The following is a 288,358-nucleotide window of genomic DNA, read 5'->3' on the forward strand; positions in this document are numbered from 1 at the left end:
GCCATAAGAATTTTCCTGTTGGCTGCTTTCCTTATTAAACTTCTTTGTATTTTAATTCTTTGCTTCCTATCCTTCCATCATTGCCTTTTTTCCTGTCCCATTCAACTAAGAATCAAGAACAATTTGATGGTAAGTAATCAATCAATCAATTCAACCATTTGGGTACATCTAGAAAAGATTATTTTAATATTACATACATTCATTTAGTACATTATTTCAACGTGTGTGTGTGTGTGTATACAGACAGAAACACAGAAAAGTGAGGGCATGAAAAAAGTAAAGGTGGCAGCTATTTCCATGCAATGGGACCCACCCTGTTTTAACATGTTGCCCATTAAATGCGGGGATTCAGTCTCATGATTATGCTATCACCTTGACTTTTTTGACCTCTCTCTGTGGATGCCTACAGAAAAGTATCCTTATATTCAAATCTGTTGGTATTACAAATGCTTGGAATGGTAGTTGTCAGGGTTGGTTGACCTTACACACTAGCAGAGCCAAAACTAATAAATGTTAAATAAGCCATGGCTTTGTGCAATGCCTGAATCCAGTCTAAGACTGTGAATAATATGCTCTTGAGTTATGTAGTACATGAAAATCCTGCTTCACTTGAAAGCTTACTGTAATATCCCACATTCCTAGGTCTGCCTTTGGGATATTAAAGGAGAAATGTCCAGAAATACTCTCTTTAACTCCCAGATCTTCAGAGGGCTGAATTCAGCATGTAGTTGATGTTTGTTTTCTAATAGCGTGACTGATTGTTGAATGAATCCCAGTTATCACAAGGGAACAAGTAGGCCATTGTGTCCTGACATGGTATTTGTTTGTTTGGACTAGGACTTCGTATCCGCTTCAGAAGTAGAGGTAGCAATTCACTAACTCCTGAATTCTGTTAATACCATGAGAGATCAGGAGAGTTAGATGAGCTCCAAAGAGCCTTCTGGGTTAGTTTTCCAGATTAGTGGACTGGGTATGATTTTTGCACAACAAACCAGCCCCCTTTCTCTTGATCTAGCGAAGTATATGTGCAAATAGGGGCAGTGAATAGTCCCAAGTATAGAAACAACCTTGTGCTCTCCAGTGTTCTGATCCATCTCTTTAGATTATATGGGTAGTCCTTGTTTAGTAACTGCAATTGGTTCTGGCAAAATGGTCACTAAGCGACATGGTCGCTAAGCAAACCACGTGACACAGAGAGAAAGAGAGAGAGAGAGAGAGAGATGCTGTGAAAATCACTGGTTGCTGCTGTCTCATTTAGATGCTTTTCTCTTGTGCAGTGATGCCAGCGTTACTGTCACTCTGGCATGCATTGTCGTCAGGCGCAGAAATTTGGGTGTAAGTACATGCATTGGTCAGAAAATGATTTTTTTTTACTACCATTTACTACTGTTTATTACCATCGCATTTGCAAATGGTTGATTAATGAGGCAGTTGCTAAATGAGGACTACCTGTAATGGCCAGCTGAGAAGCAAAAGTTATACTTGTGCCTAGCTGCTAAGAGCTTCTTTCTCCAGCAACCTGTGGCTGGCCAAAACTGCATTAAAAAATTCTTGGCAAGAAAACAGAGGAACCACATTTTAAATCTCATATGTACAGAAATTTTAGTTCTTTCATGCAGACGTGACTCAGCTTACTATGACCGATGTATATAGAATCATGGTCTACAGGCCTGTTCTCATTGTGAGTGGTCAGTTTTTACATAATTTTCCCTTCCCAAAAGTTAAACGGCAATAGTGCAAAGAACCCTGCAATGCCCCACCAATACAATCAGACTTTAGGCAGATAAAATAAGTGTCCTTGCCCTGGTTGCTTTTCTGTGATGGTGATTTCCTTCTTGAAGATTAGTTGAAAAGAAGCTCAAGCAATTTGAATTTGCTGATTTGAATTTAAAAGGAGAGAAACTATATATTTTAATCTGAATGTACTTTAGTAATTGGTCTATTTGAGCCTTGGAAATTATTTATGCCCTCGCCATCATCAGTGCCTATGGTAATTTAAATTTACAATAGAAAGAAAGCAAATAAAGAAGCTCACAGGTTTCTGACTATAGGGATAATTACATATTTTAAAATTACTGTACTAAGTTGGCCTTCATTTAAGGAGATTCCAGGGTGTTATGTAATAATAAAAATTATGATGCAATAAAGCAATGAAATCTGTATTGTGGCAATAAAGGGTATACCATGACAGCTGAAAAAGCAAAGAAAACATGGGAAAAATATGAGCAAGTACAGGTACACAGATATTGATTTTCCATAGTATGTAATAATGACTGCAGGAATAGATAAGGGCAACATGAGAATGCAGAATTATGTTATTGAAGGGAGTGAGAACCGTAAGGAGGGTTCAAAGCATAAAAGGCCACAAGGGAGAAAGGTTGCAATCAGAAACAAATTGACCAACAAAAATTGGACGCAAAAATGTGCATATTCTTGCAAGGCAGGAAGGCAAAAGGTGCCATAGGACGAGACTTTTCAAACGTTCAGCTGCGGATTGTGTTAGTTAAACAAACATACATCCTGGAACTCCAGATCAAGAAGTAAAACACTAATGATCGGAAATGGGCAAACTGAAAAGTAGACACTTTATTGTAAATACAAAATTAACATTTCCAATACAAAAAAAATAGACTTTGACTTTCACAATAAGGCATTTGAGAGGTTAATGTTTTAACCAAACCAATCAGAGTTCAACAGCTGGAACGCGATGGCTTTTCCTTAGATAAAAGGAACAATTTTTGGAACAATTTGGAACAATTAATGTTACTTGGAGGCAGAGATCACCTTCTATATTTAGCCTACTTCGATACTTGTCTCTTGTTGCTGCATATAAAAAGAAGGTTCTCTCACGAAGGTATGTTGTTGCAAAGCAGCAACACCAGCAACAGTGGAATTAGTTTTCCTTCTTCTGTGCCCTCTGCAATTGTACCAGTGTGTAGCCAATAATCTGTGTCTGGAAAAATGTTCACATTGTGTATGTATTTATTAAGCCTAATTAAAAAAAATAAAAGTAATGTACATATGTTGGGTATATATTTAGGAAGGGTACTGATGACATGGATTTTTTTCCATTGCAAATACCAGCTGAAGCCACTTAAGTACCCATCTTTCTCCTGCCTGCCTGCCTTTGCAAACATGATTCTCATGGATGTTTACTCCATAGAAAACCCTAATCCAAAGGGATTTGAGGCCCGTGTGCAGTGCAGCCAAAGAGTGCAATTTATTATTGTTGGTTGCACAGTCTGCCAGATGTTATGCTGGATTTGGAATTTTTATCCACCTATCGAGTCCTTCCCAAGGACCTGGGATAGGCAGATGTTGTTTGATGGTGTTAAAGGTATCATTGCAGGCTGTAAGCTGTTCCACGTAAAGCTGCCTTTTGCAATTGACTGATGGTGATTTTGCCAGTGCCGATGGTCTTCAAGTGGTGCTCCAGATGTTTTGGCATTGCACCCAAGGCACCTATAACACTATCTTTGCTTTCTTTTGCCATATTAATTCTTCCACAGGTGGACCTTATTCCTAAGTAAGATGCTTTCTTGATTATTAAGCAGCCCTCTTGGGGACCCGCAAGGACACAAATTCTGTTTGCAATGTGGTAAGTGAAGGAAGAGGGGGAGAGGGACTCACTACAATTGCTCCTGCAGAGTTAGAAATATTTGTCCGAGTTCAGGGGCAGGTAGAGAGTTGGGTTTTGTGTGTGCACATGGTGCAAGGGAAAGCCAACCAGTCACCTTCTTTATGGAGCGCTTGCAAACAATGGCCATGTACAGTCAGCGAGAGAGGAAGAGCAGAGTCAAGGCAGGAATGAACGGTTAAGTGTGTTCAGTTCATAGGCCCTCACAGAACCCATTCAAGTCCCTGTGGAACCTTCCAGTTCTGTATAACCCAGTTTACAGAGTCCTGCCATAGAATGCTCTATTATAGTCTCTGTGATTCACATATATGGGTTATACACCTGTACAGGTGCAGCTCTTGCTGCCACAATATTAACATATTGTTTTTCCTTGAGCTCTGATCATTCTTAAATATTCTTACCTCCTCTCAATGCTTGTCAAAAAATCGCCACATCCTCCCCACTGAAAGTCATCTGGACTTAAATTTTATGGCTCAGTTTAAAGGGCCATTTTGCAAGTAGTGTTATGGGAACAAAATTCTCTAACAGGCACCACAAACTTGTCCTGTTTGCCTTGAAGTTCATGCAAAATGCTTGTAAACAGTGCCAGGAATTTGCTTAATATGCTTATTGCAACCATTTATCTCATTTGTGAGTCATACTTTGGGAGCTAGATCTGAGGGTGGCAGATTTTGAAGCTATTGTAGCCTCTCATATTCCTCCAAAGCTTCCACATCTGAGGCATCTCATCTCTTGGAGAGAGAACCAGATGCTCCACTCCTGCCAAGAATCCTGGTCTACTACACTAATTTGGCATCAAGGAAATTGCCTTCCCACGTATTCTTACAGGTGTGGCACCACCATTCCACTCCTCTGGGCTCAGATATAAGACAGTTCTTTCCAGATGATTTTACATGATCTCAAAAGAGGTGTACACTTCATATTTTCCACCACCCATGTCCCGATATGGAGCTCACCTCTGAGCTTTCTCCATCTGCTTCACTGATTGTGTGAGAGTTAATACTCACAGCCAGTGTGACTCTTAAGATAAACAAAGGGCAGAGCACCTTGCTTGAAAGAGGAGGCCAAGAAATCAATCAGGTAGGGTAGGAATAAAACCTGAATGCATGAAAGTTGGATTACTGTTCCTATTTATTTATTTAGATTTGTATGCTGCAACACTGAAAGCTTTCCTCTTGGGTAAGGTGCTATGCTGAGGAGCCATTCACTTTCATCCAACATTATCAACTGGATATTCGTTGCAGAGGGAAGCAACTTTTGGAAGGGCATTGCTGTAAGCTCTAGAAGCACATCTCTGTACCAGTGCATAACCAATAGGTGTGCATTCACAGTTGAAGAACTGCAGTTCAAGGTAAGTAGCCAATTTGGACCCATTATAATAAAAACAAGGGCACTTTTCCAAAGGCTTTTTATGTTTACAACTGTTTTGTTATTATTTTGATCATTTATAATAAGCCATTTTAATGACTTATCCTACTTCTCAAACCCCCATGTGTTACATGTGCCATCTGTTCAAAACCACTGATACAGGAGGTGGGTTTTAATTTTAGAAACTTCCCCAATGCACCATCCACTTTCTTTCATTTTTCTAAAAAAGGATCATGTGGAAAATGGTAAAGGAAAGCATATTTCAAGAAAAGTTGCAGGCTCAGAACACTTCAGACAATTTCCTAAAAATAATTCTTCTTGCTCCTCTCAAGAAAAGCATTGAGGGGAGCAAGAATGTTGTTACAATGTAATGCAACTCCCTTGACTGGCAGCAGGATAAGGTATGAACTGTATCAAAGTGAATTAATTAAAAGGCTGATAGGTATTTGAAATTACGTTTTATAAAACATTTGTCTGTAGTCATCTATTTGCAGTCAGTGAGGCACTTAATTGGCATTACAATTTCAAAACAGTTTATTATTAGAAGTTGTTTTCTCTTGGGTAAAACAAGGTACTCAGTCTGTTGAAGTTTGGAATCTTGTCATTGTGCTAAATTCCATGTGAAGTCACTTACAACACTAACCTAATTCTGATTTCGGTGCCCTTTTATTCTTTTTCCATTTTTAATAGTTTATTTCAAATATAATTTGTATGAAATACTTTGGGGGTACCTTTCAGCATGAGAATATAAAAGCAAAGGAGGACCAAAAGTGAGCATCTTATATTTATTTATAAGCTAAGTAGATGCTACAATTGTGATGTCATACCTTGAGGTAGAGATAGTAATTTATTTATTTTAATTTATTGGCTGCCCATCTCCAATGGACTCTGGGCTGCACACAAAAGTAAAAGACATAAAAACAGCTAAAAATACTAAATCAGCAGACAGCCCAGACTAACATGCTCTAGTAACAAAATCCATAACTGATTGACTAACAAAGTTAAGTCTTTACATTAGATGATTTGGGGAAAAAATACAGGTAGTTCTTCAGTTACCACCAGGCATTCAGCAACCGTTCAAAGTTATGATAGTACTGAATGAGTGGTACTTACGACCGGTCCTTGAAGTTCTGGCCATTCCATCAACCCCGCAGTCACATGATCATGATTTGGGCACTTGGCAATCAGTTCGCACTTACGATGATTGCAGCATCCAGCAGTCACAAGATCACCATTTGTAACCTTTACTGTCAGCTTCCCACAAGCAGTCAATAGGGAAGCTGGCAGGGAAGGTTAAAAGTCACCCCTGCTGCTTTTTCACTCAAGGAGCCCCACTATGGAGTACGAGATTCCAGGGATTTTGTACTCCATAGCACCCCCCCACCCCTCACCCCCCCAATGACATTTCTGGGATTATTGCTGAGGTGAAATTATGCCGGCGAAGGCCTTGATACTTTTATTTATTTATTTATTTATTTATTTAATTTGTCCCCGCCCATCTCCCCACAATGGGGGACTCTGGGCGGCTTACAACACACTAAAAAACATAAATACCATTAAAAGTTATAAAACCAAACATTAGAAAAATAAACCACTAAAAAATCTAAGAGGCCACCCTCTTGTCAGATCTATGTCAGATCTTCACTCTGAATTCAGATTTTTTTTTATATAACTTTGTGAAGCATCCCTCTGAGTGGTTTGCATGATCCTATTAATGTCCACCATGATATATAACAATTCAGAGATCGCTGCACATTTCCAAGAATTGAATACTAAGATTAGTGGTGTGTAAGATTTTTCAAAACAGCTTCAAGTTCAAAACAATTATTTCATAATTAAAATGATTTTGAACATTTTGGAAATATTTTGAACTCAGAACAGGGTTTAATATAGAACTCAAAATGCTTCTTAAATTACTGTAATAGCCTCTTTTAAATTTGAAGTGTTATGCATACCTCTAAAGGTATGCTTATGAAATGGGAACTATCATCCTAGTTTAGCTATAGCAGTGTTTCTCAACCTTGGCAACTTTAAGATGCGTGGACTATAGCAGTGTTTCTCAACCTTGGCAACTTTAAGATGCATGGACTATAGCAGTGTTTCTCAACCTTGGCAACTTTAAGATGCGTGGACTATAGCAGTGTTTCTCAACCTTGGCAACTTTAAGATGTGTGGACTTCAACTCCCAGAATTCCCCAGCCAGCTGGCTGGGGAATTTTGGGAGTTGAAGTCCACGCATCTTAAAGTTGCCAAGGTTGAGAAACACTGAGCTATAGTGCACTACAGTATCCAATACACTTCTGACAATTAATCGGATTCAGCTGACTGAACCCATTTACTTTCATTCTTTTTAAAAGCTGAACTGACTCTAACCTATACAGTTTCAACCTGTTGTGCTCAAGCACCGCATCAGGTAATAGCCCAACAACCTGCATGCTACGGTTAACTTTTCATTCAAATTCTACTGAAGTAAATTATTAACAATTCATGGTAACATTTTCCTGGAACTATAAAGCAAATAGCACAAAAACAGTCCTTTGATGACAAACAAAACCAGGTAGAGTGGAAGGCAGTTTAATAGTACATTTTAAATACAAATTATATCGAAGTGCAAGAAAAGGGTTACAGCCTTGAAAATATATCAAAATTGTGGCTGTTTTGTAAGAACTGCAATAAACACTAATTTATTTCACAAATTATTCATGTATAACATATTAAATAGAAAATACCTACTAAATTTCACATAGAAAATATGACTACAGTTATAAAATACTGAAAATATTTAAGCACCAGAATATTAATATTTGACATAATTTTTATGGATACATCAGGAAAATATTCAATAAAGTGCAGTTACTTTCATTCCAACTTATGGTAATTATTTTCTAAAAATATTTTAAACATTTAAGACTAGAATAATTCTCTATTTTATAATTCAGGTATCTTGCTGAAGAACATTTAAGTTATAAATTTATTGAAAGCACAGATGTTTCAGATTTGAGATGCGAAACAAATGATTCAAACAGGTTTGGCTTCCTTATGGAAATAAAAGTAGTGTTTTTCTTTAATAGAGAAGATAACCTGAGTGAACCCCAGAAAATTGAGTAGCTTGTGATCAATTGCTAAAAAATGATAAACCAGTACAGAATAGCTCCAGGAACACAAAAGGTAACACTGGAAAGATCTTTCATTATTATATAAGTATCATTTTGTCTGGATTGAAATTGCCCTGCAAATTAATATGCATTTTTCGTTTATATTGATCAAAATTCTTAGTGAGTTTCAGTATTTCTCCTGTGTGTCTATGACTAGAAATAAGGTGAACTAGACTCAATGAAAGCAGGACAGTATTTTTTTAAACAGGGTCTTCCAAAATTTTCTTCTGTAACCAGCAGAACGAACACATCAGGATTATACCCTTAAAGTTGCACATCCAATGTAGTTAAGTGCACAAGCCTATTGAAATCATATAAGCTTCCATGAATGCATTAAAAGTGGCCTAATTAAATGGCAATTACTAATCCAGAAAGAAAACAAAAAAGGAATAAATAGTACTATCAAGATATACATTTGTGATAGGAGTTGCATTTTGTAACAAAAATGTGCTTTGCTGTGAGTGTTGGTTCCACTATTGTCTAATAACCTCCCTACATATGGAAATTTTTGGGTAATCTGAGTTTTTTAAAATAAAAAATAGGAATACACTGGGAATGTAAAAAAAATGTCTCTGTGCACAAATGAGAACTGCTTGGATATGATATGCTTTGGATTTATGTTTTACAATATTTTGCAGCGTGACAAAAACATTCAGAACTGATTTTAAGGCTTGCTTCGAAATATGTATCTATGTTTTGTCTCAGCTTGACAAGATCTAAAAAAAGATTCCATACTGATAGATATGGATAGCTGATAGATAATTATCAGCTTCTGTGAATTTTCATGAAATGGTAAGCCTAATTGAGTACAAGAAATATTTAAGAGATTTGTATACATCTTAGAGTAGAACTAAAATATTTAGAAATTACGGTTCTTTTCATGAATCTTCCTGTATACTTTTTATTCCAAACTGTAGGAATCATAATTTATGATATTCCACCAGTTATCCCCAAACTACACGAAAATGTATTCAGTATACTGCGTCAGGAAACTGACATCACAATGTGGTTTTAACTCTGTAGAGAGACTCTCACTAAAAAAGAGGGTACTGAGATCAAAGTACGGTATATAGCACCTTCTTGCATGAAACAAGCTACAAGAGTCTTATAAAAGCAAGCTTACTAATATCTTTGGAAATATGGGAGCCACTTGGTATAAAATAGTTGCAACGTTTCTGGAAGATATAAGTAAGAATCGGAAATGAGTTCTTCAGTTTTAGACTGTACATACATGGACCGTGGTCCATAGACATCTGGACCACGTATGTAAAGGAGAGTCCAGTCTGCTATTCCCCAGTTACATTTCAAAGGAAATGTTACATTTTATGCACTAAATTAAGCATTTTATCTTGTATAACTTCTGCATGACAGAAATAAAGAGAAACGATGTTGTTGCTCTGTAACAGCTACTATGGTGTCCAGTGGAAAGACTCTCATTAGCTCATTTTTCTTGAATTGCAATAAATTAACAAAGTCATATGTGCTGGTTAAAGGCATAGATCACATTGTTACTTTTTTATTTTTTAAGAAAACCTAAATAGATTTCACTTTTGGCAGTTAAGCAGGGCCATAGAATAATACTGGTTCTTTGCCTTTTTCTAGCACAACTGCATAGATGTGACATTATATTTGGCTTCTTAGATCATACAACATAAAGAAGCAAACAATAAGCGGCTAAGAGAAAGATTAGGAAAAGTGTAAGTTGTTGGAACCAGACACAACGGTCAAGCTGCTCTTGAAGTCTTTTATTAGCTTGTAATAGTTGCCTTAACTGGAAAACAAGAGGGGATAGAATTAGAAGATGTTGTCAACAAAGGGGTTTTTTTCCCACTTAATGTTGTCTGCAATTTACCAATATACTATATAGTTAGGATATAAATATTTGAAAACAATTGTAAATCTTATTAAAATCACTGAATTACATAAATAAACCAATTTATAAAAGAAACAAGAAAGAATAATTATTTTCAGTAACATGTATCAAAAGTAGCAGTTTAAGGAAAGCCATCATCTTACAATTTAATCCTTTGGGTATATGAAAACAAAAAACAATTTGGAAGTATAGATGCTGTATTGATTCTGATTTTGGACATCAGAATTATTTATTCTTCATTTAAAAAGAAAAACAAGCTTTGGAAACTCCATTATTCTACCCAAATCAAATCCAAACAGAAAATACCAGTTTTAAGGGTTGCTCATATAAAAATTGCTAAGACCAAAACTTTTTTCAAGTATGATTCTTCTAACTTTCTATTGCCTTATCTAGAAAGTGATGTTAAAGGATTTTGTTACTAAAATACGTGAAAGAAAGAAGCCTAGATCCTACAGGAAACTCTTGAACTTCACGATGACGAATATTGTATATGTGAATGAAGGGCATGTTTTGAACATTCAATCATCTTAGAATGAATCTGTTTTTTACTTTTGGAGGGGGGGAATCAATTTCAAGGTGATCAGGGGAGGCATTTTCTATGTTTTAATATAAATGCATGTTTAGTTTAAGAATGAAATTCTACAGAAATGTATCTAATTTAAATTCTGGAAATCAGTTAAGAACAGAAGCAAAGAATCTAGAAGTTGTATGTGTGTGTGTGTGTGTATATACCGTATTTTTCCGACAATAAGACACCCCCATGTACAAGACGACCCCCACTTTTCCAACCCAAAATTAAGAAATCAATATTTTAAAGATAGTGCAGAACACATTTTTATTTAGTAATTAGTTAACATTTACCTGATACACTTGGTGGGAGGAGGTCCAAACTGTCTCTCTGCAGCTCTATTTCCAGGCTCTTCTGCATAACTGATTACATTCAAGCACGAGTGAAACTGCTTGTCTCTGCAAACAGCCTTCCTCCAATTGGTTTGTTCAGCATCAGCTGACGTCAGTTACATCAGGCTCGTGATTGGAGGAAGTCTGTTTGGGAGACAAGCTATTTCACTCATGATTGGAGGCTAGCAATAGGAGGAAGCCTCTCTGCAGAAACAAAGTATGGGCAGTTTTGCAACCGGGCGATTCTCGGCTGACTTCCTTGAATAAGACGCCCTTCAATTTTTAGGATAAGGATTTTAGAAAAAAGTATCGTCTTATAGTTGGAAAAATATGGTAATATGTAGTATGGAAGGCAGCTGATTTTCCATTCTGTCTGCACTTTGGAAGCAACCTTTTAGAGACTGGTTTTTCAAGAATATAAGAGACTTTGGGGGGTGGGGTAGACTAAAAAATCCCAGTTTTTAATTTCCTTAGCTGTACTTAAGGAGTCGAATGGTAGCATAATAATTGAATGAAAAGCAATAATAATGTTCATTATGTTACCTGAAAGTGCAAATCTTCATTAGTTTTTGAAGGACTATTAAAGGCATTTTCATTTATAGTTAAAGAAGAAGGCTTGCTACTTTCTACAACATGGCATCTTAACCTGAAACAAATAGAAAGCAATTATTTTTAGTACAGCTCTGCAAATTATAGTTATATTCGTTTCTGGGTTTCCAATTTTTTATTTTTTTTATCATTATGATTTTCATATTTGATAATGTAATTCTTTTTCTGCTCACTCTTATACCCTGTGGCACTGAAATAAAAGTGAAGAACATCCAGAAAATCAGTGCATCAACAAAAGGACACTGAACTGGTACACTAAGCAGGTCATGGGAACGGGGCAAGGCTCTCTGCACAAGAAGGAAATATACCAGCTCTTTTTGCAGGTGAAACAGTACTGAACTGGATGAATGCAAAACACACACAAGCACACAGATGTGTGTGTGTGTGTGAGACAGAGAGAGAAAATGGGTAAGACAAACTGAAGAGATGAGAGCGATTAAGTTAATTTTACCTAGGCTTCTCTTTCTACAGTGTACACACGAAATGCAGTAAGAGAAAACAAGACACAAGGGAAACTGCAGAATGTTTATTGACAGGATATACATGGAAATACCTCCCTTCCCCAAAGCTCAGTGGAGCCAGGAAAAAGACAGCCTTTTTTCTTTATGAACTGTTTACATCTCTCAATCACAGTTTTGCTTTTTAACAATTTACACATGTTATGATTTTATATCAAGCTAGGTTTGCAGTATTTAGCCAACCTTGGCTGGTCTCAAAAGGTAAGTAGGGTCCAACCTGGTTAATACTTGGATAGGAAACCACCAGGAAATAAGTTAAGACTGAGAAGCCAGACAACATCCTGGAAGAAGGCATATAATGATGTTAAATTGAAAGTCAACATGAAATGTTTACCTATGTTCCATCACTTTGTTTCTGGGAATTTCCTTCCAAAATTGAGATAGTTCCTGTGCTCCTACTCCAGAGCACTGTTCCATTTCTGCTGCCATAATTAGAAAACGGTCTTGCAAAGAAGCTGCACAACCTATCCAACCAACAGACAGTTTAATAAAAATTATTGTACTTAATTTAGACATAATCAATAGTCCGTAGGGAGAAACGTTAAATTTTAATAGATGTATACATGATTAATTTACTACAACAAATGTAGCACAGCGAAATACTGAGCAAAAACATGCAACTTCCAAAATTCAGAAAACTCTTCAAGTAGAAGATGGGAAGAGAAAAATCTGGAGACTTTATGGACTCTAAACGTGATGATGTATTTAACCAGGTACAAAACTTCAGAAAGAACATAGTCTGATAGGATGATCTTAGAAGACTGATGGACAATAAGATGACTCACATGTTTTAAATTTTTAAGTTAATTGTCTGAAATACCAATGTTTTCAATGTAGAAATCTATTTAGAACAAACAGAGATGGGGTTAAAATGGATTTTTATTTTATTTATTTTGCCATTATAATATCCTAAATCATTTTAATCACCTGAGATAAATTTGTTTTATATTTTAAATTTATCAGTGAGAAAGGCATGTCAAATATCCTCTTCTAAAATCAAGTTGCTATAACGTTTTAAAAGTAAGCAGGGCACATTTACACACAGATATTTTATATTTTTGTATAGTATCTGGCACTGAAGAATATTTAAATATTAAACACCATCATCATAATTTGATTTGTTAAATTCTCTAGGGTTCAACAAATTTGTTTTTCTAAGCTTAAAAATGACTTTCAAATTTATATTGTTTTAAATAGCTCATAACTTGAAATCGCATGCATATTTATAGTTTATTTTCATGAAATCAAAAAACCTTGGATGTATTTTAAGAATGATATTAAATATCAATAAACTGCCCTTTTTTTTTTTTTTTTTAAGAAGGGAGTAATAGGTAACTGAAAAGACTGAGAATTTAGATTTTACCATTTTGTGGCTACTTTATTTCAAGAATATTAGAAGTAGGTTTGAGATTCTTTCTTCCCCCTTCCCAAACAAACATAATGTGGGGATAATTGAACTGATTTATTTTAATTAAGATACAAGTTAAAAAATGCTGTATAAAGTTTAAACCCGTGATCTGATTTGAACAGTACTTTCTTTCCAGAACTCTTCTGTATGTCAAGCTTCCTCAAGGCAGAGTATATTAGACAATGTACGCATTCTATGTGTAAATGGCAGTGCAGTTTGCTACTTACCCCCATGAAGAGACACAATGATGTCTATTGAAGTGCCAGGTTCACAACTGCTGTTACTTGGCTTTACTCTGTACTTGTCAGGAGCAGTCGTTCTCACCTATATGAAGTATAATCCCATTAAGAACAATCAGTTCTCCCATAAAACATTTTATATTTGACACCTATTTCCATTAAAAAAAGAAGCTGGGCAGTTCAGTTTTGATTTTTTCATGTCTTCATAAGGTATGAAGGCAAATATTTTAGAAAGGTTTTTAGAACATGCATTTTGTAATTTAGTACTCAGTTAATTTGAATGTAACCTCTTTAGCTCTGTAGTTTATAAGCTCCACCATAACAGTCTTAAGAATTACCAAACTCAGTGCAAGTAAATCAACTATCTCTTTCTATAGCACTCATTTGGATTTTCCTTGAAATATACCAGCATGGCAAAAAAGTAATGATAATTGCCCACTTCTGCCCAAAGGATTCTTCCAGCTAGGGAATGATTACTTAGCTACACAAATCTTTATTGGTGAATACAGCACCACCCATAGCCCTACAGAGAAAAATCAGATTTCTGAACCCCATTATTGAAAATACTTTTTAAAACCATACATGCAAATTTGGATGCTCCTCTCTTCAAAGCTCTGGGAGGAATGAGCATCCTCAGTGACATCATCAATCATGACTGATTGTGGCAGTGGGAAAATGGAAATCCGGGGGGAGGGTATTACTCACTTTTATTTTTTTATTAAACAAATTTATATGTCGCCCATCGGCCATCTAAATAAGTTCAACAAACACTGTATTATTTACCTTAAATGCCACTGTATTTTTAGTCACGTTTGTTAGAACTATCAAGCATTTCTTCTCTGCAGTTTCTTTGGACCCAAAATGCAATTCTTCTGCTGGACTATTGAAAAATATAACATTTTCTAGACTAAGTATTTGTAAAGGCTGCAGATTTCCACTATCTTCTTTAAAATAGTTAAGACACATTTATTTAAAACAATTATATGTGAGTTATCAGGCTCTAACACAATACTTCAGAAGCGTTACATTTTTAAAGAAGTATCTTAAAGGCTTCTAACAACACCTCAGATAACTTTTCACAATATATAATCCTAGATAAAATTCTCCTTTATGTTTTCTTGACTGAAAGATTAAAGCGGAAAAAGGTTCCATTTCACTGGGACAAATTAGAGGATGTGATCTTTACTTTTAAGCAGCAGAGATTTTGACTGAATTCTGTTCAAAAGGCGAGAGAATTTTTAGAAAAATTTAAAGAAGTGGAAGAGGTCCAGATGGAGGTTGCAGAAGAGATTATAAAAAAACCACAACAGTTGCAAAAGGTGCTACCGGTACTGACTTTTCTAAATTCTTGGCCTGATTATGGATTACAAATATCTAACGTGGACTATAAACGGAGCACGTACTCCTCAGAAGAGAAAAAAAATACTTAAAAAAAAATTAAACAAGACATAATTGGCTTACAAGAGATTCATATTAGGAAAAAGAATACAAAGTATTTGATTTATAAAAATTTGGGTGAAGAATTTATCTCAGCAGGACCCCCCCAAAAAAAGAAAGAAATGGAGTTGTTCTATATTATTCACTCCCAACTAAAACCAGAACTTGTATTGACTGACAAACACGGTAGATTTGTTGGGATGAAAGTTGACTTACACAGGGTTAAGACTATGGTACTAGGAACTGACCTTTTATAAACAATTTATGGAGAGATTAATAGGTTTTTCTTATGAAAATTGGTGTTTGATAAGGATTGGAATAGAGTGATCTCCCCACAACCGGAAAGAACATCAGAGAAAAATATTAAAATCACCCAAGGTAGATTACCAAAAGTTTTTTTTTTTTTTTTTTTAATTTGAAGGACAATTTAGGGTTAGTGGATGTATGCAGACAGAAAAACGGTAATTCTAGAGAGCACACCTATTTTTCAGAATGAGACAGATCCTTCTCAAGAATAGATAGAACCTGGCTACTAAGCTCTCTCCAGGAGAAATTTTAACAGAGACTTTTTCTGATCATAATCCTGTGAGTTTGGTTTATGAAAGGAAATCTAGTTCTTTTAGATGGATATTAAATGAAACGTTACAGAAAGAAGCAATAATGGTGAATTGTAAAAAGAAATTAACAATTTTTTGAAAATAATTTAAATAAAGGTTTAAGAATGGTTTGTGATGCAAGTAAAGCTTTTATTAGAGGTTATTTTATACAACATAATACTGAACTAAAAAGAAGAGGCAAGAGAAAGCACAGGCTATTTTGGGTGAGATAAGTATTTCTCACCAAATTAAACTTTTACAGCAACAGCTATTGATGTTAACAGTATGAGAAATGGAAATAAAAATGAATTATGTAAAGCAAAAAACTGAATTTGCAAATAAACCAGGAAAATGGCTAGTGTATAAATTAAGAAAACAAAAGGATATTGAAACTTCTGTATACTCTATTAATGGATAATGTGGCAATATAAAAAGTGTTTCATCAGTATTACTCTAATATGAATAAAGCACATTATATTCCTTTGGAGAAAACAGATGAATACTTGAAAAAACAAAATCTACCAGGGATTACATAGAAACAAAGTCAGATTATGATCCGACCTATAACAATAACAGAAATTTGTGATAAAAAAAAGATTAAACCAGGAAAAGTCTGTGGACCAGATGGATTATTGGACTATTATAAATGTTTTGAGGATGAACTTTTACAACCTCTTCAAAATATGATGAATTTTATTTTACAGGGAAGAAAGATGCCAGACTTGGAAAGAGTCTAATATAGCACTAATACCTAAAGAGGGACAAAATCTGACTTTAACAAGAAATTATAGATCAATATCATTACTGAATAAAGATTGTAAGTTGTCCACAACAATTTTAGCTGATAGATTGAAAACATTTTTGCATGATTTTTTAGGTTTTTATCTAAAAGACAGTTAAAAGACAATGTTAGAACTGTGCCGGATATTCTAGAATATTTGGAACAGCATAATAAAAATAAGCTGCACTTTTAGATGCAGAGAGCGCCCTTGACAATTTGAGTTGGATTTTTGGATGATATGAATTTTGGAGAGAATTTTATAAAATGGGTAAAGTCGATTTATACTTCACAGAAAGCACAAATTATTGTTAATGGATATCTAATAAAACCATGTGAGATACAAAAAGGAACAAGACAGGGCTGCCCACTGTCTTCTCTTGTGTTTATTTTGGTTCTTGAAATTTTGAATGAAGACACAAGACAGGATGAGAGGATTGTGGGAGTAAAAATTAAAAAAAAAAAGACTTATTCAACGTTCCCCAAATGGAAGAACAGATGGTGAAGATGATGGAACTGCCTGAGATGGCCAAATGGACAGCTTTGATCAGAGAAAAGACATTATCTAATGCTGACTGGAAACCCCTCACAGACCTTTTGTGTGAAACAGAAAAAAATGAAATTATGATATATGGTTTGGATGATTAGGAAAAAAAATAGATTATAGAAAAAGGTAAGTCATGCTGCAACCAGAGTAAAAGGTTAATTTACATCTATACTTATAACTGCTGTAAAGAAAATCAGAAGCTACTTCTTTATTTTTTCCCTGCACTTTGTCTTTTTCTTCTGTTCTTTCTTCTTTCTTTTCTTCATTCTAAATATTAGTTTCTGTTAGTTCTTATCTTTTTTAAAAATTTAATAAAATTATATATATAAAAGAAATTTTCCTTTATGTTCCAGAATATGAGACATTGTTAAAATAATGCAACATTTGAAAACATGCATTATTTGAAGAAATACAACAGAACTTCAGTGAAAGAAGGGTAAAGCAACCATATAATATTTTGGCAAGTAAAAAAAAAAAAAAATCTTGTCAAGGCTTTTTTCAGTCTTGTGTCCTGTCCTTCACAACAATATAGCCAGTTTCATTTTATATCTTGGTGTGCCACATTTGGAAAGGCTGATGAAATTATATAACCAGTCCACTAGCTTATTCAGAATAGCAGCAGCTCTGCAGAGTCTTTCCCTGTCCTATCAAATATTTTTAAAAATTAGGAAAGAATTTAAATTGAGGATGTACAGATGTAAATCTGCAATATTTGAGCTAGATGAAGTTGTTTTTCACACTATCCACCAGTCTACAGCAGAAACACTGGTAATTTGCATACTCAAGTTATTGGTCTTAAAAAATACCTTACATGTGACCAAAGAATTTGCAACATTAAGACTTATAATCTATCTACTTTAAATGTATCAGAAATGGCTTTCAAAACTTTTCTGTTTAGAAAATGAATTATTGTTCAATAAGTACAAACTCATACATTTAATACATACTGTTATTAGAATAAAGAATTCTTCACATTAACTTCTATAAAGGGTTACAAAAAGCCCATAGAAAGTGAGGCACAGTTACATTTTGTTTCAGTCTAAACTGGGAAAGGGAAGAGTGGTTTACAATCTAGCCTTCAGACGCTGTCCTGTCCAAAATATATTTATCAGTGCTGTTAAAATATGTAAAGGTCTACAACGTAAAGGTGATTATTACTGTCATTTACCTGATATGCAGTAAAGATCCTTTAAAAGTGGTAAGTGCTTTCTTGGCATTTTTTGCTTTAGAATCTAATTTATCACACTCTTCTGATTTTGGAGTTTGTTCTGCAAAATTCGCCTAATCAGACAAACAAAAATACCAACTATATATATTCAGGTGTTAATTATTTTCTACAACAGAACACAATGGTACAACTATGTTTCAGCTACTGAATTATACATCAAAAAATAAGAACACCAGATGTAAATAGGACCATATAACCCATAAATATAGATCTTGGACAGGGGATATCAAAGTATCTGTATCAAAGACATCAAAGATTAATGCTTGCTTCCCTACAGTCTAGCCCATGGGTCCTCAAACTTTTTAAACGGGGCCAGTTCACAGTCCCTCAGAATGTTGGGGGGCTGGACTATAGTTTGAGGAGAGGAGGAGAGCCGCCGGACCCAGCATATCTGTCATGTAGAATAGTCCGGCTCTGCGATCTCCCTCCTCATGCATCGCCTGCAGCTCCCAACACAGCCGCGACACTTCCGCTTCTGACAGACAGCAGCGGCGGCCAATCAGGCGGGGGGGCTGGATAAATGACCCTGGCGAGCCATATTTGGCCCGCGGGCCATACTTTGAGAACCCCTGGTCTAGTCTATCCCACTATGTACCAATATATTTTTCAAACGCTGCCATCAACATAATAATTATCTCTTTCACAATCGTGAAAAATGCTGGCTGTGGCTGGTATCTTAAATAATATATTACATATCCTAAACCTCCAAAACAAAGATGATTGATATTCTGATTAAAACTGGGGGTCCTTTGGAAGAATTGTACTATTAGCATTTATGAATAATTGCTACTCTTCACTTTCTTTTCAAAAAAAAGCTGATCATTTAGACTGCATCATAATGGTTTTATACAAATCTGACACAGCTACACATGTGATATCACAGTTTTGTTTACTGTACTTCAGAAAGAGTTTTATAAAGCTGGAAAAGATACAGAAAAGGCTCACCAAAATGATCAGAAGATTAGCATAATTTTATGTGGAAAGGATACAAAATGTATCCTATTTAATTTTAAAAAAGAAAACAGACAAAAGAAATTTTTAGTACATATATAAGAATCCAGAGTCATCCAACAGAACTGAATAAAGGGTAAAGACAAGAAAATGTTGTATAGGATTTGCTACCATAACTTTTGATGGTGGCTACAAATTTAGCTTTGAAAGGAGATAAGAAGATTGATGTAGGATAAAGCTATTGATACCTATTAGTGGTGAATGCCTATCTTATAACTCAAACTATTCTTCTGAAAATAAGACACTACGTAACAGCAGGAGATGTTATATACTTTTTATATCTTGTGCTCCAATACGTTTATACACGGCTACAGCTGGAAACAGGCTTTAGTCCAATATACCTCTTTTTTATATATCAGATAAACTGCTGCTCCATTGCTATGTATTTCCTTTATTTTAATGGGATACCTAGAACACTACAATACATTACTGGGCTCTCACAATCCTTGCTTTGAATTACTGGCAATGGCAGGTAAATTTTGATGCTGAGAAGATATAAGCAAAGAATGACCACAATTCTATACATCTTACATCTAGCCATTTCTACATTTAAATGAAACTAGTGGACATGAAAAACTTGAAATGTTGGCAGGTGCTAGAGTGGCAGAATGGCCTGTACATCTTCCATGGGCCTCTGAGAAGCTAGTTACAGATTTCATGCACTGCCGCAGTGTTTCCAAAATCAGTGTATTCTTTGCTTTCCAACATAATACTACATTTTATTAATGAACAGCAGATATGAATATATATGGAACAAAATTTAAAATATTGTACTAAAATAAATTGCCTACAGTGGTTAATTTACTTTGGCCCATGGACAAAAAAGCCAGAAAGCACTGGATCTGTGTCTATGGTCATAAATGAAACTCAGTCATGCTATAGTGTGATGGAATGTATTTGTAAACAGAGAACACAAAATATAAATGGATGGGTGGAAAGGCTGGTCTGCCAAACAGAAAAGAGAAGCAGCAGAATAGTTAATTCTCCATAGTAGCCCATGAGTAGCATGGTAAAAAATGAAGTGAATATAGATGAAATACAGTGGGTACAAATAGGTAGCAAAGATCTTCAGCATGTACTCTTGATGTGGGTAAGACTGTCAAGTCATTAGCATAAAGATGTAAACGTAAAAATGTGTGGCACATATCTATACCACTTTGGGTTCTAAATCTAGAAATTATATGTCACTTCTACAAAAGTGATTTAAATATGAATGCTTTGGAGGACAGGATTGCAGCTTAAGTTCCAGTCAGTATTGTAGGGATAAGGGGAGTTTTAGCTAAAACATCCTGATGACACTAGACTGCCTATCCCTAGGCTAAGGCTATAAATATGAATCTTGGAATAACTCCAGTATCAATACTTCTTTGTTCTAATCTACATTTTACTGTGGACATGCACTTTGAAATACAGGTAGTCCTTGAGTTACAACGGCAATTGGGACTGGAATTTTCATCGCTAACTGATGCAGTCAATAAAGCATGACCTCACGTGACCACATCACTTAGAAACAGCAATCCTGGCAGTCCTGGTTGCCCTTTTAATCCAAGGACCACATGGGTCATTAAGCGAGGACTTCATGTGACTTATTACAGGCAAAAGAATCAAGTTATGTATCAGACAGTGAAACAGAAGTGAAATTCCACATCTGAACAAGAATGTATTTCTCAGATAAAATTCTACACTAGTTAACTGTAATTAAAATTGGTTGCCAGCAATTTTACAGATATATGAATGTACTGTATCAGTTTTTAAAAACATGGACTCTAGATTCTGACAGCAAGACATGATGGTCTTTTTGGTCAATTACTTCTTAGGCACTTTTATTAAGTACTGCAAATTAAAGTAACATGTGGAAGATAGCCATGTAACAGCTGGGTGTCATTCTCTTATGCAGCTCAGTTGATGGATACCTTTTTTGAATTGAGTGCCTGTTCTTCAGTAGTATCTATATTGTCTTTGTTATTGGTGTCTACTTCTTTGCATTCAGCTTCATCTTCACTGGTAATGGGACCATTTTCACATAATGGAGTTTGGAAATCATCATCAACTAATGGAGGATAACTGTACTTGAAAGCATCCTATAACAAAAAGAAATAAATATATTATGTGTGGGTATGAAACAAAAGGCATGGAAATATCAGTTCTCTTAAATGTATAAAGAACTATAATTTTTGGCTTGAGAGTTGTATTGTAAATAGTGCAGCACAGAACGGCTAGATTTTGCACCAAGGATTACATATTGTAATATCTATTTCAGTTTATAAAACTATTTTTGAATTGAGGTTCTACTGTTACAATAATCAAATAATCCACACACACCCAAAAAACCTTTATAATTGGTTTAACAACTTGAGTTTAAAGGCATGTATGACTGTCATTTGTGTGTTTCATAATACCACAGAAATATTTTATAGTATATTAGAAATGGTACTTAGGTTCAAGTCCATGGTCAGCCATGGACGCTTACTGATGCCTTTTAGTCAGTTACTAGCAGCTCAACCTACTTCACAGGATATTATTTTGAGGAAAACAGGAGGCAACAGTACTATCAATGTTGCCTTAAACTGCTGAATAAAAGTGATATCAATGTAACAAATAAATAAATGTTAAATAAAATGATGGAACTAAAAATGTTTAATTGCAAAACAGGATTAGAAAACTAGGAGTAAGTTGGACACGCAACCATAATTCTGTACAATATTCTCATTGCTGAAGTGATAATCTATAATTCCAATTAAGTTTTTGGGGGGGGGTGCCTTCAAGGCATTATTGGCTCCTAATGGCTGCCCAGACAAGTCCCTTCAATTTTCTTGGCAACGTTTCTAGAAATAGTTTGCTACTGCATTCTTCCTAGGGCTGAGAAAGAGTGGACTGGCCCAAAGTCACCATGCATATATCATTATCAATTATACTGACATACTTACAGTTCCACCCATATAGGGTGGTAGGTATTCAGCACTTATATACTCCTGGATTTCATTCTTATTGGTCAACTTCAGCAAAGTGGCTGCTTCTGGACCCAGCCAATTTTTCACAATTTTAAAAGCAGCTGGATAAAAAGAGAGAAATAATGAAGATACCAAAAGCTTTTTCTAACCTATTCTTATTAACATGACACATAATGCAAATTCACTTGAGATTAGTGCCATTAGTTATAATGGGAATGATACAGAATAACCTAACAGAATCCCATGTTTGGGAAAAATGAATTATGATCAAAATGGACTGGAACATACAGTACTGTGTAAAAGTTTTAGGCAGGTGTGAAAAAATGCTGTAAAATAAGAATGCTTTCAAAAATATATATTGTAATTGTTTATGTTTATCAATTTACAAAATGCAAAGTGAGCAAACAGAAGAAAATGCCAAATCAAATCAATATTTGGTGTGACCACCCTTTGCCTTCAAAACAGCATCAATTCTTCTAGGTACACTTGCACACAGTTTTTGAAGGAACTCAGCAGCTAGGTTGTTCCAAGCATCTTGGAGAACCACAGATCTCCTGTGGATGTAGGCTGCCTGAAATCCTTCTGTCTCTTCATGTAATCCCAGACAGACCCTATGATGTTGAGATCAGGGCTCTGTGGGGGCCAAACTATCACTTCCAGGACTCCTTGTTCTTTACGCTGAAGATAGTTCTGAATGACATTGGCTGTATGTTTGGGGTCTTTGTCCTGCTGCAGAATAAATTTGGGACCAATCACACGCCTCCCCGATGGTATGGCATGATGGATATGTATCTGCATTGAGGATTTCTCAGCATTGAGGACACCATTGATCCTGACCAAATCTCCAACTCCATTTGCAGAAATGCAGCCCCAAACGTGCAAGGAAACTCCACCATGCTTCATTGTTGCCTGCAGACACTCATTATTGTACCGCTCTCCAGCCCTTCGGCGAATGAGCTGCCTCCTGCTACAGCCAAATATTTCAAATTTGGACTCATCAGTCCAGAGCACCTGCTGCCATTTTTCTGTACCCCAATTCCTAGGTTTTCGTGGATAGGTGAGTTGCTTAGCCTTGTTTCTACGTTGGAGGTATGGCTTTTTGGCCGCAGTTCTTCCATGAAGACCACTTCTGGCCAGACTTCTCCACACAGCAGATGGGTGTATCTGGGTTCCACTGGTTTCCGCCAGTTCTGTGCTGATGGCACTGCTGGACATCTTCCGATGTCGAAGGGAAGTAAGCATGATGTGTCCTTCATCTGCTTCATTAAGTTTCCTTGGCCAACCGCTGCGTCTACAGTCCTCAATGTTGCCTGTTTCTTTGTGCTTCTTCAAAAGAGCTTGAACAGCACATCTTGAAACTCCAGTCTGCTTTGAAATTTTTGCCTGGGAGAGATCTTGCTGATGCAGCCTAACTACCTTGTGTCTTGTTGCTGTGCTCAGTCTTGCCATGGTGTATGACCTGTGACATGAAACTGTCTTCCACAACCTCACCTTAGTAGCAGAGTTTGGCTGTTCCTCACCCAGTTTTAAGCTTCCTACACAGCTGGTTCTGTTTCAGTTAATGACTGTTTCAACCTACATATGAAATTGATGATCATTAGCACCTGCTTGGTATAATTGGTTAAACATACACCTGACTCTAATCCTACAAGATCCCTGACTTTGTGCAAGTATACAAAGTGTGCAAGTGTAAGAGTTGATGCTGGTTTGAAGCCAAAGGGTAGTCACACCAAATATTGATTTGATTTAGATTTTTCTTCTGTTCGCTCACTTTGCATTGTGTAAATTGATAAACATAAACAATTACAATATATATTTTTGAAAGCATTCTTACTTTACAGCATTTTTTCATACCTGCCTAAAACTTTTGCATAGTACTGTATGTAAATTAATTAAAAGAAATTATAGGTGACATTTGGTGGCTTAGATCAAATAACCATAGAAATCTGAAATATATTCATGCTTTCAATTCAACTTTTAATCATAAGAATATACCTACCACTAATGATATCAAAAATATTTGAATAAATATTAACTTTCACTACACCTTTTCAGATACTCTCTGAAGATAATTTAAAATTGTTACTCACCATTCATTACCCAAGGCAGTTCAAAAATAACAATTTTTGCTGCAAGAACAAAAGAGAGTTTGTTTCCATGAGCTTATTACAAAAAGAAGTGTGCTTTGTTAAGTTTTAACTGCTACCACATTTTTTTTTCAATTCTCTCTCTTCAGGATTATTATTTTAATAATTCCTAATTTCTAAAAAAAAAGAGTTTTTTTTAAAATATATTTTCTAGCACTATGGAGTGGTTATAAACAATGCCTTGGCTAAAATTAACTTTTGTCTTAGTGGGTCTGGCCCACTGGATCTTAGAGAACAACTTAAGTAAATCTGGTTAAAAAAAGTTACAGGTAGTTCTCGACTTATGACCACAATTGGGACCAAAACTTCTGTCGCTAAGTGATACGGTTGTCAAGTGAGTCACTTCCAATTTTACAACCTTTTTTGCTGCAGTCCTTAAGGAAACACCACGGTTGTTAAGTGAATCCAGCTTCCCCCATTGACTTTGCTTGTTGCCTCTCTATGTACCATATATCTCTCCTTGTGACTGAAAACTTGTCAGCTTCATTTGTTTCATTTTTATCTGTATCAAATTGCTGACCTTATGGCCTTAATAAAGATTTGATTTAATTTGAATGCCTTCGTACTTACTGAGGAAATTAGGATAATATACTTTGAAACAGCTAATGATATACCGGACAAAGTCGAAGTCCTAAAATAAAAGCAGATTATCAGTTGATAAAAAGTCAGCAGATATTTTGTTTAGCATCCTGAGTGCTGAGCTTCCCAAAAATCACCTTTAAAGGTACAGGGAGTTTTAGAAATGGGTTGGGGTTTCAAGTGTTTCCATGTATTTATCAGTAGTAGCAAAACTGTATTTACTTATTAGAAAAAAATATTTGAAAGTGAGCCTTTAGTAATCTTGTTAAATATATATACACTGAAGCAATCTATTCAAATTACCTAAAATGTTAACTGGGCATGCAGACTTAATAAAACCCTTTGAGAGACTGTATTGTTTGCAATGAGAACAAAAACTAATCCATGTGGAATCCTGCATACACTCTCATGAGCTCTTTGCTGACTTGTCACAAGAAAACACTTGACTGTCTCATCACAAGACTGATACAAATGCATTTTTTCCCCAACAGCTATACAATGCTGACTTGCTTATCAGATCTTAAATAGATTTCCATGGGACTTCACAAACCAGAAAACATGATTACATCATTTTCTCCTATTAAGTAAATAGAATACTTATGTTAGCTTTTATTAAATAGCTAACTTTATTTGTGTTTCAAGATCCAGTCAATCCAGAATACTTAAGATTTATGCCAAAGGGCAAATAGTTAATTTAAATTCAAGTACTCTACCAAGAGTATTATATAAGGCTGTTCCATCTAAATTCAATTTTCAAGTCACAACAATAATATGAAATAATTTAAAAAATGCTTACGATATTACTCAGTCCAGTATCAGCCATGTCGAACACCACTGTCAAAGGCTTTCCATTTTCTCTTTTTGCATAGCGCTCTAACCAAAAGGCTACTAGTTTCTTTTTTTCAAATTGTGTTTTAGAATCTTTTGTATGTAATTTCACTCTGAACCAAACTAATGGGGGGGAAAATATATATGCATGTGTCAAAAAGGTAAGAATAACTTTCAGGCTACTCCTAAATGAAGAAGCTATTTGTTTTCTAACATGTATGTTTTCTTTTTTTCATTATAGGTCTACATAACTTCTTTACTCTTTTAATATAAAGTCTTAGAAGATAAAACATTACAAATCAAAAACACTTTATACAGAAATTAGTTATATTAATTATATTTTTTCTTAATAGTGTGACATAAAAAGATATCAGTGTTTCTGAATTAAAAGCAGCAGTTCAAAGTGGATGACTTGACAAATATAATTTCCAAATGAAATAAAGGCAATTTCTAGCAAAGGCATGCCTATCTATCTATCTATCTATCTATCTATCTATCTATCTATCTATCTATCATCTAAAAATGGTATTTGATTATGTGCCAATACTTCAAAATATTTCTGTACAATGGTGCTGTGAACAACAGTATTTTATCACATAATGTATTATCACTTTCCAGGAGGTATTTTGGTTCCCATTTTAACCTAAGTGTAACAACTCCTGCACGTTTTAGATATTCATATTCCACAATGAAGGCTATTCATTGTAAATTAAAAACATGTGCCTAGCATCTTGGAATGTCTACAAAGTCTAAAATGCCTCAAATCAAGCACTTGGACCACTTTATAAAAGTCTATAGATTTCAGAGCCAACCATGCTGGACTCCACAAATTGTTCAGGAGCTGCAAATTAGGTGAGTTTGTTCCACAATGTCATTTACCCTTTTTTGTATTCCTTATATAAACCTACTGCAGTGACAAGATTGCCCTACTGCCTATTAAATTTAATGAGAGCAATTATTTATTCTCATTGAATTGGATTGCATCATTGAGGTCTGAAGTATGATGCAAAGTTCAGCAGGAAGACTGAAAACAATCAGAAATCTAATCAGAAGAACAGGAATCCTTGTATACAAACCTCAAAAAGCAACATTATACATGGAAAATCTAGAGACCTCTGGTTGTATGCAGTCCCTGAATCCACTTTTTTGTGATGGCAATAATCAGTGGCCATTTTCTATAATTTCTTGTAAGACACACAAAAAAACCCCTATTCTGTACACAATTTAGCCACTTAAATTGCAAATGAAACCACAGTACTCCCCCCCTCAAAAAAACCAAATAAAAATTAACCTAATCCATGATACAGCCCAATTCATTCTGAATTATCACTCAACTCATTACAGCCCTCAACTTTAAAAAAATTACTGATTTTGTTCATTCATCATGATCAGCCATGGTTTATTTCACTGTGGTTTACTGAATAAACCACAATTTGACTTATTTTAAGCCAAGACCAAAGAAATCATATTATGGCTTAGTGAGCCATTAAGTGCCCCTCCAGCAGCCAAAAGATTGTCCAGCCCTGAACTAGATACAATAGGAAGAAAACCATTAGCACTTTCAAATTTCAAATGAAATCTGATGTTATATTATAGTGAACATATCACCTCTAAATTAAATAGTAGTTAAAGCTCTATTTATAATTTATACCTGTTAAAATAAAAACAAGAAGCAATTGCTTTATGTTACTTGAGATATATAAAGATTTCATTATTTCTCTTAAATATAGGTGCCAGTTATTATAAGCAATTTTAAACATATCAGAACTATAGAAATTAATGGTATTTGTTAGACACCACCACCACAAATGCCACTGATTTCAATGACTTTATATCAATAATCAATCCCTGTATTACTTTAATATTTTCATTCTGAAAGTATGACTGCATTTACATTAATGAATAAGTAAATGAAATTGAGAATTTGACTTACATATTTTATAGCCCTCCTTATCATAACCATGTAGGTAAACAGCACCAACATCAAACATCGATTTTGGAAAAGAAGATTCAGTCAAATCTGAAGAAAACAGTCTTGTTTTATTATTATTATAATTATTTTTAGTATACCACATACTGTAACAGCATTCTAAAATATTAAATAAAAAGGGAGGATAAAAGTGTTACTTTTTTAATCCAGAGAAAAGTTATTGTTTCCAATCACTACATTTTAGACAAATGAGTAGTAGTTGCTTTATAAAAGGTAATGCCAACTTTAGACACAAATTTTAAAATCTAAAATGGAGTTCAAAATATTAGCATAAAGTTAACTATATAATTATTCTTATTCTCATGTAATAGCTGCAGAACCCTTGACAGTGAGGGAAAAAGGCAACAGCACTGCGAATCTGCAAGCACAGTTCATGGCTTGATTCTTGGACACTGCATGAAGAGATGAATGAAGTATCCATCCATCCATCCATCCATCCATCCATCCAATTGAGGACTGAAAACAAATCAACCAGAAATATTAAGAATCTTTGATCACAGAATTTTAGTTGATGCATTTAACTCCTTCATTTATGACACCAAAATGTCTATATTATTATATTCACAATAAGCACACTTATTATATAAACATAGTTATTATATAACTACAGGTAGTACTCAGGTTACAGCAACAATTGGACTGGAATTTTCATCGCTGTGATGTGGTTGTAAACCATGATGTGACATGACCACATCGCTTAGCGACAGCAATTCTGGCAGTCCCAGTTGCTGTTGTTAAATTAGGACCACACAGGTCATTCAGCAAGCTTCCTGCTAGCTTCCCCATTGACTTTACTTGTGGGAAACCTGCAGGGAACACTGGAAATTGGAATCATATGACCACCGGGACACTGCGACGATTGGAAGTATGAGGACGTGTAGTGAGTACCATTTGTTCAGTGCCATTGTAACTTTGAATGGTTGCTAAACAAATGGTTGTAACCTGAGGACTACCTGTATAAACATACAGTATACATATGTTTATACTCAGCCTCGATATTCTTAGTTTCATTTTTTTCAGTTTAGAATACAATTTCCTCTGGCAACAATTACTTTTAGCTGTTTCTTACTTTTTTTTTTAAATCAGATGCATATCACACAAATACAAATATATAACAAACCTTTTTTCAAACAGATAATAGATATCTTACCATGAACTGCGTACTCTTTTCTCCACTGAAAGCTTTCATCAATCATCTTCAATGTATCATCCACAATATCATCTCGCCATATTAAGAAATTATCAACCCAGGTATCATCTTGATGTAATCTTTCTATATCCCTGGAATCATATTTATCTTTTTTTGCTGATCAATATGAATAGAAATTATTATTAAATATATCTTGTCATAAAAACCATCATAAAGAACTATTTTTAGCAAACATTTGCTAAATATTTTAAAAGGAAGAATTTGAAAAAGTATCTGCAGCAAGTTATATTTATAAAATGATAAGACAAAATAGCTATACTTTCCCCTGACTTAAGGTTTTAATAAAAAAGAAAATTGCAAATGAATTCTAACCAATTTTCAAGTTCTTAAACATCTAAACCCTAAATGCCTTCACAGGAAATACTTTTTCAAAATCATATTTGAGCAAGAAGGAAATGAATAGCCTAGTCTTTCTGCTATTAGGAGAGCTATACAACTGAACTGGAAAGTATTATTTTTAATTAAGCATAGAACTTTCTAAGTTTGGTTATCCACATGATTCTCCATTTTCTTTATCAAAGAACTTCAATTCATCTTCTCTAAAACTTTGCAAGAACCTTTCTATTACTTAATAGAAACTGAATAAGCCTGATTTCACACGTTAGACTAGTATTGGTTCAGGGAGTTGTGAGAACCCGTATGCTGTGAAAACCTAGGCAAGAGGATTAATTCAATATGAAAAGGTTAAATTTACCATAGAATGGTGTGGTTTGAAACCACAACCAGTGTGCAATATATTTTTTAATTGTAATTGTATATACATGGGGAAAGTTGGTGGGACTTCTTTACTCCACATCTCTTATCTTTAGATTATCATAACAGAAGCAGTATCATAAGTATGAAAGCAAATGAAGCTGATTCAAGGAGCAGCAATGTATATAATGGGCAGATCATTGTAGTAAACATATTAAAATGGGAGTGTACTACGAGACAAGTGAAACCAAATGTTTACCACTTAAATAGTCTCCTTAACCATGAGGATTTTCAAATTTAAAACTTTAGACATTCACATAATTGTTTGGCCTTTAGTAGTCACAGAGTTCAAATATAAAGAAATCCAAGTACAAAGATTCAATCTTCTTTTAAGAGATGTATTTCTTGTTAGTAATCTTTTTTTTTTATCTTTGCTATTACAGAAACTTTGTAATGTTAAATGTACAGGATAAACTATAGTGTATGAACAGAATATTCATACTACCAACCTGATATATATTCTGTTTCAAAACGCTGTCTGATTTCACTTATTAATGGGCCTCTGTTACCCTGTTGAATGAGAAAGAACATGAAAAATCATTGGCATAAGATATTATTTTGAACATTTCTATTTTTAGGTTGAACACACTTCACATTTCTTCAGCCTACTTTGGTTTTCTACTAGAATTTCCAAGTTCCAGTAATAAGAGTTAGGTAAGCAGTGTTTCTAACACAGAGAGCTCAGGAACATGTTCTGTTATAACCATTCCATCCACAGGAAAGTTGATTGGTTATTCCAGGTTTCTTCATTTAATAGTCATTCTACTGTTGTTACTACTCAGGATCTACAAGTTCTAGAGGACAGGACTATTACAAATCATTCAGAGATCACTCATCCTTGCCCAACTCATTAAAAGAGTGGGTGCATCAAAAAGTATGATTATATGTATCATCAAGTATAATGGAAAATGTTTTCCTATAGCAAACCCTTAGGGACACAATCAATAATGAAAAAAAATAACTTTTCTTTCCACTTGTCCATGAAGGAATTTGCTAAGTATCAAAGATCAAAATGATAGCATGTGCTGAAAAATTACCATGTTGCTTTAATCAAATAGAAAGCAGTTGAAATGAATATATAAATCTTACATCATCACCTTCTAAATGAGCAGAGGCTGTTCACTGAGCTCTGAAAAGATCCTTTCCCAGCAATTAGGGCAGGTGACATAGAGGTAGTCTAGCTTGCAAAACTGGGTTCTGTAAGGTGAGGTCCGAATACAATCCTTCCATAAGTAAGTTTGAATCTCTGCTTAAAAGTCAGAGGTCTTTCTCCGGTTGACGTTCTCGGAAAGGAACACCTGGGGCCCACCATTCTTTACAAGACCGAGGTAACTTTTTAAGCACATCTGGGAAAGGAAGGGGGCACATTCTGCAGCAGTGTCCCAGGGTTAGACTAGTCAGCTGTCTCTACTTAAGGGCCTCTCTATAGATCAGTGGACAATTAGAATTATTGCCAACCAGTATGTCACAGGTTGTGGAAGGAAGAGCTGTTATCCAACACAGTCTGCGGAAAGATGGACTAAATTATCTTCTCTGGAGATCTGCCTTACTATACCGTCAAAAGAAGAGGATGCTCTCCCCTCACCCGAGACATCTGGCATGGGAACTTACTCCGCTATGTTTTAATTTAATTTTATGTATTTATATCCTGCCTTTCTGCTCCAGATCCTGCCCCCCAAAGGAGCTCATTGCCTCCCCCTCTCCTGGGGAGGGAAAAATACGGAGACTGTTCTCTCTCTCTCTCGTGGTCTGTTTTCCAGACTATCCACCCTCAAGGGCGCGCAGCTACTCACATCCGCCATGATCCTGCTCACACCAGACTAGAAGCCGCAGCAAGGCAAGCGAGAAAAGGGAAGAAACGCACCAATCGAAGGAAAAGGGCGCGTGACCAGACTGAAGTAAGAATTGACACCAGCCGGCGCCGGGCACCACCTTCGCCGAGAACCGCTACACAACAGGCGTTGTTGCCAACCAATCCCCGGCCTTCCTCTAAACAAAACAAAAAAAGCAGAGAAGAAGGTTCCCACCCTCTACTTCCGTGTCCTTTTAAAGAGCGCCCACCCCTTTCCTTGCGCAATTCCGCTGCCTGCTAATTGGCGGCGTTGGTGTCTCCTCAGGGAGTTGCGCCCCGCCCGGTGACGCTCTGCTCATTGCGAAACGCGACCCAGCCAGAATCAGGCGGCGTCAAACCGCCCCCATAATGCCTTTCGTGGCGGGCTCTTTGGAGCCAGGCAGAGCGGTGTTGGGCGCGGGAAGAGAAGGTTGGAGTGGCGCTGTTCTGTTTCTGTCTTATTTTTAGGCGTGCTTGCTACACTGCATATGAAAGGGGCGGTGGATGCCTTCTGGTGTAAAAGTAATTGCACGGTATGTTTTAATAAACATTTGTACTTCCTTGCCCTGCTCCATTCTGCGCGCCCGAACCTCCGACTGGGAAGATGGGATCCAGATCCTAAGCACAGGAAATGGAGTGGGGGGGGGTAGAACCATTTGTAGCCTGGGTTGTCAAGAGGATGATGCCCAAAGTAGCGCTCGCCAGCTTGTCATGGAATCGAGGATTTAGGTATCACAGTCTAGTATGAAATCTTAAAGCAGGCTCTCAGTCCACGAGGAAAAAGCAAGTTGAAGCACAGACTTAATTAAAATGGAGTCTGTGACTTAAGTCCACTGAGTCTTGATGCAAGTTTTTCTTTCTTTAGAGCTGAGAACTAAAAAAACAAACAACCCCCTCCCCCCCAGAAAATAGGGATTTTTCCTGGTCTCCAACTAATTTGATCTATAATCTCCTGAAGCTGGCAAATAAGCATATTATTATACTTCATATGGACAGTGTTACCTTATCTTAAACTCCAGTTGGCTTGGAAGAGTGTTACATTCTGTGGTGTGATGTTGTAAGGAGGAAGTTGTAGAGCAGGATGTCCCAACCTTGCCCACTTCCAGGTATGTGAACGTCAACTCCCAGAATTCTCATCAATGACCATGCTGACTCTGGAATTGTGGGAGTTAAAGTCCACACACCTGGACATTGCTATGATTGGGAAACAGTGCTCTAGAGATCAGTGATGCTAAGACTTTTCTTTTTGCTTAATTGCCCAGAAAATTGACTGTTAAAAAGCCATGAACTAGAACAGGTTAAACTCTTTAAATATTTGGGTGTTGTTTTTCAAGATTCTAGTGAGCTGAGTGTCCACTTGAATCATATTCTGCAAAATGTCCAGAAATTGGCTTTAATCACACAGTCCTTCCCTTCCTCCCCATGGCAATAAAATCATTTCATTTTGACACAGCTCCAGTATGATCCACAATTGGAGCCATTTAGCAGATTTGTACTATTGGAATATAAATTACTTGGAAATCATGACTAAATAGCATTGGGTATCTATCCATTGTGGTCCTCTCTTGGAATGCAAGTGTAACCAAAGTAGAGATGGCGTTATGGATAAGCATCTTTGCTTAATGATTAAAGTTTTTTTTTTTCCTCTAGGACTATCCCTGCAATTAACCCAATTAATTGGCAAGATAGAAAAATATCTCTTTGGCACAGCTGCACTATTACAATTGTTCAGCTTTATTAACAACGGCCTTTGAGCAGATTAAGCTTGCGTTTAAACAAGAGGTTATGAACATGGAAGATGTATTTTGCAGGAGTCAGTCTTAAATCAACTCAGAGGTATCAAAATATAGAAACTATAATATCAGCACTTTTAATGGGTTACAACTATTCTTGAAAAAAAATTCAAGAAAATTCCATATGCAATCTCACTGTGTCCATATGGTGAGGATATTATTGACTGAATAGCTTATTCTTTTATACTGTACCTTCTGTAACAATATTCATGCATGTTTTATAATTCCCTGTAAGTTAATTTTTTAGGTCACTCTAATTTTTCTTCATTTATTACTATTTAACCAGAATGATTTATTTCCTCAAATATGGTATTACAGAAGTTTGTTCTATTTCATGTTGAACTCAGGAAGAGTGGACTGCCCATCTTAGTCCTGTTGCTTATACTGTTTCATTATCTGTTTTACTGAGATTTCTGGGTTCACTATAATAAATATTTATTTAGACACTCTTCTCCATAATTATGGCATCCATTTTTATCCATAATGTGGACAGTTGTGTTATTATTTTATGGGAACAGAGATGGGATTCCATATATTTACAATATTTTGGAGTTCTTATAAATAACATTTGTTTATATTTATGTAAACTTCATTGTGTTCTGCCCTAGTTCAGCCAAAATTTTTCTGATTATCTTTGGAACTGTTTCTTATTTTAGAAGTCTGTTATAATAAATCCCACTGAAGTATAGCGGCAAAGGATTTTACTATGAAACATTTTGATGATTTTGTTTTGAAAAAGTATGCCTCTCTGGTTTTACTCTTTCTTACTCTAATGGAGGAGTTAAAAGTCCCTCATATCATGTTCTCTTTTGAACAACCATGTTAGGATTAGGCTGAAAGGTCTTTTTTTCTTCAGAATTTGTTATACTACATTTTTTAAATTATAAATTCATATTACTGTGTCAATTGCAGTATTAACAAAACTCTTGTAAACATTTTTCAGATTGAAAAAATACTCTTTGGATCAAATATTACAGAAGAATCCTTGTAGTGGAATTCAGGGAAACCCCAATCTTTATGCTATGGAATTTATTTAAGGAAAAAAATATGTCAGTGGATCACCGAGAAAAACTGTTGTCTTATAATGGGGAACTCCTTCTTTTCCAACTATCAAAAGGGAAGAACTCACAGAGTGATGATACCATAATTACTACATTGCATGTTAAAAGAATGTCATTTGACAATGGCACTAAATTGTTTAATGAGATGTCTACCGGATCATTTTGCATATATGGGGAAGGTATTGAAATTATTCACTGCAGTAATGCATCTGACTTCAGAACTGGAATTCTTCATCCTTGCATTCTCTTGAAAAAGAAGGAAAAGAAAAAAATTAAATATATGTTATTGTTGCTTCATACCTTTAGCAAATTTGAACTGGTGCTGCACTTTAAACTAGACTATGCAATCAAAGAACCTGTAAAATTATTGGCTGGTCCAACCATAATATGGTATAATGAAAGACACCTGTTACATATTTCTCCCCAAACTGGCACTGTTTTATGTGCCCCAATTCAGTTTTCTTCTGTCCAGTGGGCTGGTCAGGTTGAGGGTCAGGGTGCTGTTGTTTTGGGAACTAGAGCTACTTGTTTTCCAGAAGGAGGCAATAAGCAGAGTAATGCAACGTCAGACTTGACCATCTGGGGATGTGAGTGTTTTGCATATGGGGTAGACAAACAAAAAGTGCTACTGAATGCTAATTTTTTGCCTCACGCTTATGGCAGTGTAGTGCATTGTATGTATGTTTGCAAAGCTGAGGTAAGAAGAAGCAAGTTTAAGACGTCACTCATTGCAGTTACCTGCAAAGGCCAGTTGATTTTCTTTCAAGATGGTTGGCCTAAAGAAGTTCTGCAGCTTCCATACGAAAATCCTTTGTCAGTCCAAATAGCTGCAGTGGATGGAGATCGCCAGTTGGTGATTGTGCCATTTGCTTCCGGAGACGTATGTGCTATATGGAAACATAACTTACAGGTATTGAACTGATGTTCTAAAACAATTTTTATTAGAATTGTGGAGATTCTAGCTCATCAGTTTCATAATATGTTACATGTCGAGTTATTCCAGTCCAGAATTCATATTGTTCTTTTGTTTAACTGTCAAACATTCAATCAAACAAAAACTTCCCCTGCAGTTATGATACAGGACAGCCTTTGTTTACAGAGAAACTTAATGTCCATTATGAAATTCTGACACACAAAGGTTTTCTTGTTCCTTGTAGAAATAAAGCACAACTTCTAAAATGAGTGATATAATTTCACAATGGCCACAATGTAATTGATTCACTCCTTTTAATTTTATATCCACTGTGTGTCCTCCTTAAATCCGTACTCTTTATTCTATATCTATTCCGGCTAGAGATATTTTTTTATTGGCGATGTTCTCTGTACAAGCTCACAGATAAGAAATAATTTGTCTTAAAGCTGCAAACTGTCATTAAAATATATATACTGGGGTTAAGCCCAGGTTATTCCTGGTTTAAATGAAATTCTAAATGAATTTATAAAACAAGGTACTTTTATTTTGATTAGATTTGGAATGTAAACCATGGGAAGGATCATATTTTAAAAACAATTTTAAATTAAATACAATATTCACAGTCAGTGCATAGTGGATTGTAAAATGCTTGTGTTCAATCTTGGATTTATAGAACGTGTTCCTTGTAAAATGCCATTATAACAGCAATTTTCAGTAAAATTATTCTTGTGCAGAGTGATCTTGTAGTTGTTATAAGATGTATCTTAAGCTGCCTTTTCAGTAAGTACAACTAAATTTTAATAAATGCAAATAACATCACTGCAAAAATTGCACATATGCTCCCGTATACATTTTAATCATGTATTGTATGTATATAAATTATGAAAAAAAACAACATTACAATTCTAATTTATGTTCTAGGTAGCTTCTTGCTGGAAAAATGTGAAATCTGTTCTGGTAGATGATTTTGCTGGTATTGGAACTGAACAAATCTTAATTTTTCTAAAGAGTGACTCTATTTCAGAAACACTGAAGGCATTTCAAATAACAGATTTTGGAAAGATTAATTATGAGGTAAGGTGTGCTACAAATCATTGGGAAAGGTTTATTTTAAAAGGGAGTAGGCAGATTATTGCTTTAATATTTAATGCAATCCTTTGTTTATATTCCAGTACAGATTGTAGCATTCATTAAATACAGGGTTTCACTGAACATTTTGATTCAAATTACTGAATTTGGTCCAGTCATGTCAATATCTTACAAATCAAAACTTTGAACAACTTCATTAGTTAGAAAGCAGACAAAAATTTTCCTCTATAAGGCTTGACATGGTTTATTATTCCAGTACAACATTCCTCTAAGCTTTAGGGCTTACACATTTCCGTCTCCATCTCTAGTACAACTACAAGCAGTTCAGAGCTTCCATTTGTGTTTAATTTCAGGTTCTTGTATTACTTCAGTAATAATAAACCATGGTAATAAACTACAATGGGAGGAATCACGCATGTTAAGTCAAAACTAACAAAACACATCATGGCATGGTACAGTATATAAACATAGTCTGGGTTCAGTCTTAACTATTGCTTATTGAATAGCATAAGGTTAAGTCCGTAATTTATGCATGTGACTTATGGCTTATCTCACCTAGTTGTAAGGATTAACTATAGGGTTTGAAATGACATACTAAGCTGTGTTTTTTTCTAAAAGGTAGCACTGAATTTGTTTGATGCAGATATAGAGATGGAAACACATAAGCCCAAGACACGCTGTACTTATTTTTATATGATTTAGCATTCTGATCGGACTTGGCCACTGTGCACGTCTCATTTTCAAGCTTGTAAATTACTATACGGTCTTAGTGGTTAAATTGGCATCTTTAGAATATTTTTTAAAAAATTGTGGTCCCCCCATCTAATCTATGTTGTGTCAAAAATCAGACTCAAACTACATGCAGCATTTTTTTAAGAGGGAGTGTGTATATATGTTTGTGCGTGCGTGTATAAGCTACATCTGGTGTCGGCTTTTTTTTGTTGTTTTTTGTTTGTTTTTGGTCGTCTACTCTATAATATACAGGGATACACATAAAGAATTTTCTGTCAGTCAGTCAGTCTCCTCTTCTGTCTGACCAGGGGGGTACTCTTAGCTTCAGTTTCACTGTAGAAAGATCTTAAGCTTACGTTTGGATTCTTGTGATATTCTATGTTTCATAGAGTGTTTTATAAGCCTTTGATATTTAGTTTGGCACAGAATTAGTATGTGTATTGCTTCTTCTTAGAGTAACATAAACTATGAAAATGAATTGTCCTCTGCTGAAGAGGTACAAGAGAATCGCCTTCTTACTATCAAAGCACTTGAAGCCCGATTACAGGTTTGTGTCTAGCATCTTTCTCTTGGCAACCTACATTTTGTTTTATTTAATGAAACTTGCATTATTAAATGTTTCCAGTCCATTTACTTTGTAGATGTCATTACAGGCAGAACACATTAATGGCAACTATTCACGGTTATGACTAAAAATAAATTATTTCACTTGAGTTCAGAGATATAACATTTCTGGAAGTCTCGAAGCCAGATTTCTAAGCTAAGTAATTTTTAAACCATATGAGTAAAATACTTCATATTGGATCTTTAGCATTTTTTAGGAAGGAAACACTTGCTATAATGCTTACAACTGTATCATCACAAAGCCTCTGTTCACTTATATAGGCTGGTTTTGCATCTGTTCGAGCACTTCAACAACATTTACAACTCAAAGAAAGAGTTCTGATGGAAAGCTGTCATGCATTATTAGATCTTGTTCAAGATCGAAAACAAAGATTTCCCAGGGTCAAAAAGGTATTTCGCAGGAAAGTTAAAAGCGATGTGTGAATTTTTGTCCTATTACATTGGTACAGAATTTGCCATTTCTAATAACAGAAGCAAAAAATAATGGTCCAGTTTAACAAGTAATGTGATTAATTTTTAACAGAATGCAGGTCAAAAAATTTGTTACTATAGTGTTTGGAGACCAATGTTCTGCCTGCCAATAATACATATATTTTTAATATTAAGGATAATGATAACTTTTCAATAGTTTATATGGAATCATATCACCTGGACACTTGTACAGTGCAGTTTGCGCAATTTGAAACTGAGGGGCAAAAAATCATAATGAATATACATACTTGATGAGGATGATTTAAAATCTCATGTTTCTATTGTAAATGTGTAGCAGCATACAGTGGTAATTTTGTAATATATAGTTAACTCAATAGTTAAAATGCATGTTGATTTCCATTGTCTAATCTGTAGCAATAACAAATTCTCATTTTATAACAAGCTATTTGGCTTTATCTTTAAAAAATGTTTATCTTTCCATCTAAGGAAAATCTGGTTTCTCTTTGGGATGAAACAGAGGAAGCATTTCATAATGATACATCAGCTCCAACTGAAGATCAAGAACAAATCGTAAAAGAGGTTTGGTATCGTGTGGTGGATGACCAGTTAATAGTTGGAGTTCAAGTCATGGAAACATTTGACTTGTGAGTAGTTTAAATTCTGTGTAATCACATAGTACTGAGCATATGTCACCAGCAGCATTTATATGGTTAAAGCCTCAATTCCAAAATAAAAAAATATAGATATACAGAAATCTAAAAATGTGCCAAGACAAAATGTAACAAGATACATATCTTATGGTTTATTTGTTTACGTAGTATTTAATATAAAGTTGATACAAAGCAATCATGAATTATAAATACAAATACACAAGAGCATATTACACACTACAAATGCGGAATCTATACATACCTTTGTCTTCATCATGTTCTTGTGTTTTGAAGCAGGCAACTCAGTGATACCAGTTTATCTCTGATAATGGGCCAGAAGCGCCATTCACTTTCTCCAACAAAATGCCACTGCAAAGTAGTTACAGTGAAGAAAGTGATGCAGGCAGAGCCTTTGTCATATTGGCCCTTGGAACCATTGCCTAAAAGAATCAAGTTAGGTTGCCCTGATGAAGAAGACAAGTGCAATGGAGGAGATTCTCAGGTGAAGCGGAACAAGGCAAAAGCCTTTACTGCAGTTACCTGCTTGTCTCCTTTCTTGGCATGGCAGGAAATAACTTGTGTGGTGCTGCTTCATGCAAAGAAGAAGAAGAGTGGTGACAGTGAAAACTGGCAGAAAAGCAAAAGTTTGACTTTGCTATGTGGAGATATTTTACTAAGTCTGGTAGAGATTTCTACTGGAAAGCATTCAATAAATTTGAAAGAGTATAAATATCCAGGTAAATATATGTTGGCTATAAGAAATATCTTTGTATGTGCCTATTAAATCAAGAATGAAGCTTTGTATTTTTTCTTGTTTTTCAAAATAAGATTCCTTTTAGGGTTTTATGTATATAATATTGTCTGTATGTTATAGTCCTAATCATGAACTGAATGCCAAATATTCAGCATTTTGTTTCAAAACTATCTTTATTTTTTTTTAAAAAATCTTTAGAATAACACCTTGCTTAAATATAAATAAGACAACACCTACTTTTCTACCCATCACTGTATCATGTTTCAACCCTTCTTCCCTCCCCCATTACACAGTTCTTATAGGGCTTCTGGAAGAAAGTTTAGAGTTTGCTTGCCTATTGCAAGTTAACTTCATAATTCTGAAGCAACCCCCAGATGTTCTTTGTTGATTCTAAAAATGATATGGAAGATGCAAGCAAGCAATATTACAATATATATCTTATCACAAAGTATATTTCATTAGATTTAAATAATTTCTTCACTTCTGGCCCCACCATTTTAAACATCAAAAATAATATGGTTTCCTATACAAAAAATAGTGTAATGCAGGGGACTTGCTATTTTATTAGATACTTTCATTGTAGTGTATAAGGTTACCACATTACTATATATTGTTGTGTATTTTTGTACACCGCTTAAAGTTTGTCATGTTTGAAATGGTATATAAACTTAATAAATAAATACATTTTTAAAACAAAACTAAGTAGATATGGATTTTAAATATATTGCACTCCTTAACTTCTTTACTTTTTTTTCGATGTTGCAGGTTTTACACAAGACCTTTTTGCACTCTGTGCAATATCACACAAATCGTCTTTTCAAATAATCTCCCCTGACTGCACATTGCTTCCAGTAAACAAGTGGCTATTGGAACAAATGGAGTGTGCACCAATCAAGGAATATCCTGATTATATGATCTGCTGGAAATCTGGAAATCTGAATGGCACTCTTTTCAAGTGGAATCTAAAAACACCATTTGAAGGATTTTTAACAATATTCTGCAGGTAGTAGCCATTGAAAAGTTGAAAAAGACTTTGCTAGCTTCTTAGAGAGTATTACAACAGTACTGAGTTGTTTTGTAGAGGTAATAGTCATAATCGTTGCTGGCAGAGGACTCCTAAAAGACCATTTTTGATTAGTCCCCCTGGCATATGCTAGATAAGCAAGTGATTTGTTTGTTTCTTAAAGAAACTTAAATAGTCTACATAGGATGCCATAAAAAACCTAACTACGGACTTAATACAATATATGATAATGTTAAGAGGAACTTGAAAAAGGTACTTTAAGATTTTTTTTTCAGAATTGACATCAATATCAACCTTTAAAATGTTTATTATGCAATGTTTTGGAACAGCAGTATTCTCTTCATTGTCATTGTGCTGCTAAGAAACAGGTAAGAAGTAAATGTCAAGTAAATCTTACAAAAACGGAATGAAGAACAAGCAAAGGGAATCAGGAGAACGTGGTACATATTGCTGCCTCTGAATTGTGCATGTTTCTGATGTACAAATGTTAGAAGTCAGTATAACTGCTACTGAGGCCTTTTCAACATTGTTTTGATACTTGGCATTTATTCTTAAATAATATTTATTTTTCAGCTTAAGCAGAAATATGTTTCTTTGCCATGAAGAATTTTGTTTTCCATATAAACCTTTCCATTAGTTCATTGAATACGTAGTGACAACTGACTTGTTCATCTATTTCACAGACATCAACTTGCCTTGCTCCAGTGTCTTCATGCCTTCACTGGGTTGCTACCACCAACTTGCAAGATAAAATCACTGAAGTTAGGAAATAAGGATCTACTTGCTGAACAGCTTGGACTGACTTTAGTAAAAGAAACAGAATTTCTCCAACGTGTTTTCTCTTCTGCTCTAAGACAAACTGAAAATAACTTTTTTCTGAAAAATGAAGGAAATAAGGAAAACAGTAGTGTCTCTGCAGTGCAACACTTCAAAGAAGTGTTTATAAAGGAACAAGAACAAAGTATACTGAGTATGAACAGAACAGTGAGTGGTTCCTTATACAGAAAGCATATTTTGAATGTATTTGATTTGCAGATGAATTCTGATATAATGTCATGGCTCTGCTCTTCATTCTGATTTTATTTTGCAGTATTTATTAACTAAAAGTATAATACACTTATAGAACAATTAAATGTAGAATTAAATATATTATATTATAAGATAAAAAGCAAACCCGCTAATGCTTTAGTTTCTATTTTGCAAAATTTCCAATGGCTGTGGAGAAAGGACAGTTACTTGGCTAAGCAGACATACATTTATATATGTATATGTATATGTATGTATGTGTTTATATACACACACACATACATACACATTTCTCACAATTCTGTATTTATATATTGGTGCATTCTGGAACAGCATATAAGGAGTCTTTACAGGAGAGGAAGAGGATAGAGTGAAGTGCTTGACTTGATGCTGTTTGCAGATGTAGGATGGCGTAGTGGCACATCCTGACATTTGCTGTATTCAACATTGAGTTTTCTAAGATGCGTTACCCAGAGAAACTCCTGCGGGGGATAGTTGCATTAGAGTGAGTGATAGGCACCCTGTTGCAATGGAAGACTGAGAACAGCTATCACTTGTTCACTTAATTTTGTATAAACAAAATTTGTCACAGCAGGAATGATCCATGATTGCTTTAGACTCAGCATCCAGGATCATTTTTTTCCAGTTAATATTCAATATGGAGCTGTTATCTATGGAGTGCTGTGGGTGGCCACTGACAATTACATTCAAGATACTTTTAAATAACGTTGAACAAATCTGAGAACCTGCTGCAGGAGTAAACAAAATTATTTTCTTATTAGTGTGTTCTGTGTAAATGTATCTTTTGTATTCACTATAAATATAACATAAACAAGCATATTTTATTACCATGTTTTTTGTTTATTTTAAGATATTATGCTCAAAGTCAGTATACAATGTATATCTAGATTCACACATACTAGCAGCAATCAGTATTCACATCTGATCATAAGCTAGTTTATCTATAACTATAATGATCTTAAAAATCTTTGGCTGTCTACAATTCAGTCATAGAATATTATGTTGAAATTGGCATTGTGCTCTTTGTAATCCTGTGCACAGAGTAGTTAGACATATTATTCTGGCAATTGTATAGAATGTGATAATTTTCACTTTTTCTTGACCACTCTTAGGTTGCTGTGGGCAAAATGCTAGTCAGACCTTGGTTCAGATAATTACAAATTGTTAAAATACATTCAAAGCACATTGGGCAAAGCACTGCCAAACAAATAAAATGCAAATGGATGGTCTGTAGATTTAAACATATTTCTCAGACTCTTGAGAGTCTTTCCCAAAAGAATAAGTGGACTGAAACAAATGAGTGATTGCTGTGATGTGGGGAGATCACATTTTAAGAGTATCTAGCTGCTGGACTGGATCCAGAATGTCACTGGTAAAATTAACTGGCAATACTAACCTTCCCAAAGATTCCTATGGGATTCTTACTGTTTTTCCTGTCTTCTGCTGTTTCATGGCCAAAGAATATCTTTTTATCTCTATCAGTACTTGTGCAGAGGCCACTGATTTTAAATTATCCAATAAGTCAACTGATAAGTACATTTCAAATTCAGAAGATTGTTTCACATTTTCTGTGTTTTCAGACTACAAGCCTAATATCTTTTAGTATTTCTCCTAGGACAGCCCCACAAAACATTTTCACAATGTAACTAAAATAGCATCATATACAAACAAGAGAGAATAAGTATATTTCTTGGAACACTTAACCCTTTGCAGAAATTCTCCCTCAAAGTAAAAAAATCCTAAAAGTAGTTTATACCTAAAATAGTTCTGCATATTATCTGGCTGTGGACAAGATTTATTTTGCTTTTCATTAATCTATGAACTGAAATCCTCCCCTACCACATTAATCTGGACCAGCATCATCTTGTGGACTGCCAAGAACACTGAATGTATTTTTGTAAATTGGATTTTACATTTTTGTAAATTACTTTTGGTCCCTTAACAAGTGGGAGGCACGTATGCAAACTGTTGTAATTCCTACACCGTTCACCTGAGTTGGATGTACATACCCTCAAATTAAAGCTGACAGTCTGCAGTTAAAGCACATTGTGTTTGTTTCATTCCAAATCCATTGTGGTGGTGTATAGAGCCAAAGATGTTAGAATTGTGTCGATGTCCCAATATTTCTGGACCTGACTGTATGTTGAAATATAAGTAAGAAATTTCAAAGGGGTATACTTACTTTTTCACATTACTGTACCCCTATGCTACAGAATCAGGAGATTGTGGTATAAAAATCCTACCTACCTACCTACCTACCATATGCCAGAACAACAATGTACAGAATATAGAGGATTATCTTGACAGAGATAGGCGACATCTATTACAAAAACAACAAGGCAACTTGCAACTTTCTGTTACTATAGCCAATCTTAATGAGGGTAGTTTAGTCTTCTGGTAGAGTTGATTTCTAGGTCTGGTCTACACTGTGGACTGACAAGAGTGAGAGGAGGTAAAGCACAGTGAAATCTGACTGCGCTTTACCTCCTCCCACTCTTATACACCTGTGAATTAGGGAGGTGTCTGTCTGAGATGTTTTTACATACCTTTGCAGATTGGGGCTTAATATATGTTTTTCACCTTATTTGTTAATGGATATCACCTATCTCTGTCAAGGTTATCCTCTTTACTCTCTACAGACGGTACAGATTGTGGGTGCCTATCTCACAGATTGGGCGAGGTGCTCCTACAAGATAGAGGGTAGCAGCAGTAACTACCAAACACATCTACAAGGGCAGAATCAGGTGTGTAGTTCTGGGAGAACAGTTTTGAAATTTCCAGTCTCTCACTTTATGGGCTCAGCTGTGCCAGTGTAAAATTAATAAGCTGATATAATTCATACACATTTGCAATTTAGCAACATACTGTATATTATCAAGAAGAAAAGGAGAACATTATCCTCTGTGAAGCCAGGGTAGTGCTACATAACTCCTGTTCCTAGGAGGCTGGATATATGAACAGCAGCATATGGGACTTGGGCTAAACTTGTTCCTTTCTAGATTTTCTTTGTTTTAAAATCAGAACTTCATTCCTTTAAAGTGTCTTTTCATTAACCAAAGTGAAAGCATCAATTCTCCGGAGGCTGTTTTCTTTCAGCTTTAGCGCATGTGAAAATAAATCTGTTATGCCCTGGTTGGCATTGAGGGCTTATACAGTGTTCCTTTTCATTTACATAAGCTTCTGCTTCAATGTGATAGTTGAGTTTCCAGCTAGAAGTGATCTAAGTATAGCATGCCAATTAAGTAAAGTTCTACTTCACCAGTAAAAGTTTAATCACTGACTGATTGCAAATATGTTTGAGATGTATACTTGTCTTCAGTATATAAAACTAAGCTTTACTTTGAATCCTCCACAGAGTTTAGTCACCTTAGGTGGAAGTCTTCCAGTATCCATCCATCTTTTCATCCACACCTCTGAAAATAAAATCTACTGACTCATTCTTCTCCAGTGCACCTTCTACTCTGATGGTTCCATTTCATTCACCAGTTTGATAAATTAAATTTAGCCTAATGGGAAAAATAACAATTGTTTGAGCCAAATGGTGAGGCAGTTAGGCATATCTGGACTGTAAGACAACCACTAGATGGCAGCCAATAGCATTCTATACTTCTTTGCTGCTGTCCAGCGGAGATTGGCTTTGTACAGTCCCGTTATGGTCTAGTACAGTTGACAGCCAGAAACTGATTTTCCTCCTGTCCAAATCTCAGTTGCAAATATTGTGCTAATTGGACTAATTACATGAGAGAGGAAGCAGTTAGATTTAAGAGATACTGAAGCAGTATATATAATTATCTTTTGAATCTATAAACGTGGCTGGCAATGGTAGATCAGCTGGTTTATTAGGAAAAGCCATGATCATCTCATACAGTTCATAACTAGCATAGCCTTTAATCATGGTAGCCAATAATTAAGGAAGTTGAACACAGCTCGAGAATATCATGTTTGGGAAGAGTGATACAGAAGTTGGGGAAGAGGTTTGAGAATCTATCTTAGTTTCTTTTGTAATATTCTAAGGCCTAGTATGTTGGTTATTAGAGAATCTGAAGGTACATTCATGGAATCTGAGATCCATCCAAGATCAATGGAAACCCCTGCATCTCTGTCACAATTAAATCTGATTATACCTCTCTCTCTCGGTCTCCCCTCTTACCCCTATGGGTGGTATGTGTCTTCCTCAGTCTTGGGACCTCTACCAGAGGCCTGGGTTCTGTGCAGTATCTTAGCTGTTCCTAGCACTGCACTATTCTGGACAGAGAGCTCTGATGTTGTTCCTGGGCTCTGTTGGAGCCACTCTCCCAGCTTAGGAGTCACAGCCCTGAGTGCTCCTACCACCACTGGGACCACTTTGGCCTTTACTTTCCACATCCTCTTTAGTTCCTCCTTCAGGCCTTGGTGCTTCTCCAGCGTTTCATACTCCTTCTTCCTGATGTTGTGTCTATATATAAACTGGACTTAAAGTACTGAGATGATACAAAGAAAATTTCTGTCATTTTTTAAATTCTGATTACCCATTCCTTGATGGTATGTCAAGTGCTTAATAAATACACACAGTAAGTCCACACACAAAAAGGTGTGAACAATAGGTTTTTAATAGAACACTTTAACCAAGTCATACCCAGGGCAGTTTTCAGTTAATGCAAAATAATTTATTGTAGTGTTACCTCTTTTTATGATCATAGAAAAGCCACCATTGAAAGAAATAGAGGTCAGTTCTGAAACTATACTGATTTGACAAGGATAATTCTTTGGTTGTCTCACCAAGCTCAACATGGATTTTTTCTTTGGCTATATTTTGAATCAAAGTAATAACCCCATATACTCCACCCCAATGAGCCCAGTAGAGATGGTACTGTTTGAATTTTGGATGATTCAAAATGGCTGCTATCACTTGAAAAATAATTGGCAGACTCTCTGCAAAATCTCTTGCGTATATTTCCTGCTTTTTTAAAAAAAATATACGCCCTTTATACTTCTAATGTAAAGTTCATCCAGACTAGCTTGCTAGAAAAAAAATGAACCTGCCAATTGGACATAAGAAATCTAATCAACATTATTACAGGTAGTCCTCGCTTAACAACTGTTTGTTTAGCACCAGTTTGAAGTTACGATGGTACTAAAAAAAGTGACAACCAGTGCCTGAAGTTATGACTGTCGCAGTGCCCCCACAGTCACATGATCATGATCCAGGCACTTGGCAACCAGCTGGCACTTAGATAGTTGCAGCATCCCAGAGCCATATACAACCTTCCCAGCCAGCTTCCGGCAAGCAAAATCAACGGGGAACTGCATGATTCACTTAACGACTGCAGTGATTCACTTAACCACCACAAAAAAGGTCATAAAATTGGGTCCAGTCACATGATGATTCACTTAACAAACCCATTGCTTAGTGACCTAAATTCCGGTCCCAATTATGGTCATTAAGCGAGGACTACCTGTAGTTAGAAAAGGTGTGATTTACTGGACTCATCTTTCTAAATATTAGATCAGGTACAGACTTTTGGGAGCTGCATGGTAGATGGACAAGAGATATAAGTGGATGGGGACACCCAATTTTCCTCTTTTCAGTGCCCTACAGGATGAACAATTAGCCCTTACCAGTGATCTGAACTGATCTCTTGTAAATGGATGTTGGACATCTTAAGGCTGCAAATTGCTCATTGCTAGATTAGGTTATCTATTGGAACAAAATTGTTAAAATTAGTTTTAACATTTGGATTATTTTTCCTAGATTCCTGTTGTCCAGGGAAGACCTTATGTCGAGATGTATAGGTCTTTAGAGAATATTGTTACAGTGGTACCTCTAGTTACGAACTTAATCCGTTCCGTGACTCTGGTTGCAACTCGAGTTGGTCTCAAGTCGAGGCAAAGTTTCCCATAAGGTTCAATGTAAATACAGTTAATCCGTTCCGCCCTCCGAATTTGGTCGCACCACAAGGTAAATTTCCCCCATAAGGTTCAATGTAAATACGGTTAAACAGTTCTGAAATGTATGTATTTTATTTTTAAACCTCAAAAACCTTCCAAACGCCACAAAAACCTTCCAAATGCCACAAAACACACCGCAAGCCTCACCGAACATCTCCTTGCTACCGCGAGGAAGCCGTGACCGCGTGGCAGCAGGGAAAATGGCCGCGGATCCGGTTCGTAAGTAGAGGCAGAGTTCACAAGTAGAGGTAAATTTTTGGGGCCGGAGCTGGTCGTATCTTGAAAAATTCGTAAGGAGGGGCATTCATAACTAGAGGTACCACTGTATTTCAGAATATGGCATTGCAAACATGCATGATAAAGTAAAAAGTTAAAACAAAGCTCTTGGTGCAAAACAGGAAGTTGTCCTAAGGAAGCCACTTTTCTTCAAAGGAAAAAAAAAGGTTAACATAATTCCTACATACAAAAGTGTAACTAAATACTTAACACTTGATTCCCAATGTTTTTTCCTGAAACAAAGTTTCTTTGTGTCTATCTCTGCCTCAAAATGAACCTCATTTTCATAAACCGTTCAGCCGATGGCTATCCACTCAGTGCATAAAAAGGAAAAATAGATGAAGTTTAAAGGATTTATACCAGAATGAATAGTTTGTTGTCATAGAAATATTTTGACATTTATGGCTGACTGCCTAGTTGAATAGCTACATATATGCTTTCAGCAAAATTTTGAGTTGATACAGTTATCAACTCAATCTTGGTTGGGTAATTAAATCTGACCTTCTTGCTATTAAAACAAATACAGATTCTAGCAACTACTACTACTGTTACTATTACTAATAATAATAACTGGAAAATAGCAACAGAAAATGTTGTTCATTTTTATTCAAAGAAAAAAACATGAACATAATTTATGCAATTATAAAGTGAATATGCTTGATCACACTGTAGCTATGCCTTCTTAACTGCTACTATAATAAACAATACAGATTGATTGCTTTTCTGTGTTCGTGTGTTTTTTGTTTTTTGCAGCTAGCAGAGGAAAATTGGTAATTTTAGAAAGGCAGAGTCATCCAAGAAGTGGAAGTAGCTTTTTTCTATTACTACTATCATGGCTGTTTTTTTGGGTGGGAGGAAGGAAGGAAGGAAGGTTTTCCTATGCACCCAGAATGAAGAGAAATGGGAGAGAAGAGAAAGAGAGAGAAAAAATGTCTATTGTATCTATCACACTTCTGAACTTTTTGTTTTTTGTTTTTTCCTGGCCACTAAAGCTGTCTTGATTTTTTTTTTTTTTTGCCTTCATTTTATCCCTCCATTTTGTTCCAAGTGATCTGAAAAGCTTTTAAACTGAAGTATGAAACTTCAGGCCCAGATCTTATATTTATTGGTTTTGCATTTACAAGGCATCATAACTTCTCAAAGATCTAGTCACAGCCAACACATAGAAACCAAAATTCACACTGTTTCCAAAACAAAAGAGTCACCTTAGCTGTCATCAGTTTTATGGCTTTGAGGTTCCAGAGCAAAATGATGCAACTTTAATCAAAATGGGAAAATCTGAAATATTACCTTTCATAAATCAGAGGAGGAATGTATTTGTAAATTGTAAATATTAACATTTGTCTTAAGAGCCACTATTGATAGGAAAATCAAACACTATTAGGGATGTGCAAGGTGTCTTAGGTTTGTTTTAATGAAGCATTTCATCATGCCAAGATGATGCTAATTACCTTGTCTGAGTTTTGCATCAGCTCTTCACTTCTACCTAGCTTGCTGTGGCACCTGAAGAAAAAAACTGGGAAAAGTGAGGCTCTAGCTTTGCACCTTTACAAGGCAGAGGACTTTTCATAGCACAGATTTGAAGAAAAGCTTCCATTCCAGAAGGTGTCAATATTCTGCTGTAACATCATAGTTGTCTATACCTATTTCAGTCTAACTTACCCATTCTGAGTTATGAAGATCCAGTATTTCAGAAGTCACCTCTTATTGATGCTGTCTATGCAGAGTTTAAAAAATGCAGAGTAAAGCTTTGCATACTGCTTTGAAGCTGGATTATGGTGACATTCACTGGAGTATGTCCCAAAAGCATGGATATATACAAAACAGTAAATTTTTGAGCATTCACAGAATTAATCAGGTTATTTTGTAAGCACCAACATATTATCATTTAACTCTACCATACATTTCAGAGGTTCTTCATTGAAGTGTGTTAGTGGCTGTCTGACACAAATTAGTTGATGTTGTCTTCTACCTCCAAAAATAGTACTGAAAAAAGTAAAGTGTATTAATATTCAGAAGATATTTATTGTAACTATACATTACAAAAATGGGTGGAATGGATATACTGGTAGCTGGAAAATCTCTTTGTAGAATACCGTTCACATTTTCAAATTTTATGAAAATCAAAGGCCTTAAAATTAAAATAAATGAAAATTAACTTTTAACATATATATACTATAAAAAAATCCATTTCAGAATCTGTGTACCAGTGTACACAATATTCCTCCCTGTTATTGGACCTTCAGTAGGCAGGAATATGGAACAAAGCTGATGAATTCAGCAAGAAACCTGTGGATACCACCAGAGGTGAGTGAAATAAGCATTTCCTGCACTGCCAAAGTCTATTGCTAGGAGATGTGCCTATGTCTGCAGCCCTTGCAGGACCTCACTAAGTATCATGAGAGGACACTTGGAGCTCTTTCTCTGTTGCATGTAATGATGCTCACTTCAACCACTGGTTACTAACTGGATTGTATACAAAATATTTGTCCCTAAGGTCCTTCTAATTTGTATGTGGCTATTAATTAGTTGATATGATCTAAGGGAAAGGGAGGAACGGATAAAGAATGAAGAATCAGAAGTTCCTTTTTATCCTAGATCAAAGAATTTCAGTTGCATGCATGAAAAGGCAAATGATTGTTGACAAATGCAACTAATTCTTTTCTGGTTTGAGCACATTCCAGAGGTGCAATAAGCAAATAATCTCAACCGTTGTTAATGATATCATAGTACACTTATATATTGAAAGTGATTCACTCTTGGGAATTGTTGGATACTTTCCCTTCAAGAATATTTGGAAGTATTCCAAACAAAATTAACAAAATTTATAACACCATTAAAACTAGCAAACTTATTACAGGGTGGTTGTTCAGTGGATGAGTGATCTTCTATGCAAGTTTATTCCACCTTAGTAATGGAAACATAAACATTCCATGAAGAAAAGAAAATGTAATTACAATTGAATAAACATAAGGTTTGACTGGCTGCGAACTCAACAATTCTGGACGGTGTACACATTAAAAATACAACTCAATACAATAAGACAATAAACAAAACAATAAAAGATGGGTATAGCCTGGAAATCAATATAGCCCAATATATTAATGTCAATTCATTCAGGTGGACACATGCCCCACCTAACTCAGAACTAGGAAACAAGTGAGGTCTTCAAGGCTTTTTTGAAGGTTGGGAGAGTGGAGGCTGGTTGAACCATTTGGGGAGATACTGTTTTGCAGAGTAGTCACTGTGACGGATAAGATAAGCCACCTGAGTCCCTTCAGATGGCATTGCTTTAAAGATGGGAACTGGAGCACGCCACTCTGTCGAATGGGAGATAGGCAGTCCCTCAGATAGCCAGGTCACACCTAGCAGGTTAGGAAGGCTGGAAGGTGGGGTGTGGCTGATCAGCAATAAATTCAGCTCTTGACCTGAAGAAATATTCCCTGCCTGCAGATGGATTCACTCCTTAAGGAAATGAGAATGAGCTTAGCAATACTAACACTCTATAATTTCCTCAGCTGGGGACCACTAGCAGAACCAGATAAATAGTTACTATAAGCCTGCCATTTTACTCATTTGAGATAGTCAATTTTTAATAAGAGCTTTTGTGGATGGATTTGAATGATAACACTAGAGACTTAAAGACAGGAATGTTTTTCCCACGGATAATGGAACTCATGCATATGAATTGATTTCAAGGGCTTGCTTCTTCTTGCCAAACTTTTAATTTCATGCTCTGAAAGTAAGGAGGGAGGAAGGAAGAAGAGAGAGGCATAATTAGGGCATTTATCTTATAGCACTTAGTTTCTATTTTAGACACAATGCACACAACTTTCCTGGCATTGTCAATATGACTAGAGGGCAAGATGTTTGGAAAGGCTAATACAGTCGATTCAGAATCATTTGTATGCAGGTATCTTCTGAAAATAAGATAATAGTTTGCGGCATTATTTATTTATTTACTTGCTACATTTTATTTGACTGTATAAGGTAATGTTTTGTCCTACATCTTGACAACTTTGGAAAGGAGGTTGACTTGAAAGCAGTTGATTTACCCAAAGCTATTCTGTGGTTCTCACAGCTGAACTGGTATTTCTAAAGCTTGTGTTTCCCCCCCAGCATGTATCTCTTGCTTGTTGAAATAAAACTGATCCTCATCCAAAAATTGTTCACACTTGCAATGAAAACTGCAAAACCGTTAAAACTACAAACCACAAGGCAGTAAGACTTTTTTTAACAAAAGAAAAAAGGGGAAAAAAACCTTTTAATAAATGGGAAAGTGTTCATAAGTTAGCAGAAATCAAATAATGAAATTACTAATGTGCCTCTGTGAACTATTTTGAATATAGGTCTCCCATGTCTAAGCCAAATGTTTTAGCAGGTTCTTAAACAAGATGGTTGGTTAATTATAAGACCTGTCACAAACAACGTGTATTGTTCAACTGATTATTGTTCTAGCATATCCACTCCAAAGAGTTCAAAGATATTATTAAATCTAATGATATATAGGCAAAAGTTATCCAATTTAATTTGCTGGCAATTGTTCATTGATTCTGAAATTCAAATTCTAAGTTTTTCCAAATCCCTCTTAGCACCTGCTTATCTTCTTAACCAGTCTGAATTACAGATCATGTGAAATTAAGGGTTCCAACCAGGGATATCTACAGAGGAGGTTAAAAAAGGCCCATATTGTGGCCACAACCACATAATTGAAACCCCACCCTTTCTATGTGTGTGTGACATTGACTTTTTTGATCCCCTCCCTCCCCCAGCCATGCTTCTGGTTCCAGAGGCCAGCTCGTGTATCGACTGCATCCAAATGTATCCTTGGCAAAGCAAAATCTGATCTTCTCAGGGGCAAAAGCATCTGAAGTTGGAATGCCGGATAACTAAGCAACATTTCATAATAGAAGCTTCAGGTGAGGGAAAGATATCCAACCAACCTTATAATATAATTAGAGTATTGTGGCACCTTAAAGACAATTCATAATCACAAAAAAAAAAATTGTATATCACAGTCCATTTCATCAGACGTATGGAGTTCAGTCCTGGGAGAGGAGTATTATCTAGATTCACAGCTGTTGTAAGAAGGACAAAAGAGGGAAATGGTGAAAGAAGTGAGGGATAGAACCGATTTATTGTAAGTAGTGACCCAAACCCACAACAACAAAGAATCTTATGACATCTTAAAGGCTGCCAGATTTAAGGTCACGTAACCCCTTAAGAGTGATATATGTATCCCATTAGTCAGCAATACCCCATTATGCTCTATATAAACAATCTTTCTGCGAAAGAGCAGAGGTTTCATACTCCAGATCTTTAGAAGAGAAATGTCATTACTTTGGAACTATAGAGGCATTTGAATGGTTTTATCTGGGAGCCTTCCCTACAGATGACCTCCTAATTTGAAGAATATCAATGTTTGCCCAATAGCTGTGCATAGGAATAGCACACTGATAGCCAGAAATATAAAATATGGGAAGTACTTACAGAAGAAATCAGGAATCATTTTAGCAGAGAGCATGGTACCCCCTCTTCTGAGGGAGCACTAATATTGCGGTACTTAGACTAAATGGGATATATAAAAAATCTAGGGAAGAATTTGGATAAAAGGATGCAAGCAGTAAAAAATTCATTCTACCTAAGGTCACTTCCACACAATCACCAGCTTCACAAATTAAATCTTCTATAGTAATTTCGCTGCACTTTGTCCTCAGTACAGCTGGCTTGTATTCTTTTTAGCTGGGCAACAAGAGGCTAAACAAGGTGGAAATTCCCTCCAAGGGGAAACTGCTTGTCTTGCAGGTCCACAGGAAACATTGCAAGTCTGTCTTTGCAGCTCTTCCTCTGAAGGAGCCGAGCTGATAGTTAATTGGCTGGGCTTCCCCTGCCCCATTGCATTGTAAGGATCTCGGCATGGTCTGATCTGTGGAAAGGGACTAAGTCTGCCATTCTGTTCAGTAAAAAAGCATAAAATGAAATGGTTATGAATCCATTTTATTTCCAAAAATGAATTTTGAATTAACTAATGATTAAATTGTATAGGGTTCCATGCAGCATGTTTGGGACTGAACATGGAAAACAACATAAGCATGGCAATAAACTAGAGTAAAACCTGTCATAACCAAGGGATTGTCCTTGGTATATTTCCCAAGCAATTCCATTTGACATGCAGCTCAAGGCCGGCATGAAGCAGCTTGGTATCCATGTGGCACCAAAGTCTGAGTCATAAACATTGAATTAACATTTATGAGGATCCAGTGACCCATTACTGTAAAGGTTAGCGGCATTATTAGAAATGCCTTTGCAAGCTACACTCATTATGGACCCCGGAGGACTCTGGAACTGAGTTAGGATGATGTCGTGTAGAAGAGCTGTTTCCAGGGATAAAAGCCACATTCCGTGCTGTAGTTTTTGTAAGCAGAAATTAATTCCTCGCTTCTACTAATAAACAGATGACATGGGGGAAAGCACTTAAAGATCAAGGTGGGAGTCTTAAGAGAACAAAATGAACTATCCCCAGGAAAAGAGAAGCAATTACAGGTGTGCATAATCTCTGAGAAGCAGTTGCTGAATCAACTTTTTGGATCTGCTCTGATAAAAGGTGTGTAACTATATGGCTAGGCGATACTATGAAAATATCATTTCCTTGGTCTCATATACCGATCCAATATTGTGTTTACCAGGTCATTCCATGCTACCAGATCTGGAGTTTTCTTAATCTCTTTGCTGTCTGTTAGCAATCATCACAATTTTTATAGCACAGGACTGGTAGCCCTAATTAATCTGAAAGTGTTGAAAGTAGGGATCAGTATGGGTGAAGACGCATGAGATAGCAAGTTCTGAGACAGTTTGGCCCCAGAAGTAACAATATTTGTTTATGGACTCTGAAGTGAAGGAACTGGAATTGGATCCTTGTCTGGTTTAAGCAACAATGGGTAGAAAGAAAATCACAGTTTGGATTTGTCAGACTCTTACAGAGAGCTGGAAAAGGAGATCATTTCTAAAAGCCCCCCTCTGACCCAACCCCACCCCCATTATAGGCTGGCATCTGATCAGAATGAGATTTAGTTTAGATCTTCTTGTTTACACTCAGAACTTTCTAAGTTTATCCAGCAGGTGGGGGAGGAGGACAAGGGCGGGGAAGGAAATGATGAAATGAGCATTGGCCTGTGGCAATACAATCCCCACTCTTTTTGTACATGAATTATGATGTCATTCTCCCATCCATAAGGAGCAGAGCTCGCATTGTGTTATTATGATCCTTTTCTTGTCATTCTGATGAAACTGCCAGATCCTGCAGATATCGCTATTTCTGCACTAAGTTCAGACCAAAGTTTACACTATCCCAAAGACATTCCAAACACTGAGCAACATCTATAGCAACGCTACAACCTGATATTGAAAAACCGTAACCAAAGAATGTTATACAGTGAAAAGCTAGTTTCAGCTTTTTATAAAAAATGGCAGAGGTAGGGGAAGTGGTGTTAATGTTTAACTAAACATTCAGAAATCTAGGCCAAGAAAGAGTATGCAGCACTTTCAAAATCTAAATGAAATAAAATCAATATCAATATTTATGATAGCCACAATATTCTAATTAACTATGGCAGAGCAATGAGCAAGAGATTATATATCCCTTCCCCTGATGGGAAGCTTAACCAGTTGCTGTGAATGTACTGCATGCATTTTCCTCTATTATGTTTATCATTATAGGTCTGCTGGGCCCATGACTTTCTTATACATTTCCTTCCTTTACCCTTTAGCGTTATCTGCCTTCCCAGTCTTCTTTTTTCTGACATGACTGTTTCTTGGCAGAGCCAAGTGTAGCAGAAATAGTCTCCGTGATTCTCTTTAAATTCAAAAGGTTTATCCTTTTCTGAAATGTAGTCAGCAGTTGCTTTTTATTTCTGAACCTTATTATAGTATTCCCTGAGAATGCTGATACAGTCATGCTATTGCTGAAACTGAGATATGATGGACCTCAGATGGGACTGGGCCCTATCATTAAACAGAATGAAGAAGATGTTTCAGATAGGGGCCCAGATGGATGCTGAATGGAGGAGGGAGCCGAACCTCCACTTGCTGCCATCCAGACCTGCTGTATTTAGATAAGGCATGGAACTGTATCAAGTAGTTTGCTACCCTATATATACTGTTGTGACAGGATCGTCAGAGAGAACATTATATTGTGATTTGGTCAGGGTGCCTATTTCCACAGGTAATTCTGTAGCCACTTCTGAGAACCTCTTCAAGTGATGTGTTAGGTTAGCTGAAGGGGAACGTCAGTGATGCTTCCTCCGGGGAAGAAATACACACAGAGCAGTAGCTATAGATTTATTAAGAAACTCAGCCATTGTTTTCTACGTAGATATGAATGCCATACAATAGTTACAATAAATATTTATAAGCATCTCAGTTTTCAAAGCCGAAACTATTCTAGTTTTTAAAAACATTATTACTTAGATACATCCAATTAAAGAAAGTTTTAGGTGGATAGGTTTTAGTTTATGGATGGATGACTTAATCTATTAAATGTGAACAAATCTGGCTCACTCTGTTCTAGCATTAAGAAATTCTTGAAAATCTTCCTTTTTAAACAGACTTTTGGTGATGTTCATGCTATGCTGCGGTCAACATGTGAGTTAGTATTTGTAGTTGATTTTTAATTGTATTATATTAAACAATTAAGATATCTCTTTGGTAATGTATAGAAACACATAAAATAAATTAATAAATATTAGTAACTATTTAAAAGCAAAAGTATTAAAGCAAAATGATTTATGCAACAACCAGTGTAATTAATATATGAAATTAATTACCTCTTCTACAGAAATCAAAATGACATTACAGTCTATAGTGATAGCCTTGTCACAGTGTGACTGAGGGTTCTTTTATAGCTAAGTGTCTGTGTGTTTTGAAGGAGGACAGTTCCTTCACAGAGACAGAGATGGTGTTTCTTACATATGTAAACGAATATTGACATAGATATATTTACAGGAACTAGTGAAAAAACAACTATTTACAACAGAGTTTCCAAACTTTCAAGTTTCTAAGTTTCTGTACCTCTCTCCAAGAGGTATTTTGGAGTGTGCTTAAAGCTTTTTGTTGTGCTGTTTCGGACCTTCTGCCCAACTCTTCCTAGTCTGGAACATCTCCAAAGACTCCAAGTGCTGTCTGCAAGCATCTGTCTGCCTCCTTCTCCGTCTGCCTTTGATCTGGGGTGTAGCATGTCCCTTCTTCTGGGGTTTTCCTTGTCTTTGTCTCCCACCAAGGTCTTTACCCTCTTCTTCCTCTGGGCCAGGAACTGGCACCTGCACACCCCAACAGCCCAGCACACTCACAGCAATGACTCTGTCTCTCCAGCCACCAACTTCCCACACAGTGTCTCCAAAGGCAGTTTCTGCCTTGATGCCCCAAAGCTGCAGAAGGTTCAGAGAGCCTGTCTCTCTGTCTTTCTTCTCTCTCTCTCCTTTCATGCCTCAAACTGGCAGCAGGTCCCCCAGCAACTAATGAGGTGGGTTTCCCCCAACACCTGTATAGTAGATTTCGCCGATGAAAACAGTGCCTCCATCTGCCCCACAGCAGCCGGGGCAGCTCATCTGCCCCCTTAATCGCACAGCAGCACTGCAAGGCCACACCAGAGCTTGTCCTCCCCATTTCTCTCTCTCACTCTCTCCCCTTCTGCTGACCCATGCCAGCACAACAGCAGCCAGCCTGGCCACAAAGCCCGTGTGCCCCAAGCCTCAAGTTTGTATTTGTCTTCTGTGGTCAGTGCTACAGAAGAACTGACATTATTGTTGTCTTGGCAAGGACTGTGCATGCTAGTAACAGATTTGCTAACTCAGTAAGAAATTATATCCTTGGAGATTCCTCAAAGGTACCCTGAAAGAGAATACTAAATTTTGCAGCACAATAGTAACTTAATTATACAGGATCCACTTGAAGATATAATTTATTATCAATTGACTAATTAAATTCTTCCAAAAGAACTGTAAAAGAAATGAAACTGCTGTTTCATTTGTTGGGAGCTGTGCATAGATGATCGGAACATTATGCTTTTTATTTCTTTTCCATAATAAAACTTTATTGTTAATTTTTCCTATAAGGCAACATGCTTAAGTTACATTGTTTTCCATTCTATACACAGTAATTCAGCCCATGATGAATTTAAACAAATTCGAGAAAGGTTTTTTTCCCTTCTTGGGAACATCTATGCAGAAACAAATGCTTCTGTTTTGGATCTGGGATGGGTAGATAACTACCTTAAATTATGGATTTGAGATGTTTAATGTGAGACAATATACAAATATTTTAAATAAAACAAACAAATCTATGCATAACAAAAGTTTTTCATAAAAATTATTCTTGATAGGATGTTACCACAAGCAAATTCTTACCTGAAAATCTTGGCAGTCAGACAAAATGAATCCTGGCAAAATATATTATAAATATATACCCAATTTTTTAAAAAGATTTGAAATTGTAGTAGATTTCATTATTAAGTATGGAAGGTACTTCAGGAAGGTAGATGGCACAAAATATATTGGGATCTCTTGAGTTAATTGCATGAATGGTGGCACACTGTTTCTGCTAACCTGAACGAATCATTTGACAGAAATATCACATTATGTTCTACCAATGCAAATCCCATTAATTACAGTGTATGTTACACCTGCAAGAGATGACAACCTATGCTCATTATTAACGGAGGGAATTTGGTTCCATTGTTTACTTGCTCAACTGAAGAGGTTTATCTATATCACCTGAGAAACAGCCATTCAGTACTACTTACATAAAAGTAGATGATTAGAATAATAATGGGAGTAATAGCATGAGCTATTCTTATTTTTCTCCCATGAAAATAATACAGTATTCAGAGCAATTCTTTTTATGCTCTTAAAAGCATTGTTGTTTCATCCTCTGCAGTTCTAACTACACAGTGGTAGACTTCCCATTGCATCTTCCTAATGTCTGTTTTAGCATGTCTCAGAAGAAATTGTGTCCTAACATTTTTTTTATGTTGGTATTTGAAGTCCCCACTTCATACTCTTTGATCATAGATTAGACATTCTATTCTCTTTTTTCTTAAAGGACATGCTCATTTTCCCACTTGATCACATGCAAGGAAATACCATGGAAGATTTATTTAAAGTATTATTTAACAGTTTTTTACTGGAATGGTAGTTAAGAAGAGACTTCTATTCTAAAATGTTTCAATTCAGGGCAGAGAGATGATAGAAGATAGGTTTCACTGCTTTCACTCCCCTTTTATCTGGTGCTTCATTTGTAACTCTAAGTCAACTCTAACATTAGGTAAAGTGAGGCAGTTACCTCGGGCATCAGTTTCTGGGAAGCAGTAATGACGGTCTTCCAGTTGTTCTTCCTAAGCTCTCCAGCTTCTTCTGTCAGTTGGAGAGCTTAGGGTTAGAGCTGTATGTGCCAGGTGGCATATTCTGTGCTCCCTAAGGAGGTCTGTTGCATTCCGGTGCATTAGAAGGTATGGCTCCAGTAAGATTCAACCATCACTTGATTGACATGTGGAATGGGCAGAGCCACCATCTTGTCCTTTGCCTCGTCCAACAAAGCATTACAGGCTGGTGCAGTTGCAGCTTGCTGATATCTTGTTTCCTTTCCTTACATAGTTTTATTTTCTTTGTATTTCAAATACTAAAATGGAGTGATGGGGATGTGAGTAAAAGACAAACATTTTACTCTGTTCAAAGCCTATCTTGGAGTTGAGATCAGCAAAAAAGACTTGGCTCTGCCATCTGGCCTGGGGCGGGGAGGGAGGATGTCAGAAATGGGGTTGGCTAGCCCCTTAGCAGCCTGGTGTGACCTCTATTGGCCTCTTGGACCTTTTAATCTTTTTTCTATCTCTGTAAGTGTGGTTCTCTTTTTATAACTTTTAATTATGTATTTATGATTTTAATTTGATGTAAACCACCCAGAGTCCCCCATTGTGGGGAGATGGGCGGGGACAAGTCCACTAAACAAATAAATAAATAATTGATAGAAAAACTCAGATGCATCTCAAAGCTGTAATTGCGGCTTCATTACTTTTCTGATTTTTTTTTTTTTTTTGGTGCCTGCAAGTCAGAGTTGACTCCTGGTGACTGCCTGAACTAGCTTTCTTGGAAAGATTTCAGAAGTGGTTTGCCATTGCCTTCTTCCTAGGGCTGAGAGAGTACGACTGGTCCAAGGTCACCCAGCTGACTTTGTGCCTAAGGTGGGACTAGTATTCACAGTCTCCCAGTCTCTAGTCCAGTGCTTAACCACTACACCAAATTGGCTCATTTTCTGAAATTAGTTTTGAATGGATTTGTTCTATTTGAAAAACCTTTACCATAACACCATCTGTTTCTACAGATACAAGCAAGATTTTTTAGATCAGTCTTCCCCCATCTGGTGGTCTTTGGTTGGGCATTATTGGAGTGGTGATCCTGGCATACTTGGAAGGTGCCAGATTGGGAATGGTTGGATGACATTATCCCTGCCTGTATAGTAATAAAAAAAAATCCAACTTAGCTAAACTGAAGTTTTTCTAATCAGCCTTGTCAAAAATATTGTCAACATAAAGAAGCAAGGCTTCTAATGATCTCCTTGATAGCTGTGCCTGATGCATTATGGGAAATTTGTTGTGGGTGTAATATGCCTAAAGGCTTGCTTTCACAAAACTTGATTTGTATTCAAGATGAAGGGTTAGAAAAATCTAAGTGGAATAACATCAAACTGTGAAGTCTCGTAGCTCTGACTAATATTTCACATTTCCTTTGGAGTGGTGAAAAACATGCTATTGTCTTTTTTTAGAAAACACTATTCCTTTATTACTTTCTACACAATTTTATGCACATGAATGAAGTTTCATACAAAGAATCATGCATGAAATTCCCATTAATACATCCCTGTTGAGCTATGTTCCTTTTTGCATATCTGTTGAAAATACTGCAAATAAAAAACAAACTTCCATATCATTTAACAGCAAACAAAAACTACTTATATCAGAGATTTGTAATGATATAATTAAAGATTCTGTTCACACTAGGCTGACTGGTGCAGCCTACATTATTCCTTGCACGACAGCCCATAACAATTTTCAACAATCACTATCATCAGAGTAAATCAACCAAGGAAAACATCTGAATTACAGTCCTATTTAAGGTGGCCAGATTGGGGGAGCAGGGAGAGAGAAATCACTGAATTACTCCTGCACTGTTAACAGGAGTGCCCAAGTGGGAACGTCAGCAGGCATTACTTTCAGGCAGGATATGTATTTTTCTTTTTTCTTTTTTTTTAAATGTATAACTCAAGAGACAACACCTCAACATTCACAGCAGCTGCATTGTTATAGTTTTGTTTTTCTGATCAGTTAGTTAAGCATTTACTTCTGAAGTTATATCATTGAGAGAGATTGGCAGGTACAAACACTTCCACCGACCTGATGTCGTCCAGGTATGTTTTAACTGAAAATCCCAGAATTCCTAGCTGGAGGCCATGCTGGCTAAGGAATTCTAGGAGTTTCAATCCTAGCTTATCTATAGAGAAGAGTCTCTGATCATTATAGTATTTCACTGAGCACTGCTGCTTCCTGCAAGTGAATTCTGAAGTTGGCTGCATCACCTGTCTTTCTTTTGCTTCCATCAAGGCCTGTTCTTTCAAGAGAGTGTTTATGTACTTAGGTTTCTCAGAGGATATTTCTTCTTCCTTTTCTTCTGGGAATCCCTTTCCTGTTTTCAAGGGAAAGATTCCCAACTTCTGATTGCCCATTAATCCAGCTACTATACCTGGGCTGCAAAAATCCAGAGAGCAGCAAAGAAAGACTGAAAACTCTCAACATCCAGAGTTTTAGAGTTGAAATATGATACTCCTGCTATCACAAATGCATTTTGTTTTGCGATTCTTAGGGTGTGATAGCCCCAACAGGGTTCCCATGTTCCTCGTTGTAATTGTGGTGGCTTCTCAGGAGGACATGGTTCTTACTGTTGCTCAGCCAGTTAACAAGAGTGAGTCTGAACAGCAGAGTGTTCTGAGTATCCCCTCTGCTGATGCTGAGACCTTTGATGGGTGCTTAGTCCCGCCAGCCCCCAGTATTATCTCAACTAAATCCACTACACTCATGACTACCCAAATTTTTATTCCATACTGTGTTTTTGAAGGCACATTGCCAAAAAGTCAAAGAATCTTGATGCTAACATTTCACTTAAATAATTATTCGACTTGTTTATAAGCATTTATCAATGAATCATTAACCAGCAGAGTATTGAGAAGTAGGGTAATGAATGAACACATTTAATTTGAAATAAATATATTGTTATTTGGCTGGTAATAAATTTCATTTGTTGCAATCGATGGTAACAGCTTTAATAAAAGGTAGGGTCTGAACAAGACTGTTTGAATACAAAACAGTAAGAAAAGAATAAATACCCTTCCCCAGCTGTCCAAGAATTATTACTAATACTTCCCATATAAAAACTGAGTTTTAAGTACACATTTCAGGCAGTAAAGGCTTTTCAACAACTATAATCCCAGGTTTCTTTGGTACTGTTATACCAATTAATAAGCTATGCATTTTTTTTTTCAGTTTGTACTTTTCTATACGAAAAAGCCTTTTGTAAGACAGTGAGAAGTTTTCTTGTATTTGTACCTCTGATGGTTTGTACGTTGTATTACTATCTTGCAATGAGAAAAACAGCAATTTATGTATTACCTTGGTTTATATGTCACTCCATTCCAAAGATTCCAAGTGACTTATAAGGTATCAACACATGAAAGTTAAAATTTAAATACCAAAATCCATACTAACAAAATTACAGCTGACCTGAAGCATGATCATCTGGGGACTGCAGAGTAGGAAAGAATAATGAACAAAAATCAATTATACACTTAGCTTTATTGAAATTGAACAATTACCTTTTCTGTAATAAATTGTTTTTACAGCAATGTAAAATCTTAATGTTTGCTTTGTTTTAAATATTACAGGTTGTCTTTTTCTGGGTAAGCAAAAATACCTCCATTTTCTGTTTGCTCTTTTAAATTGATTTTTTTTTTTAAATATGTACTTTAAAACACATAGCAAGGATTTAGACCACATAGCGCTGGCACCAAAAGGTTAACAGGTTATGAAAATCACAGTACAGTTTAAAACTCTTTAGTAAGTTAATGATATTTAAAATGATAGCCACCTTTTTTTTTTTTTAGTAAAGATATAAATTCAAGGTCTGTAAACAATCATGTTTACCTACAGAGCTATCAACTTGCAACTACAAGGAGATCAGTATTAGAAATTCAATGCTAAACTGCGCTACTCTTGGACACAGGTTCTTAATCAACAGTGTGATGTATGAATTATGATAGGTAAAGTACAGTTCGGTACCTAATGCTGCATGTAGTTAATTAAAAAAAAACTAACTAACTAAATTGAAATGAGTGCACCATCCTAAAACAAGAAAATTATCCATAGTACAGGCCATTTCTACAGTTGCAAGCAGTGAAATTAATCACAGCCTGTACAAGTTGGACCTCAGTTCTAAAAAAAGCAAGAATATTAAAATGTACACCCATAAAGATATTAAAGTATAAAGCTCTTCTTCCCATGCCCTGTTGGTAGAAATAATTTACCATTGACAAAGGGACTTCTGGGCTAATAATTAACTAGAGACATTAATGGAATGTAGCTTAGTAGATATTTGTTTCCTAAAGGAAGGCAGTGTTACCTGAAAAAAAATTTGGTCCTCTTAAAACTCACTGCAGTGCAGCCATTACAGACCATCCCATGACATACGCTTTTAAGAATTCCTTAAATAGAGCTGAAAGACACTGACAACTTGGAACAAATGTGCCCTGCTTGGATGTGATCTTGGCAAGAGTACTGGAAGAACCACGTAGAGAGTACCTCCCCATTTTGCAATCTTATCAATGTATCTTGTTTTGTGCAATGGTTACTGTTCCCCCCTTACTTGTTTAGCATCACAAGACAACAAACCTTCAGTGCCAAGGACAGAAAAGACACTTCACTATTTACAAGGAAGTCACTTTGGCTAGAAATCCCAGCTCGCAAAGAATTATTTTTTGTGAATATCCTCATGACGTATAATTTTGTATGTGATCCAGTAAAATATGTTGAAGATGAGAAAGGCAAGTGGGAATGCAGCTCGGGATATTGTATCAATCCTTTTGGCACGGTCCACAAATTTCTTTTTGATGGAATCTGAATCTTTTGGCACGGGAGGTGGTGGAGGATTGGGGGGGGTGGCTTTAACGGTGGTCCCATCCTTGACCTGCAGGCAGTGCCCCATCCCATAGCCACCAAAGTTAAACCGGCTGTCACGAGCTGCATCTTCTTCCTGAAGAAGTAAGAAAACAAGAAGAGCAATAACGAAAGCAGTCAATCTGGCTAAATTCCATTTTATGTTTTTTGCTCCTAAGATGTTCTGCAGGGTTGAGAAGACTGGGTTTTAAGGTTGTGCCACAGCATGGCTTTATGAAATCCCATTGCTTTGATAAGACTAATCTATTTTTGATAAAGGAACAGACAGATGTCTTCAAACTATATTGGCTTCTTCCTGAGTGCCAGTGGAATAAGGAATGGTAGCCCAGACCCAATAGCCCTCCCTATATTTGTGCTGTAAATGTACAGGTATTTTTCATATATGTCTTGATTAATATAAAATGTAGCTAGAAACAGATCTTATGATAATGATGAACAAATTCCACATAAAGGTGCAAATCTGAGTGTAAAATAATTCTTTCTGGAACATTTTTTTCCTTCTCAAATGGTAACTGGTTTATATAAAAATTAAAGTACTATGGTAAATCTGGAATGTATAGAGTTCCCTTCTAAACCTTTAATTACAGTTTTCTAAGAATTTGATGAAGCAGTGTTCCCAAGTCACTTTCTTTTTAACATGCAGAAGGCAGGCAATTCCAGGTCAAAAGATTAATTAAAGAAATAAAGATTCTTAGGAGTCCATATTTTATGTTTTAAATTTATTTGCATGTTCTCAGGTATGATAATAGCTTATTACATGAATTACTCTTCTGACTTCTTTAGCTTTCCCAAGTACGATGAGCATCTGCTTTCCTTGGGGTAGACTGAAGTTCCTGATTAAATGAATTACTAATGGTGGTCTAGAAAAAAATAGATTATAAAAGCTAACATAACTTTCTATCACCTCCTTCCTCTGCATTAAAAAACTATTATGAGTTCTGAAAATTCTCTAGTGCATATTTTGTAGTTTAAACAAATGAGTATTATACCAGTAGAACAGTTTTACTTCTTCCTTTATCCACAGTAATTCTGGGCATTATACTTTGGTAGGGACTTTGGAAATATTCTGTTAAAGATACATACACCTGCTTATAAAACCTCCCTCTAGTGAAGAAATAAAGGAGAATTTTAATAGTTATTCTACCCATTAAGAAAAAGGAGGTAGTAAATTGACATAATTATAGTTTTGAATATATTACCTTACTACAGGCTATATTTTGAATGCTTCTGTGCATTAAAAAAATCAGGTTTTCATGCCCAACTGTTACCCTTATTGATGTGCAGACAATATGTTTTATATCTGGTACTAATAATATATATATATAATATATAGTAATATATATATATTACTATAATATATATATATATATAGTAATATATATATATTACTATAATATATATATATAGTAATATATATATTACTATAATATATATATAGTAATATATATTACTATAATATATATATAGCAATATATATATTACTATTATATATATATTATAGTAATATATATATATTACTATTTTATATATATATATAGTCTACAAACTTTCAGACTGATGTGTATAGTACAGGAGTGTGACAGGAATGGTCTATATTTCACATTTTCATTTTGAATGACAAGGAGCTACTGGAGGGAGACCAAAAAGTGCAGCAGGGAGCACTTTTAAACACTAGGACTTCGCTGTCTAGCTTTGGCTGAGCTCTACCGTTTTTCTTAAGAGGTATATGCCCCCCTTGGAGTAGAGGCTCCCCACCCTTGTTTTGGGGCACAGCAGAGGTCTTGTTACTAGTTTGCAAGTCACAGAAATGCAAGGTAGTTGTAACAGTGGAAAATAGGGGGTAAGAGCTCATTACAATCTGGGCACAAATTCCTGAAGTCTAGGATCGGTTCAGATACTGAGGCCATGGTAATTAGTGATTGCCAGTAGCAAGCCATTCTGAGCAAGCCATTCTACCTACCAGTTTCAGCAGTACATATTTTCCAATCATTTGAATATGAGCAGAATCTGCCTCTTACACAATGTGTCGTAGCAATTATTTTATGGATGCATCCATCCTTAATCCCGAATAATATCCCATTCCACGGGGGGGGGGGCACTCAATTCACAAACTATTTGGTATTGCCAGTTACTGTTGCAACTAACAATGTGCATCTTGATTTTTTCCTTCCCTTCCCAATGTATGGTATTATGTAATCCTATATGGACCTGCTGTGTAAATCATAATTATTTCCTCCATGTACCTCCTATTTTGAGGCATACAAAATATGATTTCATATCCTGGCATCTACAAGTCCTAATTGTCATCCATCACAATCAATTGTTCAGAATGGCTGAAATTGAAATCCACCTGTAAAACAGGTTTGGAAAGATTGCTTCAGTTATCAAGCTAATTCTTACAGACTGCACATCATTATTTCACTACAGTCCCCCCGGTACTGCAGTCCAAAATAAAATGACTTACTCTCAATATTGACTCAGTTTCAGAAAAAATGGTGACTTTGAACTGAGTGCATTCAAAGCACTCTATTTTATATTTCATTTCTTTACATTTGAACTGCTATGGAGAGCAAGCAACTTCAGCAAGTACAGGGCTTAATTGAATTTCAAGGACAAAAATACAAACATGATTTTTTTTGCCAAAGGACAAAGGAGGACATCTATTATGTTTCAATATATGTCAGCACAGAATAGGAAATGTGTTTTATCATATCAGTACTGAAGTAGGAGCACAATCCGCCATAAGGTTCTCAATATAAGGGACAGCTCACTGAAATGAATGAAACAGAAGCCACACTAAGTTCCTGTGTGGCTTCCATTCAATGAAATGGAGATGATTTCTGGGTGGATTGCAGAGAACCCCAAGGACTCCAAAGAATCATGGTATTAAAATAATATAATGTATTACTGTACTTATGTCTTAGAACAATATAATAAAACACATTCTTAAAAACTTGCTAAAAAAAAAAAAGAATTCATTTAGATCTGATATCTAAAGGCATTTTCACAGTAAGGACCTGGCTGATATATGGCATCTGTATAATGTGAAACAGAGTCAGGCAAATGTTGGGAGACTGAGGGCCACATTTCTATTCTTTTCCATCTCAGGAGCCTTCAGAGGGTGCATGAACATCACCAGTGACATTTTTGGCCAGGATTTTGTCACTCTGAGGGGGCATTTTTTTCCCATAGGAGCAAAATAATGATGTTGGCCGTGTGTGTGTGTGTGTGTTAAAGATCTACAAAATGAATGCCATCAAAAATTGTTGCCAAACTTCAGCTGTTTTGAGGTGTCACAGCCACGGGGCCAAAAGCTGCACGTCACCTTTCCTACTGGTTTTTTCAAAGTTTTACCACTGTTCAAAGAAAGAGCTTCCTCAGCTTCACAATGGTATTTTCCTTTAATACATACATTTCTATGTGCATTTCCCCACAATATATATGTATTTTTGTACTCATATTTTTAGTTACATTACAAATTTGAGAAAAATTCGGATGCCAGCACATAACTGTATTGCAGTTTACATGTTTCCTGTATTATAAATGTTTGAATTCACATTGGGTAATTGTACTGAAACATAGACTGATTGAATCTCTCCCCCGCTCTCCTTTTTTTTCTGCCTGGCTAAACTTGAAGCAGTATACCACTTGTAAGGAACACATGTTCAACAGATAAGCAACTTATCTCCCAATATGTGAGATTTTTTTTTAGTTACCATCATCTCTTGCAGAAAAGAGCTCATCAATAACATTGATTGCTGCTGCTGTAATCTTCCAATCACCTCATTAATTCAAATGGCCACTTGTGGGTCCCTCTGAAGGATAAGGTTGTGTGTGTGTATTCTTTCTATTGCTAAATTTATGTCCCTGTCAAATCCAGCATCCTGTTGCTTCAAATGAGCAAAATGGTATACTGAAATTGGCATTAAAAATTAACAGGCAGCAAGATTTTCATGCAAAACCTATCGTTTTAACTTAGTTTACTAGCTGCATCTTTCCTCCATAGTGCAAATCCTTTATTTTCACATGGGCCTTATGAATTTGGAAAGTGACTTTGTTCTTAGCTTCATCATCACCTATGAAAGAAGTATACATTTTCCATCGGTTTTCGGTGGAAGACTTTGAAACTGTTCCAAAAGTTATGAATTGAAAGCCTATGCCACGTTAGCCATGATGATATGGATAATTTAACACCAATGAAATTTAGATAGGCTTTGAACTGTACCAGCAAATTTCTTTTATGATTTTGATTATCTTCTTAACTGAAGATCTTCTAAATTCCTCTTAGCACCTACAGTAGATGTCCAACCTAGAGTGACTTATAATTGCGATGACATGTTTGCAAAGGAACTCCACTGCTATATGAAAGCCAAAAAGCTCCAGAAAGATAGGTCATGCAGAGAAAGTAGAACTATGGAGCAGATATAAATAAGAAGTTGTTACAGGGATACATCTATAATTTATGCTTGCAATATGGCTAATTGTTAATCAGAGACAACAGGTTTTGTTGTTTCTTTGTTCTCTGTTATGATGGCCACCTTTCCTCCTACCATCTGCAGACTATAGAAAATGCTGCTTGGAAGAGAGTGACAGAAAGGGGGGGGGGGAAGTGGGAGCATATCCAGTGTAACAATTGCTTTGTTTTCTGTGATACAGAAAAACAAGGATATGTAGCAAGAATGAGTTGATAGCAATGGCAGCTTCCTCCTTGCCAGGCTCACACAGTATAAGGCATGGGTTGGAAGGAGATTTCACTTCCAGTTACCTGTAGCAACCGTCAGAGATTATCATAATGGGGTGGCATCTGTATATATAGTGCTAATTAAGAGGTTATTGTTCAATTTAACCATATAAAACTTCACAATGCTTTTTGGCAACAAAATCTGGGAGGGAGAATCAGGACTTGGCCATGTGTTTTAAAACAATCTCATGACTATTTCACTTCATGCTGTACAAGGGACAAATCAACCTTAATGCCCCCATTCATTCCCCATTTTAATTTTATCTTTTTTAAAGATCAAGTGGCTGAAATTCCATACTGTTGTTTTATTAGCAATCTCCAGGAACCATTTCCATGTATATATTCTTTATTATCTTCTCAGTTAATTAAATTAGGTCATAGTAACAGACCACACAGAAAAAGCCACATTGGTTATATCATATGAAAAAGTGCACTGGAAGATAACATTTAATTCTGGAAGAGAACGTTTCACGTAGGGCAAGGCATCAAATGTAGACCCAATAATTGCAAACTTCCTTAAAGTAACTCAAGAAAATCTAACACAAAATACCATATGGGAAGGAAGAATAAAGTATGCCACTACTACAAAAGAGCAAAATAAAATATGTTTGTTTTAAGAGGCTATGGCAACAGCTGTAAGAAAAAAAAATGGAACTCAAGAAATAAATAAGAAAGGTAGGCAACACAAAGATGAATTGCATGCATTTAGTGACAATAAAATAAGAGCCTCTAGCAGGAGAGTAATTCATGGAGCCTATACATAAAATACCCACTGTTTTGTAACAGCTTATGCATTCTTTCTTCACAGTAAGTAATCTAGACAACATTTTCTGGGTCAAGAATAATGACTTACCTCAAACACATAAAAGTGTGGTGTTCTTATGCCTGCAGTTTAGAGAACTATACTATTGATTCTCATCACATCACTATAGTAGAGATGTAACATATAAATACAATATGTGTGTATGTGGGTGGGCATAAAAAGAGAGAAATAAGAGCTATTAGTTGCTTGATATCTAAAGGAAAAAAATCACTGTCTTTAAAGCACCATAATGAAAGTTGTATAGAAACTGAGATTGTTAAATAGTCTAAAACAAGGGTTGGCAATCTTTTTTACCCATAGGAACTATTGCATAATATTGTTTAAATAAGTAAATTGAATAGGTCTCATGGAAGGCCATCAGTATCACACAAAATCTCATGAGATCATCAAAAATATAAGATGTCAGTGATTTTTAAAATTATTTTGGATGGTTAAAGGTGCCAAAGGGATGGGAGGTGTCCAATAGGCATTTTGATACCCATAGTGCTGCAATCTGAAGACAAGACATAGATACCTCGTCAAATCCTTTCTTAGGGAAGGTGCTTGAGATAGCGATGGGTGTTCAGACTATGAAATTATTTAAGAAACTGATTATTTGGACCTATTCAAAGTTACTCTGCCTTGATCACATTGAAACTAACTATTCACTAACTATTGAAAGTTAGTCAACTTGGATCACTCTGATGGTTGCTTTTATTGGGAGAGATAAGACAGTGCAATTTTGTTGATCCTCTTTGATGTTTCAGTGGCCATGGAATCCCTTGAGAATAGCTCAATGGGCTTAGAATTTGATGTACTGTAGGTTCCTATACAATGGCATCCAAAAGATGGCATAGGGTGACTGTATCTTGGCTTCACAGAAATTAATTTAGATCCCACAAGGGTTTAATCCATCCAGAGTTGAAGCCATTGGGAGTGGCCATCAGGAGAACTGGAACGAAATGTAATCAATATGCTGAAGATATTCAACTCTAGATGATTCAACTTTTCTGTATTATCTAAAATGGGAAAGGTCTGAAAACCTTGTACTATTGTCTCAGTGCAGTAAGGTCCTGCATGAGAATCAATAATTGCTGTTGAATTCTAAAAATGAAAGTATTGGGGACAAACAGTTCTCTTTTCCAAAAACTGTGGAGATAGCCTTTATCTGATGGAATAGATGTGTAGCCCAAGTATAGGTTCAGGTTCAATATTAACAATGAAAGCTCAGGCAGTTTCCATGGCTACTTTTCTGAAGTCTGCTGGTTTATATCAGTGAAAGATCTGTTTGTCTAGTGAGACTAATTAGGTTGGAAGACAGCAACTTAACCAAGGCTCCCAAGATTGACAATACTTTAGTATTATGCAACCAGATGCTTTTTATATGTGTTTGATTACAGCCCAGATCAGTCCCAGTTGGCTGGACTCAGAATAAAATTATTCAGGTGTACTGAAGACTTCATATATGAGATCAGATAAAATGGCTTCTATTGAATTTCAACTGGCAGGCAAATTAGGACAGTGGCATTTTGTTTTCATTTTCCATCATTTGACCTGCAGTTGGCCTTGGAATGTGTCCACAATGAAATTATCTTATTCAATTCATCTTTGTTCCTTTGCTCTTGCCTTGCTTCACAATATGCCTTGCCATCTTGTGAAAAATCTTTCCCCTTTTCCCTCCCTTCCTCTCATTACCTTCCTTTTTGGGCATTACGTTTTACCTAGTAAAATTAATGATGTAGCTGTTTTAGACAGTCACCAAATAATTCATTAACCTTGATGTTGAGTCAATTTGCCTACATATAAACAACAGCAGTCTGGATCAACCTTGCCATATTGAAGAGACAGAGCAGCTGCTGGGTAATTGCACAACCAGTGTGAAAGCTGAATTATCTCACACATTTGTAAAAGCAGGACATAGCTAAAAGATGACATACCTAGCATACACTCAGCAGAGATAAACCTACTTCCAGTCTAGCACTGAAAAATAATAATACAGCCTGTTTCCTTCAAGCTGGGGTAAAAGTCCACTGTAACATTATTAACAGCCCTGCTTTTGAGGGAGATGTATAATAGCAATGATGAATATGCAATTATACAATCATACAATAATTGTAATTTTATTTTTGCTTGTGCATTAATGTGAATAAAACCAATGCAAACTATGTAAAGGAGCTGATCTCACAAACAAATTATTAAGGCAAAATTCCACTTGCCTGGAATTTCCACTAGACTAAGATATTTTCTGCCTCCAGCAGTGCAGGCAATAGTCATCTCCATCTGAGCCAAGACAAGGGGTATAGAACTCAGAAAGTAAGCTAAGTTGATATATGAGGCAGATAGTCCAACAAACACCATTTGCCATCTCTAGCGGTTAAAGCACAAACATAGTAAGTGAAGACCACTAGCAATATACAGTCTTCTCATCTTATCCAAAATCCTTTTATGACATCTGCTAGCTCTGTCTTTCCTTAATGGGAAGGCCAACCTTGCTCACGTGGGTTAAGAATAGTTACTCATGTCAGCATTCTGCCATGGATTCTCTGTTACAAGATAGCTACATAGGAGTATTCTTGGGAATACATATACAGTACTGTAATTGTTGTCATCTCCATCCATACCCACACAGTACAAGAATAGATAGTAGTGTACAATATGTTAATATGTTTACATATTTGTAATATGCTACAAAAATAGAGGATACAGTATGTTGTATCCAGTAATGATGCTGTATTCCAAAATTGAAGTACTCTCTCCAAGGTGGAGGGAGTACAATAGAAAGGGGGGCCATGAGGGCTGAAGAGAAGAAAGGAGAGATGGTTGTTAGTTTTTATTTTCTGTGAAAACAGCATCCTTCCCCTACCTTGCCTTTTTCACAAAGAGAATTTGAATTCCCAGAGGAGAGCCTCTCTTGATACACCCTTGCCTTTGTTGTTATAAACAAAAAGTGAGCAAAATCTTCACTTATTCATCACCGTTCGTCTGCAAATGTTCACATGACCATGCAACATTATAATTGTAAGAAGACAAAAGAACAAAGAAGATGAATCACAAGCCCTTGGGCCTTCAGTGTGTGGGCATACTTTTTCTTAAAAGTAAAAGAAAAAATATATATATCAAAGATCGCCAGTCAGCAACAAGGTCAGGTGCTTGAGTTCTTACTATCTCCAACTTGCTTCTTCTTCTTTCTTTCCCTTTGTTGTGTCCCTCTCCTTTGCATATTGCTTGACTTTAAAGTCACTCCTCCCCCAATGAATGGGGTAATTTAAAAGGGGAATAATTATTTAACACAGAATAACTACAAACAGCAGCTAAATTCTTCCCCTTTGTCAAGCATTATGAAAGATGAAACATCGTCCATCCAGAAGATTCTCAGGACACGTCTGGAAAAAATCTGTCCAAATTATATTTATAGAGAGGCAGAGAGAAAGGGTTCCCAATAAAACCCTGAATCCTTTTGCAATCATATGTCCTATGTTTAAGGAATGATAGTAAGATAATAGTAAGACCATATCTAATATATACAGTAGCTTTAAATATATAGAGAGATATCGATTTATGTTAATCAGCTCTTAGAAGAAAGATAAATCAGATATTACAAACCCATAACTTATTGTTGAAAATCATAGACTTGCTTCTGGATGTTCTTGTGTTGAAGATCTGTCCTCTGGGGATAATAAATATGTGGAAATGGGTAATGTCCAATATTTCTACTCCCTATATCTGTCAGGCATTCATTACTGAGTCTATTCACATATGGGTTTATATAAATTAGGTCTAGAACTTATACGCACATAATATTGTATTGTGCAAAATGAAGAATGGAGGCAAAGACCGTAAAGGCATCATCCTGCTCTCTTCTTCATGCACTTATTGTGCTTGGATTATATGCCATCTCCACAGTAAGTAGTTGTAGGGAAAGCCCAGTGAGGGAGGGGAAAAAGCCCCATTGCTGCCATAAAGGCCTTTCAGTATCAGAACTCTGTACAGTTTCAGAATGGGCTTTACTCTAGACCCTGTAAGTTGTATTTTTGAGCAAAAGCATTACTGAAACTCAGAACTGATGTAAATATGAGTGTCTGCCAGTGATGATACATGGATGATGATATCACCAGATGAATGCTGTGACTTACATACTTGCATTGGATGCTATGATACAAGTATATAATCATGGCATTTGTATGATAAGATTACCATGGCTTGCTAAAGGCATTGCTAAAGCAATATACTGTTCCTCCAGAGATAACTAAAAGTGTGGGCCTCTATCCTTTATACCCATACTGAAAACATCAGAGGTTTGTAGACAAATCCAACATTACATAGATCTGCACAATGATCTATTGCAGCCACCATTCTTATTTATCAATTTAAGCCTGCAATTTTAAAAAACCGCAGTAAAGCAATCAAATTTTATTTAAATGCATGTATTTAAGGTTGGAGAGCAACTTCAGGATCATTTTCACATACTCCACATTCCAAATTTCAGATGGTATTAGAAGAACAAGAAAACGACAAAAAATGAATGTGCAGAGAGAACTTGGTGCAAAATTTATTATGTTTGGCCTACCGACCCCTAGAATTCCTTGTTAATTGGAGAATGCTGGGTTAAGGAAGGAAATTAACTGTAAAAATAGGGGGGGGGAAAACCCTAACTGCCTACAAGATAACAATAGAAACAAATTAATAAAATGATCAAAAATAAAGACTTGGAAACTGAAAAAAGATAACTCTACCTGGTAAATGCTGTGTGTATTAAAGGATTATTAAATTAAAGGATATGTTTTTAAAACCTATTTCTATTGACCTTAAAAATAAATGTGTGATTTGTTTTCTGAGTCTTTATCAATTGCTCTTGTCCTATTTTCAAGGCACAAAACAACAACACACAACCACAAGCAAAAAAACCAAAAACTGGAGTATTTGCACTTGGCAGGTGGGCTATTTTCATTATTAGGAAAATAGCAAATTACAGTTGTGATGAATTCCCTGCTGCTTATAAGCAAATTGTACGTCAGATCCAATCGACTGAAGGACAACCCGTTTCCTATAAATAATCAATCAGGCACTAGTTCTAAGTTGTTGCTGTTGTCATTAAAGCAGTTGTCCCCTGCTGTGCAACAGTCTACTGTTAGGTGAGATGTACAAAATTGTGCAAAACAGATATGCAAGATGAAGCAGGAAATTGGCTGCAGCATTTTGGTTTTGGGATATTGAGGCAACCTACCACAGATTCCTGAAAAGTCTGCAAATTGCATTCCAAGTTCTGAAAATATTTTAGATCTAAAACAATCTTGATCAACAGGTACTTTCTTGTTCTAACTCAAGCTGAGCTTGGTAATGCAATTGCAAACCACCATGTTCCAAAAACCTTGTTCAAATTGCTTTTGAAAGATGTTGTTCAGGGAGATGTTACACTCAGTGCTTTATTACATTTGGCTGGAAGGTTGGTTTCCTATGATTGAATAATACCCTATTCAAAATATAATCAACTATTTCTTTAGATTTCTATCTCACCTGGCATAGCACTTCCTCCTCCAATTTCAGCCCCACATCAACCACCCTGTGAGGTGCTTTGGGCTGAGAGGTAATGACTGATTCAGACTCGCCCAATGAGGTTCCATTGCTGAGGCTGGAGCAGAATGTAGATTTTCCCAGAAAACGAATAGAAAACTAGATAACAAGGAGGAAGGTTTCCGGGCTTCCCCACTTTTTAAAGAAACTTCAGATCTGAAATGATTTTTAAACTTTCCATAGGTATGTTAATGTTGATTTTATTAATTATTGTTAAGTACTTTTAAACAATAATATTATTATCATCATGATCTTGTGTATGAGATACTTGTGTATATATATTTATGACAGTTGAAAAATTGAGGGTGTTGGGGAAAGACAGTGGTGGTTAGGATTCTGTGCCAGAATTTACCAAGCAAGCCATTATAATACAGGATTTATCAGGGTAGAATCTCTGAACGCCCTTCTGAAATGTGGTCTTCGGAGGACTGCTTTATAGAAGAGGATGGGCTCTGGAGGTTTGGCCATAAAGTTGGAACAAATGATGTTGCATCAGGAGAGTTCAACTCCCACCACTCTATCTTTTGTTTCTGCATTTGGGTAACTGAGAAAGATAACATCTCACATTACATTGCCTTGTAACATCTCTTCTTGCTGCTGTTGAAAAAAGCATTCAAATTTCTTAATTTTAAAAAAACCTCTTCAGCTTCAGATGACAATATTAAGTGCATCTGAATTTCCAGTCATGCTTTCCTAGCAATTAAAAACTAAATGCATAATATCTGTGCAACATAACCTATCAAGACAGTGCTAAGCCCCATGTGATATCATGATCTACTGTTGGACATGACATCCAGTTTCAGTGATTTCATTATTCACAAAGGAACAGGAAGAAATCCATCAGTCATATGTACATGAAATTATTGAGTACTAAAAAGCTTTTCAATTTGTATCTGCATAACTACTAAAGGAGCCTAAATTTACAGTTTTGTGAATATGCCGGTACACATCAGGCAGAAAACTATGAATTCAATCTATAGAAAGTGATTGTCAATGAATTGTGGAATATCTGTCTGCACAAATACTCTAAAAGCACATGTTGTTTAGAATAATGGAAATCATGTAATGCTAAAGCTGTGACTTCCAAATCCATCATAACATGTGAATCTCATCAGAATCTTCATAGGTTATGTTGCAAGATTATTAACTGTTTAATTTCCAGTTGTGCTTAATTGTGCTTACCTGCAAGAAAAAAAGGGTTTTGTTTCCAATAGAATATATACACATGGGGGAAAAAGAGAGAGAGATGTACAAATGGAGAAGCTGTGCTCTTTCCCTTAAACATTGAAAAGTTCCATGTAAATATCTTGTTTTTCTTCTTAGTGCTTGTTCTGCATAGTTGCCTGCTCTGCTTGATTTTGCTCGCTTAGTTCTTACACAAAGCTTATCAATGCCTTACACGTTTGTTTTTCAGCCAGCTTGTTGCAAAGCCTAATGCTGATTTGGGCTGAGAGGACATGAGGCTAAGGCTAAGGTCACCAAAGTGTCTTCCCTGCCAAAGGAAGGACTAGCGCCTGGGTCTTCTCCTCGTCCAACACTGTAACCATTACACCTGGGACTCTGAAAAGTTCCATGTGAATATATTCTACCAAATATAGTACTAAGTTAGTCAGAGTGCTTTAATTTGGAGGAACACTAGTCCTGCAGAGTGTCCTTAGGCTTGCGTTGGAGAGAAAAACAGGCAGCATATTTCTGGAGTATTCATACAGTATGCAGTGAAACTAATTTCTCTTTCTTCTGTTAAACAAACAACAAGTCAAAGAGAGGGGAAATCAGAACACCATTTAGATAAAGAGTTTTCTTTTACACAATTGAGTTTGCATTATGAGTGCTAAAAATAATTAAGCAAAAAGGACCTTGCCTCAAGTATCTCACTATTCATATGATATGGCATGTTATATACCAGTTTGTTTTTGTTTTTTTAATGCCTTCAAGTCAGTGTTGACTCCTGGCAACTGCCTGGACATATCCCTGCAGTTTTCTTGGCAAGATTTCAGAAGTGGTTTGCCATTGCCTCCATTCTAGGGCCTAGAGAGAGTGACTGGCCCAAGGCCACCCAGCTAGGTTCATGCCTAAGGCAGGACTAGAACTCATAGTCTCCTGGTTCCTAGCCTGATGCCTTAAGCACTGTACCAGACTGGCTCTCGTTATATACCCATACAAGTAACATTTTACCATTACCACAAAGTGTGTATGCAGAGATTCAAGAAGTATACAATATTTCTACTTGGGATAGAAGTAAACAATTTTTTTAAGACAAATCTGGGTTTAGAATCATAGACTGAAGGGTTGGGAAGAATCTTGGAGATCTCTTCCAGTCCCCTGTTCGGTGCAGGAATGCACTACTATCTTTCTTCCAACCACTATTTAAACACCTCCAGCCAAAGAGAGTCCACCGCCTCCCAGTGTAACCTCCTCCCCTGTTGAACAGCTCTTGATGTTAGAAAACCTTTCCTGATGTCCAGCCAAAATCTGCTTACTTGTTAATTTAAATTTATTGTCCTGTTTTCAGGAATTCATGAACAATTCTACCCCATTTTCTATATGACAGGCCTTCAAATACCTGAAGACAGCTCCACAGTCTTTTCCAAGCTGAACATTCCCAATACCTCCAACTATTCATTATAGGGGGTTTCCACCCTTCCAGAACTGGTCGCTTTCCACTGGATATGCTCCAATTTGTCAGTGTCCTTCCTATAGGTGCCCAGAACTGGATAGAATATTCTAGTTGCAGTCTGACCAGTGCAGAATAGGGAGAAGCAATAACTTTTTTGATCTTGCTACTGTGCTTCTTTTGATGCAGCCTATGACTGCAATTTTCTGCAGCTACATCACACTGCTGGCTCTTGTTCAGCTTGTGACCCACCAAAGGACCCATATCTTTTTCACCTGTACTGCTGTCCACTGCCCAGTATGGTCCTCCCTTCCAACTCATGGCTTTGATTGTTCCTTTCTAAATGTAGGACCCCTCATTTTTCTTTGTTGAGATTTATCTTGCTGGGCTTTGCCCAATATTCTTCTTTGTCAAGATCCTCCTGAGTCTTGATACTGTCTTGTAAGGTTTCTGCTATCTTCCTTATCTTTGTGTCCCCTGAAAACTTGATGATCACATTTTCTAACTCAAAAGCATTTATAAATATGTTGAACAGTTTAGGGAATGGGTATGCTTACAGATGAAATGCAAGAAAGGAGCGATCACTGGTTTTATGTTGTCTTCTTTCCAATTATATGAGTTGTCAATATGGCTAGTACTGTGCTAGAAGTTTATTTTGTATTTTTTTCCTACCATTCTCATTTAATTTGAAAAGTTATCATTTCCTAAGTTTCCTAAGAATTTTTTGCTTAGGAAAATGAAATCAAATGCAGAGATATTGCTAAGAGTACAAATAAAATGGATCTTGGATCACAAGCTGAATATGAATCATCAGCTAAACAGGCAAAGGTAACTTTAGGTGGCACCCATGTGCGTCCACAGGTGGGGTCAATAAAAGTCAAGATGGCAATCACAAGTGTGCGATCAAAGCCCACTTCTTTTGTAAATTATCATGTACACAAGCAAAGATGCGGAGCTTCAATCCAGAAGGCATGACCGCTATTTTGACTTTTTTACTCCTCCTCAGCATTGTACCCCTGAGCACCACACTTCAGCAACTGGTGTTGAAAAACTATTGTGAAAGATGGAAGAACTAGGAACTAAATCTAATGAGAAAGACTGGTTTGTTTTACTTTCAGAGCATGCAGCTCAGGGGAGTCATGATAGCACTTTCAAGTACATAAAAGAGATATCTCATAAAACAACACCAATCACTGTTCTGTATTACGCAGGGAGCAGGACATGGAATAATGTTAAATACAAGAAGTATCCAGATTCCAGTTGAATGTTAGGACAAACTTCCATGTGCTAAGAATAGCTCAGTAGTAGTAACTAAAATAAAACAAACCCCAAATCAGCATTGCTGTCTGCAATAGTCAAGTAACCGTAGGTAGGTAGGTAGGTAGGTAGATATACACATAAATACATATACATACATACACATACATACATACATGCACACATACACACACATGCATACTTTTTTGGAGAAGAGGAAGAACTTTGGAAAACAGAAAGATGGATTTGGCCCTGCATCACATATATGCTCTTGTTGCTCTGGGGCTGGGGAGTGAAGGGAGGAAAAGGAGAAAAGAGTCAATACTGTTCTAAGAACTCAGTGAACTGACTGAACATTGGCAAATTAACAATTTGTAAGTTCAAGCATGAAGCAGTAGCAGGAACAGCCCCTCAACAGTTTCCAACCAAAAGTTTGACCCAGCTTTGCTGCAGCAATACTCATAAATATGTGGAAAAGTCAGCATGGAAGATAAAAGATGCTTGTGCCTTATGATTGTGCATTAGAACACAATGGGCAATTGCTGGTCCAAAAATATTTCCTGAAGAGAAATATTCCATGCAGCAGGAGTGATACATGCCTGGATTTGTTGCCTGGCCACCTGAAAGCTGTGTTAACCTAATAGATAAGTTACCACAATGGTTTGTCATAGTTACTGACTGGTGTGATAACTACCCTGACACACAAGAAACTTGCTGAGACTTTATTTTTCTCTTGTTTTTAGATGTCATAGGCTCATTCTTTTCCATTGTTGTAATGGATGTATTCCCCTGATTTTCTATATTGCGCAGACCAATGATGTGCCCAGGAATATTCCATTTCTTTGGTTTGGTGTCCAGGACATGTAACGTTTTGTTTTATATTGGTCTACCAATAGATCAGCAAGTCACAAGTCATCTCTGTAACACAGAGAAGAATTGACATTTGACTTCTAGAATGCTGGCTCTTCATTCGTGTGGGTGTAGTCAGAACATGATTTTATAACAACAATGAATCCTTTCCCCTCTGCTGTTGTTGCTTTGATGCCACCAGTCTGGATTTTTGGGCAACACAAGTGCTAACGTCAGAATAAACATTGTCAGGTCTAATGTGAAAGGTTGGCTCTCAGTGTTGTGATGGTGCTGTGTCTTTTGGGAGATAAATGGCATCCTGCTTGACTTGCCACATGTGACAACAGCTTGTTAAATTATTCAGGGGAAACAATAAAAAGATGTTTGCATCGCACACTGTGTTTTATGTTTTGATCACAAGCCTGATGCTTTCCTCACAATACAAAATGTAAATAATTCTAAAGAATCCCTTTAAAATTACAAATTATAAGTTGTAATTAGTTGAGTACATATTATTAAGACTCCATTCTGATTTAAGCATCTCATTAAACTGAAATATAAATTCCATACATAGATAAACCCAAATTTTGGATGTGGTACCAAACCATGTGTTAGATTATAGTCTAAGATGCTTTCCTATCTCCACTGAGTAAACAAAAAGATACACATCTGAGATGAATGGATTGAATAAAAATAGGATCTTGACTTCCAGTCATCTTTGGATCCAGCTCTTTCTGGAGTAGCCAGCCAACCTGTGTGCTGCAGGTATGATGAATTTCAATTCTCAAATGCCTTAGCCATGCTGGCACGAAGCCATGGAAATCAATGTCCAATACAATTGGAGGGCATCACCCTGGAAAAAGCTGTTCCAGAACCATCAAGTCAGACTTTTTTCATTTTATCTAGCCTGCCGACATCTAACAAGACTGCCATAGCTCTCTGGGCTCCAAGGCAGAAGTTTTAAGATCACCTGCTATCTATCAACTGAAAAAACAACCCAAGCTGGAGCTGCTAGGAACGAATCCCAGCATCTTTTATGCACAAACTATGGGATTTGATACTGCATTTTGATCCATTTCAAAAGTTACCTTCCAATCCAAAATTCAGCAATGAAACCTTTTTTTTTTTCTTTACAGATTCCTTCTCCATAATTGGAAAATAAATAGTTTCAGTGTGAATGATGCTATTTAAAAGTGTGGGTGTTTTATCATATATCTGACACTAAATATACTAGATGTGTCAGCCACAGTGGAGGTTGTTCTATCCTATAAAGCTCTGAAAAAAATTCAGAAAGGAGCAAGCAAGTGGAAGTGCTCTAATAAAGAACATCCAGGATTCACAAAAGGAAAAGCTTCTTAGTATTCCACATCATCAGTTTATGACATTATCAGCCATAAGATGTAACAGTGGCTATGAGCACAGATAGCTTTAAAAGATGAGTAAGTCACAGAAGACAAAACATTAAAGGCTATTTGTCATTTCATGAAATCTTTATGTTTAGAGGGAGTGGCCTTTGAAAAACATTTGGCTAAGATACATATTGTCTTCAAGCTCTCCTGGAGAGATTCCTAAAAGTATTTGGTTAACTGTTAAGGAATGTGGGATTTTTATCTGACTCAGCAACTTCTTGGACCAAGATAGGTAACAGAAATCATAAAATTCTAGCAATTCAATCCACTTTCCTTACTTTCTGAAGACCAAACTACATTAAGTGACACTGAATATGAGAATTAAGATCATGTTGTCTGTGGAGTAAATATTTTCCAAGAAAATCATACCCTATTCCAACCACCCTCAGTAGGCAGTATATAAAACTGCCGATGATGATGATGATGATGATGATGATGATGATGATGATGATGATGATGATGATGAATAAATAATACCTTCCAGAGTTGGTATTAATACTGGAATGAAATTTCTCTGATGCAAATAAGTCATTCCCAAGGGCAATAGCAGCTGGAAGGGAGATTTTAATTGTGATCCCAGCATGGCAGTAATACCATGGTTTCTCTTGCACTGCTAAGTATGTTCATTGACATGTCTGCAATTATATTTAGTAAAGTTACACCTGAAAGCGAAGAAATGAAGGTAGTAGTTTTCTTGGGCTTACAACTACTTAAAATAGACAATATGATGGAGAATTAAAGAAGAGATTAATCCTAGGGAGCAAAGCAACTACAAGATCATCAAGGTAAGCATATTTTTATGCAATGAAGGTTAGAATACAATGGTATTCTGTGAAACAATGGTATTTTCAGTGATAATGTATAGCTCTGAAAGCTGAATATTGAGAGAGAGTGACAGAAAGAAGATAACCACCTAGAAATTACTAATTTGGAGGCAGTTAATACCATGGATGGCAAGAAAAATGATTCATTCAGCCTGTCAGTCAAAGACCAACTTCTGTTGAGGCGATGAATTCAAATATTTTGGACATGTGCTATGAGCAGATGATAGAGCAAAAACAAAAACACAAACTTGGCAAGTGGAAAAAAAAGAAAACAATGAAATCAAAGATACTATATGACAGGACTGTGACTGAAAGAGCTACAAGCTACTCCTAGAGATACACTGACATGGTGAGTGTCCATGTAGCCAGCAGGAATTGAGCCTGACTTGATGCCACCAAACTAAATATTGCACAATGTTCTCAATATCTGTGCATTGTAAAACTGAATTAAAATTTACTGAAGTCAATATCAGTCCAAACGGAATGAGACAGCATTGTTGCCATTGAATTGGAAACTTAGGAGAAATCCAGGACACAAGAAGAAATATGCACAAAGTTCATGAGGCTTAGAAGAGCATTTTGTCTAATCAAAGAACTGGAGTATAAATGATGCCATGAATACTGATGATTGCCAATTTATGACATTATGCACACATTAGCTTCTTCCTTTCTTGTCCATCTCTCAAATTACTCTGAAATTTGGACTGGTGTTCTGATTCATTGTCCCATATGTTGATGGTGCTTTTATCCTCAAGCCATTCACTCAATGGACTGATGTCCTCATTTCCAAAAGTCCCAGCCTATGCCTGTACTCAAATTTGTTGATCAGCAAGTAGCAAAAAAAATAAAATAAAAATGGAAATGATGCAATGATATATGGAACAAGGTAAAATAACAAACAAAAAAGAATGGCATTGTTAGTGAAGGACATCAGAATGAACCACAGGAAGCAATTCAGAGGGAAATCAGTTGGAACTAACTATGAAAAGTCAAATGAAATAATAAATGGATAGCTGAAATAGTACAGTTTATGATGGCATGGTAAATATCAAAGGAAAGTCAAGACAAAACCAACTCTGAATAAATAGATTATTGTTAGTAACCCTTCCATTCCTTTACATAAAGACACCTTAGCTGAAACAGTGTACACTGTGACCGATTCCATGGCAACTAAAGCAGAATCTAAGCCTTTTCATCATTATCAGAATAATGGTCAAAAGTATCAGGTGAGGACGAGTGCTGAAAAGCCATTTACATTAAATAGGAAACTAATATTCAAAGCTAGTTTGAAATTGTATAAATGTCATATGTTTGAACACAAAGACCATTCAGTCTAAATATTGACTGAATGTGGGCGTGCTTGTCCTCATTTGTATAATGCCAGATACAAAGACCATAGGCAGCAAATGAATTTGTTTTAAATTCTCAATTCCCTTCACTGAATATATGAACAATCATAATTATGCTGAAGATAGGATATGGTACCTTGTGTTGCCTCCTTTGCCTTCTTCGAAGCCTCAAAAATTCTTTGTGCTGCCTTGACACAAAATTCACTGCTGCATATTCAAGCAATGCAGCAAAGACAAAGAGAAGACATACAGCCATCCAGATGTCAATAGCTTTTACATAAGATACCTGCAAGACAAGGAAGCAGGAAATAAAATCATGGAATCTTGCACTGAGAAATGACAGTGTGCTTGGGAAGAAGGCTGAAAACATGTACAAAGATGTAGATTGTACACAGAATATTTGTTTTCAGTATCTACAAAGGCTCCACTGAATATTTTTCAATTTATTATTGCTTCTGAAAGCAGAGAATTTGGTGGAACTAATCAGATAAGTAGGAAGCATGCACATTTCAAACATCTACATTGTTTATTATGTTTTGCTATTCTTAGATGCTCATTTGTACCATTCCTTTGAGTATCAGTTTTAGGAATACAGAAAAAACTACTATATCAAGATTTTGATACTCCTATTGGAAATGCCAGGTATTGAGCCTGGGATCTTCAGCATGCTAATCATGTGCCTGACCATTGAGCTATGGGCCTTCTTCTTCACCCAAACCAGCTTGATTGGCCTGCATTCCAATAAAATATGATTGACTGTGGTGTCTCACTGGTCACCTTTACCGGTTTTCATTACATCATGTCTTCAAATGTAGCATGCAATCATCAGTAAGTCATAGCAGCTCCTAGGATGAAATGGAACTGAAGGCAAATGTACAGATACAGATAGTTATCTCAGGCTATGAAGGAAAAAATGTTGCTTTTTAATCTATTCAAGTGGTTTTATCAGCAAAACATCAAAGAGATAAAGAATGGTAGGAAGAAAAACAAACATCATAAAAGCAAAATTGGAAAAAAACCCAATTTAGGTGTATATATAAAATATATATTTATTAATTTAGTTTTGATGGACATTCAAATAGAAGTTTCTTCTGTTATGTTTTTATCAAAGAGATGATTACTTCCTTCCTTTAAATGAATAGAATATCATGGATGACACCTGGACTGGGCTGTGGCACTTTTAATGCAGCCGTAGTTGGCTTTCTTTGTGGCCCTAAAAATTGTCTGCAATAGCGTTATCGGTCTGGCTTATTGTTTTCCTTCTCCATCTCATATACTCGTCCACCATATTTGGAATACATCACCACCTGGAAGGCATTCCTGAGTCATCTTATCATTGAAAGTGAAGCCAGAAGGATCAATTTTTTAGACTGAGCAAAACCACTTCTCGTGCGAATAAAGAAGCCGAAGGCAAAAGCAGAAACAAATTCTGACTGGGCCTTTCTTCCTTTCAAAGGTCCAGTTGCTACGCTAGCTGGATAATTTTAACTCTTGTCCTGTTGCTCTGAAGAATGGTGAAACTCGAATATAGTAAGACAGCAGTTCTGTCTAGTAGCACTTTATTACTTGTACTGTGCAATTGGATATGCGGGCTTCACAGTTGGAATGGTTTGACAAGAAGCAAGTTTTACATATATTAAGATCTGTGACTTACAGAGTTGTAAGCACATATGCAAAGTGGCCATGCCCATCTTATCCATCTTACAATTTCTTCCATCTCCAGGGTAGGTGGAACATAAAATCAATGCACAACAAGCATGGATGTAAAATGCTTTAAGGATATCTATTCCAGAGAATCGCTTTCACACATTTGCATTTTTCTAAATAATCAACATTGTATACACATTCTTCCCAAAGCAGAGGGACATACAGATTTATGCAAAACAAAATTATGTAGTGTTATTTTCATTGCTATGTAATAAATAAAACATGATATCCAGGGTAAGAAATCCTGCATCCATAGCAACCATCAGCAAAACTCCCACTGGTGTCAACAAGATAAATATTGTATCTCTCAGATCTTGTGGAAGCAGTTATCATACTGACCTTTAGTTTCTCAGAAATCAAAGCTAGATCTCTTGACCAGTATTGTAGGTGGTTCACTGCTGTGCTCCACACCATTCTGCGGAGTACAGAAGTGTGACACTATTTATTTATGTTGCTATTGTATAAATAGCAGTTGTGTTACATGGAGAAGGAAGAGAGAAAGGGAAAATAGTAGGTGCAGGGAACACAATCCAGTTTTGGATGCTGGCAGGTGGTGATAAGGACCACAGAACATTTAACTCTGTTCGTTCTGGAGTTCTAAATAGAATCAGATCTCCGTCTGAAAAAAAATGGATTTTATATCCAAATAATTTGGAACAAATGGAGACTTCCATTCATCCTCTCCCAGGTTGTGCAATTGTTAATGTATATTTCCTAAGCACATTTTTTAAAAATTCAGATCACCCTGATTTTGTTGTTAATATATTGTATAAATTTGATGATAGGAAACTATACCATTTTAAAGGTTTCTGTATTAAATATGCCTATTAATATAAATCTATAATTGAAAGATCACTGTATTTTGTCCTGCTTCATACCGTTTTGATGTCGTTCAAAGTATTTCCTTTAGTAATATTTTACAGGGAGTACAATGCACACACATACACACACACACTCCTCCTTCCAACTTATGAATATCACAAATGTAGCTGCAGCTGATCATTTCACAGTTGAAGAAATATCCTTTTTCTTGCCAACTCTGGTTGTCTTAACATTTAATTCAGATTCTTGTATGGTTTCTTTATATTTTTATGAGCATACGATATTTACCATCATCTTTTAAGATCATAGACTGAAAAGACTGTCTCAGTGCCTCAACCATGTCTGTAGAGACGTATTTTGGTCGTCCCAAACATTTTTCAGAAGTCAACCTTTTTCATGTCTACTCATGGATTAGTACCTTGTCGTGGTAGTGGTGCATGAACATTCCAATTACACTATGAGCTGTCAGGACTGTAAACTCCCAGAAAGGTCACCCATAATGAGGAGGTCACGGAAGCAGGGTTAGACTAAATATGATCCACTGGAGAAAGTGGTCATCCACTCCAGTATTTTACTAAAAAAAGCAAATGGGCATTCACAACCAAGACAATGTTAACCTGATGGTGGAAGAGGAGCCATTCTTGGTCAAAGTGTATCCAGTGAGCTACTGGGGAAGAGCAAAGGAGAAGTGCAAATAACATTTTAGATTTTTAGATTTTTTTTGTATCCTGCCTTTATTGTTTTTATAAATAACTCAAGGTGGTGAACATACCTAATACTCCTTCCTCCTCCTATTTTCCCCACAACAACATTCTGATAATTCTTATTCTTATAATATATTTATATTTAAATGTATTTAATAAATATATATTTATATTAAAAATTCTTATGATATGGCTGGATTAAAGCCAAAATGCATCCAGTTGCTGATATGGTCAGAGACAAAGGAATGTTAGATGCTGCATAGATATGTATACTATTGATAAATGGAGTGTCAGAACCATAAGCCAAAAAAAGCTTAATGCTGTCAAAGTATAAATATCAACACTGAATGTCAACATTCTGGGAATCAGCAAACAGAAAGGAACTGAAATGGGTGATTTCAAACCAGAAGAACTTCTGGACTTCTATTGGGAAGAAGAAAGCCAGAAAACAAGTAGTCATCATTCTTAAGAAAACAGTGTAAAAATCAACTTTCAGGTACAACCGCCCAAAATGATAGAATATCTCAATATCTCATCCGACGCAAGCCAATCAATATTATAGTGTTTTATGCTCTAGAAACAGCTATAGAGAAAGCAGAACAGTTCAGTGGTAATTTGTAACAACTTGTCACAATACAAAAAAAAAAAAAGACATGTTAATTATGGGAGACTGGAATGCTAAAGACGGATGTAAAATAGCATCTAAGATAATGGAAAAATTGGTCTCTATGTACAAAATAACACATTTCTGCCAAGAAAAGTCAATGTTTATAGCACATGCTGTCTTCCAGCAAGAAACCTAGAAGATGACTCTATATGTGGACATCACTGTCATTGGCAATACCAAAATGAATTTGTCCATGCATTCATTGAGATAATGAGCTCCTGTTTTAGACTTGATCAGGGGCATAGCTAGGGTAGGATAGGCTCCCACGATGTGCATTAACTATTATGGTACCTCATCTTCTTTTATTTCATTCTGTTCTATCCTACATTTTTATACATTAAATATATCCGCATATAATTTACATGTTTTATATAGTTTGCTTTTATTTATTTTTAATTACTTCTCATCTACACGCCCTCCTTTCTCCTTCCTGTTCACTTTTATTTCCTGATGCTCCAAGTGCCTACCAGGAAAATTTCCTTTTGCCAAGATTTTCTGTTGAGGCTGAGTTGATAAGGACCCTTAGATGGGAAATGCTAACAACAACAGGACAAGCAAGAACTGCCTGAATTTTGGCAAAATAAAAGCAAAGAAATACTGAAAGATAAGCCCTAAATTATCAGAGAGTATCTCAAGCCCCAGTCAGCTGGCAACAGAGAACTTGCTATGCTTCATTAATAACAATGACAATTTAAAAATGTGTCAGTTGCCTGTTCCATAATCATGCCTTGCTCAACTGGGAGAGCGAGGAGTTGAAAATTTGGAAATTTGAAAATAAGCTCCAGCTGGAGACAGAGGACAAGCTTCATCTTGATCTGAGAGATGAAGCCAAATCCCAAACCTAGTTATGGACCTGATGGCCAAGAACTGCCTCCTGACTATGCTGTTTACGCTCAGCTGCTAATGGCTAATACTAAGTTTGATAACTTAACATCTCTAATGGAGCAATTATGTCTACAGTGATAGATAGTCCACTTGTCTGCTTCTAAGTAGGCCAGGTCAGGAAACAGATGCCACAAGAAGTACTAGAACTCTACTTTCTTGATATAGGCTATACATACCTAGGTTATATATAATAACAACATCTTGAAAGCTTGACAGTGTTTTTCCCTTCCCTCCCTTTTATACCAAAGAGAGTCAAGACAAGGCAATCATCAGTTTCTTTCCCATGATTTTTTATTTTCCCCAGATAAGCTCTTGCTTTATGAATGATCACTGCATATTTCTCCAAGGTCATCTTTGTGTTCCTCTATACCCCCTGACAATAAATCCATTAGTGTCAGCCATGGGATAACTCCACAAGCCCCAGTAGGAAGGCAGCATCATGTTAGTGAGCAGGTGTTATCACAGCCCTGTCAGACATAATATGCTTTTGTGGAACCAGAAACAGTGACAGGCACATACTCCAGCCATAGGGAGTGATGCAGCTACTTGAGAAGTACAACTCCAACTGTGGCAGAGGACACACTGGGAAGGCTATAATCTGCTCAGTCTCATAACTGTGGTGCTGCCGTGTCTTCCTTAGTGAATTCAGTGAATCCAGTGGCTACCCAGGCATGCTAAATTTACAAGGATAGTCCTTACCTTTCAATATACAATGTTCTCAAGAATGAGGAATTATTAGAGAAAATTTCATATTATACCTTTTGGTGTTTTTTTTCTACTGCAGGCTAGAAGGACAGAGTGGTGTGGAGGTTCTCAAGATAAAAGTACATTGCTTAGCAAGGTTACTAAGCAACTGTCAAGTTCCTATAGTGACCATTCTTACTGAAGGCCAAGCCTCTGCAGGCAAGGCTCTGCTGGTCATATTACTGTAGATCAGAAGTAATTTCTTCTGCTTCAGAAAAGACATCTTTAGTAAGACAGATGCAATTTAAAGACCCACTCATGGCAGCCCCTGATATGTTTAAATCACTTGTGGTTTTGCTTTTGTAAAGCTTCAAGATCTGCTGAGAATGCTACTTTGCCAGTTTCTAAAAAGAGAAGGTGGTACTTTGCCCACTTGAATGATGACCCCCAACTAACCAAACTCAAACATCCCACTGCAGGACAATTGACCAGACAGAAGCCAAAATGCTCTATCCATGTGCGATCACTCCAGATGGAGGCTGGATTGCTCCCCCCAATTTAATCACTCCACAACCTTTAGTGAATTCAAGGTGGCTTTCTGCTACTGATTTCTATCTACCAGAGAACAATTTCGTCTTCCCATCAACCCCTGATGGTTATCATTATTATGATTATTATAGCGAAACTCACCTACTGCACCACCATGCATACAATTGAGTGGTTTAATCCTGACCACACCTGAAACTGACACCCAGCTTCTCAAGGGTAGACCCCTACAGACTCAATTGCCTATTGATACATCCATTCTCCTACCAGTTTCAAACGACAGTTTTCATTCACCTACTGCCAATTCAGTCTCATGGGACTCTCTTCCACTCACAGAGGACCCATTTCTCTTACACTAAGTGCAAAGAATTCTGTGACACTTTTATCATGGAATAATTCTTTGTCACTCCTACAGTCTGGTGGGCTGGTCAGAGTAGATCACTGCAATGGCTTAGTATATATTGCTCATTCACTTTAAGAATCAAAGCTACCCATTAGACTCATTGAACCATTATGCCCTGGTTAAAACAATAACCCCCCAAACAAAAAGCCAACAGAGCTCACCTAACCTCCTGGCCCAAATGCGTGGGGGAACAGTCAGAGGTTCAGAGTCTTATGAAAGACTAACAGAGCTGGGACCATTCAGATCTCTGTGTATATTCACACCAAACCCAGAACAAATTGATTTGTTTATTCAGAAACACAGGCCAATGAATTATGGGCTGATCTAGAAGCTTATTTAAGCAACCTTTTGAAGCTTGCTCCCTGTGCTCATGTAAGTAATTGTGGGCAATTTCATTGCTAGAATTGGGACCAATGATAAACTCCGATACTCTTAATACCTATTAATCAGCACAGATTATGAAATACTTCCTTCTTCATTCTCAAGGAAATCCAAATATGATATTGCTTATGTGCCTGTGGCAGGGTGAAGTGCCTGGCTAGAGGAAAGTGATTGGGTCTGTGATAAGGTCATCAGTTGTTGATTTTTTTTTTTTTTAGGGTAAGCAGATGACTCAGAACAAGATCAAGAGCACATAGGCAGAAAAAAGGAAAATGCTAGAATGCACCAGTAAAGTGGCACGTATATGCCTTAGATAGAAAAACAGAAAGGGAAAGTGAGGGGTGTGTGTGTGTGTGTGTGTGTGTGTGGTATATTTCAGATGCTGCAGGACATGTTGCTGGAGAGGACATCACCTGGTTAACATGGAGCAAGGATGGAGGGCTGACCAGAGATTCTACCCCTGGGATGTGGAGGAAGACTGGGAAGAAAAGCCTGGAGCAGCTTGTAGAAAGACCAGGAGGACAGATTGCATTGTGTGTACTAACATATTAGACAGTGGAACTTTGTAGGTTAAAGGCTTTGTTTGGCAGCAAGACCGTCAGCAGAAAACTCAGAGACATTCCAGTATCAGTAATTGAGATAAGGAAGGGGAGAAAAGCCATAATAAATTACAAGTTGAAAGTGAAGGAAAGAGACATAAAAGGGAGGAAAATTACATAAGTTAAGACTTTATTTCTTCTATTTCTTATATCATTCTGTACATACACAGGAAAGCATACTGTTTTTGAAAATAACACTTTCATTCTATATATTAATAGATCATACTACTTTATTAGTATAATTATTGTCGTGTCCCTAACCTAGTTGTTCAACTCTTTCAATGGTGCACCCATTACTGCTGTAATTGAGCCCATCCACCCTGCTGCTGGTCCTCCTCTTCATCTCTTCCCTTCCACCCATCTCAGCATTATAAATTTCTCCAAAGAGCTATGACTCTCCAATAATCTATCCAAAGTAGGATAATTTGAGCCGGGTCACTGGTGCCTCAAGTAAGAACTCTGGGTTAATTTATTTGATGATCCATTTACTTGTTTTCTTGTTTACTCATGGTTTTCTCAGTTTTCTCCAATGCCAAAGTTCAAAGTGTCAATATTCTTTGTTTTTCAAAGTCCAGCATTTGCTTTTATAGTGTCTCACAGGGGAAATGATAGCATGATTCTGACCTTTGTCATCCCAGCATCTGATTCTCTTTGATGGCTACTCTGCCAAGTGTTAGTCTATGGCATATTTCTTGACTGTTGGTTCCTTTGCTGTTAATAGTTGATCCTAGAAGGCAGAAGCTTCCACCACTTCAATATCTTCACTGTCAATCTTAAGGCTGGTTGCTGGACCTGTTATCATTCATTTGGTCTTCTTTATATTTAATCTTAGTCCCATTTTTTTTCACTGTGCTCTTTGATTTTCATTATGGGAGCTTGTAGATCATTTGCATTTTATTTTGGGCTATCAGAGTAGCATCATCAGCACAGGTTATTATTGATCTTTCTTCCTCCAATTGTAATACTATGCTCATCTTCTTCCAGTCCAGCTTCCCTCAATATTTATTTGGCATATAGGTTGAATAAGTAAGGAGAGAGTATACAGCCTTGTCTCACTCCTTTGCCAACCTGGAGCCAGTCTGTTTTGTCATATTCTGTTCTGACTGCAGCTTCGTCACCTCTGCATAGATTTCAGATGAGAACGATGAGATGTTCTGGGATTCCCATTTTCCTAAGGACAATCACAGTTTTACATGACTGACACATTCAAAGGCCTTTCTATAATCAAAGAAGCACATACTGACTTCTTTTTGGTATTCTTTAGCTTTCAGAATTATTCAGCTTGCTTCGCTTTATACATCCTTTATAGATTTTAAAGCTGCTTTTGATTTAGTGTCCAAACCCAGTCTACAGCATCTACCCTAAAAGCTAGATGTAGCTTGCAAGGACCTATACTAATGAGATCCCTGTTAAGAGAGGAGTATATTAGGGCTGTATTTATTTATTTATTTAAATCAATTTATATTCTCACCTGTTGCTCTTCAATTAATGAGCTAGTAGCTGAGATGAATGACTTCTCCTATCAACCCCTGAAATTAGCAATTAAACTTATTCCAATACTTTTATATGCAGATGGTGCAGCGTTATTTTCCCAGACTTTAATTAGCCTAAGAAAGACACTGCAAGCACTGATGGATTACTGTGCTTCAGAAACCTTGGAAATCAGATACAATAAGACTAAAATGGTGGTCTTTGCCAAATGGCCCAAAATATATACTTGGATCCCACTGAGCTGGTTAAATTGTTCAAATACTTAGGCATAGTCTTTCATACTTAGTGCCAAAAGCTGAGAGATCTGCTGAAGCATTGCCATCTTTTTTCTCACTAAAGGGGCATCGCTTATCTCTGCTGCCCTCTGAGTGTATTTAGCCAAAGTTAGAGCACAATTGTTATTTGGTGCTCAGTTAGGCCCATGTAGTTCCTTTGCTCTCCTAGAAAGAGTCCAGATTAAATTTCTTAGGAACATATTATAAATTCCTTGTGTCTCAATTGCAGTAGTTTTCTGCAAGACCAATCTTAGTAAAATTGAGAACAACATCTGGCTACACACTTTCATGTACCGGGTAAATCCTGTAGCTTGGCTCTTCAGATTCGTATTGATAATTTTGTCTCGTCTTGGTCTAAAGCAATAGATTAAAAATGGAGCTTCTTGGATTCCCTTTAACTCAGCTGTGCACATGAGCATGCAATAGCAGCTTTGAGGCAACAAATTAAAGATATTGATATTCAGCTACACCTGGCATTTCTCCCAGTGATAAATTCCCAACAAATTCCTTCCCCCTTCTTAGGCTTGACAGATATTTAAGCCAAATTGCAATTTCTAAAAAAAGGAGGGCATTGTCCCTGGCACAATTTAAAGCCTTTCCTACAGCAATTTTAGAAGAGAGATACAAGGACATTCCATTATGATTAAGGTTTTACCCATGCTGTGGAGGAGCCACTGAAACTATAACCATATCTTCTTATATTGACTGTTATATACTGATACATGTTTGTGGTTGATGATCCCACATCTACATAAATTCCCCAGTTATTCCAACTGGTTTTATTTACCACTTTTACTTTCAGATAGTATTACTTATTCTGTAGGTAAATTTTGTTGTATTCTATTTAAAAGGGTAGGTAATTAATTGATATGTCTAGTTAATGTTATGAGTAATACCCCTGTATGTACATAATCTGTTCATATTACCAAGTTTTATTATGTTCTTGTTGTTGTTCAGTCGTTAAGTCATGTCCGACTCTTCGTGACCCCATGAACCATATTGCGCCAGGCCTTCCTGTCCTTCACTGCCTCCCTGAGTTTGCTCAGTTTCATGCTCATTGCTTCAGTGATGCTATCTAACCATCTCATCCTCTGCCGTCCTCTTCTTCTTTTGCCTTCAATCTTTCCCAGCATCAGGGTCTTTTCCAAAGATTCCTCTCTTCGCATTAGGTGACCAAAGTATCTGAGCTTGAGCTTCATTATCAATCCTTCCAATGAGCAATCAGGGTTGATTTCCTTTAAGATTGACTGGTTTGACCTCCTAGCAGTCCAGGGGACTTTTAAGAGTCTTCTCCAGCACCACAGTTCAAAGGCATCAATTCTTCGGCGCTCAGCCTTCTTTATGGTCCAACTCTCACAGCCATACATTACTACTGGAAAAACCATAGCTTTGACTATGTGGATTTTTGTCAGCAAGGTGACGTCTCTGCTTTTAATATGCTATCTAGGTTTGCCATAGCTTCCCTCCCAAGGAGCAAGCGTCTTTTAATTTCATGGCTGCAGTTTCCGTCTGTGGTGATCTTGGCGCCTAAATAAATGAAGTCTGTTACTGCTTCCATTTCTACCCCTTCTATTTGCCAGGAATTGATGGGTCCAGATGCCATGATCATAGTTTTTTTAATGTTGAGTTTCAAGCCAGCTTTCGCACTCTCCTCTTTCACCCTCATCAAGAGGCTCTTTAGTTCTTCTTCACTTTCTGCCATTAGGGTGGTATCGTCTGCATATCTGAGGTTATTGATGATTCTCCCTGTAATCTTAATTCCGGCTTGTGATTCTTCCAGCCTGGCATTTCTCATGATGTACTCTGCATATAGGTTAAATAAGCAGGTTGACAGTATACAGCCTTGTCATACTCCTTTCCCTATTTTGAACCAATCGGTTGTTCCGTGACCGGTTCTAACTGTTGCTTCTTGGCCCGCATACAAATTTCTCAGGAGACAGGTAAGATGGTCTGGTACCCCCATCTCTTTAAGAATTTGCCACAGTTTGTTGTGATCCACACAATCAAAGGTTTTTGCATAGTCAATGAAGCAGAGGTAGATGTTTTTCTGGAACTCTTGTGCTTTCTCCATGATCCAGCGAATGTTGGCAATTTGGTCTCTAGTTCCTCTGCCTCTTCAAAACCCAGCTTGTACATCCGGTAGTTCTCGGTTCACATACTGCTGAAGCCTAGCTTGTAGGATTTTGAGCATAACCTTGCTAGCATGTGAAATGAGTACAACTGTGCGATAGTTTGAGCATTCTTTGGCATTGCCCTTCTTTGGAATTGGAACGTAAACTGACCTTTTCCAATCCCGTGGCCACTGTTGCATTTTCCAAACTTGCTGGCATATTGAGTGCAGCACTTTAACAGCATCGTCTTTTAGTATTTTAAATAACTCAGCTGGAATTCTGTCATCTCCACTAGCTTTGTTGTTAGCAATGCTTCCTAAGGCCCACTTGACTTCACTCTCTAGGATGTCTGGCTCAAGGTCAGTGACCACACCAGCATGGACATCAGGGACATTAAGATCTTTCTTGTATAGTTCTTCTGTGTATTCTTGCCACCTCTTCTTAATCTCTTCTGCTTCTGTTAGGTCCCTGCCTTTTTTGTCCTTTATCATGCCCATCTTTGCACTAAATGTTCCTTTCATATCTCCAATTTTCTTGAAGAGATCTCTAGTCTTCCCCATTCTATTGTTTTCCTCGATTTCTTTGCATTGTTCATTTAAGAAGGCCTTCTTATCTCTCCTTGCTATTCTCTGGAAATCTGCATTCAATTGCTTATATCTTTCCCTTTCACCCTTGCTTTTCACATTCCTTCTTTCCACAGCTATTTGTAAAGCCTCATCTGACAGCCATTTTGCTTTCTTGCATTTGTTTTTCTTTGGGATGGTTTTAGTTGCTGCCTCCTGTACAATGTTACAGACCTCCTTCCATAGTTCTTCAGGCACTCTGTCTACCAAATCTAATCCTCTAAATCTATTCATCACCTTCACTGTGTACTCACAAGGAATATGATCTAAGTCATACCTGAGTGCTCTAGTGGTTTTCCCTACATTTTTCAATTTAAGCCTAAATTTTGCAGTAAGAAGCTCATGATCTGAGCCACAGTCAGCTCCTGGTCTTGTTTTTGCTGTCTGTATAGAACTTCTCCATCTTTTACTGCAAAGTATGTAATCAATCTGGTTTCGGTATTGACCATCTGGTGATGTCCATGTGTAGAGTCGTCTCTTGTGTTGTTGGAAAAGATTGTTTGCTATGACTAGCTTGTTCGCTTGACAGAACTCTATTAGCCTTTGCCCTGCTTCATTTTGTACTCCAAGGCCAAACTTGCCTGTTATTCCGATTACTCCTTGACTTCCTACTTTAGCATTCCAATCCCCTATGATGAAAAGGACATCTTTTTTTGGTGCTAGTTCTAAAAGGTGTTGTAGGTCTTCATAGAACTGGTCAACTTCAGCTTCTTCGGCATCAGTGGTTGGGGCATAGACTTGGATTACTGTGATGTTGAATGGTTTGCCTTGGATACGCACTGAGATCATTCTGTCGTTTTTGAGGTTGTACCCCATTACTGCCTTTCCCACTCTCTTATTGACTATGAGTGCAACTCCATTTCTTCTAAGGGTTTCTTGGCCACAGTAGTAGATATAATGGTCACCTGAATTAAATTCACCCATTCCCGTCCATTTCAATTCACTGATTCCCAAGATGTTGATGTTCAATCTTGTCATCTCATGTTTGACCACATCCAGCTTGCCTTGGTTCATAGATCTTACATTCCAGGTACCTATACAATATTGTTCTTTACAGCATCGGACCTTCTTTTCGCTTCCAGATACATCCACAGCTGAACGTCCTTTCGGCTTTGGCCCAGCCGCTTCACTCTTTCTGGAGCTACTTGGAATTGCCCTCCGCTCTTCCCTAGTAGCATATTGGACACCTTCCGACCTGAGGGGCTCATCTTCCGGCGTCATATCTTTTAGCCTTTTAACATTGTCTATGGGGTTTTCTTGGCAAGGATACTGGAGTGGGTTGCCATTTCCTTCTCCAGTGGACCACATCTTGTCAGAACTCTCTGTCATGACCTGTCCATCTTGGGTGGCCCTGCATGGTATAGCTCATGGCTTCACTGAGTTACGCAAGCCCCTTCGCCACGACAAGGCAGTGATCCATGAAGGGGTATTATTTATTATGTACTGATCACTGAATGCAGTAAAGATTCTACTCTATGCAATTAGACATAGGGCAATTAAAACCACATAAACAATCACTATCCTATATCTTGACCAGAGTTTTCCAGCTACATATGACCCCTCATCAGTTAGTGTCTTCAGTATAGAAACGATTTGTTCACACCTGGATATCTATATTTTATCAGAGACTGTTATGTCCAGAGTAATCAAGAACACATTTATTCTGAACTGGTTGTCTACAGATATTGGTCTTTGATCTTCAAAAGGTTATTATGGAAGATATTCACTATGGCATACAATGGTTTGAAATTCCTGTGATACAATCCAAGACTGAAGCATTGCCATAGCACTCTCACACACCATGTTGTACTGGCAGAAAAAGCCCTACAGCTTTGCTTAGATCTGTTTGTAGTGACTGCAAATGTTTTCAAATGCAGTTTGCAGATTCCAGAATGTTTGTGAGCAGCACAATTAAAAAGATACATTGGGACTTCTCCACTTTGAGGCTCCACCAGCCTCCATTATTTCATCCCTCTCTCCCAGAATTATCTGTTAGCACATTGTGGATATTTTAAAAATGGAAATGGATGTGCACCAGAGCCTCATAGCATGCTGACCATTTTGCTGCATATAATGCCTTCAACATAATTTTCTACTGAGTTCTCATACCAAAAAAGTGAATATGTTGGGTACTATGTGCAAAGTGCCCATAAAGACATTTTATAATGCCAAAGAAGTTTCTCACTTCTGGAACAGCTAACGTAGCATTATTCAAGACTAAATTGAGACTGTGGCCAGCCCAGTGGGCATATGTTGCTATTGATTGACATGCTACAATTCTAGCTTAGACACCAGTATACAACCTACTCATATATCATACACTCAATTCACTCAGCTCCATGATAGCCTTGGTCTTGCAATTTTGATGTATCCAGTCCATTACTTTCAGTGGTGCTTAAAATGCTATGCATCAAACCAGCCACTGATTGAGCTACTTCCAACAAGCTCAGAAAGGACTCTTGTATTTTTATGCTTAAGCATTCCTTCAAATTGCTATCAGTTGGCTGAACTGATCTTTCTTACAAATATATTCAGTTATACATATAATCATACAGAAAAATGGAATCCCTTTATATTTTTTATGACTCCATCTATGAAAAGAGTTAAGAAGAACGCGACTCTGTTCATTCTGCATGTCAGGGCTCAGGTATTTTATTTTCCATCATTCATGCTCAAGAGCTTGTCCAGCACAGGATCAAATTTCGAAGAAGGCTGAGATCAGAGAAATAATTTCCATAGAAGCAAAGGAATGTTGGAAGGAGTATTTAGAGATTTGTATTGGGATAATGGTGATGAGGTGAAGAATGTTTAAAGCAAAAAACAAAATACCCAAAACCAACCTTGATGAAAAGAAAGCCATAAATGCTGTGAGAATGTTGAAAAATGACAAGGGTGCAATGAATGGGCCAGGAACCCAGGATGGTCCATTTAAACAATAAAACCTTTTTTAAATCAGTGCTTAGAGGTTCACTAAAGGGAGCTTTATCTGTGGGAAAAACCTGACAGATCAAGGTGGCATAAGAACTGATATCCATAACATTCCTCAGCATTCTTTGCTGAGTGAAGCACACCTCTGTTTTGGCCACCAACACACTGAACTCAGCAGTTTTCTGTGACTCAGAAACTCTCTTTGATCTGCAGGAAAATCTTAAGAGGTCATACTCATCTTCTGTGAAAATTGTGCTTTGTGTTCCTGATTTCTATGTCTACTATCTTTTCTTCTTGGATCGTTGGCATTCTCGTTGTTACATCTTTTAAAGAATGAACTAATTTTAGGGAGTTCTACTGTTTCTCTTCTTGCAATTTTCTCAGCTTTTGCTTCTGTGTACCACCATGCAATTTTGGCTTCTTCTCACTCTGTTACTTGGAGTTTTAATTTTAACCATGATGTGTATGAACATGTATGAGAGAGAGAGAGAGAGAGAGAGAAAGAAGGAAAGAAAGAAAGAAAGAAAGAAAGAAAGAAAGAAAGAAAGAAAGAAAGAAAGAGAGAGAGAGAGAGAGAAAGAAAGAAAGAAAGAAAGAAAGAAAGAAAGAAAGAAAGAAAGAAAGAAAGAAAGAAAGAAAGAAAGAAAGAGGATCATCCCCAAAAGAAGATGCTTCCAACCCAAAGTTAGTCAGGCTTTGAACCTATCCCTATGAACTCAGATGGGTCTGCTGGTTCTGACTGCCCAACCAGCCTCTGTGCAGCAGCTTTTCATCCCAGTTACAGAATAGCTGAACCTGGATGTCAACTGAAACCATATCATTGGAAAAACTGAAAAGCAAGTCTAGGCTTTGTTTAATGTCTATTATATGGTCTCTTTAGTAGGTGTTGTAAAAGAGACTTGTGTGTCTCATCAGTAATTCTTCACCATAATTGTTAACTGTCCTCTCTATGCTGCATGCAGATTTATCCTAACCATATTGTATAGTTCAAGTCTCTAAAAGTCACTCATGCAATAATGCTGCATAATGTCCACATTTTGTGTAACACTCCTAGCTAAAGCAACAGGGAAAGCACACTTCTTTATATAGAAATAATAATTATGAGTGATCATTGTTGAAAACTCCTACCTACTATGAAAAAGTACATTTAAGCATAGTACATGTTCTCCTACAGCATTACATTTATTCAAGATATATTTTTCAGGAAATGCTCACCATTTTTGGAAACCACAATAATGCTTATATTTCCCTAATTAAGTCTTAATTTATGTTACTTTATATTGCAAAACAGCCCTTCCAGCATTTTAGTGGCTCCTTATCAATTGTATTTTAAGCCATGCAAATAATTAAAAGACTCTGTCAATGTTTTAGCACCAGAAGTTGAGGGACTTTTCCAGAATGAAATTTATATTCATCAAGAATTATATACAAGGAGGATGACAAAAATGTGTATTACTCTTCTTTTCAGCATAGTTTCATGTAGTAGAGTGTGGATGGGAAACAATGTCTCTGGATTGTTATATATAATGAGTCATTGCCCTATTTCTACTAGATCATTATGTTCCCGCTGATTGCTGTATTTATCACAAAAAATATTGGGCCAGGTGGATCTTAACCTGATCCACAAGTCACAACTTACATTTTAATGTACAAGTTCTATTTAGAATCACCAGTTATAATATTAATGTTAGGAAATCCTGTTTCTGTACATTTACATTAAAATAAGACCCCAGTACAGATTACAGTTAAAAAAAGAGAGAAATTATAGAAGATTCAAGTCAACTCAACTTTAGTGAATGTCACTCATCTATAGTTCAACAGTCTATATGCACATATGCACAAAAAATAGATCCATAGAACAATCTATATTTGTACATACATGCATATAGATTGTTGAAGTATACACTTAGATTGTTAGGTACACACAATGTTCTCACAGAACATACATACATACACATATTTGCATGTAATAGTGTTCACATGTTCATACAGAATTAATATTATACACACACACACACACACGTATATGCACACACAATCCAATAGTTGAGGGAATCTGTGTAATGTTGTCATTTGATCCGATAACCCAGATCTCTAATCCTCTCCAACCATCCCTTTCACAGGATGACCTTGGATTGATATCTGGGATAATGCCAGCTGTAGAATGTATATATTACACATATATGCATACACACATGCACCGTGATGGAATGGAATTATGAAGGCCAGGCTCAGGGAGATAAACATTTTCTTAGCTCGCCAGAAGAGCATGGGAAGAACAAGAGGATGAGACTGGCACCTCCCTGAGGAATTCACACTGTTGTGGCTGGAGGACTTTGGGAGCTGGGGTTTCAGTCTGGGAAGATTTTTGTCAGGCCTAGCCCAAGGAACTCTGAGAGACAATGCAAATTCAGCCCAACTATGTTTATTAGCTATAACCTCTAGCAAGAATCTTCCCAGACTGAAACCCCAGCTCCCAAAGTCCTCCAGCCACAACAGTGTGAATTCCTCAGGGAGGTGCCAGTCTCATCCTCTTGTTCCTCCCATGCTCTTCTGGCGAGCTAAGAAAATGCTTATCTCCCTGAGCCTGGCCTTCATAATTCCATTCCATCACATGCACACACACATGAACACACCTAATTATTGAATTAGAGAAATTATAATTAATATATATTCAAAGACATCTCCTTTCACCCAGCATTTCTTAAAGCGTGAGTCACAATTCCCAAGGCAATTGCAAGACAATGGGTGAAGGATCCCCAGAAATTGCCTTTCTCGTGTGTTTTTTCCGAGCAGGCTTACTGGTTGGATGCAAAAGTGTTTTGAATGTAAAGCAATGTACAATTCCAGAATCCTATGTGAAGTAAGAATGGTTTTTTAATTGAAATTTTAGTGTTTGTTTTTTAGTACACTGTGTTTTCCTTTCAAGTGAGGTACCCTTATGCCTGGAGGATGTGAGGTTTCTGGCAAAGGTCTGATTGTCCAACTTGGTACTCACTCTGCAGAAAGAACTATGACTCAGAGAAAGGGAAGAAGGGTATGAAGGAGCGATTGGAAGATGCGGGTGGAGGGATTTACAGGCACCAGGCAGACAAGTTGTGACATTATTTCAGTGCAGCTGTACTGGGAGAGAGAGAGCTTGAAAAGGTACTTCTAGCCTTTCAGTGTTTTGCAGGCTGCAGCATATTAAGAGGAAGTGATTTAAGGCAAGAAAGCGCCTTTTTTTCTCTCTCTTTTGACTTTGGGAAATGAGTTGTTGTCTTGAAAATGAAACTCAAATTTCAAGAATTGTAAAAAATTAAACAAGCACATCCTTCCCATTAAAAATTGATTTTAAAATTGGGAGGGGGGGAGGTATTTCCATTAGAACAATTGTATCTCATGAAGTTGAATCTATATTTGTTGTATTTGTTGTATAAATATTTTATCACTTTAGGTGGTCACAGTATCAGAAATTTGAAAATCCCTGCCTTAACCCAAGTCTTTTTAACCATTTGGTTGCAAAGTCAAAAAGCCATTCAATCCTCATTCTCTTAAAATGCCTTGTCCAATTTGATGCCTCCATTATGTTTAAGGTGATGGACTTGCTACCTCAAATATATAAGCTGTGTAAGAATAAAAAGTGTTTGAATGTTCAAGTGGAGTTTGTAAAAAAAAGACATTTCAAGCTTTAAAAAAAATATTTTTGAAGCTATTCAAAAATGGTCTTCAAAGTGTTAGACTAGTGAGTATTGAGTGCTGAATGATCTTGTTATAAGGTAAGGAAATTAATTTAATTTACAATGACTTATTGCTGTCCTTGCTCCTTCTACCTTTTGCTTAAGGATTCTTCAATCATATATGTATAGTCGGGGGGGGGGGGAAATCATGTGGCAAACAATTCACAATCTCGAAATATGGAAGGTCATTTTTCATGGTGCTTATCACAATAATCTTGCAAAAAGGATTGCTGAAGATCTATTTTAGGGACCAGTAAAATGGCAATAGTCAATAGAATGCTGTCTCCAACTTCCTATACAGGACAGTCTTTATCCTAATCTCTGCTGTGCTATTTCATAGTGACAAAACTATGTGTTTCTGTTTTAACTTTCTATATCTCTAGTCACAACTTTCTCTTTAGTATCTTCTTACTCTCTTTATGTACACAGAGTTTCCTTAAGGTAACTGCAGGATTTACTCTGTCTCAATTGATTTCATAATTCTATTCCAATGGGAATCAAGAGTTAGCAACCCTCTGTAATTTTGTTCAGTTCTATACATTCTTTTGATGAGATGTACATTTCCATCTGCTTCCCCACATGGCATAACTAATCTCATTTCAATATCATCATAAAAATCTATCTTGAGCTGGAGCAGAGTGAGCAAGTTATGGTCATTATGTTTGATTCAAAATATATCCCAATCTGATCATTGAAATCAAACAACAAAGAGCCTTCTTGCTCACTTCAGTAGAGGAAATCAAACATGCCTTATGGTTGTCATGGGATCCTTCTAGCCCTGATCACGGGTCGAATGAATGAATGAATGAATGAATGAATGAATGAATGCCCAATTTGGAAATAGGATAATTGAATGACCCAAATCAAAAAGATGAGAACCTATTCCAGAAGCTAAGCAGGGTCAAAGGATGCTAGGTTACAGTGAACATAATGCATGGATATGATGAGATACGTCTTTTGCTCACATGCCATCACTGACTCCGCTGTTGTTTTTAGTGGTGCCAGGTCATTTATGTATTGCTAATATGGAGAGATAGAAGAAATAAACCAATGTTCTTCCTTTCATAATTATGCCTTGGAGAAACTCATTAATGCAATCTATCTATCTGAAAAGAAAAGGAAGTCAAATGGTGCCTCCCCACCCTATTTTGTGGTCTAATCATGAGCAGCAAAAATATATATTTATGGCTCCAGTCATACATTTTCTAATTTTAAGCTCTTCTTACTTGGTTCAGTGAACTAGATCACTTTTAATGGTTCACTTAGCTGTGACTATGGGCAAAGCAACAGTGTGGAAAATATAATTTCTTAAGGTATTCCAATCACCTGCATAGTAACAGTAATTCTCAACTCCATCAGTTTTCTCAGTGGCAAATCTGTACAGATTATATGTCCATGCATGCATTCAGAAACATACACATATGAAAAGCTACTTTGTCTTAAACAAAATCTTTTTTTCCCAGAATATTCAAGCAAATGTTATTAAATCAAATAAGTCTTCCATTGGAAAGGTATAAGAGTAAGATGCATCAGTTCACATATATTTTTACTGTTGTAGGATTTCCTATCACCCCCACAAAAAATCTTATGAACTTTTCCATCTAGTGGGAAGCAAACTGAATTGTATTTCCTGTCCTCATTATCAGAATGGTTCCATTTCCCTATAAGAATGCCTCCAAAATGTAATCTTCCTGCAAATTTCTGTAGCTGATGAATGATATATGCAAGAAATACAGTTCTTCTAGCCATTGGATTAAAATGTCAAAATGAATTCTGTATGGCCTATAGACCTAGTTTTCCCATATATTTGTGACAATGAGAACAAATATAAAGAGTTTTGTGTTCCTTTGCAAATAATGAGCTTCTTGAACAGTTTCATTACTAGAAACAGTTATATGTGACCAGCCTTTCACCTCAGACTCAAATCTTCCTTCCTTCCTTCCTTCCTTCCTTCCTTCCTTCCTTCCTTCCTTCCTTCCTTCCTTCCTTCCTTCCATCCATTCATCATTGAGATGTCTATCCATAAACATTTCTAAGAAAGCATTACAAAGGATGGCTGGCATTATCATTCTTTACTCCTGCCTTTCAAAAGAATGAGGATTTAGCATTCATAGCTGTTTTAATTACAGGCAATATTTCTGAGTGTGCGGTTTTTTCTGCCTCCCACTTCACTTTAGAAGTGAAACTAAAACACATTAGTCATGTTGAAGGGTTATGATGTCTGGAATAATCGACATGCTGAAGTGCACCTACATTCAAATGGGATAAGTGACTCTGGATGGTAAACAAAATTTAAACCAAAACCACAACGTAAAACCCTAAAACATACAGTATGAATATATAATTCAACACCAGAATGGCAGCTGAAGGTAGAAATCGAGATAATATAATAAAATATTAACCCACCCAGGCCTCACTAACTTCATGTCCCCCCAGGCCTGAGCAAACAGCCAGGTTTTCAGTTTTTTCCAGAAGACCAAAAGGGTTGGAGCCAATCTGTTCTCAGGTGGTCAAGTATTCTAGAGGGCAGTCATATTCTCCATCTGCATGATACCTTTTTAGGTACCATCATCTCCCACGTAAGGTGTCTTTTCTCAAGGCTAAACAGCTCAGCAGTTCCCTTATTCTATCATTATAGGACTTAAATTTCCAATACTAGGCGGGTTTGTTTCTTTTCATTCTTGTCCATTTTTTTGTCACCCTTCCCATCTTCACTCTTCATTCTGTTTATCACTGTATGTTGTTTGTTTGTCTGTAATGTTTTCATTTGTAATCCCCCAGAGTTGATAGGAGTCAGGGACAGATAAATTTAATAAATAATAATCCTGATCATATTCATCACCTTTCTTTGTACCTCTTATTTGTCTGCAGTCCTTAAAATGTGGTGCCTAGGCCTGGACACAGTGTTCAGGATGGGGCCTGATGAATGAAAATAACCTTCGCTTCCCAAAATTTGGAAACTATAGTAGAGATTATTAACTGACTGATGGCTATGACATCTTCATTGTTTCTGCAGATTCCTGGTGGCTGTTTCTGTTTCTGGCCTCATAATGAAAAATCACAGAAAGTTCTGTCTTGTGCACAAGACAATTCAAGTACCAAGACAATTCAAAGAGCAATATTCCCCTTTTCTCTTAATGAAAATCCATCATGGAAAGCATATCAGTCTTTCTTCTTCATCTCATAATTTCTTGTACAACTGCTATTTATCTTTTTAGTCAGGGTTAGTAAATACAAATATATAAGGATTTGTTTTAAATCAGCTCTATGGAATTAGAATTGCTATTGGACTGAAACTTCCAAAGAGAGTACACACATGGTATTAATCAAGATGGATGTCACACCATTGCCCACCATCAAGAAAACTTGCTACTTATTCTGCACATATTAAGTCTTCTTTATCATTCAGGTATGAAAATGACCACCTCACATCTGCAGCTGCTTTATGAAACAACAGATAAACAAACAAACCAATGTGTGAAGGAATGGTTGGATGAAGGCCGTGCTCGAGGAGATAAGCATTCCCTTAGCCCTCAACGGGAGCATGGGAAGTTTAAGAAGATGAGACTGGCACCACCCTAAGGAATTCACAGTGTTGTGGTTTGCTGGCTTGGGAAGTTAGATTCAGTCTGGAGAGATTGATGTCAGGTTCAGCCCAAAGAACTCCCCGAGACAGCAAAGATACAGTTCTGTTGCATTTATTAGCTTCCACCTCAAGACAGAATCTCTCCAGACTGAACCTAAGTTCCCAAGCCAGCAAGCCACAACACCGTGAATTCCTTAGGGTGGTGCCAGTCTCATCTTCTTAAACTTCCCACGCTCCTGTTGGGGGCTAAGGGAATGCTTATCTCCCCGAGTGCGGCCTTCATCCAACCATTCCTTCACACAATGGAGAAAAATGATATGCTTTTCTAATATGGCATTTTCTTAACTTCCTGCACTGAGGCACTATATGAGATGGGGTTTACACATCAGAGTATGCTAATGTTTGTGCAATTATAATTTACTGAATATCCCACAATTGGCTATGTTCACACAATCATGTAAGCCCAAACAAACCATTCTGTGGGTTATAAACCCAGTCAAAGAGTTGCAACTAGACTAGATAAGATAATCCCTTTTCAGGCCCAATCTGTCAGAATATTTAACAATATAGTACCTAATAGTAGTAACAAATGAATCATATATCAGTATATTAATGCTGACCATTATATAATGCTATGGTATTGTGATAATATGCAGCTTTATGCCATACATTTGTGTTAATGGATACCTGTGAAATATTGAGAATGTGACCATTGACTCAAAGCAGACCAAAAAGGCAGAAAGGTTTGTTCAGAAAGATTATACTTTACAGATCATTGGTAAATGGTGACTTTAAAGAATACAAAAGATAAGGGAGATGCAGTTTGTGCAGCAAAAGATGGTTCCCAAAACAATAGATAATTTCAAATCTACTGGATGAAGTAATAAGCATTCTCATGGAGAAAAAAAATTCAGGAGCTGGGAGAAAAATGCTAGCTAAATGTCATTGGATACTGTACTTGTTGGAAAGCATAAACATTTATGGGAACTGTCATTCTTTGGCACCATCATTTACAGTCTGTTCAAGTATGGTGAGCAACTTGCCTCAGTTCTTCTGGAATTCAAGCCTAGCCCAGCCACTTTGAATAGGGTAGGTATGCATGGCTGTGTAAATGTCCGAATGAATGGAGATTTACTTCAGAAAATGAACAATTACAAGTTGTAAACCTGCATTTAGTTCTAGGCTTCTTAATCTCTGGATCAAAGAACAATAACCACCACTACCAAGTGGTACTGGAGGTACTTTCTGACCTTCAGTATAACAATTCTTGGGCTGAAAAACTGGATGGGGGAGAGGAGACGTTTTTATATTCTTGGATGGCCTGAAGAAATTCTGAAAAAGGTATGTCAGTGGCATTTGTGGAGGGAATGAAGTTAATAAAACATTTACTTTTTTCTTTTAAACTTTTATTCTTGTACTTGCTTTGCTTTTTGAAAGAGCTTTCATAATCAATTTATTAATGGGGCTATGGTTTTAAGATGGTCCTGAAAAAAGTTCAGAACATCTTCTGAAACCTGGTTAAGGCTTTGAATTGAAATGTACCCCAGATGTGGTCAGAAGCACCTTCCTATATTTCAGGTGAAGAAATGCAGGACTGTACTTAACATTTGGGAGAGATGAGGGGAGCAATGGGTTGGGGCAAATTGCACATATGAGTGGAGCCAGGCGTTCCCCAAAATTTTGTGAGAGTTTAGTTTCTATCTCTTTACAGTTTAGAAGTGTGTTAGCCAATGCTGTGGAATACAGTTCAACTGTCCTACATTATAGTTTTATGTGTTTCTCATCTCAAATTGCAAGATCTAGTACCATCCATTTTTGGCAATTGCACCACTGAAATTTGATAGATGGCCAGGTGGGGCTCAGAAAGACTAAAAAAAGGGGGGGGGGAGATCAGGGCTGCACGTGGTCCTGCAGGCAGATTGCCAATCCCTGTTGTATTTCTACCAGACAAGGGTTGCCTTCTGAGCATCTTCCAGGGAGCTACTGTTTTCCCTTCTTTGTCTAAATCCTTGGGATTCCAGTTTTATCCTTCCTTCTTCCCAACTGCTTCAAACTGTTCTCTTTTTCTGATGCACATTCAATAGAACTGTTCCTGAGCTGAACAGAATGCATTTCCACCACAGAGTCTTGGGGAATTTTGCATCCTTATTACTGGGGAGAATTTCTGTGATAAAAATGAATATCTTGCCTAGAATGAAGTTTTTGTTTCAGACAATGCCTGTTTTGACAACTGATGCACCATTTAAACAGTGGCAAACTTGTGATCCAGCACTACAATCAAGAAATCTGAAGCTCTACACCCCTCCATTAAAATGATTTTACTTTTCCTCTTACCCTGTAAATGCCGCAAACCTCCTTCTGGGCCTCACATTATATACTAGGTGAAAATACTGATATACGTTAAGAGGTCAGTCTGGATTGGAGCAGACTGCATGTGAATATGCTTTCCAGTCCATTCCACACTCAGCATATGATTATCTCATACTCATATTCTCATACTGACATGCTTTACCAGCTCTAATATGACAAAGAAGCAATGCAGGGATGTGAAAAATGGAAGATGTATATATCTAGAAAACATCAGCATTTGTTTTGAGAGCATCAGATTAACAGAGGCCTTTTTATTAGCAGCTGGGCCACTGACTCAGGCTTCACAGTAGCCTTCCTTTCCCTACCTAAGTAATTGCAGATATAAGATATTTCAGCAACCTTGGGAGGGACCTTTTGTTGGAAATGAGAATCCTCTGGAACATGTTAGAAGAAATTATGGACAGATATACTGAATTTGAAAAGCATGTGGAGGCATAACGTATTCAGCAAAAAGAGTGCAACAGTATTTCATGAAGAATTTATGAGATGATTTGAAAGAAACCAAACAACTTGTTCAACAATGTGGAACTGTTCTCCACTTGCATATAAAAACATTAGCATCCTGAGGAAGCAATCAAATTCAAACACGCACACGCATACACATTCTCTTATATTTCCTTGTAAATAATACAGGCATGTACTCTTATTTGCATTGATTGGCCAGGATATGAAAAGTTTCCTGCAGAGTCTTAAATGCTTCTAAGCAAATGGGGAAGCGCCACCGATTCCCATTTTTTTCTGGTATGACATCATATTCTAAGTAGTCCTTAATCTTCAGGAACGGTGGCGGCGCGTCCTACTTACTGAAGATTAGTTAGTACTTGAAGATGTTCTCTATTTAAAGGTTAATATAGTCCAAACTTATTTTTTAAAGACGAAGAACCATAAAAAGGAACAGCATCAATTTTGAAGTTGTTCTCCAACATGTACCACCTGGATGGCAGACCAGGCACACATTTTTACTTTGTCACCATCTTTCCTTTATAATAATATGCATTACATTTTCAGCATGGTACATAATAGTAGGAGATGTTGTCCAAAAGTACCCAGGCTATCCTTATATTTATTTAAATTAGCATATAATTTGAATATATGCGACATACTATATATTTAATACAAATGTACATCTACATTAGCATATGCATGTTTAGCCAAATCTTAGTAATCTTTATCCCCTCTTTTTGCACTGTGTACATGGTCCCATACTTCAGGATCAGGGTTTTGTGGAGAGCAAAGACCTGCAAAGGAAACAGAGAATGTGAAGAGCTCACATAAAGGTGACTGCTGAATTTAAAGTGCTGTGAAATTTCCCTGAACTTCCTTACTGAACAAAATCTTATTATATTCTATTTCTTTAAAAAGAACAACGTATACAGCAAACATATCAATTTTGTTACAATTTTCAGACCACAGTGACCTGTTCTTCATGGATGCAGTTGGGTCCAGTGTTCATTGATAGCCTCACAAAGCAATGTCATATTATTATAACTTATTTTTTGTTATGTTTTATATCTTTGTAATGTATTACTATCCTATGCATTATGCACGGATTTGAAAATTGAATCATATACTGTATGTACTTTAAAAAAAAGAAAATGAGGCATGGTAACAGCCATCCATTTTAAGGTCTATAGAGGACTAATGCATTTACAATGCTTTCTATTCATTTAAAATATCAATATTTGGATTTGTAAAAACGACAAGTTAACAACTGTTACTTCTCATTTCTGACACTTTCGTAAACCATTGAAGAGTTGTTGTGATTCTTAAATCACTTTGTCTGACATAAAGATTGCCAAAGATGTCACTTCACTTTATCCTCCTCCAAATGTCAGATTGCATTCTTGAGTAACACAAGATATAGATTGCTTGCTGACCTATATTCTACTGGCCAAAAAGCTGTCAGGATGTTCATGATCTACTGCTGCAGTAGTCTTTCCAGAGCCTAGAGCAGTGTTTCTCAAGCTTGGCAATTTTAAGATATGTGGACTTCAGCTCCCAGGATTCCCCAGCCACCCCTTTATCCCCTTTTTCTTACTCTGTGTACAGTTATTGTCTCAAGAATTTTTGCTGATTCAGGACTTGTTACTATTCTTATGATCACAGCCAATCCAGGGCCAGACCTGGAACACAATGGTATCATAACACGACTCAGCAAACAGGATCCAGCCATGTGTTGTCATCCTGTTAAGTATACGATGGGCAAAGAATAGTAAGTTCCTCAGTTTCTTGGCAAAGCTTCAACCAGCTGAGGAAACTTGCTGTTGCTAAGAAACCCAGCCAAAGCTCTCTTCCTATAACTGGGCAAATTCCATCTCTGTACTTGTGCATATTTTCACTTCCTTTTGAAGTAATTTCTTTTTAAAGTTAGCCTAGAAAATATAAGAGGCTATAGCACACTAGCTTCTTCTTCAATGCTGCTCCTGCTTTTTCCTCTAACAACTTCAGCATTCCCTTGAATGTATAACTAGAAAGCTTGACATATGCTAATATTGGGGCATTTATTTTTTTGAACTGAAGAATGGATATGTTTTTGAATATCCAGGGAATTCCCCCAAGGGTACCAAAAGCTTAGTCTTACTTTTAGTTGTTTACTATTTAGTAGCCATGAAATCATCCAAGTTCAGTATTTAGAGAACTAATGGTCCTGCCACAGCTAGGCAAAGATAATTATGGAAGATTTTTTTACATTTTTAGAATGTCAGTAGAATCTCATCTGTCATTGCTAATTAGAATTATAATGATGAAATACTTGTCTCACCAATGAATCCCTTTTTGCGCATAACCTACTGACCTTATTCTTTCCATGCAGGTTGACATTTATTCACCTATCATCTTGAATTTAGAGCCAACAAACTTCAGGCAAACAAACCCAGGGGAAGATTGTTAGATTAAAGGAAGAAAAAGTGAAAAGGGGAAAGTTCTGGATCATTAAGCTATAACTAGCTCATGGAAGCTGAGTTAGACAAGCTGGCTTCAGGTCTATTTGGTTTTCCTTATAAAAAGGAAATCCTCATACCATGGATAGATAAAGCAGTTATATTAATATATTAAATAGGCTAGAAGATTAAAAAGGTCTTTGCTTATTGCCAGGACAATAAATGATTTGCTTTTTTTTAATCATATAAAATGGGTCCACTTTTTGTTTTTTAATCATGACACTGGCTCTTCATTTATTTATTTATGTATTAGACCAATTTCTCTACCATCATATCCCAAACTATGAGTGGTTTACAGCAGCAACATTGGAATTAAATTGTCAATAAAATTAGTAGCCATTAGTCAGTGAAAATTATAGAGCTCATTAAAGCAGTCAAAAGCAAATATACTTGTGAACACAGTATGAGTGCTCCGAGGCTCAACCCAGGCAGCCCAATTCCCCTAATTCCCAAACACCCATCAGAACAAAATGCCTCTAGAAAGGTCAGCAGGGAATAGAGCAATCTGACCTTGGGAATAAGCTGATCCATAACAATGGGGTTGCACCAAAGGGGGACTACATCAGGGCTCTTGTCCCTTTAACCTAATATGGGGTAGGAATAGAAACAACCCCACCCTAGAAAAATGAACAGGATAAATAGATTCTGCTTATGGGAGATGGTCCTGCAGCTAACTGGGGCCCAAGCTATGTAACACTTTACAGATGAGCACCAATACATAGAAATCTATTGGCGATCAGTGCAGAGCTGACAAAATTGGTATTTATTCTGCTATTGTAGCGTTCACCCACCAACTGGCAGGCAACCGCATTCTGTACCACTTGTAGTTTCTGGGTACTTTTAAAAGGCAGCCCAAGGGCAGCAAGTTACAATATCTAACTTAAAAGTCATGGAAGCATGAGTTGCCATTATAAGGGCTTCCTGCTCCAAGATGGGCTGCAACTGAGTACCAACTGAAAGTGGGCAAATGCCCCGAGTTATGGCTTCCACCTGCTGATCAAGCAAGAGTTGTGAGTCTAGGAGGAGCTCCAATTTACAGACCTTCTCTTTCAGAGGGAGTGTGATCCCATCCAGAGCCAACGTAGGACCTAGAAACATACCAGGATGTTTACATACAAACAATAATTCTGTCTTGCTGGAGTTCAATTTCAGCCTGTTTTTCCCATCCAATCATGTCCTCTAGTAACTGAATTAGGTCCTCCACTGCATCTCTGGCTTAGCTTGGGGTGGTGATCTATAACTGAATACTATCAGCTTATTGATTACACCCCACCCCAAACTGATGGATGATCTCTTACAGCTGTATTATATAAATGTTAAATAACAAGGGAGAGAGATTTGTGCCCTATAGCACCACAAAGGACTGGCCAAGGGTTTAACTTCTCCTCCCTTAGAGCTACCAAGACTGTTAAAGGAAGGAATATAAGGTCAGTTTATTTGATAAAAGTTAAAACAAGATATGTTGTTACTTCTGGCTACCATTTATGGACTTTCTGCTGACACCAGGACTGAAAAGATTATCTTTTATGGATTTGTTTATAGATAAGAGATGGGATATGGGATGAAGAGATAAATGTTTGTAACTTTAGAGAGGGCGAAGAGTTACTAAATTTGTTTATATTTGGTGTGATGAAGGTTGGAAGTCACTTCTTGTTATATTTCTTTTTTCTTTATTTATTATATTCTTACTTTTCTCTTTTTTCTTTCTTTTCCTTGCACCTTTTTCTCCTTCTCTCTATTCTCTTTTCTTTAAGTTTAGTTTATATTAGATTTTACTATTATAATCAAAATTTCTAATAAAATTATAGAGAGGGAGAGGGAGAGAGGAGATGAACACTGTAGGAGAGGGTACGCCAATGCCTCCTTCAAGATCTCTGGTACCACACACTCTCCCAAAGAGGCATTATCTATGTCTTGGTCCAACCACACCCTTTCTTACCACCCTCCTGAAAGAGCCAAACAGGGCCTCAATTCAATCCACAGGTAGAAAAGCTCATACTGCAAAGTATCCTATTAATTTCCTCAGATTTCATAGATTGAAATTAGTCCCAAATTACCTTCTACAACATTTGTTTGGGTCCATGTGATGTTATTGGCTTCTGTGAGGGAGTGGATGTTTACTCTGACTTGAAGGAGACAGTGGTGTACTCCCTCCTCCAGAAGCTATCACTGGACCTAACAATTCTGGAAATTTTTGTTCAGTCTTTGTTGAGCTGGTGATTAGGCTGACATTTCAGAGAATCCGGGGGGAAACATATTATCTGGACCCATTTCAGCTGGGTTTCAGACTGCAGCATACTATGGAGACAACGCTGATCACTGATGATCTTTGGCAGAGCTGGGATGGGGGCTCTCCTTGATATTCAGTAGTAGTATCATCATCAGACCTTCTGGACAAACAGCAGGTGTATCTTACTTTCTCTGTGTTTGGTTCCTGCCAGTGTTGATGGCGGGGGCGGGGGAGGGGAGTGCAAACCTGTGGCCCCTCACTTTGGTGAAGTCATCCAATAGCCTGGGTCTGCTATCATTAGTATGTCGATGATACCCAATAATACTTCTTGACTCTGAGCTACCCAAATGATCTTGCCAATGTCTTGTCCCAATATCTGGAGGCTATGAGGGTCTGGATGGGGAGGAACAGATCCAGGCTCAATCTTGACAAGATTGAGTAGCTGTGGGTATTTGCCTCTGTCTCTGCCACAACTCTGAGAACTTTCCATCTTTAGTCTTGGGTTGGGTAGCAATTCTCCACTCAAGAATGGTGCACACTCTGTGGGTTCTCTTGAACCCACTGCTCCTGCTCAAAGAGCAGGTGGCAGCTATGGCCAAGAAGGTGTTTGCACAGATTCATCAGTCACTCATGCCTTGGTCACCTCACAAATGCAATGCATTCAACATGGGCCTGTCCTTGAAGCTGTAACTAACTGTTCCAGAAGTAGGTGTGGACAATGATGGGCTTGCATTGCTATGCCTAGGTAATACCAGCCCTCCACAAGCACTCCTCCACGTGTGCCAGTCAGCTTCTAGGTGAAATTCAAGGTGATGGTTACCACTTATAAAGCCTTTCAGGGCATTGGGCCCAGCGATTTGAGGGACCACCTACAGTACCTCCAATAGTTTCTGCCTGTGCTGTACAATCAGGCAGAGTGGGTACACTGCAGATCTTTTCTGTTAAACAAAGTTACCTAGGAAATGTGCCTACCCTATTGTGGTGCCTGCAGTCTGGAACAGCATTCCCCTCAGAGATTCATATGGCTCCTACCTTGATGATGCTCAAGAAGTCATTGAAAGCCTGGCTGTTGCCCCAGGCCTAAGGTTAAGATGGTGTAAAGTCCCGGGAGAATTCTATTGTTTAAGAATCTGGAGTACTATTGTTTTTACTATTCTACTGTTTACTGTTCATTGTTTTTAACATTGTAAACCACCCAGGGTCTTAGGGAATTGGGCAGCCTCTAAATTTTACTAATAAGCAAGCAAGCAAATAAATAAATTACAAGCTTACAAATGTATTAGATCACCAAATCCATGGGAAAATTGTTTGATATAAAAGTATGGGAAAAAATCACATGGATTAAGGCTAAGGTTGTATCATGGGAGACATGGTCTTAAACAATGGTTAGTGATGATTGAGGCACAGGGGGATTTCTAATGAGATTTTGTTGAATTTTCAAAGGTCATTCCTAGTTTTGTTCACCTCTTTTTAATGATTATTATGTTTACTGCTTTAGAACAATAATAGAGGTGAAAGTTGTAATCAGTGATTTGGCTGATTAATGAAATACAGGAGATGTGCCATTGTCTTGAACTACTTAACTAGAAAAGTGTTTCTTGAAGCTCAGCTTAATTACTCATGAGCAAATTAGCTGTAAAACATTTAATTCATTACATTTCTGTTTTTCCTTCAGCTGTTCATCTTCCTTTCAGCCCAAAAAGAGAGCTTTTATTCCTTTTCACAATCACTTCCATCCTTGTACTTCCCCCTCCCAAATCTTCCAAACATGAATGCTTTATTCTTCTTCAATGTTTCAATCATTCAGTACAATTCATTGTGATACTATTAAATGTAAATCTCAGTTGCAGCTGAGGAGGAGATAGCAAACAAAGATCCATCAACATTTGCTTCCTCCTTTCTATGAACATAGCTTTCATTCATCTTGATTATTATAAGACCTTTGTAACTTTAAGAATCCTGGATCCCTTTTTCATTTGGAACTTTCTCAAGAACATGTGGCAAATCATAAGATTTTAGTGGGGATAGATAATTCTATGTCCTCTTACCAATGAAGGAAAAGATCACAGCAACAAAACCTCTTTGGTTCTTTGGAGACCCAAGAATGATTAAGAATTGTGAATATCTACTTAGAAAAAGGTCTATTTGATTATGTGATTTAAGCATAAATCTATTCATGCATACCTGTGGCAAAGGAAAGAATATATTTTAAAGCATGCTTGATTGTTTAGGATGAAAGCTTGAAAGAATTGGTGAATTATATAAGGGTAATGAGAGCTTCTGAATTTGAATAATATGAAAATGGTTCTTGGGAAAAAATGGACATAGAATAAAAGAAAGAATGTGAAAGAAACTATAGTGAAAGGAGAGAAATAAAAGTCTGTATAAAATATTTTAGAAGATATATTAATCACCTAATGGGATTAATGGAAAGTGGACATAGCAAAAAAGGATGTGGAAAGTGCTTGAAAGAGACTAAAGAGAATTATGTTGCCAAATGTTGCAGAAGTATGGAATTACTATAATAAGAACTATGAAAAATGATGCTTGGTGGGATGGCAAGCCACTTCTGAAATTTTGCCAAGAAAACTGCTGGGACTTGTCCGGGCAGTTGCCAGGAGTCAACATTGACTTGAAGGTGTGCACGCACACACAGACACACACACACAAACCCCCATTTGCTTATGGAGTAGCTGTGAGATTTGTCTAAAGTGTATATGAAGACTGCATCTATGCCTAACAATTGGAAAAATGCCATTTTGTTACCTTATACAAAGAGAAATATAGCAGGATTGAATGCAAACTTCAGTGGAATTCATTTATTAAGTATGTTTTGGAAGTTATCTGGCAAAATTCTGATCAAAAGCATACAAGAGGTGATAATGAGCAATATTTGAGAAGTGCAGACCAAATTTTTGCTAGTCTGGAAGTCAGTGTGAAATGAATGAAGGTGAAAAAGGAAAGTTATTGCACAATTACTTTAAAATGTATATGAGAAAGTGAAAGTATATTTATTTTATTTTTATATAACAGTTGCACAAAAATAAAATAAATAGTGATACTTTCACTTTCTCATAACACTTTCACTTTCTCAAACTATCCCAGAATGATTACAAAAGAAAAAAAATAGGTAAACACAAATGAAAAATGAGCAATAAAACCATTTATCACACAAGAGAAAACACATGCTTAAAATATAATAATTAAACTATTATCATTCCTTGTGCTGGAGCAGTTATTAACTTGCAATTGCTAGGGTTAAAAGTATTACTTTTATTTAAGTAGAAAAAAAGTAAAGTACTGTACATAGAAGGAAAAAAAGCTATTCTGCTTTCCTTCTACTTTTGATAGAACAAAGCTCACCCTAATGTGGTATGTGGTTCATAAAATAAGCATCCAGAATCATATATGGAAGATCATTGCATTTGTTTTAAGCAAGGATACTGTTTAATCATTTTTAGAGCTAAAAGCGCTAACAAAATTAAAACTCGGTTTTGTGAGGTTTTCAGAACATTTTTTTAAATGAACAGTTAATGAGAAATGAAAATAGTTAATGAAAAATAGGTTTACTGCTATCATGATAACCTGGTTAGCTTTATAGTTAACCACACTTTTTGTGGCTACAGTAATTGTTTCAGTGTAAACAAGTAACCAGTACACTTGAACAATTTGTGTGCATTAAATGTACAGGGGAATTAGCTCTTATTGTGTGGTGAGACTGTTTTAAGCATTCACTTCCACTTAAAGCAAGTCTTATTAACCAGTAATTGTCTTATTTTTTGCATCACTATTTGATTAAAAGCTAAAGCTAGAGCTGCAAGCAAAGAGAAACAGTATGATGTGGGAGAAGACTGATGTGAATAGCCTAATTTTAGTTTGAATTTCCACTGAGCCATGAAACACAATAGGCTACCTTGGGCAAATTACTCTCCCTCTAACATCCCTGTCTTATCTAACATTCACTGTGTTAAATTGGGCTTACTCCAAGCTATTTGGGCATAGGATGGCAAGCGAAGGCAGCCTTAGGTTGTAATCCTGTCTGTGTAGACTTACTTCAAAGTTCTATTTCTGGATATACATCATATGTAAAAGTCCAATGTTAGCTCAACATTTCACAGATTATTGCTGGATAAAAACAAACAAAAAAGTATCTTGTTCCATGTGCTAAGCCCTTAAGACTGGAAAGAAATTTCAGCACAGGAGGTCAGTATATAAATATCAACACTTGTCAAAGTGGCCCAGCTGGAAAATTATAAAATGCAGAGAAAACTCTAGTAGAAACAATTAAAAGAATTTAAATGTATCTTTGTCACATTCAATCTATGACAGTTCTTGAAAAGCTAGACAGCACATGCTGTGTAAACAAAGTCTATAGTATATAGAAAATCCAGGGCTGAATTTAAATTTGGCCCAACTCCAGAAACAAAAAAAGTTGTGTGTCCATATTTCTGCAGAGATATATTTTATCAAAGAAATACAAATGCCATTGTTACATTCATTATTCCCCAAAATGTGGTTACTATTTTATAAAGAAGTTTAACAGCTCAATACTAGACTACAAGTTAACTCACAGGCATCTTTCCTTTAGAAAGTCTCACAGAAGCAAGCTATATTTGTCTGCCTAATACCATGGAGGCTCACTGCTAATCAGAGTAGAAAATTCTCAGCTACACAAACTAACAGTTCTACTTAGGGCAGATCTGTACTTCCTGGTTGCTCCAGTGCAAGCACAAGCCATCATCATTTCTGGAAATCAGGATTACATGATGTCTTCTACCCATCCTCACCTGCAGTGAATACAACCTCTGTTCATGTTTTCCCAAACTGTTTCAGAACTAGTAAATTCCACTCTCTGAGGGAATAAGGGATAGCAACCAGTTCATCTGCTGCCCTTCAATGGGGTTATAAGCATGTGCCACTGCTCCAGCTGGCTAATTCCTTGCAGCAGGAATGCTCCCTTCCCTTTTGTCCAGGGTTTCTCAACCTTGGCAACTTGAAGCTGGCTGGGGAATTCTGGGAGTTGAAGTCCACACGTCTTCAAGTTGCCAAGGTTGAGAAACATTGCTCTAGTCACCACCCCTCAAAGCCATTTTGCCCTGTTTGGAATGAACCTTCCTAGGCTTTAATACATCAAACCATCAAATTTCTAATTCATGCTAGTGGTTACACACCATCAAATTAATCCTTTGATCTTGGATATTACTTATGTATACTTTTTGGGAAAAAAATAATGCTGTTTACCAAGCGAAAGTATCAAAACACACACATATGCATGCCCAACAACTATCTTTAAAATATAACTCCTTTTTTTGTATTTTCACTAGAGGCAGAGAGGGAAACTGGCAGAAACCTCCACCGTTTCAACAGTCTACATTCCATGCTGCCATCTGGTCCATGCAAGACACAGCTGCCTTGGAAGTTGTCATAGTTTAGGGGAAGAAAAATAATGTTTTCAGAAAAGAAATTGTCCCTTGTTGTTTTTAACTCAGGACTTTTTGCTCTTGAGGCAAATATGATTCCTATTAAATTATTGGATGCTTAACCCTATAAATGGCATTAAGTTTCTTGACAGGACTATATAAGTAATAAAAGCCAGGAGCTATATTGATGCAAAAATAATTATGACCAGATTACCACATTGTTATAGCACTGGTGATGGATATTTTTGGAAGACATTGAGGGACTCCAGCAATCGAGTGGTCATCTTAACTGTGGTTTGGACAAAGCACCTGGCTATCATCACAACCAAAGTGGAGGAAGAGGTTGAAATCCGGAAAGGGATTCCTCAAGCCGGCTTCATTGCCAGCTGGTTTAAGCATGGGAAACAAAGAACTCAAGGCTGTCATGAGAAGTAGCCTTGAGAGACTAAACAAACGGCCTTATGGAAGATCTTGACAACTGAACAAAGGGCTTCTGCAGGGAAAATATGTGTGCAGAGGATGATTACTGAGCTACAGCTCCTTAGTCATTTGTAACATGTGTTGGTACTATGGTGGATATGAAGAGGATCCTCTGGCTAGGATTAGCTGAGCTCTACAGCCGCACAGAGGGGAGCAGCAAGCACAGAAGTTTTTGGCTGACCGTGGAATATCCAACACAGGCAAGAAAGAGAGAGGTGAAAAGAGTTAAGGAGACTCATCTGGAGCTAGAGGCAGGTGGAGACAGAAGATGGAGAAAGTAGTTGTATATCAAGGGAAGCAGTAAGGATGCATAGCTTGACAAGAAATAGTGGAAAGGGAAATCATCCAGAAGCATAAGAGTCCAGAAAAAGGAATTTGGATCAGGGCATAGAGGAAGACAAGAACTATTCATTTTCAGGAGTTACAAAGCTATGGAGCAATGAAAATCATGTAATCATTCCCCTAAATCTATGAAATCTCAGCTGCAGGGCTCTGGTGACAGAGGAATATTCATGTGAGCTATTTTAGTATCCTTTTGTGGTGGCCATTATAGCTACATCCATCCAGTCTTATGCAACAGAATGCAGACAGGTATTCTAATGAGTGCGAGCAGGCTGAAGAAGGATCAGTTTTCTTGCTGTTACACCAGCCTCCATTCCCCTAATATTTGCTGATTACACTTGAAAAGACACTCAGGATTGGATTTTAAAGGTCTTCTTTTTATCCTGTTGCTGAATGTAATAGATGCAAATCTCACTTATCTTACATAAATTCTCAGATTATTATTGTTGTTGTTGTTGGTTGCACAGTCAGCCAGTTATTTAGAGTGGATTTGGGATTTTTTTCCCACCTATTGAGTCCTTCCCAAGGACCTGGGATAGGCAGATGTTGTTGTTTGATGGTGTTAAAGGTATAATTGCTATACCTTTATTGTTATTATCATTATTGTTATTTTGAAAAGGAGCAAGGGCAACCTGTAACAAAGTCTCTATCTGTTCCTCTCCGACTTTCTTTCCCCTCCCCCATTCTATATGAGAAGAAACTAAGTGGGCAAAGTTTTTCCTTGATAGCATGTTTAAAGAGACAATTAGACTTCTTTACCTGTTTTTAAAGGTTCTGGCACGTAGCTCCCTGCAGCTCACTTTTCATCACCATCACTGTCATTAACAAACTAGTATTTATTCACTTGTAAAAGCAAAATCTCCCCCCCCCCCCCCCGTAAATGTCTCCATTGCTATGCTTTCCCATGACTGATTGCAACCAACAATATCACATTTACTTTAGGAGCTCAATGTAATGTGCACATTTGGATCCTGTTAGGAGAACCGAAACAGCACTGTGCTTTCTTGGCAATCCTGTAGAACTTGATGTGGTATAATACTGACAATTCTTGAGCCAGGGTTGGACAGATTGCGATTCAAATTCTCACTCACCCATGAAACAGCACTACTTTTGCTCACTGCTTTTTAAAAAGTTTCATTACCCTCCATTTTATCTGTTGCCATGCTGATGTTAGCCAACTGAAGTTCTACAGGAGAGAGGAAGGCATAAATTTTATAAGTTATTTAAACAATCAGGGATGACATGGAGTACATTTTGTCAGAGTGAAGGCCACAGTGGATAGGAGAGGGCACAATTTGGCTGGGGATACGGTTAATGTATCTTGTTTAACCCGCAGAGGAATTTGCTGATACGCTGCTGAAAGAGATGGGTAGAAATGTCTTTGCTTTTTATTTTAGAAGAAACCAGTCTGATTTGGCACTTTCTAATTCTCTGAATGCTGTGAGGTATTTCTCTAATGAAATAAATATAGTCAAATGTACACACCAAACATAAAATTGCATGTCAAAAATGTGTGTGAATTTTTCTGCTGATTTTTTAAGCTTGCAAACTGATGTGGAAATGTGAGCAAATGGGCTTTGTACAGAACAAATGCTTCCCTTTTAGAAAGGAAAACAGATGGGAATGTTTATCTGTGTTCCTTTTCTATAGAAAAATAAGGCAAGCAATTGGTGTCATCAAAACTGGGTTACTGATGCTGTGGTGTGTCATGGTGGGGAATGCTTGCATGCATGAAAGTCTCTAAAAGGCCATTCTAAAGGATGTCTTTCACTATTCTTCTGATGTGTTAGTGTTTTGCACTGGGACAAGGGAGAACAGCTTCTGTTTTCTGTAACTTATTGAAACTATTCAGGGCTCTTAGCGTCACACAGACTCAATGTCTCTTGAGAAAAGGAGCTAACAAAAGGTTGCTTGAAGCTCTTTCTTCTCCAGTCACATCTGGAAAGCCTGAGGACGGTCCAAGGTCTCAGGAAAGGAAATGTGTAAAATCAGAGATACTGTACATACACAGAGGGAATGTTGTATGTGTATCTTATGTACTGTGTTGAAGCCTTGTGTTATATATGTAATTTTATAGCTCCAAATTACTGTATAAATGTAGACAATGAGACTGTCTACAGATTTGCAGTCTGACAACTGCTGGTACTCAAGACCTCATACTGGAATTTTAAGCCTTCAATCATTTATTGCACTTTCTATTAAACATGCATTCAGATGTATTAGCCACCAATTGTAGCTTCAGGGATGGCACAGACCCCCACACAACCTAAGCCAACTCTTGTAGGGAAAACAGATTTTTATTACAAAATTAAATAAAAAACAAATGTTGTTTGTCATGTAAGCAGGTTTGTTAGGTCACATTTGTTCTAGAAACTTGCTCTTTTCTAGCTTAACTTATATATTTCTAATTCTCTATCCTATCCTCTACTTAGTTTTATTGCTATTCCACTTATTTCTTGATTTCTCATCTATTCTTATCTTTATGTCTTATAGTACACTGCTGTACACTGTTCTAATTCTATACCTTGTTCTTATTTCTACTTTTATTCTCTATCCTCCATTAACTATTTCTTTATTCCTCTACGGATATTACTGAATTTTATGCCTAGTGCCATACTCTCACTTTCCGCAGAGTTACTGTTGGTTCTCCATCTGGTCTCTCTTGTAAGTGCATGGCACTGGATGTCTCCTGTTGTTTCAGATCTAGACTCCTTCTCTCACTGGGGCCTAGCTGCTTACCAGCACTCCAAGGCCAACTGTTAGTGTTTCTGGGCCTTTGTAGCTGCTTCTTGGCTTCTCTCTTGAGGCCCTCCAGGGTGCTCTTTCCAGCTGTCTGGCAGCAGTTATAACTGCTGACTGGTTCTGGGAGGGAGAAGAAGGAAAACCTGCTTCCCTCTCTTCCAGCCCCTCCTTTCCCTACTTAAGCTGTCTGCAGCTTTTAGGGTTGCAGTTTGTACCTTACTTAATGCTGCATTGTGGTTCTCATCACATCCATTTATGTCTCTGCCCTCATCCTTTCTCATCTCTGGACTGTCACCCAAGTCATTTTCTATGCACACTTCCTGGTTCTGAGGGCCCATTCCTCTTCACATCTATTACTGTTGCCTCAAGGTAGCTGTTTTCATGAGCCTCTCTCCCATGCAAAAGTAGCCCATTATTGGTGTCTCTGGGTTTACCTGATCTTTGTCAGGTTGCCAGTGGTGCTGCTGGGCTGCTTCTGGTGGTGGAGACTTCTTTTCTGGATGCCACTGCTTCCTTTGGGTTTTCCTCTCCACCATGGAGCTCTTTTGGTGCCAGCTACCTATATCTATCTATCTATCTATCTATCTATCTATCTATCTATCTATCTATCTATCTATCTATCTATGTATCTGGAACATCCTGCCCCCAGGGGTGCAATTAGCCCCCACACTCCTGGCCTTCCGTAAGGTTTTGAAGACCTGGTTCTACCACCTGGCCTGGGGTGGAGTGATAATACCTCAAGCATGGGGATGGCTAGCCCCATAGAGGCCTCGGCCTTCAGCCTCAGGTTTTCATCCCCTTGGTCTCTCCTTCTTCTTTTTAGTTATGTTTTAATTTATGGTTTTATGTGTTTATATATTTTATGTTCTAATGTTTATTGTGAATCGCCCAGAGTTCCCCCATTGGGGGGAGATGGGTGGTTGAAAAATTTAAATAAATAAATAAATAAATAAATAAATAAATCTCTCTTACACACATACATGCTCCTCTCCACTGATACACAGTCCAGCAGCCAAAGCCTCAGTCCTAAACAATACCCTGAGGTAACTGGGCCCTTTTTGAAGAGACCAGCTTCTGTTCAGCTAGGATAAGGCTATTAACCAGGTCCAAACAGGAGAAAAGGCATAGGTTCTTTCATCAGCCTGTGTCCATCCTCTCACACCACCTTTAAATTATAGAGTTGGAAGGGCCATTAGCCTGTGAAATCCAACTCACTGCTTAGTCTAAGAATCTCAATGAAAGCAACCCTGACAGATGGCTATCCAGCCTTTGCTAGAAAACATGAAGTAAAAGATAGCTACCACCTCTCTGGAAATAGGTTCAATTATTGAACTGTCATTGCTGTTGCAAAGTTTGTTTTTTTATATATATATATATATATGTTTCTGTAACTAAGTCCATTATAAAAATCCTTGATTTGACAGACCTTGGTTCAAGGACTTTGAATATGTCAGAGCAAAAACTGACCATATGCTTCTGTAAATAAAATTTCATCTTCCATTTTACACATGCATAAAATGCTTAAAACATGCAAGTATAAAACCTCATTTTTATTTTATACATGTGCCTATAAAATGCGATTCAAATGTAACAGACTTCGTGCTTTAACTGACACCCCTCCTTGCCAACCCCAACTAGATTATGAAATCAAGTGTTCACTGTATTCTCTGTTCTGTATTGTGGAACTATGAAGAAAAGGACGTGATGCTTTTCTGTGTGATACTCCTTGAGGTATTTGAAGAGAGCAATCGTATCGCACCCCTCAGTCTTATCTCATGATAAAACATGACCATCTCTTTTAAATTCTTTTCATAGGATTTAGTTTCTGGTTCACAGGTCATTTTTGTTGCCTCTCTCTGAACTTCTTTCAGTTTCTCTAATCCTTTCTTATTGTTCTGTCCACAGCTAAGATCTGAGCAAAGCAGATTAAAGTGGAATCATTGCTTCTCTTGATTTAGAAATTATATTTCTGTTGAAGTATAATTGCATTTTATCTTTTTTCAGCCATATCACACTACTAATTTACATTTGCTTTGCAACCAAACAATTTTTTTAACAAGCACAACTATTAGAACAGATATCATCCATACTGTAACTGTGCATGTTACATTTCTGTTTCCTAACTGAAGAACATTTGTTTCTGTGAATATAATTACCTCATGTTCAGTCCATTTTTAAATTAGCCACATTGTTTTCTTTCTTTCTTGTAGGATATTAGTTCTGCCTCTCAATTTGTGTCATCTGCAAATTTGATGAACGTGCTCCATCTAAGTCATTAAAAACTATTGAACAGCCAGGGGTCAACACTGACTTGAAGGCACAAAAAAAAAAAAAAAAGGTCTAGGATTGAACCTTGTACCACCCCACTCAATCTGTACCTCCAGTTTGATGATGAACACTCTTTGACTATGATTTTTGAGCCAGCTATATATGCAGATAGCATGCTAATCAGAATGATACAGGATAGTTTATCAAATATTTTACTGCATTCAAGATATATTACAACTACCGTATTTTTCCGACAATAAGACGCCCCCATGTACAAGACGACCCCACTTTTCCAACCCAAAATTAAGAAATCAATATTTTAAAGATAGTGCAGAACACATTTTTATTTAGTAATTAGTTAACATTTACCTGATACACTCAGTGGGAGGAGGTCCAAACTGTCTCTCTGCGGCTCTATTTCCAGGCTCTTTTGCATAACTGATTACATTCAAGCACGAGTGAAACTGCCGAGAGCTTGTCTCTGCAAACAGCCTTCCTCCAATTGGTTTGTTCAGCATCAGCTGACGTCAGTTACATAAGGCTCATGATTGGAGGAAGTCTGTTTGGGAGACAAGCTATTTCACTCGTGACTGGAGGCTAGCAATAGGAGGAAGCCTCTCTGCAGAAACAAAGTTTGGCAGTTTTGCAACCGCGCAATTCTCGGCTGACTTCCTTGAATAAGACGCCCTTCAATTTTTAGGGTAAATCCTATAGGGTAAGAATTTTAGAAAAAAGTATTGTCTTATAGTCAGAAAAATACGGTATAACATTCTCTCAATCTAGGAAGGAAGTTACCTATTGACAAATTAAATGAGATTAGTTTGGCAAGATCTGTTCTTGACAAGATAATGCTATCTTCTGGTAATTATCATAATGTTTTCAAGATCAATCTCTTTATGATCTGTTCTAGAAACTTCCATGGAAGTGATGTCAGACTTACCAGTCTCTATTTCCCCTGATGATTTGCATGTCCTTTTTGAAAATACATTTACTATCCTGAAGTCATGACACTTTGCATTTCTTGAAGTCATAAATGCTCAGCCAGATCATTAGCTAGTCCCTTCATTAATTTAGGATTCATCTGGCCATGGAAATTTAAACTATTTTTATGGACAATTTTATATTTCCAACACTAAATAAAACAGAGTATTTGGGGCTTCCATAAACCTGCTGTGAGTCTGCTGATCTATATTTAGTTTCCTGGAAATATACCTCATTGGATCTTATTTCTGTATAAATATATATAGAATTGCTCTGTGAAGTACAGTTGTTTTAATTTTCAAAATACAAGCCTCTCTTGGAAAATTTTCCAGAACAACAGATTATAGCCTGAATCAGCTCACTGAATGTTTATTTGTCAAATGAAGTTAATGTCTACTTTTGTTTTATTTCAGTTTCTGAATTTTCTATCTTTTGATTATCAGCACTTAAAGCAAGTATAACACTGTTTTCCTATGCTCTTCTAAATTGTGAAGTAAGTTTCAGAAAACAAACAGCAATGCCTTAATTCGCAGTGATTTTTACTTTTAGAAATGGATGGGCAATTATAGTAGCCTGAAAAAAATAGAGGAAAAAATTAATCAATAACTTCTTATATATGACTGGAGAGCAGTGTAGAGTACAAGGTGCATTTCTTCAGAATTGGATTTTTCACTGCTTTGGTAACTCATATGAAGTGAGTAGAATTGCAACCCTTTACTCTTAATGGAGGTCCTTGTGCCTTTAACACAACGTACCTAAGTAAATGTTATACCAGCAGGGTTAGGGTTCATTTGATGCTAAAATGTCATCTTTATCCAACACATGCAGAGGTTATTTTGAATTCATATTTGGAAGGTTTGTATATTTGAAAAGACTATGCTTTCTTTTTTGTAGTGTATTGTTTTTAGTGTATGAAAAACAATACTAAAATAAGCTCAGGTGTACTCATTTTTCTTTAAGATGTGAATTTCTAAAGCATCCCATCCTCTCCCTTTCTATGAGTATATATGTAGCCAAGCATCATATGAGCAAGGATTGATACCAGTTGTTATGATCTATTTCTATACCATTTACTATAGTACCATCTATACTATTTCTGTTTTAAATCAATGTTAAAGAGGTATTAAAATGTTTTAAAAATAGTATAAAAATAAAAACCAAATTATGCATGTTTGGGTTTTTTTAAAAAATTCAAAATCCTTATTAGGCCCACTGTGCACGCTTTTGAAATTACCAAATCTCTCAGTCAGCCAAGATATTGCAAACAAGAGGGGATGCAGAGAGAAAGACTGACTTAGTGATAAAGTCACAAATTTGTATGGTCTGAGTTTCAAAGTACAATATAAGGGACGACAGCAGAACTTCCCAATAATGGTGCGATGATGGTTGCACCCTTTGGGGGTGATAGTAATGAACGAAGAAACATGTCTGCACATGTGTTTATTTTGTATAACAAAATCCATGTGAAACTTTGTCATAAAAGTATAAGAGTTAACCTAAGCAATAGCAACTTAGAAGGAAAAATGAAAAGTTAAAGGTTGAGAAATAAAATAATGTTGACCTGTTTTATAACACTGAAACAATTTTTCTTCATCTTTGGGAATGGTGTTCTACAACCTATGCAGAATCTTCTGCTTGCTACCCATTTTGGGAGATCAAAATCATATCATGCTTAACCATTTAAGCTGCTCTTATCCTGTGCTTATGATGGATTAACTCTAAAGTGGCTTAAGAAAATCCTGCCCAGACTCAGCCGCTGTGGCCACAGCTAGCAAGGCATTTAGTCTGGGCTGCAGGCTACTATATCTTCCCACTGGATAATTTCCCTGCTGCCATATCCCTATCCCCACCTCCCACCTTTCTGTTTTAGGAAAACAATTGCCAATCATTTTTCTTCCTGTAGGTGGGTCTTATCTACTTTCGTCTCTCTCTCTTTCTCTTTCTCACAATCTCTCTCTCTCTCTCTCCTTCTCTCTGTGTCTCTGTATGTATACATACATACGCAGCACAAGGTTAAATTGAGTTTATATATTCAAAGTTAAAGCATCAAAGCATCTACATGCAGGCATAACAACTTGTTTTAAATATTTTTTCTTATTGACCTACCTTCTAGGACTATTTTTACTAAGCATGTTGTAACAGCACAGTGGTTATAATACTGCCATATAAATAGAAGGTTGTTGATTTGAAACCCAACATAGATATGCATGTTCCTTTACTTGCTATACCTCTTCCTGGAATTTTTTTTAAATAAGTCCAGCAGTGCCTCATTTCATCATTTTTTCCCAGTCATTTAATAAGCACCACTGGGCTTATTAAAAAGAAAAGGTTTAGGAAAAAATTGCTAGCTCAGGGAAAGAAAAATTGCATTAAAAAAAAGTTTCAAGCCATCAACCTTCAATTTACAAGGAAATGTTATAAACCAGGGGTCAGCAAACTATAAGCCATGGGCCAAACCCAGTCGACTGCCTGTTCTTGTACAGCCCACAAGCTAAAAATGGTTTTTACATTTTTAAATGGTTGAAAAAAACAAAAGAAAAATAATATTTCATGACATGCATAAATTATATGAAATTCAAATGTCAATGTCCATAAATAAAGTTTCACAGCCACACTCATTTTTCATGTATTATCTATGACTGCTTTCATACTACAACAGCAGAGTTGAGAAGCTGTGACAGAGGCTGCATGTGGCACTTTCATTGCTTCGAACTGCTACTCAACACACAAGTTGCAGTGACACAGTTATAACTCAACAACATTTTGAGTGCATGAGGATGGCCATACTGCGACTTTTTTCTTTTCTTTTCTTTTCTTTTCTTTTCTTTTCTTTTCTTTTCTTTTCTTTTCTTTTCTTTTATTACCAGTGCTTATCCATCATGTCAAAATAAGAAAAAAGAGAAAAGTGGACTTTGAACATCTTCCTTTTAAGGCACAGTGGAGGGTGGATTATTTTATTATTGAATGAGATGGCAAAGCATTGTGATTATTATGCAACAACACTATAGAATACAATATACATCAACATTACCAGACTGAGCACTCATCACAATATTCCCAATTCAGAGGAAAGCAATGGTCAGGAAAATAAAAAAAATTAAAATGGAATATTTCATTGCAGCCAAATTCTTCACAAAATTAAAAATGAGGCTGCAACAAAAGTAAGACTCTGAGTGCTTCATGTGTTAGCCAAGCAAGGAAAGCTCTTTACTGATGGCAAGTTAATTAAATTGTGTTTGTTTATAGCAGCTGAAGAAATGTGTCCAGAGAAAATAAACTTGTTTAAGACTATTAGCCTTTTGGTGAAAACAGCTGGTTGAAGAGTTGAGGACATTGTGAGCAGCATCACAATGTAAGTGAGTTTGAGTGGTTTTCCATGGCTCTTGGTGAGTCAACAGATGTTACCGATATTGCTCAGTTCTGTTTATTTGAGGATCAATGCTGAGTTTGAAGTGACTGAAAAATTAGCCTCTATGAGTAGTTTGTATGGAACAACTACTGGCAAGAATATTTTCAAAGAAGTTGAGGAAACGCTAATTTGGTACCAGCTGAAGTGGAACCTGCTAAGATATGTTACAACTGATAGTAAATATATGCATGGAGCAATAAAAGGTTTGGTTGGACAAATTTACAGAGCTTGTGAAAATATAAGGTGTTTAAAGCCAATGTCATTCATTGTATTATACATCAGCGCACACTCTGCAGAAAATATTTGAATCTATCATATGTTATTGAACCTGTAGCGTCAACAGTCAAAAGTGAACTTCATTCGCTTTCATGGACAACCATTGTCAGTTCTATGAATTTTGTCAGAAATAGAAACTGAATATCCTGACTTGCATTATCACACAGTAGTTTGATGGCTTAGCAGAAGTAAAGTTTTGTTGTGACTTTTTGAGCTCAGGGTCGAGTCTGACATTTTTCTGAATGAGAAGAACCACCCTTAACCATTATTACTGAATGCTGAATGGCTTTGGACATTAACTTTTGCTGCAGACATGATAATGTTTCTTAACTTAAGTCTTCAACTTAAAATTACAAGGCAAAACAGTGCTTACAGTATATGCAAAACTTATACTTAGGTAAAGTCATTTCAACAACAACTAACATTTTTGAATCACAAATAATGTTAAGTAAGCTGCTTTATACACTTCTTGTGCTGTCAAAAATTAAAACAAGAAACAAGATCTCCATTCGCACACAAATTTGCAGCAGAAATATTTTCCAGGCTCAAACCACAATTCCAGCAGCGTTTTTCAGATCTTGATGCCAGTGCAAAAGAAATTTCCATATTTCAAAATCCATTTAACTGTGCAATTAAGGAGCTTCTATCTAACCTTCAACTGGAAGTGATTAATCTGCAATGTAATGACATGCTAAAAGGCAAATATCAAGAGAAAAAACTAATAGAATTCTATAAATGCTGTCCAAGTGATGCATATGCTCAATTAAAATCATAAGCTTATGGATTGATATCAGTATTTGACAGTACCTATCTGTCTGAAAAGACATTTGTAAAGATGAAATATATGAAATCTCATTACAGATCAGCATTAATAGATGAGAGTTGCAATCGATTTTGATGAAGGGAACACTAACTTTCAACTCCAGTTAAGCAAAATGTTATCTACCAAACAAGAATTCCATCTTTCTCATTAGCAGATCTGTATTACAAAAAATGTATGTATCATCATCATCATCATCTGAATTTTATTAATTAAAAAAATAGTTGAAATTTGTTTTCTCTCTTGTTTTACATAATATCCTCAATTTTACCCCTTGGCCCACCTAAAATGTTTACTATCTGGCCCTTTACAGAAAAAAAATTGTTGACCCCTGTTATAAACTATATGACAATATTGTAGCACTCCTGGTGAAGGTAGCTGTAGAATACATTAGAGATTCAGCTGAGAGGGAATTCCTGCCTCTGTGAAGTAGCCAGTGCTGGAGTGGGCTTGTAGTGAAGCAAATGGACAAGAGTTGTTGAGCGACGTGCAGTAAGGGGGAAAAGAGTACTTCAAAACAGCAGCAGAAAAAGATGTATGGATATTGTATTTGCAGTAGGAGGGGAGTGAGTACAGAGCAACGTTATCCATTCCTGTCTTCCAGAAATGGTTGCTGGCCTGTTTTGGTAACTGGGCACCCAGAAATATAGCTAAATTCTCAGCCTCATAGCACACACAAGCCCTACCAATAAAAGAGCTGAGCTTTAAAAACTATCAACAAAATGGAGGAGGGGACGAAAACATTTTTTCCCTAAAAAAATTCTCCCTGTACAAATCTGTAAAACCCTTTCTCATTAAAACATTTCAAACATTTCTTTGACAGAATATATGCAATGCTAAATATTGAATCTATTTAGCCAGCAAGATCATTCATTGATTTTTATTATTATAATTTAACACTTGCTACATTTCCTTCTGTTATTCATCTATCTGGTCTCCCTCCCTTCTTGGACAGAGAAGCTGTCAATATTCTGGTTTTGCTGATACTTAAAATTAAAATTCAACTTCCATTATGCTTTATTTTACCAAAAAACTACTGTGCAAGTGTTGAATAATATGCTGGGAAAGCTTCATTTAGCTTGAATGTTGCAGATCAGTTTATTGTTATAAGTACAGGAGTAATACCATTAAATAAATGCACACACAAATACACACAAAACAGCATCTTTAAACTCAAATTACTTAAGGCATGTTTTAGTCTTGTGAACATCCAGTTAAACATTCCACTGGCAGCAAGGTAGCATAGATATATTCAAGCAAAACAGGTGAGTTTTTAATGAATCCTTCCTATAATGTTAACTTTGTCAGTAAAAAGCAGTGGTTCTCAACCTCAGCAACTTTAAGATGTATGGACTTCAACTCCCAGAATTCCCCAGCCAGAAAGCAAAAAAAAAGCAGGGATCAGTTTAAAAAGAAAATGAAAATTTTTAGGGGGAAATGTAAATATATCTCACATCTAATTACTGATGTGCTTTAAAGATGTAATGTCACTTTGTTATTTTATAAACTGTATTATGATCAATTGATTTGCTTATGAAAGAATGCTTGGTGCATAAAACTGAAAAGCAAATTCCAACAATAATTAAGTAGTTACTGACTGAATTTGTTTTAAAATGTTTTAATTTTTTGTTACAAATCAAAAAATAATCTGCTGAGATGCTAGAAATATAGCATCTCTTCATTTTATCTGTTTTAGAAAAGCAACACAGAAAGCAGAACAACAGCAATAGCAATAGCTATATACTCTTGATTTATTCTCTGTGCATCAAACAATGCAAAGGATATACTAAATTTCCAGGGGGGAAAGGCAGGGTGGGAAGACTGGGACCCAGAATCCGTATTTTATCTAATTTTTTTCACATTTTCTGAAATATTCACATTATTCAACATTTCTGAAAGTTCAAAAAGAATTTTGCTTGTATTTATTTCTCTACCCTTTTATAGGTAATTTATTTACCAATCTGAAATATTTTGAAACATTGGCCAATTTATTTTACATCTTAATATGTGTATGTATTATTTAAAATGAAAAAAATTCAAGTATTTCATTTTTTTTTTTTTGTATTTTTTCAATGTGTCAGAAAAAATGTTTTAGGGGAAAAACAGTTTTTCCTGGTTCCTTGCCAGGCCTGAACACCTATAGCTGTGAATGATAGTTTATTGTGTGTGTGTGTGTGTGTGTGTGTGTTTGCGTGTGTGTGTGTATGTATGTATGTATATGTGTGTGTGTATGTGTGTGTGTGTATATGTGTATATATATATATTTATATATATATACATTTTTATTCATAATATATATATTATATATATATATTTCAAGCTGCGTTTCCAATCTCTTCCTATATAGAGTAACTGTCCAAACCCAAAAGCTCCTCCTAGTTCTGTAAGAATCTTTGTCAGGAAAAAAATGATGCAAAGCATTTTTATTCTGTCAGATGATAAGAGCAAGATGTAAGTAATAAGATGTCTGGTCTGAGAGCTGTCGGGAGAAGAACATGGTTTTAAAAACTTTATTGGAATCAACAGTTGCCATTAGCCTTGTCATTCTGTAATTAAGAGGCCAGGACATGTGAAGTAAGGCAGACTATTCATTCATGTCTTCTATGAGTTTGACCGCATGAACCTGCAGCATAGTTCATTGCAAGCTCAACATTGTCTTCCATGCCTTTAATTCAGATGATACTCAGAGCAATTTTTGTAAACTGTGAACAGCTTTTACAAAAGCCTCATTAATGTATGGACACTGTGAAGCTAATCAACTCATAAAGCCATTCACATTTGGGAAATTTTACATTAACTAGTTTGCTCTATAGCAGAGATTATGTGGAAAGCCTTTTCCTACAGAGAATAATGGTAGTTTAGCCAAGACTATAAAACAACTTTCTTTGCTCTACTTATCCTGGGGAAATCTGAATATCTTACTTCCAAACTTATGGCACCTATCTCATGATAAATAGCCAGCATGAATAACATATTAGTCTCTCTCTCTCTCTCTTTTTCTTTTGAAAGAAAGAAAAGGAAAACAAGTAGCAGATAGAGATTGGAAGCAGGTGTTCTGGACCAATCTTTCAGCCAACTTTGATAAGGAAAAAGATATATTTCCTTTTTTATAAATGCACTATCTTTCAAAATATACAAAGTGCAGTTGCCTAAACCATACTTCAGTTATAGCAAGAAAGCTACTTACTTGGAAATTAAAGAGATAGAATAATGTATCGGTGGTGATAGGGAGCGAGAGGTCCCATCCTCGGCCCCTCCTTTGTGGGGTGCCTCAGGGTTCGGTTCTCTCTCCGCTCCTTTTCAACATCTATATGAAGCTGCTGGGTGAGATCATCCGTCATCATGGGATGAGGTATCATCAGTATGCTGATAATACTCAACTATACATCTCCATCCCTGGTGAGGTAAATGATGCTGTTTCTGCCCTCTCGCGGTGCCTGGAGGCTGTGAGGGTCTGGATGGGGAACAACGGGCTCCAGCTGAACCCTGGCAAGACGGAGTGGCTGTGGGTTAATGGCTCTTCTGTATCTGGGACGTTGTCATCGTTGGTTCTGGATGGGGTAGCACTGCCCCAGACAGACCCAGTGCATAACCTGGGGGTCCTCCTGGACTCACGACTCCTGCTCAAAGAGCAGGTGGCAGCCGTGGCCAGGAGAGCTTTTGCACAGCTTCGGGTTGTGCACCAGTTATGTCCTTTCCTGGATCGGGATGCCTTGCGAACGGTCACTCATGCCCTCGTTATCTCCCAGATAGACTACTGCAACGCGCTCTACATGGGGCTACCCTTGAAGAATATCTGGAAGCTGCAGCTGGTCCAGAATGCGGCCACGTGGGCGATTTTTGGGGCCTGAAGAAGGACCCATATAACACCTCTGCTTCGTGAGCTGCATTGGGTACCAGTTTGCTTCCGGGTCCAATTCACGGTGTTGGTTATCACCTTTAAAGCCCTACATGGCATGGGGCCAGGCTACCTGAAGGACCGCCTCGCCCCCACGATCTCTACCCATCCCACCCGATCTCACAGAGAGGGAATGCTTTGGATCCCTGCAGTAAAAGAACTCTGATTAGCGGGGTCCAGAAGGTGGGCCTTCTCTGCTGTGGCCCCCGCCCTTTGGAACATCTTGCCCCCAGAGGTGAGACAGACCCCCTCACTCCAGGCCTTTTGGAGGGACTTAAAGACATGGCTCTGCCATCTGGCCTGGGGCAGGGAGGGAAGAAATCAGAATTGGGGTTGGCTGGCCCCTTAGTGGTATGCTGTGGCCCCAGCGGCCTCTTGGATTTCTTAGCTTTTTTGTTTTTTAATGTTTGGTTTTATAACTTTTAACTGTATTCATGTTTTTTAGTATGTTGTAAGCCGCCCAGAGTCCCCCATTGTGGGGAGATGGGCGGGGACAAACTAAAATAATAATAATAATAATAATAATAATAATTAATAATAATAATAATAATATGTGTATTATAAATAATATGTATAGAATAATACCACTGGAAAGGGCTGTTCAGGCCAACTCCCTACTCCAACCAAGAATCCAGATTAAAGCATATTCTTTAATAGCATCATATTTTGGTTTGCAAAAATTACTTATTTATTTATTTATTTATTTATTTATTTATTTATTTAGGCTTATATGTCATCCCCATCCAGCAGGAAGATGTGTAGGCTATAACACTAACATAAGAAATAGAGTGATTGTGTCTCTATTCTTCCCATTCTTCTTCTTGAGAAGCAAGGATAGAGGTATCAGCTATGCGAGTAGCAGTCTGTGTAAAACAGGTTTATCCTGGCATGGATTACAGGTCAAGATGGCAAACTGGCCCCTTTTATAACCTGATAAGAATTCTGTAATATTTTATAAACTCATGTTTTGTTGTATCATACTATTCAAAATGTATCTGGAATGTGGCAATGATGACCTTGAAATCTCAAATAAAAATAGATTTTCAAACACATTTTTTTTAAAGGAACAACTTTACTGTGTGCAGAAAACACTCAATATGATAGCTACTAGTTTATTTGCAACATACTAATTCTGAGCAAGACACCAAAAAGATTTTAAAAGCTATGTGTAGTACAGTATGTTCACATTTCATTTGACTGCAAATATAATTAAGTAATTCTGTTTGTTGATATGTGCAGAATACAGTCTCAAGTTATCAGCAACACTATCTGATTTTGAAATGCTGCTGCAAAATGAAATATTTTAAGCCTGGATTCCATTTTCTTCTTCAAAGCCCTTGATACAAAATAGCTTGGATAACAATGGCCCGGAAAAAAAATTTTTTTTCCAGAACTAACAAATATGTAATAATTTTTGCTTTGTCCTTTGGAAGAAAAGATATAGAATATTATTCTGTTTGAGTGGCTGTTCCTTAAAGAGAAGAACAATATCAGTATGACTATACATGCCTAATTGATCAAAATGTTACAAATGTAGAAAAGGTAGTAATAACAAAAGATGACATAGTGACTAGGAAAAAAAAGTTTAAAAGCTTTTTTAGAAGACACATATGCAGACCAGACTGAAAAATCCATGATATTTATACAGTAATTGTACAATCCCTGATCATGAAAACCCAAAATCCAGGAGCCTAAAAGCTATGGTGAAATGGTGTAAGAATAATATGTAGAAAATGTTACTTTGTCAGTGTATTTCCCCATAACTGAGGACAATTTTCCATACAAAAGCCACTGATAAATATTTAATGATTGAACCATCTGTGTAGTTAACTGTCCAACAATTATCCAGTCTGATGATTCTGTCTTCTGTGCCCCTGTTAATGTTATTCTCCAAATCATTTCACTTTTAAATGGCATTAATAAAACAGAATGTAGGGGTGTCAATGTTAACCAGAGCGTTAACCTAAAAAAAAAAAAGAAAGAAACAGCCTAGTTTACTTCATGATCAAAGGATGAACATACCAGCAGTTCCAAAGTGGCTCAGTTGAAAAACCAGAGCTACCTGCTTGCAGATGGAGGTGCAATTTGTACGCTTCCCATCAGTTCAGACCAGCATGGTCCATGGTTGGAGATGGAAGGAGGTGTGGTCTGGTGTGCAGACTCCCCTTTGCAGTTTATAAGTATGATACAGGTTTTTAATTGCAGTTGCTGGTCTTTTTAACAAATGCCAACTTTAAATATTGTGATTCTTCTGAAGTCTGGCTTTTTAAGAAGGAACTTGAAGGGAGCTATATATATTGAAAAGAAAAAGCTGCTCACCTAAAACTTTTCTGCTATTACAGAAAAGGAAGCCAAAGGCAGATGGTCCTCAAGCATCAGCAAGAAAAGTGTATTACAGTTATATTATTATAGTTGGTCGCACAGTCAGCCAGATGTTTAGACTGGATTTGGAATTTTTATCTACCTCTCGAGTCCTTCCCAAGGGCCTGGGATAGGCAAATGTTGTTGTTTGATGGTGTTAAAGGTATTGTCACAGGTTGTAAGCTATTCCAAGTAAAGCTGCCTTTTGCAATTGTCTGTTGGTGATTTTGCCAATGCTGATGGTATTCAAGTGGTGCTCCAGATGTTTTGGGATTGCACCCCAAGGCGCCTATTACTACTGGTACTATCTTTGTTTTCTTTTGCCATAATCATTCTATTTCTATTTGCAGGTCTTTGTATTTTGTGGTTTTTTTCCAGTTCTTTCTCTTCTCTTCTGCTGTCTCCAGGTATAGCTATGTCCACTATTTAGACTTTTTTGTCTTTTTTATCAAGAATTGTAAAGTCTGGGGTGTTGTGTGGCAGGTGCTTGTCTGTTTGAATTCTAAAGTCCCAGGGTACTTTAGCTTCTTCATTTTCTATTACTTTGTCTGTTTTGTGGTCCCACCAGTTCTTGCTTACAGGCAAATGGTATTTCTTACAGATATTCCAATGCACCATTCTTGCTACTTTGTCATGCCATTGTTTATAGTCAGTCTGTGCAATCTTCTTGCAGCAGCTAACTAGGTGGTCCACTGTCTCTTCAGCTTCTTTGTAGAGGTGGCATTTGCTGTCTGTTGCTGTCTTCTCAATTCTGTCTTTTTATGCATTTGTTCTTAAGGCTTAGTCTTGTGCAGCCAGAATTAGCCCCTCTGTCTCTTTCTTCAACTTTCCTGCTCTTAGCCATTGCCAGATCCTATTGTTATCTACTTTGCCTGATAATTTTTTTGTGTACTGGTCATGTAATACTTTGCCTTGCCATATCTCTTTTTTATTCTTCATTTGACCTTTCCTGTAGGCCAATTTGGTCTCTTCAGTATTCGTTTGTGCATTGAAGTCAAGAGGTCAAGAAGGTCAGTAGTGAATACATCATGAGAGTGAAGAAGATCTTAAAGTCCAAACTCAGTGGAGGAAATACCATCAAGACTTTTAACACCTGGGCAATTCCAGTCATTAGATACACAGTGGTGATGATGATGATGATGATGATGATGATTGGTTGCACAGTCAGCCAGATGTTTAGACTGGATTTAGCATTTTTATCCACCTCTCTTCTCCTGCTGCTGCTGCTGCTGCTGCTGCTGCTTCTTCTTCTTCTTCTTCTTCTTCTTCTTCTTCTTCTTCTTCTTCTTCTTCTTCTTCTTCTTCTTCTTCTTCTTCTTCTTCTTCTTCTCTTCCTCATCATCATCATCGTCATCGTCATCGTCATTGTCATCGTCATCGTCATCCTCATTATCCTACACAATCCACAATTATATAGTCACTTTTTCTTTACAACAAACTCTTTTCCTTCTTTCAAGCCAATAGAGAATGTTTCTGATCACCTTTTCAAATGAATTGGACACAGAAATAGAAAGATGATTATAATTGCTATAGAAAATATTTTGTGGCATTTAGTGATTTAGTATTTTCTTAGGCTAAGTAAGAACTAGTGCTTATAATTATGCAGCACACCTGTTGCCATTTATCCCAGCCAGCATTTCCATGGAAACCAGACCCAAAAATTGACACCTCATGTTTATTATTATATACATTTGTGTACATGTGTACATACACACATACACACACACTTGTAAAATTTCAGTATATCTATATATGTACAGATCCCCAAACCTAAGCCTACTGTTTTATAAAATAAAGCATTTATATAGAATTGTACAAAAGAAGCAGGGTGCTGAGATGCATATATTTTTTATGTGAACATGCTTTTGTTTAGTGTAAATTATCCATCACCTTGAGATACAGCTATACCTTTAGGTCAGGAGTAAGAAACCAGTTCTGTCTGAGGATTTCATTCTCATCCAGGCTTCCTCCTAGCAGCTGCACTTCAGAGGTCTGTCAAGCATACACAGCTCCAGAGCTACACATGAGGCAAAACTACACATAATGCACACTGCTTGATTTTCCCACATCACATACACAGTCTTTCTCTCTCAATCTCAATCTCAGTCTCAATCTCATTTTCTCTCTCTCTCTCTCTCTCTCTCTCTCACACACACACACACACACACAATCCCCATCTCTCCACCACTCCAAAACACTTTTCACTGAACCTGCTGCAAGGCTTTTTCACAGTGTAATTGTTGGGGAGGGTGATTTCTGGATCACAGTTAGGGAGAGGTTTTTAGTCCCTTTTTCCTCTCTAGCAGCTCTTCTGAAATGGCCTTCTTCCCAAAGTGTTATTGCAATGAATTAATTAAAGCCACCAAAGGGATTTAATTCAAGCCTAATTTCTCTAGGGTGAGGCAGGTTGAGGAAGAGAAGTTCTGGACTGAATTGGAACATTCCATGTTCAAAGATTCCCCATCCATAAGAAAATGCAGATATTGGCATTAAAAAAATATTTGCGTGAAGAAAGTCCATGGTCACCTTTATTTTGTACTCAGACTTATCTACAACTCTAGATGCATTAAATCTAATGAAATGCAAATGAAATTTCAAGACAACACACTAAATACTAGAATACACATGAATACTAGAAACCATTTTGACCTTAAGTCACTTTTGCCATTTTTGGTTAACTCTTTTTGTATACTTTTTAGGCTACCAAAACTTAGAAAAGTTCAGAGATGTGGTAATTCTAGGGAGTTCTGTAGAACCATGTTATAGACATCTGAATTTGTCTTTGTACTAGCTATCACTCTTCAGAGAATTCAGCATTCTTCAAAATATAGCGACATTCATTGACACCGAAATGAAGAAGTGTTATGCCTATGAAATAAGTAATCATACTTATGGTTCCAACATATAGCTAAATAATACTTCACAATACTTTTTCTAAATTTCATGTAAGTGTCTTTTAAGTTTAATAATAACAATAATAATAAGAATGCATTATCATTGCTTGTTTGTTTTTAGGTAATGCCACAGGTAACAAGCATCTTCCAATTATTCAAATGGAAGGCATATCAAGTACTTCTGTCTCTCAAACATAATTCTGCTATAGAAATTCTGAATAAAATCAAATATAGTATCTAATTCAGCCTTCCAACTGTTCCTTATGAATATCCATGCTGGCTGGGAATTCTGGAGTTATAGTTAGAAGCACTATCCTGAGGAAAGTTGATATACTTTGACTACAGGCAGTTCTTGCTTAACAATCATTCATTTAGCGACTGTTTGAAGTTACGGCAGTGCTAAAAAGCTTATGACCAGTCCTCGCACTTATGACCATTGCAGTGCTCCCATGATCATATGATTGCGATCTGGGTGCTTGGCAACCAGCTTGCAATTATGGCAGTTGCAGCATCCTGGGGTCATGTGATTGCCATTTGCAATCTTTCCAGCTGGCTTCTAGCAAGCAAAACCAATGGGGAACCGTGTGATTTGCTTAATGACCACCGCAAAAAATGTTGTAAAATCGGGTGCAGTCACATGATGCCTCGCTTAATGACTGCCCTGCTTAATGACAAATTTTCCAGTCCCTATTATGGTTGTTAAGTGAGGACTACCTTTACAACAAACAATTATCTGAAAATAAGGTATTCTGACTTTAGGCTCGATTTAGAAACCCCTTACAACAAATAACAGAACTGCTGCAAATTGAATGGTGCATATTTTGCACCATTGGTTATTAATTATTGCACTTAGACATGATTTATTTAGTGCAATACAGATGGGATTTTAAAAGACAATACTAGATTGAAATTAATTGATAGTAGATTTAAGTAATTTCAGCAATTGCAGAATGTTGTAAATTTCTTTTCAGCTTCACACTGTCATACAGGATACAATACTGAGGTATGACATTAATCTAGATTTAAACCCAATTATCTTCTACTCCTTTTCAGACAATAAAAAGGCAACATTTATTTATTTATTAGATTTATACCCACTTCTCCTCAGTTGTTCAACATAGCACTCCCTCCTCTTATTTTTCTCACAACAACAACTTTGTGAAGTCACCTGGGCTGAGAGAGAACAACTGGCCTAAAGTCAACCAGTAAGTTTCCATGGCTAAGGGTAGACTTGATTCTGAGTCTCCAATATCTTAACCAATTTACAACAATGGCTTACTATAACATCTTGTTTGTGAAGTATTAAACCAATATAAAATTCTGATTAAATCTCTGGATCATCTAAACCACACCTTGCTAACTTAACTTGGGTCTCAACCTGCCAATATTGAACAGCCAATCCTAGTGGTAGAATTTTTGCATGTACACAATCTGTACTTTAGGGTTAGCATCTTTAGTTAAAAGGAAAAGCTTTCATGAGATGGGAAAGAACTGCTGAAGAACTACTCTGGCTCAAAATAGACGTGTCGGTCAAGATTAGTGAGCAATATACTATACTATAATATATTTTATTTATAAAAAACAAACTAGAACATGAAACTAGCTTGCACATTCATGAGGAAAACATCCACTAAGAAGTCTTTAGTTCACCATGAAGGATTTTCCTCTGCACAATTTGCATGACAATCCATGATTTCTGTAACGCAACTCAGTAAGTTGAACCAACAGTGACAAATCGCCAGTCTTTTTAGCATTTTACATTTTACAACCAGAAGAGCAATATCAACAAAGTCAGTGCTACTTTTAATGTTTCTCCAAGATATTCAACTGAAACAGATTACATTATACTGAAATATAAATCATAACAGTAATGAAATATGGTCAAACTCTGTGCAGTTTACTGCCAGGTCCCCAAGTTCAGATAAGTTAGTTAGTTAGTTATTACATTTATACAGCTGCCCATCTCACACAAAGCAACTCTGGGTGCCATACAACAATTAAAATAAAAAGTGAATAAAAACAGGCATTATAACAGATAAAAAAGTTATTATTAAAATAAAAACATTATCACATATTTTCAGGAGGGAGAACATTCCACAAGGAGGGAGCCACAGCAGAGAAGGCCCATCTCCTGGGACCCACCAAATGCAAGTCCTTGGCCAATGGAACTCATTGCATACCTTCCCTGCCGGATCGAATGGGATGGGCTGATGTGATCGGGGAGAGGTGGTCCCTCAGATTACCTGGCCCTATGCCATGAAGGGTTTTAAAGGTCAAAACCAGCACTTTGAATTGGACCCAGAAGCAAACTGGCAGCAATTTGCGAAGCAGAGGTGTAATATGTGCTCTTCTAGGAGCACATATAACTGCCCATACTGCCACATTCTGCACCAGTTGAAGCTTCTGGATACTCTTCAAGGTAGAATGCATTACTGGAGGTGACTAGGGCATGAGTGGCTGTGAGCAGAGCCTCCCGATCCAGAAAGGGGTGCATTTGGCACACAACATGGAGTTGTGCAAAGGCCCTCCTGGCCACAACTGCCACATGCTCTTTGAGCAGGAGTTGTGAGTCCAGGAGGACCCCCAGATTGTGCACAGGGTCTGTCTGGGGCAGTGCAACCCCATTCAGTACCAAAGATGGCATAGCTGTAGCACCAGAAGGCCCCAGAACCCTCAGCTGCTCAGTCTTGCCAGGGTTCAGCTGAAGCCTGTTGTTCCCCATCCAGACTCTCACAGCCTCCAGACACTGTGATAAAGCATCCACAGCATCACTTACTTCACCAGGGGCAGAGATGTATAGTTGGGTATCATCAGCATACTGATGATACCTCACCCCATGGTGATGAATGAGCTTACCCAGCAGTCTTATGTAGATATTAAATATCTATATTAAGGGCAGAGCACTGAATCCTGCAGTACCCCACATAGTAGGGGCCAAGGGCAGGACATATCCTCCCCAATCATCACTGATGGAATTGACCATGGAGAAAGGAAGCAAACCAGCACTGCACCATGCCGTCCACCCCCAGTCCCCTAAGCCGATTCAGAAGGATACCATGTTGATGGTATCAAGAGCCACCAAGACTTCAAGTCCGGCAAGGATGGATGCACAACCTCCATCCTGCCCATGCCAGAGATCATCCAGAAGTGCAACCAATGCTGTTTCTGTCCCATACCCAGGTCTGAATCCGGACTGAAAAGGATCCAGATAATCCATTTCATCCAAGGCCTTCTGAAGCTGTTGCACAACCACCTTCTCCAACAACCTTACCCAAAAAGGGAGGTTAGATAGTGGATGAAATATGGTTATCTTTTATTGAACTGTCCTGTAAAATGTCATACATATACATAGGCATATACATATACATGTTGTGTGCTAAAACTACTTGCTTTTAGTGAAAGGCTAAAAGAGTTCAGTATTTGTAATGAGCTAACAGTATCTCCTACTGTGTGTCATAGACATATGCAACCATGTAGCCCCTGAAACCTTGGATTCAGTCCCCAAAACCTTTTCAAATATATATTATGATGTAATAAAGGAGAAAATTAATGCTTGCAAGACAATCCTATAAACTGTATTTAATTAATATAATTTAAATGAAACCATTTATAATTTTTGTACTGACCAACCTACTTCTTTTGTCTTTTGCCCAGCTACTTTTTAGTTAGTCAACATTCAAAAGGTGAGTACAGCCCTCAGTCCAGAAAAAGGGTTGAGTAACCAGTTACCGTCCACAATCCAACTAAAGAGAAACATATTTCACGTAATGCCGTATATCTTAATTCTGCCCTTCCATCGTATATAACAAATTTCACTTGCTTATAGAGACACGAAACAAAAGAGATCCAATTCACAATCTCACTAAGACAGCATTTAGAGAAGTAGGCATACTGATAATTTCAGTGCATGAAAAAAATGAGGGACATAATACAAAAGATAATAAGAAATTGTCTCAATTTATTTATTTCATTATTTCTGAATTAAGTGGAAAGTACTTACTTTTGGAAGAGACGCTCTGGAGCCTGAACTTTGAGTGGTCATTGTCAAGACTGTAGTTATGCCCAAAGCAACTCTGGCTGGAGCAGCATCCATGTTGATCCAGAAAGATACCCAGGACAAAATGACGATCAGCAGGCTAGGAATGTACATCTGGATTAAATAATATCCCATCTGACGCTCCAAATGAAACTTTACTTCAATGCATGTAAATTTTCCTAGAACATGAAATTACTTTTATAAATCACTTTTGTACATTTTAATCCTATTATATTATGAGTGTAAATTAACTGCCTTAGACCCATGGACTGTGAAATGTTGGATATTATTCAATTGGATGGGCATATTTCCTTCAGTAATAATACAACGTATATCTTGACTGACTTTCTGTCCTGAAGGAATCAACCCCAAGTTAGTCACTTGAGATTTTTAGATCACTTTACCCAAAGATAACTACAGTTGTAACAATTGATACAATTTATTGAGCTCGCTTGTTGAATACAGTTTAATGTTTAAAAAATGAGGGCTTTAAAAATTAACATAGCTTTATACTTTTCTTGAATTAATAAACAAGACAGTGCTTTTGAAGATTCAGACCCAAAAGAGGTTGATGAGAGCATCTGTTGGCAGTGGGACTTGATGTTTTAAAGGGACAAGCTGTTTTAAAAAACTGAACAACTAAATGACTTTGGCAACAGGAGTTAGTGAAATCCATAAATTCTGCAAATAATTATCTGACTTGGTATGAATCTGTAATGTCCAACTGCATTTACAAACTGGTATTCCTAAAAATTATTCTCTGGCTCTATCACTTATTTTCTTTGGTAGTTTGCAAACTACAATAGAATTATCTGGGTACAACTAGATAGTGGTTTCTCCCTTCCCCACTCCCAGGTCTTTAATAAGGATGTAAGCTCACAAAAGCTTATGTCTTTAGTACAATTTGTTAGTTAAAAAAGGAGCTACCAGGCTCCTTCTGATTATGGGTCTCCTAGAGAATACATGCCCTCGGGACTCTTTGTGGCTGGAGATATCCCAATTACACATCTGGATCATGTCCTATTCAATGGGGCATTTTTCCCTTTGAAATTCTGTATCTGTTAAAGCCTTGAAAATGAATTGATGTTTTGAAGTCAGTATTTTTATAAGAAATTGAAGGAAGTAGATTAAATCAAAAGTATTTCTGTGATTTGATGGATAATTTTCAAAGCTATGAAGCTGCATTTTTTTCATTCTAAAATTTATTTGTTAGATTTATATCCCACCTTTCAGCCAGGACTTCAAGGCAGCATACATACTATTCCCTTCTCTTATTTTTCCTGTAACAATCCTGTAAGTAGGCTGGGCTGGGAGAAAGTAACTAGCTTAGACTTGGGCAGTGCATTTCTGCAGCTGCAGCTGTACTAGAACATGCATTTCCCAAATACCAGCCCATTGAGTTGACCACTGCGCCATGCCAATGTTATTTTTGGTACATTGGACACAATAGATATATTGAATAAAGACTGATTACAAACAATATGTTCTTTGAAGTTTAACTCAGGATTTGCAATGCTAATTCATATGGCGGCCCTATTCTAGCATTTTCAAATTTTGGTCAGAAATTCTTAGAGCTGTTGGCATGACTTTAAAGAGGGATCACTGTTTGTCATCAATGAATAAGTTTTCCTTGGCTATATTCCCAGTATTTAGAATTTATCAAGACATCAACAGTTATAGATATTATGCAACATTGGCAAAATAAATCAATACCTAATTTGCAGCTTGACTGGTATGTGTACATTGGCTCATTATTTGAATTTAACAGAAATGTAATCCAATCAATTTTTATTGATTTATCTATGTAATTAATGATATTAATAGCCAGGATCCTTTAACCTTGTCCATAAGTTTCTAATGTTGCCTATGCATTTTGGAGATCATTGTTGAGTAACACAGTGCTTACCAGTATTGTAATGTTTTGTGCAATAACCAAGCTCCTTCTCTTCTTTCAAAATAAACTGTGGCAGAGTTAAGCCTTCTGCTACTTGTACTGGGCCATCACTCATCCATTCAAATATTAGGTCATTCATTGTATAGCCAACTAGAACAAACAAATCATTTGTAATTAGATAATAATGGAGTTGCTACAAGAGGCAAATAGCAGCAGTAGAAAACTACTTTAGTTCTGAAAGAGAAAGCACGGGTAATAGATAAATACGGTTATCACAAGGAATGGCATGGCACCAATGAATTAGGGTATCTAGATTAAACTTGGGGAACATGTGACCATAAGCATATCTATAGCAATAATAATAATAATATGCTATTATTATTATTATTAATATGTTAATATGTTAAAGTGAAGTGCATTGGATTTTCTATACTTTTTATCCTCCAGGTGAGTTGAGGCTACAATTTATAGATTACAATAGCATGGCAGCTGCAAATTAAGGTACTTATAGGTCTAATACATTTGGACAGTTCTATATTGGAAAAATCTGCATCAGAGGCTGTCAAGTCTCCAATCCTATTTATGTTTACCTAGCAGCACCAGAAATATTGCATCTGGGCACCCCAGGAGTATCGAGGTCCACATTTGCTTCTATACCTGTCACTACTGACCATGATCACTCCATCCAGTTCATGCTGTTTGCCTTTGGGGATGTGGGGGATTGACACTGTATGTTAAATGCAAAGATGTACACACCAATGGCCTGCCTCAGAAATGTTGCTATTTACTCCCTGTATTTATTCTTGGATATGCATTCCAAGTGGCAAACAGCCCTCCAACTGAAGAATTATAATTACCCAAAGAGAATTTTAATTCAAGACCTTGAGTGTGAAAATCATGCATGCTATCACTAGAGAGAAAGAAATAGAGAAAGCAAGCAAATAGCTTGTTTATTGACAAGTACTGGCAAATAGCTCAGAATTTATTTATTCTCCCCATCCAAAGAGGCCATACTCAATCCTCAAGGTCAAGAAGTAGGACCCTCTTCCCCAAGTCACCTCTTTCCAGATGTATTGGGACTGCAAAGATCAGAATTTCCAGCCACCTGCTCAGAGGGGATTTGGAGAGTCACAGGTTCTGCCAGGTTATAGGAGGCTGAATTAGAACATTTAGTTCTGTATTCTCAAAATCCCTCTGGTCTTAAGACGATTTAATGGGTTCCATTACAAAGAAGGAAAATTAAAGCCAATGAAATTTTTTTTTCCTTTTCAAAAAGAAAAAAGTAAAAAATAGTAGCAGTTGTAATAGAGACACTGTATTAATGTTTTGTTTTGCTTTCCCCATTTATTTTCTTCAGTGACACACTCTGTATATGCCAGAAACTCAGTACAGTATTATACTACATGAAGTGATATCAAATGCTAGCATCTCAAAGAGTCAGAATATGACTGGCATTTTTTTTTTAAATAAAACTAGTATCTGACTTACAGCTTTCTAGTTGCATTGTACATGTTTGTACATCCATGGGAAAATTCTTTAGATCCATGGGACAGGATAAAGTTAATGTTAGCCTAAAGGAGTGCAAAGAAATGTAAATGTGTTTAGTAAGCATGGAATTACAACTAAAATTAATGTTTAAAAACCACTCCTAGAAGGAAAAAAAGATCAAAGCCTATTACAATCTATTCATTTTGAAGCCTTTTGTCACCTCCTGCTAAATGAAATATTGCGTTTTCTGTTGTTGGTTTGGTTGGTTGGCTTTGCAAGTAGCAGCCTAGTGTAGACTTCAATCTTTTGAATGGCTTCACCATGTTACTTTAACATCACTGTGTTCTTTTTCTTTGAGATATACAAAAACACATGCATACATGCAGAAAGAGAAAGTCTAGAGCAGGGTTTCTCAATTTTGGCAACTTTAAGATGTATAGACTTCACCTCCCAGAATTCCTCAGCCAGCATATGCTGGCTGGGGAATTCTGGGAATTGAAGTCTACATGTCTTAAAGTTGCCAAGGTTGAGAAACCCTGCTCTAGAGGCAGGTCTTTTTTTTTTTTTTTAATCCGATTGCTTTAAACCTGTTGAACCAACATGTTGTCTACCACAAAACAACTAATTGTTTTTAACAATTGTTAATAGTTTTAGAATTGAGATTTTGTTTTACTTAGCAAGAGACCATATGCAGAGGTTACAACAGTGGCACTTCCAACTCGTCCCCTAATATGTATTAACACATGTTTAAGTGTATATTTGCTATAAGAAGCTGTACTGAAGTTTAGTGAGGCTGGTCAATAAATGATGGCAACCAGGGCCACTTGCAGTCAATGAATCAAAGCTCATTGCAAAGTCTGTTTAGATAAGTAACCACAAGCTTCACGCAAGGAGTGGGTTAATGGGAGAGATGTTGGACCAAGAATGCTGTGCAATCTCAGTTTTAGTTGAACACACTTCCTTGGAATACAGTAGAACCACCATATCAGGAATCATTTAGGTCATGAAGTCCAACTGTCTACTCATTGCAGGAGTACACTTAAAGCCTCCCCAATATATAGTTCCCCAGTATATAATCACATCCAGAGAAAGGAGCCACCTCACTTAATCACTGACTGCTAGTCTCTTATCTTTACAAGGCTGATACTAATATTCAACCAGAATCTGTTTTTCTGTGACATAAACCAGTTATTCTGGATTCTGCAGTCTAGGATATTACGGAATGGGTCTCAATCGTTTTCTGAAACATTCCTTCTGGTAATGCTTCTCATTGCTAACATACCCTGTTCCTTTAGTCTCTTCTCTTATTTTCTAGTCCTCTGATACTTCTCTAGACCAATTCCATTTCTCAGTCTTTCTTAAAACTGAATGTCCAGATCTGGACACAGGACTTGAGGTGGAGTCACAACTACTACTTCTCAGAATTTGGAAACTAAATGGCTATTCATGTAGCCTAAAACTGCATTTGCCTTTTTAGAAGCCTCATCCCACTTCTGACGCATATTCAGCGTAATATTTCTTACTGCCTTTGTTTCTTAAATTGTTATTGATTGCTGCAATTTATATGCGGCTCAATTCCTAAAAGGTTCTGAGCAGCTTACTAATGATACAAAAGCAGATTGAAGAACTTAACAGAGAGGGAAGAATAACCAACTCCCTCCAGCCAATAACAATCAATTTCATAGCCATTGAGGAAAACCAGCCCAACAACAACAAAAAATTTCTAATGCATGGAAGGGATCTGTCATACCATCAGTCCCCAGACTTCCTAAATGCCAACAGGAATGGTGTGATCTGCCCTCAGATGGAGCATTGAGAGTGAGAGAGAGAGAGAGAACGAGAACACAGTACAGAAAAGGCCATGGTCCCCAGTGATGACAATTCTTCAAATATAAGACTCAAAGGGTGCCTTCCCAACTAAATCTTACTGGATCGGCAGAACCTACTGGGAGAAGACGATTCCTAGATTCCTTTCACATAGATCGGTATACTTTTCATCTTTAAACTATGCATGTGATTTTTTTTTTTTTTTTTGGTAAATGCAAAATTTTGCATTTGCCTCTATTAAATTTCATGGTGTTATTTTCAGCCCACTTCACTAATTTGTCCACTAATTTAGGCATTCTGAATGTTCGTTCTTTTTTCATTTTCTAAAGAATCTTAACTATACCACCCACCTTTTGTGTCTTTTGTTAAATCTAATAAATAATTCCCCCTACTCCTTTTTCAAGACATTAATTTAAGTATTGAAGAGTACTAGGTCTAAGACCAAATTCTGTGGCTCCCCACTGATGACTCACTCCAGTTTGATAAGGAACCATTTCTGAACATTTTCTGAATACTGTATTCAAACCAGCGCTGGATCCAACCAGCTCTGTGAGTATACCATCCAGCCTATACTAATTAGCTTGTTAATCAGAACTTGATTTGTTTGAACTATGCAGTTTTGCTTATTTGAATTTGTCACATTTGTAGGATGGAGTCCTGTATTTGATTATCTTTCTTAATAATCTTATTAATCAGCACAAATAGCACATACAATATAAATGACCTTTCTGTCACATTAGTAGCTCATCTAATCATCAGAAATAACTAACAAAAATCCACCACTCCCCTAAAATGAGATTTCCTTGCCTTTTCTATTTATAGCTGTGTGGTTTTCAAATGATACGTATCTTTTAGTCATGATGTTTAACATACACCATGTACAGAATCCTGCTCTCATTTATATTATTCAGAGTAAAGTATCATTATTCCCTGTGCAATGGAAAGGTTCTTAACTTAATTAGCATAATCAATAGTACAGAAATTCTGGAGCACCTTTCTACTCACATGACTACATTTCTTGATTTATTGATTTATTTAGGGTGTTTCTATACTACCAATTTTGTAAAGACTCCTGGTGGTTTACAACTGTCGTGATGCTAGCCAGTTCTCACAAGAGTGACAGCTGGGTTCCCAGATCGAGAATACACATTTCTTATTGCCAAGCAGATTCAGCAGTAGAGAAAGCATGACTTTGGTCCCATAAACCAAAGGCAGATACTCCACCCTTCCCCCTCCTGGATAGGATCAAGCATTGTTCTTTTGAAATCACATCCAGAGCTCCAGGAAACAGAGAAAGAAATGGCTGTACCTGATCTGAAAAGGAAGTGGATGTTCCATCTCTTCAAGAGCTCTGATAAATGGCTGGAATTATTCCCAGAGCCTGTATGAAGCCCAGGAGAAAGAAGGAAAGGACTTTCCTCTGGGCTTCAGATTGCCTCTAGGAAATAGGTAAACAGTTTAGGCAGAAGCTATGTTTCAATTTGGCTTGTCTGTGTATGCTTAAATCCAATATCACAAGCTTAGTGATTAGTCATATTGTACATATATTACATAATATTTATTATGTAATATTTATATAATATTATACTTTAGTCTTATATTCGTATCTGAGGTTGTTCATTGTTATTTTCTTATAAATCTCTTGAAATGGTAATTTTTCTCTGAGAAATTCTTTGAGATCTGTAAAATTCAATGCCCCAGGTAATTGTAAGAGGTCAATGTCATATTGTGGTCTTTTGGATTTTTAGTTCAACCGATCTGCCATTCAAATCTCATTTTAGGGGAGTGGTGGATTTTTGTTAGTTATTTCTGATGATTAGATGAGCTACTAATGTGACAGAAAGGTCATTTATATTGTATGCCAGCTTGCTTCTTATCTATGCTCTAGATTAGGCAACCTTCCATATTATAAATATATGCCAGTTTGGTGTAGTGGTTAAAGGAATCACTCTAGAAATTGGGAGACTATGAATTTGGATCCTGCCTTAGACACAAAGTCAGCTGGATAACTTTGGGCCAGTCAGCATTAGAAAGGAGACAATGGCAAACCATTTCCTATAATCTTGCCAAGAAAACTACAGGGACTTGTCTAGTCAGTCACCAGTAGTCAAGACTGACTTGAAGGCACAAATAAATTTTAAAAAGAAAATTGTTTTTCATTTATCTTTTGTGAGATTGACCTATTTCCAAAGGGGGTGGGGAGAGAGAGAGAAGGACTGATATCTCTAGTCACACACCTTGATGATATATTGCTGGGAGGTGATGCTATAGTCGTTATTTAAGCATTATTGTTTTCCTTACTGGAAAGGCAACAATATGGGGGAGCCCTATCTCTTTCACACACCAGAGGTTGGGGAAAAGATTGACAAGTGAGTGCTCATCTGTAAGATAGTTTATAGCAGCAGGAACACCCAGGGCTGGAGACAGGGCCAGAGTGTGAAGACGCAGAGGGCTTTTAGGTGATAAATCTGATGATTCCAGCCTGCTACCCTAAGGGCTCAGCCTTACTCCCTATAGCTGGCTGGAGAATTCTGGGAGTTGAAGTCCATACAGCTTCAACTTGCTAAGGTTGAGAAACACTGCTCTACAGCAACCCTATAAAATCATAGCATTATAAAAGAGCCCTTCCCACTTCTCCCAGAACAAACCCTAGAGTCAGAACAACTACACCATTCTTCAATACTCAAAAAGTCTGTGGAAGAGCATGTACCTTGACTGTCTTCCAGAAAACTAGAAGATATTCATAGCAAATGGGACAGTAGAGTCACATGATCAATAGCCCAAAGTAACACCATTATTATTATCCCCAAATCATGGTAATTTCTTCTCTGTAACTTCTACATTGGGCGGGTGGAGCTATTGTATTTGTACATGTCCCATTAAGCTCCCTGATGAAAAGCTACAAGCGCATAGCGATAGCCATAATGAAAACAAGCACATTTGGGATAGAAGAAATGAGGGCTTACTGCCTTTTCACCACAAATAAAGTCACAAGTTTATGTGAATAACTAGGCATGTGAAATTCACATTGTTTCTGGCACAATGTTCTGACCCAAAGTATGAATTCAATAATGTGGTCATTTGGACCTTTAATCAAGATTCTTAGTAGTAGAGTAAAATTTTTCAAACTCTGCCCTTTGGCTTTTCTTGCAAATTCCTTCCACTTTTGTCTGATGTTTTGCTCGCAATAGCAGTTTGTTTTCTTTTCATGAATATTAAATGACTGAGAACTTCATTTCTAGGTACTGTAAAAGTATTTCTTATCAGAAACCCACTATAAACACTAAAAGCTTAGCAGCAATCTTGAAGCCAAATGCAGGCAAGCATCATTTTGCAGTTAATGTTTTTGTAGCACTAAAGAGGGGACATCCTAGTTAGAGAATAGGTGTAATGGTATGTGGGAAAGACCTGAGACAGGGCGAAGAGATGATGCCCAGGGAATGGTCAGATAAGAGACAGCATAGCCCGCAGCTGCATAATGGCCATGGTAAGAGGCTCGGAAGGGAGTCTCCCTATTTTCTCAGGCTATACAAGGGGAGGCAGGAGAATTGTACTTTCAGACCTGCAAGATTTTGTAAATGTAGCTTTACAATAAAGTAGTATTAGCTATCTGTCATATTTCCTGTCTGGCCTACCTGGTAAGGCTGACAATAGGGTAACAATTTTTTTTTTAATAATGTGAGAATTCAGACTGATGCATCCCTTGTTTACCAGGGGACTTAAGACTATTTTATCTGAAACATACATCTGTGCACGGTTCTTGACCTACTCGAAGCATGATTTTTCCTTGCAGGTGAATACCTCAGTCTTTTCTATCTGTTCTCGTAAGATCTGACCCATTCACAACTTTGTAGCTCTAGTGTGAACCATTTCAATTTGTTATTATCTTTACTGAAGTGTAGCACCCAGGACTCAACATAGTATTCTTAAATAAATAAATAAATAAATAAATAAATAAATAAATAAAGGCTCTCCAAATAGAGTCCAGCAAAACTGTTATTGCTCTCCCTCACTGACTGAAGAAAAAAATGCTTCGGTTTCATAGTCTAATGACACTCATTTACAAACCAGACTCATAGGAACATTTATTTTTTGAACTGTGTCATTATGCTAGTGCTGCATTGCCAAAAGAAATGTTTCACATAGTTCACAGATTGCCATAAGTCACTACTGGTTTATGCCAGCTGAAACCACTGTCTGTTAGACTCTTATGTACACAGATGTGTTCTTTGGCCCACATCCAGTAAACATGCTCAAAAATCCTATTAGTCCTGATTTCCATAAGAAACTGCCAATATTTTTAAAATCTTTCCAGCCAAGAATACTACTCTCCACAGACAAAATTATACACAGGCTCTGCCAGCATTTCTCCCATTTTTAATTAAATATGGCATCCTCATTTTTATTAGATGAAGCAATGCCACAGGACCAGGATGGATTTAAAGCAGAAGCATTTTGGATTTCGAAGGGAAGGTGTTACTTTCAGCTGCTAAAATGTGTTGCTGCTCTACGGCATGAGAGAACTTCCACAAAGATGCATCTAACAAAGTTAAAGCTGCAGTGCTGTGGAGCATGGTAGAGTTCTAGATTCTCATCAGAGGAAGGAAACATATTTCTCTGGGTTACAGGAGCCACATATGCAGATGTAAATCACATCCTCCTATAAGTAATCAAATATATAACAAGCTGTGTATGTACCTGTAAGGCCTTGCCTTGCCTTGCCTACCCCATCCCATCCCATCCTCTCCCACCTCATTCTATCCTATCCTTGCTTTAATTCTATGGAGACTTTCTCCATCAATTAGCATGTTCTATATTTTCTCATTCTTCAAGTCTGCTTTCATTATTCTGGGAGGCTATTTCAAGCCTCAGTGGAAAGCTTTACATTTTTAAAAAGTCAGTTCAAATAGCCAAGAATTTCATACAATTTTGCCTGAGGATAATTGAATCATTTTTCTTACACTGTGCTTTTTAAAAAAAGTTTCCTTGGGAGTGCAAGATCCAATGCTTTGTCTTTCTAAAAAAGCAAAATAACACAACCACAACCTTTCAATGTTTTCCGGGCACAACCAATGTATCGGTGTGAAGGGGAGGAAGGATACCGTCCTGGCTTTGGAGAGCAAAGATTAACATTTGGTTTTGAGGATGACCTTTGCACTCTCACTGCTAATCTCTCCCAGGATAAGGCACTCTTACCAGGAAAATCAAAATCCTCTTAAATACAACATTGGATTATAGAATAAAGTTCCGACTGAAGTGTGTGCACATTGCATGCACATACACAACGTGAAATACAAATCCACATACTGTTACAAACCATAGGAATGTTATCTGGAGTTCTGAAGATTCCCTGTTCAGGTTAACAACACAGGCCAAATTTACAAAGACTCTATTGGTCAAATGCACTAGAATAAATACAAACTATTTAAGGGCAATTATTTCAGTTGGGTTTAAAACAGACAATGTCCTTTGTAATGTGGGCCATTGTAAATAGCTCAGCATCAGCTGAAGTTTAAAGCTCCAGCACCATGCTTGTTCGGAAATAATCTGTTGCTACTTTTATGTAAGATCTTCAAGTTTGGTTTATTCCATCAGGAAAGTATTGAAAGGAACCTCACTTTTCTTCCCTGCAACTCAGGAGTCAGAAAATGTTCAGTGGTTGGGGGTGGTAGTTAACATTTGGGGAGAATCTGAAGACTACAGAGGGGAAGACAATGAAACAAAATAGATCTGATTCTTAATCTTAACTCTACAGGAAGACCTATATTGCCATTTTGAAAAAAAAAACATCAAAATAGAGAGAAAACATGCTATCAATGTTCAACAGTACTGATCCGACAAAGCCCTTGAGGCTACTAATGTTGTTCTTGGACCAATCATCATAACTAATGTTGGGTCTATAATCATTACTTCAAATCACATGCTTAAATGGAAATGGAAGTTCCCTGCTTGATCAAAGAAAGGTTCCAACTAGAAAATTTTGTTCTCACTTGTAAAATATATTTAAGTAAGGTAGGGCATTGCTATTTGATTACATGGTAATAGTAAATAATTGGCATAATTCTATGAAACTGAGTAATATTAAACTTGTAAATATGAAGAAACTAGAGCTTCCTTACTGAGAAACAAGTAAGGAATCAAGTAGAAGATAAGAACTGGGAGAAATGCTGTTTTACATGAGATAAGTGTTTGCAAACCACTGGCCTAATTCAATAATATAAGGTAGGATTGTTTTGTTGAAGTAGCCAAGATAGCCATTCTTCTGCTATTTTCTCTTTTTCGTGTTTCAAGTTGTTGAATTATATCATTTGATTACATAGTGTTATGTAAATTGTACTTTAATTACTTATTGACCAACATGGTTCTTTGTAACGAATCCTATTACGCTTTTTCACTTGTGTATAAACAGGTAATAATATTTGTATTTTTTAAAATTAAAATAACAAATACTAGCTTCCAGTTCCGTTTTTCCCAAAAGACATAAGATATATTAATCAGAACTCACGAAGTGTCTACGCTTGGTAGGGAAAAAAGATTTTCCATAAATGTCCCATGTCAGTACTTCTATGGGTGCTGATTTTAGTGTATTGTTATTATTGTTGCTGATTGACTAAGAATGCCTGTAATTTAGTATTGTTACTCAGTTACCATGGCCTGACTGTATATGTTGTAGTTCTTCCTGACTCACTGAAGTTAGTTCTTCTAGAAGTTTCAGGAAAGCAAGAAGTAGAAAAAACTATTCCTGATTCTAGTGTTGTTTATTTGATCAATAGAAAAGACACAATTCTCATTCCTCAGGTCTAGAAGGAGCAAAATGAATTAAACTGGAGATGACAACTCCTCCTCACAAACATGAGGGCTGAACAAACGTCTGAGGCTGTGACCAAACCTTTGGAAATGAAAACATCTTTCAAATATTGCCTCACGGTGGGGTAAGATCTGGCAATGAGGGCAGAACTCATACAGAGAAGGTGAGAAGAGCAGAAGTACACAGTATTATCAGCTTAACAAATTTAGTTTTAAATGTGCCTTTCAAATGTGTACCTCCTTCTTCTTTGGGTCAGAGTTTTTCATACCAAGCTCTGGCATAGGGGAGAATTTTGTTACCTGTTTATATGGCCTTCCATTTTTCTGCCAAAATCATGTTTTTTTAAGAGTAAAACCAAATGTTTGCTATGCCTGGCATGACAATAAACTTTCTTTTGATTATCTTGAATCTACTGCAAATTTAAGACAGATACATAATCTACTAACTAAGTTTCCATCCTGCCAGGATTTTCAGAGCTTCAAATGCCAAGGAAGCAAAGAAGGAGAAAAGAATAAAAAAGACAAAGAACCATGATAAGACTCTGACTCTGTTGTAATCGGCCATTTGTAAGGGCCATCCTCCAGTTGTGCTGGAAATTCTGAGAGATGTAGAAGGCTATTTCATATGGTTTTGCATCCATTGAAAAGAAATAAGACGACAAATACCATCCCACTGGCTTTTACTGAGTAATTCTTAAAGTAAACATTTCATAGGTATAGATTCCAATATGCCTCCTTCACACTGATTATCCATGAAAGAGGCATGTATGGGCAATAGAACACAACAGGGAGATGACATGCTTTGGACATAAAACAAACAATTATTTATACTTACTCTATCCTATTAACTTTCATTCAAGCATCTACATTTTACAAATCGGATATGACAGCCTGAAATATTATTTTTGCAGCATGCACAAATGTCAGAAAAATTAACTAACTGCACTCCAGATAACACACTACTGCATCATTGCTTCTAGTAAGAAGTGTCTGGCATCAGTCAAGCACACAGGAGCATTCTGTTTTCCTTCAGATTAAGCACATGAAAATAGCACTGCTAAATAACAGCACATTTACTTGTGCTGTGGAGAATTCAGGTGCCCATTCATTCTGGGGCTGCTGATATATCTCAATGAACAAATATCACATGGAATAAACACATTTGCACTTCATTAACTTTTCCCATAAAGAAAGCCAATTAATTGCATTTTTGGATCTGGGTTTATTTAATAAAATATTTAATATTTAATAAAATGCAAATTATAGTTATATACACATATAATTATTTAAAACATAAAATATAAAAATAACATGAGACTTTTGATAGGGATTAGCTGGAAGACAGTTTAGGTTTCTAAAATCCCTACACAGAAATACTGTGTGATTAGCATAGAAGTGTTTCAGCAGCGTAGAAGAGTTTTGGCCTTGCTGTTTTCAAGTCTTCCTGATTCTGATTCTCTGGGTCTGGCTTAATCAGAGCTGATAAAAGAGTGATGATTACAATAGGATATACTAATGAGAACCATCTTAGTTCAACCCATTACTATGCTTTGCAATTTAAAGTGCATAAAACTGTGAAACTTATATGGAGTGGATGTATCCGAATTCTTCTGTTCAGATAATCAAAGCCAGGTCATTTTATTTCAAATGCTTCTCTGACATTTGGAAAATCACATTTTCCTTTTGCTCTTGAATGCAAGTCACACAAAAGGAAGCTCTTCTCTTTCTGCACTCCCAACTGATGAAGATGGGAATGCTGGCTCAGAGCAGCATGAGCTGCTTTTACATTTCATCATTCCTTGATGCTTTTGATGCTGCTGCTTTTTCTCATTGGAGAAGAGGAAAGCCAACCAAAGCAGAGAGTTTTTTTCCTATCCTGTTGGGTTCGAACTTCATTAAGGTATAAAACAGCAACAACAACTGAACATTTAAATTCCATTCTGTGACCTAAGACATATTTTTCAGAAACCAAGCATATGCCCAACATTCACTTGTAGAGGTTTACCTGATACTATATAACACTTTCCCATTTTTGGAAATCCTTAGAAGCTTGTTGTCTGTGGTAACATCGTGGAAGTTTGCACCCTTCTCGTTGGCAAAGAATAAATCGGGTTTCCAAATAGAGTCCAACATTGATGGATCCAAATCCAAGGAGTCATCGGGGTATTCACTGTAGGCAAGACGAGAGTCGTTCCACTGCTGCCTCAAAAAAATGTTCACTCTGTAGTCCTATAGAAATGTCAGACATACTGATTATTTAATCTTTTGCCCAGGTGAGATGTCATTGTACTTTCAGACATTGCAACCTAGATCAATTACTGAATTAGCTGATGCAATATTATGTTTTATGTTGGTCAAGGACAATCTGGGAGTTCTTGTTGTTGTTCTTATTAGTATTATTATTACTCTTATTATTGAAATAATAAAGCTATGGAGTGGTGGTTTTACCTCGGTTTTCTCAGGACCAAAACAAAATTAAACTCTGACTGTATCATGGAGTGCAACTTGGACCAAATTTGCTTCACCTTTCAGCTGCATCTTTGGGAACGAGAAATATTCTAGGAGCGAGTATTGACATGGTATCTACTTCAAGGCTGCTATGAGGTCAGGTGGCATTTTGCTTATCAAAGGAGCATGGGGAGCAATGGCATGAAGACCCACCAGTCTTCATCTTCCTTAAAAACATACCTAATTTCATTTTTTCAAATTCAAGGTACTGTCAAGATATTGCTTAATTTGTTTTCTTTTCCATATAGGCTTTGTTGCACCCTAATCGCTTCTTGGATAGAAATGAAGCAATCAAGCCCATGAGAGAATCACCTGCTCTTCAGTTTTCTAGCTGAGCCAGAAAAGTGCTATTCAAACACCTGCTCCATTGAAAGTATTCTTGTATTTGAATGGATTTACACATCTGCATTTTCAGTAAATACACATACCCATATACCAACCACTGTCACAGTCAGTCATAAACTAAGTGTAGCTTAGGCAAGATTGAGCAAATCTTGGGCAAAGTTCTTGTAATGAATGAATACAATTATTATGGCAACATAACAAGAACTTGACCATGAGCTTAATTGCCAGGCAGACATTTCTCTTCTTCCCCCATCCCATATTGAAAGTTAGTGCAGAACTATTCGGCTACATAAAGCTTCTTGTTATTTACAGTGTGTTCACTGATTGGTTGGAATTATGCCATAATGCATTACTTGCAATAACAAAAATAATGTGAAAACTGTAGTACATCTGGTAACAAATGGCTTTGCAAAAGAAGAAAAGGTTCCTAAAGAGGCAATGCAGGATTTTAAAAACGAATTATTTTATCCTCCCTCACAAAAAAGAGAACTTTTATTCACAAGAAAACTCTTGAAAATTCAGTACAGCACTCTAAAAGAGCACAAAGGGGTCTGAAATTTGAAATTAATTTTATGCTGCAATCCTTATGGCAGTTACTAGAGAGTAAGTTCCACTGGACAAAATAAGATTTTGTAAAACAATATTACCCTGTATTAAAGGAAGGGCCTAGACCTTAGTTCTAGCTCATCACTTGTCTTTGCTAGGAATGATAGAGGTAACTGTGTGATTATAACATGGTTTGGTTTGGCTAGCTTTCCACTCCATGGAAACTATAATTTTAGATCAATGAAAAGCTTTTCAAAAATTGCAATGGCAACAAGAAATACACCAGAGGATACCCAAATCATTATGGAACTGTTGGTGTATTTTATAAGACAATCTGGTAACTTGTGATTAGGCAGCAGGAATTGAGTACAAGTTGTTACCTGCAGATCACATCCTGGTCTTTTTAATTATTATCAATAATATTTATCCAGATTTGTTGAATCTGATACAGCAGATATGGGTACAGTTACTCTGGGTATACGATAAACTGGAATAAATCTAGAATTTTGCCAAGGTATCTATAGAGGTATATAAGAAATTAAGGTTTGTTTATTGTTCTGATTCTATTAAATATCTTGGAATTTATTTCTAGAAAAATAATTTTTTCAGCTGAAACCAGTATTCAGACTCAAAAACACATATAAATGAGGACCTTAAGACATAGATGAGATTACCAAAGAGATTGTGGGGAAGAATTAATCTAGTGAAAATGAATATGGCTACAAGATTGATGTATACTTTGAGAGTGTTGCCTGTGCTGAATCTTCTCAGGCACTTTAAACAAAATAACAAGTTATTTTTTTAAAAAGAAATTAGTGGAATAGTCAAACATCTAGCAGGGACATATGCAATGAAGGTGCCAAAGGGGTCAAAATAGTGGATGCAATTGCTTGATGTCAACATACATAGAAACAGATGGGATTTTGATCTACAGTTGTACTTTCCAGTTTGGCCCTCTCCCCCATTGTAGACACCTCCAACACTTAGGATCTCTCTTTTAAATTATAGCTTCTGTATGATAAAAGTGGTCTTAATTTTCTTGATTTCAAACTATGTCGTGAGCCTATCTATTAACTTCAATAAAATATTGTAATGGAAATTATTTTGGCTACCTACCATTGTGGATACAACTGAACAGCTGGCACCCTTGAAATCCTGACAAAGACTTGATTCCCATTACAATAAGAATTCTGTGATATTTCCAACACAAAAGACAATTCAGGGAGACACAATGGTTACCAATTGGCTTCCAGGTGCAATTTAAAGTTCTAGTTGTTACCTATAAAGTAATTCATGGCATAATGACTGGTTATTCAAGGGACTACCTATCTCCCAAGGTTTCATCCTCTATAATCTAGTAGATTCAGCATGCTCCATGTACCATCAATCAGGGTCACTTCATAACCCTAGGGACCCATATAACAGGCTTTCTCTGCCAAGCCCCTGACATCTGGAATAGCATCCCACTCTGAATTGCCCCTGCTCCAAGTGGCCCCCACTCTGTCCTTATGTAAACAAGTTCTTAAAATGGACTCTTCTCCAAGCTTTTGGCTCATGCAGGTAGTAGACTCTTGTGGAATGCTTGATTCCTAAGATTTTGTTAGTATTATTTTTTTGTTATTTCCCTTTGCATTGTTTGGATTGTATTTTTTAAAAACTACATAGACATATATGTACATTTTTGGGCACAACTGGGCAAGAAATCAACATTTTATTTGAATTCTCATGAAAAATTGAGAATTCAATTTTTAAATTAAGAAGGTGGGAATTTTTTTAAAAAATATGATCAGAAAATGGGATACTTTTAATCAGTTAATTACTAATGATATTTTAAGAATTTTATAAGATTATTACAGGAATATAATTTACATAAAACAGATAGATGGCAATATATTCAGTTTTATTTTTATTATAGTCTTTGATTTGGCCACTGAAACTCCTGTAGTTTTCACAGCATTTGGAAAGTGTTTTCATAAAAGCTATTCATGACAGTAAGTTTGGATAATTGAAAATTGGAGTATTCTATATTCCAAAACCAACTGTCTCAAGTTTTAAGGAATAAGAAATACATATCTTATAATCTGGAAACTAGGTTAATTCAACAAAATCTTTTGGGGGAGTATATTTAAATAAATTTATTTAAAATATCCAGTGGGTATTTCAAAAAGAATAGTTATCATCCTTCCTAAGTCAGAGATGAAAAAACTGCTCTATCTATCTATCTATCTATCTATCTATCTATCTATCTATCCATCCATCCATCCATCCATCCATCCATCCATCCATCCATCCATCCATCTATCTATCTATCTATCTATCTATCTATCTATCTATCTATCAATATATCTAATAATATATTGTACGTATGTATGTATGTCCTGTTAGGCATCATAGCCACCAAGCTACAGGACCATAAGGGCCAGTACATGAGCACAGCTCAGAAGGGCATTGGGAACACCAGAGGCTTAAAACGCCAGTTGCTCATAGATAGAGCAATTGCCCTAGACTCAAGGTCTAGACAGACCAATCTGAGCACAGCCTGGATTGACTACAAGAAAGCCTACAACTCAGTGCCACACACATGGATTTGTGAATGCCTGGCGCTATACAAAGTCAACAGGACACCAAGGACCTTTCTCAAGAACTCAGTGGGACTGTGGAAGACAGCACTGGAAGTCAACTCAAGACAGTTTGCAGAAGTGGCCATCAAGTGCGGCATATACCAAGGTGATGCACTGTCCCCGCTGTTCTGCATAGACTTGAACCTCCTCAGTCAGATAATCACAAGGACTACATATGGATATAAGTTCAACAGTGGAACTACTATCAGCCACCTCTTCCACATGGATGACATCAAGCTGTATGCTAAGAGTGAAGGAAACTTCAACTTGCTGATCCACCTGACACGGATCTACAGTGAGGACACTGGGATGTCATTTGAACTGGAGAAGTGTGGCCAGATGGTAGTAAAGAGAGGGAAAGTAGTTAAGACTGATGGAGTGGAACTACCAGCAGGGCACATAGCAGATATACAGACGAGCTATAAATACCTTGGTACCCCACAGTCACATGGGAACCACGATGGGGAGGCGAGGAAGACAGCAACATCCAAGTACCATCAAAGGATAAGACAGGTCCTGAAGAGCCAGCTCAATGGGAAGAACAAGATCCATGCCATCAACACATACACCTTGCCAGTCAATCAGATACCCTGCTGGTATAGTGAGCTGGTCAAAGGAGGACATGGAGGCTGCCAATGTGAAGACCTGGAAGCTCTTCACAATGTACTGAGGTTTCCACCCCAAGTCCAACATCCAGAGACTATACACCATCTGGAAAGAGGGCGGATGGGGTCTGGTGAGTGTCAAAGCCACTGTCCTGGATGAAACCCAGAGCATTCAGGAGTACATCAGTAAAATGGCACCCAAAGATGAGCTGCTGAGAGAATGCCTGAGACAGCAGCAGACATGGGAGGAAGCTCAAGCAGAGGAAGTGCCATGGCAAGACAAAGCCCTGCATGAGATGTACCATTGACAGATAGCTGAGGTGGCTGACACTGGGAAATCTTACCAGTGGCTGGAAAGGGCTGGACTAAAAGACAGCACTGATGCACTGATCATAGCAGCACAAGAACAGGCACTAAGCACCAGATCCGTAGAAGCAGAGGTCTACCACACTAGACAGAACCCAAGGTGCAGACTGTGCAGAGAAACCTCAGAGACAGTCCAACACATAGTGGCTGGGTGTAAGATGCAGGCAGGAACAGCATATACTGAATAGCACAGCCAAGTAGCTGGCACTGTGTACAGGAACATCTGAACAGTGTATGGACTAGACCCTCCCAAGTCCAGATGGGAGATTCCACAGAAGGTCATGGAGAATAATAGGGCAAAAACCCTGTGGGACTTCCAGATCCAGATGGACAGGCAAGTACTAGCCAATCAATCAGACATTGTGGCAGTAGACAAGGACAGAAGACAGCAGTGGTGATAGATATCAGTGCCAAGTGACAGCAACATCAGGAAGATGGAGTATGAGAAGCTAGAGAAGTACCTGGGTCTGAAGAAGGAACTAGAGAGGATGTGGAAAGTAAAAGCCAAAGTGGTCCCACTTTGGTGGTAGAAGCACTCAGGGGTAGGACTCCTAAGCTGGGAGATTGGCTCCACAGATCCCAGGAACAACATCAGAGGACTCTGTACAGAAGAGTGCAGTGATAGGAACAGCTAAGATACTGTACAGAACCCTCAAACTCCCAGGCCTCTGGTAGATGACTTGAGATTGAGGAAGACACATACCACCCATAGGGAGGAGAGGGGATTATTTTATACACACACACACACACACACACATATACACACACACACACACACACACACATACACGGATTGAATATATGTATGTGTCTGTGTGTATAAAATCCAAACATTTCTTGAAAGGAAGATGTTGGAGTACTTGATGGATGGTGGGAAAAATGAAGTGAAAAGAAATTAAATATACCCAGATTATCTCTTTAATTTAAATTGCTCAAATTCATTTTTAATCATTGAGATTAATTTTTCCAGCAGAGCCACATTCCACACTTTAATATCATTTCTGCCATAGCAGATGTTAGTGGACTGTGGTATGAAAAACAGGGTTAAAATAAAGGCCTGAATATACTGCATCTAATGTTCTTTAACAGACATGGAATCAGACTGAATACAGCGCAAAATAGAATTTTCTGGGCCATCATATTCTTTGCTGATTGTAAAATCTCTTCCCCAAATGTTTTAACCTTCAACAATTTGCAAAATCCTAAAATGAAATGTGAGTAAAGATTGTTTTGTTATCCCAGCAGTTCCTAAGAATAAACTTATGTACAAGCTGAAACCATCATAGCATCTGGTAGAGCTTGGGTGAAAAGCTTTTTGGGACAAGGCTCTGTCTAGATCTTCCTGAATATATCACAGGCAATATGTCAGCATAATGTGGGCATAATCCAGGGATGGTTAAACACTGAAATTTATGGGGGTTAAAATCGCAGATAACTACTTGAGTCAAACAGATATCACGAAGCCCTGACGTTTTATTTTTTTAGGGTGGCATTAAATGAAATCCATCCTCAGCAAGGATGCTTTCCACTGGAGAAAGTGGAACAATGACTGGATGTTTCATACATAAAATTCTATATTAATTATTCTCACTGTTGTCTGGCATTTATGCTTAGCAGTAGACACATCAAGTTTTAACCTGGGTGATCAAATTTGTCTCAGGCAAACAGAAAAGGGAGGTTCTAGAAGTAGCTTTAAAAGAGAATCATTTTTAATCACTGAGAACATATTTAGAAAATCATTGAAATTAATAGCATATAGTCTTACATATGGTTCTCATGTCTAATTCATGGGAGCTTACTCTCACATAAGCGGGATTGCAATCTTAAGCATTTAAAAATTTTATTAGCCTTTATTTATTTATATTTATTTATTAGAACCACCAACCACAATGTGTGTAGATCTTAAATGCCATTCCTGCAAATTACACTCTTTCCTCCTCTCCTAAATAACAGACTGGAGGGTGAACATTGACACAACCTGACAAAGTTGGGCTGAAAAGGGATTTTCTGTAGGTACCCTTGCTATATTCACAAGTCAGGAGTACCTTTTTCAAACACCCACAAAAGCCCCAGATTAACCAAGTGTGCACTTTGGCATAACCCTTCTATAAATAGTCCTTCTCACGTGTTACCCATTATTTGGGGAAAGAAAAAGAACGTGCTACCTTTCCCTGTGCCTACTGTCAGGCTCCTGATGGCCAGGTTGGCCAGTCACTGGAACTAAAAAGTCTACTGTGCAAGAGCCATTTGTTTATTGGTCTCCATGCAACTACAAACATAGGCAATCAGCATTCGAAAGCAAGCAAGAAGTCTTCCCAAGTACAGCCATCTCCCATTGTGGATGTTCAGCCCTTGCCAAATCCTATCATCCTCCATATATCAAGCTTGGATCTATGTAATAAGGGAGTCAGCACTTCATACAGAGGTTTTCATATACCATTAATATCCTAAAGCACATGGAGCGTTTTCACAAGTATAACCAGCTCCCAACTATGGATTTTCAACACTGACACATGGGACATGCTTTCAGACATATGGTAGAAAGGGGATCCCAACTCTTCTCTCTCACACAGTGGACTAGGAGTGTGGGGAAAGAATTAAAAGGGTACAATTAGAAGGATCACTGGACTTATATGGTTTGAGGATTATACTTTATCATATAAGGTACTCTCCTGCTAGATGCTCTAGTATCTAAGACTAAGAATATAGTCTATTTACTTAGAGAGTAAGATTATATACTTAGATACTATATTTTCTGGTAGCAAATCTACTTAATGTGCTTAAAATAGAATATATATCTGTGTGTGTATTTGCGTGTGTGTGTGTCCAAAGCAAGGATGTTTTACAAGGTGTTAAATTAAATGGCAACATTATTTAATTATTTTGGAATATCTGCCTGGCAAATTATTATACCAGTAAAAGAAGACTTTTAAAAGAAATGAGATAAAGTAAGCTGAACTCCTGAACTCCTTGACAACATGCATACATACATATATAAAATGCTTAAAGCCAGATAGATATAACCTCTTAAAGCTGTATAAGATATTGATTTATAATTTTGGTATCTTTGGAAATGCTCAGTCCTGGCACTGTGTTAAAATGTAGCAGCATGTTATTTTAATAGCTGTCGATCTAACAAATCTTGGCTTTGTGCCTCAAAAAAAAAATCCTTAACATAAAAAATAGTGACACAAAAATGTGGAAATACTTGTCATCTTGCCAAGCATTTGGAGTGAGAACAAAAAGGCAGGGATGAAAATGAAAATGCCACAAAAAAAGCCGGGTGCATTAATTCAAAATGTGAATGTATATATAAATATATAACAAGCCCAATTTCTGAAATTTCAAGGTAATAACTTTAGAAACAGAAAGATTTTTTAAACTTAAAATTGCAGATAATGAGCAATTTAAGCTTTTAAAGTCACATACATTTATATTTTTTAAACCCATCTCAGATGAAAGTGAGAGTCAAAAAGGAAGTTTCGAGGTGGGGGGGATTTTTTTTCTTGCCAGAAACAGAATTCCATATTAAGAAGTGGGTTTATATCAACACACAATGAGTAACCTTCAATTTGACATTCACTTCCCACTTTAACTTCATTTAGGTTGTCATAAACATCCAGCCACATTCAAACACCTAGGCAAATATTGATGGATATTCAGCAGAACAACTTCTGGAAGTCCCAGAAAAGTCAGCATTTCATTATATCACAACACTGCTTATCATATCATTAGATTGACTTTATAAAGCAAAGCGGATGAGTAGTAGCTGATGTCTGTCTTTACGAGCATTCCTTCAATCTGTTTCAAAGATATTCTTTTGTGAGATCTCAGCTTTAAGAAAGTCAGCAACAGACATCTGAACAGCATAGATCTCCTTTGACACTGTCAGCAGGTATACAATGATTTAGCAAATGAGGCAGCCGATAGTTTTTGTTTGAAGCTACTCCACTATTTAGCTCTTTTTTTGTTAGCTGAAAAGCAGTAATAAACCCACAATAGATGCACATTAATATATTATAGAAACAATAAAATGCAATGGAGGAGTCTGATTAATGCAATCAGCATTAGTTCGTGCAAATATCATCATTGAATGCCATCTTGTAAAGACTAGGACTTTCCTAACAGAATCTTTCCTTACTTAGAAATTAAGGATATCAACATATCTTTTCTGAGAAGGATTGGAGAATTCAGGCAAAAAGGATCTTTGTTCCAACTGGTTTTCTGCATAGGGTTGTATGGTAAAGTATGAAAACAGGGCAGAATGCAACACTGTAAGCACACGCTTGCTAAGTACAAAGCTGCAGACTGCTGATGTCATCAGGGGATGACATGTAAAATGTAGAGAAGTGTTCTGCTTTTGTCCCAGAGTGGCAAAAATCCTAAAAGTATTTTTAAAAAAAAACCCCGAAATGCTGCTTAATCTAGCCCTTAAAAGCAGGAGCTAATCTCACACACTAATTGAAGAACATGATCTGTAACGTATTATATTTAGCTGAACCTGCTCTCAGACTCATGCTTGGTGTATTAAATATAACAGTGTGGCTAATTTGTGAATTCCAAGGTGTGGTTGAATTTAAATAATATGATCCATTAAAAAAAAAAAAAAAAAGCTAACACGGGGCTGGACTTATCATTGCCATGGAATATTAGAGGGACAACACTATTGTTTTTCTTTTTAAGAAATGTGAGCTGAAGGATGACTGCTGCTTTTCAGAGACACATGAGAATATCTCAGATTTGTCTCCATTCTGGGCACATAGAAGCTCTGTTCCTGTAACACAAACCATCTCATAATCCTCTTTCCCAGTTACAGACTTACCAGGGTATATGGTGGCACATTATCAGAGGAGCTGGTTTTGTGCTAAATGGGCTAAAATGCTAAATGGACTGCCATTCCATGTCCCAATTTTATTTTTCTTTTCTCAAACAGAGCAAAAAATTAATAAAGATCCATGATGACGTGAAGTACAGATGGATTTGAAGAAGGAGTCTATCTTCTATTATTTCTGCATATTCTGCCTATGTGGCTATAATATATGTGAGAAAGAAAAGGAAAGAAAAGTAAAACTGCCAGCTTCCATATCATCTTGTTAATCAGCCACTGAATGTGGGCTGGAAGCAACCTCTTGGCCTTGTTTCTAACACTGCTGTTTCAGTATATGCTCCCCTTGCTTTGGAGTCTAGATTTTTGAGTGACTTTCATGGCATTTTCCTCCCAAAGGAATAAAGTTGACACTTTATCTCCATAAGATTCAAGTCACAAATGGTCTAACTTGAATAAACAATGTTGCATTTCTCACCAGTTGTATGTGAGTAAAAGCAGGACAGCCCTAATGCGTCAGGTTTACCCTGCACCCTCAGTTGTTTCTCCCATAAGATGCTGCTATCGTAGTCCATCCCACTAAACTAAGAGGTAAAAACATACCTCAGTAGATGGAAGAGCCCAATAGGTAACTAATAGTGTTCTCCTATATTCTGGGTTGATTTGTGATACAGTTGCCGAAACAGTTGGCCATTGTCGATGTAAGCAAAAACTATTATTTGCCCCATTCTTCATGCAGAGTTAAAGCCATGGGGCCTGCCTTACCAGTAGGGAATATAAGAAAGACAACTGCCTCAATTGGCTCATTTTGATCTTCATGAAATGTTGTTTGTTTATTACATTTTTATTCTGCCTTGTAAAACTGATATTTGTGTAGGCTCACCATACTTTAATTTATTGCTGTAATTTGAATGCCAGGGAAGGGGGGGGGGGGAAATCACCTCACAAGTTTTCCCCCTGAAAATAACTGTTTAGATTTGCCTGAAAGACAATAGTATACACTGTTGGTCACCCTCACATCTGAGACCTCCACATGCAGGAGATCTCAGATCAACAGCACATGCCTCTCCTTCTCAAGATGGCTTCAATGGTCATCCTCACTCACCATTGTAGTTTCAGCTATTGAACCAAAGCTGTTGATAAATATGTTGCAGGTAACATTTACAGGAGGACCTGCAAGTTGAATAATAAATAGAAAAAAAAAATGACAGTTTGTGTTTATGACATATATCAAGGATAGGTGTTTCAGTGGCGGTGGCATTGCCGCACTTACCATTGTGGTTTCTGTGACTGATCCAAAACTGTTGATAAAAATATTGCAAGTAACGTTTACTGGAGGACCTGTGAAATGCAATAAAAATGTTGCAATATATATCATAGAAAAGTTCTTCTCCACCAGCATCTAAGCAATCAGGAGCAGTGGCTGCTGAAATTAAGCAAAATGTGAGACACAACAACAAATGATATTAACCCGGATCAATTTTTTATAATCCCTCCACCCCCACTGCAGTGAACATTACTAATTCAATTTATGGGTTAATGACAAATGCAACAAAAATTATCTTGTAGCACAAATAGTCATTGTAATCTGAGACAACTGTAGGATTCCCTGCAGAGGAATCTATGTGTAAAAGTACTATAGTCTGGAGTTCTCATCTCTGATAAATAGTATAAAAAACAGACTAGATTATTTAGATGTTTTGTTTTGCTACACATTTCCCCTTGTCAGCCTTAGATCAGGGTAGAAGGAGGAGAAATGAATTCTGAGGAGAAAGCCCCATAGAATGACTGAGCTAAACTGGCTTCTGATATTTTTCTTGGGTGAATGTGGGGATCTAGCCATCATTTGTTATAGAACAATGATTCCTGGCATCCATTGTGTTAATCAAACAACCTTAAAACAAGACTGTGTCCTGTAACCAGCTGTGGTGACAGGTAATTTTGGGGACAACAGTCCTCTGCAAGAAGAGTTGTTGGGTTCATGTTCATTTTAAAGACAGCAAAGATGTAAAGGGGATAATAAGGGTGGTATCTAACTGCAGCTAGGAACTTGACAGCAGTTAAGCAGGCATCAGATCACATGGCCACAATCTTTTCCATTCTCATAAAATGTGTATCTATTTCAATTTATAATTATATATATAATTCATATGCTGACCCACAGACTGTAATTAGGTGTGAAAAGACAATGGACTTTTTCCAGTGAACTAGATAATAAACGAAATGCTTTATTTTATTTGCTTTTTCAGATTAAGGTATTGGGAGGTATTGTTCATACTTGGCATTTAGATCATATATGCTATGCGCAAATATGCATTATACTGCAAAGCACTACAGATATATAATCCTATAAGCAACACAAAAAGGTAAGCCAATATTATCTCTCTACTGAATAAATGCACAAAGGAAAAAGAGATGAAACCAAGTGTTTTCAAATTCAAGTAAGGCAAATTAAGACATCCAAAGCAGAAATGACACTAGAATGGGAGCTCCTGATTCACAATGCAAACTTTAACGATAATATTACAACAGCACTACACATAATAACCAGCAATAATCAAATGAGCAGATGATCACTGAGTTGGAGGAGCACTAGTTTGTCAGAATGCGAATTGTTTCCAATGAAATTCAGTTCAAACAGTTGTATTCTCAGAGCAATACTAATTGAGCAATGCAAACTGTTCTGCTCTCATCCTTTTTCTGTACCTATTACTGTAGTATTACATATTTAATAATATTTTCAAATAAACCTACAGTTGCCAAGTCAAGGAGAAAAAGCCACTGACAATTTAATTAAACAATCAATTAATTCATTTGTTCAACTGCCAATTAAAATTTGGACTGGAGATGGGTTCAACTGAAAATATTAGGACGTGTATACATACTCCCGTCCAATACCAAAAAAGGAGACTCAAATTATCCTACTTCAGACACATTATTTGAAGATCTAGGTCTCTGGAGAAGGTTCTAATGCTGGGAAAAGTGGGAGAAAATAGAAGAGGACAACCAGCAGCAAGGTGGATGGACTCCGTTACAGTGGCGATGGGTAAACTGTTGGAAGACCTGAAAGACCAGTTAGGAATAGATTGTCATGGAGAAAATCTATCTATATGGTCACTAGGAGTCAAAAGCAACTTGATGGCACATAATCAAACAATCCTTACTTAGTCCCAGTGCAGTTCTGGGAAAATGATATTTTTGTCACAGCTTAATATTATATAAAACTTTTAAAGAAAATAATGACAACCCATTTTTATCTCATTTGCAAATTTGCCAAGTATTTCCTCTTCTTCTTCTATTGTTATTATTTAAAATATTGAACAATAGAGGGCTCAGGACTGAATTTCTGACACATCCTTCAATACCTCTCTAAAATGTGAAGAGAAATTGTTAATGAATACTCTTTGAGTGTGATTCTTGACACATCTATGTTTCCGCTTAATTGTCATGCCATTCAAACCACTCTTAACTAGTTTGCCAATAAGGTCATGTGATATTTTGTCAAATGCTTTGGGAATCAAAATAGAAGAAATTACCTAATCAAAAAAATAAGATTAAGACTAACCTGGCATTATTTGTTCTTGACAAATTTATGTAGATTTCTGGGAATTACTGCATTGTATTCAAGGTGCTTACAAATCCATCACTTTATGATCTGCATTCAAATCTTCCCAGGTACTGAAGTCAGACTGTTTGGTTTGTAGTTGGCTGAATTTTCCTTTTTCCTCTTTTTGAAGATGAGAACCCTAACCCTAAGAACATTTGCTGTTCCCCCAGTAAGCTAGCACTTAACCTGTTTTCTGGAATTTCTCAGATGCACATAAAGATGCAGCCAGACTATAACCTACTTCCTTCAGTACCCTAGGATGCAATTCATCTCATCTTGTAAATTTAAACTCATTCAAATAACGAGGTATTCCACAAAGATCTTTATATCAGGGTCACGTTTCAATTCTTGCCTGTTCATTACAATTTCCTGGTGGAATGCTTATTTTTTGTTTGGAAAAGACGGAACCAAAATAGGAGTTGAGTAGCTTTACCTTTTCTTTATTACCTATTAGCATTTTGAGCTATTCAACAAACAATTGGTATCCCGATGCTTTTATTCTGAACATGTTGTAGAAAGCCATTTTCATTACTCTGTGCCTTTTTCACTCATTTCAACTCTCAAGTTTTCTCTCTTCTGGCACCATCTCTACAATTCCAGGCTACTTGCCTGCACCATTCCTTGGTGCCCTGGCTCTCTTTCCTTCTCCTATTTATATATTTTCCTAATTTGATTTTTTTTTTTTTTTTGGTAATTCTATATTTTGATTTTTTTTAAAAACCAAAACAAACAAGCACAGCCTTACTATAGAGCACATCTATTCCACTCTAAATTTCGTAACTCAGGTGCTTCCAAGAGATCAATAAGCAAGGCGAGAACAGTCCCTGGAGAAGACTGGAGGAGAGGCTTCCAGATCAAAGCCTGTTCTTTAACATGAAATCATGGCCCACAAGGAAAAAGAGCTGCAACTAGGATCTCTGGCTGAGGAAAAGGAACATGACTAGACATAATGTTGGAAAGATTTTTTTTCCTGCACAAAATTCCAAACTTTACACAATGTCGTAGCATCTGAGAACTTTTCACATAACAGGATTACAATTTTCTACTTATGCTTGTCCGTTAAACACATTTTTTTAAAAAAGGAGCACTGCCATTTAATTTAAATTGTTTAATTATGACTTATTGTACTGTGGCTCTTGAGTCTTATTCAGGTATGGCAAAATATGGATATAAACTATATTAATAAAGTCAACCCAGATGTTATGATACACAAAAGGAATAAAAATGCTGTGGTCAAATAAGCGTAAGCGTTATGACACTTAATACTTCTGACACACTCTAAAATGTCTTGCCTTGTGCTCTGCTGTTATTCTTCCTGTTTTCTTATATGGACTACAAGCCTGACACCTATAATCAGCTTCTATCGATGTCAGCCTAACCAGTCATTCAAACTAACATCTCTGCATGACACCATGATTTAATTATATATTTGGGAAGCATCATCCTTGAGATTTTCTCCCTTCTCTGCAGCAACAAGCAAAATTTGAATTCAAGTTTTCAAACCTGAAAGAATAATACCTACATTCTAAATACTGGGAAGCTTTCTGCATTTTCTATAAAGTAAGAGCAAGAACCATAATATTTTCAGAAAGATCCATTCTTTTTGTTATCAAGATTCAGATTGTATCTTATATACTAGAGTCAGTTCCAGACCAGGGCCAATAAGCCAGGGGCATACCACACTTGTGGGCTGAAAATCTTTGAGTTACACTTGATCTTTGCAAGTAGGCAGATCTGGGCTAAAGAAATAAGTAGGGTCAGGGAAAAAAAACCCAAACTTTGATTTAGTTTTATGTTTAAATTAAATATAAATTACAATTAATGTGTATATCTCATAATTACTTGAACCACACAATTTGGAGGCAACTTTGAAGGGTCAAAGCTTTGAGGCCTACATATGTCCCGAGACCTCATGTTGTGTTCTCATTGCCACAGCTCAATATTATTCTGCATTCATGCAAGCATGAGAAGGTTTATTGCCATTGTAGCCTTGCTTGACATATAATCTGTTGCCATAGTAAAACATATTTTTAAAAAGTAAGAGAGCGCTCCCGAGTTAAAAGTGTAGATAGCTACTAACCCACTCAATTCTGGGCCTTGTTGAGGGATGAGATGCTTTTGATTGATACCACTTGAGAAAGGTGAACATCATGTCTGGTTGGTATTCCTGGGCCAGAAACAATTTGAGTGGGAGAAAAGAGAAGTGACAGATTCATTCATCCAAGCAAAGAGCTCTTAAAAGTATATCTTCGAATGTCTTCAGCCACGTTTATGGTGGCGAATTAGGGCCGTCATCTTTTCTTTCTGATGCACTGCATTAGTATATAAACAATATGATTTTTTTCAAGCTGGGTTCATGGTTTTTAGCTAATGCAGAGAATTCTATCCGGCTATATGTGTGTTTATGTGTTTTGAAGCACTTATTAAACTTTGCAAACTTTACTATAAATGGAATGGAAATAATTTCATTGATTCACTCATTCATCCATCCCCAGACTTTAAAAATTTTTTTAAAAAGGCAACACGAGCATTTGGGGATTTAGATAACATATTAGGGAGCTCTCCTAATCAGATTTTTTTTTTAAAAAAATTAAGTTAGCAAAATGGCAGGGATGTGGAGTTACATCTGTTGCCACAGTAATACCATAGAAGCATATGTGGAGTGAGGTCAAAAAAGTCAAGATGGCAGTTTCATTGTGTGGTTGCAGTTGCCATCTTGACTTTTTTGACCTGAACAGGTCACAGAAACCTAGTTTCCTTGGTGCCCAGACAGTTTTACTTTGATGAAGTTTTTAAATTTGCATAGCTTCATTACAGTTTCTCTGGGCAGCCCACAAAACAAATGGCACAATTAAGGTTCAAAAAATGTTGATTAAAAAGTAATTAAACACACACAGTTCTGTAAGCTGGCTTATGTCATAGATAGGATTCCCCTTGAAGCCCTGCCTATAGTATCGAACAATTTTATTTGTATTCCTGAACAAAATAGGAAGGAGCAACCAGCCAAAAGCTCCACTGGAACCTTTGGAATTGAAACCAGGTAAGCAAAAACTGTATCAGTTTTTTTCCAGTTTTCATTCACTGTGATGAAAGAGGCTTTTTTCCCCCAAATCCTTTCAAAGTAGAAAAGAAATTTTAATAAAATTCTCATGAGCAGAGTGAGGTATTTTTGTACTTATTTAGCTACAAGCTGGTGAAGAGATGCATGTAAATCTCTTGTACTTCATTGTACACTTCTCTCTGGTGGCTCTCCATGCTTTAGTTAAATCTCAGATAAGCTCAAACACAGCAAGTAAAAGACATTCAAAATAAATTCTCAACCACACTAATAATATTGCTCAAGGGAACAAAGCATCTGAGAAATTGCAAAGTAAATTTGGGCACAGCATTTTGCTCAGAATCTGCAGATGCAGAATTTTCCTCACCTTAAAGATTAGGCTGAGGATAAATGAAATATTTAGATTTACTTGGTGGGAAGACATTAATTCCTCACAGCTCAGATGTCCGGGTTTCAAAGATGCAAACAAGACTTACTCCACAGTTAAAATACAGCTGACACAATTATGTTACTTTTGGACCAAGTTAGTAGTAGCAGTAGCAAATTAAAGGAGAGGCTTTTTAACAAAGTAGGGACCTTCCCATGAGTGGAATAGCCAGAAGAAAGAAAATATTCAATGTACCAAATCAGTCTTCTTTATGATGTCATTTCTGAACCCTACTGTCACATCAACTTTTAATCTTAACCAGTCACGTACATAAGAGGTGATATTTATTTATGGAACTGATTTTTGACCCACCTTTATTTTTGATCATTTCAACATACTAATGCTCCTGCCTCCTATTTTCTCAAAGCAACAACCCTGTGAGTTGAGTTGGGCTGAGAGAGAATGACCAGCCCAAACTCACCCAGCCACATTTCATGCCCAAGAGAGAACGCCTAGAACTCACAACCTCCTGGTTTCTAGCACTTTAGCTTCTACGTCCAAACTGGCTTTCAAACTGGAGAAGGTCTCTATATGTTACTAAAGCAGTGTAGCATCGGACACCCAATAGAGATCATTTGTTGGGTATCAGCAGATCTTCGGTCTTCCACCACAGATATCAATTTATGTGCAAGGCTCTAAAACTGATAGGTCTAATCTGTGTCATCGTTCTTCCCTAAAAAAGGTGGGTGAAAGATCACTCAAAACAGGCTATACCTTGCTTGTGCCTGCTGAAGAACATCCCATGTGCTGCTTCCCCACCATTTGAACAGGCATTGTCAGCCCTGTGAATGTCTTAATCAAAGCCTTTTTCAAAGTAAAGAGCAGTGTTTAAAACAATACACAAAGTGAAATGGGTACCTCTGTTTCCATCAACTGCTTTGCAAACCACCTCTCATGGCACATTAAATGGCTGTTTCCATTTTACAACTGTTTTTACTTTCATGCTATTGTTTTCTTGATATTTAATGCTCTCTTTTTTCTTACTGGTGAGTAGTTTATGTAATCTATTCCTTCTATACAAAACTTTCCAATGTCTAAGCAATTAGGCTTGAGTGCAGGGGAGAAAATGTTCTTTCAGAAGATAAAGGACATATGTCATTACAGTATATACTGTATATAAAACTATTGTCAGGTAAATTAAAAATAAATGACCTAGTCCAATATGTTTATTATCCAGTTTTAAATTCATTGGTCCAGCATGAGAATGACATGGTGCCAAGAGATGAATTATAATCAGACAATATTCTTTTTCATAACTATGATCCTTAGTGCCCAAACAGTAGCTCACTCATAATTAACTAAGAGGAAGTTTCAAGTAGCATGTCCTCCTTCATCAGAAGGACCAACATGGGGCACACTGTCATACTGGAACATGAAATAATAGCCCTGTCACTATGGCAAGGATGACACTATATATAGGATAGCCTTATTTATCCAAAATGTCTGGGGGACGTGTCAGTAGCTGAAGCGAGGAAAGATAATAGTGCTGTTTACTTATAAACATACTCATGCATAAGAGCAATTTGCATATTATTGCATGAAGATTTACATGGTACAATTGTCCCAGGACCGAATAATGGAAGACTACAGACAGGGAAGTGTATCCACACCCACATTCTTGCTAACATGTCCGCAGAAATTGAGCTAGCCTAGTTTTCTCCCTGATGATAGAGACAGATGGAAAATTCATTCTATCTCAATGTTTTTGCAAATATATCATATTCCTATTCCCTGAACTTGCAGGAAACCAGGAGCATGTGAGCAAGCAATTTAATGGAGTAATTAAGGTGCTGGAGTGGAAACCATGAGGCTGTGAGTTCTAGTAGGCACTGGATGGCTTTGAACCAGTCACTTCCTCTCAACCCACTCACCTCACAGGATTGTTGTGGTGAGGAAAGGAGGAAGTGGGAACATTATGTACAATACCTTGAACTGTACAAAATACATACAGGATATAAATCAAATCAAGCAAAACAATCACTGTCATCAGATCTAGAATGTAGACATCTTCTGAATTTATCTGAATCATCCCTAAATCTGGTGCCTATTCCTGTCTGAGGCTTGCCTAAATAGAGTAAGACAAATTGCCTTATTCTCTGGTCAAAGATTGATCTAATGGGTGATCTAGGAGACAAAAAATGAGCCTTATTTCTTCTGCTGACTAACATTTTGTCCATTACAGAACTGCATGGGAAGCAGAAACTTTGCAAGTGGAACAGCATCTATACAAAGCTGCTTTCTAATGAATTGGATCATCAATCAGTTCAGTTCAACAACTGTCTATATTGACAGCTCTCCAGCATTTTAGACAGGTATGTTTATACTGAACTATGCCCCTTCCCCAAAGTTGCAATACAGATATAGGGAGAGATCCTTTTATTGTGTTTCTGCCTACCACACAAACATAAAGCCTCTGGGCAATTCTTCAGGAACAAAGATGACCCTCTTAAACAGGCCTAGAATACAGCATTATATCTAGCCATTCCCTTTTAGTGCTTGCTTCTGTTCCTGAGTCTTTGTCTTGGCTTTCCATTGAAGGTATCATATTATCATATAGCCCATCATCTTTATCATATGGTTGTGTCCTAATACATATTTGGTAATACTCTGTCTAATGGTATTCCATTATGGAATGGAACCCAGGGTGAAGACATGTGGGCATTAATCAGCCACAGTGATTTTCAAAGGAACCACAAGAGAATCTTTTATGGGGGGCACAAGCTGCTTTAGTATTGTGTATTACTTCAACTGCACTACTACAGACATATAGTAAACATTAACATAGTGGCAAAGCACTCATCAGTAGCAAATAACCAAACCCAACTGTATTTAACTGATACACTTTTGCCAATTCTTAATACAGTATGGCATCCTAATTCAGTAGAAATGAATGGGTATTTTGCTAATAAATATATACCCATTCAGTATTTGCCTTCCAGTTCTCACTGTATTGGATAAGCCAATAATCAATCTTAGCTTTAGTTAAGCAAGAGCTTTATGCAAATATCAACCAAGAGGAATCCATCTAAGACAATATCCTTACCATTTCAATACTTTGGGATTTCAGGTAGTGTGAAAAGAATTGTAGCCAAAATATAAGAGACAAAGGAAAGTTTCTGCATTTGGAGGGAAACAATGTGGCCAACAGAAATAGGTATAAAAATGTTCCCCCTCCCCAAAGGAGCACGTACAGAAGATGTTGCAAACTGAGCATGCTCAATAACCACAGTATGCTGATTCCCAGTTGGAAAAGGAAAATTGAGAACTTCAGTGAGATGTCTTATTTCCCATGTAGTAGTCTGGATGGGAAGTTAATCCAAGGAACAAGCCTCCCACAATTCCGATTAGTAATATTTATTAGAGGGAAGAATAAGTCTAGCAGGGAGTCCTTTTAAATGTTGTGCCTCTATAAATATCATATATGGCAACGAAACCCTAGTTGGTCTTCTCTTTTACAAAGGAGGGGGCTGGAAAGGGGATTCTAAGTTTAATCTGAATGTGGTGATTGTTTTGGTAAGTGCTGCTAGAATTTTTAGCAATTGCTTGAGAATTTACTCTCATGCTTGCATAGGTTCCAAGTTATATCACCTACCTCCAATCTGATGACCAGGAGATGTGCTGGCAATACAGCTGCCAGATTCCAAGCAGGATGGACAAAGACTGTGGAGGTTTGAAATTCTGGACACCAGCCTGGAGAAGATTTTACTGTTTTATATATTGTCCTAAAGGAGAGCATGATATGACTTCTGAATTTATATATCTAGAAATTAGGGAAGATTCTCTGCTATTAGTTGTTTTCCTTTAATCTGAAATTCAATCCATATGTCTTGAATCTTGCTTTGTAAAACAAATGCACAATTGTGATCATTTTTACTAAGATAAAAAGGAGGGTGAGCTAAGATCTTATACCAATCAATACTTAGAATTTCTGTTTTATGATCTAAGTTGCATAATTGTCTTGATCCAGCTTTATTTATTTTGTGCTCTCAAGAAGTACAAACAATAAGCAAGTAAAAGGCTGGAATATTCACTCCAGAACAACCAGTCTTCATTAAAGAAAGGGGAAGTTTTAAAGAAGCTTTGCCTAATTTTAATACTGATGTACCACAGGAGTCAAGAAAAAGGCTGTGAATTGTTTTTTAAACTTAGGATGTCTTCAAGTAATTTGTGTGTTTTCCTGAGGAGACACACATTTGTTTGTGTGTGTGTGTGTGTTCAGTTTAGTTCATTACAGTGTTTACTGCTACAGATCTGTAATGCCAAATAAATATACAGAACAACATTATTGGTAGTTAGAATATTGTTAAAATTTAATGAAATGTGAACAAACAGTTGTGGTAGGAACTATTAGAAAGGATTCTTATTTTTATCCAATTGGTGGTTATAGCTTTTTATATTAAAAGAACCAAAACATGTTATATGGTACATGGAAAAATGTAATGAATGCTCTTAATTTTTGTTTGTGAACTCAAATATCTCCGAATTGGGGGTTGAACATTTATAGTCTTGCAGTTATTGGCTCTAACTCCATCAGCTGTACTTGCTTGGACTGCTATGTATTTGGCCCTAATCCTAAAGCACCTGGAGGAGCACCCAGAACCACCCTTGCTCTAATATTCTTTTAATGTTTGGAAAATTTTCCCAAAAGCAAATCTTTGCATTTTCCACTATTTGATGTTGGATTTCAGTAGTTTGACATCAAAAATCTACTTCTGAATTTTCAGCAATGGGAAATAGCATGATAGAAATATTGTAAATAAACAAATAAATAAAATGGTTATATTTAATATTTGACAGTATTAATATGCAGTGGCATATCGCAGATAATTTAAAACCTTCCATCTTTAGAATGATTTCTAAATCACAAAATTCCAGGTTGATGCCATGTAACTCCGGTTTATTGCAAAGAACTCTGGGATGATTTCACTGTGTCTGCATAACTGTAAGACACTGCTGAATCTCACCTCACTATCAACCACTGAATTAGGCTCAACTCGTATATGTAATTCCTCTTTAGATATTTTATGGCAGATTTTGCCTAAAAATATTTGATCAGTGACATGCAATTATATGTAGTGTTTGGCAGCTAACAGCTAATATTTTTGGGTTTGAAGTCTTTGAAAGAATGCCAGCAAATCAAAAGCATTTAGTTATGAAAACTGTTATTAAAATTGTTTTCAAAAATAGGAGTTTCAACATTTCTCATTCAAAAATGGAAAAGTTAGTGAATTTCATATATGTGTACATCTTGGTTTAGCTGTAATGTACATCGCTGCTTGAAAATACATAGGAGATTCCTAGTAGAATCCTATTTCTTCAACATCTAAACTAGAATCCTATTTCTTCAACATCTAAACTAAAAGAGACCCCAATAAGCATGTAGGACTAATGGTGCTGACACCAAAAAATCACCAATGATGCCATATTACCTAATAAGATCTGGAAAGGTACCATATGAGCATGTGAGAAGATCAAGGCCACACTCATGCGGCACCATGTACTACAGCAGACAGTTCAGCTTGAGCCCCAAAGGGCCTATGTGGCCCTGTACCAAAAGGCCATTCCAAAAGTTGGCATAGCATGTTAATGGAAAATTATTAAATACATAGGAAATAATCATGTTAACATCATTGATGCAATCTTAGTACATCTGAATTTTAAAATAAATATATGTTTGTGCTTGCCAGCCTTTTTCCTCCCCCCCCCCCATTTTTTTGTCTTGTTCAGGACTGAAAAGGGTGAATAAGGTATTTTTTAGAAAAAAATCTACACTTTCAGTTTAGCTTATAGATAAAATACTTCAAAACACAATGTTCTTTCCACCATAAATAAAGCTTTCCAAACAGGAGTTACTGAGTTGTATTTACTCTAGGGAATAAAAGAGATTGAAATATAAGAAATATTTGGCCAGGCTGTAAATAGGAAGAAGTTTCTAAAAGTTACTGAAAGAGATATTTTTAAGATTGTTGCCATAAAAGCATACTTATCTAATATATTGAACTCAACAGAGACTAAATCTGAGTAGACATGTATAGAATTAGGAACTAGTGAGAGCTGTTGTCAATAAGATAACTTGAAACTTTAATGAATGAATTACCAATTGGACTAAAAGTAGGGCTATCTGATCTGGGTGCAAAAATTAACTTTTTTAAGAGTAATTGTATTAAAATTATACTTACAACAATAAAAACTAATACAAAGTAAAAAAGAATAAAAAGTTAAAAGTTAAAGATGCAAAAGAAAAAAAGAAAAAAGAGGAAAAAATAGAAAGAGAAATGGGAAAGAAAGAAAAATAAGTAATATAGTAAGAAAAAGAAAAGAACTATATAAAGAAGTGACTTCTCACCTTCATCAAAAGTATAAACAATTTTAGTAACTTATCACCTTAAAATATAACAAATGATTTCTTCTTCCCATATTCCACCTCTTATCCAAAGAATCCATAAAGCCTTGTCATTCTGTCCTGATCAACAAAAGTCCATTAAGGGTTACCAGAGATAACAGCATATCTATTTTAACCTTGATCAAATAAACCAACTTTACATTACTTCTTTTTACTTCTAACAATCTTGAACTTTAGTCCCTTCAAATAATGTCCTAGAACTTTATTTCTTTTCATTTTTTCTTTATCACTTCTCACAAGATTCTTCAAACATTTACCAGCCTCTTTTGTAAACCCAATATAGGAAAATCCAGGTCACTCTCTTAGTTTGTTTTTTGTTTATTCCTTTTAATTATTAAGACATCAGCCAGTTTCTTTTATATGTCCAATGTAACATTTTTTTCCATTTCATCCTTGTAGCCTGTCATTTTTAAATCCACCTTCAAATCAGTCTCAGTTTTATCAGGTAGAACTTGTTCCTTTTTCATTACATCTTTTAAACACAGTCCATTGTTCAAAAATATTCTTCAATATGTCCAATGTTAAAATATTTTGCTTCATTCTGTAATTGTAAGTCAAGTTTGAGTGTTCTTCTCCTTTAATTATAATCTTTAGTAGCCTCTAGTTTTCTCTAGGGTTCAATTCTTAAAGTCTTATCTTACTATGTTTTTTTTTTAAAAAAAATTCAAAACAAAACCATTTTTCCACAAGATTTTTTTTTTAATGCCATGGGAAGGATTTTTTATAATTAATTCCAAAATCTTATTTCAAATTTGTCTGGGCCCTTTGTCTATTTGTAACTTTCTAAAATCAAAATTTTAATCACCCTTTTGTTGTTTATTCCCCCCCCCTCATTTTTTTAAAGTTCTTAAACTTGGTGAAGTTCACTAAACTTAGTGAAATTCTTTCACTAAGGATTGAAAGAAACTCATTGTAGTGCTGTAAAGTGCTGTAAAATTTGTCAACTCAAAGGTTCCTAATAGCTGAAAAGCTGCTAAAAAGCAATTTCCAAAAGTGAGTTGAAAAGGAAGCATGCAAACTTAATGACCTTTCAAAGATGCTGACTACAGTTTGAGCAAGATGGCTCATCTCCCAGAGCTCTAAACCCACCGGAGTCCACTGTCTTGTGGTCTTCTCACGAGGAGTAACTGTCTGGAGCACCTGTGGGTGATCTCAAGTCCTCTCCTTGTCAAGAGAGGAATTATCGAAGAGCCAGTCTATTTGCCAGCTCTTCATTCCACCACGGTCATTAGCTCCACCTTTCGTGGAGCTGTCTTCAGTCCACCATTTCTTCCCCAGAAGCTCATGCAAAAATTCACACGAGCACTAGTTGGCAGCATAAGGGTAAGAGTTTTCTGTATCTCTTTGCCACAATTTGTGGCAATCTGGATTGTTGCAATCCTGTAATGGACTGTAAGAGTAACCCTGAGAAACAGGAGGAAGAGCCATAACTAAGACAAAGGTCAGACAAAATAATTTGAGTTCCAGGTAGAAATGTAATTTGGGAAAGCATCTCAGGCTTGACACTCCTTAGTTCTCTTGAAGATAAAGGGAAGGAGGGAGGGAGGAGATGTGTTCAGACTTGCAAGATTCAGTTACAGTAACTTTATTTATTTATTTATTTATTTATTTATTTATTTATTTTAAACATAATAATATATGGGAGGCATATAAATATTATATGCCTCCCATAGCATTCATAACTTTGGTTTCCTAGTCTGGTCTACATTGAAGGTCTAACAAATCCAGATTTAGAAGTCCTATAACAGCTCCAATAAGTTTATAGGATTCTAATTATATGTATATTTAAAATATAAAACTGTATATTTTAGGAGTGTTTCATTTATTGGGAAATGTCATAACACATGGCATGTTTGAACAATATAGAAAGTTATATTTTAGAAGGCTGTCAAAAGTACTCCTTTCTGCTAGACTATGATACATTTGGTCCATCCTTTCAGAGGTAGGAAAGTTCAGCAGCTCCAATGACCTATCATGGCACAAGCTCCTGATGGGCTCATTCTTGCTGATACAGTTTAAAGAGGAAGGGTGAAACTAAGAGAAATCCACAAAAGTGGTCCTCTGGAAGTATCAGGAAAGTCAGTTCACCTGGGAAAAGGAACTTCAGAATAAAATCTGGAAGAACATAATAGCAAACCTTTTCTGTAGTGATGCCAAGAAAACTGTATAGATATAGCTCAAACATTTAAACTCGTTTATATGCAGACTAATGAGACCCCAAAGTTCAGAGGTTATTCCTACTGGGGAAGAACTTTCACAATTAAATTAGGAGAAAAAATGTCTAAATCAAAGCTGGAAAATGGAATACAAGAATATAAGAAACATGAATTAAGGAAAACTTGAAATTATAACAACAAAAGTAGAAATGAACTTGCCTAAATTAGATGTTTTAAGAAAAATGAGCTTATGTGGAAACTTTAAATTAGAATATCTACTTAGGGCACGAGACCACATGAAAAAAAGAGTAGCAATGATGCTTAACAAGAGCATTGTTAAGTATGTGTTATCTATAACTCGATAAATTTTAACATCAGATATATTATATATGATCTATTAGTCGATATCAAAGGAATACCAATGTTAAAGTAGTCTATACCCATGCTGTCAAAACAATAATGGAATGTATTGAAGAATTTTATGGTAAATTAGAAGATGTGATAAGTGCAACCTCTAGAAAGGATGTAGTAGCAGTGGATGACAGAAATGCCAAAGTTGGAGAAATAGAGAAACTTGAATATGTTGGACTAGGAAAATTCAATAATGCAGAAGACAGGTTTATAGAGTTTTGAGAAGAGAAGTCTTTGTCCATTGTTGATACCTGCTTCAAGCAACATAACTACAGATGGACACCATCTCAGAATCAAATCAAGTATGTAATAGGAAATGGAAGATGGAGGAAAGCAATCAAGTGAGCCAAGATATTTCCAGATGCAGATTATGAAACAGACCATAAATTATTGTGTCAAAAATATATGTTAAACGTAGAAAATTATAGAATAGGTGTGCCAATAAGATTACCCAAAGAACATACAGTCAAAATAAGTAGCAGATTCACTACATTCAACCTGTGCTAAACAGAACCTGAGGATTTATGGGGAGATATATGAGGCATTGTAAAATCCAAAGCAGAATATTTCCATAATATTGAAGAAAAAAAAATACTGAAGTGGCTTTCAGGATAGGCTGTTATGATAGCTAGAAGAATGGGGTAATAAGCATACATAACGACTAAATACAGCCTTTCAATGTCAAGCAAGAAAAGACAAGGAAAGATATCACAATCAAAATGTCAACAATTTATTAGGAAACAAATAAGAAATAAAAAAATGAGAGAGGGTTTTAGAAAAGCAGAGAAACTTCAGGAAAAAATGCAGCTAAAGAAATACTACTTGAGCATTAAGTATGGAAGAAAACTAATAGAGGCAAATGAGGTTAAAGGAAAATAGAAAGGCTATACTGAAATCCTTTACAAATGAAGTTATACAATGACCAAAGCATGAACAAAGATAAATCTATTGGGGAACAGACTTCACCAGAAAGTGAGGTATGAGAGGCAATAAACCAGAATAAATAGAAGAGTGCCAGGTGCATATGAAATACCCATAGAACTGCTTAAAGCTGCAGTGTACAAATTGTTGTGAACAAATATGGAAAAAGAACGTGTGGCCAAGAGACTGGACAAATTTTGTTTATGTGCTTTCTTTGATCAAAGAACATAATGGCAGAAAATGTGCATATTAGTGAATTATTGCACTAAATTCACATGCAGAAATGTTTTGCTTTTATATTTCCAAAAAGAATAGAGCAACACATGGAAAGAGAAAAAGTTTTCAGAAAAGGCAAAGAAGAATTCAGATAGAAACAGATAGATAAGGGGGGGGGAAGCAAGAAAATTTAATAAAGAACTTTAGTTTGTTTTATAAAGTACAACAATGGCTTTGATTTTGCAGATGATGCTAAAATGTGGAGCATTTTAGGGTGGAGCAGGTCTGAACTACTGATTACTATGTTGAGGAAACTTTATAATGAACAACACGTTCCTGTAAGAACTGCAGTTGGAGAAATAATGGTCGCGAAAGGGAAGGAGTGAGATAGGAATGCATATTGTCGATATATCTGTATAAAACAACTCTTTTATAAAAATGGCGGCTGGAATCAACCTTGTGGATGGACGTACTGACCATTTGAAACATACAGATGACACCACTTTGTTAACTGAAAATAAAGATGTAGAAGAGCTCTTTAGGAAAATAAAGATGACATCTGAAAATCTGGTTAAAGTCAAATACTAAAACAAAGCTGGAGTCAGTCAGCACGCTTAATGAATTCACCCCTTGATGCAGTGAAAAATGTGGTAGATATTCCCTTTCTTCCTTTGGTCCCAGAAATAGAATGTGATGGTCTGAGTATTTAAGAAGTAAAGAGATTAGTCCTAGAGATTCAGGTAATGCAAATTTAGGCAAGCTCATGACGTTTCAGGATATTTCTGTGACAGCAAAGATCAAAACCCTTAAAGTAATGGTTTTCCTAGTGGCAATATATTGTCGGGGAAAGTTAGACACTGAGAAAGAGGAAGAAGATAGCAGAGGCATCTGCAGGATCCAATGGTTTTTATCCAAATGATGAAACAAGTCACACACTGTCCTGACACAAGCCCTGTCTCTATGGCACATGTATGAAACACCATGATGCAAATATGTAAGGGGCAGGACTTGCATTACACTGGCACATTTGTTTCATCATTTGCCCCTTCTTGATCCCCTGCAGCGGGCCTGGAAGATAGATTGCTTTAAGTTATGAATATGGAGATGGTCTTTAAGATGATCATGAACTGCAAGAAGAACTGATCAATTGGTCCTGGATGAAATAAAGGCTGTTTCCTTGAAACAATAATTGTCAAGCAGAAATTCACATATTTTGGGTATCTGATATAAGGGGTTTATGGACTAGAAAAATCAACCATGCCTGACAAGATGAAGTTGAAGGAAAGGCAATGAATGGTACTGATAGATGATATAAGCTTTATCACTGGGATATCTCCTGTAGATTTGTGGATTGTTGCCAGGGTCTGGTCAAAATGGAGGGTGTTTGTGCATATAGTTACAAGATTCAGACCTGATTCAATGGCACCTGTTTGGTTAACTGGTCTTTATTTAATAACTAGTGACAGGAAAGAGACACTAGAAGAGTATATTGACATTAAGAAAAAGAGTTTCTTCTGTTCTTAATAATTATTTGCCTTCAACTAAAGGCTAATTATATCTGATTAATTTTATTCCTTTTGCTTTAAAGCCACTCTTGTTTAAAATGTTCAGGATTTTTGTAAATTCAAATAAGCAGTTTATTATAACATATTCCCACATGAACCACTAAATACGCATTATGAATACTAATGTACTCTGGTATAAATTGTATTGAAAGCTCTTTGCACATGGCAGTTTGAAAAGCTCCATGAGATGAAAGACTGAGATATATTTGGATCACAGCCTTAGTCCCACACTCTCAAAATTAGATTTTTTACAATTACTTGCCTTCCAACTGTTATGTTAGGCAGTTTTTGCAAGCTTCAAGGAAGGAAAGAAGATTTTTTTCTACATCAATTTGAGTAATGTGGGAGGAAGCTTTGGAGTTTCAAAAGGCAACTTTTTATTCTATAAAGAGTTCTGTGCAATTCAAAAGTTTGAACAGACTTGCCTATGAAGAATTCAACATAATTAAAAATATTGTATGAAATTTAGTTATATGCTTTTATTAATAAAAACAACAGCATGGGAGTGAGTGATCTTCCTCCTGGAGCAGTCTTCACATCCTTAAACATTCCTCATATTTCCAGAGGATATTTTGAGGATATATAGGTAGCTCTAGGGGAGAGGAAAAATCCCTATTAGGCTAGCTGAACTTACCCAAGAGTTTGATAAATGGCTCCATCTTTCATAATACTTAACAAGTATGCTTAGTCTCATAAGAATTAATAATGGATTTAAATTGCAAAGTCAAGTACTTATATTGAGTGTTCATATATTGTGGTCCACACATCAAATTAAGTCATGATTGGCTTAGTTCACACAAATCACTAAGCCATAAATCATGGTTTACAAAGCACAGTGGCTGAGTTCATACAGCATGGTAAGCAATGAAAAAGCAAACCACATCTTGGCTTACTGTGATGTGTAATCCAGACTGTGTGTGATGGAATTCTCTGACCTGGGAATTAAAGTGGATGTTGTGAAAACATTGCAGATCAAAAATAGATGGAATTTTTAAAATGTCAAATAAGCATTTAGTATCCTACTTATTAAACCAAGACTCAGTTGGAAAGATCAAATGCAATAAGGAAGCCCTGTGTTAACAAAGTCATCAGTAAGTAAAGGTATAGATATCCAGTTTCAAATATTCTGTAAACAACCCCCCTGCTTATTGTAATAAATATGTCTATACTCAATCTGTGAGAATCTTGCTCTCCTGGTTGTACACTGCTTTGACGGGCTTGGCACAACAATTACTAGAAATGTAACATCTGAATTTGTTTGTTTTTTAGAAGAGGCATTCTAGTTTCCTGCCTTTCTTAGAAGTCTTGAGTGGCTTCTATATACCAGTAATAATTAACCTGCTTTTACTATTTCCATTAAAAGTTGGTGAAGGGAGTGACATATATTTTTTCTAGAGGACCAAATGTGAGAGGTATTGGGTTATGATTGAAGCAGTTTGTCCACAGCTCCAGTCTAACATCTGCTATCAATCTTGGGATACAACACTACCTGAGACTTTACCAGCCATTTCAATCAGAGAAACAATTTGACTGCTGAGTAGCCAATATAGTCAAGCATATTTCTTTCCATATTTTGTAACATATACTTTACTTTCTCAGGAGATTCATATAATGAATTAATAAGGAACAACTGGAAAGCAAAGGAAATTGATGATAATGAATAGTTTTCAAAAGTGAACATTTTTAATGTACAGCTCCTGATTTACAAAGTGGTAGCTTAATATATTTACAAGTGGGATTTTTTACAATTCTGATGATGAAAATATCACCTCTTGTCTGTTACATTATGTGGTTCATGTCCTGCAGCTGTAGGTATGAGTATAAAATTACAAAAAACAAGAATCACCTGTTTTTCCAGTAAGATGGAAAATCTGGAAATTCTGTACGGCATGTTTAAGCATAGTACAAGCTGAGGGATCCTGCCTTTCAAATCTTCCCCCCATCCCTCTTTCCTGTTCAGAATTGAACCTTCCATACCTTTAATCATCATTCACCTACTTCAGAGTACATTAAATAAAAACCAAGCTTCTGCAGAGTAACCTAGAATAAGTACCTAGAATAAGTAAAGGAAATGCCTTGTTATGGCTAAACATAAAGATCCAAATATATACTTGCTTTATTTGTATCTGCTTCTATTTGGAAATTAATTGCTTCTGATATAAACAAACTTAATTTAATTTTACAAAGTCTCTCTCCATTAGTATTAATATATATTCAAGTCAAGTTAAATACAATCAAAATACTAATCCTGGGCCATATTTTCATGATTCAAGTAGGATGCTCAACTATGCCACTTTAGATTTGTGTTATGATCCACCTGTTGAAATCAGCAAAACTCTGTGACTCTAAAGTCAAAAGTAATCAGTTCTGATCTCATGCATATTATTTGAGTACTGACCATTGAAAGCTGATTTGTATATGGATTGTCTTTATTTGAGAACTAAAACATCAGGTAATGATTAATACGTCACAGGAAGAACTTTCATTCCAGCTGAGGTCTTCATAAAAGCATTTTTTTTTTTTTTACACTCAGGTTTACATATTCATCATCAAATGTATAGGATAAAATTTATAAAATTAAATGTCTTAAATACCAGTTTTCTCTCTATCTCAAGTGTTTTGAGGGCATAAAACTGCACATGTAAGCTATTTTTTAATGTAACATTTAAAGAGATGCAAAACTGCATATAAAATCTTTCTGTGCTATTTGAGCTATGATGGTTTCTTCATATATGAAATACAGTATTCTAATTATTTGTGAAAACAATGCCCCGGTATACCTAAACCTTTATCAAATTTCCCCATCTGATGTCCTCCATATATTTTTAAATACAGTTGCCATCAGAATCAAATTGTTTTAGACTACAAGTCCCCTCATATCCAATCATTATGACTACATCAGGGTTGATAGAGTTACCAGATAGTCCAAAATAACTGAAGGGCCCCAGGTGGGTGAACACCGTCCTAGAATAAAGTACATGAAAATCTTCATATTCATTTATCACAACTTGTGCTTTACAAACACCCAGTTAATTTTGAATGTGCTAAAAAGGGCTTACCTTTAAAATTGGGCCTTATTCGTGCATCATAACCTGATGTCCGTCCCATCAGCTTATCCAAGAAATCTGAAGGAGACAGTGCCTGTGAAGGGGATTTTGCAGTTCTGGGATCATGTTCTTTACAGAAAGTTGTCCTAGATAAATTATTAGTTACCATTAGCAATTGCACATTCTTTGTAGTCACATCACTTTCATGGGGGAAATGTAATGTCATTTTGAATAGTTCACTAATATGCATTTCACTTTATGTTAATATAACTCTTACAGAACAGTGAGGAACATCAAAACTTCTAGGAATCAAGTTGGAAAAAAGATCAGATTAAGATATTTAATTCAATAAAGTATTTCATTTAATTGTTTTCAAAGAATGTTTATATTTGCAGAGCAGAGTCATGCATTCCTTTTTCAAGGCACCTTTGCCTTCCATGATGGATCCACATGATCTCTGAAAGACTAACTGGCCAAACTTATCACACATACAGCAAATACTTTTACAATGTTAATGTCCAAACCATATAAAAACATCAAACAGTCAAAAATCTTAACAGGCACTAATTAAATGAGTTGATTCTTCATCAACTCTGTTTCCTCTGGAAAAAGAAAAACATGAAGATTTTATTTTTATGTCAGCCCATATCACCTATGGATAATGGCCTTACTGCAAAATCCATATCCATTTGTGGCCTATTAGGTGTTAATTGTGCTCTTATGCTTTCATAGCTTTCTGCATGTAAAGTACAAACACTTCCCTGCAAAGGCAAAGAACAAAAACCTCATGAATTTAATTCAGAAGGAAATGAATTCTAACACAACACCACCTCACAGAGTTTAATGTATTCCTTTATGTCTAAAGCTGTGTACTTTATTTGACATCTGTTTCAGTGTACTATATGAAGGGGAGTAGACGTAATCCTTTTGAAGATTAATTTACTATATTTCATTCTCTTATACTACTTTAAAATAAGTGATTTGAACAGATTAAATGTGATCACAGGGACTAATAAAGAATTACTACACTTATACAAAGAACCTATAGTGCATCCAATTAAAAACACATGTATGGTATATAATCTGACGTTGTAATGGACAAGAGTTGCTTGAGATGCTGCACTATAGACCAGCAACATGTTACAACCTCATCAACTTTCAAAGAATGATAAACCTTCTCACATTAAATATTGCAAAGCTGAGCATGGCAATACTTTCCTTTACTAAGCAACAGAGGTTTTTGTTTGTGTGTGTGTGTGTGTGTGTTTTAGTCAGCTCTAAAAATGGATATGATGTATAATAATACATTCTTTACAGGGTAGTCATGTGGAGTAACATTCAGAAGTCCTCATCATTTTAACCTGACATATTGATATATTCATATATATAGGATATAGACATTTATCAATTCACATATCCCCCAGATTATTCATTTAATAAAATAGAATGAATAAAGCTAAAACACTGATTTTTCCATTTAAACCTTCACTGCTTCCTTCTATAGGAGAGTATATAGAATCAGATGTGTATGCTGAACTGATGTTCCTTGATCAACATTTATTGAGAGGATGGCTTCTTTTTAGATTTCTTCCACAAGTAAAAACCTGCCTTTCTGCTATCACATGCGTAAAATCAGATTAACAGGTTATTTTAGTTAATCCAGAAAAGTTTCAGTTCTCCAAGATTTTATTAACATAGACTAGAATTGCTGCAGCAAAGCTAAGTACTGTGCACATGAGAAGCATGGACATTTCCCCCCTGTTTATCTTCTTGATTTCTAGTACAGCAGGGCTATTAACATGCATGAAAGAGTAACAACTGAGTGTATGCTCCCAGCCACAAATTAATTTCACTATCCCACACTAGAAGAAAATATTCTGTTTGATAGTTTTAAATGATTCAGATAAATAAAATTTCATTGACCTGAGGAAATATTTTTAGCTACTCACACACATTGTACCCTAAAAGAAAGAGTACCTCAGTAACTTCTCCATAGACTAAAGTTGTGTGGAATTTTTAAGTGTGTTACCAAGCAACAGCTATTTCCAATGGCACAATTATACCTAGCCTATATACTCAGAGTACAGATTCAGCAAAATGAATAGTGATTCTGAAGCAGCTCTAAATTCCTGCATCTCTAATAGAAGCTTACAAACAATGAATGATTTTACCTACCTGAAATGATATGTTTCTAAGAAAACTGCAAACAAGGCTGTCAAAATGCTCACTAGCTGTCGGTTCATTCCTCCTGTTTTCTGCATTGAATGTGGGGAAAAAATATTCCAGAAACGATTCCAGCATCAATAAAAAGGGGTTGTCAGAAAGTATTCTGTCTTCTCTAAATTCCCAAATCCAGCAATAATTTAAATTTCATTATAATCAGAAAGAGAAGAGCTGTGTTTGTGTACATTGGAGATGAAAAAACATCCAAAGTATCAGTCCTTAAAATCATGGTTAGGTTAAACCTAAGTGCATTCCCAAGCAGCCAACACAAAAGGTACAGACCATCTGGAACGGACAGTTCTCTGGGAAGCTTCTTTTGGAAATGCTGAACGTCTTCCCACCCTCCCAAAGGAAACCCAAATCTTTCTCTACCTTGACATTATGGAGATGAGAATAATGCTGCCACGTTGCTCTGTCTTCCGGAGCTGTCTACAGTTCCCTTGGGCTTACAAATCAGTATTTGTTTGAAGCATTGTTAAAATGGGAGAAAGGCTATTTGCCTTTCACCCATTTCTTTATCAGCAAGTTGTAAATATCAAAGGTGCGTGGTTGATGTTGTGCTCAAAAAAGAAGGAAAGGGGGAAAGCAACATTGCCTGTGCCGGAATGAAGGAGGGCTGTGATCTTACACACTGACTATAAATTTCAGCACTTGGACAGCTCCAGGCTCAGCTTTTGCGCATGCTTCTGGTTCCATCAAACGTGACTGGAGTTCAGAGACGTTCTCTCTTCGAGAAACAGGGACCTAGTCCTGCTGTCCCATTCCCTGTTTTAGAAATCCTCTATTCTTGCCAGAGAATAGCAGTTACATGTGCACAAATGGATTCACTGATGCTGAGAAAATACATTAGTGGATAAGTATGAATAATAGAAATGGCACAGGGAATGCTATCATAGTGAAAGAGACTTAACTGGGTGGTGGGGAGTGGGGCTGGGGGGGTGTGTGAAAAAGCCATAAGGATTGCAATAATGAAGTCCAAAATCTGAAATAATATCTTGCAACTTCTTTGAGGAGCGTAAGTAGAACTGGAAAAGGAGATACTGAGCAGAGGGAGCTGCAGAAACAAACAAACAAAAGCCAACGAGCCATACAAGTTTGGGAAAGAAAGAAAAGAATATAAAATACATATTTGGTAATAGCAGTCTGCTCATAAAAAACAACTAGGTGTGATGAATTAAAGCATTCCACAAGAGCTTCTAAAACTGCATGTCCCTAATGAAGAATATAAGCTAAGTGTAGCACCTATTCTACCCTCATTGTCTGTGTCTGTGGGATATCTTATACTATGTTTATCTTAGCAAGCAGAGAGGAATAATTTGAGGAAGAGAGAGAGAAGGATTGTGCTTTAGGGGATAATAGAAATAAATCAAGCATTTCAATCTCCTTAAGACAGGATATACTCTAAACCTTGAGGTTAGAAAAATTAGAAAGTAATGTCCTCTATTAAATGGCAAGAAGTTGTAATTTTCCTTTTGAAATGTTTCTTCCTGCACTAAATTATAATTCTTCCCAATCAATTGCATTGACCAATAGACAATATGAGGAAGATCAAGCTACAACAGAGATTATATAGATATAGATATACTGTAGATATAGATAGATTTGTATTAAAAATCTTTAATAAAATACATTCAGTGAGTAGCCATTGCTGATGAAAGTTTCAATTGGTTTTAAATAACTTTTGTTTAAATCTGACCCGTAAATATGTTGCTGTTTAAAGTGTTTTTAAAAAGAGGTAGTCCTACTCTATTGCCATTTTCATGTATGAGGGTTCATAGGCTGGTGTCTCCCATCCACCTGAATATGTGAAACCACAAATCTTCTAGGCATCTCTCTCCTTGGTGGGAATTCATCAGTTGCTGTCATCTCATAATACCTAACCTCTGTAACTCGTATGACTGCCTCCATATGCCTAATGGTAGGACCAGCCTGGGAGAGACATTTTAGGATGTTAAAGTCAAAAGTGACCTTGAAGTTGCATTCTCCATTATTCACAAGGAAAATGGATAATTGAAGATACCTAGTCAGAATTTACTCTGTCCTTATCGAATCACATATACTTCTAGACTACCACAAATGTAATATATGGGGGTTTTTCCCATTATGTCAGTATTAGCTGGTTCTTTCATTTGATGAAATATATTCACTTTCCAAGTTTAGCCATGAAAAAAATCCTTACATTTAGGGAGTCTGCTTCCGGTGAGGCTAGAGAGCTGATGCCCACGGTTTGCAGCAGACATTGCAGCCAAAAGGCAGCTGGATGCAGGATCCAGACCGCCCGTAATTCTCTCTGGGTCAGAAAGAGATCTTGAGGTTGCCCTCATGCATTCCAGACAGCTGGGGTTTTGTTTTTGTTTTTTTGGGGGGGGGTGAGTCAGCAGCAGAAACTGTTGTTTTTGTAGCCACTTGCTATCAGCTGGGAGTTGTGGATTTCCTCATGCTCTGAACCATCAATGTAGCCTTTTTAAAGACTTAAAGTTCATCCAAACCTCATCTTTTTAATCACCTTGGAGATTAATTTTTTTCATTAAGATTGAAAAACCTTCAGAGTTGCAAGCTGAACATTTGCTGGGTGAGTTCTCTTCAATCCATTTAAAAAGAAAGAAAATTACAGGTTTCCAGCTTTGTAAGATCTTTGTTTTTTGTAATATATAACAAAAGGGGAATTATAGTATTGTTCTTTGAAAAATTTTTAAATGCTAAAGATTTGGATGAAATTGATTTAAAGAAAGACTTGGAAGTTAATTAAAAAGATCTTCTCATGTGGGAAAGAACTTTGTTTACATTTTGACCTGATAACAAAGCTTTGAAGGTTAATCACTAGAGAGCACCAGATGGCCACCTTAAAGGAAACGTTTTATAAATTGGCTCAAGAAATCCTAGGAATATTTAACCCTATATTGGACCCAAGGGTTGCTACTGAACAGAATCAAATTCCTTAGAAAATAACTGAAATGGATTTTAAGGTGGATTAAAATTATAACTTATAAGAAAGAAATGGAAATATTGGATTTACAAATGGAATTGGGTGATCATTTGAAAATTTAAAAAGATATACAAATAGTGTACCAAAACAGGGATGTGGATTACTTGTTTAAATTGTAATATAAGAGTGACTATATTGAAAATACATATGGACTTTGATAAAGATGACAAGGATTTTGAAAGAAGAAACAAGAATAATAGAAGACAGATGTTACAACTTTATCTATGGGATTCAAGGATTGATGGGATAAAGAAAAAAAACATAAAACCAGTTTTTTTTATTATGGTTAAGTAATGCGTTGCTTTGACTGGATAACTCTTTTTGGAATGTACAATTGGGTGTAATTGATTAGTTTGTAATATCTATGTTACTATTTTTGATATATGAATAAGGGGTTATTATTTTTGGTAATGTTTAACAGTTTTTTGGGTTTAATTTTTTTGTAATACTTAATTGTTAATTGGGTTTAATAATGGGTTGCTATCGCAGGTGATGATTAGTGGCTAATTTTTTTATTCATTTGTAATGCTTAATTGTCAGTTGGGATGAGATTTTGATTATTAAGAGAGGGATTAGGGGGATTATGTTTAAATGGAAAGGGGGACTAAATGCTTATGTTGCTAGTTATGTCTGTTAATCTTTACACCTGTTGATTAATAAGGAGAGCTGAGGATTTAGAGATGGGTTTATAGACAATGAGGTGACGTATGGAATGAAGATGTGTTTTGTAGTATTTTAAGAGACAGTGATAAGTTATTCATGTTGTATATACTTGCTGGGAATGAAGGGGAAAGTCTCTTCTTACTACTTGTTTTTGGTGGGGGGATTTTTTTTCTTTGCACTGTCTTATATTTTTTAAATCTATTTTTACTTGATTTTATATTAGTTCTATCTGTTTTATATAATCTTTGATAAAAATTATTTAAAAAAATAAAAGAAAAATATCTTTACACTTGTCCCAGTTTGTGCCAGCTTCCAATGGAAGGTTCTCATCTGCAAAAACTGAGTTGGCTTATGACTTTTTCCAGAACAGGGCCATTTTTCTTTCAGTAGGATTGCTATCCATTCTGTAGAAGAGTTTTTCCAGAATTTCTTTCTTTGCAATACAGTACCTGCTTTAAAACATAACTGCATGGATATTGACCATTTATAAGCATTAACTGTTAGCATGGGTGAACCTTTGGCTGCTTAGAAAACTAAGCAGCAAATCCATGATTAGTACTTCAATGGGGACATCTGGGACTTCAGGGCTACAGGCTAGAGTGCAAGTTTAAAAAAAAAAAAAGTGTGGAAGAAAGCAATGGCAAACTACTTCCATAACATGCCAAGAAGACTGGACTTTCATATAAAATACCAGGAGCTGAGTTTTGTTTGAAGATGATTTTACTTTTACTATTTATCAGGGATGCTGTTATATAAGTTAGAACCCAGAAATAGTAAAAGGTCTGAGGAATGCAACATACCCAAATAACAATAATTTGGCCATATTATATTCCGTGAGGGATACCCATGTTGCTGTAAGATCAGTTGACTTGCTAAACTAGGAAGCCCTCTCCCTACCAGCCTTTTTAATTAGGCAGCAACACTGATACTTTCACTTTCAGTTTTAAAGGAGTTTGGATATGGTGCAGAGTTAAGCTGCTGTCATGTCTCACATCTACATTTCTTCAACAAGCATTACAAATAGGAGGAGGACAGGATCTCTGCTGAATTTTAAAAATGTATATGGCACTGATCTGCAGACTTTCCAGCTGTGGAGTGCTGCATATACTTATGGAGCAGCTTATTTGTATTCCTGAAGAAAACTATCTTCACAAATCAAGAAATACTTTATATTCATCATTTGGCACAGAGATGGCTTATGTATTTTCAGCATATCAGAATAGGATGACTTATATACTTCCATTGATCTGCAACTGGATGTAAGCCAGCTATCTCTGGAAAGAAAGAAAAATGTTTTAGAAACAGTACTTCCTTCTACTGCCAGAATGGAAGGGGTGAAAGTGATGCTGGTTCTTCTCTTTACATGGTTCAAATTTAGTCCCAGACTGGAATAAATCTTAACTGGAGAGGAAAACAAAGGAAGGTTTTAGGGAAAATCTTTGGGGAATTGCCATGTTTTAGTACCAGGCAAGAAATCTTAACCAATCGTAAGCCTAGATGGTAGGTGTGAATCCCCATGAGTGAGACTTACATGAGGATTGTTTTGCTCATCCAAATGCAAGTTTCAAGGCAATGTTTTTGAAAGGCTGCTTCCACAGGCATAGCCAAATAATGTATTTTCCCCAAAATATTGTGTTTTGTTTGAGAAAGCAAAATATAGACACAAAGCATTTCTTACTTTAACAGCACAGAGGCATCTTTAATGTGATGTAAGACACATTGTGTTCAATGGGACTTACTGTCAGGATGATATGTAAAAGGTGTAGGCTGTGACTTCTGTTTCAAAATTCATTCCTTAGTTTTAGCTGCATGGAATATCTTGTGTCGTCAATGGACATTTTCTCCCCTGAAAGTTTATCTTGGAACTCTTCCAGACGTTTTAGAGCAATTTTAACTCCCATAAGCACCAAGCAATATGTCTATTAAACATGCTTATTGGGGATTATGGAAGGTCCAGCCCATCTGAAAACCCTTAGTTAGGAAAGGAAGAAATGCTTTCTTGTGAAATATCTTTTAAAAAGAATGCTTTTGTGCCTGCAGACATGGGACCTACTCTTTGCATTGTGGCAGGCAGCTCATAGTCCGTGCATTACACGTGGCCTCTCAAATTTTGAGTAAGCGTGTCTAGATTTGGATTAAAAGTTACATTCACCTGGAAGTAGAGAATATATGCAAAAGTATACATACCAATTGGGAAAAAATGTAAGAGAAGTTGTGGAATATCACCTGATCCAGTAGATCTCTTCTGTAATATGGAATTATTGAGTTGAATTGCTTTTCCTATTGAACTATGCATTCTCTTTCTCTTTCTTGTAAATAATGGGGTTTGTGAACTCTCAAAAATGTTTCGGAAGAACTGCTTCCCACTTTGGATCAGCACAGCACTTCCTCGCTATTCATTAAGTAGAAGCCATTTTCAGCTTTTTAATACAAGCGTAGGAAAAAGATCCTGCTGCTGCTTCTGTGAAAAACCCACTTACAGAGTCTAAGGCAACTGTAAAAAAAAAAAAAAAAAGGAACCTTTTTTTCAGGTTCATGGGGAAGAATGGTCAGGCTGCCTTAGTGAACCACAGACCAGTGCTGTGGTCACATGAGAGCCCAGAGCATTTCTTTGTAATTATGTTTGAAGCACGCAAACAATGTCGTTTCTCCTCACAACAGCTCTGAGAGTTTGGTGAGGTGGAGTTAGGGACCAGCCTTAGGATTTCAGATTCATGCTTTTTTTTAGAGGTCAGACAAATACTGAAGAATAGCATCAAATACTAGTACCATTATTCATTCATTCAAAATAATAACAAAAAAAAATTAAAATAATAATATGAAAGAGTAATAGCAAAGCATAGTAAAAGTGTGTGGAGCTGAAAGTAATTCAATGTGACAGTGAGCTGAGTTTGGCATGCTTCTTGAACTGTAGGATAAAAAGTGCAATTGAGCAAAAAAGGAATCTAAAATAGCTACTTTTTCATCTTCTAAAAGAAAAGATCACCACCAATATCCAAAGTGCCAACTTTAATTCAAAATGAATACCATTAAACTCACCTATTAGTACAAACCTTAGCCTTTACTGTCAGGATAAAGCAACAGTTAACCATTTAAATGACCCCTCATGTGAATATTTCCACTTCTTTTTCCTTTAAGCAACCTCAAGAATGGCAATGGTGAGTCTCGGTATGGATCTACATCCCACCAACAGGGCGTCCAAGAGAAGGCTGTAAGGAAAGCTTTTAGGTGCCACAGCATATTCAATCCAGGTTTCTTTTGTCATATCCACACTCAAATTTCCAATCTGATTTTGTCTGTCTCTATCCATTTTACTACTGTTGCCAATGGCTGAACCAATATTTCCAGTTGATTCACCTTATTTCTAGTCTGTTTAGTTACTGGATTATTATTTTTACTCTGGGCCACAGCTAGACTACTCCCAGCCTCACAGATTAGTAGATTAACCTTTATTTCATCAAGTACAAAATACCAGATGCTCCCTTTGTACAGGTAGTCCTTATTTAGTGACCTTTCAAGTTACAAGAGTGATAAAAAAGTAACTTTGCAACCAAACTTTGCATTTACAAGCTTCACAGATCTGCAAAGCAAAGGAAAGCTGAAGTAAAATCGTAATATCATGTTTCACTTAGTGACTATTTTGCTTAACAACCGAGCTGCTGGTTCCAATTGTGGTCAGTAAATGAAAACTATCTGTAATCTAAGGGGTAGTTTCAGGCCTAGCCCAAGGAACTCCAAGAGACAATGTAAAATCAGTTCAGCTATGTTTATTAGCTACAACCTCTAGCAAGAATCTTCCCAAACTGAAACCCCATCTCCTAAGTCGGCCAGCCACAACAGTGTGAATTCCTCAGGGAGGTGCCAGTCTCATCCTCTTGTAGTTCCCACGCTCTTGCGGCGAGCTAAGAAAATGCTTATCTCCCTGAGCCTGGCCTTCATAATTCCATTCCATCACAGGCAGGAAGTTTATTTGAGGCTGCTATGTATATTTTAAATTTTCAGAGCATGTCATGGGTTGCTTACCACATTACTGGCAAGTGGGGGGATAGTCTCCAAAAGGCAAATTCCCCTCTTCACTAATCCATGAAGATGATTTCTACCATCACCTCTGTCTTAAGCCACTTAATTTTAAATTAAAAATAAGTTCAAGTGGAACAGAGCGACTCTCCTGCTCATCCCTGACTGGGCCTATAAGTCATTCTCGAAGCAAAGACTTGAGAGTAGAAGCTAGGTGTTAGCTTATTGAACACTCATAGGTCTGCATCCACAGTTGCTGCTGTTGACAAATGTCAGGATCCACAAAGTAAAAAGACCATGGAAGCCTTACCAACTTCTCAACAGCTGCAGGCCCAGTGCTCTTTGTATTCCCAGGCAGCCTTACCCTCATCTGCTGGGTGCTGGAATGACACTATCAGTCAGGGTCTCAGCTCAGTTACTTCTGTCTCCAGGTGCCAATACTCCCACTCTCTCCCATGCATAAATCTCATGGCCAGCAAAGAGAAAATACTAGATTCAAAACAGGGTTGCAAATGCTTTAGGAGTGATGTCACCAGAATAGAGGGAAGAATGAGGGATATCTCTAGCTGATCCCAGTTGTCATCTTGACTGTCCAGTAGTTGCAATAATACCTGGATTTTGAAGTAGATATGATACTTTTAAAAATTCTCCCTTAAATCTTTTTCCTAAGCAAGTATCCCCCTTCTTGCTATTTATTCTCTTGGAGGACATTCATGCACAAAAAATACTTCAACTGCATTCATATGGAATAGCTCTTGTCCTCTGTATTGTAATTGCTTTAAGAATTCCATCTGTCATCTGTAAAAGATGGAATAATCCTTAGAAACAGCACACTGGTTGGCCCAGATACTTTTTCTCACCATCTACTATGGACATACTATCTGGGCAAGTTCAACAGATATAGCCTCTGAAAGCTTTGCACATAATCAACTCACCTGCAGTAACTCCATCATTATAGAAGTGTATGGAAAAATCTGCAGTTTATCACTGCTGACAGGGAGATCTAGGCTATCAATAATTTACAACCCATAATCTAGGCAACAAATGTTTCCTGTTTGCACTCTCAGGTGTACATCCTTGGCAGTAAATCATAGAATCAGAAAGCTGGAAAGGACCATTTAGGCCACAGATTATATATAACACCTTGTTCAGGGCAAGAATCCAAATTAAAGGATCCCCAATAGATGCCTGTATAGAACTCAGCACTTTAATTGGTTAGATTATTGAAATACTATTAAGGTGTGTGTGTGTTTTTAAATCGGTAAGAATCTTCCTTCCTTTAAGAGTGATTATTCCATGTTCTAGAATAATGAAGAGCAGGTCTTCACCTCCTTCTTGTCATATTCTTTGAGGTACATTTGCTCTTCCTCATCACTTGTTCAGTGAATTCTTGCAAATCAACGCCTTTGGCATTTGGATTTAGCATGCCACCAAAACTGAAAGCTTTGGGCATCTGTCAGAGCTGACAGCCTTACAGTCACTTGGAGATAATGCTGCTCCCTTTCTCATGGCTCCCTGCTTGATTCTTTAGTTTTACTCACATCATGACTGGAGGTAAGTGAATGAGCAAGGAGCAGTAGCAACGGTTAGTCATTCACTCCTATTCTGATTCCTCCAAGCAGAGGCTGAGTAATTTTTATGGTGGTTCCATCCTCTCCCTTTCATTCACTTGTTCCCATGCTCCCTCTTCTCCATGGTATGGGCAGGGTGTCAGTTAAGTGATGACAAGCTTGCAAGTAACTGGGAAGAACAGAACCACAGCCGCCATATGCTTGCTTGCTCACTCACCCACACATCCAGCGAGCAAGAACTTCAAAGAAGAGTCATGGGTGGACTGTGGATTCACATCATATTCTAAAAGGTCATTGAGGCCCTGTGAGGGTTCTTTGTTTTCCAAGGACTGGACACACCACAGCATAGCAACTCTGTACAAAATGCTTTATTGCAGCACACACATTTTCCAATAACAGACTATTGCTCTTCACCCATCTAGGACTTGCAAGGCGATGTTACCATGTAAATATGTCTTTAATAATCAGTCCTTTAATACTTAGTTCAAGCAAAAGGCTATAAAATGTATAAAGTCTGTAGAGTGGCATACAACCTTTGCCTCCTTCCAAACATTCTTGCACTAGTTGGGATGAGGTGCTGCTTCAGGTTGGTTGTTCCTCTTCTAGTTGCTACTGAGCTCCCAGCAAAGCTCCAAGCTCCAGACATGACTCCCATCAGGGTATGCTTCTCCCCATACATGTGGCCCTGGCAGTGGAATGACAGTCCTCTTGCCTGTTTGTAATAGCTGCCAATCTTTAGAAGTTGCCTCCACTTCGCCATCTGTAGGCTGTTTGCTTATCACATTTTCTCTTATAACCCTCCCCCCCAACGCGCACACACCTTCTTCTCCACTCCCTCTTAATGTTTGTTTTTCTAAGCTAAGAGCTGGGTGGGGGGAGGTTTCCTCTGGACATCAACATGTCCTTGAAAATGCCAGGGTGTGGCTCAATTATCACAGGCAGCTGGAAAGCTGGCCTGGATGCTTGTGAGTAGTCAAGGACACAAAGGAAGTGGGGTGAACAGTGTTTTTGTCCTGCTGCAGCCTACCTTCCCCAAGCACAGACAGCAACCCCACTTTACTCTGTCACAGGCCCTTTCATTCAGATCTCTTCCCCCAATAAACCTTGGGAGCCACCACTGATTTGGGTCTAAAATTAAAATCCTTCACTTTGACTCCAAATACAATGATCGAGACAGGGTTAGTGGTGGAGGGCCTTGCCCTGCTCTTATTGCCCAGTTGAGGCTGCAGCCCATCCCCCTACCCCTAATCACTGGTTTTCAGAGCCATCTGCCTTTTGGCATCAAGGAAGTCAGGGCATTCCCATTGTGCCAGAGAAACATCTCTCCCACCTGAGGATCTGTTGCCAGCTGTGCAAAGATTTCTGTGTGTGTGTGTGTGTGTGTGTATAGGGGGAATTGGTACTTTAGTTGTTAATCTCCCACCCAATGGAGCAATTCTGTGGTATCAGACAATTGTTGGGGCAAAGGAAGTGGGCTTGAAGCAGCTGTTTAGCCATTCCTACCCTAGTAAAGTGGTCCAACCAGCCCTAGTGAAGCATGGTGCATATAATGCTCCTGTCTCCTACTCTCCCCACAACAAGCACCCTGTGAGGTGAGTTGGGCTGAGAGAGAGAGAGAGAGAGAGAGAGAGAGAGAGAGGTGGGGAGAGGTCACTCAGCTGCTTTTCATGCCTAAGGGAAGACTAGAACTCATGTTCTCCCAGTTTCTAGTCCAGCACTTTAATACTGCACCAAACTGCTTCTCAATATAATGAATCTGAGTGTCTGATGGCCAGTTAATTGTTTTGTTTTATTTGCATTTGGGGTTTTCTTTGGTGGGGGGAGTCTTTTGTTTACTGGTTTTTGTATGCCACCCAGAGATACATTGTTTGACTTGGATGGTCATACAAATGCTTTAATAAATAAATAAAATAAATGAATCACGGGCTGAATCATCACCCTATTTTTATTTATTAACAGTATGCAACATTATCATAGGGGAAAAACAGAAAGGATATTACATTTATAAATAATACATTTTATATAATGGCCATTTCATTCAAAGGTACACCATAATTACAGAGGATATGATAGCTTGTAAAGGATATCTTGCATGTATTCAGTCCCAAGTAAAGGCACAGATCTCTTTAAAATTTAATCCTGGTGTTCAACATTTGTCCTTTATGACTACCTTCAAATACAAGCTGTAGGCACCATCTGATTTACCAGCTTTATATGGCTTTGCAGCTCCAGCAGTGTCCAGCTGATTACCAAAGCAAAACCCACTGACAAGATCTCACTGCAGGGATCTGTTCTCTTCTGTCAATAGAGGAAAAAGGAGCTTGAAATTTCACACTGATAAGCTAAGAAATGGAGGGGGGCAGAACAGAGGCTCTAAACTTCCTTGATTAAAACAACTAACTACTTTTTTCTGCCTTCTGAAAATATAATACAGTTGGGTAAAGTAAATCCCTGAAATTTTAGGAATTGTTATCTCTTCTAGGATGTAGGATTTTTCTTCCTCTGCCTTACTTCTCTTACAGTGATCAAGAGAAAAAGAAACGGAAATAATGCAAAACGTTTTTAGACTGATGCCACATTGGGGGTTTTGAATGCTGTGCTGAGACATTAAAATAAAAGGTACAAGTAAAGAAATCTGAATGTAAATTTAACTAAACTTGAGTCATTTTGTTCAAATAGTTAATTTAATAACTTCCCATGAGGTAAGTAAATTTCCTTTTGTAACATTAAAAATAACAATTGGTGGCAATGTTCGGAAGGCCCTAGGCCTCAAATTGTGGAACAATGTGTTTGCATGGCAGATATGAAGGTTGAATGAAAAGCTGTATCTCCATCTCTATAACTTTAGTTTAAATAGGGATATTTTAAAACAGGAAACAGGAAAATAATCCTTGAAATGAACTCTTTTTGTTACCTGTATTAACTTCATTACCATCATTCACTACCTACTTCTGCCACTGATGGACAAGCTTCTTAAAGCCATCATGAAAGAACACCACACTTTGTCTCTTCAACCAGATTCCAGCAGTCCTTTCCATCTCTTTCATTTCTTCATTTGAGTCAAAAAGATGCCCAAGAAATGTCGTTCAATTTTGGGAAAAGTTGGAAGTCACACAGTGCCCAGCCTAGATTGCATGGTGAATGGGTAAGTCAGTGAGATCTAATTTACAATTGCCTCTTAGTTAGCTCATGAGGTTGTTGTCATGTTGCACAAAATTTCTTTCTTGTGGTTCTGAACTCTATTCAATAATTGTTTCAAAGTTTTGAATGTTGCAATGTGGTGTTCTGAGTTGATAGTAGTGACAGGTTCAAGGAAAGCCATGTGAATAACATGAACTGTATCCCCACAAAAAGTAACCATGAATTTTTCCTACTGAAGCCGGTGTTTTGAATTGTTTTTGGCAGGTACAGCTTTGAAATGCTATTCTATGCACTGTTACTTTGATTCTGGGTTATAATGATGAGCTCATGTTTCATCAGTTGTCACAATGCCGTGAAGAAATTTGTTACCTTCCTTCTCATAGTGTGACAACAATTGCTGGCAGATTTCAACTCTTGAAGCTTTCACCTCTGCCGTCAGTATACAAGGAACCCATCTTGCACAACCATTCTGATATTGAAGAACATCAATAATGTGATCCACACATTCTTGTGAAGTGCCAAGCTTGGCAGCAATTTCCTTTTGAGTGATTCGTCAATTGTCCTTAATCAGAACATCAAACTTTCTCATGTGAAACTCATTGGCTGCTGTCACAAGTTACTGTACCTACTTTGTTCTCGAGCACTTTTCTCTCTCTTATATTTTTTGTCCCAGTGATGCACACATAGTACTCACATCAACACAGTCATCACCATAAACAATCTGCATTCAGTGGTGAATTTCAATTGGAGGTTTTCCTTCAGCAGTCAAAAATTCAATCATGATGCATTGCCTAAAGTGTACTGATGTGTATTCACTGCAGGCTTCCATTTTAACAACAATAGCAACACAACCTTTTCTCGCAGTGATTTCCCACCAATTGACAGAAAAGAACAGATGCTAAAGAACATGTCAGAGATTGTGGCATGTCCAATCTGCCATCAGTAATTGATGATTAATAACATTAGATGTATCAATCTCAGATGACTCCCAGGGCTTTTGTTTGGACCCCAACCCGCTTCTTAGCTAAGGGCAATATTGAGAAAGTAAATTAAAATTAAGGCTAGGGTTTTTAACTGGATAAAGTAGGAGTAGGCATTAGGAGAGGAATCAACTTATTAAATAAAAGCAGAGATGAGATCTAAGGGGAAAAATAGTTTTCTTCCCTTTTCCCACCAGTATAACTCAACCTCTCAAAAATTATGTATTCATATACTGCATGTTAAAAGAGCATTGGAGGGCAATGTAACATAATCACTGATTTAATTACATGTAAAAGAAATGTCATGCCATATATTCAGCTCCAGGGCCTGCCCTATTTCAGGTTCCAAAAGAGTCTAAATAGAACCTGGCTACCTGATGATAATTAATCCAAGCAGAATTACCAGTAACAGTAGAAAACATTGCAGATCAGCAGCAGCACACACTATGCTAGGGTATAATTCAAAGGGATTGTATGCAATGTAAAATGTATTTATTTGTTTACTTCAATTGATATGGGTGGCCATCCAAAATTCATGATGCTGAGAAGCTAGCAGCAATTAAAAATGAAACCAAAAACATGTAACAATTAAAAAATACACAACACACACCTACCCACCTACCTGTCACTGGGAAGGAAAGGGAGGACAGAAATGGGGCTCAGACCAGGTATTAGCACCTGTAGACTATGCTGGGCCTTGGGGCCTGCAAGTGGTTGAAGGTTGCATGTCATGGTTGTACTGAGGGTTAGCATCTACAGTGTGATTTTTTCCATTGCTTCCTATGGATTCAAACAGTTATGTAGCTGATTGTGGAAGGGATCATGAGATATTCCAACTGGATGTAAGCTCTATGCACTTTCCTGGGGATCATTTGCACTGCTTAATATGTTTATTGACAGCCTGATGCTTCTACAGATAACAAATTATCATGGAGTCAGTATTTGCATCAATTAGTTACCAAGCTTCCCGCCCCAACCCTCAGCAAATCGTTGCTCTACTGGTAAGTATCATTTATTTTTCTGTGAGATAAGGTCACATATTTAATGAGGAAGAACACATATGCAATTATGAGGATATAAACTATTTATCATTATCAGGTCTTGGGAGGTGAATATTTGCTGAACATTTCTAATGGGTAGTATTTTTTTCCTTCATCTGGGGAAGGTTCCCAAGTTTAATTTTATAGTAGTTAATATCTCTCCAACTTGCAAGACAATCAATGTTCCATTGAGAAAAAAAAGTATTTCTGAATACTCTATTACAACAATTTGCTATAAAGCAGTAATAGATAGGAAGCTTCAAGCTTTAAGGACTCTGCCATTTTCCAAAGCACTAAAGCTGCTGGGGCAGGGCGAGGGAGGAAATGGTGACCCTCCAGTTCTTGGTGAACTTCAGTTCCCAGCATCCATAATCATTGCTCATGCTGATTTAGACAATGGGAATTGCAAGTTAGCAACATCTGGAAGGCCCCAGGTTTCCTATCCTGTGAATGGCCAGAATTATTGACAATGATTAAAACCATATTTTCATCAAGAAAGGATATGCAGCAAGTTTCAGGTCAAAGAAGCATCTACTATATTAATGATTAGGGCCAGAATCTTTGATAGAAACCTGGTGAGGCCAAAACCCTTGTAGGGGGCAATTGTTAATTGTCAGAGCCCCTGGTGAGGCCATTTTTTCACCTTGCTGTCACTATCTACTCACTTGCAAACTGTGATGAGAGAGGGAGGAGTTAGAGCAAAGGCAATATAATGCTATATTCTATTATGTGGGGATACAGATAAGGGTGGGGGGTGGAATTTGAAGATGTTTTATTTGAAGTAACCTTTAGTATCCAAAGGAGAGTTATTTTAATAGCATTTTTCAATATTTATACTGTTCAACTTACCAATCTTTTAACAACATGTTTTCTTCAGGCCACTGCTTTGAAGCCTGGGGAGGATATAATTCTCAGCCCTAGAAAAACAGTGTTTTTCTGTTGCTTAATAATATCTGAACCATGGATGCGTATTGAAACTCAGAAAGCAATTATTCCCACCATGGATTAATCCTAGCCCATTTGTTTTGGTCTCAGTACCAGAGTTTTCAAAAACAAGAGTCTACTGTCTTCTGTTTTAGAACAGCACCATGACATACAGATATAGATGTGGGCATGGTTTTTCCAGCTCTATTTATACACAGACCCAGAGAGAGAAAGCGTGTGAGTGAGAGACTTTAGTCTTTCGTGTCAGCTCATCTCCTGGTGATTTCATGATATGGCCCTAGCAACGGTACAGAAGTGGATTGCCACCACCTTCTTTCAAGGTATTTTTCAACTTCCCAACCGGCCCATTCCACTGCTCCACATAAATAATGGCAGGAATATGAGTGTATTCATATTAATATCTTTAGGGCTCAATGGTCTGCATAATTTCTGCTTTATTCTTTCACTTGTTTTCTCTCCATTTCTCTTTGGTAAAATGAACTAGAATAAACTAAGGAAGAGCGAACAGAGTCCCTTTCTTCAAGAAAGGAAAAAGAAGAAGATCATTTATAATTATCTTAATTATCAAGAAGATAATTAAGCAATTATCAACTCACAAGCCTAATATTAATCCTTGGAAATATGTTAAAGCAGGAAATGAAGCAGGCCATTTCTAAGCATCTTGAACACAATGCTGTGATTACTAAGAATTAACAGGGCTTTATTTTATCAAAAATAAATCAACTGAGATCAATCTTGTCTTCTTCTTTGACTGGATAACTAGTTCAGTGGACAAGGGCAATGCTGGGAATATAATCTACCTTGATTTCAGCAAAGCTTTGATAAGGTTCCATCTGATATGCTAATTGTCAAACTGTTAAAGTATGCTGTAGATGACACCAGGGTAAGGTGGGTCCACAACTGGCTGGCTAATTACATGTATAGAGTCAGATGTAATGATACCACATCAAACTGGAAAGTAGTAGCCAGTGGGCTTTCACAGGAATCTGTCTTGAAGCCAATATTAGTCAACATTTTTATTAATGACCTGAGTAATGGGATTGATGATTTTCTGGGCACCCCATTTCCAGAAGGCTATTAGAGGTTAGAGAGGGTTCAGAGGAAGACAGCTAACAGGATACAGGGACTTGAGGACATGCTGTACAAGGACAGGCTGAAGGAATTTGAGATGTTCAGCGTGGAGAAAAAAAGAATGAGGAGAGGTACATTCCCTTTATGTTCAGGTACATAAAGAGAAGATGTTCAAGAACAATTTTAATGGCCACAGAAACTAGGACCAGAAATAACATAAGTTGCAGTACCTAGATTTCATTTAACATGAAGAAAAATATTCCTTATAGTAAGATCTGTTAATAGGTCAACAATGAACCTATAGAGGTTGTGGGTTCTCCAGCTCTGGAGGTTTTTAAGAAGCGGCTGGACAGCCACCTCTCATGGATGTTTCAAGTAGTTCTTCTGTGCATTGCAGAGGGTTGGACTAGAGGTCCTCATGGTCCTTTCCCACTCTACAATTATATTTTTGCAAGAAGGGGAAAAGAAACATGGTCTGATTTTTTTCCCAAGCTCTTGCCTTCCAGCTACTGTATATTGAGCAATCATTTACTTCAAAGCAATCCCTACCACTAAGCACAGTCAGATCATTATTCCAGACAACAGGGCACAGGACACAATGTTTTCAAACCTCAATAAGGTCTATTTGCTAGATGGTGCCACCTGCTGGTAAACCCACTTCAAATCAAATTTGGTGTCCTGCCAATATTAAAAAGAAAACCATTGCTTCAGGAAGGGGTATTGATCCATTCCTTGAGAAGGGATTAACTGCTGCTTTATAATCCTGAGAAATTGGTACACCATCATCTGCTTTAACTGTAGCTGAAGGACCCCATTATTCCTTCAGTTTCTAGCTATGGCTGCTGTTTCACAGTCTTTTAATTCAAATGGAACAGCTTGTCATTTAAAATCAGGATAAAATGAATCAATGCATTAGACTATTGAGCCACAAAGCGATTAGTCTTGGCACAAGGCTACTAGTCTTGCCATATAAATATACACACATATACACATGCATACACACAATAATTGTAGACCCGTTTATTTATTTATTAAATTTATATAGCACCCATCTCACTTTGTGACTCTGGGTGGCGTACACAGTCAAAAAACAAAAAACCAAGTATCCAAAATAATTAAAAACAAAACCATTAAAAATATGATTAAAGAAAGAAAGAAAATATATAAAGAACTGGCTTCCAATCTTCTTTACAGCAGTTACAAATAAATTTATCATCCATACTCCCTCCAAGGTTACATCATAATTCCCATATTTCATTGTTTCTAAAAGAAACGAAAAATAGAAAGAAGTGGCTTCTGATCTTCACAGCAGTTATAAGTACAATTATATTTTAATCTGTCTCTAAAATTACATCATGACTCTCTTCTTTCTATCATCTATCATGTCTAACTATGAAAACCATAAATCTTAAGTTCATTTCTTTCCCATTTTCAGCAAATAGTCCAGAAAGGGTTTCCAGTCATTAATAAATTTACTTGTTGTCTTCTCCCTGATCAATCAAGTTAATTTCGCCACCTCTGCAAATTCTGTCTTCACCAGCCATTCCTCCATTGTGGGTATTTTAGTCTTTCCATATTTGTGCATATAGTATAGTCTTTGTGCCATTACCATTTACAAAAACAATCTTCCACAAGTCTTTTCTAGTTGACTATCCAGAAGACCCAACAAAATATTCTGGTTTCAAATGAATATTAATCTTAAAATTAATATTTAATTAAAATTTTTAATTTTTAATTCAGATATTAATTTTAAAATTCTTTGTATTGCTATTTTTTCTTTTCTTTTTTCTTTTCTCGTTCCTATTTCTGTTTATTTACCTGTTCTGTATTTCTCTTTATTCTTTTTCTTTTCTTTAAATTTATATATTTGTTTCTATTACTGTATAAAATCTTTTAATCAAAATTATTTAATAAATGCATTTAAACCAGTTAAGAACTATAATAAAACCATGGGAGAGTGCATGTTAAACTTAACACAATGCAGGCATTTAACAGATTCCACACTTCCATGGGATCCCCAGGCCTGATGACAAAACCAAGTTTTAAGGGCCTTCTGGAAGGCCAACAGGATTGGGGCCAATCAAATTTAGGCCGGTTCTAATTTAGGCTTAGAATTTCCAGCAATGTTTATTCATTCGCACACAGTGAAATGAATTTGTTTTTCTTTCCTCTGTAGAATATGGGCTAAAGTAATCTTAGTCTGTAGACTAAGTATCTTGGGAAGTTTCTTGGATACATATTTAAAAATCCCTTCCAGGTCTTAAATTGTCCAAATGCTAGGTTATAGGAGCGAGAGGAATGTTAGTTTATTTGAATTACTCTTTAAAAAGGGGACATGTGGGAATTCTGGAAGTTGTATTCCCAGCATCTCCAAAGGACAACATTTATATTCTATTTCCACATTTCAGCAAAGGATACATCCTTTGAAAATAAGATTTTCAGATAATGGCTTTGAAATTGACTTTGCACCTAGATGTTTTGCTCAGGCCAGGTTAGTGTACAGCTGTGACCATTGCTGCAACCAAGCTAATTAGATTTAAGCTGGAGTATTGCAACACATTCTACATGGGCCACCTTTGAAGAATTTTCAGAAATGTAGTTGGTCAGCAGCACGTTCATTACAAGCACTGTTCAGAAGTTGTCTATATTTCTGATACATTTTAAAATATTAAGTGCAGTAAATCCAGGATCTTGCTTCCTCTCATGCCATTCTGCCTACAGTAGATGCTTTGATGGAAATGCTCTTTTTTTCCCTGTTAATAATAGTATTAGCATTTTTATCTGATGGTGAAGGAGAACATCATTTTTTTAGCATCATAGAATTATACACCTGTTACTAGTCAAACAAATGCTTAACTGAAAATAAATGTACTAGCAATATTTTTAAATATCAAAGACAGATGGGAGAAAATTGTGCGCTCCAACTCTGTACTTCACCTGGTCTAAGATACAGCATGACTGAAGCAGAATGTGTTTGCATGTTATGCCTAAGCTCCAGTCCTTAAGATTCAACATAACAATACTAATATTTTATATGTTTGCAATAGGTATTCTCCCCTTCTTTTGTAGTGATGCAATAAATGTTTTCTTCCCAAACCACTGATTCTTTGCAAGCCTACTAAAAGTGGTAACACATAGTAATAACCACCTGCAAATTCAAGCTGTATATGCAAATATAGATATAGCATTAGCATCCGAATGTTTACTATTGTTTGCAAATTAAATAATTCTATCTTATGAAGACATCAGTTACAGTTAAGATAAAAGCTTATACAATCTAGCCTTATTGGTCTGTGCTAGATGCACAATTGATCAAGCCTATTTTTCCTTCTAAAAGCCCATCAAAATAAGGTATGCTACTGAACCTTATGTTTAATAACTTTGTGCCATTTTCTTACAAAAGATAACATAGCTAATTATTTTATGACTTGCTTAGAATGCTGCTAATATCAGTGTCAACATGGGACAGCCAGATTCAAAGTAGCTGAGCTAAAATAATTTAATTCAGATGGGTCTTCGGCAATTTAGCTGGTTTGGCTCTTTAGTTAGATTAGTGCTGCTTGTTTTATTAATGTGTTTTGAATTTTGTTTTAGTTGTATTTTTAATTTACTTTAAATTTACTTTATTTAAGATAGTGCCAAAGTAATGACAAAACAGTAGAATAAGAATAATGGTAGTAGTAAATTATCTCAAAAATAAGCCTATGATATCCTTAATGTCAAAGATTTGGAGGAAAATACTTTAATTTTCCTAGAAGGATTGATTTAACACTGAACATCCAAACATCCAAATATCAGGTTCTTCCATTCATCTCCATGAAGCACTGGAAAGAAACATTCAAATATAGGCAATCTGATATTTTAGACTACAATCTCTGGAAAGTCCAGCTAGCATTTCTAAATAGCAGGGATTTTACCATTCTCAGCAAGGTAAATTAAAGTTAGCTATTGCAAAATTTATTTCTCTTGGCACCCTGGGAAGTTCTGACTAACTCATAAGTATACCTGAACAATGGGATCTATTCAATGATTCTGTCTGGGAGACCACACGCTCTAAAGGCTGGCTATTAATCTTTCAGTATTCCATTGCTTCAGTTTCATCTCAAATAATTTGATAACTTCTTTTTCTAATTGCAATCACTTTGCTGCAGGCTCCTTCTTTAGCTCCTTTCATCCACTTCAAAACCAATATTTTATTTCCATCATAATCACTCTGCATTTTCATCTTTTTTCATCTTAACCATTCCTTGCTCTCTTTGACTACATTCTTTGTAACTATTTTTTCTACATTATACAAGAATTCTCTTATGCACATTTTTTTTCACACTCAGCCTACTTTACTTCATTCTACCAAGCATGCTTTTTGTATTTCCCATTAGTGTAACTCCACACACTTCTGTGGCACTTTGTAACATAATTCTTTTCATTCTGTTTCAAGCAGCTACCACGTCCTCTTTCCTTATGTCTACTTTCCATTTATTTGGGGGGGAAGATTGATCAGTCTTCTAATAATTTTTCTATAGAGAGCCCATACTTCCTCTTCCTGCAATTGTTCTACTTTCACTCTTACTTCTTTCACTTCTTTCCTTTACTCCATGTTCATTTTTTTCCAAGAGCCACTAGTGACACTACAAAACAATATTGTGTTCCACTTTGGGCACCTGTCATCACCACTGTACCTTTCACTAATTATCACTCTGTTTTTAGATTCATTATCTTGGCATGTGTACACATGAATCATTGTTGTATCATTAAGTGTGAATGGAGAATTATTACAAGTTACATATACTATAAATGGTGAAGAATTAAAGCATGAATTTGTGTATCTTAGTAGAAAGTTTACTAAAGATGGGGAAATGGATGGAGAGATTTTGCATTTGATTTTTTTTTTTTTTTTTGGAAAATTGGACAACCTCTCTATATTACAAGAGCTGAACAGTGCTACTCTTCTAATTAGACTCCTCAGTATTTTCTAGTACCAACTGTGCTAAAATCACTTTGTAGTTCCTTGCCATCTACCTCCAGAGTCTGCTTTATTTGATGGCTGGTCATTTAGGGCTATTAGAGATCCTTTGGGTATACAGTACAAGAAAGTTCCAGAAAGCCTTGCCATAATAAATGACCACAGTTTGCTTTTCAACAAATGTGGAATTCCTTATGTATAAGTGTTTGCTCCAGCCTTTATGATAAAGACCAGAACTGGACTAGGGTCATACAAATATTAATGTCTATTAAGTATGCACCATTTAGATTTTCTGCTTGGGGACACAATCCAAAGCAACGCTCAAAAGACTTTGGAATATGATGCTCCTTTTTAACAATCTCTCTGGCCCTACTTTAGAGATTTGGACTTGAATACAGAAAGATTAGGGAGCCGGCAGTAAGTGTAAGCACCAGTTCAGGGAACAGCCATCAGGTAGGACTCAGTATAACAGTACAGAGACAGAGCAGAACATAAGAACAGAAAAAAAACTTGCTAAAATAAAGGCCTTTGATTTCTGAAGCTCCTGTTTTATTCTTGATAGTTGTAAAGTAACCTTGGAACATTCTTAATTAAAAGATACCAGTCTTCCGTGGAACACTTAGACAGACCTAAAGTGCTAGCATTCATTTCTAGTCATGAAATTCAAGTCTATTGTTATTATTAGATTTTGATTAGCCCCACAATGTAAGATATGGCCTGTACCAAATAAGAATTTGGGACAGTGCTATGAAGGGGCCCCGTGAATTGTGTAGTTTTAAAGAAAGCCATCAAGGGCTCCAAATCTTATTCTTGAGATTTTGATGAAGTATTTTGATCAAGTAAACATTGCATGTTTATATTGCATGTTTACTATGAACTGAACATTTCAGTGCCGTCTAAGAAGAAAAGAATGAAACACCCCATTCACTCTTAGACTGCAGTCCTGATTACTTGGGATTAAGCTCTAACATGTTGTTAGACTTTGTTTCTCCTTTTAAGTCCTGCAAGAATTGTTTAACAGAACAAGCCCGTTGGTGTTGCTTGTCCCTGCCTCCCCACCCTCCACAAATTATTACTGACATACACTGGAAAGGAAATATCACTTGTGGAATGAATGTATAAACAGAATAACACTTCTTTACAGGACAAATTATGAAAAAATACCTTCCTGAGCTTAATAGCTGCTCCTTACAACTAGCGACATTCAAGATAATTGACAAAAACTGGCCTTCATAAAAGGTCTTCTGAGTAAAAGCTAAGCCCTGAGACAGAATACAATTTTTAATCTTTCATAAGCATATTGTCCACTCAAGCAGTTTACATTATCAGGAAAAAAATCCCATCAGCAGAACCCCTTACTAAATTTACAATTTGTACCACATAATCATAATCCCAACTATAAATCAATATATTTATCTTTTTACATCCTTTCATTCTGCCAAAAGAGAGAAAAAAAATCTTTTTGTCCTTTTAATAACAATATCACTGCCACTGTTGGGAAATTCTGCTATGCCTCTGCAGCCAATAGGACAACCTGTTTTTCACTGGAAAGAATAATTGCCCTTCCCTTCCTGTGTCCAGTTAGGCATTACACAGCAGCTGCAATCAAGCTTCTTTCCACTTCAAAGAGGATTTGTGTATTTTTGTGTGTGTGTAAACTGTAGAAATGAACTTTCTTTATTCTCTCTCTCAACCCACAACATCATTATCTAGAAAAGCCCTTGAAAACAAATGTATTAGCATACTACCTACACAAAGTTTGGACTGCGTGCAGATCAATGCCGTGGTGAACAGCGGTTGAAGTTTTTCAAAAGATTGGGTTATACAATTGATCTTCTCTCGCAACCATCTTCCTAACTGTTTGCAAATCACCAGGCAGGTATACCTTAATGCATGTGGGACAAATACATGAATAATATGTGTATGGATTGGGAATACTAGAGAATTGTTTTCTTTTTTGTGAATGGGAGGAGGTTGGGCCACATATCATTTCTGGAGTGCAGGAAAGAATGACATTCTCCTCCTCCACTCCCAGCCCATTGAAATGCACCCCATGCTTGTGTTTTCCAGCTTTGATCCAAAACTGTAGTTTTCCAACCTAAGCTGTCTTAAGCCCTTTGGAGCAGACGGTCTTCAGGGCTTTGTTCCATTCTAGTTACGCTCCCAGTTGCGATTGGCTGCACTGTCTGGCACTCTCCCTCCCTCCAGTAGCTGGTCATCATGGGCTGCCAGGCTGCTATACACTTTGATGGTTGGCACTTGCTGGGTTTTTGTTTTGTTTTTAATAAACATGCAGTTGATCCAAGCATGACTCGGTAAGTCAGTACATCATCCTCAACCCAAGAAGCTCATGTTCCATTCAACCCTTCCTTGTCCCAGGGGCTACTCTTGTGGTTTCCCTCCAGGATGAATGAATCAGGCTCCCTGCTTTCCTACCCCCTGCCCATAGGACTGCAAAGCTTTCCTTCCCTTGTATTTATTCATTTACACATCTTTAATTTGCAAAGTAGGGACACTGGTAGTTTGTATCTAGGAAGCTGAATTATCAGTTCTCCTTACTACAAAGTTTTCATGGACTTACAGAGAAAGATAGGAATGAAACAACAATCTATTCACTATTCCTTCAATTATTGGACTATCAGATGGTACTATAAAGGGAAAAAAAGAAAAGGTCTTTGTTAATGTCAAAGGAGGTAATATGGGAAGGGTGGGGGTGTAGGCATCCAGGTGTGCAACATCTGGTAAAGTAAAGGCAAGGCACAAAGAATAGTGTGCAGGAAAGGCCAAGTCATCCTAAATAGGGCTATAAGATGGCAATCTGCATATGCAGTAAGAACAACAAAATAATTCCATTTGACATTCTTATTAAAAACAATGTAATCCTTAATAAAGGTTCTTATCCATATATGTTCTGTATATCTGTTCTGTTCCATAATCCAACAACTCTGCCACCTGTTACACAATGATGCCATAACCTGGTGCTGTTATGGAAAAAAAGCTCCTTGAAGCTACTCAGCCTATATTTTACATAAAGTTTTCATATAGCACAAAATATCAATTTCATCAGACTCTAGTTCTTCCTAGGACACCCTGTGTTGTCCTTCCAATAATTCAAAATGCATTCTCTGCGGTAAGGTCAATACATATTCCTCACAGATTCCTGGCTAATGTTTATTTATAACTTACTCTGCTGGATATATGAATGCTTGGTTAGGTGTCTGCAAATTAATCAATGAGGAGGCAATCAAAATTAGCCTTTAAAATTCTGGCAGCTTTTTATAATCTTTAGACAGCTTTTATTCTCACTATTATGGAACACTAATTACATTTCAAAATGTTTCCACTATGCTGAATAGTTTTATTAATTTTATCAATAAAACATATCGTAAGTGGTCTTGTCAAAGAATGTCACAATAAGAATCATACTATTTTAACACAGATAGATGTATTTCTATTGCTGTTGTATTGATTCTGGGCCAATATCCCCCTAAGCTAAGCAATTCGATTTCAACTTTAATAGCTTCATGTAGCATGTGAATTTTGTTTCCAAGCAAATAGTAGTGAGATGGCTAGAATACATTGTTGAAAGGTTTTTTTTTTTTTTGTTTTTTTTTTTTTGGTGCCTTCAAGTCAGCATTGACTCTGATGACTAGTCCCTGCAGTTTTCTTGGCATGGTTTTTTGGAAGTGGTTTGCCATTGCCTTCTTCTTAGGGCTGAGAGAGAGTGACTGGTCCAAAGTCACCTAGCTGGGTTTGTGCCTAAGGTGGGCCTAGAACTCACAGTCTCCTGGTTTCTAGTCTGGTGCCCTAACCACTACACCAAACTGTCTCTGTTGAAAGATACTGCCCTGTATCAAATCCTGTATCTGGTAAACAATAAATGTGCCAGGAATATGCCCTTCAAATGTTGCTGAACTGTAACATGACCAATGATCAAGGATTCTGGTTACAGTTTAGCAGCTGTGCAGAGTTCCCAATCCCCACCTGTCTTTAAAAGGATGGTATTCTTCAGAGCACTTCCCATCTGGTGTTCTCCATATGTGTTGAAATTTCTAAATCCCAACCAGCTAGCAAGGAACTTTGGGAACTGAAATCTAGCATACTTAGAAGACACCTGGTTAAGGAGGCTGTTTTATTTGTATTTAATCAAATATGCTGCAGGACTTAATACAAAATAAAAATTTAGAAGCATGCACAAAAAAGTAATGTTTTAAAATAGCTTTTCCCAACTTAGTTCCCTCCATATAAGTTGGAACTCAGTTCCCTGAATTCTCATTCTGTATGTCCTTTGGTTATACTGGGCAGTATTTCTGGAAGCTGAAATTTGACACATTTAGAGGAAAGCATATTTGGAAGGACCACTTTCAAAGATGTTTTCACATAGATTTCTGTGCAGTAAGTTGTTTGTCTCTGTCTCAGACAGTGTTTTCATCAAAGAAACTGGGAGAGTTCTTCAGCCTTTAGAGAACTTGGTAAGCTCCAAGGGAATGGAGGAAGTCTTGCTCCTGTGTTGGAAAAATAACTCACCAAGAAATATAACTCACCAAGTTATATAAATAACTCACCAAGACATAAATAAAAAATAGCTCACCAAGAAATGCCAAACAACTTATTGATCCAGTTAGAAGGTTACAGTGAGTCTCTGGTCCTTTGCACCAGATGAGCAAAGAGCAAGAACTACAAGATAACATAGATCGTATATAAAATGTTCATCAAAAACAGTTTGAACATGTATTTACACTAGTGGAGGACCCTAACAACAAAAATAATTGCTTTACAACTGATAAGGAAACAAGATAACCCCAAAGGCAAACACAGGTGTCTTTCATGTTGTGAAATCACTAGAGACACACATCCAGAAAGGAAACCTAGTGCTTTGATATATAAATTAAGCCAGGCACAGATTGGCACAGTAATACAAATTCCATTCTTAAGGAGGTTGCATGAGAAGCACAGACATAGGACAGATGTGAATTGAAAGAAACATATACATAATACTATATTTATAAAGACAAACATAAGCATGATTACATGATTACAAAATTGATTCAGCCTGAATTCTTAAAGCAGCTGACCAAACTACACACAAACACACAATGTTGAATCTTGCCAGAATGTTTAAAATGCACCAGTTCTGCTCATTGGTTCAAAAGCTGACCCTAGAACTTTCTCTTACCAATTACGGTATAGAAAACTTCAACCACAGATGCCTGCTTTCCTCTTTCAATCAACTAATCAATCTCTGTAATCTACTTGTTTAGTTGTTATCATGAGTACTGAACTTTCTTGCTTGTTCAAGTTAAATTGTCTCATCTATTATAATTAAAATGAGCATGATGGTCATAAATAAAAGTAAATTCTGAAGGATCAGACTGGGAATTTCTCAAAACACTCTGAAGACAACATGAGATAAACGAATTGAATTACCCAGAGGAAATATGCAGCCAGAAGATTAAAAAGAAAACAAGGTGGGTTTTTTTTTTTTTAACAACTGAAAGAAGCTTAAAAATTATCTGTCCAATTTTATGCTACTTAACTATTCAAGTTTGGAGGAGGACGTCTATGGGTGAAGGTAAACGGTATCCCCATTAGGTCTTTCGCTTTGTAAATTCTTTTGTAAGCATGAATTTTTGCAGAGGAGATGTTTAAAAAGGAAGCTTTTTTTTTTTTAATTTAAATTTGGAAATGGGCTGGTAGAAGATGTTGAGCAGTAATAACTGAACACCATGCAATAATGTATTCCTGATAAGCCAGAATTCTGAATGATTGTGGCTTACTGTGATATTCAAACTTATCTAACAGCAATTGTCTCTGTGTCAGTCCAAGATTGTGCTCATGAACACCTACCATATGAAGTTGGAAAATAACTTACTATTTGAGACAAGATAATCTGCCATTCCCTACCAGAGTTGCCTCTTTGCACAGGCATATTTCCACCATTTCCCTCCCAGGATGGAAGATTCCTTTTGCATACTTCTGAGCCATGCGGGGTCAACAGAGAAATAACTGCATGTTCATCCATACAGCAATTTTTGCCATGCTTTCCTTCCATCCTGGAGCCAGGAGAAACTCCTGGCACCCTTATTCTTGCTGCCTCCACAGTACAACCCTACTGCATATGTAGATGGGGCCGTACTATGCTGCTCTCCATATGGATGTACCACATGAAGCTGCAAAGACAATGTTTGCAGTTTCCTCCATTGAAACCAATCCCACCAATTGTGGGAAAACCACTGTCAATTGCTGCTTTATAGCCTATGTGCTGGGGATGTGCTTGCATGGTCTCCCCCACCCCCCATGGAGCATTGATTTATCAATCTAATGACCATTAGATGGAAATGAACAGGTCATCTCTCTTTACTGCAATGGTAGTGGTGGCCTTTGGGCTGCCCGGATGCAAATAGTTTGGCTAGGGGAGAATCCTGGTTTACTAAGTAAGAAGTGGCCAGGGCAGAGGAAATACAAGACGGATTAAGCAACCAAGAGAAGAGAGAAAGTAATTGCAAAGGAGTTACGGCTGGGTGCATCTTTAGCAAGGGAGAGCTGGATTGCGTAAACATATACATTTGAAACATGCTGCTTCTTTACAGAGACTATTCCAGTTACTGGAGGAGGGAGAAATGGAGATGGCTATCTCTGAGCAAGCCTCTCAAGACACACAGAGGGATTTCCACTGAGATTATAGCTACTGTTTAAAGTTATTCTTCTACTCAGGTACCTGTGTACTACCTGTATATCTTGTGATGGTAAAGGGTATCCACAAATATACACATGTAATTCACTACCAAACCTATGAGATGCCACCCATACATGTGAACTGCTTAAAATGCCCTTGTAAGAAAACATTCACAGCAAATTGAACTGGCCCTGAGTGGCGACAGGGGGAGGAATCAGTCAGGAAGCAGTGGCCCAGTAAACCAAATTGTTTATATGCACTGACCATATCTCAGAGATAGTTTAGCTGCCAGGCTGACCTAGGGGGAAGGGATAAATAAGAAGGTCACCCAGACGGGTTTATCAAAAATATCCCAACATCACGCTGCAATTTACACTGGGTCTGCCTTTATCTTTGTCTTGCCTTTGCAATGTAGTAAGCCAAGGATATATAAGCTGTGGTTCCACCTTTGCTCAGGGCTGCCCAACAAGCTGCCAGTGCTTTGATGGGAGCCTGGCATACACTGTTTTATTGTTTACATGCTAATAAATTTATATTGTACCTTCAAAGCGATTTAGTTGCTTTAGGTGAGTCAGGTTTGGGCCAGAACAGTCTGCATGGCTATTGGTTTTTTAATGCAAGTAGTCACACAGTTACTATAACAAGAGAGTCTAAGAGATTATTTATAACAAGAGATTTATATTTTTCATAATGAATCTGTAGCAGGAGAAGAATTGCCCTTTAGAGGCCAGCTGCTGATGGAAGAGTTGGCAGTAGGCTCATATAGAGTGAACTAGATAGAAGCTGAAGGGATTCCATGAGGAGATAATCAGCTTCTTGACCTCAGATCAACTACTCTGTTAAAACAGGAGCTAAACATGCAAACTGGGTTTCCAACTTGCCTTTCAAAAAAGCTTGAAATCAAATTCAAAAATTAACCATGGCTCTTGGATGGTTCTTCGTTCATTCTTCTGACAGGAAGAAACAAGCAGTAGGGTCAACCAGCAAATGAATCAGCATGTTGCTCATTCATGGCAAACCAGAATCCCTCAGAATTCAGGCTTACCATGACATGCAAACTCTATCATCATACAAATCTATATCACTTTTTTCTCTTTCTGCTTTTCCTTCCACAAATTTAATTAAGGAAATGGCCACTTGTGGCCCAAGTTATGGGGAGATTTAAATGATGTATTTATCATGTTGTCTCTTTAGATGCTACAGAGATGATTGTGCTAGTCAAATAGGAGATCTTAGCATGCTTAGCATAATGGTTAATCCAACTTTTCATTCTAATCCTTATCACAAATTATTTGAACATTTGAAATATCCACTAGAACCCCATAATAGAAAAGAAAAAATAAGAATATGGTAAAGGAAAGAAGAAAAGAAATATATAAAGAAGTTACTTCCCCCTTCATCACAAGTACAAACAATTCTAGTAACTTATCACTCTTCTCTTAAAATACAGCAAATAATCTTTTCTTCCCATATCCCATCTCTTATCTATAAACAAATCCTTAAAATTTTGTCATTTCAGTCCGGATGTTCGCAAAAGTCCATTAAGGGTTACCAGAGATGACAACATATCTATTTTAAACTTGATCAAATAAACCAACTTTATATTCCTTCCTTTTACTTATTAAATCTTGATCTTTACTCCCTTCAAATAATGTCCTAGAACTTGATTTGATTTTTTCTTTGTCCCTTCTCATGAAATTCTTCAAACATTTAACCAGCCTCTTTTGTTAATCCAATATAGGAAAATTATCCAATTATCTCTTGATTTGTTATTTGTATATCCCTTTTAATTAAGACATTAGCCAGATTCTTTGGTATGTCCAGTGTAGCATTTTTTTCCCCATATCATTCTTGTAGCCTGTCATTCTTAAATTCACTTTCAGATTATTCTGAGATAAGGCAAGTCTCAGTCTTATCAGGTAAAACTTGTTCCTCTTCCATAACATCTTTTAAACATAGTCTATCTATAGAGGTAGACACTCTTAAAGTTAACTTATAGGTCCATTCTTCAAAAATAGCCTTCAATATGTCCAATGTTAAAATATTTTGCTTTGTTATGTATTTGTAAGTTGAATTTAAGTATTCTTCTCCTTTAATTGTAATCTTTAGTTCCTTCTAGTTCCCTCTAGTGTCCAAAGACCTATCCTAACACCTTTTTCAAAAAAATAATTAAAAACAAAAGCATTTTCCTACAGGAAGGATTAATATAATTAATTCTAAATTCTTACCTGAAATCCATCTGGACCCGTAGTCCACTTGTAATTTTCCAGAATCAAAGTTCTAATCACCCTTTTTCTGTTTATTCCCCCTTCCCAAATTTAAAGTCATTAAACTATATTTAAAATCTTTAAAGATTTTAAAGATCAAGTATTGAAGGAAACTCACCCAGTGTTTTCAGTATTGTCAATCCTAAGTTTCCTAATAGCCAAAAAGCAGCTAACAAGCAATTTCCAAAAGTGATTAGAAAAGGAAGTATGGAACCCAGTGTTCTTTTAAAGGTGCCAACTGTGATTTGAGCAAGATGGCTATTCCCTCATCTCCCAGAGCTCTAAACTCACTGGGAACCACTATCTTGCAACCTCTTCATGAGGAACAACTGTCTGGAGCAGTTGTGGGCAATCTCAAGTTCTCTCCTTGTCTGGAGAGGAATTACAAAGAGCCGGTCTACTTGGCAGCTCTTCATTCCACCACGGTCTTCAGCTCCCCTAGCACAGCCATCTTCAGTTTGCCATTTCTTCCCTGGAAATCAAGAATGCATTATCTGAAGTATGATTTATACATTACATTCTTGCTGAAGAAACATATGTAATCAAGCTGCCTCAGTGTGAGATGAGCAAAGAGAGAAAAACTAATCTGTTTTCTTTTCATTATCTTGCTTTTCAGTGTTTTACTGTTGACTGTTCAGTTAAGGGAATCCACTCCCTGCTGCTGGAAATATGATTATGTTATTTTATTTTCAGATTATATTTTAACATATGCCTTTATTATATTTTTAAAATATGCATCTTGTTTTTTTTTAAAAAGAAATTTAAAGTATATAGCATGCAAAGTCAAAACGAAGCATTTTTTGTTTGTACGTATGTATGTACGTACATTAATTCAATTAAGCAAGTGCAGTATCTGGGAGGGTCAAATGATGGCAATCATGTGATTGTGACCACACACCCTTTTAACAACACATGTAAAAGGGAGGCAGGGTTTTGAATAGGCAGTTGTGGCCTCCATTTTGACTTTTTTTTTAAAACACTCCCTGACACTCCCATAAGTAACAATCCCCTAATTCAAAATAACAGTAAGAAAATAGCGAGAAGAAAAATACAATTCAGTAATAATCATCGAGACAAGAAAACAGAAATGTCAAAATGGAAAAACATCATAAGTAACTTCAGCTAATTTCCAATATCTTCTGAAAAAACCACTTTTTAAAAATCTGGAACTTCAAGGAATAAAGGGTTAAGAATAATGCAACGCCTTACTAAAGGAATCTTATAAGACCGTATCATCACCAAGAAGGTCCTGCTTTAAGTATACTTCAATTAAATGTTATATTGGCAGCAACAGAGTCTTTTTTACATCAATATTCTACGACTAGCTGCAGATGGTTGAAATTTTCTTAAAGGAGGTATGGAAAAAGAATTATATTCCTCTTTCTGTACATGCTGGTTTTGATTCAAATCAGTCCATAACATCCTCACATCAAAGGAAATACAGCAAAAAAAAAAAAGCAGACACAATTTTGTATCATCTGGTTTAGTCAACTGTTATTTACCTTTAACATTTACTTTTTTTGAATTCTTCCTCTCGAAACCTTCATATCTTCATCCCTTAGTTTCACCCTATTTCATAGATCACACCATCCTATTAAGGCTAAGTCCCTGTCTGACATTCAAAGTGCCCCCTTATCTCATTCCTTAAGTAGCTCTACCTCTTATCATTTGTTTCCAAATTGTTTTTTTTTTTAAAGAAAACTAAAAATCCCCAGCTAATAAAGTGCCATGTAACAGAGACAAAAAACAAAGCCAAACATCCTTCTATCTTCTCTTCCCCTTGTTGCACCCCGTTGGCACCTTGCCACTCTATGCATTAGGTTTACAACTTCCATCATTAAATAATCTCATATGCATTCCATCTGGATGGCATCTGTTACATATTGCTCTTTAGATGTCTTACAAATGTCACTTTTTTGATCATATAATTTGTGCTTTTAAAAATAAAAATAACAGCAATGTCATAACTCTTCATTGTTCTAATTTAGCATTACTTAAGCTACTAAATCAGTGATGAAATGTTGCCAAACAGTCAATCAAGTTGGGCTTGCATATAGTTGATATGAAGTCTCCTTCCATTTATGCCATCAAATATCCTTCTTGTTGGCATTTTATAAAAGCAATTAACCAAGGGATGATTTTGATCCCCTTTTAATACTTAAGCATTACTTAATATAAAACGTGTGAAACAAGCAGGTGCCTACTTAATTATTCCTAAAATATGACAGATGGGGCAGGTTGAACAGTTTGCTGAGTTACGCCTTACATATTCGTCATCACAATCCACTGTAAAGTTCTATAATAAAAGTTTCATGGAAATGAAAGGGAGTTATATTTGAGAATCAAATGGTTGACTCATATTGAGTTTGTTATTTTCTGAAGTATTGTGTTCTTATTTCCTTCATCTTTCTCATTCTTATCTCTGCTATAAATGCCTAATGTCACTTTAAGTGCCTAATGTCACTTAAAAGGTGCCTTGTTGGTACCAATTTTGTAAACAAAGTGTGCACATAGGGACGCTGGGCGAAGTGCTAGTAAGTGTATATTGGGAGTAGGACTCTACAACACTTTGAATTCGAAGGCAAAAAGATGCTTTGCACTGAAGTGCTCTGGAAAATCTGTCTGCAATTCCTTAAATCAAACACATGCTTTCCTGAGATTGTGCAATGGCTGCAGCCACATGACCTGAAGAAAAGACCCACCTACTTTAAGGAGCTGTAGACTGCTTCTGTGTTTGGGCCTCCACATGACTAGAAGGACCTTTTTTAACTTTGAATCTGAAGCGCTGCTCAGTCCTAGTTGGGAGTTACACACAAAAATGTAGATGGAATCAGGATCAAGAATCAGGTGAGAGCCAGGACAATGCTAAACACGATAAAATGCATATTTAAATTAAATAAGTTAAGATATTATCCCCATATGTTTAATCATATTCTCTGTCACATTAAAAATTTCAGTTCAGGGGCTAATTTTGTGAAACTTTAGGGGCCCCTCCAGGGCTTTTAGAGACACCATCTGGTCCAGGGACTCAGAATGTGCCTTTCTGCCCCAAAATAACTATAGTCCCCACCAGATAGACTTCACTTCAAATCCTGAATGTTACACTCTCCTTAAATGATGAAAAGGATATCTGAAAAACAAAAAGCATTTTGCCCCTAAAATATTATTCAATAGTATTCATCAAATATACTGAAACAATTTTGCAAAAAACCTATGCTTTGGACAGTGCAGATCACATAAAGCATTATTTGGTATATGAACAAATAGGCCAAGAAAAATGCACATTTAAAGAAAGCCAAGGAGTTTTATCATCACAAACACTAGTTTGCAAATTGTAGCTATTCATGCGCATAATTTCACTGAGTTCTGTACTGCACCTGACATTCAATAGGGTGTATGGTTTTGCCCTAACACTAGTGCGTGTTGTTGATATCAGGTCTGGCAAATTAGTGCGAAGTAATATTATTAGGTTATTCTTAATTTAACTCTTTTCTTTATCACCAGCATGCAGGTATCCACATGAAGCTGTTGTCACTCTATGGTAATTAAAGTAGTTGTAGAAAAGACTATCAGAGTTTAAAAAAAATACTAGCATGTTTTTAAAAACCAGGCAAAATGTATTTTTAATTGCATGTAATTCTTTGTCACATAAATGTTGCTTGTGGCCAAAAATAATATAGGTAAATCTTAGAAAACACAGGTACTCTGTCTAATAGATATCTTGTTTTAACTAGAAATGCTTCAGATGCAGTTGGAATTGCTATATACCTCCTATAAACATATTTGCATACGCTCAGAATAGGCTCCAAAAGTTAGCTGGGATTGGATCATCAGGTAAATAAATACAGTGTTGGGTACACGCAGCAGACTAAGCCCCAACGTGGTTTGTTAGGTTTTGGCTTAATGTCTTGTTCAACGTCAGTCACTGTAGTTTGTAAACCATATTGTATAGCTTAGCACAATGTGTGAACTAACCAATTCAAGAAACCATGGCTACAGAAATCATTTAATGCAAATTCTGTCTATATTTTAGCTCTAGTCACCGAACAATTTTTGCAAAGCTTCCAATTGTATGGAACAATATGATTTAACTCAAAGTTCCCGTTTTATAAAGCTTCATCAATGGTTAATTGTTTCTGATTTCTCATCGCATGGCAGGGAAGGGTAACGTTAGGCTTCCCAGATGTTCTTAAACTCACATCTCTTGGAGGTGTGGCTACAATGGTGCTGACCCTTCAGCACTTCAAGGGGCAGTGGGGTGCAGGCAAACTGTTAAAGATTTATTTCCTTCTTTGTTGGTTATTCTGCCTACTCTTTCTCTAAACAGCTGTTCATCTCAGTCAGTTCCTTCTCTCTTTATTTCCATGCAGACAGCACATGCCCTTTGCCTCTCCTTTTGATATGATGTAGTTAGCTAGGTGCTAAGTTTTGTCTATGTCTGTAATATATTTTCTGTAAATAAATATTCTTTCTGTTATAATTATAAAATAATTATAAAAACCTGCTTCACTAATAATTGCTCCAATCAGACTCTGATCAGACGCTCAGAACAGTGACACACACAGTGCTTCAACAGCATCACTCCTAGCATTATGACAAAATTGGAAGCATGATGGGAGTTATAGTCCCAACATCAGGAGGACCTTCTTAGGCCAATCCCTGTGCTTTGTATGAGCTTCAGGTTCAGCTGAAATATTATGGGGAATATACATTATTAGATTCAGTCTCTAATGCATCCTTCAAACCACATTTATCATCCAAACCTCATTTGTTTAACTTCTTCATATTCCTTTTGCCTAAAGAACTATGTGTTCTAATATGCATTTTCTACAATATGCTTCAATTTAGACCCTTACTGCATATGCAAAATGCAGGATGAGGCAAACAACTGAAAATTCAGCAATGGTCTTTAATAATGCTGTCTTTTTGAAATGACTCCTGTCTTCCATTTCAGTCCAAATGCCAAACTTAGTTGAAGGTGTCCTTGTAATATAGTGTGGTCAAATTTAAGTACCTGTTCAAGATTACTCTGGTTTTCTATCTCCATCAATCAAGGCAACACATACTAATTAAGTATTTTGCTATGCTCTTGCATGATTTATTAGGACTTCCTTCATTAAAGTGTTTGATCAGGAAAGTAATTAAACAATGAACATTGACAGCAACACAAACTTCACATCAATGATTCAGAGAAGAATTCCTTGAATAAAATTGCGATAATTAATATTAACACTGTCATGAGTTTCACTTAACATTGAATTATCTGAACCTCTAGTAGCACCAAAGTTCAGATTTATCATTTTAAAAAAAAAAAACCTTGTATGACAACATTAAAGTGGGTTGGACCTAACTGCTCCATCAACACTTTTTTATAATTTCTGGATAATTTCTGTCATGTCTGTTTCCCAACTTGGTGCTCCGCAAATATGCGAAGACTACAATTATTTTCCATTTATTCATTTCTGAACCCCATGCTGAATAGAATAATCTCTACTGTGTCACTCTGGAGCAGCATACTTCAAATGAGTTTTCCCTGATCAGCAATTCTGACTGAATAAAAGCCATGTGTCCAAGGAAAGTGGACCAAGTGCCCTATAGCTCCATATAAATGCAGTACACTTTAAGATATATAATTAGTGAATGAACAAGCAAGGAGATATAACAAGAGTTTTTTGGGCAGTTCAAGAGCCCAAAAGAGGAAGATAATCAGAGATACTGCATGTTCTGAGGGAGTGGGAGCTGATAAACACACTGGGGTTGAGTGACAGCTTCCTGCTGGGTAAGCAGAGGCTAGAAAAGGAATAGGGACAGGTAGTAAAAATTTGCCTGGGTTGCTCAGTGGGTGAGTTTAAGGGGGAGTCAAGAGTTTGTACTTGGCTAAAATAACAGTGTGAGGAAGGAGCAAGAAGAAATAAAAGCCTTTCTTTTGATAGAACTCTGTACAAATGAAGATATGCAAATAGGAGTCTGCAGTTGTTATTAAAAACCAATCTGTCATATATTTGCAGCAGATGTAAACTTAGAGCAGTCCTTCAATAAAAAGTCAAACGTTGGACTACACTTCAGCTGAAAAGAAGGGATAAGAACTTATCAATTCAAAGAAAGGAAAATCCAAAACGAAAAGAGACTATGGAAGCAACGTTCCATCCTTTTATTCAAGTGGAAGAGGATTGGAAAGAGAAATAGAAATACTGGAAATCAATGACTAGTTAAACAGGTGGAGGTTTGTTTTATGGGCCAGGATCTGAATTATCTAGATTGGTGGACGGCTGGTACAAGGTGTGCTGTCCCTTACAATAATGTGGTCAGCCAAACCAGGGTGAGTTTGATTAGAAGGGCTTTAAACTGAATCCTGTTGAGAAGGGAAACAAACTGATGCCAAGACCACATATATGATAAAAAATGAGAGTGTTGCGGCCATAAGGCATCTTAACCACTCAGCAAAACAAAACAAAACAAAGCAAAACGAAATGGCTAATAAAGCTTATGGCCACTGTTATTGATACACTAATGCATAGAGTTTGGGAAATGCACAAGATGAGCTTTCAGAGCTTTTAATACTGAAGGGCAAATTTGATTTAATTGGTATCACAGAGACCTGATAGGATGATTCTTATTATTGGAAGTGAAGGATACATTTTTCTCAAAAGAAACAAAAACCACAGAAAGGGAGGAGGAATTGCAATGTACATTAAAAATACCATTTTCTCTTTGGAAATTAAAATTTCATTTGTCAATGCTGTAGAGAGCATCTGGGTTAAATAAAAGTAATATTGTTTTGTGTGTGTACTATTGCCTGCCCAACCAAGGAAAGTATGTGGATAATGCTTTCCAAAAGTAGACTGTAGATCAAAGAAGGGGGAAATCAAAGTAATGAGATACTTTTATTACCCCAACATCTTTGAGAGTCAGATTCTGCCAAATAGAATCCTTCCAGGAAATTCCTGACTTGATTTACTGATAACTGTCTCCTTCAGAGGATAACAGAGGGCATAAGAGGATCAGCTGTGCTTTACTTGATAGTAACACATAGGGAAGACTTAGCTGAGGAAGTGGAAGTAACAGAAACATTGAGGGGAAATGACCATATAAGGCTGGAGTTCTTGATTTTAGTTAGTCAAATGTTTATATTGGACTTCAAAAAGTGAATGTTAATAAACATTCACTAATAAAGAGCAATGATAAATCAGCCATGGAAGGAGAAGTAAATGGGAGTAGGCACTTAAGATGGGTGGGAATTCCTAAAAGTACAATTGCAGACAATTTGAATGAGGGCAAAAATGTAAAACAGCAGAAAAAGTCAAAATGTTTATACAGAATGCTTAGTGAAGACCTGAAAACCAAAAGAAAATTACACATATGGGAAATTAAAACAGGGGCAGGTCACAAAGGATTATGACAAACAGGTAGCCGAGAACTGTAGAGCTAGTGTCAAGAAAGCAGAAGCTCAGAATGTGCTGAAACTAGTGAAGAAGGCTAACGAAAAAGGATTTATTTAGATATATTCAACATAAAGTGGAACAAGTCAATATAACAGATCAAGATGGCAGCAGGTAGAAAAGGAAAGGCAGAGCTTATCAATATTTTGATTGAGAAGCTTGAGACTGATATAAACATGATTGGAAATATCTCTTCACTTTGAATGAGCTTAATGTTCATGAATTGCATCTTAGGGTATAAAGGAACTAGCTGATGGTTTGGCTGAACTGTTATGTACTATCTTTGAGAAATCCCAGAGAACTGAAGAAGTATCAGATTACTAGAGGACAGCAAATTTTGACCCATTTTTTTTTTATAGGGATGGGAGGAGAAAGATCCTACAAACTACCAACTACCCACCTTTCTGATATCAATACTTGAGAAGACTCTAGACATGACATTCTGATAAGCAAATTAGTTAAGGGTACACTGGATGCCATAACTATTAAGTGGATACATAACTGTTTTGAAAATTGGACTAAAGTAGTTCAAGAAAATGAGCTCAATTTGGTAGTTCAGGGAAATGTTACAGAAGAAAGGATTACATTTTCTAACTTCCCCTGCTAGATCAGTTGTTGCCTTTTTTTCCCAACCAAGTGACAAGGAAGATAGTTTTTAAGCAATTTGGTAAAAAATACTGGGTATTGATTTATTATGAGATATTTTTGCAATCTCTTCTTTTTTAAAAATCTTGATACTTTAAAATTGCTACATGAATAACAGTGCTATATGTATACATTTTTCTTTTAATTGTATAATCATGCTTTCATAAAAAACATGAAATGGATCATGTAGCTTGACTTACATCCTGATTCTAACATTTTTGCTGAAAGTCTGAGGATCACCTTCACCTGTGCTGACCAAGGATGTTTTGCTTGCTGGGACACAGCAGAAAATGGAACCCACTTTCTCCCTTTCTAAATCAACTGGAAACCAATCCAATTATTTTGCCTCTAAGGCAGAAATCCCACAGTTTCTCTGCCAACCCTTGACAGAAAGATATTGGCAGACTAACAAATCAAAGATTCGATTTTTTGCTGCTCTTTCAGAACATCTGGAAATCCTGGTTAATCTGGAAATATTGCTTCATGGTAGGGTTGGGAATGTTAGGTGGGCAGTGACTCTGCTGGTAAACAGGTTCATTTGTTTTTATTTGTAAATGCTCAGCTGATCATTTTTGGTTAGAAGTAACAACCCAAAATTCTGGGTATGAGAAAAAACATCATAAATATTTTTAAAAACTGGGTATGTCTACAACCTTTTAGAAAAGCAGCCAGTAAGACATTTCTCATTCTCATCTAGATGCTTCAATGAAATATCAATCTGTTTCCGTCCATTTCTTTTAGTGAAGAATGGATGCTGTGCACCTTTCTGCAATGAATGGGAAAAAGCTATCATTAGGCAATCAGAGCACAAGAACCCATGAAATCATTGGTGACTCCTACTCATTCTGGGAGAGCTGTTCATTTGGTAGAAACTGGTCTCAGTCAAAAGTCAGCAAGCTTGTTATTTTAGAGTAAGGAAGATAAGATCAGCATAGACATGGGTAGCTTCTTACAAAATCAGCCTTAGGTATATAAAATAATGCTGTCAGAAAAATATTGTCAGATACAGCTGACTGTCTCTGATAATAAAACAAGCAATGTTTTCTTATAGAGCTATTCTGAGCCTGCCAGCTATCAGGGAGCCAAGTGTGAGCTGCCTGTAAACATATACAAACATATGTATGACAAAAATGGTTCAAGATAAGTTCTTCAAAGTGAGCTCCTATTAGAGTTTGAACCCAGAGCTAACCATTGACAGTATTCCCAACTTTTACCAGGATAGAGCTGATCTGCTGCTTGCAAATAGAGTGATCACAGAAAGCTTACAGCTGAAGGATGGATATGAGAAAGTAGTTTTGTAATTACTGGTTTTATAGTAAGTGCAGTCTAGAATTAGCTTCTATCAGTATAAAAATGTCAATTGATATTTATATACTATGCATGGAAACAGTGTTCTTGTAGCAAGTAAACAAGAAAAGAGCTGGAATATGTTTATTGTTATTTCTCTATCTTTTTCAAAAATCAAAATGATGTCATTCTTATTTTGGAGGGAGGGCAGATATTCTCAGCCCATTTGGTTGATTACTACATCTTAAATAAACATTAGTGGTAGGATTTTAGAACTTCTAACATGCGCACCAAAAATCAACTTCTAAAATATTTACCATAAGTAAAATTAATGGACTCATGGCCATTTCCAGATCATGTGATGCCACTCTTGTTTGAACTTTTCCTGAAAGTACTGGGAGGAGAACAATATTTGGTAGGGAAACAGATACACAAATAGTTTGTCCAAGCTCAGGAAAGACAAAAGGAGTTTGAATAATACAGTCACTCTTCATATAAATATATCTTGCTGTTTGTTTTGTATTTTTAAAGGCAGATCCTTCAAAGGTCTCTATATTCAGATCAGATCATTTGACTTAACTACTCCTTAGGTTTTTTCCCAGGGGAAATGCACTAGTGGTATTGCTAAAACCGATGGACCTGGGCAAAATGCCTTCCCTTTTTAACTCCTGGGCATGCTTGCAAGTGTTCTCCTCGCTCCCTGGTTTCTCCCCCTCTGCTTGTCATGATTTTCTCTCTCATTTGCCTCTTGCCCTCCAGGCTTCCCTCTCCTGTGCCATCTTTCTCCCTCTCCCCACTTGTGCCTAGTATCTCTATTTTGCTGGAGGTTCGCTGTACATCATGCTTGACCTCTTCTTAGAAGAAGTATGCAGCAAATGAATTTGGGAGCCTGTAGACCCCCAGACCTCCATCTGGTGTCCAAATGTATTAACATTCTTGGAAGATTAGCCCTTTGCAATCAGAAAGCTCTTTGGCACATGTGGTTTTCTTAAGAAATAAGATTTCTTTCAAGTTTCTTTCAAACTTACTCATGCTTAAACCAAACACATTAAATAAATGGGACAAGCTGCTCTTTCCATCACACAGAGAGGCATTTTGAATGAGCCACAAAATTCAACTTTTTTGCTACCATGCCACATGAAGAAGTGTGGTTAAAACAGCTATAACCTTTCATTCATTGGACTGTCCTAATTGTAATTCCTGGACTTATCAAATTGGTTGATGAAAGGAAAATATAAAAACATTGGAGGAAAGAATCATATAATCCTAGAGTTTGTGATGTGCCTACTGTTACATATTTTATGAACTGTCACCCAGACCTTTTCTATAAATGTTGGATGAATTGTTCTTGTTTCCTTCCCTCCTTTTTTACAGTATTATGATTTTTATATTGTTTTAAGTATGTGTTTTTATTTGGTGAACCATCTGAATATCCTTTTGCGTGGAAATAGTATAAAATATATTGAATAACAATGCCAATAATAACAAAGTGACATTCCACAGTCAAAATTACTAGACAAAAATAGAAAAGGGAATGAGCACAGAAATAATTGCATATCCATATTAAAATATTCTAATCTTCAACCTACTGAAAAAGTTGTAAGCCTTGGCAAACAAGTTCCAAACATCTAGATTTTCTCTCTGTATACAAAGGGCAATTATTTTGAAAACCTTTAAAGCATCTAAACATGTATGACATTTCACAGGTAAGCAACAGAGCCAAAGATTTCCCAAGCATGAAAGTGGAAGTAAACAGATTCAGCTTTCCTGAAGAATGTGCATATGCCCCCTCTTCCCCTAAATTGTTCTTTTGATACTCAAGTTGTGCCTTCAGTGAGCAGTTAAGCTATTAAAGATCTGCGTGAATTATGGTGCAGACCAGGGAATTGCCTTTAGGACAGAAGAACCGGCAAACAGCAGGTAAGAATGGTGAGGACAAAGCAAAGTACATAAGCCAATAACAAGCCAACACTTCATTTCTGTTTCCATCCTTTCCATCTGTGTTTTGCCGATTTCCAATAAATTCCATTCCATCCACTACCATTTCTCAGTTTTCCTTCTACAAATAATATTCAGTCCCCTGTAGTTCATGGATATATTAAGCCCCTGAGCTCTTTTTGTTTCTTTGTTTGTGTTCCTAGGGAGTCTTAAAAGCAGTTATTTCTTGTTCAGCTTTAAAACTTCTTCAGTTGTTCCCCTGAGCTTCCTTGGCAGTGACCTCATTTTGCTTTCAATTTTGTTTGCACTGACCATCTGAGATTATTATTAAAGGGATGAAACAAAAACAGGTCATCAAGGTAGTCTAAGCAGAGGCTGCAGAGAGGGTGTCAGGAAAGCCAAAGTTCAGAATGAGCTGGTGCTGGTGAAGTATGCTAAGAAAAGGGTTTCTTTAGATAAAGAAGTACAAAGGAAGAGGGAAAAATCAGTATACTAGCTCTCCATGAAAATGGCAAAATGTTAACAGTTAATAAAGACAGATCTAATCAATGCTCAGTATTCCACAAGATCTGTCTCTCTCTCTGTCCATCCATCCATCTTTGATTGCTCTGGTGAGCACTTAAGGAAGCTAACAAAATTTTAAAACAAACCATAAAAAGTTAAAAGTACAAATTAACAATAATCTAAATAAATCCTAAAAATCTAACAGCTGCTGTAAAACCTCTAAAAAGATATGCATCTTAAACACTGAGAGAGCAAGGATCAGCTGCAACTTCTGAAAATGTGCATTCCATTGCCTAGAAGCAGAGGAGGAGAAGGCTCCTTTCCATACACCAGAAAAAATGACCTTGCAGAGACATCTTCAAAAGTGTGTCCCCTGCAAATCTTAACAATGGGACATGCTTGTAATAGGACAGCTATTCTCTAATAATATCAGAGGAGCTGTTTAAAACTTTAAAAGTCAATAGCAACACTTTAAATTGTGTCCTGTAAGCACCTGGCGACAATACTGAGCTTTCAGGATGGGACAGATTCCTGTCCTTTGCCCCAGTTAGCAGCTGAGCAGCTGCATTTTATACCACCTGCAACTTCCAGATTCTCTGCAAGAAGAGCCTTACGTAAAACACATCCCTGTATTCAAGAAGGAATTTAACCAAGACGTACTGTAGGTCACCAAATCGCCAAATCTGATTCAGGAAAGAACACTGCTAGTTCATGAGAGTTAATTGTGAAAAGACACTCATTGCCACTGCTGCTACTTGTGAATCCAGCGAGCATGCCACTGATAGTGGAGTATACTATTAGACTGCAGATCTGTTCTTTCGGGGGAATAACTTTGTCCAAGATAGCTAAACCTCAGTCCCTGAATCCAACCAACAGTATTATTATCTTATTTGGATTTAATGTTCAGCTTGTGTTCAGCCCTCATCCAAGCCATTGTTGAATTTAGACAATGCTCAAAGATACTGATTCCTTCCTTGGAATTGAATGACAAGGAACAATAGGGTTTGATACCCCAGTCAAAAACTCTAGATGACCTCCCCCACTGGTTTCATGTAAGGGTTAAATAATATGGGGGCGGGGAATGTAACCCTGTGGACAACATAGGTCAGTAACCCTCCAACGCTACCTTCTGGATGGGAAGGAGAGAGAACACAAAAAAACTGGAATAACAGAAAACAGAGCCACCAAAGGCTCAGTCCCACCAGGCACTCCAGCTGATGCTATAGTCAAAGATACTGAAACTTAGAAGCCTGGGAGGGCTTCAGTCCACCTGTGTGGGTTTTGAATTATGTAACCAAAGCAGTTTCAGTACCATAATGCAACTGTGAAAAAGTAGGATTGAAGTTTAAGGTTGACAGAAACACAGCAAGGGAATATTTATTTACTTTGAATTAGTTGAAATTTCAAATGTGAATTGAATTGTATCATAGGGTCCTTAAGGAACGTGTTGATTTTGTGAGTGAATCTTTATGCATTATATTTGAGAAATCCTGGAGAATGGATGAAATACCACAAAAGCCTTCGGGAACCATATGTGCCATACACACAATCTCAGAGTCCTCCAAGCATTGCCACCAAATTATAGTTTTTAATATCATAAAAGTACATGGAGTAAATTTATTAACTTATTTAATTAAGCTAATTCAATTTTAACACTGATTTTCAATTTAAATTATTTTTTTTACTTTCACATTCCCACCATTCTCAGCATAGTTTTGAAAGGGTTGATGTTATCTCAGCCTGAAAAATATTGTGATCCCAATGTAATGAATGGATAACCAAGCCATGTTACAGAAACAAACTTATTAATCTATTGAGACCTCCTAATTTGCAGATGCAAAAAATAAAATTCTTGTTGATGGTCTGAATGTGTTATCTTTAAAAAATTCTGAGGAATAGCTGAAACATTCTCTTCAAAAATGGGAAAAAAGAGGATTTGAGAACTAGAGATCAGTCAAGTTGATACTGATACCTGGGAAGATTTTGGAAAATGTTTTAAAGACGTATATCTCTAAGTACCTTGAAGATACTGTAATACATACCAGAAGTCGGAATGGTTGGGAGGAACAACTCTTGTCCATACAGCTTTATTTCATTTTTTTGATTAAGTAATATTTTATTCCTACTGTACTATTTGCTGGAAGATGTATATTGGCAATATTTTAAGTTTAAAAAGTCTTGAATTTGTCCATTTATTTTTGAAAAGTTGCATAGATGTCCCAATATCCCATCAACATTTTTATTTTTATTGATTTTTTTATTGATTTCACTGTAGTTCTAAGTCTGTAGAAAGGAGACACAGAGATACCAAAATAGTATTTCATTGATATTCATGTACAGGGCATTTCAATTCCCTTTCCATGCCTTCCTATATTCTTGAATGTCTAATTTAGTTTAGTCTAACAACTATTTATGAATAATTGTTACGGGCTTATTAAATATGCTTGCAAAAAGAAAGGCCATCAGCCTGCATTTAGAAATGAAAAGATTTTTTAACTGTAGATATTACATCTATGTACTATCCAACAAATGATGCTGTCATGAAAATCTACTTCTGAACAGGAGTTAATTATAGTACAGTTAGATCTGTCTCCCAAAATGTTTGAGATCTTCAGGGTGACAAATCCTTCTGTCAGAACTGAATCCTGATCCCAAGAATATTTTTAGAGTTAATAGTATCAACAGGTATAAGTCCTTTTTCTTCATTTACTAAAAATTACATAGACAACAAATGTATGGTAAAGATTAAAAGAAATAAAGTTAATGAATCAAGGAGTAGATTTTTCCCAAAAATCTTTCCATCCAACACTTTGATTAGCATTAGAGTGGCAGTGAATTCCTTTTTCTGCCCCCCCCTTTTTTCCTTCTTCATTTTCCTAGCTTCTTTTCCTCCTAGTATAATTGGACTTTCCCATTATACCTCAGTCTTATTTCATTCCCAAGGCTTCCAGCTATGTTTGATAATCAGTCTGTTTCTGAAACCTTCTGGATCAGATGCTGATTAGAGTTTCACCGTTCTGTTGTTGCTTTAATCGCTGCCATGCTCGTACATATAGAACTCCTTTGTGAAAAAGAAAGGTCTTGGTCTTAGCCAATAATTCAATGTCCTTTTCAGTATGGAGTCTTCAGAACCTCCTGTCAGGTGAATTCCAGGGCCCTGAGAGTATTAATCAAATATTAAATATTGCAGTCAAAACAATCCTTGGTTGCCACACCTCAAATGAAATCAAACAAAATCTAACAAAGTTATTTACCCCAATTAACAGATCTAAAATATATACCTGGCAACTCTGCAGAGCTTCAGATCCACTGGCAAAAAGATAATTTTTATAACTTCTGTACCTGCAATGTTCATTGTTTTCTCATTTTGATTCTGTAAACAACTGCATGTAAAGAGTTAAGTGTACATTCAAATTGCATAAAGTTGTTAAATTTTGTACTATGTAGAGGCTGAGTCAGTTGAGGCATTCCTTGAAACATACAATCTGGCAAGGGGTCCCTAAACTTTTGTATGTCACTTAATATAAATTCAGATATAGAAGAGTGTGGTTTGTTATGCAGTTGGCCCTGAAATATTGATTGCCATACAGCAGATTTAGGTGACTTTTCATAATACTGTGCAGAAGAAAAAAAGAATAGAAAAAAACTGAGACAATTTCTGAGAAGCAGATTACTAAGGAAAAAATGGTCTGGCCACTTCTGTGAAGAGGAATTGGGGGATTTGTCATTGAATGCTAGGAATAAAGGATTTAAAAAATGTTCTTCTCTACTATGCAGCAAGATGTCAAAGGATCAGATAGGAAATATGATTAGCTATAATAGGGATGGATGAGATATTGTTAGTTTTAGTGGAGAATTCTATTCCTGTGTTCTAAAGTAGTTTCTGTTACACTTACAAGTGGCACCTAAAATTATTATGTTGCAATCCATCACAAAGTATCATGGCTGAATAAAAGCTAGTACAGTCTAGTAATTAAAGCTTTATGCTAGGGCGACTTCCAGAGAAGAAATGGTGGACTGAAGAAAGCTTCACAAATAGTGGAGCCAATAACCGCAGTGGAATGAAGAGCCAGCAAGTAGACCAGCTCTTCAATAATTCCTCTCCACACAAGAAGACTGAAAGACAGCAGCCTCCGGCAGGGAAGCAAGGGAATAGCCATCTTGCTCAAACCATGTTCAGCACCTTTAAAAGGACACCCGGTTCATATACTTCCTTTTTTAATCACTTTTGGAAATTGCTTGTTAACTGCTTTTCAGCTGTTAGGAACCTGGATCCACAAGTCTGAAAACACTGGATGAGTTTCCTTCAATCCTTAGTGAAAGAAGTTTTAAATACAAGTTTAAGGACTTAAAAATTTTTTGAGAATAAACAGGAAAAGGGTGATTAGAACTTTAATTTTAGAAAGTTAAAAAAGGGCTAAGAGTCCAGATAAATTTGAAATAAGATTTTGGAATTAATTATATGAATCCTTCCTGTGGGAAAATGCTTTTGTTTTGAATTCTTAAAAAAAAACACAGTAAGATAAGACTTGAAAAACTGGACACTAGAGGGAAATAGAAGGAAATAAAAATTACAACTGGAGAACAACACTTAAATTTGACTTACAAATACAGAATGAAGCAAAGTATTTTCACATTGGACATATTAAAAAATATTTTTGAACAATGGACCCAGAAGTTAATTTAAGAGTGTCTGCCTCTATAGATAGACTGTGTTTAAAAGATGTTATGGAAGAGGAGCAAGTTTTACCTGACAAGATTGTGACTGATTTGAAAGTGGATTTAAAAATGACAGGCTACAAAAATTATATGGAAAAAGATGTTACACTAAACATACAAAAGAAACTGGTCGATACCTTAATAATTAAAAGGGATATACAAATAACAAACCAAGAGAGTGACCTGGATAATTCTTTTATTTTGGATTTACATAAAAGGCTTGTTAAAGCTTTGAAGAATTTTGTGAGAAGGGACAAAGAAAAAATGAAATCAGGTTTTAGGACATTATTTGAAGGGACTAAAGATCAACAGATTAATAAGTAAAAGGAAGGAATATAAAGTTGGTTTATTTGATCAAGGTTAAAATAGGTATGTTGTCATCTCTGATAACCCTTAATGGACTTTTGCTAACATCAGGGCTGAAATGACAAAGTTTTAAAGATTTGTTTATAGGTAAGAGATGGGATATGGGCAGAAGAGATTATTTGTTGTATTTTAAGAGAAGGTGATAAGTTACTAAAATTGTTTATACTTGTGGTGAAGGGGGAAGTAACTTCTTTATATATTCCTTTCCTTTTTTTCCTTACTATATTCTTATTTTTTTCTTTTCTATCTTTCTTTCTATTTTTTTATTGTCTGTATCTTCTATTTTTTTTCTTTTTCTTTTCTTTTTTTAGTTTGTATTAGTTTTTATTGTTGTATTTGTAATTTTTAATAAAATTACTATTAAAAAAAGGTTTTAGGCTGTGAACAGATAAATCCAGGTTGAAGTCCATATACAGCTATCAAGCTCACTGGGGGACCTTGAGCTGGTCATTCTGTTTCACCCCAAGATAGTTGTTGTTGGAAACAATTGAATGGCAGTGTGCTATATATGCCATTGTTAAATATATGGAGGAAAGGTGGGATAGCTATCTAATAAATAAAATACAATAAAAATAATTAAAGGAGTAACTGTTCCAGTCTAATTACCAAGAGAGATAGTTAACAAGGATGCCTGTTTTCCTTTGAAGTTTGACTGGAAACGGCTTCAACCAATAATTTCAGAAACTTACTTTGTATGCAAAATAAAGCTACAATGTTAGTCTGAAAAGTTTACAGGATCTTATATTCCACTTCAATATATTTAGTTCATTTTATTTTTATACTCTAAAAATAAAACAGAAACAAAATAATTGCACATGAAGTCATAATTATACCCTTGGTGTCTTTGAAGAAGGTTGATATTTATATAGGTAATTCCCGACTCTTTTAAATATCTACCCATCTTTTTGCCTATTGTAAACACTATTAAAACAAAATTCATAACTTTATACTCATCCTTGAACCTACATCAAATATAAGGAAACCCATTAGCTCAGAGCTCTTTTGTAGCTTGGAAATATAACAGATTTCAGATAAAACACAATCAGTATTGAGCAGAGCCATCTGTTCAGGAAATGGAGGCTCTGAAACCTCCAACGTGCCCAATGTGAAGGGGGAGAGTCAGGCAAGCTGGCATAATTATTTAAGTATTGATGGAGAGAAACAGTTTGTCTTTTTTTGTTTGTTCTATTGATTGGAGGCAACATTGCTGGAATTCAGCTGAGTCTGTTTGGAACCTGTAACACACATGGTCTTGCTTCCCAGGACGTATGTACAGGATTGCACTACACATGTTCTCGTTTTTTGTCCTAAGACAAAATAAAATTGTTGTAAAGCCATCATGACATAACCCAATGTTCTCATCTCCCAAAGAAAACTGATACCTGTAAGATGTTGCCTAGAACTTTCTGTGTTCAGAAAAAGAGGAGTGCTAAAACATATTCATTCACAGATTTAATATACAAGGAATGTAATGCCTTTCTTCAAAAGAAATATCCTTTATTAGCATGCAGTATACAGTTTTGTATGCTATGATAATTCTAAGGCCTCTGAGACTACAGGAGGGAAAAGAGACCAGGTTAAACATCAAACAAACGGTTGGATCCCTGAAGAGTACAAAAGCTGCAATTGCAACCTACGAAAGAAAAAAAGAAGATTCCTAAAATGAGGAACAGAAGCATAAGTGTGCTGGTCAAACCCTCTGATAGATATACTTTCCTACTCATCCACATGGAGACAAATTATACTGCAAACAGAAACTACAACTATATCACCTTGGACTTCCAAGTTCTAGGCAGAGATGTGAGGAACACAGAGCTTAGGAGATGTTCTCATCTATCCTTCTGGTCCATGGAACAGGAACTCAAAGTGAGAGAAAAGTAACACAGCTGAATGACTGTCTACATAAATGGTGTTGATGGGAGATATTTGGTTTCTCAGTTAATAGTCTGCAACATATGGATGATTGGCAGATGGTATAGAATGGATTATATCTCACAAGGACTGGTAAAAATGGTTTGGCTGAAGCATGGTGAACTTGATCTGGAAGACTTTAAACTAAATCCTGTAGGGTTTAAAGACAAAACTTGAAGGACCTCAGATAAATATTTATGCACCACAGATGGATGCTGCTAACTGACAGGTATGATTCCTTTGAAAGGAACAGAGAAAATAACATGGGAGGAAGCTTACATTGTATGTTAACAATTTCAAATCTAGCTTGAAAATCTAGGACACGAAGTTAATATTACTATAGATAACATCTGGATTTAAAGTAAGTGAACAAATGAATGAAACTAGTACTGTTACTGATGTCTACCATCATTCAAATGACCAGGAAAAAATATGGATGATGCTTTCCAAAAGCAAACTGCAGATCCTCTAGAGATTCACAAAAAAACAGCAATGGGGGATTTAATTACTGCAATATCAGTAATGCACCTTCCAGCAAATTTCTGGTTTGTCTTGCTATGAAGTTTCTCCTTCAGATGATGGAAGAAGGCACAACAGAATAAGCTATACTTCACCGGGTACTAAGCAATATGGAAGAAAGCTAAATAAGAGCAATTATTTCATACTAGAAAGGAACCAGAAATAGCAGGAAAAAAGAGAAAGTGAGCATTTCCCCACCACCACCACCAAAAGGAAGAGAAACTGCTAAGTGAAGATGGCAAAAGCATAACTGATAATCAAGAAAAGGCAGAGTTACTCAACTCCTATTTTTCTCAATCTTCTTTGTTTTAAAAGAGTACGTTTTCTGCCAGGCAGTTGAGTTCCATCAGAAGATGTGATGGAAAGAGCGGAATTCAACTCAACTTGATAGAGACCTTGTCAAGTCATACCTATTCATCTAGAATGAGTTCAAATCTCCAGGGCCATGTGCTCTGTATTTTAGGGTATTGAAAGAACTTGCTAATGGTCTGATTGAACTTCTATTCTTTATCACCCTAGGGTATGGGTGAAATAACAGGTAACTGGAGAAGGGCAATTTTTCCTGTATCGTCAAAAATAGGAAAATGGAGATCATAATACCTGGAAAGACTTTAAAGCAGATTATGAAACTATTGATCAATATACACATTTCAAAAACAAGGAACCGATTACTAAAAATCACTATGGATTTGTGAAGAACAACTTTTTTCAGACTAATCTTATTTCATTTTTAGATAACATCTTTAGCAGATTTCAGTAGTGTAAAGGATGTCAATGATTTCAACAAGACTTGTCTCAGAATGTTGTGAGAAAGAGCAACAAACAATGAGAGAGACAGAATTCTTATAAAAAAGATGGTAAAGCCAAGATGAGATGAATTGCTATAAAAAGTATATTGAAATAAACACCAGGTTCTTGGAAATATGCCAGGCCAGCTTGCAGACAACTAAAGCAAATAATTTAATCATAAATTTAAAAAGCCTGCACAAAGAATAAAGATCCCATTCTTAAAGAGGAGGTGCCTTTAAAAAGATTGTAGGAAATGACCCTGAAGTCTTCCTAACAGTGGCATGAACATGCATTGCAATCATTTTTATATGACACGTCCTTATGGCCTTGCCTTCATCTCATTCCTTGCCCATAGCTGAGGCAGCTTAAATCTGTCTGGCCAGGTGAGCATGCTATGAAGCAATCCAATTTTGTGGGACCCAAGAGGCATGTCTTCTTCAACACAATGGCTGCACTTTGTAGCAAGATACCCTCTGAGATCTGAATGGCCCAAACTCTTTTGTCCTTCCATAAGGCCTTGAAACTGTGGCTCTTCCCCATGGTATCTGACCAGGGCATTGGGTGAGCCTATTTTGCAAGGGTTTGGGTATACTGTATGAGCATGATTATGATTTAGTCTTGTTTGTACTATGTTTTGTGTTGTTCTTATTTTCATGGGTGATTTTTTTTTTGTTTTGCTATCTATTTAATCCTATATTGAAGTGTAATTGTTAGCTGGACAGCCATATAAATTGCTTTAACAAGCAACAAGCTGTAAGAAGAACATTACTATATGTCTTTGTTATGTGGGCAGAATACGGCTTGGCCATTGGGGCAGCAAATTTTATGCTGGCATGTTTTTCTGCTGGATTAAGGACTGTAGTTTAATGAGGCCATTTAGCTGTGCCTCATCACTATTCCACCTGCAAGTGGAATATGGGATATGGAATAGCTCATGCATAAGCTCATCTCCATCATGGCTTGTACTTGCTTTGAACTAGCTACCCTTAGTGATTTCAGTATAATAAATGAGAACGAATATGTAGAACTCTTTAGGGTTCTTTCAGTAATATATGCAGTATCCTGTTGTTTGATATTTGGTGGAAGAGCAACCATATCTGATATTTCATATTAGTTTAATAAAAGAATAGAAAACTATAATATTTCAAGCTGATATTCTTTTTCCAAGTATTTTGCTGATATGGTGCAGCACAGTGGCTACAGTGTTGGACTAAGTGTGGGAAGACCCAGGTTCTATCTACTCTCACCATGGAAGCAAACTGGATGACTTTGGGCCCAGCACTTTCTCTTAACTCAAGAGCTGCTGTTGTGGAGATACTGTAAAATGATGGGAGATCTCTGGGTAAGCCACCTTGACCTCTTTCAGGACAGGCAGAAAATAAGCCTAATAAATAAATATAATGCTATTATATCAATAGCTACATCTCATTATATCTGGATCTAACCAATTGATTTTAATTGACCTAGACTGAACCAATTTTCTTTACTATTATTAAATGAAGCTTGGATTTATATATACATACACATCCATCATGCTGTTCCCTTTCAGGGTGAGAAACATTATGAAGAGAACAGAAAAGAAATAAGAAATAGTAGGACAAAGAAATTAAAGGCATGAAATAAGAAAAGAGAAAAAGATCCTGAATTTAAATGTGATTATTTATGAATGTCACCCATGATTCTAGTGGTGATGGGCTGATAATTACTTCAGTACTAATCATTATACTTGCATTATTACTGTTGGAACAATATGATGTCTTCATAGTTGGGGCACTATTAGTATCCCAAAAGATCAAGAAGTAGAAGCCACACAATTTGTCTTAAAAATGACCCATCCCAGATTTCCTCAGAATACTTTTTCTCCTTTTTAGTTAACTGGATAAAAACAAAGACCACGCTACCTAAAGGATCCCACATCAAATGCGGGAAACGCTTACTTTCTGACAGTTAGGCTTGCCTTCAATCAAAAGGTTACACAGTAAAGCATTGCCAGTGCAACAAGGCCATAGTAAGCAATCAAAATCTAATTTGAACTTCAGGAATAGGAATAAGAAAGTCACATTGCAGCATCAATCTGTTTTCTAGTCTCTGAATAGATAATTTAAGGACACAGGGATGTGTCCAACAATTTAATTTCATTGTTGTGAAGTGTTTACAGCTTGTGGAAATACAGTTTTCATCCTTACCCAAATAGCTTGCTCTGTTTATGGAAGCTGTTCCATAGGTTGCTGCATAATCATTATTTAGACTAGAAACACTTGTAGCAATTGTGAGTGTTGCATTACCAATATTCATTATATTGCTAGTTTTGAGCCAAGGAGAACATTCCAGGAATTGGAAAGCTTCAGCTCCCAGAGGTCCCAGCCACACAGCCAAAGGAGTTGAAATTCAAAAACATCTGGACAACCATAGATTTCCTCCCTATTTTAGTGGATTACAATGAGTTGTATTTTTCTGATTGCAACACTGGATGCAATCCTTAGTTTCAGGAAACAGGGTACTTTACAATTCTTGTGCAAAGTTACGTGCATTTAATATTTGCCTTAAACGTTCATTATCATCATTACAGTTTAATGATCAGTCGTTACTTACATTGGATATCTATAATCAGCTGAACCCACAACATTTCAAAGAGTTTTTCTCTGAATAACAGTCTGGCTTCAGCCCTTAGAGTTGTTTAATGACGCTTCTCAGGTGATAGAGCAGATAAATGCTTTAACCTCCTTTGCTTGTGAATCTCCCCTTCTGCAACAGATGTAATCAAAATTTGAAAAAGAATATTTGATTGTAATTGCTTGGGTTGGACATAAATGGCATCCCCTGACTTAATTTAATGTGAGACCAATAACATCTAAACTGCCTGTATTCAGCCCATTACCCCCATCTCAGAACTGGTCCCAGGGCTTAAGCATTTAGCATAATTGTTTTAACTTTTTCCTTCTTTCCACTCCTTGCTTTTTATAGTATCAGCATGTGCGAAATGTAGTATCAGCCTGAATAAATATTAATTTGATTAATTTGACCCAGCTACAGTTTTAGCATATTTCACCAAGATGAGCTTGTGCCTCTTAGAGAACAGATTGTACATATTTCTCCTTAAGTTCTTTGTGTAGATTCCTATATGATGTCCACATAACTTTCCTAATGTTTACAAAAAGGTTCCAGAAAGGACATGTGTTTGGGAGAAAACATAGGAACATCTTTCTTGCTTCCTTTAGAGTTTGATGACTCTGAAGACAAACAGTTGAATAAAGAGGTCAACAGTGTCCATCTCCTGTAATAAAGGCCAACAGCATGTTAGGATTAATAAGAAATGATATTGAAAATAGAGATGCCAATATCATAATGCCTTATATAAATCAACGGTGCAACCACATCTGGAATATTGTGTGCAGTTCTAGTCCCACCACCTTAAAAAGGCTAGAGTGGAACTAGAGAAGGCTCAGAGGGTAACAACTAAGATGATCAAATGGCTGAAGCAGCTTCCCTATGAGGAAAGGTTGCAACATTTGGGGTGTTTTAGTCTAGAAAGGAGATGAATGAGAAGGGATATGATTGAGGTGTACAAAATTATGCGCAGTGTGGATAAAATGGACAAGGAGAAGCTATTTTCCCCTTCCCAAAATAATAAAATCAGAGTTCACCCAATGAAATTGAATCCTGTGGGAACTGGGACTTTTTTTTTTTTTTTTACACAATACATAATTAAACTTTGAAATTCAGTACCATAAGATGTGGTGTTGGCTATTGCCTTGACTGGCTTCAAATAAGAATTGGACCAATTCATGGAAGTCATGGGGATCACTGGCTATTAGCCTTAATGGCAGTGTGACTTCCTCTGAACGCCATCTGCTGGGAGACTAGTGGGCTTCCTTGTGCAGTTGGACTAGATGGGCCAGAGGTCTGATCCAGCAGGACACTGCTTATGTTCTTATGTATGACTCATGAACCCCCCTCATTGTAAATTTCAACAATACTAACATGATCACAAATCTGGACTAGAATCTCACCACTCAGGCTAACCCACCTTTACTCAAATTCTTATATGGGAAGAAACTCAATTGGCCATAATGAGCTACAATCAATAAGTCAATCAATCAATAAAATAGAATGTGCTTTTTGCTACAGGGGAAATAGAAACTCACAGTAGTTTTTAGCCAACTATCTAGAGTTTAATATCTGATCAACAGCAGAGACGTACACACACTAAGATATTCCTAAACAAATATCCCTGAATATTATCCAGAGGTGCAAGTGACAGAATGTATTTCATGACGTCCCAGTGCTAATCCCATGACTTACATACACAATGCCCTCAGTTCTAGACAAAATGTGCGTCTCCACCAATGAGCAATAAAGCAAGATAACTGCCATTACTTCCCAACTCGTCATCCACTGATTTGCATGAACTGCAGTAGCTTTTATCCTGGGCAATCTTCACAGGAGATATACAGTACTGTGTATCAATTTAGAATACTTCAAAAATAACTTTTCATGGAATTATGTCATCATCTCTGCCTTTCTCAAAATGGCCAGCATAATCAGTTATGATCTGGAATTCCAGTTGATGGAGCCACAACATATATGAGGGACACCAAGTTGGCAAATACTGGTATTCAGAAGGAGGAGCACAGGTTGCTAGGAAAGCAGACACATAGGCACGTTAATGTGAAGTTGCATTGACCATAAAGGCTCACTCACCAGAATTCTATAAGCAATACAGGTACAGATGGGAATGAAGGATTAAACTTCCACAAAAATTATAAAACTGCTTGATGACTATCAAGTTTCTCTTGAGAAATTATTCAGATAGTTTAAAGAAGGTCTTTTAACTGTTTGCTGAGGGTGTTGGACAGAATGTGTTACATGTTATCTATTCTGTTTTGAGCCCCTACCACAACTTCTTGACACCTTTCTGTTTCCTGCTCAGATGAATTTCAGTTATCTGTATGTATGTGTGCCTTCGAGTCAGTTTTGACTCCTGACAACTGCCTGGACAAGTCCCTGCAGTCTTCTTGGCAAGGTTTTTCAGAAGTGGTTTGCCATTGCCTCCTTCCTAGGGCTGAGAGAGAGTGATTGGCTCAAGGTCACCCAGCTGCTTTGGGCTGAGTTGGGAGTAGAACTCCCAGTCTTCCGTTTCTAGCCTGATGCCTTAACCACTACACCAGACTGGGGCTCTTCAGGTCACCTAGCCAGAATTTTAAAAGAATAAAGTTCCTGGCTGAAAATGTGGAATCACAAAACCAGTAATCTCTTAATTAGGAAATCTTTCTTAATTGCCGCTTCTGTGTACCAAAATATATCCTATTAACAAGTCACAACTCTCATATTGTGGAATCTTTGTGTTTACTGTGGACATACTCAGAAACATCCAAATGCTCACTCCAATAAAAATAAAAATATAACTTGATCACAACTTGAGATGCCTTGTGGCAGCAACACACACACAACAGAAATGTACAGTAGAAGTCTTCATTCAGCTGAAAGAAGTAAATCAGTTTTAAATGGAAATTGATTTTCCTGTTGGCAGAATAATGTGCTGTGATGAGTTTCGGATTCCCTCTCTGGAGTACTCTGTTCTTCCCCATGTTTGCTACAACAGGCTGCAATTGCAGTGCTACCTTTTAGAAATAACATGGTACCAAAATAACAACAACAACAATAACAATAATAATAATAATTTTTTTAAAAAAATGTGCACAATCATGTATGTAATGGTTAACCGATCTGTTACACAATGTTTTTGTAGGTTGCACATTAACCAGGTGTACTGTAGCCTTGCAGCTGAATCATTCCACCCAGCAATTTACAGCTCGCTCACTTTTGTTTGGAATAATAGCTATGTTGATTCTTGGAGCCTGTGTTTTGCCTCTATTGTGTATTATCTTTCTTCATTGGAGCATCTTCTTTCCCACTGATTGATTCTAATTAATATACTCAGACTTAATAAGAAAGCACTGTCAATTTCATTCCTTGTCAATTTGGATCACAACCTTTCTCACTGAGTTGCTGTTCCCAAAAGCAGATTTTTGGCTTAGAACAAAACAAGGAGTTTATCCTCGACCTGAGTCCTGTCTTGCTCTTTGTCTCACTTCTCTCCTGTCCTTCAGTATCACAGCTCTAACTTTCCTCCTGCTGAGCCTGTAAATGCAACTGAAAAACCTGCAAGCAATATTTCAAGAGATGGACAAAAAATATAGTGGGAAAATTAAATGGGAATAATGTGGAATGTTTGGGACAATAAGGCAAGTTTATCAAAGATGAAAATACCTGCTTTTAAGGAACCCTAAGAATTCCTTTTGTTTTTCAGTTTTTTTCTTGTATTTCCATATTCAGATAAATACTTTCTGACTGTTAAATATATTTGTAGAAAAAGAAAATATTCTAAATTCTTAATGAATTACTACTTGTCCCCATTGTTCAGGAGAGCGGAGAGTTCTATAAACTGTCCAGAACCAGATGTCTGGTTAATAATTAGTCAATAATCTGTTGAGGCATAATGCTAGACTTCTTACATGTTTAGAAGCTTCAAAGAGCCTGTTCTAAATGTCTCCCTCAGTGAAATGAGATGAGTAGGTATTAAAGAAAAGAACAACTTAGTGATGACAGGAAAGATATGCCAACTTTATAGTCTTTGTGGTATCAATTGAAAACGTTTTCATTTTCCCACACCAATATTTCCTAACCTCTGCAACTTTCAGTGAACTCTGAGTGAAGTTGAACTCCTAGAATTCCAGACAGCGTGGCCATTGTTGAGCATTCTGAGAACTGAAATTGATACGTCTGGAAATTGCTCCAGTTAAGAAACATCCTAGGCTTTTAAAATCTGTGTATTAAAAATCTGTCATTGCTTTCCTTGCTTCCATACTCTATGCTTTTAGTTATGTTACAAAGTCTGACCGTTGGTCTCTTCTGGAAATGTTTTTGATGCATTTATTTTTACTATAATTTAATATTATTGTTTATTGTTCTATCTTTATGAACCGCCCCCAATACATTATTAAGCACCCAACATTAATATTGTCAATGAATGAATAATACATCTATATTTTAGAGTGAATACTATTACCAAAAATCAAAGAGGATTTGTTTTGCCCTTTCTGTAGTGACTGGACTAATTTCCATGCAAATGCAGATCAACAAAATGATATCACTTTAATTAAGCCATGCTACAGAGAAAAAAGGCTAACATTTTAGTTAAAGAAGTAGCATTCAGGGTACTGGCATAGAAACAGTTGCAAGATGTAAAACCAATATTCAACTCTAAGGTAGGATCTACAGTAGAGTCTCTTTCACTCATAGTAGCAATCTTGGCCATGTGTAGTGAATACCAGCATACCTAGGAGATATTGCGGGTTCAGTTCCAGATCACCACAATAAAGCAAATATCGCAATAAAGCGAGTCACACAATTTTGTTGCTTTCCCAGTGCATATAAAAGTTATGTTTACACTATAGTGTAGTCTATTAAGTGTGCAATAGCATTATGTCTAAAAAAATGTCCATAGCTTAATTTAAAAGTTTTTAAAAATAAGACAACAATGAAGTTTGCTGCATCAATTGACTCTTCCTTTCATGAAAGATTTCTCTGTAGCCTGCGATGCTGCTTGATAAACGCAATATCTGCAAAGTGCAATAAAGTGAAGCACAATAAAATGAGGTATGCCTGTACAGGAAAGTATGCACTATATTCACAGTGCAATCCCAGTACAAATCTGGGCCAAGTACAGATATGGCTTTGTGGGGAAAGGGGGTGGGGAAGAAAAGATAAAACATGCATTAAGATTTCATGATGCAAATTCCATCCCTTATGTACTTGTGTCACAAGTTGTACACAACAATGTGAGGACCAAAGCTTGCATCATGATATCACAATGAATCTGTGGTCATTTTGACCAAACCTTGGCTTGCTCCATGCATCCCTGAGGATGGGATGTTTAAAATACTATATGAGCTCTGCACATTCTCATTGCTACCATTTAATTTACTAATCAATTGAATGAAGAATTTCTGTAAACACAGAGCAAAACATAGCAAATGTTTTCTTCCCCAAGTGAAGACTCTAACACTCCCATTAAGAATACAATAAAATATTTTCTTTATTTGTTTTTAATGGGAAAGTAGAAGGTCCTTTGTTGTCAAGACTTTGTACCAAGTGCAGCAATTAGATTTTCTCTATGCTCTGTATTCCCAAAGGTTAGATATGTTGATTTACTGCAGGGAATTAAGAAGCTATACATATAACCAGTTCTTGTATCACTATTCTGCAATGCAATATTGCAGGGCTTAGGTCATTCAAAAAAAGCCACATGGACAACCTTCCTATGTATTATGTACTATATATCACAACTCAGCAAGTGTCAGTCTCTCTAGCTGTAACTTGGCAGAAGCTATCCAGTGACAGGGCATGGCTCAATAAGAAACTTTATTGCATGCTAGAATGAAGCCATTGAAGTAGCTGATTGTCCATATGAGAGTGAAAGTCCCTTCTTATATTCTCTGCAGTTTTAAATCCAATGCCTTGTCTTCAGTCAGAAGACATCATAGTACACCCAACTTTCTACCCTTTCTTCATTTTTATGATAAATTTTTATTGGGATCAGCACTGAGCTCCAGTTGCCTGTTGACATCATTAGCATTCCCTTCCCCATCTTTAAAAAGTCTAGCTCCCAATGAATCATTTTTTAATTTGTTAACTTTCACTGCAGATTGTGGGAATGCTATAGGCGTGATATATCTATATTAGATATAATATGAGACAGAAGAAGTCATAAACCAAACTAACAAATTAAAAATAAACAAACCCCAGGTCCAGATGTATCCATCCAAGATACATGGATACATATCCATTTAAAGAACTTAGATATGGACCTGCTGATCTTTTCACAAAAATAAGCAACTTTGCTTTAATACCAGCGTCTGTTTCCGAGGATTGGAAAATAGCCAATTTGATCTTGATTTTTTAAAAGGAATTGAAGGGTAGTAAAGGACGATATAGGCCAGTTAGTTTAACATCTGTTCTACGGAAACTGATAGACAGTCTTAATGAAAAGGAAACCACAGAACCTCTACAAAGGTAAGTCGTCTCTAATTAACTTTCTAGACATTTTTGAGAGTGTTAACAACCAAATGGAATGGATGCCTTTTTAACTTTGACATAAACTATATGGAGTTAGAACTGAACAGTGAAGTGCCCATATTTGCTAATACTAAACTATTCTGGATTATAAAATCTAAATGGGATTTTGAAGAGCTAATCTCTCTCTCTCTCTCTCTCTCTCTCTCTCTCTCTCTCTCTCTCTCTCTCGTATATGAAGTGAGGCATGCTGGATCAGAAAATCCAAACTTCACCTATGTGCTAATAGTATATGAACTGGCAGTACTGATCAGGGAAGGGACCTTAGAATCTTGATGGACAGTTCAAAAAAATGTCAAACCAGTGTCAAACCTGCTGAGGAGGAGGAGAAGGAGGAAGGGCAAATTCCATGCTTGCTATAATTAGGAAGGGAACTAAAAATAATGTTCTAATAAAAATCTATGGTTAGATCACATTCAGAGTATTGTTTATAATTCTGGTCACCACCACAATGTATTTCTTAATGTAATTCCCCCAACCTTGCAAAAGCACAGATGATTAGGAAGCTAAGGAAAGAGTCCAGCAACTGGGATTCTTTAGCTAGCTATGAAAGAGGATAAAATGAGACATAAAAAAATCATGCAGCACATAAATAATGCTAAGAGAAGAAAGCTTCCTTCTCTCTCTCTCTCAGTGTTGGAATTTGTGATTGTTCACTGAAAGTAAATGCATGGAGATTCAGGAAAGACAAAAGGAAATATTTTTTAACACAGCACATTGTTCAACTGTGGGATTTTCAACCAGCAATTGTGGTAATGGCAGCCAATTTGAATTGTTTTAAAAATAAATTGGACAGGTTTATGCTGGATCAGACTACCAGTGACTATTATTGATGGTCATGGACTAGCTCCTGAATCACAGGCAGCATGCTTAAACATTGTTTGCTGGGAAAGATCAGTGGAAAGGCATTGCTGCCCTCCAGTTCAGGCCTGGGAGCTCCAAATACACTGAATTAGTCATAGCAGGATACAGAATGTGGGGCTAGATGGGCCTATGGCCTGTCCCAGCATGGATCTTCTTATGTTCTTATGATTTCAGCAAAGCGTTTGACAAAATACCCAACACATTCTGATTCACAAGCTAATTATGCATCATGACGTGACATTTGAGGCTGCATAGCTGGCTTGAAAATTGCACAAAGAGTGCTCATCAGAGCTTCCTTGTCAAAGTGGAGTGAGGTATTGAGCAGAATTCTGCAAAGTTCAGTCTTAGGCCCTTGCCTTCAACATTTTTATTACTGACTGGGTTGAGGAGGTGAAGAGAATGCTTAATTAAACATGCAGATGACTCTAAATTGGGTGAAGTAGCTCATAATCAAGAAGACAAAGGCAAAATGTTCTTGATAGGTTAGAAAAATGGACTAAAACAACAGTATGAAATTTAACAAAGGAAATGGAACCTTGTAATCCTACAAAACAAAAATCAAATGTGGAAGTATTCACGTTTGTAAAAAAAAAAAAAAAGATTTTGGAATACCAGTATATTTCAATCTGCATATGAGTCAACAGTGTGATGTGGCTAAAAAAGAAAGGGGAATGAAATTTTACACTGCATCAAGAGAAACAAAATTCTAAATTATGAAAAGTAATTGTCCCAATTTTTTCTCCATTGGTCAGACCAGATCTTGAGTCCTGTGTCAGTCTGAACCACCATACTTTAAGAAGGATTCAGAGAAAGTGGAACCAGTTCAGAGGAGGCCCCTAAAGATGGCCAATGATCTAGAAATTAAGTCCTGTGAAGAAAAATGGAAGGATCTGAAGTATTTAGTCTTGACAAGGGAAAACTGAAGGGGAAGATGATAGTACTTTTCCAGTTCCTATGAGGATATCACACAGAAGAAAGCTAAGATCTATTATCTATTATCTACAGGGTAGGACATAGAATAATATATTCAAATTACAGAAAGGCAGATTCTGGATGAATGATAAGAAAAGTTATTAACAGTAAGAGCTGTTTGACAATGGATATAATTGCCCCAAGAGGTAATAGATTCCACTTCCACAAGCATAGATTGAACAGTCATTTGCTATGGAAGCTCTGAAATTCCTGCTCACAGAGGGAATTTGGACTTGATCATCCAAATAGCTCCTTCAAACTCTGTGGTTCTACGATTCTATCATCCTGCCTTTGTATTTTGTTTCTAATTCTCTATTACTCTGCAGCAAAGGAAGTAATATTTCCTGAATCTGCTTGATCATTCCACTCACAAACAAATCATGAAGGTTGGAAGAAGGATACAAAAATGGGATTAATAAATTCTGCTATATGATCTCTTCTGAAGCACTAGCTCTTAGGGAGTGAAGGTAAAATGCCTTTTCCAAATATAACCTGTCTCTTCATGTGTTCTTATATGCTCAGAAACTAAGCCATCACATATCTGTGGAAGGCAGCTGACATTATCTTCAAGGAAGAAAAGACCAGTTGATATCTAGTATAAACTGGGGGTGTGTACCAAAATGATCCACTTGCCAAAGGCTAAATAAGTTACAAAAGGAATCCTACAGGCACAGAAAGATGATAGAAACACTCAGTAACAATTCCATTTGGAAAACTGCCTGCCAGCCTAGAAAGTGATATAGACTCTCATTATGTTCAAAGATGGATTAATGTAATATCTTCTGCCCTCTAAATGTTCCGATCAAGACAATTCTCTGACTCTGTCAATAGATTCAGTCATTCAGCTTTAGACGGCCCCTTTTCAGAGCATTGCAAAAGAAGGTGACCTTGAACATTATTATTTACCAAGAAAGCCAAGTCATTTTGCATGTTAAGCAGGCTATTGCTCATAAACTACAGATTAACCTACATCTGGAAAGATAAATCTTATAGCATTAGTTAGCAGCAGCATGCTACATAGCCAATGTTTTTCTAGGATACACCAAGTGAAAGACCTCAATAGAAAGGATATTTTGCAGTAATTCTGTCTGTACATTATAGTAACTTACTAGATTATAGTAACTTACTTACATTTTAGATGGTTCTAAAATTAAATCCTATCAACAGTGTCGATTTTCATTACATTTATCCATAAAATGGGAGTGGGGGTATTTTATTGATAAAGTTCCTTAAAAAACTTTACAACCTTTTGTACCAATTTTATTCCACTTTAATTTTATTCCACTTTTCCATCAAGTTTATGGATATGTTTATAAATCTCACCTTCACTGAAGAAGAGGCCTTGCTGTCCATTTTTTCCGCAGTACTCTACATCATAGAATTATTTATTAGATTGATGCCCAGATAAATTTGCCTTTGGAATAAGTACCAAAGACAAACATCATGTCTTCTCTTAAAGCCCTCATCTGGGAGCCGGGCATGGTAGTCAGTAGTTACAACTGGACAACAGCCAAGATCTCTCAGGCCCAGAAGCTTCAATCTGTAGATGATACCGTTTTAGCTTCTTAAACTCAAGAAGTCGTCTCTGAACTTGCAAAGTAAAGAAAATGGCAAAGTTTGAAATTCCAAGGCCTGCAAAGTACCAAGCTTAATACAATATCTTTTCAAAACCTAATTGTAAGTAAACATGGAATAATCCACAAGTTAAGGATAGCTCACAGAAATGGTAATACTTCTATTTGTTATTATATGCTTTTCTGAATTGTCTTTTCTAAAGTGATTTGGATACCCCTAATGAGTAAGGAGTTAATTACCTTCCGCATGGTTGGATGAGTCCTTTCCGCAAGTAAATTAGCTATTAACTCACATACTCATTGCTTCTTAAGCTTCTCTATGTTATTTCTATGTAAATGAACCAGCAGATATAAGTCATATACTTTAATACTATCTTGGGGAAATGGTTCTTTTAAAAAACGCTCAATTTTCACTGCATAAAAGCATCCTGTAACCAACCTGGCTTTAATATTTTTTAAAACAATGTTTATGCCAATCGTACAATGCATGAGATAAAGGAGGTGAGATCAAGAAGGCAGCTGTAATCCAATAGAGAACTAAATGCATGGCAACCCATGGATTTAGGAAGGCTTAAGTACATCTAAATCCATTTACATATGTCCAGATCTGAAATCACAGTTTTTAATTGACCCGGCTAAACAATCTGATATTAAATAGTATTTTATTCCCAAACCATTTGGCTTCTGAAACAACAAAATACTGTGGTTAAAGAGCATTTTTTAAAATAGTCTACTATAAACAGGCCAGATTTGCAGTACTTTGTGTCACTGTATCACAAGTGTGTCTACAGGAATTAGACTGAGATGGCATGAAATCTAGAAGTCAAGATTTATGGTAAAGGCATATTTGCTTTCAGGCTTCTGTGGATGAATAGTAGAGAGCACTGTATTCATGCAAAGTCCAAAGCATTTCTGCATCATCAGCCCTAGTATTTAAGCAAAGCCTTGGTAGCCATCTACCAGCAATGCTGACTACGTAGCTGCAACTGCACTGTCAGGCCTGCATTGATCAGATGGTTGGATGAAATGGCTTTCAAGATCCCTTCTAATTCTAGAATTCTATGAACAATCAAAGAGTTTCAAAAGATATTCTTCTTTCTTCTTGTGAGCGGCTTCGTATTGTAAAAAAAAAAAAAAAGGCAGAACAACACAATAGATACTTTTCACTATTCTGATATTAAGCTGAATGGCAAACTGAAAGCCATGTAAAGTGGAACTTTTCTTTGGCAGATTATGCTTATCTAACCCTTGCCTTTTTCCTACCTATCCAATTAGAAAGATTTCCCTCCCGTCTATAGCTATTCAGCTGAGAAAATAAATCTCATTAACTGATATGTTGGATACGAAGCAGAGATCTTTGTACTGGTTCACTAGCACTGTATTACTAAAGCACACTTAATGTGTAAATGTCACTGCCCTTTAGGGTATTTGTGATCACATGAATTATCTTTTATAGGGAGATAACAGGTAAGGCCATAATAAGAAAAGCCAGCAAAGGAAAGCACAAACTTTTTCAGGGCAGAAGGAATTATATGATTATATTATCTTTAGAATTTTAGGATTCTGCATAGGACACAGTTATTTGCCAGGACCTGTAACTGAACAGTAATCTGCATTATGTTCTGTTCAAGGGAAAAGGCTTAGAAGATTGAACATTCAACTTGGAAAGATGTTTGGAATTTTCATGGATCCTGAAGCTGATCTCCTACACTATTCTAAAGAGGACCCAGCTAAGCTGCTGCATCCAGAATCTTCATTATCTTCTCTGTTAGAGCATGTGGCCTTTTGAGATAGAGTAGTATACGTTAATCTTCTTATTAAACATCAGTATATGTAAATACAATTTAAATAAATATACGTATTTTGATTTGAAAACCAGTTCTTCTTGCTTGTTTTCCTAGTCTGTGTACTGTTTTACATTTGACACATTTCACAAGCATATAATGGACTTGCCTTAACTAAGGGGAAAGTACATCTCTTCAGCTTCTTCACTTTGCTGAAAAACAGAAGCTTCATTTTATTTTATATATTTAGATTGTACAACAATTTGCACTCAAAGAGGTGCTCAGGTGGCATCTATAATCAACTCCTCAACGAAGCTCTGTCTTTTCCTGGGTTTGCCCAGCTGCTGCATTTGATTTCAGAAGATGCCACAGATCTATGTTAGGCTACAAAGTTACCAGGGGACAAGGCTCCATTTGAAGGAGTTCATATCCTTTTATCTACTTTTTTCTAGATCCAGATTAGTATTCTTATATTTTCTTAACTTTCAAGTCTCTGTATTGTGTTTGTGTTTTATTCTCCTTTTATTCTACCTGCTCTTTTTCTTCCGTTCTGCCCCCCAAAGAAGCAGCTGCAGGCATTTTAATGCTTCTCCATTATCACTTACAGTCAAATTTTAATGAAATCCAATCTTGACTTGTTCAAACTGAATCTTCTCTTTAAATCTCAAATTTGAATTGAACTATGCCACCTTCAAACCTTGAATCTTCCATTCAAATAAAATCTTAGCTGATTCACATAGCCCTAATACCTATAATATATGAAAGAATTAAGCACAACTTTCATAAATTCAGACTAACTATAAAGTTTGTGCAGAGTACCTTAAACCCATAAAGTCAACTGAAAGCAAGATTGATCCAATGGCATTTTAGTATGAGTTCTTGTAACACTTTCTCACATTTCATTAATCCCTCAGAATTGATTTTCTGTATAATTGATATCTTGAGATATGAGACTTTGTGACCAGAGAGGTTAAAATGATCACCAACAGGCTTCCTCATGTTTTTGGTCTTTATATCTGATTAATGACATTCTGTCTTTGTCTACAAAGTAGGCTTGTTTATCTGATCTATGGTGCCCAAGGGCACATGCTATTAACAATACAGTTTTAGTTGACATGAAGGGGTAAATAAGGATGGATGACTGTTTCAATCAGCTCACTGTTTTCAGAAGAACTTAGAAAGACTCACTTATTTCTTCATAACAAAATGGGAAGAACTTGAGAAGATTAAAAAGCCAAATGAAGAGAAAACATACATTCCCAGGGAACAATGGGTTGTGTCATTAGAACCACTAATTATATTGGTGCTATTGATTTGGGATATGTTGGCATTAAGGCTTGTCATAAGCTACAAATCAAATAATGATTCTAGTGAATAACTGTTCAAAACTAAGAAGTGTCTATAACCAAGCATGGGGTTCCCTTCAGATCACTTTCTAATGAATAGGATAATTCTCAAGATTTCACTGCAGGTTCCCTATGATTTGATGGAAAGCATTTAGTAGGAAACTGTAAGACATTACTTAAAGTATTCTCCTTGTAGATAACCCAATCAGGCTATTACAGTCTGGGGGGAAGAGGTAGCTCTATTTAGTTATTTCATTTATATTTTGCTTTCTTCCAAGGAGATCAAGGAAGTTTCTGGATTCCTCCCTTCACCTTTATCCACAAAATAACCCTAGAAGACAGTTTAGTGTTTCATGGCTGAAACTCTGAGCTTCTGTACCACATTGCCACCTGCCCATCTGACTTAAATTAAGCTGTCTAATATTTTCCAATTTATCTTTAGGCATTTTTTTAACCACTGGGAAATATTCCTTGATTTGTCTCAGCCTACGTAAATATATTGGCAAAAGAAGGAATGGAATCATATAACCATCAATCCTTGTATATTCTTGTAAAACATCAAGAGAATGTTGGTTATAAAACAGCCAGTTGGTTTCCTTCTGAATCTCCCCACATTCCTATGTAAAATACTTCTAATAGTTGCTTTCCTAGCATCTCAAATTTTAGTCAATACATCTGTTATATTAAAATAAAAGCAATCAACTCAATGATGTAATTTAATGATGTTTATTAATATGTTATGTAAAACTTCCTACTTCCTAGATCTATTTTCTACTTTTTCCCAGTACACAAGTGCTGTTTTGACATCCAACAGGTACTTTACAAAGGAAAATAATAGTTTTTAAAAATTAATTCTTGAATAAGACTTTTATGACCATCTATAGATCTAATTTAATATCATATACACACTGCAAAATAAATATATAAAATGGAAATAATTGGTTTGATCATTTATTTAATCAAAAATTTTAAAGGCAAACATTTATGTGAATATCTTTCTTACTGTGGTACAAAAATCTTTGCAGCACAAGAGTTGTAAAATAATAATAATAATAATAATAATAATAATAATAATAATAACAACTCAGTGCAAATGGTAGCAGGTACAACTACTAATAACCACCTGTGCAAATAATAATTGCTGTTTCTGTCCTCTTGTTCGAGATTTATTTTTATTTTCAATTTTTAGGGGAAAAACCAACTCACTTCCATCATGTTGGTAAAGAAATTTGAGAGAGTAACAATGTATTTCTTTTGTGCAGCTCTGGAAACTTACAGATGAGGGTTGCTCCTTTGGGGTTTCTTTCTCAAGCTGCTCATCCCTCAGTGTTTTGTGTTGGGAATGTTGGTTTTTCTGAGTTTTCCAAAGTTTTAAAATCATTCCTATGAAGGGATACGACCTGTTGATGCTGCAAGATAATCAGGAGAGAAAAGTTGAATAAACGTTTGAAATGATTATGGATTTTTAAACTATAATCACTAATTTTAAATGATTAATACTTGGGTGGGAGGCTATTGGAGTATTCAGTGTGTAGCTTAACTGGAAAATCATAAAACATCCTGGAAGAAAGAAATGGCACTTCCTATTGTTTCCAAGAACACTGCATGCCTGTGTCCAAGTTTTGTAAGACTCATCTGAAGGATGCCTTTAACTGTCATCTGGGAGTAAACTGTCATCTGGGAGTAAACTCAGTGTGATTTGCTCTTGAACAAACACGGGGTTGCACCATGAGTCTGCTTTTCATACTGAGACAGGATGACTTAATTTTGATAAATTGGAAACAACTGGATTAATGAAGGGAGGATGTCAGTCAAATTCTGCTGATGTGGGGGTGGGAGAGAGAGAGGAAAAAAATAGAGTGGTTAAGGTATAGCAGTTAAGGTGTGGGATTAGCATCAGGAACACCCAGGTTCTACTCCATTCTCAGCCATCTCTCCCTCTCCCAGCCCAACTTACCTCACAAGGTATTTTTTTAATAAGGAACAATAAACAGAGGGGGACTACATACACAGCTTTGGAAGGTAAATGGGAAGGAAGGAAGGAAGGAAGGAAGGAAGGAAGGAAGGAAGGAAGGAAGGAAGGAAGGAAGGAAGGAAGGAAGGAAGGAAGGAAGGAAGATTATAATTGTCAGAGTAGCTATAGAAGGGCATTCAAAGGCTAACTCTCCAAGCTCTATATATAAAGATTTAAAGCCATCACTTTTCTGAAAATTTATTTTCTTTTTTTCATAGTTCAAGCTCCTTGAGAAGTGATTAAAATAACTATGCAAAACTGTGTGATTGATGTAATCTTGGCAAGATATTTTCAATGGGGGTTGTTGATATAGTAGACACAAGGCAGCCACAGATTGTAGTTGAACTTCCTTGATATTGCAAAATAAAATAAAATAAAGTCATGTTTTTTAACATGCTTTTAAATATTAATTTTAAACAGATTGTAGTTTCATTTCAAGTAATAAATGGAACTGCGGTAAATGCAACTATCTGGCAGAAGTCTTCCTGGAAAATATCCCAGTAGGAATATTGTTTTCAGAGGTATTGTTTGTGTATTATTTTATTCCATTTATATAAGGATAATGGTCCCAGTCATTTTTTTCCCTTTGCATTTAAGAAAAGCTAATTACCATCCTTTGCTGTCATGTCTATCAGAAAATCCAGAAAAATACCTACTTTGTTTCACCTTCACGCATAGTATACTCATTAGGTTCCCCAAAAATATTAAATTCAGGCCACAACTACCTAATACTCTGTATTATGAGAATAATTTCATTCAGAGATAGATAGATAGATAGATAGATAGATAGATAGATAGATAGATAGATAGATAGATAGATAGATGTTGGTTGGTTGGTTGGTTTTTGGAGCAATTCACATTTTAACATGTAGTAATGTTTCATTTCATTGGTGATGTTTATTAGAGCTGCTATGGTTCTTGTATATCAAATAAAACCTTTATAACCCCAAAGGCCAAGGTCCATTAGCTAAATGGCCTAGGGAAGCTTGATGTCACAGAGCATTTGTACAAAACTGGTTCCAGTACACAGCCAAAATGTAAGAAACAATCAGAACAGCATTAGAAAGGAGAAATACTCTTATACATATCCACTTATGTAACCTTTATGGAAATGGGGGTGGGGGTGGGGGGAAGGCCCCTTAGAAGTAAAAGGGACTGAAGGCCAAGCAACTAAATGCCAACATTATACTGTGGAGGAGTCAAGTCAGCAAAGCAGCAGCTAAAGTGGATCTCTAACCCTAAGCATAATATAAATATTATTAGTTTGCAGAACTGTTTCAGTGGGGTGAGAAACCTCAAGAATTAATGTCAGGGCAAACAGAGAATTATGCATGCAAAATCTCTTCAGCAGAAGGTGAAGCACTTCAACCTGGGCCAAAATAAGACAATCAAAAAGGAATTCTTCAGAGACCAGGTCAACAGACCTGAAAATCTCCAAAGGCATATCTTGTGATAGTACCATAGTCTCATCTTAAAACCAAACTCATCTTAAAATGAAGCCCATCTTAAAACCAAACTCTGGGCCACTTTCAACCCAAGAATAAAACAATATATTCAACAATAAAGCAAAAGAAACAATAAAACCAAGAATAGAAAAACCTGGCACCACAACCATACTTCCCTGATGCAATCTACAAAATTCTTATCACACTCTGACCTCACCCTATCCCAATGCATGGGAGAAGAGCCAGGTCTTAAGTGCTCTCTGGAAGATTAAAAGGGTAGGGGGCCTGTCAGATCTCAAGGGGAAGAGTGTTCCATAGGGCAGGTTCTACAACAGAAAAGCCATGCTTCCAAGGATATGCAAGGTGGCAATCTTTAAGAGAAGGGGCCTGGAGCATGCCTACCCGATCCATTCTGGTGGGATGGGCAGATACTTAAGGAAAGCATGCAGAACATGGCTTCTTGAATTCTTTTTAACCTCCTTACTAGCAGTGGGCATAGGAGACAGTTTTCTTTTCTTTTCTATAACCAAGTAACATTTTGCATCTCTGCATATTTGTATGCTCTGTGTGTGTGTGCGTGTGTGTGTGTGCATTTCTTCTCCATGGACTAATTAGGGACGTTCATATGTTTTGCCTTTGTATCTGTGTATATATGTAACTGAGAGGGTTGAATCACAGTAGGCAAATATGTGTTGCCCCTGTACGCGTGCTTCTGCTCTCTTTGATGTTGCATCTCTGTGGCTAAACGGTATGTGGGAATGACCTTGGGAGACAGGAGGAAGAGTTGCAGCCTGGACAACAGTCTGGTAAACAAAATCTGAGCTCGAAGCAGGAGGGGTGGGGAAAATGTCTCAGAAGGGACCCTCCCAAGTTTTTGGGACAGTAAAAGCAAGGGATGGGAGGGGGTACTTCCAACATATAGAATCAGACTCGCCAGCTTCTCTCTGCACTGGAAATTAAACTTATAAAACAAGAGACAGAAATTCAGAGGAGTCCTTGGACTGAGGCTGGAAAAAAATGGGGTTTAACTATCTTCCGATGCCTCTGATTAAAATCTGGAATCCCAAACTTTCCCAGAAAAAGGAAAGTCCAAGGAGAAGAAAGCAGAGGACCTTTGCTTCAAGATGATTTTAGATGTAGGTAACTACAACTAACCAGGATTTTGTGTTAGATTTTTATTTAAAGGTTTGCATTGTGCTCGATTCTAAATGCCCTTTATTTCTCAGTTCAACTTAGGAATTGGGTGTCCGGCTTGCTCTCTTTATTATATACTTCAGGATAAGTTCCAGTCCAGATCACATCTTCTACAGAATCTTCCTGCAATCAGTAATATTAAAATGGAATTCTTCATTTCATGTCTTAATGGAGAAGCACCACCACCATCTTGTAGTCAGCCCACAATGCTGTATTTTTCTTTTGTTTATCTAGGTTCCCAGTTGTTTTCTTTTCCTCCTCACGAGTTGGCGTAAGTTGTATTTTTAAGCATTGAACATTTAAAATTTAAAATTTAAAAGGGAGGTTTACAATTAACCTTTTCTTTTTTTAAAGAATGTCTTGTCGGAATGGTCCCTTTCCAAGAAGAAAGAAGGACTGAATCATCTAACCACGTGCCTCTATGCTATATGGTCAGGAGGAGATGCTGTAGGAATAATGTCAATTAAACCTTTTGATTTCCAGCAGGAAGCACAGTGTTTGAGAGATCTCTCTCCCTCACATACTAGGGTCAAGGGGTAGACACCAGATGTGGTGGCTCTGGAAGATAGATAGTGGCTTCAGGAACCACCAGGCCAGTAACCAAAAGCAAGAAGTAAGGCCAGAATTTAAAACCCAGAGGATTTCCTTCTATCCTACAGCTTTAGCCAGTCCACCACACAGACAGACATAACCTTAGCAAATCCTTAGCAAAAAGTTAACCGGTAACTTTGGCAGATTCCAACAGAGCAGTAATAATTAAACGTCAATATAAAAACATAAGAAGAACTTGTCTGGAACAGACCAGTGTTTGTGTATTACTTGTGTAGCATTTTGTTTCCACAGCGATCAACCAGATAATAATTGGGATCCAACAGGCAGGTTATTCGTGCAGTATCACCCTCCATCTTACGTACTGCAGCAACTGGCAATGACAGGCATAGTAAATTCAGTAATGAAGGTAATACTGCTATTATGAGTAGTAAACATGAGTAGCTTTATTCTCTATGGATTTATCAAATCCTATAAACCCATCCAAGTTGGTGATCATCTCTCTCTCTCTCTCTCCATACATACATACATACACACACACACATACATACACACACACAGTGGGGGGGAGGGGTAATGGATTATGTTTAAAGTACTTTATACTTTTCATTGTGTGAAGTATTTCCTTTTCCTTGTCCTAATCTTTGACTATCCGGTTTTATCTGTACTATGAAATAACTGCTCATATTAGCCATCTACAGGGAAAACAACTGTGAGAGTTTAATTCTCATATGGTCAGAGGAAAACAGGCTGATATAAGATCTAACTATTTCTCAAACAAGAGACAGTGGGAAACAGCCTCTTGTCAAAAGAGAGAGAGAGGGAGGGAGGGCCATCCGGCTTGCTGCAGTGCATGGGTGGAAGAAAAAGTTGCAAAACTGAACAATAAATTCAGTATATACAAACTTCTAACAGCAATACTCACAGTTCCAACATGCATCAAGAATACTGTTTTATGGTTAGAGACAGGTTTGGTTTCTGTGGGTGCCAGAGCCTGGTTCTATCTCCTTAATTTCTGGTTGAAATTGATTTTTTTTCCTGCGGATCTGATTCCACTGGTTCTCAGAGACCTGGCTAACAAAAGCTAATAGCAACTCCAGTCCTTAGGACTTCCTTTGGAAAGTCTCTGTTCATTGAAAATGCCGGGAGTCATCTTAAATAACATCTGGGATATTGATTTTCAAACAAGTTTAAGCCTAGCATCCAACGCTACAGTTTATAAATTCTTCTCAAATAGGCGTGTGCCATCATCTTATCTCTCTTCAGTTCTAATTCTGAAATTTTGTCAGGTTGGGTGTACCTCCAGTTCTGGAGGGACAGTATAAAAACATATCTTTTCAGCAGTGCTTATGTCCATGTGGACATGGCCCTGTGGAATCCCTAAGCCATAGGCTTCTTGGTTGCTCTCTCTATAGGGAATCAAGGAAGATATACAGGTAGTCCCCACGTTAAGAATGCTCAGGTTACAGACATCCCATAGATAAGAATGGAGCCTATTGTAACAAGATTTGAGTTAGATACACAATGGTTCAAATTAATTACACAATACTACTTATACAGTATTATACAATTATACTGTTCTGGCTTACATACAACTTCGACTTAAGGACAGACCCTGGGAACGGAACTCATTCTTAAACTGGGGACTTCCTGTATATTTATCCCATTTTAAAGAACTACAGGTAGTCCTTGCTTAACAACTACAATTGGAACTGGAATTTAGGTCACTAAGCAACGTGGTCATTAAGTGAATTATCACAAGACAATTGTGACACTTCATTTAGCAACCACAATCTCAGCAGTCCCAGTTGCTGTCGTTAAGTGAACGCCCCAATCATTAGGCGAGGCAACTTTCTGACAACTTTCCATAATCAAGTCACTGGGGAAGCCAGCAGGAAGATGCAAGTCCCAGGTGCTGCCGGGTGGGGGAGGGAGCGAGAGGGTGCTCAGGGGTGCGTGGGAGGGTTGGTGAAAGTGCACAGGGGTGCGGTGTGGGCTGGGTGCGCAAGGGCCTCAAAACCACTTGAATTTTCAGTCCCAGAGTAGAGAGGCTTCTGAAGCCTCTCCACTCTGAGGCTAAAAATCCTCCATGGCTGAAAATCCTGCTTGGATTTTGGCATGGAGCTTTCTCAGCCAGCCCCAGAAATGAGGGAGTCCTCTCAGCAGGTGGCAGTGGCTTGCAATTGCCAAGAGCCCTGCAATCAATGGCCATTTTCAATCTACCCTGTCAGTTTCCCCAGAAAGTCAATGGGGAAACCCACAGGGAAGGTCGCTAGCTGCTGCTGCCTGCCAAGAGGACTCCCTCCCAACTCTGGGGGCTGGCTGAAAAAGCTCCAAGCAGGATTTTCAGCCATGGAGGATTTTCAGCCAGCCCCCGGGGATGAGAGGGAGTGCTGCGAAGAAAAGGGGGAAAGGGCTGCTTTCATCTTTTTTTCCCCCTTCTTTGCAGTCCAAAGCCTTCTTTGGAGCTCCTGGGAGGGGGCAGGACTGGCACTGCACTGGGAAGAAGGGGGGGAAAGGGTGCTTTCAGATATTTTCCCCTTCTTCACAGTGCAAAGCCAGCCCCTTAGGGCCCAGCAGCTAGGCCAGGCATGCCTCGTCAGTAGCAAGAGCAAGAAGATGGTGGCAAAGGTAAGCTGGGGCAATGGAGTGCAGGGTGGCAAGGGGCCAAAAAGACAGAGATGGGGGAGATAGGCAGGTGGGAAGAGTTGAAACATGCCTGAGGTTGTAAGTGTGGGCAGGCTGCCAAGCACCCAAATTTTGATCACATGACTGTGGGGGCACTGCAACAGTTGTAATTTCAGGCACAGCTCATAAGTCCATTTTTTCAGCACCATCATAATTTTGAATGGTCGCTGAATGAATGGTTGTTAAGCAAGGACTACTTATACCCTGGTAAAGAGCACAATGTATATCTGTGCTCTTCTATCTGACCAGGACCCTGATATATCTTTCCAGGTTGCCCAATTTTGTGCTATCATTTGTTATATCTGTCCTACCTACAGTTGAAGTTTAGCACAAATTTTGGTGATTGCCACTGTTATTTGTACTATAGTTACTAGAGTGATGTATTTCATGTAATTTATTGCATTTTTAAAATGTAATTTAATTTAATTTTTAAGTTTTATTAATAATTACAGGACTATATATTTTATTGTTGTGCTTTCTGGCCCAAAGGCCATAATAAAGATCTGATTTGATTTGATATACAGGTCTGGCTATTGACTTCCAGCAGTCACTGGAATTCTTTCATAATGGCTTCTTCAGTTTTTTATAATTAAATTCCTTAGCAAAAGTTCTTGGATTCTTGTGTGCTAGTTTAACTAAATCCACTCTACCCCGCAGGAGTGCAGAGGAATGGGGAGATAACCTTGAGGAAGGCATGCAGGAGCCACTAGGGGAGGAAAAACAAGAGTATGAAAAGAAACTCAAACTAACCCAACCTTGGTTCTGTTTAGTATAGAAAAGGACAGAGGGAGAGTTTGGCAGGTTTTCAAGATTCTGTTATTAAAACCTATGATAATAAAGTTACATTCCTGTAATCCTTGGGTATCTATTTCCTGACCTAGCCTATTGAAGGGCAGATATGGGCGGAGAAGTCTGACAACAACTTTAGGCACAGGAACCTAGTGCTTAATGCGGAGCTCCCAGGCATGTTTCCACTTGTACAGAGTGAAGAGGATGACATTGACAATGATAGGCATGACCCACTGCCAAAGCAATGAGGTGAAAAACATGACTTAAGCCCAAGTCATGCAGAAAATATACCAAAATGGCTCAAGTGCCTTCCTAATTCACAGGAGTATAAGAGGGGGAGGAAAGAACAGTCAGGCATACAAGATTCTGCTACCATAGTCAATCTTAATAAAGACAGTTTAGTCTTCCAGTGGAGTTTATTTCTTGGTCTGGTCTACATTGTGGAGCTGACACCACTCTTGCCATATTGCTTTGCTAGCATTCTATGTTCATCATGTCTACCTGGACTATTTACTAAAATGGGAGAAAGGGAGCAAATCAGGTCACAGTAGTATGAACAATGCACAAGGACATGACTCACTTTTCAGCTTTCCTCCATTCAAGTTAGTCCCAAAGAGGAACATTGCAATATCTTCCCTGTAGCAATGCTGAGGGAAGAGCACTGAAACAACTCATGACATCATCATGCATTCAGGTGCAAATTATATCATATGAGTCATTTTCATGCTGGTGTTATGGCCTCTTGGCTGATTCATAGGTATCCAAGCTTCTACTGATACCTATGAATGTTCCATATTGTTTCAAAGTCACAAAATTAATCAGGTAACTACAAAGTTTAAAAGACTTGTTCACTATGAATATTTTGCTGTCTGAGAACTTCTTTAGCATTCTCATACCCATGGGGTTGCAGGGAAGAAAGCATATGAAACAGAAGAGTATGAAATAAACTCCTTGTTTTCTAATAAAACATGTAAATGTGGAAATATCCTTAAAATGAAGACAGGGCAGAAAGCTATAGGAAAGTGAGGAAAAAGACTGTGAAGAAAGATGGCAGTTGACAGAGGAGAGGAGAGGAGAGGAGAGGAGGGGAGGGGAGGGGAGGGGAGAGGGAGAGGGAGAGGGAAAGATTACAGATGGTGCTTGTAAGAAATTATCATTCTGTAAATAATCATAGCTCTAAGCAAAAATAGATTGTGTCTATATTACCTGTTCATATAATGCTTTGTCTGGTAAAGTTCGAGCTGTTTAGAAATAAATAAACCTCTGACTAAATGAGAGAATATAATAGAGAATATAATAACCTGTTTTCTGTGGCTAAGATGCTATACCACAAGAACAATACCTGTAAGAGGGAAGATAACAGCAGAATAAAAACTCTACATTTATCATTTTAGGTTGCTGACAGTGAGGTTTGAAACTATTTATTTATTCCCAAAATAAACTTGAAGAACACTTCTGACCAAATAAACTAATTCCAGTTTTGCTCCTCCACACAAGCCTCATTTCCTTTCTAAGTGTCAGTACTAATTATACTGAAGGCTGTTGAACAGGTTGTAGGGCCCAGTCCTATGGAGGAAAAGTACAATTTTAATCTAAAAGCAAAAAGCAAAAAGCAAACTCTGGCTTCCAGCTGTAATGAAATCTGCATCAAGCACACAGAAACCACAGAAAGAACAGTCAAAAGGCATTCAGACTGTGCTCAGCTATGGTATAGAAATATCTGAGAGGCTTATAATATTTGGACCAGAGCTTTAGCCTCTGATATCAGGAATATGTTGATTTCCTCCCTATGAAAGAACTGAAGAATAGCTATAGTGATTCTTTCTAACCAACTTATCTTGAACCTTCCAGGAGCTTGTAATCTAAAAAACCTGGAAAAACCTCCTATATATTCATAACTCTTTATGTGCTCTATTTCACTTCCTGAAATCTGCCATTTTGGCAATTATCATGATTTTAGTCTTGCTAAAGTTCATGCAGAAATGTTCTTTGGCACAATGGTAAGGTAAAGGTCAAACAGTTCTTTAACCTTATGAGTGACTGGGGCAGTACAACCAGATCATCAGCATATAACAGCTTATAACAATATCGCTCTTGGTTCTCTGGCCAGTATAGACAGATGAAAAATGGGCATTCCAGATACTTTCTGCCAATAAGTATGTATAATAATTAAACTAAAGGTGGGAAAGATGCACCCTGCTTTATGCTTCATGGTGTCAGAACCACTTCATTCAATATTCCCTGTGTGTTATCAAGTCCATACAGATGAGGGAAACAGATAGTGATTAATAAAGGGAGAGTCTCGCCTTATCCAAAACCTGGATTTCCCTTATTTGCTCAATTTCTGGGGCTTATAGGCTGCTCCAGTCCAGCAGGACTCTGAATGGCTTACATTCCTTTTTTACAGTAAGATGAAAATATTAAAAACAATATAACCAAATAATCAAACTAACCAATAACAGTAGCAAAAAATTACTGTGTCCACCAAGCAACAATAAACAATGAAATGCAGTTCCAGCAGAGGGGAGAGGGACTTCTAATGTATTCCAGATTTCTTCCCAAGGCTTTCTAAAAAGGCCCGTTTTGTGGCTTTCCTAAAACTCAGTAGGGCAGAAGCTAGTCTATTCTTAGGAGGTAAACTATTGCAAAGAAGATGAGTTAAAACTGAAAGCTCAGTATGGATATGAAGTCAACAGAACTATATAACTTAGTCAATTCAGCTCTACTTGTGTACTTCTGAAAGAGATCTTGCAGGAGTAATCTTTGATTCAGTGCAGGCTGTCCTAACATAACACTCTCCTTTCTCAGGACACTGTCCTGTTCTATGTAGTCAAAAAGCTTCATACAGAGGTGCCTGGCATACAGCTTGCTAATAATACTAAGAAAAAAAAATAGCAGACCCATTTAATTTCTGTCCTATCAGCCTGTGAAACACTGTCCACAAACTGCATGTAAAACATCTTCAGCTAGAAATTACAAGAATGGACTTAGAAGAAAAAAACTATTCATTAAAGAACAGGCATGATTTTGAGACAATAGATCAACCATAGATTATTGTACAGTTCTCCAATTCTAATTAAGAAATGTATCAATATTCTCAGAGGTACCTTTTATATGGCGCATTGATTTTAAAGCTGCCTTTCATTCAATTGCAATGTCTAAAGAGAAATTGGTAGACCTGGCTATTGACTATTGTCAGCTAGTGCTAATTAAAAGCCCCTATCACAATACTTGTCTCATCAATAGGCATCTTTCTTCCTAGCACCCTTTACAGCAGACCATGATGATGTCAAAATGAGGATACACACACATTGATATACACACATCATTATCACTTAAATGACATAGTTATATGCTTGCTTTCTGATATATGCATGTAAGTAATGGCATCTGAATGATGACATCATCATGTACATTTTATTACTTGCCTCCTTCTCGACTCACAGAAACCTATGTGTTTGCCCCTACACCAAATTTGGGAGCTGTAAAGCAAAGGTGTATTTTGACCCCATTAACTCTTTAATTGAAAAACTTAATGGCCAGTCACCTAAGAATATGGATAAACCTCTAGCAATTTTACTATATGCACATGACATAGCAAGAGTTAGCTTCATTCATTCATTCATTCACTCATTCATTCATCACATTTATATAGCCACCCATCTCACACCAAGTGACTCTGGATGGCATATAAAATTAAATAAAACAATAAATAGATAAAAAACAAAACCCCATGGAGAGAGCAGAATATCAGTTACAGTGGAGCCATCTAAGAATGTCTTTCCCAAAGACCCCCGGGCCTGATGACATAACCAGGTCTTGAGGGACATCTTAAATGATAGCAGGGAAGGAGCGAGCCTAACTTCAGGATGGAGAATGTTCCACAAGGAAGGAGCCACAGCAGAGAAGGCCCATCTCCTGGGACCCACCAAATGCAAGTCCCTGGCCGATGGAACCTGTAGCATACCTTCCCTGCTGGATCTAATGGGACAGGTTGATGTAATCGAGGAGAAGAGGTCCATCAGATAACCAGGCCCCATGCCATGAAGAACTTTAAAGGTCAAAACCAGCACCTTGAACTGGACCCAGAACAAAACTGGCAGCCAGTGCAGCTCACAAAGCAGAGGTGTAATATGTGCTCTTCTAGGAGCGCACATAACTGCCTGCGCTGCTGCATTCTGCACCAGTTGAAGCTTCCAGATACTCTTCAAGGGCAGCCTCATGTAGAACACATTACAGTAGTCCAATCTGGAGGTGACTAGGGCATGAGTGACTCTGGGCAGAGCCTCCATATCCAGGAAGGGCCGCAACTGGCACACAACATGAAGCTGTGCAAAGGCCCTCCTAGCCACCCATAATAAAAGCCATAATGCCACCCATATTAAAAGCCATAATGCCCTCTAAATCTAAATAGGATTTTTGTATGCATAAGTTGTGCATTTACACATGCATAAAATGGCGAGCGCAGAAGAATACAGCATATGGACAGATTTTATCCATTGCATGTGAAACTCACTAAGTGGAGGACTATCACACTGAACCTTTACTGAATATGAAGTTAAACTTAGGTCGAAATGCAAGGTGAATACAAGATACGAGCATCTGGAGCCTTTAAACCGTGCTCAGAGACAGACCCAGTGAGGAGTCCATGCTGCATGATAAGAAGGCCTGATAGATTTATGCTCCTGTGCATGTTTGGAAAACAGATGCAACAGCCTAGAAAGCCGTCTGCAGATTACTCAGAAAATAAGCTTTTAGCCTAATCTGAAATAGAGTATAAAGTGGGCACCCTGGCTGTGAACCATTCCTACGATAATCCAAATTTTAAATTGCAACCATTTGTAGCAAAAGAGGATCTAATGATTGAACGTTATATTTCTATGGGATAGGAAAACAAAATGGAAAGTATTACATATTGCTCAGATTAACCACAAAATGCTATTACGCTGAATTGGGGGGGGGGATTTATTTCTGAGCAAGCATACTACATGTAGGGCAAACTAACAGTGAACAACTTGTAAGGACAGCTTGACCTTAAACAAAATTACTGAGAAATAAGTTCGTTTGAATAGATTTAGCCCTAACTCACTTGGGAGAAGTTTCCTTCATCCTAGGCTTCCTAGGCAAAAGTACTGTTAACAGTAATACCATTCTTAATGACGCAATACGTATCTCACACAATTCTTAAAAGTAATCACCATAAACCAACAATTGGACCTATGAGATTGAACAAGTTTTCCAGTATGTTTTCCTGTGAAACTACAGTATTCTAGCAACACTAGGAGACGTGCATCAGTTTTCATGTCATTGGTCAAACACATATGCTTCCATTCCAGGATGCATGAATGAAGTTACAGCATTCCACTAAAATAGCGTTTCTCAACCTGGTGGGGGAATTCTGGGAGTTGAAGTCCATACATCTTAAAGCTGCAAAAGTTGAGAAACACTGCACTAAAGCATCCTGAGTAATCTCACCCACATTCACACCTAAGGGTAGGGAATCTGCCCAAATGGTGTGAAAATTTGCCATAAGGAAAAATTGATAGTAATTGTAGAGCTGGAAGCACAAAATACACTGGGGTTGTGATCTAAGGAGCTTCTTGAATTAAGAGAATGTGCTTCCACTTACGAAGAGGGACTTGCAGGTTTGTCCTGTCTAATTGCTGCTCCGGTTCCATAATCTATGTCATTATCAATGTCCCATAGACCTTAGGACAGCCTTTTCAGGAATTACAAGAGAAATAAGAAAGAATAAGCAGGAAATCTTTGTGCTCATGGACAACTCTATTCAAACTTCTCTAAAATTAAGCCAAGACCTATCATTTCTCAGAGAATACAGAGAAACGTGTATTGGTCAGATCTACATATCTAACGGGGCATGCACTATTATTGAGTAAAAAGGTTTTTTTTAAAAAAAAAATTCTGTGTCAAAGTTACTGCATTGCTTTAAAAACATTTAACAATCTGAAAAAATACCTAAGGTTCAAAAGTAGTTTTTAAAATAGACAAATTCATAAATTTTTAGTGCCCACATTGATAACATTTGTCTGAGTCAGGCATATTATACAGGCTACCAGGAGTTCACCCAAACTCTTGGGGCGGGGGTGCTAGCAAAGAATTCATGCTAACTAGCCTGCAGACATGATTTAAGCCAACACTGTCAGCTTCTATTAAACCACTGTCCTTGCAGCTGTATTGCAATTTGTACTCATTAACCATTATAGTTGCACTGAATTCTCTTGTACCATTTAACAAAAAGGTAAAAACATTACCCAAAGATAATCAGTACACCATAGTAAATAGTCTTCTTATCCAATATGTATGATAATTGGATGGTACTCTAATTAACTGAGAATTGTATTATGGCTTAAGAATTTTTCCAAGGAATTAAGCCTACGTTTTAGAAATAAAATAGATTTTAAAGAGTTATTCACCAGTCAGTTGGAGGCTGTAACTACAGTCAGATATGATTATAGAGAATCAATGAGTTCGTTGACAATGCTGTATGTGGCATTCTGGTTTACTCTGGCATTCTAGATGACTGAAGCTATTACACTGCATTGTTCATAGCATGTCTTCTGTATTTAGACGCTGCGATATTCAGCCCGTGCTTTTAATGTCTTTATTATAACTTAGAAGTACAAGGTGAGCTTTATATTTAGGAAGTATTGACCCTTATGCACCAGCTTGGACATCCTTGTCCATCTGGGCAGAAAGCTAAGTCAAAGAAAATCCACAGCTAAAGCTAGTTTGCAACAAGTTTATTTTAAACAAACTGGAATGGAAATGGTCAATGTCATGCCAGATCCCACGCTACAGCAAGCATCTTAAGCTCTACCTGGCAGGCAAAACAGTTACATAAAGACTTCCTAATTTTTGACCCCTCCTGAAATAAACTGAACATGAATTACAGCAAATCTTACAATAACTAAGACACAGGGACTATGAAAACATGACATGCACAATGCTTGTGGATGTAAAATTGGTGTTAAATAAGAGGAACAACATCCCACTGTTTCAGTACCACTTGAAATTGTTAACACAGCTTCAACCAAAAGTCTAACCCCAGGAAACACAGATCCATACTTTGTAATATCCTTTAAAAGCTGCACTAATCACGATTTGACTTTAATAAGAAATTTAAATTCACTTGTTGCCCATGCTTGCATGCTGCTATAATTATATTATGGTCTCTCCTTGACTCTGTTTTTGAATTCAGCAACACAATAGTCTATATTACAGTACCGTAAAGGCTTCTGAACAATTATTTCATTTTTACACTTTCCTTCAAGTTCATGCCATCATCAACAATCACATCATAAAAATGTTTTGGGTGTGTATGAGAAGGACATTTTGACTGTACTTCATGATGAATAGATTCCCACTCTTTCTTGGCAGTTTCATAAGCGCTACTGAAAACTTAATTCACATTCTCTCCCATTGGCAATGCCTTTTAAGGCTGCCTCAGTATCCAAGATCTTGGCTGTAATTTACAAGTTTCAGATATTCCAATACTTTAAAAATACATCCAGTAAGAAAAAAGAGAAAGAACTGGTCTAAGCTGGCCAAGAAGCTCAGTTTTTAGATGACCAAATTTTTCAGAAGAGAAAAATGCATTTACTGCTCTGAATGTGGAAAGAATGAACTCATCTGAATTTGTAACATGAATCGAATCTAAGTGGCTAGACCACAAACAAACAGACATCTTAAAAAATGTCTTCATAAATCTGAGCAACATGTCCCTTTTTAAAAAGCACACACATACAATTGCTCACACATTCAAATGATTCCTTCACTTCTGGTATAGCTTCAATTGCACAATTAGTAAACTGAACTGGTGATTACAGCAACGAAGAAACAAATTCCTTCCTTTGAGTTTTAGGGATATTCAAATTCGTACACCCCGAATTGCAAGTCAGTCAGCGTTATCATAATTTCTGCTGTTATATTTTGTGCACTTCGTGAATAAAGCTCTAAAATAGCAATGTTTCATAAGGCATAACATAATAAGTGCTACATCCTTAATACTTTGACTTGTCTCTTCTCTCATCAGCCAAAAAAGAAATATAAATAGTTTTGATAACTCGCTCCATAATTTTTTATATACTGGTACAATGTGGATGCTTTGGAAATTAATTCTGAATTATATTTAGTATTTGCATGGGTTTTTTTCAGAATCGCTTGCATTTTTTTCATCTTTTCTAACCGAAAATTAGAATCACTGCAAATTTGCATCTAGCTCTGCTTCTTCACAACCTGAGTCACCACCAAAAGACTAACTGATTGACAGCCAAGAATTGGATTTCTTCAGCAACACACTTGTATCTGTTGTTACCTACAGGTTCAATGGACTTTTTTTTTACTGAATGATTTTCTCTATTAACTCTTGTTCCTTTGTTCTAGAAATTTAGCTTATAGCATATTTATCAGTTTGTGACTGAGCATGTTTGAAAAACTCTTTGCTCTTTTCTGGTGCATGCTTCCAGTCAGCATATCCCGCACTTAAAAATGATGGGCTACTGACAGCCCTGGGTTTACAGAATGACAAATGCTTATCTCTGACGACATTATGCCATTCTTAACAAGATTTGCAATTCCAATTATTTCCACTGGGAAGTGAGCCATCATTGCTATTGATATTCAGCCTCTAAGAACCTGACTGATGAAAATAAGGAGCTGGCCATGGTTGATAAAAACAACAACAACAAAAAAAACATATTGCATCCATGTTATTCACATTCTGTAAAACAAGCACACTTCTTTTCCTAATCTATATTCAAATATATGCAGAAGTAAGTAAGGAACCAAACCATGGATCAGTCTTACTGGATATCATAAGATTCTGGAATGTCAACAAATGACTCCAGAACACTCAAAGCAGTTTCCATCACCTACATGATGTGGATATTGACCATTAAAATCTAGAAAGAACCAATGAAATGGTGCCCCTTGGGTCAAGAATAACCCACTTGGCCTGGTCCATATATAACAGGAAAGCACAGCTGTGAAGAAAAGATCAATAGCTTTCACTTACATTTGAAAGTAGAATACCTGAATATACATTATGTCTTCTCCAGGAACAGTAGACATACTTAGGACTAGTTCTCATTATTTAATTTCAGCTATAACGATTAGGCTAGGCTAAAATGCTATTCACACAATAAGCTGGGCTAGGCTAATTTGTGGCTTGCTCTGCTGAGAGAACACAGACATTTCCTTATCATATGAGGTAAACCAAGCTTTTACACTAGGTCATCATACAGCTTATTTTTTGAGGCATCACATATTATATGAATACAACAATTATATTTAATTAACCTGGGTGTAGCATTAGTTGCCATAACAAATCTGGAATGCAAAAATTGGGATGACCACTAGATACCAGCAAAAGGCTATGGAGAACATCACAGCTCTGCTGACACCTCATGGCCATCTGGATTTAGCAGCCCAGATCTAGTAACCACGGGGTTAACATATTGTTTGAACCCAGCCAATGAGAAGTGTAATTAGTTGAAAACCAAAGTAAAAGTATTCAGTCTCCTGCTCACAGCCACACCAAAGGGAGACCCATGAGTATGAGGTTCACTCTCTTAATGTAGAATTGCCACTTAGTGTTATAACCAAATTCAGGTAGCATTACAGGGCATCAAAAATGTGCAAATATGTTTACTAACATAGAGCTGAGACCTGAAGAATGTTTAGGTTAGGCATATAATATCTGGGCTGCAAAAATTAATCTTTGCCATCTAGTGGCCTCTGGATTTTTGCAGTCTAGATTTGGTACCCCGATTTTGCATGAGCATACACCAGTGTTTCTCAACCTCAGCAATTTTAAGCTGTGTGGACTTCAACTCCCAGAATTCCATGCTAGCTGGGGAATTCTGAAGGTTGAAGTCCACACAGCTTAAAGTTGCTGAGGTTGAGAAACACTGGCATATAGTAAGTGAGGAGGAAGGAGGGGGTTACTTTGTAGAAGTTTGAAGGAAGCCTATGGAGTTTAGAAAGCTGAATCAAGCTCAGATTTGTTGAGTCACAGCGTATTTCCAGAGTTCAACACAAGAGTCTTTCTCAGACCTACTAGTAGACTTGCTAGAAGTACTAGCAGGTCAACTTTGAATCTTCTGAATTCAAGAAGCTTTTCCTTGAACTGTTTTCTATGAAACAATGTAACCTCAGTTTGCAGCTGGCTTTGAATGATGAAAATCTAATCCTAAATTTCATTTTGTATTGAAATAAATGGTTATCTAGACATTGGGTTTTAAGAACCAATTTCATTTTTCTGATTTGGGAGGGAGGGGTTCTGTGTCTCATTTAAAGGAATGAAACACTGCAGGCAAAGGATCTTGCCAGGGGTCCAATATTTAAAATATGCAAATTCTTTGATTGATTTTTCCAAAAATACAGCCTGTTGGAAATTGTATGTATGCTCTTGCCTTTAAATTATAAGAATGTGACAAAATGGATGATACCTATTGAGTTGCCATAATAAATCACACGATGGAAAAGCTCTTTGTAATGTATATATTTGTATTCCTTATGCCTCCCCTTTGTAACTCTCTCTATATATCCAATTTATTTATGATCAGGAAATTATTTATAGCTGATGCATTGCAAGGGTATTTCTATGGTAAGATGCTATCTATAAGGGGTTTTGTCTTTTTTGTTAATGCAAAACCATTTTAGATAATAATCTTAACCACATAATCATCAGAAAGCTGTATTATCTGTTTCCCCTCTTGTATTAATTATATTCATATTTGCATTCACAAAATAGCCTTATCTGAATCTAATTCAAATTACCATCTTTGAACAGGAAGAAGACTCTACTGTGCTGAGAACAGCTCCTTGAGGGAGGAATACACGTTTTTTCTGTTTAGTTGATTTAAAAAGGCACAACCCCAGGAAAATTTTCTGACAAACACCTCTGGAACAATTGAGAAGTAGGAAAAAGCACAGCGGAGTAAGTATTTGCATTAGGTCCATTCATTAACTCAGAACTGGGCAGCATTAGTTTCTGTTGCTTGTGTTTTCATAAGATCCTTTTTGTGTTGTAGACATGAAGGTGAATTTACCAGCAGGGTTCATGGGTGGAAAGAAGGACTGGAATAAAGGCATTTATCAGGTGACATCATAATACAAGCTCCACCCCTTTTACATATGCATCATGATTGGTGGTATCAGAAGCCACCGAGAGTTCAAGCAGGAATGGAGAGCGGGGGTTATATTATCCCTATTCTGGTCCCACTAGAAGTCATCTAAGTGTGATCAGTGCTATCTCCATGCTAAACTCAGTCCTGAAACCTGAATGAAATGGGTACAGATAATCTGTTCCCTCCAGGGCTTGTTGCATCTGCAACCCAGCCATTTTTTCCACCACCTTCCCCAAAAATAAATTAGGAAACTGAAATCTGATGCATATATTGCCAAGTTCTACCATAAGGAGACTTTTAGTATTCCCTGCCTACAAAAAGGCTAGAAGTCTATCCCAATGTCTCAGGGTTTTTCAAGTTACTCTGGAAGCTGAAATGTCATATAGCAATTGTTTAAAGTATATTAGCATGTTCATGCACTTTAAAAACCTTGCCATACACTGATTCAAATCCCTACTTTGAGATTATTTGGAAAAAAATAAGATTAAGATTATAACTTTATATAAATAAACCAAACCAGCCACACGGGAAGCCTGTATAACAGGTTCCCCAATTCAGACTTACCGTCTTCATCCTGTGGAAGGTAACCCAGCTAAATAATCATTTAAAGAGGTTAAGGAGAATTGAGAAGGAAAATGTATCCATATATGTTGAGTTGTAGTTCAGTAACAGCTGCAAAGCCACAGGTTCTCCACTCTAGTTTACAAGACAACTGTAAATCTGAAATTTCTCTAACACAATGGGTAGAACAAGAGGTCTGTAACATACAGCCGAACAGCATCTCACTGAAATTTAAATTAAATTATAGGTAGGATTGTGAAATCCTATTCCCTCTTCTGATTTAGATATGGAGAAGGGGGTACTTCCATATACATACACTGTACACACAGAAACATATGCATGCTTGCAAAGTACAAGCTTCATTTACTGAGACAGAATGAAGGGAGGGAGAGAGGGAGAGAGGGAGAGAGATGATAGATCTGGCAGTTTCCTCATACATTTTATGTGTATTCCTACCTCTGAAAAACCATGGTACTATAAGTTTGCTAGCCATTGTATTGCCATCACATTATTAATTGCACAGTAATTCCAGTAAGCACTCAGAGCACTGCCACTGTTTTTTCAGATGGAAATGTGGGGCAACCTACAGCTCATAAACCACTTATAGCCCCTCTGAAATTACAATGTATTAATTTCATACTTCAGTTATTAAATATTAACTTATATCCTGCTCTTGCTTTAGCTCTAACTTTGCCTTTTGGCCCCACTCTCTTCTACACCCACATCCACTGTTGAATGAAGCTGTTGGCACACTTCTATGGCACTGAATGCAGCGTTTAGGTCCCCAAATTGTTCATCCCTGCACTATAATATCTGAGCTGGCTCTATGTTCGTGGACTGTTCCTGATATGGCCGTGTGAGCCTGGATGGTTCCACAGGTTCAAAGGGCCTGATGATCATATAAATGTTCTGTTGGACATTTTATCAGCCAACTTATTTATAAACATCTCTTCTAGAGATGCTATGCAAACAAGAAGTTCAAGCCTTTAAGGTATTATCTATTTTCAACTTTTAAGCATCAGTAATGAATATTAGGTCACTCTGGAAGGTCTGTGGCAGCTTTCTATACTGTGATTTGTTGTATCCTTCTTTAAGAGAATAAAACTTGCCCACAGACAACTAACTTCTGTATAAATAAGTAGGTAACATGGTGCCCATAGGCCACAATGGGCATGTAAGCAATTCACTTGATCCATCTGTGGAAGAGAAGATTGTTGAGGAACAATGGCAGGCATCTGAGCCGCCTCCCCAGCGTTAGCATGGCAGAGTTGCTTATAAAAGCTGCAACCTTGAAACAAGTGGAGGGAGGATGTGTATGTTCTGGAAGCTCTGCAGTGGCAACAAACAGAGAAAGCAGACAAATAGAAGAAAGTGTTTTTCCTTCACAGAGACTGGATGGTCCAGAGGAAAAGAAGTACAGAAGCAGACCAAGGAAAAGGTATAAAAGCACAACATAGAAAGTTGCAAGTATTTTACATGCTGGCCCGGAATAGAGAAGAAAAAAATAGAAGAAATTCCAGAGAGAGGAATTAAGGCAAAACAGTGTTTGTAAGAAGAAAACATTGTTATAGAATAGTTATACAATAGAGTATAATATAGAGGAAATTCTGTATCAGTAATTGAGTAGTAACAGAATATAGTAAGTGTTACTGTTCTAGTAATAGCAATTAGCATAGTAATTTAGAAATAATAGTAATAGAATATAGGATAGAGGCAATAGAAAACACTCACATATAGACTTGTTAAGTTTCATATTTTACTTTTGTATCCTGGATACAATTTTTCAAAATAAAACATCTCCCCAACCCTTATAGGGAGATATAAAAATCTAAGGGTCCGGGGTCCGGTGCTTTTGGTGGATCTTTTGAGTCTGGGTCAGTCAACTGGGGTGGGGTTTGAAAAGAACCCATGACAACATGCCAGGAATTCTGAGTTCCAGTCCCATCTGAGACCCAAAGCCAGCTGGGTGACCTTGGGCCCATCACTCTCTCTCACACCTAGGAAGAAGGCAATCAAATCTTGCCAAGAAAACCGCAGGGACTAGTCCAAGCAGTTGCCAGGAGTCAATACTGACCAGAAGGCACAATAAATAAATCCAAATGAATCTTATTTTTTAACATGAAAATTGGCATGCTGAAAATAAAAGCCAGTCTCCAGCATCATATTTACTTACAGGAATGCCTTTTCCCCATAGAGCACCACTGACGTTCTTAGACAAGAAAACACAGTGATTGGCTGGCTGGCTGGCTGGCTGCAGCTATATGACTTGTCTGGGAGATGTGTCCACCTGCACAGACAAAAAGGTGACAGTAGAGATCATCCAAGGAAGAGCAGCCTTGGAGCAAAAGAGAAATCTCACCAGTCTGGCTTCTCGTGAAAGGATAGTATGCAACTAGTCTTGCCACTAATACAGCAGCCATTTTCTGAATAACAGTCACTTTGGGAGTGCCTGGGATATTTTTTTTCACTAACCCAAATTTTCTCACTGGTCCCAAAGGGTTTCTGTGACAAATCTCTAATTTTTAATAAAATATCCCTAAAGCATCTGGTGAACTTATCCCACGTAAAGGGGCCTGAATAGCTTCTTTATAAAATGGAATGGTTGGTGAAAACTACTCAGTGCCCTTATCATTCAACCAAAGAGTTGTTAGACTGAAAATAGTAAGAAGAAGGGAGCAACAGCAGGAGGAAGATTTGCCTAACAACAAGCAAGCCAGAAGCCCACCTGATCTTTCCCATTCATTCTCTCTGCAACGAACTAGCATGTACTGAAAGACAAGATTTTATTCCGACAAGGAGTAAGAAACTGGTTTAGCTAAGCTGACTATATTGATTTTATTTAGAACATGTTGGCCTCCCTTATTTTCCTTTTTCCTATTAACTACTTTTTACATCAAGAGATTGGGGTTTATGGTTTAAAAATACTTTTCTTCATTAAACTCTTCCCCACACGCAAGACTACCCAGCTGAACAGGCATTGGTATTTCAAGATTGGCAAAAGATATATTAAGGTTGTCACTTCTGGGTTTTGAGCAGGAAGATTCAAACACCTGGCTTTCTATTTTTCCTAGGCTGGGCTGAAGGGAGAAATCCATGGTCAAATCAGAGAACTAAAAACTCCCACCTGGACAGACTAAAATGGGAGGTTCAGCATTATTGCTGAGCACCTAGTAATTATCCTTTCCTGAGTGATCTGCAGGCAGGCTTTCATTAACCTCTTCCAATTTGTAACACGTTTCTACTCATGTTTTATTAGCAGACATGTCCTTCAGGCATGAATCCTTTTGTAGGCAAGCACAGATAGTCTTGGAAAAAAAGAAGCACACCAAATATTTAGGGGGAAAAAAAATCCAAGCAAACCAATTAGGATTTTGCATGTTTAAGGGCTGCAGAATGCTAACATGTTTTTCACATGGGTGAGCAGACACTGAAGATGGAGGTGGAATAGAATAGAATAGAATAGAATAGAATAGAATAGAATAGAATAGAATAGAATAGAATAGAATAGAATAGAATAGAATAGAATAGAATAGAATAGGGTACTGCTGGCTAAAAGAATTGTTTGGGCAGCAACAATTTGTAGCAGGCACCATTTGTTTTGATTGGTCCTGCTATTTTCTACACTTAAAATGCTTTCCTTTCCTGCACAATATTTGTGATCTATCATTTTTCATTATTGCATTTTCCAGCCTCTTTCATTTTTGTGAAAATGTTTTCAGTAATGTACAGGTGCATCTTTAGAAGTAACAGCATCCTGAATTATTATGCTACCTGAACCAATGCTAATTAAGAATTTAGTATCTATATATTTTGACCCCATAAAAGCATATTTCAATTAGTTTAGAATGTAATGTTAAATTGCTAGGTGTTTTTTTTTTTTAATGAGTGTAAACATTCCCTCTTGAATTGCTAATGCAGCAATTATGGCAGGCCCATGCTTTAGCAAGGAGCATCTAATACAAATTTCATACAAAAAGGCCTGCTTCTATCGGTATAGGGCAGGTAACTTTTCCACTGCAAGTTTGAGAGTTTTTTTCTGGACTGAAAAATCCTCCAAACTTAAAGGCTTCCTGGTGAAGTTTAATGACAAACTAGATGTCCCTGAAGGAGTGGGAACAGCATTGCGGTGGAGATCGGCAGCCAGACAGCAAATTCTGGTCTGCAGAGACTCTCTGTATAAGGAGAGACCGTGAGATCACTCACTTGCACCCCAGACAGCTGTTCCTCATGAGGAAATAAGGTTTTTGTAGTTGACTTGTGAGTTGAGCGACTGGGAGTCGAGGGATTTCATTTGTGCTCACAACCACAATACAGTCTTAATGGATATAAGGTTCGTAAAACCCTCACTTTGTTAACCACTATTAGATACAATCAATTTAAAGTTAGAGATCTTCAGATTGGCAGGATAAGGAAAAAACCGCTTGATGAGTCAATCATCTTTCTGGATCAAAGAAAGGGAAAAAAAGATTGTTCTAAAGGATTTTAAATTACTAGCAAAAAGCTTAACAATGATTTGATATAAGAAAGTTTAAACAGATAAAGGGGACAGTAATTTGGAAAAATTATTTTTTGATTAAAGTGCTTTTGAAAGTATTGGAACTAAGTAGATAAATGGACTGGACTTTCATAGGAATTCTATTTGCTTAATATTAAAGAATGCAGACAATTGGTGGATTTTACAAAACAAAGAAGATAAAGGTAATTTGAGACAGACTGTATGACTTACTATTGAATTTCAAATGAGACTAAAGTATTAAGGACATAAAAAGGCAAAACAGAAAAAAAGGGGGGGGGGGGAGAAGCCTGCCTTTTATTTATTTTATTTTTCCCCCCTGTAATTGAGACACTTTTGCTTTTGGATTATAATATTAGAATGGCAACCACCAAAAAAGCAGAAAAAGTGGGAGAAGGGAGGAGAGGATCGTTAGAGCAACTTACAGAAAAGGGAATCACTTCAAAGATGTTGCAGAAAATGTTTGGGGAATTGGGCAAGAAAGTGTCTGAATCAGTTAATGCTAACTTGGCAGCTTTTGAAGACAGAATGGAAGAAAGACTTGTAAAGATGAAAGAGAAAATGAAAGAAGAATTTAAGTAGATTGAAGAATCTGTAGGACAAGTAGCTGGAGATGTAAAACAAATTAATGATAAAGTGGAAATTTTGGAAAGCAAGACAGAAGTTATAAACAGAGAGATGGAAGAAGATTGAGATAATTTGGCACTATTAGAATTGAGAGAGAAAGAATTCTGCTTGAGATTCAGAGTGATTCCAAGGATTATGGTGAAGATCTTAGAGAAAAGGTTATTAAAGCCTTATCAATTTTTTTGGAATGGGATGAAGAGGACACAGAGGCGGAAATCGATAAAGTTTATAGGATAAATACGAGATGTGCAAAATTGTTCCAAGGGATATCTTTGTGCACTTTGTCAGGAAGAAGACTAGAGACCAATGTTCTGCAGCAGCATTTTAATACTAGACTGAAGATCGATAATACAGATGTAATTGTGCTTAAAGATATTCTGATTAGCATTCTTCACAAGAGAAAAGAGTACTTTTTTCTGACTAATAAACTTATACAGAAAAATATTCCATTTTGATGGGACAAATTGGAAGGAGTGATTTTTACTTTTAAACAGCAGAGGTTTCAACTGAATGCTGTGCAGAAAGCGAGAGAGTTCTTGGAAAAATTGAAAAAAGAAATGGAGGAAATTCAAATGGAATTCACAGTGGCAGATGAGGCTACACAAAAGTATCAACGGGTGCAACAGGAAATTGAAAAGGATAATACTGCATTAAGTGTCACAGGTATTGACTTCTCTAATTTTTTTATCTAATTATGGATTACAAATGCTTAATGTGGAATATAAATGGAGCAAAAGAGAAAAAAATCATTATTTGAAAAAATTAAAACAAGATATGATTTGGCTATAAGAAATATGTATTAGGAAAAAAGGATACAAAATATTTGATTTACAAAAATTTGGTTGAAGAATTTATTTCAATAGGAGGAAGGAAGGGAGGAAGGGAGGGAGGGAGGGAGGGAGGGAGGGAGGGAGGGAGGTGTTTTGTATATAAACCCCCAACTACAACCAGAACTTATATTAACTAATGATGGTAAATATGTTGGGGTGGAAGTTAATTTACATGGGGTTAAGACTCTGATATTGGGAATTTATGCCCCAAATGAGGACAAAGTAACATTTTATAAAGAACTAATAGGATAGACTGGTGGACTTTTCCTCTAAAAATTGGTGTCTAATGGGGTATTGGAATGGAGTGATTTCCCAACAAGAAAACAGAACTTCTGAGAAAAGTATTAAAATTACATAAGGTAAATTACCAAAAGGTTTTTTTAAAAAATTTGACGAACAATTTAAAGCTTGTTGGTGTATGGAGACATAAAAATGGCAAATTCAAAAGACTATATTTATTCCTCTGAAATACATAAATCTTTTTCAAAAATAGATATGATTTGGATTTTGAAGAATCTGACTACTAGTGTACATAAAGTAGGAATACTACCAAAGACTTTTTCAGATCATAACCCAGTGAGTCTGGTTTTTAAAAAGAAAAGAAACTTAGTTCTTTCAGATGGAGGTTAAATGAAATTAAAAGGTTTTTTTTGAAAATAATCTTAATAAAGGCACAGAAGTTAGGATGGTTTGGGATGTAAAGCTTTCATGACAGGATATTTTATACAACATAATAGGGAACTTAAAAAGAAGAGGCAAGAGAAAATAAAAGTTATTTTGGATAAGATAAAGAGAAAAGAAGAACTTCTACAACACAATTATCTGTGTTAACAGTAAGAGAAATGGAAATAAAAATGAATTATGCAAAACAAAAACACTGAGTTTGCAGACAAATCAGGGAAATGGCTGGCATACAAATTACGAAAAGAAAGGAAAAAGAAAATGAGATTAAAATTACAAGAGGGAAATACTGTAATAACAGATAATGTGAATATCCTTAAAGTATTTCACCAATATTAGTCTACTGTATATAAATGACAAGAAATTGCCCTAAAAAAGATGGATAAATATTAAAAACAAAAACAAAATTTACTGAAAATTACAGAGAAACAAACAGGTTAGGAATGGACCTATAACAAAAAGGGAAGCTTGTGAAGCTATAAAAAAAGACTAAAGCAGGAAAGGTGCCTGGACGAGATGATTTACTGGCTTCTTATTACAAATGTTTTGAACGTGAACTCTTACAACCTTTATAAAATACAATGAATTTGACTTTACAGGGGAAACATGCTGGAGAGTTGGAAAAAGCTAATCATGCATTAAAACCTAAACAGGGACATGTTTTGACTTTAACAAGAAACTATCAGCCGCTTTCATTACTGAATAATGATTATGAGTTGTTTACAATGATTTTGGCTGAGAGGTTGAAAATAATTTTACAAGAATTTATTCATGAAGATCAGTGTGGTTTTTTACCTAAAAGACAGTTAAGGGATAATATTAGAATTTATTGGATATTTTGGAATATTTAGAGCAACATAATGAGAAATAAGCTGCATTGATTTTCTTAGATGCGGAGAAGGCCTTTGACAATTTGCACCGGGCTTTCCTGTTTAAAGTTTTGGAAGATATGAACTTTGGAGAGATTTTTTTTAAATGGATAAGATTGATCTACACCTCACAGAAAGCACAAATAATTGTTAATGGAAAACTAACAAGACCCTGTGGGATACAAAAAGGAACAAGACAAAGATGCCTGTTGTTCCCATTCCTGTTTATTTTAGTTCTTGAAATATTGAAGAGATATAAGACAAGATGACAGAATTGTGGGAGTAAATATCAAAAGAGAAATTTATAAGTTAAGGGTATTTGCTGATGATTTGGTGTTGGTTTTGGAGGATCTATTAAAGGGAATAGAAATATTAATGGAAAAATTAAAAGAATTTGGTATGCTAGCAGGTTTTAAGATTAATAATCAGAAGATGAAGATGTTAACAAAAAGTATGAAAATAGAGAATCAGACAAAACTGATAAAGAAAACTGGTTTTAAGATTGAGAAAAAAGTAAAATATTTGGGTATCACTATGACAAATAGGAATTGCATGTTATTTCAAAATAATTATGATAAGATGTGGAATGAAATTAAAAAGGACATGTTAAGATGGAAGAAACTGCAATTGTCATTGTTGGGGACAATTTCTGATAAAGATGAATGTTCTGCCTAGAATAATGTTCTTGTTTCAGACAATACCTGTTTTGTCAATTGATGTACCATTTAAACAAGGGCAAAAAAAATATATCTAACTTTGTATGGTGAGGGAAAAAACCATGAGTTAAATATAAGGTGTTACAAAATGCAAAGGAAAGAGGAGGATTGGGTTTACTTGATCTGAAATTGTATTTTACAGCTTGTTGTTTGGTTTGGATGAAAAAATGGGTCTTGCTGAGAAATAAAAGACTTTTAGAGTTACAAAAACATGACCTGAGATTTTGGTGGCATGGATACTTGTGGTATGATAAAGTCAAGGTTAATGTAAATTTTAAAAATCATTATGTTAGATGTGCCATACTGAGAATATGGAATAGATGCACAGTTCAACCCTGAGCTACACATATTAGCTTCTACTAGTACCACTCAAACACTTCAGAAAGCACGTAGATGGGAGAAATTTGCATGCAGGCAAACCTCCACCAAGGAACAACTATTCTTTCTACATGAAACTACCAGAGAGAGAAAAAATAAAACAAAACAAAACCCCCACCCCCACCAACACTGACAGGGCAAGCCACTGTATATAAACAGAGAGCAAACTGCACTCCATTCTAGCACTGAAGATGTTACCTAGCCAGATAACGAAACATTTGCAAGAAAACAACCAAGCTCAGAGAACCTCAGGGACTTCACAGTTCCATCCTGAGCTACACATATTCGCTTCTATTGGAATAGATACAAACCCAGGTCATTCCTGAAAACACCTTTATGGCTCTCAGCACAAGAAGCAGTATATAGATAAAAATAATAGGCAAAGATAAATGGTTAACATATCATGAGATACTAGAATTTGATCAAGGATCAAGCAAGAGAACAACTGATGACAGAGGGACATAATTGCCAATGGTTTTCTTATTTACAGTTATCAAAAAGATTTAAAGTAGACAAAAGAATTCAAGGTATTGAACAATCGATTTGAAATGGAATTGTGTACAAATGATGAATATGTAATTGCTAAAATGTATAAACTTTTATTGAAATTTGAAACAGAAGAACAGGTCAAAGAATATATGATAAAATGGGCTAAAAACTTTGGTTATAATATACAAATGGAATGGGAAAATGGGAAATGGGAAAACGTGGTTGAAAGGATTGAAATTTACATTATGTCATAATCTTAAGGAAATTTTTTTATAAAATCATGTACCATTGATATATGACATCAGAAAAATTATCCAGAATGTATAAAGGTACAAATTTATGTTGGAAATGTGAACAACAAGAAGGGTCATTATATCATGCTTGGTGAATATGTAAAACTAGAAAATTTTGGGCTCAAATACATACAGTGATTCAGAAGATTTTCAAGATTAGCATTCAATTGAAACCAAAACTTTTCCTCCCGGGACTGATGGATAAACAGTTAGAAAAGAGCCACAGAACACTGTTTTTATATATAACTGCAGTGAGATTATTGTATGCCCAAATATAGAAAGATTTGGCAATACATACAGTGGAGGAATGGTTGGTAAAGATGACAGAACTTGCTGAAATTGCTAAATTGACTTGTTTGATTAGAGAAAAGACAATATTTACATTTATCAATGATTGGAAACCCCTTGTGGACTTTTTGTGGAAAAAAGAAAAAATGAACTTATGATTTATGGTTTTCATAATTAGACATGATTATAGAAAGAAGAGAGTCATGATGTAACTTTAGAGACAGAGATTAAAATATAATTGTATTTATAACAGCTGTGAAGATCAGAAGCCACTTCTTTATATTTTTCTTTATATTGTTTTTCTTCTTTCTATTGTTCTTCTACTTTTTTTCTTTCTGCACTTTTAACTTTTTATTTTCTTTTCTCCTTTTCTCTTTCTTCTTTTTTGTTCTATTTTAGTTTGTATTAGTGCTTATTATTGTTGTTAAAATTTTCAAATATATATATATATTTCTCTTCCTGACATAGAGGTTTGACCTGAGACATTTGCTTTGTTTTCTTTTAATTACAACATTTTGGGAAGAGAGAGAAAAAGATCACTATGAGTTCTGAAGTTTGGAGGATTTTCAGTCATATATATATATATTAAAAGAAAACAAAGCAAATGTCTCAGGTCAAACCTCTATGTCAGGAAGAGAAAACAAACAAACAAAAACTCCTGGTACAATTCTCTATAGGGAACAATTTTAAAGCAGTTTTTAAATGAGATTTGCAACCTTTAGCAGATGATCTATGAAAATCTTACTCAGTTAGTTAACCAAATGTAATCCCAGCCCAAAGTGATAAGCACGAACTATAAAAAGAGAGGTCCCTAGCCCCTGGTATATTTCTCTTGAAAGCAAAATTTAGACTTTTTCTTCAGATTTGTCATTATATTGAAGTTTGTGAACTAGAAAATTCATTTAAAATATCTTTTTAAAAGTTAATGAAATTAAGCCCACAGCAGGTGGTAGCATCTAGCCAACCTTGGCTTAAAAGTTAAGGAGGGTGGGACCTGATCAGTGCTCAGATGAGAGACTACCAAAAAATCCAGGTTTGTAGGCTAGAATGGAATGTTGTAAAAAATCATCCTGGATATTGTTGTCAGAAAGGTATATAGATGCTCTGATG

The 288,358-nt window shown here is 36.8% G+C and overlaps 3 protein-coding genes across 9 annotated transcripts; 1 reads left to right on the forward strand and 2 right to left on the reverse strand.

The window, feature by feature from the left end:
• Positions 1-7,563: 7,563 nt before the first annotated feature.
• Positions 7,564-31,758, reverse strand: MOSPD2 (motile sperm domain containing 2). 3 transcript variants are annotated; one of them, XM_088144921.1, is made up of 15 exons: positions 31,627-31,758; positions 30,212-30,272; positions 28,950-29,105; positions 27,743-27,829; positions 25,778-25,932; positions 24,973-25,033; positions 24,346-24,384; positions 22,232-22,356; positions 21,218-21,385; positions 18,234-18,346; positions 14,491-14,587; positions 13,696-13,792; positions 12,395-12,524; positions 11,477-11,579; positions 7,564-9,931 (listed from the first exon to the last, which is right to left on the reverse strand). In XM_088144921.1, the coding sequence occupies exons 3-15, from the start codon at positions 28,993-28,995 to the stop codon at positions 9,803-9,805; spliced, it is 1,350 nt and encodes a 449-aa protein (XP_088001047.1). In that variant the 5' UTR covers positions 28,996-29,105; positions 30,212-30,272; positions 31,627-31,758; the 3' UTR covers positions 7,564-9,802. The 3 variants fall into 3 exon arrangements, with proteins under 3 accessions (XP_088001047.1, XP_007438467.1, XP_088001046.1); XM_007438405.4 differs by having other exon boundaries at positions 31,556-31,725; XM_088144920.1 differs by lacking the exon at positions 31,627-31,758 and adding an exon at positions 30,860-30,998.
• A 104-nt stretch (positions 31,759-31,862) lies between these two features.
• FANCB (FA complementation group B) lies at positions 31,863-42,540 on the forward strand. Of its 4 annotated transcripts, XM_088144917.1 has the most exons (10): positions 31,863-32,126; positions 33,244-33,429; positions 34,330-35,357; positions 36,282-36,434; positions 37,636-37,728; positions 38,067-38,195; positions 38,724-38,881; positions 39,182-39,624; positions 40,407-40,644; positions 41,349-42,540. In XM_088144917.1, exons 3-10 carry the CDS (start codon positions 34,404-34,406, stop codon positions 41,740-41,742), a joined length of 2,562 nt encoding a protein of 853 aa, XP_088001043.1. In that variant the 5' UTR covers positions 31,863-32,126; positions 33,244-33,429; positions 34,330-34,403; the 3' UTR covers positions 41,743-42,540. The 4 variants fall into 4 exon arrangements, with proteins under 4 accessions (XP_088001043.1, XP_088001045.1, XP_088001044.1 ...); XM_088144919.1 differs by having other exon boundaries at positions 33,244-35,357; positions 39,185-39,624; XM_088144918.1 differs by lacking the exon at positions 33,244-33,429.
• A 21,437-nt stretch (positions 42,541-63,977) lies between these two features.
• Positions 63,978-191,082, reverse strand: GLRA2 (glycine receptor alpha 2). 2 transcript variants are annotated; one of them, XM_088144432.1, is made up of 9 exons: positions 191,015-191,082; positions 188,852-188,985; positions 168,134-168,201; positions 157,218-157,441; positions 146,579-146,661; positions 145,103-145,240; positions 143,161-143,375; positions 83,736-83,885; positions 63,978-64,259 (listed from the first exon to the last, which is right to left on the reverse strand). In XM_088144432.1, the coding sequence occupies exons 1-9, from the start codon at positions 191,080-191,082 to the stop codon at positions 63,978-63,980; spliced, it is 1,362 nt and encodes a 453-aa protein (XP_088000558.1). The 2 variants fall into 2 exon arrangements, with proteins under 2 accessions (XP_088000558.1, XP_088000557.1); XM_088144431.1 differs by lacking the exon at positions 168,134-168,201 and adding an exon at positions 168,302-168,369.
• Between the last annotated feature and the right edge of the window lie 97,276 nt (positions 191,083-288,358).

The sequence above is a fragment of the Python bivittatus genome, unplaced genomic scaffold, assembly GCF_059951505.1.
Source record: "Python bivittatus isolate LINGU-HERP-01145 unplaced genomic scaffold, Pbiv_v1 ctg000350_np1212, whole genome shotgun sequence".
Lineage (NCBI taxonomy): Eukaryota > Metazoa > Chordata > Lepidosauria > Squamata > Pythonidae > Python > Python bivittatus.

Bases quoted from the DNA above. Each gene is read 5' to 3' on its own strand.
- GLRA2 (XM_088144432.1), bottom strand. From the start codon at position 191,082: ATGAACCGACAGCTAGTGAGCATTTTGACAGCCTTGTTTGCAGTTTTC. The intron at 146,662-157,217 runs GTAAACCTCTAC...GCACTCCTTTAG, and splicing joins AAAGTGTTATATAGTATCAG to GCTAACATTAACTTTATCCT. The intron at 64,260-83,735 runs GTACCATATCCT...TTACTTCTTCAG, and splicing joins GGCAAAGGAGGCAACACAAG to GAAGAAGATGCAGCTCGTGA.
- MOSPD2 (XM_007438405.4), bottom strand. The intron at 27,830-28,949 runs GTAAGATATCTA...TGTTTTCTTCAG, and splicing joins AAAAGAGTACGCAGTTCATG to ATTTGACTGAATCTTCTTTT. The intron at 9,932-11,476 runs GTAACATAATGA...CTTGTTTTCCAG, and splicing joins ATGAAGATTTGCACTTTCAG to TTAAGGCAACTATTACAAGC.
- FANCB (XM_088144917.1), top strand. From the start codon at position 34,404: ATGCTATGGAATTTATTTAAGGAAAAAAATATGTCAGTGGATCACCGA. The intron at 35,358-36,281 runs GTATTGAACTGA...TTTATGTTCTAG, and splicing joins TATGGAAACATAACTTACAG to GTAGCTTCTTGCTGGAAAAA. The intron at 36,435-37,635 runs GTAAGGTGTGCT...GCTTCTTCTTAG, and splicing joins TTGGAAAGATTAATTATGAG to AGTAACATAAACTATGAAAA.